Source organism: Bubalus bubalis, chromosome 9 (genome assembly GCF_019923935.1).
Source record: "Bubalus bubalis isolate 160015118507 breed Murrah chromosome 9, NDDB_SH_1, whole genome shotgun sequence".
Lineage (NCBI taxonomy): Eukaryota > Metazoa > Chordata > Mammalia > Artiodactyla > Bovidae > Bubalus > Bubalus bubalis.
In genome coordinates, this window is record NC_059165.1 from 61088215 (window position 1) to 61375163 (window position 286949).

Genomic DNA, 286949 nt, shown 5'->3' on the forward strand with positions numbered 1-286949 from the left:
TTAGCAGAAATGCTGACTGTGGGAAAGCAGGTTAGAGCAAATCTGATTCACATTAAAGCCATGGTCAGATCATCATGAACCTACAGGATATTTATTTTTCCATCAGCTCCTCCCTGATTCGTCTACCTCCCTTTTTGGCCTGACTGAGCTGGAGACTCGCCTAATACAAATAACAGCATTAAAATAAAATCATGCGAAAGCTCAGGGGAACACGCCTGAGTAATGGAGAAGATAATAAGCTTGGACAACCACCCCAGCCCTCTCCTCTTACTCCCTCAAAGCAGATGAAAGTTCATGACTAGTTTGGGATCCCTTCTAACAATAAACAGGAGGGAAACTAGAGCTTAAGTGGTTTAAGAAAAAATAGTAATAATGTACCAAATCGCTTTTAACTCCACTGATACTCACTTAGTCCCCATATCTCTGAAGTAATTTTCACTTTCTAAGAGTTGTACGCTGAACAGAACAAAACAATAAAGTCATGAGAAATAAACAGAGAAATAAGACAGAGGTGGCTTCATTCATTCATTCATCAAATATCTACGAGCTGACCATCCCAGGCACTGCTGCAGGAGACATAGAGGTGAAGGAGGTGGCAAAACCATCCTTGGCGCCCCATTGTTCTTAAGGATGGAGGTATAATAGATGTGTAGCCAAATGAGCCACACTACCAGCAAATGTGTGGCTTTCAAGAATCTGCAGCTTAAGACTCTTCCTCTCAGCTTGGGTTGGTGGGGCAGGGAAGTCGGGAGTGGTCATCTCACCTCTGCCTGTGGGGAAGTGAAAGTAGAACTGCTCATTTATCTTTGAAAAAGAGAAAAAAAGAAGGAAAAGAAGGAGAGAGGAGATTGTCACTGATCTCCTAGAGGAGGGTTTTTTCCATTGATCTTGTAACTTTGGGATGGACAACTCTGTTGGTCTCAGAGATCTGGTTCCTTGGACACAGAATCTGGCTTGAGGAGTGAGGGAGGTGATCAAAATATTACGAAGCAAAACCATGAAGAATGTCCTGCCCATAACATGGAGCTCTTCCCAGTCTGCTTTCCCAAGAGATGATGAGAATAAGAAAGAGGGTGGCTAACAAGGGTCTTGAGGCACATGGAGAGGCGCCAGCAGCAGCAGCATTCCACTGTAGGGCAAATCACGTGGGGTCATCTGGGGGCTACTTTACCTTATTACCACGAAAATCCTCTGGATTTTATTATTGGGAACAGTGACCATGTTTTTGGCTCCTCCAGGGCCTGGGTGTTTGGTGAGTCATCCCTCAAATCTTCTCTCTGTGTGAAATGGATTGCTGCATTTCCAGGGCTTAATTGTCCGCACCAGCTAAAAGCACTCTGCCAGTAATGAAAATACATCCACTCTTTTTATCAAGAAAAAAGGATAATAACTCAGCCAGCTTTAGATCACATTTTATTGAACATCAGCCCAGCTTGTTTCTAAGGACATCTCTGATTCGAAGCATAGAAACTGAGGGTGGGGGGTGTGGGGTGTGGGGTGGGGGCAGGGGGAGAGACATTCAGGAAAGTTCCAGGGGAATGAAGGGCAAAAGAGAGCCCAAGGTCACCCTGCTAACCCCCGCGGAGTCCACAACTTTCCAAAATGACAGCTATCCCTTCCCAAGGGGCTGGAGGAAGTGACTACTCAAAATATAAAATTGCTTTGTCTCTAGAGAACAGACTTCTGGTTGCCAAGGGAAGTGGTGGAGGGATGGATTGGGTGTCTGAGGTTAGCAGATGCAAACTATTACATATAGAACAGATAAACAAGGCTCTACTATGTAGCCCAGGGAATGATACTCATTATCCTGTGATAAACCATGATGTTAAAGAATATAAGGAAGAAAGTATATATGTATATGTATAACTGAATCACTTTGCTGTACAGCAGAAATTAGCACAACATTGAAAGTCAATTATACTTCAATAAAAAAAATTTTTAAAAAACCCTTTGTCTCTCACTGAAGGTGAATGACGGTAATAACAATCATAATGATGGCCCTTTATAGTTTTCAAAGAACATACAGAAACCCTTTCATTTGATCCTTATAACCTTCCTGAAGAGTTAGCCAGAGAATGCTATTATGTCATTGCTATACGTAATGAAACTAAGGCTTAAGGAAAGGAAGTGACTTACCCAGAATTATCAGCTAGTGTTAGAGTCACTGTCTGATACTTGAGCTGGGCAGCCTTTCTAGAGCCCCACCCACATCCCAGAGGTGAGGTGGCTCCCTGCAGGGGTGCAGGTAGGGGAAAGGTGCCAGGGAGAGGGACTGCACTGGAGGGAGTAACTAGTGCAAAATGGGATAAGGTCTTAGGGACTTACATGGTTCTGAAAGATTACATTTGAAGAACTTGAACCAAGCTCTGCATTCCCTCAGTTCCCTCTCTGTAACTTTCTCTTATACCAGTGCTCCAGGCACTGTCCTCCTGCAGCAATATTCCTGAGCACCAAATTACAGTCAGTCATTCCCTACTTCTTCCTTGCTCACAGAAGCCTAGTTTTACTCTCAAAAACCAGAAGCCTGGTTTTTGTCAGGAATTGATAGCACTGGTTCTTCCACGAAGTTCAGTAGAAGCTAGACTGCTCCTCTGCCCAACTCTACACCAACGAGTCATTCACTCTCTTTGCCAATGACCAGTTCACGAATGCATATATGATTAAATTTTTGTTATGTTATGAGATATGAAGGGAAATCTGCGTAGTGTCAAAGGAAGGGTTTCCTTGTTCTAAAAAGGGAAGGATTTGCTCTCTTCCTAGACACTGGTCGAGGGAGTCGGAGCTTTGGCAGCCATCTTGGCACCCAGAAGGACCTAAGCACAAGAGGGTGACTGAGAAGAAAGAAAGGAATAGTCTAGCCCTAGATGATGCTGATTTGCTAAATTAACCAACCTTACAACACTAGTCTCTCTGCCTTCAGGCTTCTTTATATGAGGTAATAAAATTACTCTTTTTCTTTTTTTTGGCACCACTTTGAATTGAGGTACCTTCTCCCTTCTTTCCACTGAAAGCATGTGAAATGCTATACCTCCTCTCTGTTTCTCAAACTCTTCAAGCTCCTTGTCTGGGATATTTTTCAACTAGATGTTCACCTGGTTGTCTCCTTCTAATCACTCAGGCCTCAGCTCAAATTTCACTTTTCCACAGAGACTTTCTATGAACTAGAGATAGCTGAGCACTGAAGAATTGATGCTTTTGAACTGTGGTGTTGGAGAAGACTCTTGAGAGTCCTTTGGACTGCAAAGAGATCAAACCAGTCCATCCTAAAGGAAATCAGTCCTGAATATTCATTGGAAGGACTGATGCTGAAGCTGAAGCTCCAATACTTTGGCCACCTGATGTGAAGAACTGACTCATTGGAAAAGACCCTGAAGCTGGGAAAGACTGAAGACAGGAGAAGAAGGGGAAGACAGAGGATGAGATGGTTGGATGGCATCACCAACTCAATGGACATGAGTTTGAGCTCTGGGAGTTGGTGATGGACAGGGAAGCCTGGCGTGTTGCAGTCCGTGGAGTCCCAAACAGTAGGACATGACTGAGCGACTGAACTGAGCTGAAATCTAAACCAGTTTTCCAATCACTATGTTTGCATTTTTAGCACTTATTAGTATCAGAAACCATGATGTATTCATGTGTTTACTTGTTTATTGTCTATTTTCCTCAAGAGAATATAAGCTCTACCCAAGTAAGAACTGCCTGGCTTCCTCACCACTGTATTCCTAGCACCTGGCACAGAGCCTAGAATATGGTAAGTGCTCGATAAACATTTGGTGAGTGAATAAATGAATCCCAAAGACAATCTCACCATGCTGCTTCCCAGTCTCTCTCCCCCATAGCTGTTTGGGTAATGTGTCTGTACCCTTGGCCTTTCATCAATTCCATTTACAACAATCTAAATCGCAGGACCACTAAGAAATAAAGAAGGCAGCAGAAAAGAAGAACATCATAAAAGCACAATTATTTTAGGCTTAAATGTAAAAGGAGAGGAGGCTGATTGCATAACATATGTAGATATATGCAAATTACCACGCAAGTTAAATAGCAAAGAAGTTTAAAGTGGTGAAGTCCAGAGTCCCATGTTGGGTGTGTTTTCCTTCCCACCAGGAAGTAGTATTAACTTTTTAGACTCAGAAAGTGGGGATGCTGACATACTGTGAGAGGAAAATCAACTAAGAGTTCCACAAGTAAAAAATAATATAATGTAGTTGTTGGGTTTTTGTAAAAGATAAAAATAAAAAGCATTCCATGCATCCACTTTAAAGACTAGAAATAGAAAGCATAAAATTCTGTCCAGTTTTACATGATGGCCAACTAAGATTACAGAGGAAGAGGGAGAAAGGAAACAAAAAATAAGAGGAAAAGAGAGGATGAGAAACAAACCCTGAAGTTACCCAAATCCTTCATCAGAAAGAACTAATCCATGTAATAGTTTTTATATTCACAGAAAACAAGCAAACTAACAAAAAACAAATCTACCACCACCACCACCCACAAACAGCCTTCTGTTTTAAATATACATATATGGGTTTCCCTGGGGGCTCAGATGGTAAAAAATCCATCTGTAATGCAGGAGACTCAAATTCAGTCCCTGGGTTGGAAAGATACCCTTGAGAAAGGAATGACTATTCATTCCAGTACTCCTGCCTGCATAATTCCATGGATAGAGGAACCTGGTGGGCTACAGTCCATGGGATCACAAAGAGTCAGACACGACTGAGCAACTAACACTTCTACTTTCCATATATATATATATGTGTGTATATACATATATATATTCTCAAAGTTTGTTGTAACTCCCTGTCTAAAATATAGGAGAAATAGGTACTCACTCATTCATTTGTTCAACAACTATTTTTGGAGTACACATGTCCTGGACCTAGAGGAGCTGCTGGGGAACATTTGAGAACAGAATGTGGACATAGTACCTGCCCTTGTGAGGCCTGCGCTCTCTCAGGTTCTCTACTTTTCAATGCAGGAAATAGCTTTACTTGCTTTCTCTAGAAAGAAAAGATGGCTCACCTCATTTTACAGAGGAAAAGGTCTATTTTTTGGAGCACCACGCTGTGGGTGGTCCCCGTGCTGCCATTAAAGATTTGAGGGCCTTGTCCCTGGACCACCAATGGAACTGCCTTCTGCTGGAGAGGTCAAGGAGAAGCTGGCCTTCCATGCTGGACTTTCTAGGATATTACTGATTTTCAACATTTTGAGCCAACGTATTCCATGGGACCTGCTCCTCAGCCATCACTCTGGCCATCACCATATCTCAGTTATAATAGTCTCCTGTCTCCCTGCTCCCAACCATGTCTTCCTTCTGCCTGTGCTCCATAAAGCAGCCACAACCATCCTGTTAAAATGTAAGGGAGAGCTTGTCTCTTCTCTGCTCCATCCCTGTGCTGACTTCCTGTTCACTCAAATAACCATCTGAAATCCTTATAATGGTCTATAATATAATCCCTTTCCTCTGACCCCCTTTCCTCCTCTTCTCCCTCCTGCTCACTCTGTTCCAACTGCACACCACCTACAGCCCCACATCAACCTTCGCATTTGATACCACTCTATCCGGAGTGCCCCTCCTCCACCTCCCATATCCTCACGGCTCACTCCCTCACCTTTCCAGGTCTTGACTCATTTGTTACTTTCTCACGGTGGCCTTCCCAACTGTCCTATTTAAAAATCGCAAATCCCTCTGCCTTCCACACTCCCTATCCTCTTTCTCAGCTTTAGTTTTCTCCACAGCTCTTATCATTCTCTAACTTATTGCATATTTCACTCATTTATCTTATTTATATTCTGTCTTTTCCCTATAGAATAAAAGCTCTGAGAAAGCAGGGATTTTCATCTGTTTTGTTCATTGTTAAATCCTCAGTCCCTTGAAGAGTGACTGTCAAATTAAGAACTATTTGTTAACAGTCCTTTAGTTTGAACTGACTTAGTTTTATGGAAAAACATGACCTCATACTTCTTGTTTTTGTGATTTTACAGAGGACCAGTGAAAACTTCATCAAAGGCTCAGCCTGGTCCTCACACTCAGGCTTTGGAAGCTCTGGCCCAAAAAGCTGTCAGTCCCTGGAGATAAACCTTGGCCCTGAACACCCGCCACCCCACCCCCACCACCAAGCTAGTCCCAGAAGGGGTGGGTCCCCACTGATACTTAGCTCGTAGCAGTTAGGTGCCTGAACAGCAAATGTCAGAGCCTCCTCCTAAATGCAGGCAGATTTACTTTGCAGACGGTAAGGATGCATTTTAATTTGTTGATGTGAAATCTTAATTGAACTAAACTGCTAGAGGTAGTCTCTGTTCTCTGTCATAGTCTTAATTTAGTTGGCAAAACAAGATATCATCAAAGGAAAATCACAGGCGAACATGCCGTGCCCAAAAGCAAACACCCTTCTGTGTTTGGAGGTGGGCTGGTGTGTGACTGAAACAAGCATGAATCCCATCCACACAATGCAAGATGCCAACTGGGCTTTCCAGGGATACTCAAGGGCCATGACATGGGCTCAGACAACGCAGGTTAAACACAGCTCCCCTCCTGGTTTCAGTGTTCTAGCTTTGAATTTTTAATGTTTTACCTTCTGTTGTTAGAGTAGGGAAGACATGGGGGATGGTGGTTCCAACTGGAAGGCACTGAAGTATGAGAGGTGCCAGCTATTTCACTCATTGCTGGGGACCTTGAGCAGCTCACTTCTTCTTGGCCTTGGTTTCCCCATTTGCACAATAAGGAGGTTGGAATCTACATCCCTAAAGGCTTCCATCACAACATGCCACATACAACACAGCTTAGGACCATCAGGCCTGTGTCAATATCTAGCCTGAGACTCCTGACTCTTGTCCACTAAATCTCTGCTGAGTCTCTGCCATGGCTTATACTCACACCAACAGCCTCACTGTTTCCCTATGGGGGGGGTCAAGCTGCAGACCTGTCACTAACACAGCCTCATCCCTGCCTGACAGAATCTCAGGTTGCAGTTCTGGTAAGGAGGCCTTAGGAATCATTCTCCTGATGAGAGATGCTCACCTTGTCCCTTTCCCAGATGTCCACCCCCCAGGATCCTTCTCCACATATGACCTGTCCCAATGCAGTAGCTTCTACCTGTTCAGTCTCTTCATGTCTGGGGAAGCTCCCGCTGGAATGCTGCTTCAAGCTCACCTTTGCTGTAATGCCCTGAATGGGCAGAAGCAACTCATCAGTGGAGAATGGTAGAACTGGCCCCCTGGGCAGTCCAGCTCAGATTTCTGCATTATCTTATTTCAAGGACAGTCTCTGCAAGGGAGTTCCCAGGGAAGTGACTCAGGCCTTGGCATCTCTCTCTGAAGCACAACTGTAGAAGGGCTGGGGGCAGCTTCCTTAAGGGTTAAGCTCCTGGGCTGACAGATCCCCACTCTTGTGACTCACTGTCTGGAATAGAGGGTTTCAGGTCCCAGTACCTGCATTTAGTCACAGGTTTGTCTCATGCAGGGAATCAGGTGCCAGGAGGTTTAGCAAAGAGGCAATGCTACATAGAAGGAGGACCACAGCTTTACAATAGAAACCACCTGGCAAGTCCGTCTGCTCACTCATCCTGTTTCTTCATCTGTTAGGTGGGGATGTTAATATCTACCTCAGAGAACTGTTGTGAGAACTAGATGCTATGTTTCTAGAGTGTTATCCCTGTGCCAGATTACACTTTCCAAATGGTAGCAATCAATGAACTGTTGTTACTGTTTAATCACTAAGTCAAGTCCTACTCTTTGTGACCCCATGGACTATAGCCTGCCAGGTTCCTCTGTTCATGGGATTTCCCAGGCAAGATACTGAAGTAGTTTGCCATTCCCTTCTCCAGGAGATCTTCCTGACCTCGGGATTGAACCTGTGTCTCCCAAGGTTCCTGCACTGGCAGGTGGATTCTTTACCACTTAGCCACCTGGGAAGGCCATAATTGATATGTTATTATTATTTAGGTCCTAGTACAGTGCCTGCATCATCAGAGGACACTTGGAACTATAGATCTACTTTCAGATTTGGGGGGATGATGCAAAGTACAGATCACACAGACATATTCCTGAAGTTACTCTCTCCTTGAATTCTTCTCTCCTGTTCTACTTCTCCCTCAGTCTGTGAGGAGACGAGAGTCAGGAAAACTATGAGAGCTGGTTGTTGGGTGATGGCATTCGAGAAACAAACTGTGAGCTCTGCCTCCCTCTACCCTTGGTAAAAGCTGAATATGTCCTTTTCTCATCACAGGACAGAAAGTTTGAGGATACTAATCGAAAGCTAGCAGGCTTCATGCACAGGAAGAGCTTGGACTTTTGATCAGTCTTCCTTGGGGTGTGGTCCTTTGTAGAGACTGGGCTTAGCCTTTGATTAGGCAGGATTCTTTCTACTCGAAGTGTCAGAAATCTCTCTCAAATTCTTAAGTAAAAATTGAATGCTTTGACTCCCAGACTTGAGGAGGATTCTAATCAAAAGATCAAAGGAAATCCAGGACCAAGGGACTAGAACCAGGGACTTGGCATGAAAGGACATGCTCTCCCATGACAAAAATCAAACCTGATGGTATGGTAGAGTAGGGGCCCACTTTATGTTGGGAGGTCAGGAAGGGTATGGCTCTAGGCAGAAGTAATATTTTAGCTAGTGCAAAGGCCCTAAGTCAGGAATAAGTTTGTTCAAGGATGGAAGCCAGTGTGAGTGGACAGCAGTGAACAGGAAGAGAACAAAAAAGGAGGCAGAGACCAGAATATGAAGGATCTTATATGTCAAGATATGGAATTTTATTGTATTCAAAGGATTGTGGGAAGTATTTGGAGGATTTTAAACAACAGACGGAGTTAGTCTTAACTTATGTTTTTAAAAGAACTCTCTGGTTACTGTATAGAAAGGACACCAGGAGTCAGGATTGAAAAAGCATTTGGAGGAAAGGCTAGAGGGAGGAGCAGATTTGGGCCATGGGTCAGGAGAAGAGTTCTGTTCTAGTGATGTTAAATCTGAGATGCTGCCAAAATGTTGCATTCTTTCCTTAGGATTGCTGTAACAAAGGGAGAAGGAAATGGCACCCCACTCCAGTACTCTTGCCTGGGAAATCCCATGGACGGAGGAGCCTGGTAGGCTGCAGTCCATGGGGTCGCTAAGAGTCGGACACGACTGAGCAACTTCGCTTTCACTTTTCACTTTCATGCATTGGAGAAGGAAATGGGAACCCACTCCAGTGTCCTTGCCTGGAGAATCCTGGGGACAGAGGAGCCTGGTGGGCTTCCGTCTATGGGGTCGCACAGAGTTGGACACGACTGAAGTGACTTAGCAGCAGCAGTAGCTGCAACAAATGGCCACAAACTTAAAATAACAGAAATTCATTCTCTCACACTCAGTTCTGAAGGCCAGAAGTCTGAAATCAAGGTGTCAGCAGGGGTGGTTCTCTCTGGGCGCTCTGAGGGAGGATGGGTTCCATGTCTGTCTCTTCTAGCTTCTGGTGGTTGCCAGCAGCGCCTGGCTGTGGACATATCACTCAAATCTCTGCTTTCATCTTCATATGCCATTCTGTTTGACTCTGAGTCTCTATGAATCTATGTCCTCCCTTCTTCAGTGATATTGATTTTAGAGCCTATTCTAATCCATAGGCTTAGAAGAACTGACCTCATCTTCACTTGATTATATCGGCAAAGACCCTACTTTCAAATAAGGGCATATTCATAGGTATTAGAAGTGAGGATTTCAACATACCTCTCTCTCTTTTTTTTTTTTTGCCACGCCATACAGAATGTGGGATCTTAGTTTCCTGACCAGAGATCGAACTTGCGCCTCCCGCATTGGAAAGCGGAATCTTAACCACTAGATCACAAGGGAAGTCCTTCAACATATCTTTTCAGGAGACACAATTCAATCAATAGCAGACATCCAGTAAGCTGACAGGTATAGAAGGCTGAACAAAAGGTTAGGTCTATTTTGGAGATACTAGTTTGGCAGTCATAGAAAAACACCATGGGACTAGATGTAGACAGAGAAGAGAGTAGGTGTTAGGTTGAGCTCCAGGACTGTCTACTATTCAGTGGTTCGTGGAAGAGGAGCCAGCATAGGAGACTGAGAAGTGGTCATAAGGTAGAAAACCAGGAGAGCATGGTGTCTTGGAAGCCAAGGAGAAATCTTTTTTTTTAACCTTAGTATTTTTTTCTTTTTTATTAATTTTTATTGGAATATAGTTGCTTTACAGCGTCGTGTTAGTTTCTGCTGTACATCAAAGTGAATGAGTTATACATATACATGTATCTGCTCTTTTTAAGATTTCCTTCCTAGTTAGATCACTACTGAGTACTGAGTAGAGTCCCCTGCCCTATAGAGTAGGTTCTCATTAGTTATCTGTTTTACATATAGTAGTCGGACATGGCTGAGCGACTTCACTTTCACTTTTCACTTTCATGCATTGGAGAAGGGAATGGAACCCGCTCCAGTGTTCTTGCCTGGAGAATCCCAGGGACAGGGGAGCCTGGTGGGCTGCCGTCTATAGGGTCGCACAGAGTCAGACACGACTGAAGTGACTTAGCAGCAGCAGTATATACATGGGGGAGACCCTGTTTCAAGACAGAAGTACAGTCAACCACACTGAGAAGCAGCTCTCAGACATGGCAATATGCTGACCATTGGTGACTCTAGTGGGGCAGGTGTTATGACTGGGAGACCCACCAGAACCACAAGCAGTGGGGGAGGAGTGATTTCCCCAAAGGAAATAGGGATGTTAGACAGAAAACAACAGATGTCCACTCTCCCTTACTGCCCTCCCAAGGTTGTCCTGAGGCCCAGTGAAACAGTGTCTGTGAAACTGCATTGTGGGCTATATAGCCACTACACAAGGTGAGGGATTATTGGAGTAGGACTTAGTAAATGATAGATTTGTTTACTTGTTCACTCAGTGAACAGTTACTGAGCCTCTAAAAAAGGCTTTGTCCTAGGTATATGAAAAAGAAGAAACAAATCATGAATCAGATGTGATCTTCCCCATAAAAAAGCTTATAGTTTAGTAAAGATGTATTAGTTAGCTTTTACCAGGTTACACTGTAGTAACAAACAACTCCCCAAACTTTGTGATTTATAACAACAGAGGTCTGTTTCTTGCTCATCAGCTTCAGGTTAGCTTTGCTTCTGCTCCAAGAGTCTAGGACACGTCATTCTAATAGCGGAGGGTAAGGGATACTGTGATGGCTCCTAAAGCTTCCCCTCTGATCACGTCTATTCTCAATTGACTGGCCAAAGAAAGTCTCATGACCAAACCTATGACAATGGGGTAATGAAATATACTCCCTCCACAGGGAAGTACTGAAAGTCACATGCCAATATATGGCAATTTATAATACTTTTACTGAAAGGAAAAGTGAATAATATGGAAAAACAATATAATCACCATAAAATCATAAAGTAAAAGAACATGAGTACTTATTATACAACATAAAATGATCAGAGCCCTTGGATCCAGGGCATTAGGAACTCATACTCTCCAGCTGGGGAGACCAGAGAAGAGTTCACTCCAAGAGGAGGAACTGGCTTTGGGGCTGGGTTTTGAATAATACCAGAGGATCTAGGTGAGTATAGAAGAAGAAGACAGAGGATTCCAGTAGAGGAAGAACAACATAAGAAAGCCATAGAACATGGAAAGTAAGATGCTTAAACAGGGAATGGTGAATGGTTTAGTTGGCCTAAAGCAGAGAAGTTGGAAGGAAATACTGGAAAGATAACAAGATGAGTATGTCTGCTGGCCTCTGAGAGCATAGCATCTCATCCCACTTCATCCAACTGCCCATCCAAGGGTCCCTGGACCAGGACAGTGCCCGAAACTGCTGGTAAATGAGTCCAGAGTAGGTGAGCTCTTGGCTAGATTCTTCTGCCCTTCTTGACTTGGTCAAGTCCAGGTCCTAGCCCAGAGTCAGCTCTCTCTCTCTCTCAATATCTCTTTCAAAGTTTTGTTAGAAATTGGATTTCTAATGTTCTTATAAACATTTCTATACATTTTCTGTTGGTTTCTTCTGCCTATATCAGTCACCTTGCTATCCAGATGGTACTTCCATGCCAGGAGACATTAAAAAGAGGTTTCCCATTGGACTTCCCTTGTGGCCCAGTGGCTAAGATTCTGTGTTTCCAATGCAGAGGGCCCAAGTGTGATGTTTGGTCTAGAAACTAGATCCCACATGCCACAACTAAAAGATCTGGAATGCCACAGTGAAGATCAAAGATTCGACATGCCACAAATAAGACCCAGAAGAGCCAAATAATAAATAAAAATAAATAATTTCTTTTTTAAAAAAAGAAGTGCTTCTCTGGTGGCTCAGTGGTAAAGAATCTGCCTGCCAATGCAGGAGACATGGTTTCAATCCCTGATTTGGGAAGATCCCACATGCCATGGGGAAACTAAGCCTGTGTGCCACAACTATTGAACCTGTGCTCTAGAGCCCAGGAGCCAGAACTACTGAGGCCCAAATGCTCTAGAGCCTGTGCTCTGCAGCAAGAGAAGCTGCCTCAATGAGAAGCCCATGCATTGCAACGAGAGAGTAGATCCCACTCGCCAAAACTAGAGAAAAGCCCGTGCAGCAACAAAGATACAGCACAGCCATAAATAAATAAATATGTTTTTTAATTAAAAGAAAAAAAAACGAGGTCTCCCCAGAAGCAGTAGGATGGACAAGACGACCTGGTGGAGTGCCCAACCTTGTAAAGAAAGTCTCAGGCTTCATTCCACTGGCTTCTCTTTTCTACTGCAGCAGTAAAATGGGTTTCTGTTGTGTTTTGTTTAGAATAAGATCCCATAATTTATTTTGTTCATAATGTCATAAAAGAAAAATATAATAGCTCTTTACAGTTGCATGCGTTAACAGCACAAATTTCATTCTTTCTGGATTCAGCTTATTATTACAGCAATGATTTGGGTTAAATGTTATATAACAGAAACTTTCTGCTTCTTATTATGTGATAAGAATGTGATGATCAGTAAAATTAATTTTATAACAATCTTGTTTGTTTTCTTTGTAGTTATCAAATGCAATACACAGACGGAAAAAGCTTTGTGAGAGTGGGTCCTGGCTTATTAGAATTAATGAGTTACCCGCCTGGTGGGCGTGTGGTCTGATTGATACTGGCCCTGGGCAGGTTTGCACTTCTAATCATTAATGCCCTGCAGCCTGCTGGAAGCATGGAAAGAAACAGGCTGACCAGAACATGCCAGAATACAGGGGCAGGGCCACAGGAAGGCCTTCCACAGCCCAGGAGCAGCCTGCCTGCAGATGTAGAGGAACTCAGGGTCATGTGAGTAGGTGTAATCCTTGGTGGTCCTACCTCAGTGGAGGCAGGGGGATCTCTCCTTTGGGTAGCCTCCAAGGTCAAACATTTCAGTAGGTGCCAGAGTACATCTCAGGCCTGAGGAGAGCCTTGCATGTCACTCATTCCATCATTAATTCTCTAGAAAATATGTATTAAGCACCAGCTCTGTGTAAAGCTCTGGATAGAGCAATAAATAAGACAGAGAAGCTCTCTGCTCTCTCAGGGTTTCATTTTAGTGTGGGAATCAGACAATAAGCAAGTTAAGGAATAAATCAGCAAGATAAGGTTATTTAGTAATAAGTGCTGTGAAGACAATAAAAGGGTGAAGTTATAAGGGTGCTTGGGTAGGCTTACTCTAGACTTCTAGTTGGGGCAGCCTTCTCTGCAAAGCTGATGTTTAAGCTGAGACCAGAGGTAAGGGAAGGAACATGCTTTGCAACTTGCTGGGGGAAAGCATTCTAAGCATTGGGAACAAGAGGAGCAAAGGCTCCAAGGCAGGAAAAGACTGCAATTATTTGAGGAACAGAAAGCAGACAAGTGTGACTGAAGCATAGTGAGCAAAAGAGAAAATGATTAGAACTGAGGCTGGAGAGTTAAATAAAGATCAGATTATACAAAGTTTTGTAAAGCTAAGTGTGTTAGTTAATAGACAATCAGGAGAAATCAGAAACCACTCTAGGGTTTCAAGGAGAAGGGGTTTACTTTGACGAACTGGTAGCAGAGATGTTGGAAAGGTTCCCAAGATGTTGGAACAAAAAGATGGATATGAGGTTTTCCAAAGATTAGTAATCACAGGAAGTCACTATTAGCCCTAAGGCTGGAAGAACAAATTGGGCAGAGGTTATAACTATAGCTGAAAACTGCTATTCCTTGCCTGAGAAGGAACATAAGAGCAAGCAATTGTTGCCGTTACTAGAGGTGCCATCAAAATGTGGAAAAGAATATGGCTTCTCCCTTACTCCTGCTTTCCAGTCTCCAGCCAGTGGTTCCAACTAGAAGAACATAACACAAAGCCAGCTTTCAAAGGAGTATAGGAAATGTGGGTTGCGAGCTCCTTGGTCTTGGGGGGACAGTGTAGAGGGCAAATGTGGAGCCAGGCAACAACACTCACTGTCATATCAGGGTAAGGGTGTGGATATTATTCTATAGGCCTCCTTCATGAGCTCTGTAATTGATAAGTAGAACAGGCTGCAGGGGCAATTTTCATTTCACATCAGTAAAACAGGAATGAGTCAGACACAACTGAGCAACTGAACAACAACAAAACAGGAATGACAGTATTCATGGGTTTGTTATAAGGATTCAGGGAAATAATGTATATAAAATACTCAGCACAGTGCCTGGCACTTAGTAAGGTCCCAGTGGACTTTAGCTATTGATGAAGCTATACTGAAAGTAAAACCATTTGCGAGACTTTTAAATGAGATAAAGGTCTTATCACTCAGAAAGGCTGGCAACCAACAGTTCTGGAAGAGCTCAGTCTAGACAAATTGAGAGAATCAGAGCATCTCCATTTCCAGTTTGTTCCTACAGGGTTTACACTGAAGACTTTTGCTGTGCTCTGCTTCTCTGGGCTCGGGCCTCATTAGGAAATACAGAATATAAGGAGTCTCATGGAGGATTTGGGTACCAGACAAGATTATGAGTATTGTTCCAGTTATCTATTGCTGTGTAGTAAAATACTTGAAAGCCTAAGAACTGAAAACAATCATTTTCTAATGTTCATGAGTCTGTACATCAAGAATTTGGTTGGCTACAGTGGGAAATAGCTTGTCTTTGTTGTGTCTGGGCCCTCAGCCGGTACAATTAAAAGGATACAGGTCTCTCAACAGCTTGGGGCTGAAATCACCAAATGGTCATTGAGTCATGTCTGGTACCTTGACTTGGAGATTAGGACTGGAGGCCAGAGTGCCTACACATGGCCTATCTAGGTGGTTTGGCTTCCTTACAACATGGTGACTGCAGGCTAGTCCGACTTCCTATATGACTCAGGGCTCAAATTATGAGTTTTTCAGCTAATAACGTGGAAGTTGTATTGTCTTCATGACCAACCTTCAGACGTTTCTCCAGCTTCCCAGGTGGCACAGTGGTAAAGTCCACCTGCCACTGCAGGAGACACAGGAAATGCAGGTTTGATTCTTGGGTTAGGGAAAACCCCCCAGAGAATAAAATGGCAACCCACTCTGGGTATTTTTGCCTGGAGAATCCCATGGCCAGAGGAGCCTGGTGGGCTACAGTCCACAGGTCGAAAAGAGTCGTATGCAACTGGGTGACTGAGCACACACAGAAGTTTCCTGGCACCACTTCTGCTGCAACCTATTGGTCTATCATTTGTAACCTATAGTTCAATTCAGTCGCTCAGTCCTGGCCAACTCTTTGCAACCCCATGGACTGCAGCACACCAGGCTTCCCTGTCCATCACCAACTCCCAGAGCCTACTCAAACTCATGTCCATAGAGTCGGTGATGCCATCCAACCATATTATCCTCTGTCATCTCCTTCTCCTCCTGCCTTCAATCTTTCCCAGCATTAGGGTCTTTTCCAATGAGTCAGTTCTTCATATCAGGTGGCCAAAGTATTGGAGTTTCAGCTTCAGCATCAGTTCTTCCAAAGAATATTCAGGATTGATTTCCTTTAGGATGGACTGGTTGGATTTCCTTGCTGTCCAAGGGACTCTCAAGAGTCTCCTCCAACATCGCAGTTTAAAAGCATCAATTTTTTGGCACTCATCTTTCTTTATAGTCCAACTCTCACATCCATACATGACTACTGAAAAAACCACAGCTTTGACTAGATGGACCTTTGTTGGCAAAGTAATGTCTCTGCTTTTTAATATGCTGTCTAGGTTGATCATAGCTTTTCTTCCAAGGAACAAGCATCTTTTAATTTCACGGCTGCAGTCACCATCTGCAGTGATTTTGGAGCCCAAGAAAAGAAAGTCTGTCACTGTTTCCACTGTTTCCCATCTATTTGCCCTGAAGTGATGGGACCGGATGCCATTATCTTAGTTTTCTGAATGTTGAGTTTTAAGCCAATTTTTTCACTTTCCTCTTTCACTTTCATCAAGAGGCTCTTTAGTTCTTCTTCACTTTCTGCCATAAGGGTGGTGTCATCTGCATATCTGAGGTTATCGATATTTCTCCCAGCAATCCTGATTCCAGCTTGTGCTTCATCCTCATGAAGCTTGTGCTTCATTTCTCATGATGTACTCTGCATGTAAGTTAAATAAGCAGGGTGACAATATATAGTCTTGATGTACTCCTTTCCCAATTTGGAACCAGTCGGTTGTTCCATGTCCGGTTCTAACTATTGCTTCTTGACCTGCATACAGATTTCTCAGGCAGCAGGTAAAGCAGTCTGGTATTCCCATCTCTTGAAGAATTTTCCAGTTTGTTGTGATCCACACAGCCAAAGGCTTTGGCATAGTCAATAAAGCAGAAGTAGATGTTTTTTTCTGGAACTCTATTGTTTTTTCAATGATCCAACAGATGTTGGCAATTTGATCTCTGGTTCCTCTGCCTTTTCTAAATCCAGCTTGAACATCTGGAAGTTCTCTGTTCACATACTGTTGAAGCCTCGCTTGGAGAATTGTGATCATTACTTTGCTAGCATGTGAGATGAGTGCAATGTGTGGTAGTTTGAACATTCTTTGGCATTGCCTTTCTTTGGGATTGGAATGAAAACTGACCTTTTCCAGTCCTGTGGCCACTACTGAGTTTTCCAAATTTGCTGGCATATTGAGTGCAGCACTTTAACAGCATCATCTTTTAGGATTTGAAATAGCTCAACTGGACTTCCATCACCTCCACTAGCTTTGTTGCAAGACCCCACACACTTTACAGTCCACAGAATTCTGCAGTCCAGACTACTGGAATGGGTAGCCTTCCCTTCTCCAGGGGATCTTCCCAACACAGGGATCGAACCCAGGTTTCCCACACTGCAGGTGGATTCTTTACCAGCTGAGCCACAAGGGAAGCCCAAGAATACTGGAGTGGGTAGCCTATCCCTTCTCCAGTGGATCTTCCTGACCCAGGAATCGAACCGGGGTCTCCTGCATTGCAGGCAGATTCTTTATCAACTGAGCTATGATGGAAGAGCTATAAAGAAGTTATAAACCTCAGACTCAAGGGGAAAGGAAGTATATTCTACCTCTTGATAGGGGAATGACAAAGTTCTAAAAGAGCATATGAGATGGTAAATACTACTGTGGTTATTTTTTGAAAATATAATCTGCCACAGACCTGCAAGTTAGAACTGACACTTCCATGGGGCGGAGACTTTGCCAGCCATTCTAGAAAAATAAGGTCTAAGCTCCCTGAAGAAGACAGGGCCAAAGGCACATGCTCATCTCTGCCTTGCCTTAATCTTCAGAGGAAGCCTCCCCAAAACTCCCAAAAGGAGACAATTTGGTCCAGAATAAGTCTTCAGACGTCCTCAGAGAGCCCATTGGTAAAGACTCAGGAGACAAGATAAAAGTAAAAAAAAAAAAAAAAGACTCAGGAGACAGAGATCACATTAGAAAGCAAGAGAGATGGAAACTATGCTAGGGAATCTCATCTGAGACAGGATAATGATGATGATAGTGATGATAAGATATTTAATGAGTGCCTATTTAGGACTAGGCACTTACATATATCTTTTTCATTTAAGCCTCCGAAAGGAAACATAGAGCCCTAAATGTAGAAAAGAAAAAGACTGAAAATTAATGAGCTAAAGATCTATCTTGGTAAATTTTATATATATATATATAAACAGAATAAACTTAAAGAATGTCAAAGGAAGGAAATAGCAAGATGAGGAATAGAAATTGAAGAAACGGAAACCAAATATAAAGCAGAGAGGATAAGCCAAGCCAAAAGCCGATTCTGTAAAAACTGAAAAATCTCTGATAATACTGATCAAGGAAAAGTTGAAAGAAGACAAAAATAAACAATGTCAGCAATGAAAAGAGGGATATTGCTCTGGATGCTTCAGGCATTAAAAAGAAAATGAGAGGATATTATGAATAATTTTGTACCAATAAAACTGAAGACATCTGTGAAATAGACAAATTTCTTAAAATATATAGCTTACTGATAGTGACTCAGCTTGATATAGGAAAACTGAAAAATCCTATAATCATTAAAGAAATTGAATCAGAAGTAAAAAATCTTCCCATAAAGAAAATCTACACTTTAATGGTGGGTTCTAATTCTTTAAATATCCCATGGGAGAACTAGTATTCCCTTCTTCAGATGAGGAAACTGGAATTACAAGAGTTTAAGCAACTGGCCTAAAGGCCAGAGCTAGTAAATGTCAAAGCCAAGATTTGAACCCTGGTTGGCCTGGCTCCAAAGCCAGTAAGTTTAGCTATTACACCCCCCCAGCCTCCTCTTCAGATGCTATAACAGCATATATGTGAAAGTGAAGGAAAAGACTATGACGCAAAACTGTACAACAGATTCTAGATTTGCAGAGATAGAAGATAAAGCATTTTCTTTCTGGGGAAGCCCTGGAAATGAGAATCTGGTTATACACACACAGAGAAGGAATCTGACGATTACCCCTAGGATACCACCCCACCATCTTTCAAGACCTATTTAAATGCCACCACTGCTATCCTGCAAAGCACCATAAACCCTGCCCTAAGCCCCATAGCTGGCCCTGGCTCCTTCACTCTTTGATGCCCTCAGCACTGAATGCGGGCCTCTTCTATACATCATCTGCTGTATATCATTTTCATTAACGTTTTCCTACCTTGAAAACACATATCTTCCAAGGATACCCTGTGGTTTGAGAAGCCTGCATTAGAAAGTTAAATACTGGCACCCTAGGTGACTACTGAGGCTTTCAACATTGTAAGGCAGCTATTGTTGATATCTAGACCATCCAGAATATGTTCTTGTTAAATGATGTTTTAAAAATTTTCACTAAAAGAAAAACTAAAAATTTAAATATTCACATAGCAAATGCTGTGGTCTTCGAAGACAGATTTTTATCTTTGTAATAAGCATGAACTGTTTCATGATACATTGTAGGATTTCATTATCTCTCTAAATCAAAACTAAATTCAGTTTAAATTCTGTGGAACACTAGATTATTGTCCCATCTCTTTGCTCCCCGCTAGGTAATAAGATTATACATCTACATTCTTTGCCAGGTAACTTTACAGATTCTTCCTGTGGGTGGAGTGTATTTCTCCATCTGTTGACTCAGGGCTTGGCCATATGACTTGTTTTGACCAGAGGCATTTTATGAGACTTGACACAAGCAGAGACTTAAAATGGGCTGTGCACTGGGGCTGTTACCCTTGCACTCCTTTGTGTCCATTAGATGGACATTCCCTGGCTAGCCTGCTGCTCCTGGAAGGAGGATGAGGGACACATGGAGCAGAACCAAACCACCCCAACCAAAATCAGCCTATCTCCAAACACATGAGTTAAGTAAATGCTTACTGTTGCATGCACTGAAATTTGGTGATTGTTGTACAGCATCACTGTAGTCAGAGCTGACTGATACAAGCCCCTTCTTATCAGGATACCAGGTCCTCAGATCAGTTGCTGTACTCCCTGCCTGGGTTGTCAGGTACACCTGAAAGTGAGGGATCTCAGGCGGCTTCATGCCCTCTGTGCCAACTCCAGCCACAGTGACCCTTGTCAAAGCTCCCCAAACTGTGGCCCTTTGTGCTCCAGCCTCACAGGTATTCGTGGCCCTCAGTGACTGCCTGGGTTTGATTCTCAGACCCATAACCTTGAGCAATTCCAGGTAGAAAGAAGAAGCTGCAAGCATCAGGCTATTGAGAGGACAACTTCCATACAGCCTTTCCTAATAAAGATTAGGGTTGGAAGCTTAATGCTTCCCACACTGAAGAGGGACAGTCCCAAATCAGGAAGTTTGGTTGGAATGAAGACATGAGTTCCATCAGAGCTAAATCTTTGTTTATCTCATCTGTAAAATGGAAACTATAATATTGTTTACTTCACAGAGGTCTTGTAAGAAGTAAGTGAATGCATATAAAGTACTCAACGCTGTACCTGGCATACAGTAAGTGTGCCATAAATGCCAGCTGTTACTGTTATCCTGTATTTATTCACCTAAATATTCTTCCTCCTAAGTCCTCCCATCTCAGAGGGCTTGCATTCACATGAGCACAGGTCTCTGCTCTGATGAAACTCATGCCTTCATTCCAACCAACCTTCCTGATCCGGGACCATCCCTCTTCAGTGTGGGAAGCATTAAGCTTCCAACCCTAATCTTTGTTAGGAAAGGCTGTAGGGAAGTTGTCCTCTCAATAGCCTGATGCTTGCAGCTTCTCCTTTCTACCTGGAAATACACAAATCTTCATGGGGGGCCAAAAAAGTCTAAACCTCAACGGCACAAAGTTTGGCTCTCCTCCCAGAAGGGATGGAATGCTTTTCAATCCTTTGAGGTGAGCTGAGCCTGCAGCTGAGAAAAACTAGACAGGGTTATTTTCCCAACAGGTCATTCGGCTACATCTAATTCTCAATATGTCTTCAGTACTAGACTGTGATTTCCTTGGCTATGTTTTATTTACTATGTATCTACAGAGCTTAGCAGAGAACTCATAATTAGTAGGCGCTTGATAAATGTTGGGTAAATGAATGAATGAAGATGTGTTATAGGACCAAGACAAGTTCCAAATTAGGGATGCAGTAAAAACATCAGCACCCACTCTGCCACTGTGTGCTCAACCTCATGCCTAATGCTGAGGCCCATAAGGTAAAAGTACTTGAGCCTAGACTCAAGTCCTCAAAGACTTAAGTCTACAAAGGAAACAAAGCTCAACCAAACAAAGCACTTTCTCTGTCTGACATCAAAGAGAGCCCACACAGGTGCCTGGTTTGGAAGCTGCGGTGGGATTGACAGTGCACAGAAGGCTTAAGGAAGGAAGAGGTAGAATGTGGCCCAAGGTTTGAAGGTCTGGGCAGGGTTCAGGCATCAGCAGAGGGCCACTAGCTTGTCAGATGTCCAAGAACATCACGAGCAAAGGCACAGCGCAAGAATGAGCTTGCTATTTGTGGAAAATAACAAGGAGACCAGGTTGACCTGGCTGTAGGACTTGTGATAGGGAGTCACGGGAGATAAGCTTGGCTATTTCAGGCTGTGACCTGAGTGTGGAGACGTGGAAGTCAGGCTGGTAGTGGGTCCTGATGAGTCAGGCAACAAAGAACATGTTCCTGAGATGAGGTGTGACGAGCATCCACTAGCAGCAGCAGCTCTCTTCCCTCTCCTTCCAGGATTAGATGAGAGCTGAATTCAAGCCAGAGATTCCAGATATAAGCCCACTAGACAGGGAGAGTCCATAAATCCTCAGGAAAATGGGAATTTGTATTGGTGAAAATGTTTGGTTGCAAGCAACAGAAAAACTCTAGGTAACAAGCAAAAAATGATTATATTAGAAAGAAATGGCTGGGGGCAGGGTGGGGGGAGTGGCTTACAGAATCAAAGAAAGTACTGAAGTTGCTATCCCAGGAAGATGAGGAGCTAGAAAACTGAAATCAAGGGAGCCAGAACTAAGGAGTATCCTCTTCATGTTGCTGTCTTGGCAATATATGAAATCCATTTTCATGTCATATCACTCAAGACTGAAGGGAGAAAGACCATCTGACTAGCCTAGCTAGGGTCACATGCCAACTCCTTGGCCAAGCAATGGAGGCTGTCTTCATTAAACAGTCCATAGTGGGACATTTCTGGTGCTCCAGTGGTTGCGACTCTGCCCTTCTAATGCAGGGGGCTCAGGTTCCATCCCTGGTTGGGGAATTAGCATCCTGCAAGCTGTGTGGTGTAGCAAAAAAACAACAACAGTCCACTAATTGTAACTGCTACAACCAAACTGTTACTGCTACAGTGCCCCAAGCCAAATCCGCAAAACTGATGCCAGGGGAAATGGACACTAAACAAGCCAAAACAGTAGTGTTCTACTGCAAGACGTGTGGTCTGGAAAAGCCTAAGGCTTAGTTCATCTTAGAGACTGGAGAGACAGGAAGGCCAGTCCAGTTATCTGAACTGGTAGATACAGTGATGGTTAATAGCTTGTGTTCACTTGACTGGGACACAGGAACCCAGATACCTGGCTAAATATTCAGATCAGATCAGATCAGTCGCTCAGTCGTGTCCGACTCTTTGCGATCCCATGAATTATTTCTGGGTAAAAGTTTGTTAGGAAAGTATTAATATAATTACCCAGCCTCCCTGATCCTAAAGCCCTGACACAAGGAGAATGAGGCCATCTGAAAATCCTGATGCTGAGCAGCAGGGGTAGGGTGAGTCTCAGGGCAACTGAAATCTATGCCCACTTAGTTGGAGCCTCCCTGGACCTGGTCCACCTCAGCCTGAGAGATGGGATGAGTTCTGAGCATAGGTGGCAGAGGGACTTAGAAGCTTTTGAAGGACTAGGTAGGGATGAGGTAGGCTTAGAGGTGGGTGACCTCAGAAGGAAGAGATAAGAAGGCCTCAGATTCATGCTCCAGTCTCCTCTGCTCTGCTGAGTAGCCCAGGAAACTTGTCTCTATGGACAGTATTGCCCTGGCTCCTTGGCCTCAGCATCCTGTTGGGTTTGGCTAGTCAGAGGCATGGGAAGGAGATAAGCCAACGGGAGGAGAGAAAGGTAGGGGTATTTACTCCCCGCCCCTATTCCCACTGCTGGGCCTTAGGGTTAGCAGCAGCTATGTTCCTTTACAGAAGGCCACAGCTCCCTGGAAAGGGCTCTCCCACACACAGCTCTCAATAGGTTCTGGCCAACACCACTCCCTCCTTTACCCCTTGGCCTCCAACCTGGAATTGGTAACTGCTTTCTTCTGTGGCTAGGCCTGGGTGCCTCCAGGTCCTTTGTTGTTTCCTATAACCCCACCCAGGAAACATTTCCTTCATTGCCTCTCTTCAACTTACTCTCTGAGCGTGCAATCTCTTTTCTGTCCCTGCCAGGTGCAGCCTCTCACTGTGGCACAGCAGCAGGAAACCCCCAGTCTCCTTGGCCACTTGATGGGCATCCTTGCCTGGGATGCCTCAGATCAGTCCACAAAAATCAAGGAATCTCAATCAAGTGTTCTCTGGTATTTGGCAGGACCCCTAAAAGGTTATTCTGTCACCTCCCTTCCTCCACACATGATCAGGAACAAGGCAGAGGGTGGCCAGCCCAGGAAAGGCTGTCAAGCAAGCAAAGGTCCTCTGGCCTCAGTGGCCCACCAGGATGGATTCTCTCCCCTCAGGCCTGACTCAGATCCTCCTGCTAATATCTCAGCCTGTCCCTGGCCCCCTCCATGGACTTTCCAGTAGGGAAGTCGGAATCTCCTTTATAATCTATCTTTAAACATCAGCTGTCTTCCACTTACCTCCCCCTTTGCCCAGAGATAATACTTTTGTCTGTCTTACCACATCCATCACAGCACTTGGGGTGCATAGAGGAAGACTGGGACCCTTCTCTAAGCCTTACACTCCCATCCCCAACTTTTGTTTCCCCAGAAGAAGCAGGCAGGGGGAGGCCTCTCTCAGACTGAAGACAAGACAGCTGCTCATTAGGAAAGCTGAGAAGTGAGGTAGGTGACTAATGGTGTCAGGAGCAGAGCCCAACATGAGCAGAGAAGTGAGCAACGACATCAGAATTGACTGAGGGAGAAAAAGGAAAGGAGAGGAGAGTCAGTGCGCAGATCACACAGGGCTCTCACTCCCAGGGGATTCTCAGGAGACAACTAAACCAGCCTGACCTCTCCCTCCTGGGAGCTGTCATCTGAGAAAAGAGGACGACTCTGTCACCTTGTGGGGTGAGGGACTGTTGGAACATGGATACAGCAGGGATGTTTATTCATTCATTTCACAAACATTTATTGAGCACCTACTCCACACTGGGGGCCAGCTGTGAATCAGATAAACATAATCCCTGCCCTCTTGGAGCTTGCTTCCTGATGCTTTGAAGATGAAAACTCCCCTCTGGTCCATGAAGCCGCACTTGGTCTGGCCCCTGTCCTCCTCTCCAGCTGCATTTTGTGCCTCTTCCCTGTCTCAGTCTCTTTAGCCACAAAGGCCTTCATGCTATACCCTGAGCAGATATGTACATTCTTGCCTCAGAGCTCTTGCATTGCCTGTTCCTTCTGCCTAGAACATTCTTCTTCCAGATTTTCCTTTCCAATAAAAACAAAAGTAAACAAGTGGAACCTAATCAAACTTACAAGCTTTTGCACAACAAAGGGAAATATAAACAAAATGAAAAGACAACCTATAGAATGGGAGAAAATATATCTGAGCAATGTTATCGACGAGGACCTAATTTTTTAAATACACAAACAGCTTATATGCAACAACAACAACAACAAACAATCCAATAAAAAAATGGGCAACAGACCTAAATAGACATTTCTCCAATGAAGACATACAGATGGCCAATAGGCACATGAAAAGATGCCCAACATCCCTAATTATTAGAGAAATGCAAATCAAAACTACAATGAGGTACCACTTCACATCAGTCAGAATGGTCATCATCAAAAATTCAACAAATAACAAGTGCTTGAGAGGGCGTATGGAGAAAAGGGAACTCTTCTGAACTGTTGGTAGGAATGGAACTTGGTGCAGCCACTGTGGAAAATGATGTGACGTTTCCTCAGAAAACCATAAACAGAATTACCATATGATCTAGCAGTCCCACTCCTGGGCAAATATCCATACAAAACTGTAATTCAAAAAGATATATGCACCCCTATGTTCATAGCAGCACTATTTACAATAGCCATGACAAGGAAGCAACCTAAATGTTCATCAACAGATGAATGGACAAAGATGTGGTACTTTTATACAATGGAATACTACTCAACCATAAAAAAGAACAAAATAATACCATTTGCCACAACATGGATGTAACTAGAGAGAATCATGCTAACTGCAGTCAGTCAGAAAGAGAAAGACAAATACCTTATGATACCACTTAGATGTGGAACCCAAAATACAACATGAATAAATCTATCGATGAACAGAATCATGAACGCAGAGAACACGCTGGTGATTGTCAAGGGGAGAAGAGTGAGGGAAGGATGGGGTGGGAGGCTGGGGTAGGCTTTAAATCCTGCTATATAGCATAGAGAACTATATTCAAAATCCATGAGAAACCATAATGGAAATAAATATTAAAAAGAAGAGAATGTACATATATATATATATATAACTGAATCACTCTGCTGTACAGCAGAAACTAACACAACACTGTAAGTCCACTATATCTCAATTTAAAAATATTGATAAAAAATAAATGAAATAAGAAAAGATCTTCCTTTCCAAGGCTGTCTCCTTCCAGTCATTCAGGTTTCCACCAAGGGACTTTCCTAGTAGAGAGGAAAGCACTCCAAGTGGAGAAGAAAGCTTGTTAGACAGTCCTTAGGTGGGAGAGTTGAAGAGCTCAAAGAAAGCCAATCCTGGCTGGGGAAGAGATGGCAAAGGGAAAGGGGAAATTATTTACTCTGAGTTCCCCTGAAAGTCAGCCATAGCACAAAGGCTCTAATTCAGGGATCAGGGAAGAGGATCAGAGGAGGGAGACCAAGGACAGCCTGTATGAGAACTGTATGTATTGACTTGATCACAGCTGCAATCAGCCAGGGAACATTCTGAAAAGGCTTACGGAAGGGTCTCAGAACCGTCATCTGGGGCAAGTAAGAGGGAAACATTTATCCAGTGGGTCTCACCCCTGTAGTCAAGAGTTGCCCCCAAGGTATTATCTATTCTGCACCTGACTTTCACAAAAGCCCAACAGCTGCCTGGCCAAGAAAGAAGCCCTAGGGCAGAAAGCCAGAGGGAAAGGTCAGAGGCCTGAGGGGAAGCTGCTGTCAGGTCATGCCCATGAACTGGGTGAAGCTATTTGTCACATCAATGGCTGGAATGAGAGGTAAAGCTGAGAACTGGAAGTGGGGCACAGGAGGTGTTCAAATACAGTAAGAAGGACATAACGTGAGAGGCTGAAGATATGAGGGATGAGCTGTGCACATCAGAAGAGAGCGGTGGAGGTTGATCTGGGCAGGGAAATGTTCCTCACATGGGTGGAAGAGTGAGCTATGGTGGTCTGAGGCCCCAGAGCAGACCTCCTCTTCGTGGAACATCTAACCAGGCTGTGCCTTTGTGTGCTGAGGAGGCCATTTCTCACTTTGGGGGAATTTCTCAATTTGGGGGAATTTACTTAAATTGAAGAAAGTAGGGAAAATTACTAGACCATTCAGATATGACCTAAATCAAATCCCTTATGATTTTACAGTGGAAGTGACAAATAGATTCAAGGGATTAGATCTGATAGACAGAGTGCCTGATGGGCGGAGGTTCCTAACATTGTAAAAGGGGCAGTGATCAAAATCATCCCCAAGAAAAACAAAAAAATGGCAAAATGGTTGTCTGAGGAGGCCTTACAAATAGCTGTGAAAAGAAGAGAAGCAAAAGGCAAAGGAGAAAAGGAAAGATATATCCATCTGAATGCAGAGTTCATAGAATAGCAAGGAGAGATAAGAAAGCCTTCCTTAGTGATCAGCGTGAAGAAAATGAGGGAAACAGAATGGGAAAGACTAGAGATCTCTTCAATAAAATTAGAGATACCAAGGGAATATTTCATGCAAAGATGGGCACAATAAAGGACAGAAATGGTACTGACCTAACAGAAGAAGAAGACATTAAAAAGAAGTGGCAAGAATACACAGAAGAACTATACAAAAAAGATCTTAATGACCCAGATAACTATGATGGTGTAATCACTTTCCTAGAGCCAGACATCCTGGAGTGTGAAGTCAAGTGGGCCTCAGGAAGCATCACTACAAGTATCACTACTGGTGATGGAATTCCAGCTGAGCTATTTCAAATTCTAAAAGATGATGTTGTGAAAAGTGCTGCGCTCAATATGCCAGCAAATTTGGAAAACTCAGCAGTGGCCACAGGACTGGAAAAGGTCAGTTTTCATTCCAATCCCAAAGAAAGGCAATGCCAAAGAATGTTCAAACTACTGCATAACTGCACTCATCTCACATGCTAGTAAAGTAATGCTCAAAATTCTCCAAGCGAGGCTTCAACAGTACATGAACCGAGAACTTCCAGATGTTCAAGCTGGATTTAGAAAAGGCAGAGGAGCCACAGATCAAATTGCCAACATCAGTTGGATCCTAGTATTAGGTAGTTAGAATAGGAAAAAGGAGTCCAGAATGGCGGTGGCTAAAAGACAAGGCAGGAAAAAGCCTTCGAAAAAGGAACAAAGGAAGGTCAAAGGAGGGTCTGAGGACCGGAGTGAGGACTTCAGGTAGAACAAACAGCACTCCTGGCTAGCCCAATTTGCATAAAGCAGGCCCAGGGGGAGGGAAAAACATATAAAAAGAGGAGTCAAAGGGCTCTTTTGCTCTCTCTCCCCTGCCCCTCCGCGTGCTGGCGTGCTCCTCCACTCTCTTCTCTTTGCGCTTTTGGGTTGGCATGCCCTCACGCTTCGAGGATGGAGTCTCCTGCTATCTTCTAAATAAAATAGAGCTGTAACACTGATTTGTCTCAGAGCTATAACATGGTTTGTCCAAGACCCGAGAGCTGTGACGCATCAAGGGCTTTAATGTCCGTCACTCCAAATCTTTGTTGTGACGAGACAGAACCGAGGAGCATACACTCGCCTGACGATAGAAAAAGCAAAAGAGTCCCAGAAAAACATCTACTTCTGCTTCATTGACTATGCTAAAGCCTTTGACTGTGTGGATCACAACAAACTGTGGAAAATTCTTCCAGAGATGGGAATACCAGACCACCTGACCTCCCTCCTAAGAAATCTGTATGCAGGTCAAGAAGCAACAGTTAGAATTGGACATGGAACAACGGACTGGTTCCAAATGGGGAAAGGAGTACATCAAGGCTGTATATTGTCACCCCGCTTATTTAACTTACATGCAGAGTACATCATGAGAAATGCTGGACTGGATAAAGCACAAGGTGGAATTAAGACTGCCGGGAGAAATATCAATAACCTCAGATATGCAGAAGACACCACCCTAACGGCAGAAAGTAAAGAGGAACTAAAGAGCCTCTTGATGAAAGTGAAAGAAGAGAGTGAAAAAGTTGACTTAAAAATCAACACTCAAAAAACGAAGATCATGACATCTGGTCCTATCACTTCATCGCAAATAGATGGGAAACAATGGAAACAGTGACAGACTTTCTTTTCTTGGGCTCCAAAATCACTGCAGATGGTGACTGCAGCCATGAAATTAAAAGACATGTGCGCCTTAGAAGAAAGGCTAAGACCAAACTAGACAGCATATTAAAAAGCAGAGACAGTACTTTGCTGACAAAGGTCTGTATAGTCCGTCAAACCATCAAAGCTATGGTTCTTCCAGTAGTCATATATGGATGTAAGAGTTGGACCATAAAGAAAGCTAAGCGTGGAAGAATTGTTGCTTTTGAACTGTGGTGTTGGAGAAGACCCTTGAGAGTCTTTTGGACTGCAAGGAGATTCAACCAGTCAATCCTAAAGGAAATCAGTCTTGAATATTCATTGGAAGGACTGATGCTGAAGTTCCCACCTGATGAGAAGAACTGACTCACTGGAAAAGACCCTGATGCTGGAAAAGACTGAAGGCAGGAAGAGCAGGGGACAACAGAGGATAAGATGGTTGGATGGTATCACCAATTCGATGGACATGAGTTTGAGCAAGCTCTGGGAGTTTGAGTTGGACAGGGAAGCCAGGCATTCTGCAGTCCATGGAGTTGCAAAGAGTTGGACATGACTGAGCGACTGAACTGAACTTGCAGCAGCATCCCATGTAAGGAGTGAGAATGCAGGGCATTTATGTGCTCCTCAATGTACTCTCATGTGACCTGCGTTGGCTGAAGGGAAGGATTCTCACAGTGTTCATCACAAGACTCTGGCCTGGTACATAAGTGAGCACATTCATTCAGGAATCAGTATTATTTACTGAGCATCCCCTATGAACCAAGCACTGTCCCAGGCACAGGGCATGTTGAGGCTATTAAGAGTACCAAGCACCGTGCCTTCACCCAGTGGGAGTTCACATCCCCATGGGTGATAGGCAGACTTGGTACATGTTCCATGCACATTTCAATGTAGATGGTACAGGCATGTGCTGCCTGGTTGGGGCCTATGATGCTAACTTTGCTTCCTCCATAATCTCTCCCTGCTCCCACACCCACCTCCTGCTCTCCCCAACCTCACAATGAAGGCCCCAGGCAGGCAAATAATTCCACCCCCATGAGCTGGGGGCCAGCTCATTTTAATTTCTCAAGAAAAGTTTAATTTTTCCAACAGCCAGAGGCAATGACAGCAGCTCTAGAAATCTGGCTGCTGGTACCCTGGACTGGGATATGCAACCCAAAATAATTGCCTCTTTGAGTGTTTTATTGGAGTGTGCACGTGCTTCCTGCTTCTCGTGGGGACCATTCCCTCCCAGGTTGCTTCTTAATGTGAGGAATGAATTAGGCCTGTGGGTTGCTTCAAGGCAAAGGTGGAGGGTAGGTCAGCCTTAGGGTTGTACCTTGTCCATCCTCCCCCTTCCTCCAAAGCTGTGTTATTCAAGCACGAGTTTGGAGAACACCTGCAGACCTGTCGGGTGCACCGAATTAACACCTTATGGTCATACAATTTTCCCAAGGTTTGCATCAACCCCTTGCAATTGGAAGCCCCTCACTGTGCAGTTGAGGGTGGGTGGCCTTGAGCCTTGCTCTGAGCTCTGAAGACTGCTCTGCTGTAAGAGCCTCCCCCTTGCTGCTGTCCTTAGTACAGGGTGCCTGCTTCTCCTTGCTCTGTACAGGGAAACAGAATGTTAATGATGATGAGTCCAGATTTTCCTGGGTGTGGAACCAGCCAGATGGATCATAATGCCACATCCTGGCTCAGTCCACTGGATCTGTGACTGTACCAAGATGGCTGCCTCTTCTGCGGCTGTTGCCTGGTGTGAAGGGCATGAACAGGCAGAGAAAGAAGAGAGGGGAAATGACTGTAACAAAGGGAGAGGATTCATTCATCTGCCCCAAATCTGGTGGGGCCTTCTCAAGATCACTGAGACTATCTCCCTGACTCCAGCCTAGTCAGTGCCTTCCCGCCTCCCCAGGGATCCAATCCCAACCCATTATTTGCTGGATTCTCGGCAAGGTCAGGGAATAGGCGGAGAGGAGCTCCACTTTCATGCAGTTTTCCAGCTCCATGCCTCAGTGGAAATCCTTTGGGGTTACAGGCCTGTGGACTAAATTCTCTCTAAAATAATTACGCTTCATCTAGGTTATGTGATTTTTTTTGTGACATAGGAAATGGCTGTCAGGGTGGGTGCAGGGTACCAGGACCCTGTTTAGCCCTGAGGTGAGACACAAGGACTTGCAGGCCTGGGGGACTCCTGCGGATGCTGCCTGCAGCTCCAGTCCTCCAAGAGGCCCACAGAAGTGCTATGCCCTTTCATTCCTTCCCTTTCTTGGCTCCTGGAAAACTCCTACTCATTCTTCAAAATTCTGATCAAAGATCACCTTTTCTCTGAAGCCTTTCCTGATGCCTTTTCAGGCAGAGCTCATCACTCTCTTTTGGCTCAACAGTCCACTCTGCAAACAGACTGATCTTGAGCAAGTTACTGATTATGGGACCTCTATAAAATGAGAGTAATATAGCCTTTGCAGGGTTAGGGAGGAATTAAGAGATGATGTTTTCTTAGAATTATGCCTGGCACATGGTCAGGCTCAGAAAATGACACTTCTTGGAGTGATGATGGCAGTGATCACACTTTTTCAATGGTCTGTTTACACATCTGTCACTCCTAATAGCCTGTGGGCTCCTTAAGGACAGAGCCACAGTTGAGTCATTGCTGTGACCATAGCACCCTGGCTAGCTCAGAGTAAGCACCCAATAAAGGGTAATAAATGTCAGCAGTATCATTAGGATACTTAAAATAACACTAACTGGCCTTTAGTGAGCATTTACCATGTGCCAGGCACTGTTCCTTGTCATTTAGCAGGATTATCTCACATAATCTTCACAACAATCCTATCAAGTACATTTGTCATCCCCATTTCATAGGTGAGTAAAGCGAAGCTTGTCGAGGTTACACAGTTTGCCTGAGGCCACACTGTAAGGAGTGAGGGACAGAGGTAGTTTTTTGAACCTGTTCAGTCTAATGCCAGGATTTTTTAACAACTCCACGCTTGACTGCCGAGCATGCTCTATACTGTATCACAATCTTCAGTCTTAGGTTTGGTTCACTCATGTAGCCCCCAATCCCTGCACAGATATTGGCACAAAGTAGGTTCCCCAATTAATGCTTCTTGGATAAACAGGTGAGAACAGGAGTGGGAGAAAGGAGAAAGTCAAGGGTAGATGAAGCCAGAAGAGAAGTGGGGAGAAGGCCAGGTCTTGGCCTTAAGGTTTGCACACCTTTACTGAGACCGGTGCCATTCTCATCATGCCAGCTTCCAACTGTGTTTGAAAGGGTGCCCCTTGGGAACAAACTGAAGCTCAGAAGAAGGGGAGTGGAAGACTCAGGTGCTCCCTCCTTCCCACGGGCCCCTCCTCATGCCCAGGACCCCTGGCCTGAGTGTAGGGGATAAAGAGAGGGGTGCCATACCTGAGTGAGCCAGCATTTGGGAGAAGAGGAAATAAAAGTAGGCTGCAGCATCTCCATGCCTTAGAAGACTAGATTGTGGGGATCAGGCAGTCACGCCCACCTACCATCCACCCTCCATCACCTCTGAACTCAACATTCAAGGCCTGACTCACTCAGTAGGCTCATGTCCGACCTTGATGGAGGTGAAGCTGTCTTTGATGGAGAGACGGCTGCCTCTTCTCATCTCCCCCAGAACACTGAAGGGAGGACCCACCAGGGCCAAGTCACCTAGGGCAGCTCCAGTCTACTCCCTGACCTTCAACTTCCTTATATTTAAAAGACTTGCTGTTGTTGTTTAGTCATTCAGTCCTGTCCAACTCTTTGTAACCCCATGGACTGTAGCCCACCAGCCTCCTCTGTCCGTGGGATTATCCCAGCAAGAATACTGGAGCAGGTTGCCATTTCCTTCTCTAGGGGATCTTCCTGACCCAAGGATTGAACCCTCATCTCCTGCATTGGCAAGTCGATTCTTTACCACTGAGCCACCAGGAAAGCATCGTTATGCCTAGAGGCACCTTGCAGCACAAGTGCTCAGAGGCGAGGGAGTGGACGTCCTCTGTTCCTGCTGCCCTGTCAGTGCCCTGGCCGGGGTAGAGCCTGCCCGCCCATCTGTCCTCAGGGCCAAGGTCACGTGGACTTTGACTGGCTGTGTCCAAGCTCAGCCCTTATTCAAGTCCAGTTGGTGCTAGGGAGGGAGAGGGAAATTTTAATTTACATTTCTCCCCTCGATTCAGAGTCTGGGCAGCTATTTCGACTGCTTCACTGGAATATTCTTTAATTCTGAGTTTCTTTTTCTCATTACGGCTTGAAAATTAAAATTTCTCTGCCTTGGGCAAATGAAGGCTGAGTGAGGGATGGCTGCTGCCGCTGCACATTCCTTATTTAAGTCAATTTGGAAACACCGACTGCTTCTTCTCAGGCAGGTGACCGAGAGAAGAGGACAGGGCAGAATTTAGCCTCCCTCCTTCCCACAGCATTGCCATTAATCCTCCCATTATTCCTGTGGCCCTTACTGACCTGCCTAATCACAAACATAATAACACCCTGGTTTGTAAAGATCTTCCCCATGCGTTATTTCCAGCTGATCGTCACAACAGCCCTGCAAGGAAAGCAGGTGTTCTTGTCCTTGTTTTTATTAACGAGGGAACTGAGGGTCCAGGGCATTTCAAAGATGAAAGAGAAGCCCCTGAAATCCTTGGGGAGGGGGGCAACAGGGTGCAGGTAGTTGGCATTGCGACCCCCTACCTTCAGGTCCCCGTGTTTCTGAAAAGACAGCTGGGGCTGGGCCACCTCCTCACCTCGCCCCCAGAACACTGAAGGGGAGACCCATTCAGGAGCCATGTGACCTAGGGCGGCTCCTGGCCCCTCCCTGACCTTCAACTCCCTTATATTTAAAAGGAAGTTGCCCTAAATTATGCCTGGAGCCACTCTGCAGGGCATATGCCCAGACTTCAGGGGAAAGGAGGACAGCTGTTCTCTGCTGCTTTGCTCCATGGCTGTCCTTGGATGCTGACAGCTCCTCCCTGTGTGAAAACACCCAGCGGTCTTTGCCTTGCTCTTTTCTCTCTGCACATCTTTCCATGACTTGCCCACAGACTCTTAGAGGGATATTTGATCCACATGGGTCTCCCAGGTGAGCTCCAGAACATCCCCTCAGAGAGGGGCCTGGAGAAAGTCCCCAAGCCTTTCTGCTGGGAGGTGACTCCGTAATTTCGTCAGAGCCCTAGCAGCACTCTATCCTTAATGAGCATGTCGGGAGGTGTCTGGGGTCTTCTGAGGCCTGGAACAAAGGGTCTAGGAATGCAGGCTGGACTGCATCTCAAGCAGTCTTAGAAATTATGACTGCCCTCTGTTGTCAAATAGCAGCACCAGCCTTTGAGGGGCACATGCTCTGGCGGGAAAAGAAGGTTCTCATTTGCCCCATCCCCAGCTTCCTCAAGGACCTGGGAGTTTCCACATTCTTCTATTCCCTTTTGTAGAACTCCAGAGAACCAGGAGCCCCAGCTCCCAAGTGACCTTAAACCTCTTCCACAATCTCATGTGTTTGTTCCTGGTGTGAAATGACAGCCACTCTCATCTGCCTCTCTTCCTCCCTGGGGAATGGGAGCTTAGGGCAGACTGCTGTCTTCATCACCACCTCAATCCCACCTCAATCCCATCACCATCTCAGTTCCCACAGAGAGAACTCCAAAGCTAACCTGAGCCAGCAAGAAGTCTGGGAAACCAGAGCCTTCCTGAGGCTAGTCCAAGAGGGAGAGCTGACGGGACTTGTCTGGTGGTCCAGTGTTTAAGATACCACACTCCCAATGCAGGAGGCAGGGGTCTGATCCCTGGTCAGGGAACTAAAATGCCACATGCTGCAATCAACAAAACAAAAGGAGAGCTGACGGAGAGAGGAGGGAAAGAGCACCTTCTGGAGATAAAGTCTTTGCATAGTAACTCAAATCCTTTGGACTACTGAGGCAGAGAAAATCAAACTAATCTTGGATCACACTTCAGCCCTGTCTCAAGCTGTGAAATCTCAACCAACCTCTGGAAACCTCAGTTGCCTCCTTCACTTTCCACAATGGTGATCACCCCATATTGCTATTCTAAGAAGAAATGAAATAATGTACATAAGACACTAACCAAGCCCTCCAGCATACATTAGGTCCTCAGAAAATGGTTGATATTTTTATCACTATTTAGTATTCAGTTCAGTTATGTCCTACTCTTTGCAACCCCATGGACTGCAGCATGCCAGGCTCCCCTGTCCAACACCAACTCCTGGAGCCTGCTCAAATACATGTCCATCAAGTCAGTGATGCCACCCAACCATCTCATCCTCTGTTGTCCCCTTCTCCTCCTGCCCTCAATTTTTCCCAGCATCAGGGTCTTTTCCAATGAATCAGTTCTTTGCATCAAGAGGCCAAAGTATTGGAGTTTCAGCTTCAGCATCAGTCCTTACAATGAATATTCAAGACTGATTTCCTTTAGGATTGACTGGTTGGATCTCCTTGCTGTCCAAAGGAGTCTCAAGAGTCTTCTCCAATATCACAGCTCAAAAGTATCCATTCTTTGGCGCTCAGCTTTCTTTATAGTCCAACTCTCACATCCATACAAGACTACTGGAAAAACAATAGCTTTGACTAGACAGATCTTTGTTGGCAAGGTAATGTCTCTGGTTTTTAACATGCTGTCTACATTGGTCACAGCTTTTCTTCCAAGGAGCAAGCGTCTTTTCATTTCATGGCTGCAGTCACCATCTGCAGTGATTCTGGAACCCAAGAAAACAAAGTCTGTCACTGTTTCCATTGTTTTCCCATCTATTTGCCATAAGTGATGGAACCAGATGCCTTGATCTTCATTTTTTGAGTGTTGAGTTTTAAGCTAGCTTTTTCATTCTCCTCTCTTACTTTCATCAAGAGGCTCTTTAGTTCCTCTTTGCTTTCTGCCATAAGAGTGGTGTCATCTTCATATCTGAGGTTATTGATATTTCTCCTGGCAATTTGGATTCCAGCCTGTGCTTCATCCACCCCGGCATTTCGCATGGTGTAATCTGCATATAAGTTCAATAAGCCGGGTGACAATATACAGCTTTGAAGTACTCCTTTCCCAATTTGGAACCAGTCCATTGTTCCATGTCTGGTTCTAACCGTTGCTTCTTGGCCTGCACACAGATTTCTCAGAAGGCAGGTAAGGTGGTCTGGTATTCCCATTTCTTGAAGAATTTTCCAGAGTTTGTTGTGATCCACACAGTCAAAGACTTTGGCATAGTCAATAAAGCAGAAGTTATTATTATTACTATTTAGCATTAGTATCCGTAGAGCCAAAGCTATGGCTTTTCCAGTAGTCATGTATGGATGTGAAAGCTGGACCATAAAGAAGGCTGAGTGCCAAAGAACTGATGCTCTCGAACTGTGGTGTTAGAGAAGACTCTTGAGAGTCCCTTGGATAGTCCCTTGAAGACAAAGGGTCTTCACCAAAAGTTCTGTGTGATCTTGTGAAAGCCCCACCTTATCTCTCCAGGGCCATCTTGTTGACCTACACATAGACCCAAAAGGCTATTCTGTTTCCTTGTGGCAGCTAACTTTACCCTGGGAACAACAGTACCTTGGGAAACTGAAGTCAAAGGAGACCAAACCAGTCAATCCTAAAGGAAATAAACCCCGAATTATTCATTGGAAGGACTGATGCTGAAGATGAAGCTCCAATACTCTGGCCACCTGATGCAAAGAGCCAACTCACTGGAAAAGACTCTGATAATGGGAAAAAATTGAGGGCAGGAGGAGAAGGGGGAGACAGAGAATGAGATGGTTGGATGGCATCATCAACTCAATGGACATGAGTTTGAGGAAACTCTGGGAGATAGGGAAGGAAAAGGAAGCCTAGCATCCTGCAGTCCATGCGGTCGCAAAGAGTCAGACACGACTGATCAACTGAACAACAACAACAATTAGTATCGGTATTATTATTGTTGTTGTTAATGGAGATTTAGGAAGTAGGGATTGGAAACAGACTTTCTTGTTTGCAAAGACACTCAGCCACAGTGAGTTGGGAGGGGAGAAAATCTCCAAACAAAGGGTCTTCACCAAAAGTTCTGTGTGATCTTGTGAAAACCCCACCTTCTCTCTCCAGGGCCATCTTGTTGACCCACACAGAGACCCAAAAAGGCTATTCTGTTTCCTTGTGGCAGCTAACTTTACCCTGGGAACAACAGCACCTTGGGAAACTGAAGTCAAAGAAACTGGACAGTCAAGTCCCTCTCAATGTCAGATAAAGGGGCTCCTGTTCTGATTCCCGTCAGTAGTGAGGGATGATACTCAGACTGCCACTGAGCACAAGGGCCTGCCCAGACAGAACAATGGCTGGACAGGTGCCAAGGCCTTGAGAAAAAAACTGAGGTCCCCAGAGAGAAACCAGAGCTGCCCCAGTGGGCACTGCCTTTCTTTTGCGCCTCTCACTCTTGGCTCCTCTCCACTGCCCACCCAACCTCATTTCAGACAAGGAGGGTGGGACCAAGGTGAGACCCCACGAGGTAAAAATTGGGGCTCCTCTCCTGGGGAGGGAGTTTAAAGCATTGGGCTTCCCCCAACATCACTAGCTCCAGGGACCATAATATGACTGAGGGGCCAGGAAAACGGGGTAGCAATCCTAAGATCCTGAGAAGGGAGAGTCCCCAGAAGTCAGTATCACCTCACCCCATCTCTCTTCCCCAGTCCCAGTTCTTTGTTTCTTCTTTCTCTTCTGACTCTCTTCTTTCCATTGTCTTTTCACTGCCTCTTCCTCTTTCTCCTCTCCCATCCACAGCTGGCTTTACAAGTTTTCAATTTCTATTCCAAGACCCCCTAAACATGCAGGAGTGTCTCTTTTTGTTTCTCTTGTTCCCTCTCTTCTCTCTGATTGCCTCACCCAGAAGCAGGAATTCCTGCCTTCTCAGAGAGACACGAGAGCTAAGTCCCAGGGTTTAGGCTCAGGCTCCTCAGGGGCAAGTGGCAGGCAGGGGTTGGGCTGTGTGGAAGAGGAAAGCATGAACTGGCTCATGAGAGCATAAAGAAGGCATAGACAAATGGAATGCAGTATTGACTGGGCTCTGGGTGACTCACCACCCCAGAGGAGGGATCTAGGAGGGTGATGTCATTGCTGGAGCTGCTGGTGACACTGGCAGCTGCACCCCATCCCTGCCCAGAGACATTTACTTCCTTTGTTAGCTTCTTTTCGCCTCCTCGTTACAGGGCAAGGCTGGGGAAACAGATTTCACCCTTGGTGTCCTTTGGAACCACAATACGGTTTTCTTAGACTGAGACCTTCCTTCCTACATCTGTGCTCCAATTCCTCTCCCTGTCTTATTAGATGTACTAATGTGCACATGGGCATTCACTGTCTCACACATGTGTGCACACTTTTGATATGTATGCACAGCTTACATGCAAGCACACATGCACGCACACACACACACTCTCAAACATACTCCCACCTGCCTTCTGTTTCCTTCAGTGAGGGGAATAAACTGGGCTTCCAAACAATGCTAGGGGACTCCAAGGCGAGATTCTCCTGGGGAGTGATCTGAGGAAGAGCTTCTGTGTGCTTATCCGTTGGCATCTTGATGCCTTGTGCCTCTTGGCTTCAGGGACTGCACACTAGAGCCAAAATAAGCCCAGCATTTGAATAGGCATGTGTCCTTGAATATGTTCATTTCCAGCTTCATAATCATGGGGAAATTGGGAAGGGATGTGGTTGGCAGGGGACGGGGATATGTGGAAAAGGACAATCTGAGTAGGGGCAGAGACTTTAGAAACTTAACTCCAAGACAAATTTCATAAGATACCCCTCTCCCACACACCCACCCTCAAATTGACTATATCTTTCCCTTTATATCCTGGAAAGAGAGCTGAATCTCCCTTGTTAACTAAGTCCTAGGAACCCAGCTTAAGCTGGGGCAGATCAAGAGTTCCAAACACGAATGGGAATATTAATACTATGTAAATCACATGCAAATACATTGAAAGCAAAAATAAATAGCTTGCAGGTCTTGAAAAAGAACGATTAGCCTGGGGTGAAGGCAGTGGAGAAACCATAGCCCACATAATGGGGGTGACTTCTAGAGTCTGGGTGGAAGATGAGCCCACTCCAGTCCTCTGGAGACCCTGGCCTGTGGTGGAAATGGTTTGTTTTGACCATGAGCAACCTACTCACAAGTATTTGCTCAATGCCCATTTGACATGGTGGCAGAGGTGGATTTTCTGTAAAGCTAAAGAAGCTTAAGCTTCGGGGCTACAAATGTCCACAGGCCCCTGACAAAGGCTGCACTTATTCTCATGTCTATAATTTTGTGTTCTTCTTAAAGAGAGCTTCCCCAAATTGTATGAACTTTGGGACCCATAAAACCTGGGTCCACCTCTACAGTGAAGAGAGTAAACTCCCTATTCCTAATTCAATTAGCAGCCTCCTTTGAGATCATCTATCAGAGACACGTGTCAACACAGTCTTTTCTCTGGGTGGAAGATCTGAATGAGCTCCTCCTCCCAAGGCTGCTCCTAGCTCCAGGATTCCACAGTTTCCTGCCTTGAGGCTAGTGTTGGAGAAGGATGAAGGTAACTGCTTTGTTGTTAAAGGGAATGTGACCCTCTTGGCCAAACTCTGAACCTCAGGGAACACGTACCTGATAATGAATAGTAGTTATACCTTACATTTGTAGAACCTTTGAGAGTTTTTAAAGGGAATGTGTCATTTGATCTTCACAACAACCTTGAGGCAGGGAGGAGATACATTAATACTATGTAGATTTGTTATATACAAGGAAACTGAGGCTAAAAGAGGTTATATTAAAATAATAACAGCTCACACTCACAACTTTGTAACATCAGGGATGCTTACATGTATTATTGTGTTCATTTAATCTGCACAACTCTATGAAGTAGGTACTATCATTACCCTTGGTTTTAGAAATGGATAAACTGAACAGAGAGGTTAAGGAACTTTCCCTAGTCAGACTCAAGAGTAGCAGAGCAAAGACCGAAACTCAGGCAAGTCTGGCTGCAGAGTTCTTGCTCTTAGTCAGTTCACTACCCAAACAACTTATGCATGTTCATGGGCCAGAATTTAAATTCAAATCTTTCTGACCCCAGAGCCCTTTCTCATCACTACTAAGCATGACAGCCTCCCTAATGAAGGAAGTGCCAGTCACTTGTTGTCAGAAGCCTAGAGGGAGGCACAAGGCGATTGGTCTAAGGACCAGGTTCTAGCCAGAAAAGGAAGGATGAGTACCAGAGTGCCTCCTGGGCTGATTGCTCAGAGTAAGCCAGCAATTACCAACCTGAGATGAGCCTGGGGAGGCTTCCTGCCTCCTGGGCCCACAAGACCCCAAAATCTTTGACCATCTCTCTCCATTCCTGTAATCCCAACAAATGAGATCAAGATTGGTCAGAGGTGTGTTTAGGAAGATCACCATGGCAGGAAAATAAAAGGTAGCAGGTTAGGGGTCAGGGTGAGTCAGGAAACGTTTGTAAAAATCCAGGAGAGAAGTGATGAGGTCCCAGACAAAGGCAGTGACTGTGGTATAGAGAAGAGAGATGCTGCTGGAGTGAAAAAATGAAGGGTGAACAGGGATGTCTTCAAATGATACAGCCTGCCTTCAGGCATGGGTGGAAGAAGGGGGACAGACAATTAGAGAGGCAGGGGGACAATAAACAATGAGGCCTGTAGGATGAGCAGCCCCTGGAAGCTGCCAGAGGTAATAACATTCTATCTTCCTGCTCTCTGGATCCCCAGTCAGGCTGGTCCCCCCCAGGCTTTGTGTGTGTTTGTGTGTCTGTGTGCATGCAGAAGTGTCAGCCCTGGGCTCTAGGGCCACATCACAGAGAGGTGAGCAATGGGGAGCATCAGGAAAGTGTGATTTAGAGTCTCATTCCCACTGCCCTTCACTGTGCTGCAAGGACAGTTCAATGTAATATATAATTACCGCCGCCCAACAAGGCTGCACTGTACACAAAGCTCCCCACCTTCCTCCCGCTCCCTCCTGCCTGCATTTAGACTATAAATCAGTTTTCAATCCTGAGTGCTACCTGTAAATGTTCAAGCTCAGGAACCTTGCCTCATATTCCTGCATCCCTGGGGGGTGGTTCAGGCTCTGAGTGGCCCCCTTCCCCTAGTCTGATTCTGACATGCTTCTGATCTCCTGATTGATGGTAGGAGGGGCAACGGGGAAGCTGGAATTGGCTCTAGGTTCACTGGGACCCTGGCTTGGGGAGTGGGGTGGGTGGCTCTGGGTCTACCTGACTTGGCCAGCACACTGGCCAGTGTGCGTGCTCCAGATCACTTGGGTAAGAAGACAATGAGGACTTCCCTGGTGGTGCAGTGGATAGGAGTCCACCTGCCACTGCAAGAGATATGAATTCAATGCCTGGTCCGGGGGGATTCCACATGCTGCTGGACAACTAAGCCCGTGGGCCACAAATACAGAGCCAGCACTCTAGAGCCCAAGAACCACAACTACTAAACCTTCGCGCCCTACAGTCTGTGCTCGGCAACAAGAGAAGCCACAGCAATGAGAAGCCCGTGCACCGCAACAAAGAACAGCCCACCCTTGCAGCAACTAGAGAAAACCCACGAGCAGCAATGAAGACCCAGTGCAACCAAAAATAAACAAATAATTGAAAAAAAAAAAAAGACAATGAAACTAAACTAATCCTTCCTCTAAAAGGGCACTGGAGAAGGAAATGGCAACCCACTCCAGTATTTTTGCCTAGAGACTTCTGTGGACGGAGGAGCCTGGTGGGCTGCTGTCCACAGAGTCACAGAGAGTCAGACATGACTGAAGCAACTTAGCTTGCATACATGCATTGGAGAAGGCAATGGCAACCCACTCCAGTACTCTTGCCTGGAGAATCCCAGGGTCAGAGGCGCCTGGTGGGCTGCTGTCTATAGGGTCGTACAGAGTCAGACACGACTGAAGCGACTTAGCAGCAGCAGCAGCAGAAGGGCACCCTCCTCCCAGGGACCACCCTCCTTGGAAAGTGTCCAGAAGAAAGCACCCTCCTCATGTACTGATGTGAGGATGTGGAAGCACAAGCCATGGCTCTGCCCTGAGCTGGGGTGGGAAACCCCGTGGTGCACCTTGGGGGTGACAAAAGGACAAATCAAGAGAGGGCATCCTGATTCCCTGAGGACTTGATTCTGTTTTTTAAAAATGTGGATGCTTGCCTTGTCACCTTCCTGCCTCTCTTTACTAGGATGACTGTAGCGGCCACCCCTCCACCTGCATCCACTAGTTGCCTCCGAACACATCCTCCTGCTGAATGGAGGTAAGATCATGCCTCTTGCTTCCCTGATTAAACCTCTATGTGAGATCCTTCTTCCCTTAGGATAACACTGAATTCCTTCCCAAGGTTCACAAGACCTGACCTTGCCCATCTTAACCACACTAACCTCATCAGGGACTTCTTTTATTGCCTCACACCAGCCACACCGCTGTCCATTTCTCCAACACTGCTACTACTGAAACCTGAAACATCCTTCCTCCGGCTCCTCCTCTTCTAGGCTCTTCCCGTGTCACCGTCCTTCCCTGATGACTCCACCTGAAGTAGGTCCCCCTTTCTATCTCAGCACCCCACTTGTTCACTTTATAGTACTGTTTATATATAATTTGTAATTCTGTATTCTTGAGCTGGTTTCCTCATCTTTTTGTTTTTTGTGGGGTTTCCCTGTTAAACTGGAATTTCTGTAAGGGCGGGGGAAATACTATGTTGTTCACCACTGCATTCCAGATGCTTAGCATAAAGCCTGGCACATGCTGCTGCTGCTGCTGCTGCTAAGTCGCTTCAGTCATGTCCGACTCTGTGCGAACCCATAGACGGCAGCCCACCAGGCTTCCCCATCCCTGGGATTCTCCAGGCAAGAACACTGGAGTGGGTTGCCATTTCCTTCTCCAATGCATGAAAGTGAAAAGTGAAAGTGAAGTCGCTCAGTCATGTCCGACTCTTAGCGACCCCATGGACTGCAGCCTACCGGGCTCCTCTGTCCATGGGATTTTCTAGGCAAAAGTACTGGAGTGGGGTGCCATTGCCTTCTCCGGCCTGGCACACAGTAGGTGTTAAATATCCTTGGAATGAACTGAATGCATGGCAGGTGGTTGCCAACAGAAGTCCTGGAAAGTGAAGCTGACTCTGCTGACCCCCATCACATCCCCATTTGCAAACAGCAAACAGATTCCTCCTTCCATAGGAGATCAGGCTTGTACCCACCCTGGGGTAACTAGAAGGGGCTCCCCCAGGGCCTCAGTCCTCCTTTCTCTCTTTTAGGAAAACTCTCTAGCTTTGGCCACTTCTGGCTGTCCGTGGAGCTGCCCCTCCACCATGGGTCAGCGGTCAGTGTTCACCACCTCCCACTCCCCATTGAGGTCCCTGGGTTGCTGCAAATCACAGCCCATTCCAAATCCATACCTGTGCCCACTGGTCAGGGCAGAGGAGACGAGCCTGGAAGGAAGGGAGGGGTGTTTGGGCCAGGGACTCAAAATGGAAACAGGAAGGGAGGCTGAAGAGGCAGCTCTTCCATGCATTTTAATATCCATGAAGTAAATGCAAATTAACTGAAAGCACCTTTTGAATAAGCAGCTTTTATTGAGGGAGCTGCTCTAATCCGTAAATGGCTTTATTGACCACAAGGAGCTTCCTGGTGGGGGAGGGGGTGGGAAATATAAACCCGCTGTCAGGAATTGCTCCGCAGTGCCCTTGTCCCTGCGTTTTTAGATTCCAGACATGCTTCTTGTGGCTAATGGAACTTGCAGATCTCTAACCTCAGCTTCCACATTCCACTCTCCACCCCCTCCCGGAGTCTGGGTAGCCTGCCCTCTGGGTTTGCGGGGGCTAAGGCTGCTGCATGCTGCATCGCTGATCTAGACGTTGAGTGAATCTCAGGGCTGTAAGCAACCGAGCGTGGCTCTACTGATATGGCCCTGGGCTCTCTGGTATAGCTCTACACCTGGGCACGTGAAATAAGCCTATGCCTGTGTATAAAGGCACGTGCACTGTGTCTGTGTGCATTTACACACACCCCTGGGAACAAGCGTAACTGTATGTCTGTATGGCTGTGTGTGTGTCTGCAGCCTCCCTCAGGTCTCCAGCCATTTGTACTCCTTCTCAGGTTATAGGGGCCTGGCCTTAGCTGAGGAATCATGTTTTTTCAAGGACTAATGACTTTATCAGAATGATAATGAACTGATAACACATGGAAGCTCCCAGGCTCTGGAGAGAAGCCAGAGAACAACTGGGAACAGAATGGAGGTTGGTAGAACTTGGGGGCCCAAGGACCTTGTCTCTCAGAAAGTCCACTCCGGCTCTGTTCAGATTTTAGAGAGTGGGGGGATGTACAAAAGAAACCCAAAGGATGTTGGAAATATGTTATCAGTATTCCTGATATACCTGGTATACCTGCCTTTTCTGCTGCTGCTGCTGCTGCTAAGTCACTTCAGTCATATCCGGCTCTGTGCGACCTCAAAGACGGCAGCCCACCAGGCTCCCCCGTCCCTGAGATTCTCCAGGCAAGAACACTGGAGTGGGTTGCCATTTCCTTCTCCAATGCATGAAAGTGAAAAGGGAAAGTGAAGTCGCTCAGTCGTGTCCGACTCTTAGCGACCCCATGGACTGCAGCCTACCAGGCTCCTCTGTCCATGGGATTTTCTAGGCAAAAGTACTGGAGTGGGGTGCCATTGCCTTCTCCAACCTACCTTTTCTAGGAGCCTCCAATCCCTGCGTTGCTGTCTCTCTTGACCATGGTTGTGAGTTGTGAGGGGCAAGGCTGGCTACTCTATTCTCCCAGTCTCTGCCATCTGGCCCTCACCCAAAGCCAAGTCCTGCCCAGAGATGGGAGGAGGGGACTGCCTCTAGATATACGATAACAAAGATTTCTGAGACGGTCAGGGACACATAATCAGGCCTTGAGGCAAAAACTGGAAAGTTATCCCTTGAACATGCAGCCTGTCAAGGCTAATTGGCCTCAGTGATCTTTCATAATGGATTTAGGGCCAGGTGACTTGTCACTGGGGAAAGGATAGGAGAGTGCAGAAGCTTATAGAATATCCACGCTGGAGGGACCTGGATTGCAGAACAGAGACTTCTTTCATTGGTCAGAGAAGATAAGTGACACCCCTCTCCTAAAGGTTTCAGAGACACTTCATACAGACCTGGCTTACAGCACACAGGGGCTTGCTTCACTGAAAAGCTCCCTACTCCACTGCACCAAGAGACAGCCACTTTTCCCTAAGCTGAAGAGCTCCAGCCCCCTTAGGAACACAGTAAATGTTCAATAAATATTAGTTGTTGTGAATATTAGGGCTTCCCAAGTGGCGCTAGTGGTAAAGCACCCACCTGCAAATGCAGGAGACGTAAGAGACATGGGTTCGATCCCTGAGTCAGGAAGATCCCCTGGAGGAAGGCATGACTACCAACCTCAGTATCCTTGCCTGGAGAATCCCATGGACAGAGGAACCTGGTGGGCTACAGTCCATAGGTTCACAGAAAGTCAGACCCTGGCTGGCCTCCACTGTGGCCTCTCCTTGCCCAGTCCTGGCTTTCTCTCTCTAGGCCCTACAGGAAGTCCTCCTTCTGTCCCAGGAAGTCCCAGTGACCTTTCCCTCAAGTCTGCAAATATATTCTTGGCGAGTCTTGGAAATAAAATTGTGTTCAATATTTGTATAGGGCTTTTCTGCTGCCCAGCCCTTTACAGACATTAGCTAATTAAATGGAGGAGGATGAGACAGAACAGGACCCAGTCTCTGCAGTCAGGATTCCAGGCCCTCCTGACCTGGGTGGCTTCAGCCTTATTTTTCCTTTATTCTTTTTTTTGCAAGATTGGACTCACTCTGAAGAAGAAACTTCTGGGGAGTCGGCCACTGAGACAGAAAGCAAAGTGAGAGGAGGGAGTTTAACAATATGTTGAGGGACTTCCCTGGTCATCCAGTGGCTCAGACTCCTCACCCACAATGCAGGAGACTCAAGTTTGATCCCTGGTCAGAGAACTAGATCCTGCATGCCAAAACTAAAGATCCCGCATGCCACAATGAAGCTCAAAGATCTTGTATGCCCCAACCAAGACCTGATGCAGTCAAGTAAATAAAATAAAATAAATATTTTTAAAATAATAAAAAAATAATATGTTGAGTAGGTAAGAGTCTTCCTGATGTTATTCTGTCACATATCCAGTCATATCCAGCAATTGGCTTGGTCTAAAAGTGTAATTATGTGTCTTCCACAAAGGGATCAGTCGCCTTCTTGCCCTTTGGAGGAGGATATCAGGACAGATAGACAGTACCTAGAACCAGAGCAGGTTGTCAAAGGTCCTTCCCAGGGAGCTAGGGGTCCTGTTCCTGGTCTAGGGACAGTGTCAACCTCTCAGCCTACCTGGGAGTCACAAACTGGACAGTGGTTCCTAGCCTGGAGAGAAGCACATAAACCTCTGCCCCACCCTGCTCTTCCTGGCCATGAGGGCTGGAGGCGAGCCATCCTCAGCATCAGCAGAATTTCTCACTGCACTGCCCCCAACCTACTCCCCACTACCCTCAGACCCTGCCTGTGTCAGCAGGGAATCACAGTGTGGAACTGTACTCCAATGGGCAGCAAGTCAATTCCCACCTGGGGAGGAGAGAAAGAAGGAGAGATGGGAGTGGGGAGGTTATCATGGAGTAGAACTAGGAAAAAGACCAGAGAGAAACAGAGACCAGTTACAGAGACTGAACTAAGGAAGACATAGGCCATGTTTCAGACTGAGACTGCGGGAGAGGAAAGAAGACTGGAAGGAGAGGGAGGAAGAAACAGCCCCTCAGGTAATAACTGTGTAGAGACCGAGGATTTCTTGGTACAGCCAGGAACACCCCCAAGTAGAAATGCCCCCAGGAGGCCTGAGAGAGCTGCCATGAATCCTGGAAGAAGAGCCACATACCCCACCCACCAACCCCCCAGAAGGACAAAAATCCACAGGTGCCCACCTCAGATGTGTGGGCTCCTCCAAGAGGCAGGCGGTACATTCTCCTCCCTGAGCCCCTCACAGGGACTGCAGCCTGGAGACTCAGGACCTCCTCCTGTGGTGAGTATCCTCCCCTTCCCAGGCCTGCCCCTGCCCACCATGATCCCATTCATCTGCCTCGTGCTGACTGGGGAGTCAGCAATTCTGGAGGCCCCGCCAAGACCAGCAGAGAAGGGCCTGACCTTCTCTCACCGTAATTATCTGTCTCATAAAAAATAGGCATTGAACTTCATAAAACCAATTAAGACTTCAGAGCCAGGGCATAGAAGCAAGCCGGAGTCCAGGCAGCACTGGCGACTGTGTGAGCCAACTCCAAGGGCAGAGCAGTACGTGACAGCTCCCTCCTCTCAGTCCCAGCCCCAAAGGCTGCTAAGCTCCTGCAGCTGTAACAGAAGAGGCTGAGGTCAGACCCAAAGAAAGACTGGCTGAATGGCTGGCAGGAGCTGTGAGGTTTCTTCCCTTTTGTGACTGGCAGCCTAGCAGAGACTGGTTCCTCCCTCCCATAGCCCTTTGTGGTTTCAGAAAACCTCAAGAGCTTCCCATCAAGTTACCAAGGCAACCACAGCCCAGCAAGATCCACAGTGATGATGAAGAGAAAGAGCAAGCAGAGACTGACAGCAGTCCCCTGACAGGTTGTCAGGGTAAGAACACACGTTCCAGGGTGAGCAAAGAGGTAGAGGCTTCAGGCCAAAGAAACATCCCCTACCTCCCTGTCCAGTCTATTCCAGGACTCGTTTTCCTGCAGCCCAGTCACAGGTGGGTGAGAAGACAGGCGAGAACACAGCTTCCTACACCATTAGGGGGGATGGTGGGCATCTCTTCCACAGCTTCCCAAAATGGCAGATGTTGTCGCTCCTGGCCCCAACCTCTGCTTTTAAAATCCACTGGTTGAGTTAACATCAGGTAAGGATATTCTTCGGAGAAGGAAATGGCAACCCACTCCAGTGTTCTTGCCTAGAGAATCCCAGGGACAGAGGAGCCTGAGAGGCTGCCGTCTATGGGGTCACACAGAGTCAGACACGACTGAAGCGACTTAGCAGCAGCAGCAAAGAGTTTCTTATGTGCGGTTCAATGGCAAATATTTAAATAGTGATTTTGAAAAGAAAAAAAAAAATCCAGTGGGACTCCTTTTCATAACCACCTGCTCTCTCCATACAGGAGGCAGAGTTGCTAAGGGATCATGAGCACAGGCTGTTTTGGAATCGGGTTTGGTTCTTGCTGTGGTCACTTTCTAAGACTCTGTGATCTTGGGCAAGTCAATTCTCTCTCAGTCTCAGTTTCCCTTAGCTGAAAATGGGGATAGTATGATAAATTCTCAGGACTTAAAATTCTGGTTTGATCCCTGGGTTGGGAAGATACCCTGGAGAAGAGAAGGGCTACCCACTCCAGTGGACACAACTAAGCAACTTACACTTTCAATAATATCATACATATAATGTGCTCATGCAAGGCCTGGTACAGGGTGACTTTTTGCTTTGTTTTTAAATTTTTGGCCACACCTTGTGGCATGTGGGATCCTGGCTCCCCAAATAAGAATCAAACCCATGTTCCCTGCATTGGAAGCAGAGTCTCAACCAACCACTGGACCTCCAGTGAAGTCCCACTGGGTCAGTTTTTTTAAAAAAAATTTAGCTGTTAAACATTTTATCCTTATTAGTAGCATTTTAATTTTTATTATAACTCTGTGCTTCCATTTACTCATCTGTAAAAGAGGAGTCATGATTCAATGGGTCAAAGATTGAACAAGATAAAGCACGTGTAATGCTTAGAACAGTATCTTCCCCTTAGAAAGTGTATAATGAATTGGACCTGTTATTATTATGATTTCTACAACTCCCTTGCCACCCCTCCCCCTGCTACCAAGCCTTCAGATTAGGTACCTGGAAGTTATCCCTGAGCTGGTCCCAACTCCTAGCTCCCTAAGTAGTACTGGCTGTGAAAAGGAGGCTTCTGGAACTGTACTGAACTTCTAACTCACTTCTGGACCAAGAACAAGTCTTTAACTTCTGCACTCCCTCATTTCCATCTCAGGAGCCTTAGGTTCTCTGTGTAGGCTAATGTCCAGCTAGATCAGCATCCTGAAGGAAAGGGGTCATGGTCATTTAGAAGGGAAAAAGGTCAGCCACCAAGTTAGAGTAGGGGACACAAGAGAATAAATGAAAGACACATGGGTGGAGTTATAATGCCTTTTAAAGGTTCCTGTCTTTTGCTGGTCCAGCTGAGGCCTCATTTCTATAAGGAAATCTCAGATATAACAAGCAGTTGCAGACTGTTCCCAAACACTCGCCATCTTCCTCTCAGGAAACGTCAACACTCCTCTAGGGCCCAGTCACACTTTTGACCTTTGAGACCCATGAACTGGTCTGTTCGTGACGCAGTCTTCCTCATACTCAGCCCTTTCTGCACATCTGTACCTCGTGATTCAGTCACATGCAAACTGCACGGGAGGGTGTCCCAGGGTCTCCAGTGTATGCTGTAAGCTTCAAGCCTGGGCTAAAACTACAGCTGGAAGAACTTAGGTGAAACCTCAGGAAAATGTCCTGGTTCCAGGAGCTGGGAGACAGAGAAAAAGGCTACAGGTAAGTTATGGAATTTGCGCCTCTGCAGATTTTCATCTGGAGCAGGCCCAGTCCGTAATCTCTACTGCCCTAAAGAGCTTGAGAATTAATCCGTCAGTTGGTGGTAGGTGGGGCTGGGGCTCTCTGGACCCTCAAGACACTGGAGCCAGGGCGTCCTACATTGGGCTTGTCTTCCCACTCTCCTCACCCTCCTCTCCTCCACACCCTGGAGGACTGTTGCCTTAATGTTTATAGCCACCCCGAGGCCTGTGGGATGAAGTGGGGCCCTGAAGGCCTGGGAATTCCTGCAGAGCCTGTAGAGAAAACTAGTGATTTGGGGTTCTGAAGTCAGAAATCAGTTCTGAGGATGACTTGGACTTGTACTCCCCCAGAATAAATTCACAGATTTGGCCCTGTGCTTCCTTGAGAAGGAAATGGCAACCCACTCCAATATTCTTGACTGGGAAATCCCATGGACAGAGGAGCCTGGTAGGCTACAGTCCATGGGGTTGCAAAGAGTCGGACAGAACTTAGCGACTAAACAACCACCACCTCAGCTCTGCTAGTGATACCTGAGATCCTGTCCTCTACCACCAGCCACTGTATACTGGCCTCCCCCGATTCCTTGAACAGAGACAACTACTGATACAGGCATTTTACCATCCCTGTGCCCCTAACTCAATACTCACACAGGCCCTGTTACTGGAGAAGAAGAATTTGGCTTTGAGATGACTGGGTGGTGGATGAGGAAATCTGAGGGAGATGAGTGGAAGAAAGCAGGAGTAGGGGTCCTTGGGAAGTCTCCTCTTAGGGGCTTTTCCTCAGGGCAGCTGCTGCCCAGAAAGCCTCAACCAGGTCAGCTATGGGTCAGGAATGAGCCACACCCCACCAATCTTCTCAGCACTCCTACTGAGTAGATTTCCTACCCCATCCCCATCAGACTCCCAGACAAGTCCAGGATAGTCACAGAGGACTGTGTTCAGTCTGGGAAAAATAGAAAAAGTCTCTCCCATTTCCCCACCACGATGAAGAATCTAGTGGGCACTGCATGGGTATTAGCAACACAGATTAATCTGGAAGTCATTCTGAAGAAAATATAGCTCCCCAAAGACAGCTAAACCACTAGCAAGGGGCCAGGAGTTACACTGTCCCCAAATGGGGACCCATTTGGTCTTGGCCATGGCTCCCAGATAGAGACCTGCCCTCCCAACTAATCTCCAAGAGGCAGAAGTCAGGTTCCTTTCAGCCCAAGGAGTCTCAGGGAATATCTAGAAAAGCGATTTTTCTCTCAAGTCTCTGTCTGCCTGCTAGAAAAAGACTACTTCCAACTCTCAAAGGGTTTGCCCTGTTCACAATGACAGGTAGATAAACAAAATTTCTATTATGTTCAGAGTCCAGGCTGAAGATGGTCCCTAGAATCCTCTCCTGGGATGACCCAGGAGTGCCCCCTGCTGCCAGGCTTGTCTGAAGGCAGTTTGGGGTGGAAGAAGGAAGGCGTGTTAAAGTCCATTCTAGCTGCTCCAGCAGAAGGGGCCACGCTTTATGCTGCCGTCTCCACACACCACCCAAATCAGAGCTGGATCTCCCCAGGAGTCACTGAGGATGGGAACAGCCAGAGAGGAGCTATCTGGGAGAAGGACAACACACCAGGGCCCTGCAGCCTGGCCTCCGGCACATGCCCAGAGCTCAGAGGAGGGCTGTCCACTCTGCAGGGGTCCTTGGCTTCAGGAGAGGAGTCAGGTTCCATGTAGCAAAGTCAGCCACCTCTGTGCCCCAGAGAAAAGAGGCTGTGCCACATTCGGTGAATCGCCTCAGTGCGAGTGCGGTGGGAGATTGACACAGGAGAGACCGCGCTTCTCCCCGGAAATTCCCTCAGATGCCAGTGAGACATGACCAAATTTATCACTGACAATACAGATAAGAATGCTGCTGTTGCTGCTAAGTCACGTCAGTCGTGTCCGACTCTGTGCAATCCCATAGACGGCAGCCTACAGATAAGAATAGCTGTTTCCAAAAAGACCTTCGGCTCCATGTCTGTAAGCTCAGGAGAAACTAGAAGATTCTTCAGGTCTCTTTAGCTCCAACATTCTGTGAGCCTATAGGATTCCACAGCCCACCCCACTCCTAGTGGCTGCCTTTTGTCCTGACCACCCACTACTCCCCACTGCTAGTTCTTTCTTTAACCTAATTTAAATCTATCTTGCTGCATGCTAAATTGGGGCAGCTAGGAGGCAGGGTCTTCTTCCAACACTTCCTGTTTTCAAGATCAGAGACAGAGAGGAAAGCCAGAGGGGGGCAGTGTGTGTATGTGGGTGGGGGGAGACAGGACACAGAGAAACCCAGAGAAGAAGAAGGAGCAAAATAAGGGGTGGAGAGATGACCAGCTAAGACCCAAGTAAATATCTGAGAGAAACCTTCTGACTGGCTGGAGAGGTAGAGAACAAACCTCAGAACTGCCTCTAGTCACTTTCCCTCTAAATGGTTCACAGGCACACCTCTGCACTCTCACTAAATGTAGGTGTGAGCGTGCATGCACATGTACATCCTGTGCTGTGCTTAGTTGCGCAGTCATGTCCAACTCGTTGCTTCCCCATGGGCTGTAGCCCACCAGGCTCCTCTGTCCATGGGGATCCTCCAGGCAAGAATACTGGAGTGGGTTGCCATGCCCTCTTCCAAGGGATCTGCCCGATCCAGGGATCAAACCCAGGTCTCCCGAATTGCAGGCAGATTCAGGGTGCTTAGACTGTGGGAAAGACCTAGCTGGATGTGGGGCTGGAGGGGGAAGCAGTTCTTTCCTGGCCAGAGAGTTCTGCCCCCACCTGCATAATCATGTTCCCTTTCACAGCTCACTTCCCAGCCTCCAAGCCTTTCAGCACTAGGTCTTTGTGATTTCAAAACAGCTCCCTGTCTGAGTGCCACCTCCAGGAAGTGCTGAGTTGGTCAAATGAGGGGATGCAAGGAAGGAGAGCAGTCCTATTCCCCCCAGAGCACGACCTCCATCAAATACCCTCCTTTTACTTCCCCTCCCCTCCACCTCTTTCATCACTGCCACCGACAGCTGCAGGAACAGTCCTCCTCACCCAGAGCAGTGGACTGCAAGGAACAGCCTACTTCCCAGGGGTGGGACGGGATAGGTCTGGGGCAGCAACATTCCCAGCAATGCCAATACCCTCTGCCTCTCTTCTCCCGTAAGTAAAGAAACAAAAAGGAAAGCCCTCCCAGTCAGCCCTTACAGCCACTTTGCAGTCACCCCAGCTCCCTGAAATCCCTGCCCAAGCTGTCCACAATTCTGCCCTCCCAAGAGAGCCTATATTTCTCAGACCTTTGAAAGTCACTCCAGGATCTCTCACCCTGAAAGACAGATCTGCTCTTGGGATGCAGGGAGACAGTGATGAATTCGCCCACACACTAGCAACCTACTTCCATTAACTCTTGTGTCCAAATAATTTCTATAAATCACCAAAGATGAGGCTGGGGGAGGGGAAGGCAAGTCTGACATCAATCTTCAGTGGGGATTCCTCCTCCAAACCTGGCCAGAGCGAGGCAGGAGAAAAACCCAGCACATCCATACTCTGGAGACTTCTGGAGCAAAGTGAAGGAAATGAGACCCCACACCAGCATCCCACAGTGCCTCCTGTGACCTCAGTTATCTTCCAGTCATTCCACTCCCTTGGATTCTTGGAAAAACAACACATACGTGGGTCTATGCACCCCTTCCTCCGGGCTTTCAGAGCTCTGGCTGTTCCTGGACAGGGTGGGGGTGCTCCTCAGAGCATCCTGACCCCTGAGGCAGACAAGAGAGCACCGTCCCCTGTGTGATCAGCATCCAGGGGACCCAGAAGGGCAGGGCACAAGAAGGATAACAGATAAGATAGAAGACAGATAAGCTCTGTACTGCAGTTTCCAGTTTACCCATTTCTTCTCACATTACCCTATTTAATGCCCTCATTGTACAGCTGAGGAAGTAGAGACTCAGAGGAGTTGACTTGCCCAAAGCTACCAGCTAGAAAAGGGATGGATCTGAGTCCACCACTGGTCTTCTCCTCTTCAGGGAGATTACGTCCTGGTAGTTTAGGAGACCAGGAAACAGGTAACATTTCAGGTGCTAAGTATGTCCACCTATCCTTGGCTCTGGAACACAGTATCATCAGCTCAAAACTACAGTTCTAGCCCCTGCCCTGCTTACACTGTCTGCCTCTAAGTCAGTCTCCAGCTGGATGTTTGTATGCCTTGGGGGTGGGCCAGGTGGGGCCCAGAAGGCAGAAGGGACAGAGAAGGGAAATGCTGGCATTTCTCCAGGGCCCAGGAGCGGCAGAGAGAATGAGAAGTGGGCAGATGGGCCTAAATGGGCCATGTGGGAAGCCTGGGCTACAGGAAAAATGTGGGCACAATGTGGCCTGGCTAAAACATGGTTGTGCCCAATTGGCAACCTGAGCAGTTTTCCCTTCCTCCATTCTCCCAACCCCACTCCAAATTGCCTGCTTCAGATGTGATTCTTTCCAAATGGGCTCCCCTCCCCCACAAAGGGCTGGCATGTGGAGGGAGGTTGTGGACTGATTACTGACATCGTAGCCTCCTTTCAGCAGCAGCAGGCTGGGGAGCTGGCGGCCCAGACCACAACAGGAGCAGCTTGTGATGGTCTGTTCCAGCAGATTGGACAGGATTCCCCATGGCTCAGACCTGAGGCTGAGGGGCCAGGATAGAAAACGCAGGAAAGAGGAGGCCCCCAAAGTCTTGGCCAATGGGCTGGCTTATTGGTGGCTTGAAATATATAGGCTTTCCTTGCCTGGGAAAAGTCAGAATTATCTAGCCCTGTGATCCTGACTGGCTGCAGAGGCTGAGTGTTGGGATTCCCCTTAAAGGTGCTCAACCTGTCCCAGGCCTGGGAGTTCCCAGAAATGAGGGAAGAGCAAGTAGGAACCAGTAGCTGGCACTTGTTGGCACCCTCCATGCCTCTTAATAGTAGAAACTCAACTCTTCTTTCAAGTATCTCATTGAAGGGAGTAATGGGGAGGAGAACAACTTTCCCTTCCAGGGTCTTGTGGAACTGCCAGTAGTTTGAGTTATCTAGCGAGAACAAATGCATCAAGAGATGTTAAGAGGAGCAAGATATAAATATTGAAATTCTGAGACTGGATTCAAGGCATGACCTCTTCTCTAAGAATATTATCTATTACCCTTAAATGTGTGCATGCATGGTCAATCGCTCAGTTGCATGAGGGCCCCTGATACAGCAATATGTTCCCAAAGAAACTCATTGTCTTCTAATGTAGGAGAGAAGGCTGGAATAGGAGTGTGGTGGTGGGTGGGGGGGAGGTACCTTCTTATTTCAGCTGAAGTGACCAAGGGGCCTAATCTGGCATCTCTACTAAAATGGAGGTGGGAAGACAAGTTACCGTGAATAAGATAGGCCTCCTACACTAACATGAATCATTCTCAGGACACCTCTGAGCCTATCTAGGCCCTGATCTTTGTCTAGATGCTTCTCTCTAGCTAAGGCTGAGAAGCCGATGCAGACACTCACAACCTCACTCTTCACAGCACAGCCATTAAGGAGCCTGATTAGCAGAGCCCCATGCTGGGCTGCTAATGGGTTGAGGACATTAAGCATAAATGGTTTCCCAGTCCTGGGCTGAGCAGAGCCCAGGAAGAAACAAATATTTTAATCTCAAAGAACCAGAAACCTAGGAGGGCTGGGTTTCCTCAGCTTGCTGCTGCTGCTAAGTCACTTCAGTCGTGTCCGACTCTGTGCGACCCACAGACGGCAGCCCACCAGGCTCCCCTGTCCCTGGGATTCTCCAGGCAAGAACACTGGAGTAGGTTGCCGTCTCCTTCTCCAATGCATGAAAGTGAAACATAAAAGTGAAGTCGTTCAGTCGTGTCCGACTCTTAGTGACCCCATGGACTGCAGCCTACCAGGCTCCTCCATCCATGGGATTTTCCAGGCAAGAGTATTGGAGTGGGGTGCCATTGCCTCCTCAGCTTACTCTGCATCTATTGTTCTCCCATGCTCTACCACAACAGTTTCTGCAACTCTCAGATCTGGGGATTCCCTGGCTGAGGAGGGCTTACTTATCCTCACCTCCATGAATGGGGTGGGGGATGGTGGGAATAGATCTGCACTCACCCAGACAAATGAGAGTAGAAGAGATTGCCGAAGATTCACAGGGAGAGTGATTCCTGGGGCTGCCTTGGCCAATAACCCTGGTAATCAGGAAATCCTTGACATCTAACTTATTTTATCTAAATAATTTTTAATTTATTTGGCTGCACCAGGTCTTATCTGTGGCATGCAGGATCTTTGATCTTCATCGTGGCATCTTCGGTTGCAGATGCAAACTCTTAGTTGCACCATGTGGGATCTAGTTCCCTTATCAAGGGTAGAATCTTGTCCCCTGCATTGGGAACACAGAGTCTTAGCCACTGGACCACCAGGGCAGTCCCCCTTGACATCTAAGTCTTGGGATAACTCAAGGCCCATTTCCCAGTAGCTGGGGAATTGGGGGAAAGGACTAAAATGGAAGGTCATGGATGGGACACCTTTAGACCCAAATCAGAACCACTGCTTCAGGCCAGCGGTTCTCCCAATGTGATTGGGACCAGCAGCAGCTGGGACCTTGCTATGAATGAAAATTCTTAGGCCCTAACCCAGACCTACTGTACTGGCAAATTCTGGGTGTGACAACAGCAATCTTATTTTAACAAACCTTCCAGGTAGCTCGGAGAAGGCAATGGCACCCCACTCCAGTACTCTTGCCTGGAAAATCCCATGGACAGAGGAGCCTCGTAGGCTGCAGTCCATGAGGTCGCTAAGAGTTGGACACGACTGAGTGACTTCACTTTGACTTTTCACTTTCATGCATTGGAGAAGGAAATGGCAACCCACTCCAGTATTCTTGCCTGGAGAATCCCAGGGACAGGGGAGCCTGGTGGGCTGCCGACTATGGGGTCGCACAGAGTTAGACACGACTGAAGTGACTTAGCAGCAGCAGCAGCCAGGTAGCTCTAATGCTTGTTTTAAATTCATGAGCCACTGCTCTTGGCTCTACCTCTCAGACTGAAGGGGAATGTCAAAAGAAGGGAGAATTAGGGAGGATGCAATAAGCAGCCTCATCCAAAGGAAAAAAAAAAAAAATAGGAACTTTCCCAACGTCGACTTCCAAAGCTAGGCCTCAGAGGAGTCCTCTGATCTTCTCGGACTGCAAATGTCAGAGCAATGTCTAAGTGGCCCTGCACAGAGGAATCTGGGGAAAATAATCAACTCTGACCTTTCGCATTTTGCCCAGAACAGGAAAGGAAAATGGAACAACCCTTTCAGGTAATTTATCTCCTGCTCAGTTTTTCTGAGCAACCTTTCCCCCGGGCCCCCCTGAGATTCACATCCCTCCTCTCCATCTCCCTAGCTACCTGCTACCTGGCTACCTGCTGCATCTCATGTTATTTCCCCTCATACACTGAACAAGAACTAATTCAAACTGTTTCTTAAGCAGACCACCAGTGAGTTAGTCCCTACTCCATAGCGAGTAGGAGAGTGAAGCCCATCATAACCTAAAACTATAATCTATAATGGGGCAGGTTTTCTTTATACCTGTCCCTCTCCCACAGCCCAGGCCACACCAGTTCACAACGCTGCCATCAAAGAAAAGAGTGGTTTTCCTCTTTTCCTGACCTTTTATACTGGACCTGAATGGCCACACTTGCAAAGAAAAAAAAAGACAAAATCTCGGTTCCTAACCAAGCTGTAAGTTTCCTGAGGGCCAATACTAATCTATAGCTTCTTCTTTTATATCCACCATACTAAATGTCTAACATACTAGCTGCCTAATGAATATTTGATCAATTGAACTGAAGAGAGTGCCCAGGAACAAGAAACTAATTAGTCTGTTTCCAAGCTGGAACTACAACAGTGATCAAGAAATGAGTTCTCCCTGAAAGGATTAGGAAAGAAACCCCATCCTGTCACCTTTGATACCAGGCACAGCCATCTTCGTTCATTTATTCAACAGGAATAATGTTCATAGCACGCCTGCTATATGTGGAATGTAGATCCTAAGGCCTAGTGGGGGAAAAAAACATGCACTTCAGGTGGCATTAACTGTCTTGAAAAAAAAACAACAACAACAAGGTAGGTAAGAGGGCTACAGATGGTGGGAACAGGGTTCAAGAAGAGCCATTCTGAGGAGCTAGCGTTTGTGCAAACACCTGAAGGAAGAGGAGCTAGACATGCAGCTATGTGAGGGGCCAGCATTCCAGGCAGAAGGAAGAACAATGCAAAAGCCCTGCACTGGGGGCATTCTGCAAGGAACACATCCTGGGGTGGAGTAAACAATGGGAGACAGATAGGAGATGAGGCAAGAGAGAGAATGGTGCACAAATTACATAAGACCCCGTAGATTATAAGGATTGTAGATTTCATGCCTAGTGAGAGAGAAGTGATTAGCAAGTTCTGCACATAGTGAAATGTTCTGATTTTAATGGACTACTCCAGCTTCTGTGTTGAGAACACCCTGCAGGAGGTAGAGCAGAAGCAAGAAAACCACTCAGGAACTATGACAGAGCTCACTCACGTCCCCCACAAATTCAGTCTCTCCTGTCACATTTTAGCTGGGCACAGGCTACTCAGAAAAAGAACTACATTTCCCAAGCTCCCTTGCAGTGAAATGTGGCCTTGTGACAAAATGCTGGCTGATGGGATGTGAGTAGAGGGATATAAGCAACTTTCAGGTCATGTTCTTACAGGAAGGGGTCTGCTATCTACTTCTTCCTTCTCCCCTTTCCATCAGTTGGAATCTCACGAACATGACAGTGGCAGCTGGAGCATCTATCTTAGGCAACAGGATGGAAGTTATATGTTGAAGAACTGACAATATTTTCCAAGGAATTAGATAAGGAGACATGAAAGAAAGAGAAAATCCAGGAATGACTCCAAAGTTTGGAAACTGATAGAACCCGAGTTGCATTTATTGCCATGGAGAAGACTGGGGTACCAGTGAGTCTGAGTGGACTATCAGTGACATTCACATGGAGATGTCAAGTAGCAGCTGGATATGAGTATAATGTTCAGGGGGAGATGCAGGGCCTGAAGATAGCTATATTTAAGGGACTAGATCTGACAGAGTGCCTGATGAACTATGGACAGAGGTTCGTGACATTGTACAGGAGACAGGGATCAAGACCATCCCCATGGAAAAGAAATGCAAAAAAGCAAAATGGCTGCCTGGGGAGGCCTTACAAATAGCTGTGAAGAGAAGAGAAGCAAAAAGCAAAGGAGAAAAGGAAAGATATAAGCATTTGAATGCAGAGTTCCAAAGAATAGCAAGGGGAGATAAGAAAGCCTTCTTCAGCGATCAATGCAAAGAAATAGAGGAAACAACACAATGGGAAAGACTAGAGATTTCTTCAAGAAAATCAGAGATACCAAAGGAAGATTTCATGCAAAGATGGGCTCGATAAAGGACAGAAATGGTATGGACCTAACAGTAGCAGAAGATATTAAGAAGAGGTGGCAAGAATACACAGAAGAACTGTACCAAAAAAGCTTCACGACACAGATAATCACGATGGTGTGATCATTCACCCAGAGCCAGACACTCTGGAATGTGAAGTCAAGTGGGCCTTAGAAAGCATCACAATGAACAAAGCTATTGGAGGTGATGGAACTCCAGTTGAGCTATTTCAAATTCTGAAAGATGATGCTGTGAAAGTGCTGCATTCAATATGCCAGCAAATTTGGAAAACTCAGCAGTGGCCACAGGACTGGAAAAGGTCAGTTTTCATTCCAATTCCAAAGAAAGGCAATGCCAAAGAATGCTCAAACTACCGCACAATTGCACTCATCTCACACGCTAGTAAAGTAATGCTCAAAATTCTCCAAGCCAGGCTTCAGCATACGTGAACCGTGAACTTCCAGATGTTCAAGCTGGTTTTAGAAAAGGCAGAGGAACCAGAGATCAAATTGCCAACATCCGCTGGACCATGGAAAAAGCAAGAGAGTTCCAGAAAAAACATCTATTTCTGCTTTATTGACTATGCCAAAGCCTTTGACTGTGTGGATCACAAGAAACTGTGGAAAATTCTGAAAGAGATGGAAATACCAGACCACCTGACCTGCCTCTTGAGAAACCTATATGCAGGTCAGGAAGCAACAGTTAGAACTGGACATGGAACAATAGACTGGTTCCAAATAGGAAAAGGAGTTCGTCAAGGCTGTATACTGTCACCCTGCTTATTTAACTTCTGTGCAGAGTACATCATGAGAAATGCTGGGCTGGAAGAAGCACAAGCTGGAATCAAGATTGCCGGGAGAAATATCAATAACCTCAGATATGCAGATGACACCACCCTTATGGCAGAAAGTGAAGAGGAACTAAAGAGCCTTTTGATGAAAGTGAAAGAGGAGAGTGAAAAAGTTGGCTTAAAGCTCAACATTCAGAAAACGAAGATCATGGCATCGGGTCCCATCACTTCATGGGAAATAGATGGGGAAACAGTGGAAACAGTGTCGGCCTTTATTTTTTGGGGCTCCAAAATCACTGCAGATGGTGATTGCAGCCATGAAATTAAAAGACGCTTACTCCTTGGAAGGAAAGTTATGACCAACCGAGATAGCATATTCAAAAGCAGAGACATTACTTTGCCAACAAAGGTCCGTCTAGTCAAGGCTATGGTTTTTCCAGTGGTCACGTATGGATGTGAGAGTTGGACTGTGAAGAAAGCTGAGCGCCGAAGAATTGATGCTTTTGAACTGTGGTATTGGAGAAGACTCTTGAGCATCTCTTGGACTGCAAGGAGATTCAACCAGTCCATTCTGAAGGAGATCAGCCCTGGGATTTCTTTGGAAGGACTGATGCTAAAGCTGAAATTCCAATACTTTGGCCACCTCATGTGAAGAGTTGACTCATTGGAAAAGACTCTGATGCTGGGAGGGATTGGGGTCAGGAGGAGAAGGGGATGACAGAGGATGAGATGGCTGGATGGCATCATCGACTCGATGGGCAAGAGTTTGGGTGAACTCCGGAAGTTGGTGATGGACAGGAAGGTCTGGCGTGCTGCAATTCATGGGGTCACAGAGTCGGACACGACTGAGCGAGGGAACTGAACTGAACTGAACTAAACATATAGGTGATTTTAACATCCTGAGATAGATGGGATTATCTAGGGAGGGTGGAGAAAGAAGAACAAAGCTATGATGACAGTCCTAGGGTAATAGAGGTAGGGGAAATGAGGAGACAGCACTGGACACTGAGGAGGTAGGAGAAGAACTGAGAGAGGAGCTTCTGGGAAGCCCAATGATGAGGATGTCTTAAAAAGAAAAGAGTGAACATACATGTCAAATGCTGCTGCAAGATGAGTAAGAGGAGGACTAAGGAATCCCGCTGAAATGAGAAGCCACCAGTGACACTGACAACAAGAGAATTTTCAGTGGGGCATTGACGACTCGAGACAATGAGGAGAGAGGAAGCGGAGACAATTCTGAATTCCCAGCAGCTAGAAATCATTCTAGCAGCCTAAATTCCACCCTTCCCATCACAGTCCCAAGCATTCTGAAGGACAGGAGGGCACCCAGCAACTGAATCTTATCCAGCTCCCCTTACCCATGTGTCTGAATGACCCTGCTATCTCTCCTCTCCCAGCTTCTCTCTTCCCAGGCATCCCTGCAGCTCCTCTGCCCTGCTGGCTCCCAAGGCGGCTCTCAAGGACTACCTGGGCAGGCTCGGCAGCCAGGCCTGGCACTCCCGGATCATAATTAGTGCTGCCGCTAACGATGTTTGGCCCCTATGGAACAGTGACCTGGGAAATTCTGATACTTCCAATTTTCCCCCTCAGTGCTTTTCCAGATACAATTCCCCAGCCAGTGTCTGTGCTTCAGCCCTGGGCCCTGGCTGCCTCCTCACCAGGGAAAATGAAAGCAGTGTCTCAGATGCCATTCCAGAGGGCCTAATCAGTTAGCTGAGGTCATTTCCTGGCCATTGGCACAGCATTATCATATTAACACAGGCACACCTTTGGGGGAGGCACAGAGGTTCCTGTGAGGAAAGGGTGAGGGCACCAGGCCCTTTCACACGGCCCATAAGGAGCACTGCTAGTGGTGTGATGAGAACACTGGCAGCCAGAGAGAAAAGCGCCCACCCAGAAGAGCTCTGGAGTTTCCAGCAGAGATGCAGCTCATCCACCCACTCTTCCCCGATGAGGATTCTCTCTGGGGCTCCTCTCTCGGCAGTCAGAGCCTTGCACACTGTCCTGTGGCATCTTGAGGCTAGGCCTGGTCAAAACTCAAACCCAGCTCTCCTCTGCCCCCGCAGCTTCAAGCATTGGCCTCCTGACCTGGAAAGTGCTCAGTTCAGAGTACTGCCCTGACCTCCCAGGTCTGAGGACTTTACTTCATTGCCCTGATGGGCCTCCAGCTCTCTAGGGCAAGGGCCAGGGTAGGCCCAGTGCCTCAGGGTTTTGGAGGAGAGGTCAGAGGGTTGCCTTGGGTTAAGAGCATTGGGACTGACTGGACCTTGGCTTCTGCCACAGGGGATAAAAACAGAAACCAGCACCTACAAAGCACTTGCAAATGGGAGACCAATTTAAACCCCCTTTTTTTTTTAATGTAAAATATACATAACATAAAATTTTACCATTTTAACCATTTTTAAACGTACAGTTCTGTCGCATTAAGTACATTCACACTGTTGTGCAACCATCACTACCATCACTCACCAGAGCACTTTCATCTTACCCAACTCAGAGTCTGTATCCATCAAACACTAACTCCCCGAGCGTAGGGTGTTGCATATTTATCTCTTATAATCCTTATTGTGAGGTAGGAATTTTCTCCACTTCTTACCAATAAGGATATAATAATAGGAAACAGTGAGAAGACAGTGTTGCCCTGCTCAGGGGCAGACAGGCAAGAAGAGGGTTTGAATCCCCATCTGCCCAGCTCCAGGGCTTACCAGTGACTCAGTGGTAAAGGATCTGCCCGCCAGTTCTGGAGATGTGGGTTCGATCCCTGAGTCAGTAAGGTCCCCTGGAAAAGGAAATGGCAACCCACTCTAGTATTCTTGCCTGGGAAATCCCATAGACAGAGGAGCCTGGTGGGCCACAGTCCGTGGGGTCACAAAGAGTCAGACAGACATAAGCGACTGAGCGCTGGTGCTTTGTAGTTCCTCCCCGTGACCAGTCTAGGGTCTAGGGCCTTTATGGGAATGGTATCACTAAGAGACATCATTGATGACTAGTCACTTCACACATGACGTTGTACACTCAACTGTAATGCAATGGAAGGGCTTCTAGCCAGCATGGTTTGTATTTCCCAAAGCAAGGTGAGCCATTATTAATGTCTTTTGACCACCTCACAGGACCCAGCAGGAAAGGGTTCCTCAGACATCCTTCTTTAACTTGGTTCAGTTCAATTCAGCCACTCAGTCGCGTCCAACTCTTTGCAAACCCATGAATTGCAGCACGCCAGGCCTCCCTGTCCATCACCAACTTCCGGAATTCACCCAAACTCTTGCCCATCGAGTCGATGATGCCATCCAGCCATCTCATCCTCTGTCATCCCCTTCTCCTCCTGACCCCAATCCCTCCCAGCATCAGAGTCTTCCAATGAGTCAACTCTTTGCATGACGCGGCCAAAGTACTGGAGTTTCAGCTTTAGCATCAGTCCTTCCAATGAACACCCAGGACTGATCTCCTTTAGAATGGACTGGTTGGATCTTCTTGCAGTCCAAGGGACGCTCTAGAGTCTTCTCCAACACCACAGTTCAAAAGCATCAATTCTTCGGTGCTCAGCTTTCTTCACAGTCCAACTCTCACATCCATACATGACCACAGGAAAAACCATAGCCTTGACTAGATGGACCTTTGTTGGCAAAGTAATGTCTCTGCTTTTGAATATGCTGTCTCAGTTGGTCATAACTTTCCTTCTAAGGAGTAAGCGTCTTTTAATTTCATGGCTGCAGTCACCATCTTCAGTGATTTTCAGATCAGATCAGATCAGATCAGTCGCTCAGTCGTGTCCGACTCTTTGTGACCCCATGAATTGCAGCACGCCAGCAGTGATTTTGGGGCCCCCCAAAATAAAGTCTGACACTGTTTCCATTGTTTCCCCATCTATTTCCCATGAAGTGATGGGACCAGATGCCATGATCTTAGTTTAACTTGGTACCACTCTCCAAACTTGACTGTGTTCACTTCCAGGGTGCTGGGCCTTGACACTGCTCAGGGATTCCCCCGTTGCAGTGTGGAAAAATGAAAGGAGTCAAGCTGTGCAGTCAGATGAACCTGGGTTCAGATTCTGACTCTGCTACTCTGTAACCCTGTGAGTCCAACTCACAGGAAAAGAGATCCCCTTAAGTTAACTCAAGCATAGAAGTTCTGGCCTCTCGGGACCTCCAGGGGCAGTCACTGGAGCTGGGAAGGAATTTAAATTCAAGGCTCCTCAGCAATTGGAAGTCATGGCTCTGTCGTGTCAGGCTCCATTGGCCCCTAATGTGATTCAGCTCCATTGGGCAAATATGCTTCTCTTGCAGGCTCTGATTACTGCTGAAAACTCTTTACTTTAGGTTGAGGTTTCCTAACCTAAAGTAAAGGGATAGATAGATAGAGGGAATCAAATTGGCTTAAATCATCTTTTCTCCACGGGGCCATAAATTAGAGGTGAATGGCTAGCCCATGAACTGACTAACCTTGGGTCAGAATCTCCCTCTGGTCCAATCACCTAAGAGCAGAGGAAGATGGAGGTGGGTAAATGGTAGTTTAAGAAGTTGGGGTGAGAGGTGTCATGTGGTATATAACATTGCCTGCAGCCAAGTTTTGACCAGTACAGAGTCACAAAGGGGGATGTGGAGTGGGTAGATAAACAGACCTAATATATATATTCTAACTGTGTTACTTATATAAGTTATTTTACCTCTCTGGCCCTCAGTTTTTTCTCTAAACAAATGGGAAAAATTACTACTTCACAGGATTGTTGTAAAGATTAAATAAAAGGGGGATTTCCCTGGTGGCTCAGTGGTAAAGAATTTGCCTGCCAATGCAGGAGACATGGGATTGATCCTTGGTCCAGGAAGATCCCACATGCCTCTAGGCCCGAGTGCCACAACCATTCAGCCTGTGCTCTAGAGCCCGGGAGCTGCAACTACTGAAGCCTGAGCTCCCTAGAGCCTGTGGTCCTCAAAAAGAGAAGCCACCACGATGAGAAGCCTGCATACTGCAACTAGAGAATAGCCCCCACTTGCTGCAACTAGAGAAAAGCCTGTGCAGCAATGAAGGCCCAGCACAGCCAAAAATAAATAAATAAATGATTTTTTTTAAAAAAAGACTAATTGAGAGAACAACAGTCTGGTAGTTGCTTACTAACAGAGTAGGTGCTTAATAAACATTGTTTCCCTTCCCTCCTGTAGGAAGGACCACTTCCAGTGCTATACTGAGCTCAGCTAAAAAAAAAAAAAAAACCAAAAAACAAGAGAGGGCTCTGTCCTCCATAGTAGATTGAAGTCTCCCTGGACAAACATCATGACTCATCCCCTTTTTGTTTCCCTCTTGGCACCTCCACTTGATATATTTTATTCCCTTTTGCTGAAATGAGCCTCCTAGCCAAGCACCTAGTGGGAGAGAGAGATGTGTCCTCCTTTATATTCCTGAAGGGCCAGAATTGCTAGCTAACCCTCTCCAAGAGCCACTGCAGCATGAGTGATAGGGAGCAAAGAGGGCTTCTATGTCAAAAGGAAGATTAATGTGCTCCCACACTTAGGAGGATGCTTTGATGGAAAGCCTCACACAAGGCAGCATTTTTTTTCAAAATGGTATGAGACAATAAAAATAAAACTAGGTCTTCCCCCAACTCGGGGGCCTGGGGCAGATGACTTATTTCTCAGTGGTTAATCTATGCTCACAGGAATTGTCCTAGGTCTCATTCCATCACTGACTCAGTAAATATTTATAAAATATCTGCTCTCCTGAAACTTACAGTCTCATCAAGGAAGGAATTTACAGTCTAACCAAACAATCCCACTAATGAATATTTAAGTACAAATCATGATGAGCGTTATTAAAGAAAGAACATGTTTAAGGAGAGTATATAATGAAGAACTTGACATAGATTAGGCAGTCAGATTGAATTAAAATTTTTGACCTTCATCCTGAGAGCAACGGGAGGTCATTAAAGGGTTTAAGCAGAGTTTTGGCAGGATCAAATACAGGTTTTGAAAAGATCACTTAGCTACAACAAAGAGAATAGATTGAAAGGGGGGACTGTTGTGGTAATTCCAAGCAAGAGATAATGGTGCCTCTAACTTCCGTAGTGGTGGTGGTGGTAGTGATAGAGATTAGTTGTGGACTAAAAAGATATTTAGGAGGTAAAATTACAGGACTCAATGATTGAGTGGATATGGAGGAGGGAGAGTGTGGAGAGAGTGTGAGAACAAGGATTCCAGCTTGGATAACATGATGGAAGAAAACAAGGGAGGAAAAGACCACAAGCAAAGTCTGAGGTTGCCCTTCAGGAGCCTTCAAGACATCCAAGTGTCAATGTTAAGTTGACAGCTAGATACATGGGTCTCCAGCTCCAGGAAGGAGTCAGGGATAGGGATAACAAATGTGTGGGTCATTTGTTCAAAGGCAGTAGATGAGTTTGCCTAAGGAGACAGCAGAGAGTGAGAAGCAAAGAGACTTTGAGTCAAATCCTGAGGAACTTGGCCACATCATTTAGGGTAGTAGTTTTCCTCCACTGGGAGGTTCCCAAGACTCTAAAAGTCCTTAAGGTCAAAACTATTTTGATAACAAAATTAAGACACTATTTTCACTTGTCACCGTGCTGACATTTGCACTGATGGTGCAAAGGCAATAGTGGGTAAAACAGCTTATATCTTGCAGTGGCGCTAAACTGTACAAGCAGTTCTTGTATTCTTCATTGCAGTAAAAAAAAAAATTCACTTTAACTTAGGACTGAACTTGATATAACTGTAAACACTATTCATTTTTACTAAATCTCAACCTTTGAGTATATCTTTTTAATATTCTGTCTGAGGAAATAGGAAGCACACATAAAGCACTTCTGCTGTATCTCATGTATAATGGTTGTCTCTAGGAAAAGCATTTTGCAATTTTTTGAGTTTCAAGCTGAATTACCCTCTTTCATGGAATATCATTTTTACTTGTTAGAATAACTATAGAACACAAACTAAGATTATTCAGATTTGAGTGTTTGGCAGACAGTTTCCCAGAAATGAACAAAGTTAGCCTGTCACTTCAAGGAAAACAACTGACAGCTTTTGCTGCCAATGATAAAATTCAAGCTTTCAAGTGAAAATTAGAATTTTGAGACACTTGTATCTGCCACCATGAACTTGATGGCTACCCAATGCTTAAAGACTTCCCTGATAAGATTGATGGTGATACAATGAATGTGATTTTTAAAATACTGTAAATGAAATGTATCAACATTTGGAAGATCTATACAATCCAGAGGATCTATATTTTCCAAATGACCAATGTATGACATTACAAAATTTATTCAAAGTACAAGTTAAACAAATGGATTTTAATGTAATGGAGTAGAAAATGATAGTTTCAGATTCCACATTGCAAGTGATCTTTAAGAAATGACCATGTGTAGAGTTTTGGTGTAATATCAAAGAAAAATATCCACAATTATTGGAAATCTAAAATACTCCTACCTTTTCCAACTCTCTGAGGCCAGATTTTTTTCATATACTTCAACCAAAACAAAATATTGATACTGATTTGAATACAGAAGCAGAATTGAGAATCCAGATGTCTTCTAATGTTAACTAAAATATAATATTTAAGTTAACATATAATGGTTTATTATTGTTATCTTAAGATGGGTTAATAAATATTATTTTCTCAGTTTTAATTTTTGGTACAGTAAATACTGATACGGATAACCCACAAACAAAAGCTCTGGGAGGCCTTCAATAATTTTTAAGAGTGCAAAGAAATCCTGAGAGCAAAAAAATTTGAGAACTGCTGATTTATAAACTGAAATCCCTTCATTCTGAGAGGTCATTCTATACATCTCCATCAATAAACAGCTGAGAATAAGGGTATCTCTCCCAATTTGCAAATATCACTAAGGAAGAAGAAATATTACAATTCACAAACACTCACAAAGTTTTGGACCTGCAAAGATGGATCCCAGAAGCTTCCAAAAGGGTCTAGGGAAAGCCCCCTATCAGAAAGACCTCACCCTGTCCTTCTCTCTTTCCATAAAAGGTAATGACTCCAGTAAGTCAGTTAACCCCCACTTCTTACTTCATCAGTGCCATCACCTCTTCTCATCAGCACATCCTACTGTTGATTTTTCAATCTGCTGCTGGTTGAGGCAGTGCTAGAGGAAGCAAACATGAAGGGGCAGATAGGGTCAGCCGTATTTCTGAAATGCCAGCACATTCAATTTGTCTGGTATTTTGCGTGAATTTCCTCTTGAGTTCAGAGGCTCCTAACTCAGCAGAATTAAAATGGAATGAAGTAATTAGAGCTGCAGGCTGCGAGGATGTTCTGGGCCTAGCATGAAAATGTGGGGCAGGGGGAAAGGAAGAAGAGAAGAGAGACTTAAAGAGAGGTCTAGAAAGAGACCCATCCCAAGGGCCAGCTCCTTAGGAAAGCCTTCCCTCACCTCCCTAATCCCTTGGTCAGCAGCTACTCTCCTCAGCTCTGCTTCCTACAAATCTATCCTGGCTGGCCCCTCACAATCAGACTCCACCCTCCATTTCTAGTCCCCTTTTCAGAAACTCCCACCAAATATATCTTTCTTCTACTCCTACTAAACTTATCATGCTCCTCCTATATCACAGTTCTCTGTGCCTTTGTACATGCAATTATTACACTCTACTGAAATAATTGCTTATATGTCTGAATCTTCAGTAAGACCGGTGACTCCCTAACCTCTGGATTCTACGCATGCATTGCATCCTACTCACTAAGCAAATTGCCGACTCACAACAAGACTTTCTCCATTTGGTCCCAAACTGATTCCTAAATTAGTTCAAACCCATAAGCCCTAAGCTATAAACAGGATGATGCAGTCTTGTTATAGTGCAGTAGTCTGAGTTTAGGTGCTAATGCTTTGCTGGTCACAGAAGTGTGACTGGCTAAGTGATATGATTAAAAGGACTGGTGGATGGGTTATTTGTGCCTTGGCCACGGAACACCTGAATGCCTGGTTAATTTTGATAAAAGCTGGTGACCACATTCCATTACCCCATAAAAGATAGAGCCCAGAGGCTTCTCACTGTGGAGCAGACTGTTCCTGTTTCATGAGCTTTTCCTGTTACACTTGCTGGATCTCTGTAGAGTTGCTATCCTTCCTTCTCCTTCTCACCACCCCCTCACTCTGGCTAGAAGAGATGAACCCAGAACTTCCTGGGCCTGTGGGCTCCTGGGACATCGGCCATCCCCTCTGTGCTGTCAGGAGGAGCAGCTGCTCTCTAAAGAGGACATTTACGAACCTTGACTCTCTTGGGACCAGGATCTCTCCCCTTCCCTTATTTCTGAGTCTAGTGAAGGTGGGAAGTAGCAACAGAGCCTGCTTTTGTATCAGGTGGCTCAGATGGTAAAGCGTCTGCAATGCAGGAGACCTGGGTTCGATCCCTGGGTTGGGAACGTCCGCTGGAGAAGGAAATGGCAGCCCACTCCAGTATTCTTGCCTGAAAAATCCCATGTACAGTGGAGCCTGGTAAGGTATTGTCCGTGGGGTCGCAAAGTGTCAGACACGACTGACTGACTTCACTCTGACTAGCAAATCCATGTTCCCTACATAGGTCCACTCTTTGGGGTAAAAAAGGCCTTTTCTTAGACCCACCGCTGGAATGAGAAAATTAACCTTTAACCAGTAGATTTCCCTCACAAACACACAATTTTTGAGATATGGCTGATTTTCTGCCAAATAAGTAAAGTTAAAGGAGAAAACTACTATCTACTATTAATATCATCTTTTCAGGAAAGCATGAAAATATGAATATAACCTCACATTAAAGAGGAGAGGTTTTATATTGAATATATTTAGCTTTACTTAAAGACTCATTACATTGTCCTTGTTTTTTCTCATTTCACCATGGCCGTGAAATGGACCTGTAAATACCAGGAAATAACTAAACCAGACTATAAGCTTCTTTGAGCAGAGAGTGGTTTTTATTCATTTGTATTTTCCCAGGACCTAAAAGAGCCTACTATACGATAAATTCTCATCACATTTTTTTTTAATTTTATTTTATTTTTAAACTCTACATAATTGTATTAGTTTTGCCAAATATCAAAATGAATCCGCCACAGGTATACATGTGTTCCCCATCCTGAACCCTCCTCCCTCCTCCCTCCCCATTCTATCCCTCTGGGTCGTCCCAGTGCTCTCATCACATTTTTATGGAAGAAAAGAGGAAAAAATAGAGGAAAGAAAGAATTCCTCAACTTCCAGGACCATGATAGGAAATAGATGTCAAGTTCTAAGAAAGTGGGACCCTAGAACAAACTGTCTCTGCTCCGTGACCTCCTTAGAAAAGAGCTGCTTAACCTATTCCCTTGTTTAACAGCATTCAGTAGTTCAGTTCAGTAGCAGTACAGTCTGGGTGTACTGATTACTCACACACATTCACCAAGTATAAAATGTAGGAAAACAGAATGTCTCACCCATGAAACTTGTCATTTTCTATGGTCTTTCTCTACTTGTTCCTCAGTATTATTATAATTTTAATGAGTCACGCCACCCCTCTCATTCCGTATCAACTTGTTCCATGGATTGGAAGTTGTTTTTATGTCTAGGCCATTAGACATAGAAACAAAAACAAGAGTAGGACATGCTTCTTGACTCATATCTTTAATGTTACTTGGACATGGTTAAGACTCTTCTGATACAGGTTCTACATACAGACTTTGACATATTAGATTAGCTCATTTAAGCAGTTTCTAAACTCTGGGAAATCAGGAATCCCTGTGCCTGTCCAAGTCTAGACACAAAGGACCACAGAATTTTAATCTCTGCCAGAGGCCTACAGCAATCTGGAGCCAGCATTAAGCTAGCTTCTCATCATCCCAGGGCATGAGGGAAGTTGGGAAGATCAAGAAACAAGGTTAGAGATCATCAAGTGGGAGATGGAGAGCGAGGATATTCAGAGAGGAAAATGACTGAAGGGAACAAGAACAGGCCAGAAAACAGAGGAAAAGAAAAGAGGACGGAAAGTGTAGAGGTAAGGGATCAAACAGGCTTCCCAGGTGGCGCTGGTGGTAAAGAATATGCCTGGCAACATAGGAGACACAAGAGTCTACGGTTCAATCTCTGGGTCTGGAAGATCCTTTGGAGGAGGAAATGGCAACCTGCTCCAGTACTCCTGCCTGGAAATCTCATGGACAGAGGGACCTGGTGGGTTACAGTCCATGGGGTTGAAAGAGTCAGACACTACTGAGAGCACACACAAAGGATCACACATGTGAAAGCGATGAAGGAAATGGCTGAAGGAGAAGGTGCCAATCTCATCAGAAGACATTAATTTCCTCCAGAGTAGGAGCAGTCTCATACTTTTTAACATATATTTATTTACTTATCTATTTGGCTGTGCCAGGTCTTCATTGTGGCATGCAAGATCTTTAGCCACAGCATTTTTTTTTTTTTATGTATCCCTCAAATAACCTCATAAGTGCTCAAGAAGTGCTTATTGACTCCTGCACAGGGATTGAACCCAGGTCTCCCGCACTGCAGGCAGATTCTTTAACAGCTGAGCCATGAGGAAAGGCCAAGAATACTGCAGTGGGTAGCATATCCCTTCTCCAGCGGGTCCTCCTGACCCAGGAATCAAATCAGGGTCTCCTGCATTGCACGTGGATTCTTTACCAGCTGAGCTATCAGGGAAGATGATGGATAAGGCTTTCAATAGGAGAATTCAAGTGTCTGGTATTGTCCCATCAGACAAGTCCCTCAGAATCCTGGGACTGGGATTCTGGTATTCATAGCATCCCTCAATCTCTCTTTCTGTCTCAGGTTCTCCTTCCTGTCTGTTAGAGGCAGGATTTCAGACTGTGTAGTTTTTCATTTATTCATGAGTCAGCAAAATCTGCCCCAGGGGTAAAACTGCTCCCTCTGGTGGGCGTGTACACCCCAAAGGGGGGCCTCAGACCTTGGTTAACCCATTAAGTTGTGATATTTGCCCACTTCTCCCAACTTTCTTTTAGTATTTATTTTATTTACTTATTTATTTGGCTGTGCTGGGTCTTAGTTGCAGCATGCAGGGTCTTTAGTTGCCACATGTGAACTCTTAGTTGCAGCAGGTGAGACCTAGTTTCCTGACCAGGGATTGAACCCAGGTCCCCTGCACTGGGAACCTGAAGTCTTAGCCACTGGACCACCAGGGAAGTCTCCTAAGTTTTATTAAATAACCCCCTTTGCCTGGACGCTGAGGAGAGTCAAATGAAGAATTCGGGACCAAGATGCCTGGTCTTAGGTGTACACGCTGCCTGTCCCCCCTTGCAGGGAGTGAGTCCTCACAGAGAACTTCGCATGAATTTTAGCACAGGGGCTACTTTCTCAGGCTATGTCCCTGAGCCAGCCTCGCTCCCTAGCCCCTTCAGGTACCTAGTGACTGAACTGCTTCTCTCCCCTGCCCTCTGACCTGGCTTCTGGTGAGGAAAGGCCTAAAGGCAGGCTTGTTCCAAGTATTCTGTGCTCTGCTAGGCTTCTCAGTGGTTTCGTGCAGGTGTTTCCAAATTTTTGCTTTCTAGATAGTCCAACAAATCTATCCCTAGAGTCATCTTGCTAGAGACCCCAGCAACGTATAACCTACTCTTTTATAAGTTCTTATTTGACCTCCCTTCAGTTTTGCAGTTAAATCCAATGCTAATGGTGGAATAGCTCATGTATAAAAAGTCCTTCAGAGACTAAGCAACTAGTCCCCAACTTACAGTCCTCTTTTTTCATAATCAGAATATTCTAGAGCCCCGATGGAACCTGTTTGAGCACCACCATTTATCTCTAGAAAAGCACTGAATACAGCAAGAGGCTAAGGACATGCTGACATCTTCTCATCAGCAGGCCAGAAATGATGGTTTCAATTTCCTTTCTCATATCATTTATTCCCAGGATGCTCCCTCCCCACCTTCATAAGCCAGTTCTTATTTCAAAAAGTGAAAGTAATAAAGCTGTTCTCCATTATTCGTCGGGTTGCATGCTTCCTCTCAGGCACACATACCCCTTACACCCTCCCCTCCAACTCTTCTTATCACCTTCCTTTTCCCCTCTCTGCCTCCTCTCCCTGGGGGCTTCCCAGGTGTGCTAGTGGTAAAGAACCCATCTGCCAATGCAGGAGACAGAAGAGGCGCAGGTTTGATCCCTGGGATGGGAAGATCCCCTAGAGAAGGGCATGGCAACCCAGTCCAATATTCTTGCCTGGAGAATCCCATGGAGAGAGGAGCCTGGAGGGCTACAGTCCATGAGGTTGCAAAGAGACAGACATGACTGGAGTGACTTGGTACACATGCACACTTCTCTGCCTTACCCCTTCCAAACTGAAGGGCAGTTTAGGGCCAATGTCCTTCCTCAAAGTCCTACACTATTCCTAGAATCTTCTGAGCTAATTCTCAGCTGGGTTGATGATCACAGTACTAAATACATACTTTATGATATGCTTTATATTCACTCATTTCCTCACACCAATGTCTCAGGCTATATATAGCTTTCAGAGATAACCCTACAAAAACCTGCAGTCCCAGAGAGAACTGAAAAATCCCAGTGGGATTCATGGGCCATATTCCAGCTGGGTTTACTATCTCCCATCCCAACAACAGGAATTATCATCCCTGAGCGGGGCTCACACCAAATACCAAGGCACTGGCCTTGCAGCCTGGGTCTGGACCAGGAGCCAAGAATTTTGTGGAGACAGCCCCTTTTAGGTACCTGCATCATCATTCCTCTTGCTGGCACGGTTTGCCATCCTTGGTCAGTAAATACAAAGAGATGCAATACAGCATGTTGGGTAAGGGATGAAGTAAAGTGAAGTCGCTCAGTTGTGTCCGACTCTTTGCGACTCCATGGACTGTAGCCCACCAGGCTCCTCCATCCATGGAATTTTCTAGGCAAGAGTACTGGAGTGGGTTGCCATTTCCTTCTCCACAGGTAAGGGATGGGGTTTGTAATAAAACACTTGAATTTAAGTTCTGTCCTGATACTACATAAATGAACTTGGTTAAGCTCTATGCCTTAGTTGTAAAGTAACAGTACCTCCCTGGTTGGAAGGTCCAAATGAGAATACAGAAGTAAAGCAGTTAATGCAGTCCTTGGTACACAAGGAGCACTCAATAAAACTTAAAAGTATTATGATCATATATGAATGGACATCCATAGTTCAGATAAACTGTTCACTCATTACAGGCTTTTAAATAAATAAATACAGCCTTATTTTTTAAGTATTGCCTCTAGGAGTTGTTTTAATGAATTGCTAGAGCAGAATGATTTATCAAGTACCATATTGTTGGAATGCAAATAGATACTTCAAAGAGGTGAAAAGTAACTTGTTTTCTTGAGTGGGATAACATTCCCCCTGGGATCCTGTTTACAAATTCAAATATTTTGTAAGCAAATAGTACTAAGATGAACTCTAGCTCTTATTTAGGTGAAAAGATTGGAGTACTGCATTCCTGAGATTTGAGTAAAAGAGGTTTTTGTTTTGTTTTGTTTTGTTTTAAGAGGTTTTAACCCTATAGAAATGGAGCCATTGCACAAATGAAATGCTCTAATTACAAAAGCAGGAGTAAAAATGTCAATCCTGAGATTTTTTTCCTTTTATGCATATTTATTCTAATGTTGCAAAAATTGGGTAATGGCCAACCTATTACACAAATACAGTCAATTTTCAACTATTCATGTGCGGGTTAACCAAGGCAGATACCTAACCAAGACTGTGTTTGCTTTTTTCTGTTCTATTTTTACTGTCCCTCCCCCCCCCAACACACAGATACATACATTTGCACACATACACACATAACTCTTTCACACACACAAACACATTCCACTCTGCCTAAAGCAAGTTGGGCCCAGAAATGCCTATTCTGTTGGTTACAAAAGATGGTGGTCCCTAAGACAAGAATCTGTTCCTTTTCTCCCTCACCACAGGTTTCCCTTTCCCAAATATCCAGTGGGAAGAAATGGGAAAGAATGAGAAAGGAAGGAAAGAAAATCATGGTATAAGTTCCCCAGCCCAGCAGTGCAGGCTGTGAGACACAGAAGGCTCCTGTTCCCTGTGTGCTGGCATCTCTCTTGCCATTTTACTGAAACTTTGGGGTGTTTTTCTCTCTACAGCACCCACGCTCCCTCCCTTTCTGCCAAAGCTTCTTGTTATGACAGAACAAGAGGTTGGTGGGTTGGTGGGGAGGGGAAATGCAGCTAGGTAGCCTGAGGGCAGAGTTACAGCTCCCCCTCCAGGAGCAGGGTGGGTGGGTGGGAGATTAAGCTACAGACAAATCCTAGAGGCCCCCCTAGTGCTGAACCTCACACATATCCAGAGCATCTGTACACATAGAACTGCATACTACCTCCCAAACTCAACCATACACACACCCACATGCAGGACTGGAAACTTGGTGGGCACAGCCATGCCTCAGAAACACTCAGGCAAGACACTCCTTGTCACAGTGGCACAGATCTGCCCAAAGCAACCCATGTCCCAGGTCCCCTCTTTTGATCCCTTTCCCTTCTGATGGGCTAGAAAACGCTGCTGGATGTCGGGGCACATTTGTGCTATAAAAGAATGGCATGTCTTGAAGTGCATCACTCAGCACTTCAAGCACAGGGACCATCAGACTGCTCAAAAAGTGAAAAAAAAGTGGAGGTGAAAGTCACTCAGTCGAATCTGCCTCTTTGCGACCCCATGAACTATACAGTCCATGGCATTCTCCAGCTCTGAATACTGGAATGGGTAGCCTTTCCCTTCTCCAGGGGATCTTCCCAACACAGGAATCAAACCTAGGTTTCTCACATTGTAGGCAAATTCTTTACCAGCTGAGCCACCAGGGAAGCCAAGAATACTGGAGTGCATTGCCTATCCCTTCTCCAGGGGATTTTCCTGACCCAGGAATCAAACCGGATCTCCTGCATTGCAGGCGGATTCTTTACCAGCCAAGCTGCCATGCTCAACTCTCTCCTTAGTAGTCTCCACTCAGAACACCCATGGGCTCCAGCAGCACACCCCAGAAGACATAGACCAAGTCCTGATTAGGGGGCAGAGGAAGTATGGGCCGCAACAGGCCACAGTCTGTGGCCTCTTCATTCCCCTCAGCCTTAGCTGATGTCCCAGGCTTGTCTAAGGGAGAGGCCCTTCTACATGAGGGAAGGAGAAAGGATTTGAGGAGCTCTCAAAGCTCCAAGAGAAACAGCCAATGAAAATCAGCTGATCAATCTACACACCAGGCTGAAATACAGAGGTCCCAAAGTGGCCAGGCTAGACCCTGAACAGGAAAGTCAAAAGGCCATCCTCTACTGTGTGAGATGAGGCTTTATGAGCTCAGCTGCCAAGTGGCCAGTCTAAAATGGACTTACTTCTTCTCCTTCCAAGCCACTGACAGGCAAGTACACTGCCTTATCATCTTCCAAAGTCCTTCTCTTTATTAGACATCTCCATTATTCTTTGTATTTTATGCACATTAATTTAGATAACTCCACAAAGTGCAATCTTAGGGAAAGCTGAGAAAGCTTGAGGTTTGGAGATTTCACACAACTGGATCAATATTACATGGTTTGCCCTTTCCACTGCTTCTCAAGGTCACTCCGCTGGGAATGCTCCCATCTGCCTCTGAGTGTGAGACTGGTGGTAAAGATAGTGTTGCAGAGGTAGAAGAGGAAGAATCTACATGTTGACCTTCTTCCAAGGGAGACAAAAAGTAGTGCAACCTGGGTCTCCTGACCTCTGCCTGACCTTCAGCATTGGGGATGAGGCCAGCTCCCTTGAAGCAGAGTCCTTCCCTGGGTGGGCTGTGCCCAGGACATGGGTGATTCATCTAGAATTCTGTTTCTCCTTCAGGACCACAAATTTTCTTGGCCAGTGTGCTACATGGCTGTAAAAAGCCCAGCCCTGGACAGGCAGAGAATATGTTGGTTCAGAAACATTTAAAAATTAATCAGCACATGGAGATGCAGGCTGTTTGCTCAGGGCAATGTGCCACCTATGTTGTAATGTGCCAAACTCCCTCCTTCCATTTCCCCCAGCTCCTCCCCCTCCCCAGGTCCTGGCTGTTACCCTTGTCATTCTGACAGTGAGAGTCTGTTCCCTTACTCCCTCAGGGGTGACTGTTTGCAAAGCTCCAACTGCCACCTGAGCAGCTTCCCCAGGTGTGTGTGTATGTGATGTTTTTCCTTCTCCTCAAACCGAGAAGCAGTGAATCCACTGGTTTCTCTACGTTCTGGAATGTGCCCTAGGAGGAGAGGTACTCAGTTTTGCATTTGCTTTCAGGAAACCTGCCGAAGTAGCTACTCCTTGAGGCAAGAACTATAGGTCAGGCTTTCTTGAGGATGACCAAAATAGAGATTATTCCCCCCAGAGGGGCTACCACCAACATTTTATCTCCTTTCAAATAGGGCTGCTCTTCCTTACAGCCCAGAAAAACATAAGTCATTCAAATAGTCATTCAACAAGTGTTTATCGAGCATCTACTGTGAGCCAGAAACTGTCTCAGGTGCAGGAATACAGCAATAATAAGACAGAAAAGGACTGTGCTTTCATGGAGCTTGCAGTCTAGTGGGAGAAGGTAGATAAGAAATGAGTAAAATAAGAATCAGCGCCAGGATGAATACTCGATAAGATAATATAATAGCACAGAGATAGGATGGGCTGATTATGGTCCACTGCCAGTTTTGTAAATAAAATTTACAAAGTAAATAAAGAATGTTCAGCAAGGAGCTACTTTATTCTTTTATTTTTATTCATATTTTAAAATATTTTTGAATAGATAATATATTAAGTAAGTCTAAATTTTAAAAAAAATAAAAAAGGAGATGCAGAGAAGTCTCTGTCCCAACCCTGTATCCCAGCTATCCAGTTTCCCTCCATATAAGCAGCAAATTTTAATATTTTATGCATCCTTCCAAAGAAATTTGTTCACATAAAAAGCAAACACATGTGTGGAATCTACAACCACCCCCCACCCCAGGGAAGTTATTTTAAACTGGGAGATCAGGAAAAACTTGTAATTTAGGCTAAGACCCAAATGATATGAAGGTGCCAGCCAGGCAAAGGTCTCTGGGTAGCAGCTTCCAGGCTGTGTGTGGGAACAGATAGTATAAAAGCCTCAAAGCTAGACTAGAGATGGCAGTTCCAGAGGAAAGGAGGCTCATGTGTTTTGGGGCATACTGGGCAGTGATTTGAGGTAAATTAGAGAGAAGTTAGGAAGCAGGAAGATTCTTCTCTTAAAGGCTCAACAGGATCTACAGATCCCAAGCTCCTTAGTCTCCATACTGGAGTGAGAAGGAAGTAATTACTGATACCTAATTCTAGTGTTTTTTGCTATCTTCTTAGTCTTAAAGGGGGGCCACTCTGTCTTTTAATAATAGACTCCATCAGTATGTATATGCTGTATATATTTGTATGAACATGGAGGAAAGTATGGAGCAAAACAAGAGTATGGAGGGGAGAGGAGGGTTAACAATTAGCATTTCTACAGATTCTTAGCCTAGGAGCTTGATAAAGGCTTTGTAAAGATGATGATTACCAACCTGAATCGAGCAGATGGGTCTTTGCCTGGTCGCAAAGACAGAGAGCACTAACTAACTCTTCACCCAGAGCTTCGCTTCATAAAATGTAGAGAATTTTCAATTCATGCAATAACTATGTGGGCATTAATTCATGGCAAATAGAAGGGGGAAAACATGGAAGCAGTGACATATTTTATTTTCTTGGGCTCCAAAATCACTGTGGACAGGGGCTACAGCTGTGAAATTAAAAGACACTTACTTCTTGGAAACAAAGCTATGACAAACCTAGACAGCATATTAAAAAGCAGAGACATCAGTTTGCCAACAAAGAGGTCTGTATAGTCAAAGCTATGGTTTTTCCAGTAGTCATGTATGGATGTGAGAATTGGACCATAATGAAGGCTGAATGCCGAAGAATTGATGCTTTTGAACTGTGGTGCTGAAGACTCTTGCGAGTCTTAGACTGCAAGGAGACCAAACCAGTCAATCCTAAAGGAAATCAACCCTGAATATTCATTGGAAATATTGAAGCTGAAGCTCCAATACTTGGGCTACCTGCCGAGAAGAGCTGGCTCATTAGAAAAGACTCTGATGCTGGAAAAGATGGAAGGCAAAAGGAGAAGGGGACAACAGAGGGATGAGACAGTTAGGCAGCATCACCGACTCAATGGACATGAATTTTAGCAAACTCCAGGAGACAATGGAGGACAGAGGAGCGTAGCGAGCTATAGTCCAGCAAAGAGCCGGACATGACTTAGAGACTGAACAATACAGGCAGAAATTTTCAATCTCCAGTTTTCGAGGGTACTGGCTATGCGTTCTGTATCTTGGGGAAGGTAAGTGAAGTAGAGTACCTATACCCTACCCTGAAGGAATCCAGCTGGGGGAAAGGCAACTTGAACATAAGAAATAATGGCGGGTTAACCTAGATGGTGTAAACTATTTCAGAGAAGCTAGGAACTAATGTGAGCAAGAGCTGTCAAAGCAGCTCTCAAGAGAAGGTGTATTCTAAGCTGAGTCTTAAAGGACAAGGAGGATCTGAATAAAAATAATGGCTTATTGATTAAAAGGAGATAATGTGAATGAAGAGGACAGCAATCGGCACTGTAACCACTCAATAACTGGCAGCAGCAGTTGCTTCTTCTTCTTATTATTACTTACAGTTGACAAAACACTTTTCCATAAACTATTTCATTTAATATTACACTAACCTTGTGATTGGACAGGGCCACTGTTACTGTTTCCATTTTACAGGTGAAGAAACTGAAGCTCAGGATGAGTATGCACATTGTCCAAGTCATAGACCAGAAACTGAAACTCAGGTGCTTTGAATCCACACAGCATAGGCTTCCCCTCTATGTGGAGAGAACAGCAGGCAATTCAAGCAGGCAGAACAGCAGGAACCAGAGAAAGACACAGGGAGCCTTAGTAAACCAAATTATGAATTACACGTCAGTTGCACCAGAAGCGAACTAAGCAGCTAAGCTCCTGCCTCTCTTTCTCTCACTCTCTTTTCAAAAGAGCCTACGTGTTCTGCCTTCTCCCTTAGATAGGCTCCATGTTCCCAGATCCAAGTCCTAGCTCAGGAAAAGGAGAAATTTAGAGATGGACAACCTCAGAGTAGGAAAACTGAGCAAGAGAAAAATCATCCTTTCTACAATCTCATTAGCACTACAGATCTGCACACACATGTATCGAACCTGCAGGTTGTCAATGTTAAGTTACTAAGCCTGAGGCCTGAAGTAAAGCAGACTATGTCTCAGAAAAAACAGGCTATGTTACTCATATTAAGTATTAAGTATCTGTGTGGATTATGCAAGCCCTTTTCTTTTTCTCAGGATCCTGCTGAGTGGCTGGAAGGGCTATCTTCTACACCCTTCACTCAGACCCACCTGAGCATATTGGCCCTGTCCTGTAACCTCACAGAGGGGTCTGGCTGAGATAAACCACCTACCTTTTGTCTATCAGAGCCAGGCTTACGAGGCCCTGGGGCAAGGGGCTTCAGTGACTGCCTTTGGAATAAGGCTGCCTTCCAGGGTTGCCCGTGGCAACCAAGCTGCTCCAGTGGAACGCATCTCTTAGACGAGACTTGGGAGATGGAGGAAGTGACTGAACCATAAGATTCAGGCAGCAGCGTATCAGTCATGTCCTCTTTTTTTTTTTTCTTTTCCTCCCAGCCCCCACCCCACTCCTGTGATGAGTACAAATGCTTTCTCCCTTACCTGTCTTCCCCAGGTCAAAAGGACCAACCTAGATTCTCTGTGGGAACAAGAAAGTTGGGGAGAACCTGTCTGTTTTGCCCTGCAGCTGAGATTTAGGTACACAATACATCCTTGGCCAGTTTCCCCACACCACAGCCCTCAAATGACTAACACTTTTTTAACCTCTTAAGCATCAACACTGCTTTCTCCAGAAAGCCCTGATTTGCTTCCTGTGCCTCAGGCAGGGATAGGTGCCCTTGCCATGAAACCTTGAGCATCACTCCATCATATTACACACCACCCTGTGTGTTTTTATCTGTTTTTATTACCTCCTTGAGGTTAAGGACTTTGTCTTCTATAGCACAGGGCCTGGCAAATAGCAGGCACAAAATAAATTCTTGTTGAATGGATAAGTGAATGAATGAGAACACAAAGTTCTGACAGGGAAAACAGGGCACTGGGAGGGAGCTGTTTAAGCACTGGCTGGAGGAAGCAGCCTGCACAGAGCACAAAGGGGCACGAATGATTCAGCTTCATCCAGAATGTAGAGTGTGAGGAGGGAGCAGGGAAGGCCCTCCAGGACAGTCTTGCAAGTTGAATGAATAGTTTGGGCCAGGAGGGTGCATGCTCACAGCAGCATTTTGGGAAGACAGATTTGGCCAGGTGTACAGTATGGACTGGAGCAGGGAGCCAGCTGGCAGGGAGACTAGTCAGGAGGCTGTTTTGACAGTCTAGACTTGACATGTAAGGGGTTTAGACAAAAGCAGTGACGAGGGGAAATGAAAGCAAGAAATAAACCACCCAACTCTGTTGGATGGCTTCTTCATGAAGCCTAGGAAACGTCAGTTCTGCCTAACCCCAGTTAATTACCATCCTGTGGTAGCCATCTGAGCTGACTGGCCACCAGAGCACTCTGCTCTCTGCTGAAAACTTAGCTGCCATCCTCAGTGCAGCTGTTACTTTGAGGGGACTGAGTGGTGGTGGGTGGAAGAGTATTTCCACCCACCTATACTCTCGGTGAGTATTTCCCAAACCAGTATTCCTGAAACAGTGGACAACTGTATATTAGTAGTCATCTTGCAAAGAAAAATAAATGAGTTATCTTCTCAGATAACTTTAGGAAACTCCAGACTCAACAAAGGCAAAGCCATTTCTATACCCAGTTATCTCGGGGGGGCATATCACACACACATATACTCCCAGTGTTTGTCAACCTTAAATGGCATTGGAGCCTTTTTCATGTCATACCTATTCACAGCTCCTAAAGGAACTCACAAAATAGCTGGAAGAGTCCAGAATCACACTGGTTTGCCATGCCTCCTAGAGGGCACATCAGGACTACATATATAGAGCACACTGCCTGCACGCCCAGTACCCTTGCTTTTGTAACCTCACACATGGCCCTAGCTCAGAAGCAGTATAGAAGCTGTTTACAAGCTCTGGCCCTGAAGTCAGCCTGCTTGGATTCAAATACTAGATCTACCATTTAATACTTATCTAGTCTCTCAGTTTTCTTATCTATACAATGAAGAAAGTAATAGAACTGACTTGAGTGGGGTTGTTTGGAGGATTGTATTAGTGAGATAAGCCCTGAAGAGCACTTAACACTGCCTAGTGATCACTCACCTAGAGTCAGACATCCTGGAATGTGAAGTTAAGTGGGCCTTAGAAAGCATCACTACAAACAAAGCTAGTGGAGGTGATGGAATTCCAGTTGAGCTATTTCAAATCCTGAAAGATGATGCTGTGAAAGTGCTGCACTCAATATGCCAGCAAATTTGGAAAACTCAGCAGTGGCCACAGGACTGGAAAAGGTCAGTTTTCATTCCAATCCCAAAGAAAGGCAATGCCAAAGAATGCTCAAACTACCACACAATTGCACTCATCTCACACGCTAGTAAAGTAATGCTCAAAATTCTCCAAGCCAGGCTTCAGCATACGTGAACTGTGAACTTCCAGATGTTCAAGCTGGTTTTAGAAAAGGCAGAGATCCAGTTGCCAACATCCGCTGGATCATGGAAAAAGGAAGAGAGTTCCAGAAAAACATCTATTTCTGTTTCATTGACTATGCCAAAGCCTTTGACTGTGTGGATCACAATAAACTGTGGAAAATTCTGAAAGAGAAGGGAATACCAGACCACCTGACCTGCCTCCTGAGAAACCTATATGCAGGTCAGGAAGCAACAGTGAGAACTGGACATGGAACAACAGACTGGTTCCAAATAGGAAAAGGAGTACGTCAAGGCTGTGTATTGTCACCCTGCTTATTTAACTTATATGCAGAGTACATCATGAGAAACGCTGGACTGGAAGAAGCACAAGCTGGAATCAAGATTGCCAGGAGAAATATCAATAACCTCAGATATGCAGATGACACCACCCTTACGGCAGAAAGTGAAGAGGAACTAAAGAGCCTCTTGATGAAAGTGAAAGAGAGTGAAAAAGTTGGCTTAAAGCTCAACATTCAGAAAACGAAGATCATGTCATCTGGTCCCATCACTTCATGGGAAATAGATGAGAAAACAGTGGAAACAGTGTCAGACTATTTTTTTTGGCTCCAAAATCACAGCAGATGGTGATTGCAGCCATGAAATTAAAAGACGCTTACTCCTTGGAAGGAAAGTTATGACCAACCTAGACAGCATATTCAAAAGCAGAGACATTACTTTGCCAACAAAGGTCCGTCTAGTCAAGGCTATGGTTTTTCCTGTGGTCATGTATGGATGTGAGAGTTGGACTGTGAAGAAAGCTGAGCACCAAAGAATTGATGCTTTTGAACTGTGGTGTTGGAGAAGACTCTTGAGAGTCCCTTGGACTGCAAGGAGATTCAACCAGTCCATCCTAAAGGAGATCAGTCCTGGGTGTTCATTGGAAGGACTGATGCTAAAGCTGAAACTCCAATACGTTGGCCACCTCATACAAGGAGCTGACTCCTTGGAAAAGACCCTGATGCTGGGAGGGACTGGGGACAGGAGAAGAAGGGGACGACAGAGGATGACATGGCTGGATGGCATCACTGACTCGATGGACATGAGTTTGAGTGAACTCCAGGAGTTGGTGATGGACAGGGAGGCCTGGCATGCTGTGATTCATAGAGTCGCAAAGAGTCGGACACAACTGAGTGACTGAACTGAACTGAGTACACAGTAATCCCTCAATAAATATGAGCTAATCTTTATATCTTATGCAGCCAAGTATTCTATGATGAGAGCCCAAGCACTCCAGTCATAACTCTGAACTGAGGCAACCCGGTGAGGTCTGGCATGAAAAGGCAAGGAATCACATTCTCTTTGGGGAATTAGGAGTGGGACACAGGGAAGAACAATTAATGCTAGGAGGGAAAGCTGAAAAGATCATACACAGAGGAGGCAGGAGGAGGCATAAGAGTCACAGCAAGCAATTTTGTCCAGTCTGCTCCTCTCTCTCCATGCCAAAATTCCCATGTTCTTTTAAAAAATTTTTTTAAATTATCTATTTGGCTGAATTACATTTCTTGATATTTATTTATTAATTGAAGGATAATTGCTTTGCATAATTTTGTTGGTTTCTGCCAAATCTGCCAAACATCATGATTACATCTTAGTTGCAGCATGTAGGATCTTGAATTTTTGCTGTGGCATGTGGGATCTTTAGCTGCAACAGGTGGGATCTTTTTTTTTTTTAGTTGTGGCATGAAGAATCTTTAGTTATGGCATGTGAGATCTAGTTCCCCCCCAAGGGATTGAACCCAGGCCCCCTACTTTGAGAACACGTCTTAGCCACTGGACCACCAGGGAAATTCCCCAAAATTCCCACTTTCTGGTACCTCATTTGCTCTTCCTTCATCAGAGATATCAGGCTCTCCAGTATTTCAAGCTAGTGCCTTCCTGGCCAGAGTACTACTACTAAAATCTGTTTCTACCTACAGAACACTTCTAAAATGTGTGGAAAGCTTTTTTCACACCAACAATCAATTCCCTGGCTCTCTGGACACCAGTTGGGTATCGTACAATTTAATTCAATTCCAACACTAACTACCTGGAGTTAGCATCAGGTCTCACAGGTTAAGGGCTCAGTCCCACAAGACTGATTCCTGTTTCAGATGCCAGTTGCCAGCCTTTGGCCTCCTCTACTTCCAACCAACCAGCCATAAATCAGGGGTTCCCATGACCCTCTTCAGGTGCAATAATTTGCTAGAACAGCTCACAGAACTAAGGAAAGCACCTTACTTGCAGTTACTAATTTATTATAAAGGATTCACTTAGTTGTGTTCGACTCTTTGCAACCCCATGGACTGTAGCCTGCCAGGCTCTTCTGTCCATGGAATTCTCCAGGCAAGAATACTGGAGTGTGACACTGTTCTCTTCTCCAAGGGATCTTCCCAATCCAGGGATTGAACCCAGGTCTCCTGCATTGCAGGTGATTCTTTACCATCTGAGCCACCAGGGAAGCCCAAGGATACTGGAGTGGGTAGCCTATCCTTTCTCCAGTGGATCTTCCCAACCCAGGAATTGAACTGGGGTCTCCTGCATTACAGGCAGATTTTTTTTTAAATCAGCTGAGCTACCAGGGTAAGCCCTATTATAAAGAGTACATACACATAGATTGGTTCAAGATGGTGGAGTAGAAGGACATGTGCCCCTTCTGCCAGAGCACCAAAACTGCAACTAGCTGTTGAACAACCATCAACATTGTTCTTCCTGTCTTTGATAGGAAGACATTGGATGAGGGCCAGAAGGGTCCCAACTGCAGAAGCTTCTGTCCCCATGGACTTGGGATGCACCATGCTCCTGGCATGTGAATGCATTCACAAAACTGAAAGCTCTTGGAACTTTGTCATTTAGGGGCCTTTATGGAGGTTTTACCAGATAAGCAAGACAGATTATTTACTCAGTCTCCAGCCCCTCTCCTCTCCTCAGAGGGTAGGAGGATCAGAATGAAAGTTCCAGGCTTTTAATCAAGATTAGTCTCTCTGGTAACCAGCCCCTATGCTGACCATCTAGGATCCCAAGAGTCACCTCATTAGAACAAAAGAGGCTCCTAACACCCTGGAAATTCCAAGGGATTTAGGAGCTCTATGTCAGAAACAAAAGATGCTACTATCACCCCCATCACTCAGGAAATTACGAGGGTTTAGGGAACTCTTTGTCAGAAACTGGAGACAATGATCAAATATGTGTTTCTTATTATGCCACAGGTATCAACTCCTTAAGTGTTTATAGATGCTTCTGGTATGAGTAAGAAGCTCATGTCAAATTCTCCACGATTACAGGGAACACCACTTTACCGCAGTGTTCTTGCCAGGAGAATCCCAGGGACGGCGGAGCCTGGTGGGCTGCCGTCTATGGGGTCACACAGAGTCAGACATGACTGAAGCGACTTAGCAGCAGCAGCAGCAGCAGCAGCAGCTATATCTCCTTGCCCTCACCACACACACACACCTTTCTAGATACTCACCTTGATCCAATAGCTTTCACACATTCCAAGGAGAGGCCTTTGGATTTGGAAAACATAATGATAGAATGGGAAAATAATTCCTTTCTACCAATACAGCATTTTACAAAGTGCTTTTTACATATTATCTGATTTTGATAATAGCCCTCAGAGGAAGGTATTATTATCCCTATTTTACAGATGAAAAACTGAAGTTTGAAGAAGTCAAGCAATAGCTCAAGGTCATACAGCTACTGGGGGCAGAATCAGAACCAGAACCTGACGATTTTGACCTCTAAGCCAGGGACCTATTCACTATTCCCTCCAATCTGGCCTCCATCTCAACCTAGGACTCAAGAGTCAGGCCCATCCACTTGATGGTCAGGCCCATCAAGAATCACAGTCTTGATCTGACTGAGAAGTTGTCTCTGAGCAGGTCGTGCTCAGTTCTGTGGTAGTTGGTGGGCAGGCAGAACCCCAGATACCGAGCTGTGCCTCTGAAAGTGACTTTTGAGAGGAAGTGAGCTGGCAAGGGCATTCAGGGATGCCAGGAGCAAAGTCTTGGATCAGAGCTGCTCTTCCCACTCTTGTCACACACTCTCCTCTGGGGAGATCCACAGCAGCTGTGATATGGTTAGGTTCAGTATTCTGCCCTGATGTGGTCTGACAGCAGCTAAAAGGCTACAGTGGGAAGATAGTAAGACTGAAAATCCCTCAGTGGAAACATGGTTTCTTGTTACTCTTCTTCATGGTCCCATGATTATGCCAGGGACTCAGAAAGGCTGAGGCACCACGACTGTCTTATAAGTTTTGAGTTTCATTCATTAGCCATGGTAAGAGGCATCTCATCCTTTTCTCGCCTGTAGAGACAGCCTGAACTTAAGCATGCTGAGGGAGATGATAGGTATCTGCTTCCTTTGTTTTTCCTCTTTAGACTTGTCCCTCCTCTCCTCCTGCAGTGGGAATCAATTTCTTTTCACTTATGAACCAGCTTCTGAATCCTGGAGTCGCTTCATGTCCCCTTTCCTCCTCTCTCCTCATTACAGAATCAGAGGGTATCCCAAAATCCCCCTTGTTTTTTTATCCTCTGAATTCCAGGACCGACAATTTATTCATTACAAGGGTGAAAAGGATATATTCTTTCTCATTCACCTTATCCTGTGGGAATGAGAAGGCAGGCGGTTTCAGCCCTCATTCTACTTTCTCCAAACTATTAACCTTCCCAACTCTACCTCAGCTGTCAAAACTTCAGACAGCACACAAACTAAGGCACACAAAGTTCCCCCTGGGGACATGAAAGAAAGCTCCAAGTTTTTTTCAGTTTCTCCCAACACACACACACACACACACACACACACACGCTCTCTCATCTCCTCCCAGCCTTCCCCTCCTTTCCTGTCTCTCCCTGCTCCCCTTCCCTTTTCCTCCCTCACCCTCCTTCCCTCTATCCAAGGAGATGTTAATGGAAATGTCCATTAGATGCAGCAGCTGCCAGAGTGCTAGGCCGACTGGGCAGAGGGCCTGAACCCATTTATCCAAACTACATCCCCTAGCACATATCTCAGGTTTTTATCTTTTCATTTCCACATTGTGCCTCAGCCAGGTCACTGAGTGTCAGCTCCCTGGTCTGAGAGCCCAAATACCTCCCTAGAGCACACATTGATGCCTGCCCGTCCACCAGACACAGAAACAGTTCATGGAGATGGGGGAGGAGGATAGCAGGAAGGATGAATCAGCACACACCTCCCAGGTCCAACTTTGTCCACGAAAATGCTGCTTAAAAGGCCTTGACTGTGGAATCTTTCTCTGACATTTATCTATTATTGTGACAATTTATTACAATGTCACAAAATCTTAAAAGCCACTCTCAAGAAACCACAGCCTGTTTCTGAAGACTCTGGGCCCGAGACCAGTGACATCCACAGTGTCACTGCTGTCTGGTACCTACTCTGACCTCTACCACGAGTTATTAGAAAGTCATATACTTTACTAGCTGTTCAGGATAAAGACAACAAAAGAATAACTTTAATTATAGTGTGGGAAAATCCTAGAGTACAGCTGAGTACAATCTGGCAAATTATGGAAACATGGCTTGATCAAAGAATGGAACTCTGGCTTAGCATAGGACTCTGCCTTCAGTTCTTAGTTTGGTTCTTCCTGTTTCTCCCAGCTTTATCTTTGACCTGTGATTCACACAGAAGGCATTCCACAAGTATTAACTCAGTGCTCCTATGTGCCAGGCTGCTCTTCCTTGTATAGCCCTTGAGTTCATGGCAAGATTGACTCCTCCTCGTGGTTCTCCCAACACCCCTATCCAGTTAGTTCCTGAACACTATGACCAGAGGCTCCTCAAACCAGATGGACTGATTTGATCCTTTCTTGAGCTGAGCTTGCCTTTCTTCACGCTTGAGTCAGGAAAACAATATTCACAAGTGACTACTTTATCCATAATTTGTGTTTCATAAGCAATTCCATTTGAGTAAGTTAGACATACTGCATAGTCAAAGAGGGAAAATAGGCAATGTATGTTGTAAAGGACACATATTCCTCCCCAAGCATCCCTTCCTTAAGGAAGTCTCTCCCATTTCCTAGTTTTCCCAAGACTGGAGGGGCAAGGACCTCCTCCAGATTTCAGCAGTAAGAACATGATCCAGGCCTAGCCTATCAGATTATTTCACACCTCTGGGCACAGCAAGTGGCTCAAGGAAGGTCATATGATTTAAAACCACATCAATCACAGTCTTCTCTTGGCTTCTGTAGGAGTAATGGGAAAGGTGCATGCTTTCTCCCTCTGGAATGTGGTAGCACTGGTTTGGAGCTGCTGGTGGCCACCTGGCTGCCATGTGTGCAGATCCTAAGAATGAAGCAATATAGCAGCAAACAAAGCCAAGTGATGCAAATAATCTACACCTTCATGTATCATTTGAATTCATGGATTTAGTCTTTCTGAAGCAAATCTACTCTTCATTGGAGATGTTTGGGAAGAGAACAGATAGCTGCCCTTCAGCTGTCTGATATGAGGGCCTCATGCCACCTCTATTTTATTCCCTCCCACAAAATACACTGGGAGAAGTTAGGGAAATGAGTAGGAGCTATCCAAAATTCCCCCTTTCATCTCTTGATCTAAACACAAGATCTCTTGAGAAGCAGCAGCAGCCACTCTCATTCTCCTGTTGGGTAACTAAGCTTGTTAAAAAGGTTACGGATATTTGAGGCATGTCCGTAAATCTTTGAGAGCATCTGGATAAGTATTTACTGTCACCTCTCAGACATATTCTTCCTAGGGCCACTATCAAAACAGAAGGGACAAGGTATGTCAGTGGCATATCAGGAGAGAGTTCTCCGTCCCTTCACCTACTCCATCCCTTCCTATCCTCACCAATAGAACTAGGAAAGTTAAGCTCTAAGAGGTAATCAGAAGCAGTTAGAAACTGTCCTGTGGAGGGTTCCTTGGAATAATGTAAGAATTCACCCTTATTCTCTCAAGATAGAGCCAGTCCCAAATCTCAGAGGCTCTGATGATGAATTCTGGACTCAGAGAGAAAAGCAGCAGGTAGAAAAGGAAGAGGGAGGGAAAACACAGGGAATTATTACAAAAAGAGTAAAACAGAATTTCCCAAGAACAAAAATAGCCTCATGAAAAAGCCAATAGGTTGAGCAAAACATGGTAGAGAGGGGACAGTTTCACCCCATCAAAGCATAGAGTTCCCTGGGCAGGTGCTGGTGTTCTCCTTTCAGAAAACTCTGGACCCTGCCCAGGGCAGTGTAGAGCCTGGCTGACTCTCAATCAATGCACAAACCTGCCCAATTGACTCTGCCGTCTAGTCATGGCTCAAGGGTTCTTGAAGTCAAGATGCTTCCATAATTGGTTAAGCCCATGTGGAACCTCAGTCTGTGGTGCTGTGCTAACAAGGCTGTTTAAACCCTTCCTGGCAAGGAAAGCACAGCTGTCCACCAGATGTCTGTTGAAGAAGCCATCTATTGCTAGAAGAACACATCCTCATCTTCTCTCTCAGTGGGCCGTTATTCCTCTATATTTTCTGGACACAAAAATAAGGGCTGTTGTTCCCAATGCTCATTATCATAGGGCATTAATCATTGTCATTATACTCACAAAGCATTATAGTGTCATTTAGGTTGCTCTATACTCTACCACTTGGGAAAAGTGCTGCCTTAAGTTAGGTTCCCCAGAAGCATAATGTGAAACAGAATACAGGTCATGTGATTCGTTGAGGTCTGCCTTCAGGAGAAAGAGAATGAAGGAAGCAGGAAATAGTAATAAGGATGGATGTGGTCACAGTTTTGTATTTGGCCTCAACCTGATGCCACAGGACAATTCTGGAGCATGAATGGCACCAAAGAATTGCTCCTTCTTTGGGGTAAAGAAACAATCCTTTCTCAAGGCCTTTGTACCTCCTTGACTGAAAGCTGCAGCAGGTAAAGACGGGGTCTCCCATTCACCAGGAGCAATTTTTCTGGAGAAGGGGGCAACTATGAGACACTGGACTCAATACAAGCAGCTAAGCTTGAAACAGATACACTGATGTGGTAAATGAATTTGGGCAGGGTACCAATAGCATTCATTAGAGCTGCTGTACTAGTCAGCTCTGCCTGCCTTATGAAAATACCACAGAGTAAGTGGCTTAAATTTACTTCTCACAGTTCTAGAAGCTGGAAGTCTGAGGCCAGAGCACCAGTGTGGTTGAGTTCTTGCACGGTCTTTCTTCCTGACTTATCGATGGCTGCCTTCTTGCCATCTTACTCACACGCGGTGGGGGATTGGGAGAGTGGGGCAGGGTAAGCAGCAAGTCCTCTGAGTCTGTCTCCTCTTATAAGGGCACTAATTCTATCAGGAGAGTCAACCCTCATAAACCTAATTACCTCCCAAAGACCCTCCTCCAAATACCATCACATTGGGGGTTAAGGTTTTAACATACGCATTTTAGGGGGACAAAATTCAATCCATAACAGCTATCATTTTGTAAACAGGGAAACGAGACAACTGTTAGCTAGATTTGTTCAATGAGAGCCATTTCCTTTGCACCTAAATTCTTCCAGAACCCCATTTGTCATCTGCTGTGGATGAGACCAGTTAGACCCCCAACTGGCTGACCTGGGCCTAGGATCTCCGAACAGTTTCTCTTTTCTCCATCTCAGCAGGCACTGCTTTTTGCCCTGGGAAAGTCAGGCTGTGATTATTTGCAAGACTCAGCCCTTGGTAAGTATTCTGTAGGTGACAGCAGAGGCATCTGTGTGCAATCCTATCCAGCTCAAGCTTTGAAGCTCCAAAGCAGAGCCATTAACATTCTCTTCAGCCTCAGACAGTTCTCTTCAGCCCTTGTTAGTCTCATTTTCTTCCCTCTCAACTTTTTCATCAAGAGCAGCAGCTTCCTTTCCCCTAGAACTATTAGTTCTCTTCAAAGAGCTCTGGGCTCCAGGGAGGCCTGTGGCCAAGAGACTTGCCAGACACTGATGGATTCTCAATGAAGATCACACTGTGCCACCTGCTCTGCAGCTAAGAACCCAAGCATCTTCAACTCCCCTTAGTTCAGGACTGAGCAAAGGACCAATCAGGAAGATGCCTTCCCTCTGGCTTCCAGGGCAGTCTTCAATGGTTAGGCCATGGGTTATGGAGGTTATCCTGAGTCCCCCAATCTACCCCTACTTCTGGATTTGTTATTTATATAGAGGAAGTCAGGGAGGAGAGTCACACCGGCCTTGCCCTGAGAAAGTAGAAATCTATCTACTGTCTCCCCATCCTCCATTCTGAAGCCTTTTTCTCTTCACAGGGGAGGAGGCCAAAGGACTCACCCTTTACAGAGGGGGTCCTGGAGGCCTGAGGGGGCAGAAGAGAGTTCTCAATGAGAATGCCATAAATGCCTTCGTAATTTATTAAGAGCTATCAAATATTCAGCTGTATGGAAGATTCTTAGAAAATAGGAAGAAGGAATCTTAGGGAAGCTTAAATTCTGCCACTGGCCCCAAAGTACATTTCTTAGGTAACCTACAGATTATAGTAAGAGGGACTCCAATGCCTGCAATTCAGACAGAGAAGAATGAGTTTCTGCTGGCAGATGGTAATTCAGCTTCACTGTCTTTCCTCTTAAACTTGCCTCTTAAACCTGCCCTTTCCTAGAGCCACTGGTTGTATTCCTGTGTCCTCACCAAGGTTTTTGAGGGGTAAGGGGAATTGTGTCATATTCTCCCACTACCGTTCTCCCACTTAATTCTGTTATCTCTGTAGCTTTCCTTCTCTTATGCCCTACAGCTATCTTAGACATACAAGCTCTCATTCCTTACAATTGCTTCCAGAGAGGCATATGAAAACAACTTTCCCAGGATATTTTACCAAACTCCTCTGCAAACAGAACAGCAGCTATGACAATAGAGTACCATCATTTGTATTCATTTCTCTGTCCCTTCTGGCTGCAGAGCTGGGCCTAGCATCACCCAGTGCAACAGCCCAGGTGGGCCCAGAGGCACACAGAGAAGTACTGCTACTCCATCTGCTGGTTTGACAGCAGCCCTGGGTTGCAGTCTTTAGACTCCTTGCAAGGCAGGTTCTGGCTCTGAACCAGGAGAACAAGATATCTTTTTGTAATGATAGAGAAAAGATAATCAGCCATTTTGTCAAAAGATAAGACACAGATACAAATACAGCTGGAAAACACAAAGCCAAGAATTATTGATCTAACAGGAGCTGTCTCTGCTCTGGGCAACCATTGTTTGGGGGCTATTATAATAGGGACCTGAGTATAATTATGAAGAAGGCAATGGCACCCCACTCCAGTACTCTTGCCTGGAAAATCCCATGGACGGAGGAGCCTGGTAGGCTGCAGTCCATGGGGTCGCTAGGAGTCGGACATGACTGAGCGACTTCACTTTTACTTTTCACTTTCATGCACTGGAGAAGGAAATGGCAACCCACTCCAGTATTCTTGCCTGGAGAATCCCAGGGACAGAGGAGCCTAGTGGGCTGCCGTCTATGGGGTCGCACAGAGTCGGACATGACTGAAGCGACTTAGCAGCAGCGTATAACTAGAAGACAGCTCCAAATCAAGGTGGAGGTGGGAGGGGTTAGGATGGAGTCTAGAAAAACACTGATGAAACTGGGCTTTTTGTTTTCTTCTTTCCATCAAGCCCTTTCCTTCATCTCTACTTGCCTTCTTTGTGAATAATTCCTCTCCTTTGCAGATTATTTCCCTATGGCCTGTGGTCCATCCACGGCCATTTTTATGCTCACAATTTCGTATTTATCTACCTTCAGCAAGGCAAGGAAAGGATGAAGGTAATAGATGAGGGTAATAAGTTTCCTCAACAGAAGAAAGAAGGAGAAAATGATATTATATACCTTTACACAGAAATCTATTACTTAGTTCCTGAAATCTCTTCAACTACAGTAGGTACACAGTGCAATTTGGAAGTTTCAACATAGGCTCCACTATGTAGTATCCATGTCATATGAAAGTTAGATGTTAGCAAAGATGCAAATTTTCATAGAAAACCATTGAAAAACGGTGATGTAACCCTAAAACCTTCACCCATATTAAGAAGTTGTTGGGTATTAAAAGAAAATTTTTGAAAGACTATTTATTTGGTGAGAAGTGTTGGTATGCTGTGGATATCCCCCTCCAGGGAAAGAAGGGTACCTGCATTTCACCACTAGCCTACTGAGAAGAGCTTCAAGGGAACCCTCAGGGGGCTTGATACATATCCTATGCAGTTAGAGGGGCAGAATGGACTGATTTTTTATTCCAGCCCAAGAAATATAAGGGCCATTGTATGGGCTGCTGCTGCTGCTAAGTTGCTTCAGTCGTGTCCGACTCTGTGCGACCCTATAGACGGCAGCCCACCAGGCTCCCCCGTCCCTGGGATTCTCCAGGCAAGAACACTGGAGTGGGTTGCCATTTCCTTCTCCAATGCATGAAAGTGAAAAGTCAAAGTGAAGTCACTCAGTCGTGTCCGGCTCTTAGTGATCCCATGGACTGCAGCCCACCAGGCTCCTCCATCCATGGGAGTTTCCATGCAAGAGTACTGGAGTGGGGTGCCATTGCCCTCTCCAGGCTAGCACCTGCTTAACAATGCTGGGATTGCCCATAGTCTCAGAGCTTATGTGAGCAAAACACTGGTTTCTCACCAACAGGCCATTGAATTGCTATGGAGTAAGAAAGCAACTGACAGAATAGAGTGTACTCGCCCGAATCAAGTGTGCCTATGTACATGTGGTGGGGTGGGGGGAGTACAGATCTGAAGAACTCACAAAAGTGCCCCAGGAGAAAGCTAAATTTAAATATTCACCATTCCTGGAGAACACAAAACTGGCTTCAACAATGTGAGGCAAGTACATTATTTCCTGCTCCCTCATACTTTCTTGCTCTAATCCTGGAAGTGTCAGAAACTTCAGGAAAGAAAGAAGGACCACACCCATCTTCTTACTTGTAGCAAGCCCCAGATGAAGGAGGATAAATAGCTTAATACTGAAAAACTTTGGAAACAGGGACAATATCTGGGCTGAATATGTTAAGTACCTAACTGAGATCAGGTTTTATTATATAAAGCAACTACAGTGCTTCCTAATAACTGCAGAAGAAACGTTTGTCCAGGAGTGGAGTGAGGACTACCACTATGGAGCAAGTTTAAAGGAACAGTGGGAGCCAAAAACAAAAGTTTTTTTTTAATGATTACATACCATGAGCCCTGCTTATCACTGTTCTAGTTACAACTGTAAAAGTTGTTTCTCAACCTTTATTTTAAAAAGTAATAAAAACACCACCAAAGGGCTTATAGCAAGAGGAGCTATTGTCAGAGTTAGTGGTTCTCCTTGGCTTAATAGCACTCTAATGTCCTTGTGGAAAATGAGGCCTATGGATTTAAGCTCTGCCACTTCCCCCCTTTTTTCCTTTTAATTAATTTATTTTTTTATTGAAGGATAATTACTTAATAGAATTTTGTTGTTTTCTGTCAAAACTCAACATGAATCAGCCATAGGTATACATATATCCTCTCCTTTTTGAACCTCCCTCCCATCACACTTCCCATCCCACCCCTGTAGGTTGATACAGAGCCCCTGTGTGAGTTTCCTGAGCCATACAGCAAATTCCTGTTGGCTATCTAATTTAGAGTCCCTTGGACTGCAAGGAGACCCAACCAGTCCATTCTAAAGGAGATCAGCCCTAGGATTTCTTTGGAGGGAATGATGCTAAAGCTGAAACTCCAGTACTTTGGCCACCTCATGCAAAGAGTTGACTCATTGGAAAAGACTCTGATGCTGGGAGGGATTGGGGGCAGGAGGAGAAGGGGACGACAGAGGATGAGATGGCTGGATGGCATCACTAACTCGACGGACGTGAGTCTGAGTGAACTCCAGGAGTTGGTGATGGACAGGGAGGCCTGGTGTGCTGTGATTCATGGGGTCGCAAAGAGTCAGACACGACTGAGCAACTGAACTGGAACTGGAACTGGATCTATTTTACATATGATAATGTAAGTTTCCATGTTACTCTTTCCATACATCTCACCCTCTCCTCCCCTCTCCCCGTGTCCGTAAGTCTATTCTCTATGTCTGTTTCTCCACTGCTGCCCTGTAAATAAATTCTTCAGTACCATTTTTCTAGATTCCATATATATGCATTAGAATATATTTATCTTTTGCTTTCTGACTTACTTCACTCTGTATAATAGGTTCTAGGTTCATCCACTTCATTAGAACTGACTCAAATGCATTCCTTTTTATGGCTGAGTAATTTTCCATTGTGTATATATATGTACCACAACTTCTTTATCCACTCAAACATCCATTTAGGTCTTTTTCCCACTTTTCCCCTTTTTTTCTGAATTCCCAAAAGCATCCTCTCTTCCCTCCTCCTGCTACCCTGCAGTACATACCACTTCTGAGCAAAGTTACTTTAACAACGTCCAAAAGCCTCCTGTACTGTCAGATTCCTGCCCCATATCCTGTCCCTTGCACCCTGAGCATCCCCAGGGGTAACAAGGGGAGTCACAAGCCACCTCAACAGTTTCAGAGTCTCTTTTATGTAAACACTTACTTCCATCTTCTCAGTTTGGCCTCCTCATTCTTCCCCTATATTCCAGGGGAGGGGCGGGGGATGAGACACATACACATACACCCACATGCAAAGCTTTATACAAAGAAAATTACATATGTGAATTCTCTGCCCTCCAGGAAAGTACAACTGAAGAGAGCTAACATTAAGTAGATAAGCATAAATAGCAGAAAAGCAGCATTAAGCCAATACATGATGAACAGCAGGGGAAATGCATGACTGAGGTAAGAAGCAGAGATGGCCAGTTGATGAACATTTACTTGAATAAGCTACTAGGTGTCAGGTACTGGGATAGGTTCCGGCAACAAAATTGTGAACAGAATAGACACAGTCTCTGTGCACACAGAGCTTTCAAAGTACTGGGGAAGATAAGCACCAAGCAAATTTTTTCCAAAAAGTAGTTTAATGAATACAGGTGCACAAAGTGCTATGGAAGATAATATGTAGGACTGGTTTGGGAACTGATCTAGTCTGGGGGTTAAAAAAGTTTGCCTACATAAGTGACATTAAAATATGGGGGAACCTGAAAGCTAAGTAGGATTAGACAAAGGGCTGGTGGGCAGAATAGAGACCTAGAGAGCAGAGAGAACATATGGGAAAGCAAAAGCAACACACTGAAGGAGCTGAGAGAAGGCCTGAGTGGCTAGAATGAATCTATCAAGTGGGAAAGAGGCCAAGGTGAGGAGGCTGAAGGGATTAGCAGAAAGCTAGGGGATTCTAAGTGTTGATTAAAAGCAACGCAAGTAAAAATTACAGGATCAAAGATTTGAAGTATTGGAAAGCTTTTAGTGTTATCCAGTCAGACTACCAGGACGATGCTAGAATCCTCTCTGCCTGTTCCCTGTCACTAGGTCAACATGAATGAAGGCCAGAAAGGACTTAGCAAAGGGGCTAGGGGGGGAAGTCCACAGGAAGCTGGTATAAGCAGCAAGTGAAGTATTCATAGAGCCCCACAGGCTGAAGCAGGAAACTCTCTACTTCCCCAGAGTATGAGCTAGAGTTGCCTATCCAGCCAACCTGCCTATTTGTGTGAAGACATTCTCCCAGTATCAGCCAAGGAGAAGTAAATGGTGACCATTTGTGTCTATTAACCCTAGCTTAGTGAGAGGAAAATTACTTTGAGCAGGTGTCAAGGTATGTTGATATGTTCAACATAGCAGGTTGATATGTTCAAGAGGGACTGGCTAGTTTGCATTCATGACAGAGAAACCTATTGTGAATGGCAGCCTGTGAAGAAGCAAAAGGACAGCAAAGCTAGAGTGCCCACCACCCCGAGGAGCTCTGGACTACTTACTCTGATGGTGGAATGTGTTCACCGTTGTTAGGGCAGATGCTTCGTTGGGTGTTAGAGGCAAGCAAGGAGGCCACTCCTTGATGGTACAAACCAATGAAACACATTATTCTCATGGCAGTAATAAAACTGGCCCCCTTTTCCCTTTATTTTCCTGCTTCTTACACTATAGCAGGGCTGGGTGTGCTTAGGAAGGATCTCATGGCCAGGCCATGATATTCACTAATAAGCACTTAGTGAGCACCCCATACTATGAAGAGGTCTGTGGTGGCTCAGAATACAAGAAAATGGAAGTCTCTGTACTTGAGAGGCTCACAAATCTAGATGAGAAGCAAGCACCATATGATAAACCATAACCTCAGGTACCAAATGGATGTACGGAGGAGAACTAGGTTTAAGGTGGACTAGATCACTGTGGAATGGGCTAACAACCACCAAGCTGTTTGAAGCAGCAAGCACTTGATCTGGGTGGCACATCAGTCAGGTGTAGTGAGGAGGTGGGAAAGCATGGGGGGTCAAGAAGTGCCCATGGCGTTAGAGGAACAGGCGTAGACCAGGGCCCTCTGACAAAGGAGTAATGGGAAGTCAGCTTTCAAAGGTGAAGAAAATCATGAAAAGCCCTAATGGCAGACTAAGGAGCTTGGTGCTTTGATTTTATTCTAGAGACAATGAGAAGCCACTGAGTTTCTGGGCAGGAGTTTTAGAACAACTATTCTGACTGGAATGTTCAAAATAATTGGAATGGAGAAGTGAAAAAAAAGGCAAGGATGTCAGTTAGGAGATTAGCATATGGCAGGATTTAAAATTTTTCTTCTCTTTTTTTGCTGAAAGAACTGGATAACAGATGTCTCCCTTAACCTCCCATGGAAATTTAAGGAAAAGGAAATAAAAGTTTTGGTTGTAGTGACAGGGGATTGGGATTTAAAAGACCATTAAGATTGCTATAAACGAGCAAGATAAACCAGCCTCAGAGGAGCATAATGCAGGCAAGTGCTCCAGGCAGACTAGAAAGAGATTCCCCTGGGTTGTAGATGAAGATGAGTTTGTAGGACCTACAACCTGGGGACCCAGGCCTTGCTCCTTGGCAGCACCAGAGGAAGGAACACAACCCAGAGAAGATTGGCCCCACGTTACAACCAGGAGATAGGACTCTAGGCTGCAGGATTCACAGCCTCACAAAAGGTTTCTGTAAGTCAAGGATGAAGATCAGACACTCAGGTACTGGACATGAAGGGTTGGTGCAAATAATGGGACACCAGGTGTCTCAGCAATAACCAGCAACTCGAAGCCCCTTCCAATCTCATGGCAAAATATAGGATCCTGGAATCACAATTCAGGTCTGAAGATGAAACATAAGTGAGGTTAAATTTCCCACCAGTCAGACAGGGTAGGAGCATATAATTGGAGCTTACCTTATTTAAGCTTATAAATAAATGTGATACTTTCTCCACATCTGAATTTATAAGCTGAGAGTCATAACTGCTATAATTGTTGCAGTTCAAGTGTGAGAAAATGTCACTTACATTAGAATGACTGAAGTGAGAAGACAAAGACATAGAAGCCCCAGAGATATCGTACAGGAAGAAAGAAAAGGACTTCCTCTGCCAAGAATCTACAGAAAATCCCAGGACACAGTAAGAACGCAGGAAATATCTGCTTGCCTCTGTCACTCTCAGGCATCCTTAATAGGGGACTCAAGTAAACGCTTTATGTTTAGTCTTAGCATTCATAAATTATGATGAGATGTAACTTTAAAAAGCTTTCTTCTTGGGCTCTCTGGTGGCTCAGTGGTTAAGAATAATATGCCTGGTTCGATCCTCGGTCCAGGAAGGTCTCACAGGCCCCAGAGCAACTAAGCCCATGCACCACAACTACTGAGCCCATGCGCTGCAGCTACTGAAGCATGCACACCTATAGCCCATGCTCCACAACGGAGGGCAGCCCCTGCTCAGGACAATTAGAGAAAGCCTGCATACAGCAACAAAGACCCACCACAGTCAAAAAGTAAATTAATTAAATAAATAAATCTTTAAAAAAAAAGGCAAAAGGATGAGATTCCATCACTGAGTTTCCACTTGGTGTCAGATATGGCATATTAATGAAGCATTAGTTGCTCAGTTGTGTCCAACTGTTTGCAACCCCATGGACAGTAGCCTGCCAGCCTCCTCTGTATATGGAATTCTCCAGGCAAGAACACTAGAGTAGGTAGCCATTCCCTTTCCCAGGGTATCTTCTCAACCCAGGGATCAAACCCAGGTCTCCTGCATTGTGGGCCAATTCTTTGCCATCTGAGCCACTGAGGAAGCCCATGAGGTACAAGCAATACCCATATTAATAAAATTCTGTTTGTGTCCTTAAGATGCTCACAATCTAGTGCGAGGGATGGACATGCTGACAAATAATTAAGCTCCCATGTATGTGTCATAACAAAACTGTGAATAAATGTTCTAGAAGCACAGAAGATCAAGTGAGAAGTTGTCTCAAGAAGCTTGAAAAGGATTTACAGAGAAGATGAGATTTAAGAGGGTTTTACAGGATAAGTAAGAGCTCAACATCTGGATAAGAAATAGAAGACCTCAAATAGTTGGAAAGGTATATACAAGGCATTGAAGCATAAAGTAGTAGTAAGCCTGCAGTGGAGGAGTGGGAGATTACATTCAGCGAAAAAGATGTTCTGCCTGGAATTGTCCCCTAAAATCTTTAACTGAGGCTACCCATATAATCAACACATTCACCTCAAAAGAGCTTCTAAGATACACCAAAGAGAACTGTCACCAGTATGTGGCTCTGTGCTGGAGACTACACAGAAGGATACAGACACTTAACTACCCACTGAGAACCTAACTACCCACTGAGTACCTAACAGCCTCAGGCAAAACTTCATTTTTCTCTCTGAAGACTCCTAACTGAAAATACTAGCATATTTTACTTCCTCAATACTATCCAACCTGGACTACATCAAATAAATAAAATAAAATAAAATTTATCCCCCAATAAAATAGCTTTAATTAAAAAAAGATAGTATTTAACCTCATCAACTTCATCCACCAAACAGGCAACTTTCCAGATGAAATACCTTAGTTTAAAACCCATATTCCAGGAGTCTAGATGAAGCCTGGTGACTCAGAGACTGTTCAGCTCATCATAGTGCTCAGTTTTCTGTCCCAGGGGTCACCTCCCTCTAAGCCCTACTTATTCCCCCTTTTTAGCCCTAAATAAACGGGCAATGTGGAAGAGGGCTGCCACTGCTGAGTCGCTACAGTCATGTCCGACTCTGTGCGACCCTATAGACGGCAGCCCACCAGGCTCCCCCATCCCTGGAATTCTCCAGGCAAGAACACTGGAGTGAGTTGCCATTTCCTTCTCCAATGCATGAAAGTGAAAAGTGAAAGTGAAGTCTCTCAGTCGTGTCCGACTCTTCGAGACCCCATGGACTGCAGCCTACCAGGCTCCTCCGTCCATGGGAGTTTCCGGGCAAGAGTACTGGAGTGGGGTGCCATTGCCTTCTGGGGGAAGAGGGCTATGCTTGCCTATTATCCACTATAACATTAAAATAGGAGGGAAGACGGCAGGGAACAAATTTTACCGAATGACATAGACATTGAGGATATGACAAAGACTGGTTATAACTGGTTAGGTCTAAGATGGTGAAAAATTTGACTTCTAGTAGATCTTGAGCCTCATTATATGTTCACTGTAATACATCAGCTACATGACATACCCACAGGTACCATGGCAATTCCAAGACCAACCATGAAAGGCCAAAAAATGTGCAGGGGTCCAATTCCTGGAAATCTCTGCCCCTTCTCCAAAATAGCTGGAATAATTCTTCCACCCATTAGCCTATGAAATGATCAGATTCATAAAAAGTACCCAATCCGTATTTCAGCACCTCTCATCTTCTCTCTGTCTGTGGACTGAGTTTCTCCCAGCGCTGCTCTTGCTTTTTGAGGCAGATCACATTCTGTCTATGAAATGGGTATGTCTCTAAATAAATCCACTTCTTTTTACTTTGTCTCTAGCTAAATGGCTTCTATGCTGAGACATAAAGAACCTGAGCTTCATTAAGCTCTGAAACCAGGTGTGTGATCTTAATGAAAAGACAGTGGGTTCAAATCCCAGCCTATGGGTTCAAGTCCCAGTCTGGGTTTTGGCTGGGTTTGAGTCGCATCTGAGTTGTGCAGTTACAACTTCATGTAAAATATGACACAAGAAGAAAATACCTCAAAAAACTCTAATAGAATTTTTCCCTACTAATGTGCCTCAAGATTTATTGAGACATCAAAATCTTATTTTCAGCACATTAATGGCCTGGATTGCAAATGTACAGGTTATATATTTTGTGATGTATTTCTGATAGAATTCAGGGATCAGGGATGAAAAGATATTATCATTGATAGAGTCTTTGAGGGTGAAGGGAGGATCTTAAAAAACTGACTTCAACTAAGAAGAGGAAGATAATTTGGTTTTACTTTTCAAATAAAAAGTGTGTTTGATTTTGAAAAACAATCATCCAGACTCACATTTTTGTGTTTAACAACCACCTTGAAATTGGTCTGCCTCAGAGGACAGCTCAATTCTGGGCTACCTTAGCATGAATGATTTATGACATTCATGCACTTGGCAACTACATCAGTTTTTCTAAAGCTGGCACCCAACACCACCTGCATGTTAAGTGAAGATTTATGATTTCTAAAACTCACCTCATTATGCAGAGGTACATGAATTGTCTTATATGTGCAGTCTATAACTCCCAAGACAGATAAAGAGGCAGCTATGTCACAAAATTCATGGCTCTTTCCTGTTAAAGCTGAAGTTTTGGAGAAAAACTAAGGAAATAACTGGCCCTTTGTAGAAAAATAGCTTTAGCTAACCATTACACCTCCAAATGATGAACCAGCTATAGCCTACCACTATATCTTACAGGAACAAAGAGGCTAATGGTGAAAGTCACTTTAATCACGGCAATGAACTATGTCTATGTTCTGAACACTGCAGCAATAGACAGAACCTAAAGTGACTCTTTGGAAATATTGACCATTCTGTTAGTTTAATTTTTCCCTAGTTTGGTGTCTGAGACCTCTTGCTGATCAAGTGGCCCAGTCAGACCCACAGACATGAACTCCAGAGAAGAGAATTCAATACCTTGGCGTGCCCAGTGGCAGAGAATTCAGTACTTGTGTGCTCCCTCAGAGTGAAGAAAAGCAAATGCTGGTTTAGGTTCTGTAATGCAGCTTGTTTTCTAGAAGTCTTTAGAAATGCAGCAAATCTTTCCACACACCCTACAAAATAGTAGAAGCAAAGAGGATTAAGTGGAATAAAGTTATGAATCTCAAGGAAGAATAAGATTATATAGACAACCATTAAAAATGACAAGTATATGTGACCAGGCTGACAAGAAAATATTTTTAGGAAAGGTATAAAAAGCAGAACACAAAAATGGCAAGCACATACACTGACTGGAAAAAAACCAAAATGACAGAAAAAATGGTGTGGACCTCCCCAGTTGTCCAGTGGTTAAGAATCTGCCGGCCAATGCAGCGGACAGGGGTCCCTAGTCTTGGAAGATCCCATTTGCAGGGGAGCTTCTGAGCCCATGTGCCACAACTACCGAGCCTGCATGCTCTAGAGCCCAGGAGCCTTAACAAGAGAAGCCCGCACACTGAAACTAGGGAGTATCTCCTGCCCACCACAACCAGGGAAAGCCTGATGCAGCAGTGAAGACCCAGAGCAGCCAACAAAAAAAAAAAAAAAAAATTATTTTTTTAAATGGTGTTTCTAGCCTAGAGAGTTTCAATAACATAAAGTTAAGCAGAAAATAATGAAATTCTAAATAATTTATTTTCAAATATCCCTATCAATGAGGATATAGACACATATGTATGACTGCTGCTGCTGCTGCTGCTAAGTCACTTCAGTCATGTCCAACTCTGTGTGACCCCATGGACTGCAGCCTACCAGGCTCCTCTGTCCATGGGATTTCCAGGCAAGAGTACTGGAGTGGGGTGCCATTGCCTTCTCTGATGTATGACTGCTAGTTACCCTAAATCCAAGAAACTCCTGTTTCTCTCTCCTCTGCAGAGCTCAAAACAGTGGGCCACTCTCCACAGCCTTTGAGAGTATAGAACACCTGTACTCAAATACCCAAGGTGACAGAAGAAAACTAAGTAACAAAAAGTCTCAAAGTAGGGGTAAGAAAATTATTTGGGAAAAAAGATTGTGGGAAACCCATTTTCAACTTTAATGACTTATTAGATGTCATCTGATTTCTGAAATGTGTTTGAGATTTGTCCAGCTCTGACTCCGGGCTCTGACAATGCCTTAGGTCTGCTTGTCCCAACGTGGTTACTCTATCTCATGGAAATGATGCTCTACTCACAAAACAGTGCACAAGAGCAAGAAAGTAGTATCAGGGAACTACAAATTGGGCAAATCAGGAAAAGTGAAGCCTCTTTGGCTACTGGGAGTATGTATATATCCAAGAGCAGAGTAGATACACAGAGAAGACTTGTATTTGAGTTCAGGGACTCAGTTACTACTTCATATTAAGTTACTTGTAGACACTTGATCACTCAAACACAGGTGTTGTTCTCCAGGGCTTTGGTGCTGGTGTTCTACTGGCTGCCTTTAATCCTGAGAGCAAACACACACACACACACACACACACACACACGGTGCTGGTGTTCTACTGGCTGCCTGTAATCCTAAGAGCAAACACACATACACACACACACACACACACCACCCCATCTCCTGGCACAGCCAGGGTAAAACAGACCTCTTTTGGGGAAGTCACGGAAAGCTGAAAGAGCACACAAAAGGGGCCTCATCCACAGCCTCTGTGGAGTCTCTCTCTACACAAAGTTTGCACTTTGCCAGGCTCCCCAGGTGACGCTAGTGATAAAGAACCCCTCTGCCAGTGCAGGAGACATAAGAGACAAGGGTTCAATCCCTGGGTTGGGAGAAGGAAATGGGTATTCTTGCCTGGAAAATCCCATGGACAGAGGAGTCTGGCAGACTACAGTCCTTGGGGTCTAAAAAGAGCCGGACATGACTTAACAAGTAAACAGGTTTAGAGACAGATCATTAGTCTATGGTGGAAGAGAGATATTCATGAGACCTACAGCAGCTATCACACTCACAGATCCCCCCTTGCCCCTGAAGAAGGGGATCACAGCCTCCCTATAGGAACCAGCCTGCTCTACATGATGCCACACACACAATCACTACTCCCACTCCACCCCAATCACTAGCTCAATAAAACAAAGACCTGGAACCTAAACGAAAGGCCTATGAGCTGACCCAGTGAGCCCTGAAACAATGTGCCACTTTTCTGTGCCTTTACTCTGCCCAATAAAGGCGCTCCGTAATGATGGTGCACTTCAAGCACACAGAAAGATAGCAGGGGTAGTGCAAACAGCCCTGGAATACACGAAGAGTACAGGAAAAAAGTATTCCAATGTATTTATATTTATTTTTTATCTTTTCTATTTTACATATTTTAATAATATTACTACACACAAAGCTTCTAAATATATAAATATTCATAATGGAGGTATGTGCTCAAATTTTTTGTTTTTAATTTTTTGGCTATGCCATGCAGCATGCAGAATCTTAGTATGCAACTAGGGATGGAACCTGTGCCTCCTGCAGTAGAAGAGCAGAGTTTTAACCAATGGACTATCAGGGAAGTCCCTCAAATATTCTTCTAATAGAATGTGTAGTGAAAAAATATGGTGACCAGAAGATACCACACTACTTGGGGTGTTCCTAAGCAAGGTGAGATCCTTAATTGCCACCTCTACCAGAACCTCCTGTCAAACTTGTTAAACATGCAGATTACTTGAAACACCTCAGACCTGCAGAACTAAATCACTTGGGTTGGTATGCTTAAAGAGTTTCCCAGTAATTCTGATGCCTATTGAAATATGGGAACTACTGTCATGGAAGAATTAGGGAAGCAAACACAAAGAAGTGAGCTGTGGAAAGGGCAGAGTCAGTGCAGAAGCGCCATAAAGATGACTGATCCTGCTGGGGCCTGACCAAAGAGGAGCTACCCCTCGTTCTTCCTGAACTCTGGTTCTACGGGTATTGAGACAATACCTGTACTTTTCCAACTAGCCTTCAAATAAATCCTTATCACCTAAAGAAACTTGGGTACTTCCTCTCCTGATGGTTGGGAAGCAGGTTTCTAAGGTTTCTAAAACCTTAGAAACCAACAGCCTCTCACATAGAGAAAATGTTAGTCAGAAGAACTGAAAAGGTAGCTGATACACTTTCACTAAATGTACACCTTCAAGAGTGAGGATAAGACAGGAGGAAGTAGGTATATGAGTTAGAAGTGTCTGTAAACATTTGAAAAAAGATCCTGTACTAATTGAACATTTAATCGGAAATCATGTGGGTGATTTCTAAAAAGTACAGTAAGTAAAAATGGAGGCTGTAGAACAGAAGCTACACTGTCTGTGTGACTTTGGGCAACTCACTAATTTTCTTATTTCATCATCTGTTAAATGATAAATTAGATTTTACTTTATATTTTTGTGTAAAACTGTTTCAATCTTTTAAAAAAAACTTTTATTATCGTTCATTTAAAATGTTGAGTTAGTTTCAGGTGTACAGCAAAGTGAATCAATTACACATATACATATGGTAAATGCATGCATGTTCAGTTATGTCTATGACCCTACGGATTGTAGTCTGCCAGGCTCTTCTGTCCAAGGGATCATCCTGGCAAGAATACTGGAGTGGGTTGCCATTTCCTCCTCAAGGATATCTTCCCAACCCAAGGATCAAACCCACATTTCCTGAGGCTCCTGCATTGGCAGGCAATTTTTTTTTTTTTTTTACCACTGAGCCACCTGGGAACAGTATGAAAAAGCAAAAAGATATGACACTGAAAAATGAACTCCCCAGGTCGGTAGGTGCCCCATATGCTACTGGAGAAATAACTCCAGAAAGAATGAAGAAACAGCCAAAGAGAAAACAACGCCCAGTTGTGGATGTGACTGGTGATGGAAGTGAAGTCCGATGCTATAAAGAACAATATTGTATAGGAACCTGGAATGTTAGGTCCTTGAATCAAGGTAAATTGAAAGTGGGCAAACAGGTGATGGCAAGAATAAACATTGATGTTTTAGGAATCAGTGAACTACAATGACCTGGAATGGGCAAATTTAATTCAGATGACCATTATATCTACTACTGTGGGCAAGAATCCCTTAGAAGAAATGGAGTAGCCCTCATAGTCAACAAAAGAGTCCAAAATGCAGTACTTAGGTGCAATCTCAAAAATGACAGAATGATCTCTGTTCATTTCCAAGGCAAACCATTCAGTATCACAGTAACCCAAGTCTATGCCCCAACCACAAATGTCGATGAAGCTGAAGTTGAAAGGCTCTATGAAGACCTACAAGACCTTCTAGAACTAACATCAAAAAAAAAAAAAATGTCCTTTTCATCATAGGGGACTGGAATGCAAAAGTGGGAGTCAAGAGATACTTGGAGTAACAGGCAAGTTTGGCCTTGGAGTAAAAAATGAAGCAGGGCAAAGGCTAACAGAGTTTTGCCAAGAGAAGGCACTGGTCATAGCAAACACTCTTTCCCAACAACATAAGAGATGACTCTACACATGGACATCACCAGATGGTCAATACCTATATCAGATTGATTATATTCTTTGCAGCCAAAGATGGAGAAGCTCTATACAGTCAGCAAAAACAAGACCGGGAGCTGACTGTGGCTCAGATCATGAACTCCTTATTGCCAAATTCAGACTTAAATTGAAGAAAGTAGGGAAAACCACTACAGTGGAAGTGACAAATAGATTCAAGGGATAAAGTCTGATAGACAGAGTGCCTGAAGAACTATGGACAGAGGTTCATGACATTATACAGCAGGCAGTGATCAAGACCATCCCCAAGAAAAAGAAATGCAAAAAAGCAAAATGGTTGTCTGAGGAGGCCTTACAAGTAGCTGAGAAAAGAAGAGAAGCTAAAGGTAAAGGAAAGATATACCCATTTGAATGCAGAGTTCCAAAGAATAGCAAGGAGAGACAAGAAAGTCTTCCTCAGTGATCAATGCAAAGAAATAGAGAAAAACAATAGAATGAGAAAGACTAGATAACTCTTCAAGAAAATTAGAGATACCAAGGGAACATTTCATGTAAGAACGGGCCCAAAAAAGGACAGAAATGGTATGGACCTAAAAGAAGCAGAAGATATTAAGAAGAGGTGGCAAGAATACACAAAAGAACTGTATAAAAAACATCTTCATGACCCAGATAACCACACCAATCACCTAGAGCCAGACATCCTGGAATGCGAAGTCAAGTGGGCCTTAGGAAGGTGAAGGTAAAGTGGCTCAGTCATGTCCGACTCTTTGCGACCCCGTGGACTGTAGCCTACCAGGCTTCTCCGTCCATGGGATTCTCCAGGCAAGAATACTGGAGTGGATTCGTTCTGATGTTTGGCAAAACAAATACAGTGGTTGAGGTTTAAAAATAAAATAAAATTAAAAAAAAAAAAAAAAGAATACTGGAGTGGGTTACCATTTCCTTCTCCAGGGGATCTTCCTGACCCAGGGATCGAACCCGGGTCTCCCGCATTGGAGGCAGACACTTTAACCTCTGAGCCACCAGGGAAGCCCTAAGCTAGTGGAGGCAATGGAATTCCAACTGAACTATTTAAAAATTGTAAAAAATGATGCTGTGAAAGTGCTGCATGCAATATACCAGCAAATTTGGAAAACTCAGCAGTGGCCACAGGACTGGAAAAGGTTAGTTTTCATTCCAATCCCAAGAAAGGCAATGCCAAAGAATGTTCAAACTACCGCACAACTACACTCATCTCACACACTAGCAAAGTAATGCTCAAAATTCTCCAAGCCAGGTTTCAACAATACGTGAACTGAGAACTTCCACATGTTCAAGCTGGGTTTAGAAAAGACAGAGGAACCAGAGATCAAATTGCCAACACCCGCTGGATCATCAAAAAAGCAAGAGAGTCACAGAAAAACATCTACTTCTGCTTTATTGACTACACCAAAGTCTTTGACTGCATGGATCACAACAAACTGTGGAAAATTCTTCAAGAGATGGGAATACCTGACCACCTTACCTGCTGCCTGAGAAATCTTTATGCAGGTCAAGAAGCAACACAGTTAGAACCGGACATGGAACAATGGACTGGTTCCATACTGGATAAGGAGTACATATTGGGAAAGGAGTACTTGAAGGTGGTATATTGTCATTCTGCTTATTTAACTTATATGCAGAGTACATCATGAGAAACGCTGGGCTGGATGAAACACAAGCTGGAATCAAGATAGCCGGGAAAAAGATCAATAACCTCGGGTATGCAGATGACACCACCCTTATGGCAGAAAGCAAAGAAGAACTAAAGAGCCTCTTGATGAAAGTGAAAGAGGAGAGTGAAAAAGTTGGCTTAAAGCTCAACATTCAGAAAACTAAGATCGTGGCATCTGGTCCCATCACTTCATGGCAAATAGATGGGAAAACAATGGAAACAGCGTCAGACTTTATTTTCTTGGGCTCCAAAATCACTGCAGGTGGTGACTGCGGCCATGAAATTAAAAGACGCTTGCTCCTTGGAAGAAAAGCTATGACCAACCTAAACAGCATGTTAAAAAGCAGAGACATTACTTTGCCAACAAAGATTCGTCTAGTCAAAGCTATTGTTTTTCCAGTAGTCAGGTATGGATGTGAGAGTTGGACCATAAAGAAAACTGAGCGCCAAAGAACTGATGCTTTTGAATTGTGGTGTTGGAGAAGACTCTTGAGAGTCCCTTGGACTGCAAGGAGATCAAACCAGTCAATTCCAAAGGAAATCAGTCCTGAATATTCATTGGAAGGACGGACGCTGAAGCTGAAACTCCAATATTTGGCCAGCTGATACAAAGAACTGACTCCTTAGAAGACTCTCATGCCAGGAAAAACTGAAGGCAGGAGGAGAAGGGGATGACAGAAGATGAGATGGTTGGATGGCATCACCAACTCGATGCACATGAGTTTGAGCAAGCTCTGGGAGTTGGTGATGGATAGGGAAGCCTGGTGTGCTGCAGTCCATGGAGTCAGTCACAAAGAGTTGGACATGACTGAGCCACTGAACCAAACTGAACTGAGTCATCTGGGAAGCTCTGAGCCACCACATGTACATATATCCACTTGTTTTTAGATTCTTTTCCCATATAGGCTGGGCTTTCCTGGTAGCTCAGCTAATAAAGAATCTGTCTGCAATGTGGGAGTCCTGGGTTCAGACCCTGGGTTGGGAAGATCCCCTGGAAAAGGGATAGGCTACCCACTCCAGTATTCTGGCCTGGAGAATACCATGGACTGTACAGTCCATGGAGTCGCGAAGAGTCAGACATGACTGAGTGACCTTCATTTTTTCTATATAGGCCATATAGAGTATTGAGTAGAGGTCCCTGTGCTATAGTAGTAGGTTCCTTTTAGTTATGTATCTTATGTATAGTAGTATATATATGTCAATCTCAATCTCCCAATTTATCCCTGCCTGCAAAGGTTAGATTTTAAATGATATCTAAATAAATTTCTATGTTTCTAGAACCCAAGTTCAGGTTTCCTTTTGCTAAATCATTCTGATTAAGAATAAATGAAAGCATTCAGAAAAGGCTCCTACATCCTTAAGAATTATTAAATGGGTCTTCATAAAGAGCAAATCTCTGCTTTTGTCAGTCCTGCTGCTGCTAAGTCACTTCAGTCGTGTCCAACTTTGTGCGACCCCATAGACGGCAGCCCACCAGGCTCCACCATCCCTGGGATTCTCCAGGCAAGAACACTGGAGTGGGTTGCCATTTCCTTCTCCAATGCATGAAAGTGAAAAGTGAAAGTGAAGTCGCTCAGTCATGTCCGACTCTTAGCGACCCCATGGACTGCGGCCCACCAGGCTCCTCTGTCCATGGGATTTTCCAGGCAAGAGTGCTGGAGTGGGGTGCCATTGCCTCCTCCGTTTGTCAGTCCTACACCCTCCCCAAATAGGGACTTCACACATAGATCCTTGGACCTGTCTAATAGCCACCTGTTTTTCAAACCTGAATGAAAATCCAAGTGAGGTTAACTGATTTTTTACCCTGTGCAATGAGACTGCATTATCATTAGAATGTAAATATCAAATCTAATCAAAGTGATTTTCTTAATTTATTGCTGCCTTAGTTTTCTTTCATGGTCATATTCTATTTTTCTCTTGTCCTTTCAGAGGGAAGGCAGGTTGGTGGGTTACCAGACATTCCATACAGAAAGAAACCTACTAATTGTCACCATCCCTGGGGACAGAAATATCACTGACACAATACTTTCTACACTTCACTGGGGCAAGTTCTGTTGAATTAGACTTGAGTAAAGTGACACTGTGTAATGTACTCCAATATAGTGTAGCTAATACCCAAACAGAAAAGTGGGAACTGTCTCCTGAAATCTGCTGCAGGTACATGAAAAATTCCAAGGAGAATAAAAATGACAAATCCCTGCAGTATGTCACATTTTTATTTCATGAAGATGGAAAGTGCCACAGCATGATATTCATCTTTGGGAAGACTGAATAAAATGTCATCTGAGCCACCAGTTTAAAGAAACTCCTTTAAAAATATAAACTTGATCTTATGTATTCTATTACAGATTGAACTTCCTTTATAGTTGTCCTGGAACCTAAACCACATAAAAATATTTTTATAGCTTTAACTCAATTGCCTAAAATAACTGCTGTTAATAATGGATTAGGCCAATGGTACAAAACTCTTCTTCCGTATACATAGAGATAAATGATCAGATCCAGTTTTATTATGAGACAGCAAAGCCTAGTGGTTAGCAGTATAGGTTCTTTAGTCAGACAGTCTGGCTTCAAATATGGCCTTACCATTCAATTGCCATGTGACCTATATAACATACTGGATCACTTTAAGCCTCAGTTTTCACATCTGCAAAATGGGAATACCAACAGTATTATTCCCTTGAGACCATTTTTTTTTTTTGCACATTCCATTAAAGAATGTTAGAAAGCATTTAGGACAGTGGAGCACTTAAGTAACACTTGACAACTATTAAGTGATTAATATTTAAAGACAATTCCTGTTAATGATTGGGAATTAAATGTTTAAAAGTTATAATATAAAACATAGTATGCACAGGTATTAGACAGCTGTCTGTTCTGCCTGGTAAACAATTACCCTCATGAAAATTATGTACCAACTCCTTTCACTTTTCAGTATGACATTGAAATGATAACAGAGAAATGGAATACATTGCTGTGTTATGATGAAGAATTGTATCAGCCAACCATGGATCTAATTGTCCAGTCTGCTGCGATTCATGGGGTCACAAAGAGTCAGACACAACTGAGCGACTGATCTGATCTGATCGGATTCATTTGCACCCTATTCCTTTTTAGACTCAGGCTCATTTCTTCCAGGCTTCAGGCTGCAGGCTATGTTAATTTGCAAAGCAACCCCAAAGCTTGTCCTTCACTCTGGCAAATAATAGGATACATGCAGCCTCATTCTCAGGATACTGCTTTGAATAGTGTCTAGAGCTACAACATCCCCCTTGTGGTCATACTGAGTATTTACCAGGCTCTTGGGGAAACCAACAAAAACCTCAGCGATATGTGTACCCCCAGAATCATCCTCTCACACATCCTTTAATCAAATAGTTAACACTATTTGATTCCAGAATTCTTCTGATTAACACTTTGTGGTTTTTAAGTGTATGCAACAAGAAGGAAAAAGAGCAAATTCTTAGGAGAACTAGTAGATAAAAGATGTGAAGTGGATGCAGTTAATACCAATTATCCCACTTGCCCTCCTCTGTGTCATATGCAAGGTAGGGATGTGAAATTTTCAATTTATACTTTGCTTCCATGTTTAATATTATTTATCATTCCTCCCTATGTTTCTATGTTCTTTTTTTGAAAATTTTTATTGGAGCATAGTTGATTTGCAACGTTGTGCTAGTTTTAGGTGTACAACAAAATGAATCAGCTATACAAATACATATGCTGCTACTGCTGCTAAGTCGCTTCAGTCGTGTCTGACTCTGTTCGACCCCACAGACGGCAGCCCACCAGGCTCCCCATCCCTGGGATTCTCTAGGCAAGAACACTGGAGAGGGTTGCCATTTCCTTCTCCAATGCATGAAAGTGAAAAGTGAAAGTGAAGTCTCTCAGTCGTGTCTGACTCTTAGCGACCCCATGGACTGCAGCCTACCAGGCTCCTCCGTCCATCGGATTTTCCAGGCAAGAGTACTGGAGTGGGGTGCCATTGCCTTCTCCACAAATACATATATCCACTCTTTTTTAGATTCTTTTCCCATATAGGTCATTACAGTGTATCCAGTAGCATTCCCTGTGCTATACAGTAGGTCCTTATTGGTTACCTATTTTATGTATAGTAGTGTGCATACCTCAACCACAAGCTCCCAATTTATCCCTCCCCTCAATGTTCTTCAGCATCAATGTATTGTTTTAGTATACAAATATCCTAAAAATAGGAGTCATTAGACTGTCGCTTGGATGACTGCAGAAAAATCTACTTCTGAGGGAATTAACAAAACAAGAGAAATGAAAGCACTAGGTAGACAAGTAAGGACAATAAATAATAAATAAGAGTGTGAGGGTACTTCTTAAAAGGACCTGTATAACCTATAAACAATACAATGTTGGACCTTTATTTTCTTACTCCCTCTTCCCTTCTCTCTTACAAGGTAAACTCTTCATCTGTCTTCTTTCCCTCCCAAACTTCCCCAAAATTTCCTTCACAAGTCCTCACATCAGAATAGTGGAGCATCTTTCTCTTTTGAAATCAGACTTTGAGACTTAAGAAGTCACAGGCATCTTGTTATACAACCCATGTCCGCTGACCCAGGCAACAAGGTTTCCGAGATGGGCCTGAGGACCTGTTACAGAATACAAGTTTGTGTGCCTGACACACAGTGAAGCCAAACCAACCAAAACAGGAGTTTGGAGCAGAGAAAGGTTTTATTGCAGGGTCAAGCAAGGAGAAAGGCTGGCCCATGCTCTAAATAAATCCCTGAACTGAGAGCTTTTAGAGAGTAAGTTTTTATAGGAAAAATTTGGGGTGAGGGCTGCAAGGCATGTGACTTCCTTCTGGTGGGTTGGTAGTGAGGAATCTTGCCCTCAAGTTTAAGTTACCATTCTCTATCTGAGCAGGGCCTAATTCCCATAGAACTCATAAATACTACGTATATTCAGGTGATGTTAGTGGTAAAGACCAAGTTTGCCAAAGCAAGCAACAGGGGTTCAATCCCTGGGTCAGGAAGATCCCCTAGAGAAGGAAATGGTAACCCACTCCAGTATTCTTGCCTGGAAAAATTCCACAGAGCCCGGTGGGCTATGGTCTGTGGAGTCACCAAGACACAGCTGACCACACACTCCCTGAGGAGGAACCATGACCGTGCCCCAGTGCTGTGCTATTCTTACTTGACTATGCCTCTCTTGTTTTCGTCCCCTAATAAGCAATTGCTGAAACCTGCCTTTTGGAATTAAGGGTACCTTAAAGAAGCTAAAAGAAGTCTATAAACAAGCAACAGGGGGTAAAGAAGGGCTTTCCTGCCCAGGTGGGCCCCACAGGGGCCTGCTTGGTTTCTGAGCCTCAGTGAGGCCCAGCAAAGCTGGGCAGTAGGATCTTGAGCTCAGGTATGTTTTTCTCTTGACGGTCTGCACGATAATTAGCCTAAGGTAACCCAATGCTTTGTATGAACTTAAGTCTTCTTGAGTAGTTTAAAACCCAAGGTCCCTGTGGTAAAACACAGAAAAAATTCGCCTAAGGTCTCCATATGCAGGTTACTTCAAGTTACTGCAACAGCAACAGGCAGTCAAAAGACAAAGGACGAGGGTGAGCAACAAAGGTTTTAAACCCCAGGTTTACATTGAACAAAAGCGCAGGGCAAAATGGCGCCCTCCTCCAGAAGGAAAAGTCAACTCAAGCGGACTTTGCGGCCGCCAGGGTCTCCCAGGGAAACGGGGGTGGGAAGGACGAAACTCACGTGAGCTTGAGCACCCTATGACAGCGGTAGTCAGACTCCACCCCGTTTTTCAATACTCCCTGTGCACATGCGCTCCAGGCCTTCGGCGGGCGGCCAGTTGCGCAAGCGCAACAGACCCCTCCTCTCACGTAACTGACGCAAGGAGACTGTAATCTGTTCGCAGTTTCTCCCGTGTGACCTTGAGTCCTTCCTGCCTCCGAGGACCGGGGTTGTCCACAGTTCTGCCTTATACCGCTCTTAGACCTCCCGTCTCTCATGGAGCCCTGACCTGCTGCAGCAGGCGCAGAAGGACATATTGTTCCCAACTATCAGGCTTCGAAGCGTATTAGCCATAGGCCCTGCCTCCGGGCGCGTCATACAGGTATTCTCTGATCAGGCAGCACGGGCGGCGCCTCAGAGGGTGAGCGGGCTTCCAGGCCGCAGCGGTCAACCTCCGCCCCCCACCCCACGTGGTAGGAGGTTTCCAGAATCGCTAGCACTTCTGCGCCGCGCTGCCCTCGGCCGTCCGAGCGCCTCTTTGCTGTGTCGTACTTCCACCGTCTAGCAGCCATGATAAGCGCCAGCCGAGCCGCAGTATCCCGTCTCGTCGGCACCGCAGCCTCCCGGGGCCCCACAGCCGCCCGCCACCAGGTAAGGGACTGCCGGGCCCTCCCCGAGGGGCTCACGGTCTTGGGACTCAGTGCGGCAGGCCGCGCGCGGCCTTCGGGGTCAGAATCCTCCGGGAAAGAGGAGAGATGGAAAATAACAGTATTCAGTGTTGCTGATTCAAGGATTAATTCAGGGTTTTGCCTTTTTTTCTTTGCTGAGTCACACTCTTTGGGAGCGTCGAGTTTTATTTCACCAAGTAGCTGGTAGTCGTTCTGATAGGCTTTTTGATACGGATTACGCAGTTTGGGCCTTGAGGTCGTAGTCTATAGGGAAGGAATAGCTATTATAGTTTTTATTTTCGCTTACGTGTAGAAGAAGGAGTCTTCTAAAATCCGGAGTGTGCAGGGGCCCGGTTACTACGATATGACGAAGGAAGAAAGAGCATCCGAGCAATAAATTAAAAGTCAAGCTCTGATTTTCTTGTTTGCGAACATTTAATAGTTGTTGTCCCAGAATCTTCATCTCCGTTATTTCAGAAAAAAATAAGCAAATCAGGAAAAGGCCATGGAGTGATTGCTCATTATCGTGTAAGAGTAGAAACACATCTTTTGGAATTGTACTTCTTTGCGCTCAGGTTGAGTAAAGGACGACTAGCAATAGCCTGAGGTGAGAATGTAACAAAGGTCTTTGATCCTGATCAGAGGCCACTCCTGACATTTTTTCCCCCCTACTCTATATTCCCCCCCACCCAAACTGACTTCACAAGATTGCTAATTCTACTCCCCTTAAAGCATTAGCTTGGCAACATGGGGAAATGGCTCAGATTAAGTTAAATCTATATTTGCAACACACACATGTGTGGATCTTAAGTGGACACTGATGTGACAGTGAAATTGAGTAGTTATTTTGTAATGTATTTTTGCTTCTCCACGGGATGTTTGGCAGTGTTTGAAAAAGCCTTTGGTTGTTACAGTCTGGGTAACCATGCTACTACTAGGTTCTAGTTGTAAAGGTCCAAGTTGTTGCTGAACATCCTGCAGTCAACAGCCCAGCTCCCAACAAAAGTTTTGTTCAAAATCAATAATGCTGAAGTTGAGAAACCTTTTTTTAATGTAATTCAGGACAGTTTTACATGTACTTGTTTGTCTGACTTATTTGGAAAATTTATACTTTATTGGACTTGATTGCTGTGTCAGTACCATTATGCCTGTTATACATAAAATATCTTACAATTTTAATGAACTTTATGCATGGTAGCCACTCAGAATGAAAATCTCAAACATTCACATATTCTTCAGAAGAATAGTTAAAACAAGCCCAAGTTTTTTTATGTAACTGATGGCTGATGCAATTTTTTTTTTTTTAAGGATGGCTGGAATGGCCTTAGTCATGAGGCTTTTAGAATTGTTTCAAGGCGGGACTATGCGTAAGTATAATTTCATTTTCTTTAATAGATGATAAATATTAAGTCCCAGACTAATGGTCTCTAAATTTATGATTATTTTGTTCAGGGAAAAAAACACGTATATTTATTAAGAGAGTGTTCATTTCACCACAGTAGCAAATAATTGTTTTCTAGCAAACCTTCTTCAAGGTTTACCTTCATATTGTAAAATAAGTCTTTTTTACCACCATTTTGGAGACCACTGTTAACTCACCGTAGCATTGTTTTAAATGTCTTACAGATCAGAAGCAATCAAGGGAGCAGTTGTTGGTATTGATTTGGGTACTACCAACTCCTGTGTGGCAGTTATGGAAGGTAAACAAGCAAAGGTGAGCATAATTGGAGGCTCTGGACCATGTAGTGGTAGCTAGTAGACACTTCAGAATTCTGTGTCCATTGGCTTAGATAAGGGACATTTTAAAGGTTTTGTTTAAATTCTTAAGACTCGCTTGAGGTGCATCTTTGTGCTTAATTTATGCTGGTAATAATCAAATGGATTTAACTTCCCAGGATTTAAGTGTGTCCTAATATAGAGATAATAAAATTTTACCTTTTTATAAGTCAGTTAAACAAAAGTTAAAGGTGCAGAAACAGTCTAGAAGCAAGTGGAGCTCCAAATAATGCAAAGGTTGGGTCATAAGTGAAGAATGTTCTTTATTTCCTGCTGTGGTAGAGGCTCTTCCTCTTGAATCCTACCTATTCTGTTCTTAAAATCTTTATTCCCACTTGGTTCTCCTCAATAATATTTGAAGCACCTGGGTCTTTTAATCCTTTTTGGTGATTAAAAAAATTTTTTTTTCTTTACTGCGGTGGGTCTTCGTTGCTGCGTGCAGGCTTTTTCTAGTTGGCAGCCAGTGGGGGCTACTGTCTGTTGCAAGGGCTTCTCTTATTGTGGACCAGGATCTCTGGGGTGCTCAGCCATCGGTAGTTGTGGCATACCGGCTTAGTTGCCCCACAGCATGTGGAATCTGCCCAGACCAGGGATCCAACCTGTATCCTCTGCATTGGCAGGTGGATTCTTAACCAGGGGATCACCAGGGAAATCTGCAAATTTTTTTTAATACCTGAAATTTTTAGCCGTCACCAAAACAAAAGTACATTTGATTTATATATATTCCTGTTTTTTCGGATGTTCTTAGTTGAAAATTGTTTCACTCTCAAATAGTAGTTGCTTACTATATCAATATTTACAGGGCAAGAAGAATATCCTCACTAGTACTATTGTTTAATGTTTGCTTTGTGTCTCATATAATTGATATAAAGACACTGGTGGTGACTGGAACCTTACTCTCTGTCCTACTTTGGGAGTTTTAGGTGCTAGAGAACGCTGAAGGTGCCAGAACCACCCCTTCAGTTGTAGCCTTTACAGCAGATGGTGAGCGACTTGTTGGCATGCCAGCCAAGCGACAGGCTGTCACCAACCCAAACAACACATTCTATGCTACCAAGCGTCTTATTGGTCGGCGATATGATGACCCAGAAGTTCAGAAAGACATGTGAGTAATAGTAAGATTGTATTTATTTGCAAAGGCTGTATAGAACAGTCTTCCTAGCAGGATGCCTGGGGACAGGCCCTGCCCCTGCCCAGAGGGTGTCTTCTTCAAAATATTCAATTCTGCCTTCACAGATTAGGACTTTGCTATGTGTGACATGATATATGAAGATTTGGCTAGTCATACCTGGACCATGTAAATTGGAGTTAAACACGAGACAGATGACATAGGCTCCATCTTGTGCTGATCAGATAGTTCAATATGTTTTCAAGGTTTATCCTTGCTGTCACATGTTATCAGTATTTCATTTGTTTTTATGGCCAAATAATACTCCATTGCACACATACATACATAATTTAATGTTTATTGATGACATTTGGGTTGTTCCCACTTTTTGGCTGTTAATGAGTAATGCTACCATAAACATTTGTAGGTTTGTATGTGGATGTACATTTTCATTTCTCTTGGGTAGACATCTAGTAATGAAGTTTCTGGGTCATATGGTATCTCTGTGTTATCCAAAGCAGCTGCATAAGTATTTGGTGAGAATGTTCAGGTTTCATCAGGATGTTTTTAACATGTTAATGATTACTTTCTAAAGGATTTCATTAAGTGAATTCCTGAAGTTCTCATTTGTTGGCATGGATCTCATGGGGTGGAAGATGGGCTTTTATGGTGTATGGTAACTTCATGGTAGATTGTGCTAGCATGTTTTCTCAAATATTTGTGTCTTTCAGTAAAAATGTTCCTTTTAAAATTGTCCGTGCCTCTAATGGCGATGCCTGGGTTGAAGCTCATGGAAAACTCTATTCCCCAAGTCAGATTGGAGCATTTGTGTTGATGAAGATGAAAGAGACTGCAGGTGAGAAAGCTTAGTTCATATCTGGAAAAATTCAGATAACTGCATGATTACTCTGAGATCACTGGCTTCCTTATCTCATTGACCTTTGAATGAGTTTGCAGTGACTTTTGCACAGAATACCTAGAAATGGCAAAACTTCATTACTCTTTCTCTACAAATTGAATTTCTCTTCCAAGTTTTCCTAATGGTGGCTTGCATGTTTCTTTTTCCCAGAAAGGAAACCGAAAGACTACATGTTAAGTTTTTGTGTCTGTTAGGTAAAACTTATAACTTCCTGTTTGGTCTCAAATGGACCATGTTATAGCTCTTAGACAAATCAGTGTTACAGCTAGTGTTACAGCTCTATTTTATTTAGAAGATAGCAGGAAAATCCATCTTCGAGGCGTGAGGGCACGTTGATCCAAAGACACGAGGAGAAGAGCGCCCCAGCGGAGAAGAGCGCCCCAGCGTGTGGGGGGGAGAGAGAGAGCTAGCTTTGGCTCCTCTATTTATATGTTTATCTCTCCCTGGGCCTGTCCTATGTAAATTGGGCCAGCCAGGAGTGTTGTTTGTTTTTCCTGAGGTCCTCACTCCGGTCCTCAGACCTTCCTTTGTTCTATTTTCTGGGCTTTTTCCTTCCTTGTCCTTTTAGCCACCGCCATTTTGGACTCCTTTTCCCTGTTTTACCTACCTAACAGAGAAACAGTGGCTCTTTTAAGTCTAGGTCATTGTAGTTGGTGAGCCTTCACTAATGTGTTAAAGGTGAGATCTTGAGTTTTTTAAATCAGAGTGTTTTTCAATAAGATCTCTACATGTTAGGTCATATGCTAAAAAACGAATGGGTACTGTTTGTGATCTCAAGAGGATGACATGGGTTGTCAGGCTACATTATTAATTGTAGCTTATTTTATCTGATAGGATTCTCATGGTTGATTTTCATTGATTTCTTTTCCAGAAAATTATTTGGGGCATACAGCAAAAAATGCTGTGATCACAGTCCCAGCTTATTTCAATGACTCTCAGAGACAGGTGAGTTCAATTAGCATTTTTAGTCACAAAATAAATGGTACTTGGGACACAAGGGTGGAAAATGCTTTTTTTCTTTTTCTATAGGCCACTAAGGATGCTGGCCAGATATCTGGACTGAATGTGCTTCGGGTAATTAATGAACCCACAGCTGCTGCTCTGGCTTATGGTCTGGACAAATCAGAAGACAAAATGTAAGTTTGTGTAATAAATTTCCACTTAGATGTGTAAGACCAAGTTCACGGAATCTTGAAACCTATTCTCAGTCATCATCTTGATTTCTTAGTGTTGCGCCTTAGACTAAAAATGTACTGCCTTGATCTTTTCCCCAGGTTTCTATGGACTGTGTTTTTCATTCATTTCAAGACTATTCCTTTGATTACTTTTTCTCTCTTCTTTCTTTTCTTTTTAAAAGTACTGGCTATGGTTATTTGGCAACCCACTCCAGTACTCTTGCCTGGAGAATCCCATGGAGGGAGGAGCCTGGTAGACTACAGTCCATGGGGTCGCAAAGAGTCGTACACAACTGAGCGACTTCACTTTGACTTTCACGGTTATTTTACTCCCTTGGTATGCCTGTTGGCAAGTATTCATCCAGAAGTTTAGCATTTCATTTTAACGCCTATGTGTTTTTTACATGTTGCTGTAAGGACCATATGTTAAGACATATGACACTTAGGCAGTCATCACCTTTCATAATTATACCTGGGTGGGGGGAAATAGCCAGATTTATGTTAGTTTGGTGACTGAACTCTACCTGTGATGAATTTGTTCTTGAAGGCCTTCTTTTTTCTTTCTAGCATTGCTGTATATGATTTAGGTGGTGGAACTTTTGATATTTCCATACTGGAAATTCAGAAAGGAGTATTTGAGGTGAAATCCACCAATGGAGACACTTTCTTAGGTGGTGAAGACTTTGATCAGGCCTTGCTGCGTCACATTGTGAAGGAGTTCAAAAGAGAGGTAAGTTACCAGTGTGGTTAATATGTAGACATTGAAATACAGAGAATTTCTTTGGACTGCGGTTTGCTTTGTTTATGATTTTTTCTCCGTTAATAGACTGTTGCATAGTCCACTGAAATTGCATTTCAGTTTCATGGGTAGTCTGAACTGTTCTGGTTATTGTAACTTCAAATTGTGAACAGACAACAATGAAAAGGATACAGTACCTGGTGTATAATAGTACTGTGGCATTTTATATAGGAAACCTGAATGTCTTTGGATTGGGGTATCCAGGTTTTTGGAGAGAAGTGCTAGAACCAATCCTCACAGATACTGATGGACAACTATATAGGTTCCCTCCACTATCTGAAAACGTCTTCCGTTGAGACCTTTGATAAGCTGAAATGTTGTGAAGCAAACAAGCAATTACCTTAGGCCACATTTTGCTAACGGATGCACAAAACAAAATGTTCATATGCTCCCAGATAGTTCAAAGCTATGGTGGCTTGATGCTCAGATAAGTGTAGTTACTGGGCAAGGAGCTTGGGGTGCACACTGCCTCTATAATGGCTTGCTGCAAAGCAAATGCCGAATATTAGTTGTCCTTTTTGCCTTTTTTGTAAACGTGAAAATCTTTTTCAGATTTCATTTGGTTGGCAAAAACAGGTGTTAATATAGATCTTTTATAAAAGTGAGGTGTGGTTTAAAGCAAGTTTTGGAAAATTGGGAGAATACCTGTATTGGAAAAGGAATTTTGAGAATTCCTTTTTTGAGCTAGAATCCTACAGCTGTAAAGAAGTGAGAACAGTTCATCCCTTTAACTCCGGACATAATATATCTTTTTCAGACTAGGTCTTTTTCCTGTAGGTTTTTAAAGGCAATAATTAATTTTTGCTTGTTTATAAAGGTATGGCTTTATTTTGTCTTGTCTACACCTTACCACTGCGATTTAAGTAGTATTCATTTTCTCATTTACACTAGTTATATTATGTCTTTGTTAGACGGGGGTTGATTTGACCAAAGACAACATGGCGCTTCAGAGAGTTCGGGAAGCTGCTGAGAAGGCCAAGTGTGAACTCTCTTCATCTGTGCAGGTGAGACATGGACAAATTCCAACAGCCTTGATGGATCTTTTCAGCCGGAGTTTACTTGAATAGCAAATTTTAATTGGCATAATATTGGTGAGATTTTTTTTTTTTAACCATATTCTGGTTGGTGGTAAAAAAACTTTTCCATTAACAGAATCATTGTGTTTTTAATGGGTGAGCTGAAATTTGTTAAGCACCAGATCAGGTTATGTTACAGGAGTCAAATAATGGTTTAATTGAGAGCTGAATGACATTGAATATACTTATTTGTGTTAAAGATAGTATTTTTAAAATCTAGACTGTACCATTATGCTAAGTCACTTCAGTCTTTTCCGACTTTTTGGACTTTTTGTGACCCTATGGGCCGTAGCCCACCAGGCTTCTATGTCCACAGGATTCTCCATGCAAGAATATTGGAGTGGGTCACCATTTTCCTCCTCCAGGGGATCTTCCTGACCCAGGAATCGAACCCAAGTCTATTATATCTCCTGCATTGGCAGGCGGATTCTTTACCACTGCACCACCTGGGAAAATCTAGACTGAACAGCGTGCAAAATTAGAATTACTAACCTGGAAGTACCAGGAGACTCTCAGAACTACTTCTGTTTTTATTTCAGACACCTTTTTATGTAAGTCTCTAATTGTCTTATTTGGATCACCAGTCTAGACAGTGAGTTAATGAAACCTGGCTGAAGGCTGGGGAATATGTACCTGTGCAAGTTTGCCTCCATGGGCAAACGCTTTACCATCTGATCCACCAGGGAAAGGTTGACATTAGTTAATTAAACATATCAATAAATGTCAGAAGTAATGTAGAGATTAACAGTTACTCTGTAGGTGGACTGGTAGAGATTAAGTTTCTATTTCATTATTTGCTATATGACTTTGGATGAATTACTAATGTTTATTTTCTTGTCTATAAAATGAGGATAATTAGCACTCCATTTCCCCTTAGAGTTGTGAGGATTTGTAAATTAATAGGTATAACATGCTTAGGACAATGTATAGTAAATAGCAAGTGGTACTGTAAATGTATATGTTAATTGTATTTTCTAAAAAAGGCAAACTTAGACTAATAATAGAGGAACTTGACAGGTAATTGACATAATTAGAGTTCCTGCAAGGTGAGTTGATCAGGAAAACATAAAGTGCCAGATAAGTATGAGGTGGTGGGGTAAGACCTGAGAAAGGGTCAGTGTGGCTGAAGTACAGACTAGAGGGGCAGGAGGAGCATAGAAGAGCTGGAGGCTTTACAGATTGGAGGATTTGGTGTCTTTCCTCAGATAACTACAAATCACTGAAAAATTTTGAGATGGGGCCGTGACATGATCAGTTTGGGGAAAGCACCCTGAGGTGGAGTGAAAAATGCGGGGGAGCTGTGGCAGCCTGAGTGGGTGTGAAAAAGTGTAGGGGGCTGTTAAAACTACACCAGGTGGTGAGAGGAAAGCACTTGGACCAGGGTGAGGTAGGGAGAGATACATGGTTCGATTTGAGAGAGAGAAGGGACAAAACTTCATGATGGAACTGGCATTTGAAGGTGGAAAGTCCTGGAGTTTTTCAGTTTGTAACTTAGAGCATATGGAACTGCACTAGTATAGTAACCACATATGGCTAAATAAGATTAAATACAATCTTAAAATATTTATTTGACTGCACTGGGTCATGATTGCATACAAACTCTTAGTTGCCGCGTGTGGGATCTAGTTCCCTAACCAGGGATCAAACCTGGGCACCCTGAATTGGGAACAGAGTCTTAGCCACTGGACCCACCAGGGAAGTCCCAAAATACAATTTTTAAGAATTCCATTTCTCAGTTGCACTCAATTCCATTTCTCAGGTGAATTTCAGCTTTTCAGCCATGTATGACTAGTGGCTGCTGGATTGAGAAGCACAGGTAGCATTCCATTACCACAGAAAGTTCTATTGGATTGCATTAACTTAGATAATTTTTTTTCTGATTCGGTTTAACATTGTGCAAAGAGGAAATTGTTATTGGTGTTCTTAAAACTATATCCAGAAGGTTTGTTAATTCTATTAAGCCTTTAACTGTCCAGGGTGCTCTACCTGAAGAAAAGTGGTTAAGGATTTGCTCCCCTCAGTCTTTATTGCTTTTTGGCCTGAAGTTGTGAAGTTGGAGGTGCAGCATAAATTTAACTCTCTTCTGGGAGTTCACCCCTGAGACACCTGTTTCTGCATGTTTAATAGTGAGTTTTGTTAGCCTAACTATTCTTAATCCATGCCTTATTAGGATTTTACATTTATTGATAGTATATGTTACATGGTGTGACTGTAGCAGTGTTTGCTGCTCTCTGTGACTATCATATGGAGAAGGCGATGGCACCCCACTCCAGTACTCTTGCCTGGAACATCCCATGGGCGGAGGAGCCTGGTGGGCTGCAGTCCATGAGGTCGCTAGGAGTCAGACACGACTGAGCGACTTCACTTTCACTTTTCACTTTCATGCATTGGAGACGGAAATGGCAACCCACTCCAGTGTTCTTGCCTGGAGAATCCCAGGGACGGGGGAGCCTGGTGGGCTGCCGTCTATGGGGTCGCACAGAGTCGGACACGACTGAAGTGACTCAGCAGCAGCAGCAGTGACTATCATAGCAGTAGTCAGTCCTTTAGACATTTTTGTTGTAGCTTTTTTAAGCATCTTAGACTTGTAAAGCCCTGGTTTGGTGGCAGATTATTTGGTTCAGAGCATACATGTGACTTTTTTCTTAAAGTACAGTGAATTTTTTTAAAAAACTTGGTAAAAACAAAGTAGTGTGATTTCTTAATGCATGTTTTAATGGCAGGACAGTTCTTCACCTTCTGAACGGGGATTTTTTTTCCTGCTTCTCTATTCCATCCTTCATTATTATTAATAGATTTGTAGTGTTACTTCTGAGAAGATAAGAGGTTAAATCTTTAAGAGTCTATCTTTGGTAGCTGTTCGTTTAAAGTGTGTCTGATCCTCCCTGTGGTTTTTGAAATATTTTCTAGTGTGTAGTCTTTAATTGAAGTAATAGACTTCACAACTGGTCTTCCTGCTTCCCTTGCAGACTGACATCAATTTGCCATACCTTACAATGGATGCTTCTGGACCCAAGCATTTGAATATGAAGCTGACCCGGGCTCAGTTTGAAGGGATTGTTACTGATCTAATCAGAAGGACCATTGCCCCATGCCAAAAAGCCATGCAAGATGCAGAAGTCAGCAAGAGTGACATAGGAGAAGTGATTCTGGTTGGTGGCATGACTAGGATGCCCAAGGTAAGTACCCGTGGAATTCTTGTCATGGAGAGCGGAGAGGGCCCACATACGATTTCTTAGGACACAGCATATGCACACCATATGGCTTCTGTTGTGTAGGGACATGTGTGTGTGACCTTTCTACCACGTTGGCCTGAAAGGGGTATGAATTTGTGTACTCGCTAGAGTTCTAGTCTTAAAGAATATTTTTAGGAAAGGATTAAGAAGGGGGCGGATGTCTTTGGAGTACTAGCAAGGAGGACCCTGAACTTCAGTTTTATAGAATTTTTCAGAATGAAGCAGTATGAAGTCCAAGACACCTTAACATACAGCTTAATTAACTATCCTCTGTAGGCAGTTTTGGATATGTGTTTTGCAGTATAGTGTTTGGGTTTCTAATACCATCTTCAACAGAGATTTGTGCAATGATGCATTGTATCAACCCATCATTCTGATAAGACAGGTGTGTGGAAAACTAATGACTAAGCACAGAACATGTTGAAGGTATAATTCTTTATAGCTTGAATAGAATGATCTTGGGCTTTGATTTTCATAATTTTTTCCTTTGAGTACTTATGGTTAAGTAAATAATGAAAACAATAAACTGGGGGTGAAAAAGAGAGACTTTGAATCAAGCAGGTGTCTTTATGTTAACAAATTATCTCTGATGTTATATTCAAATAGAATTTTTTCCTAGCATTAGTAAACTACGGAGGGGAAAACATACCTCACATCAGCACTGGTACTGAATTACTGAATTACTACTGCTGCTTTTAAGCTGAGTTTTAGTTGATACATAGAAGAGGACTTGGACAATATCGATTTAAGTCCCCATGCCTTCCGGCTTCTATTCCTAGTGTGTTGCTTGGGAAATCAGATGACAAAATTTAGGCAAATTGTTTCCAAATTTAAAAAGGCTATAAATGAGATATTCTGAGTAAAGTATGTGCTACCAGGTAATATACTTAACTCATTAATAAGAACTCAACTGCAAAATAATAATTTGAGTAAACATTCTTGGATCTGAAGCAACCTATCCTGGATCTGGTGGGGTCTGTGGATACATGCTCTTCTCTCATTCTCAGGCAATTGCCCTGAGTAGCTAGTGACAAGGTTCTTTTTTCTTGGCACTCAGGTTCAGCAGACTGTGCAGGATCTCTTTGGCCGAGCCCCAAGTAAAGCTGTCAATCCTGATGAGGCTGTGGCCATAGGAGCTGCCATTCAGGGAGGTGTGCTGGCTGGTGATGTGACAGATGTGCTGCTGCTGGATGTCACTCCCCTGTCTCTGGGTATTGAGACCCTGGGAGGTGTCTTCACCAAGCTTATTAACAGGAACACCACTATTCCTACCAAGAAGAGCCAGGTAAAAGTCACCGCCTCCTTACTTTGTCACAGAGATACTGGATTCTGTGAGGGATGTGATTGTAACCACTTCTGTGAGCTCTTTCTAGAAAACTTTTCTGTTTTGCAGTTCACACTAATTGAATGTGGGTGGGTGGTAAGAATCTTGTCATTTATTCTCTTATATTCCTGGAAAAGTTCTCTTTACCTGTAAGGAGTGGTGGTGATATTAGGGAAGTCATCAGGTGTCTTCCTTCACAGGACAATAATGTGCCAGAAGGAGCCTCATTATTTGAAAATTCCTACTTTATTCTCAGAGGCAGTAAATAAAATGTTTTGGCTGACACTAAGGGAGTGTGCTTGTCTTCCCAGTAAATGATAGTTCTGAGATACCAAGCCAAGGGTTATTTGGACAGTGGGTCTTAGGTTTAGAATTACTTCCTAACTTTCTGAGTTTTGATGTTTTTATGAAAGAACTATGTATGACTCTTGCTATGCTTGCAGTGATATATTGCCACAACATCATTCTGAAGAAAAGTGATGATTTCCTGTGACTATGAACATAAATGTCCTTTCTCTGACCCATTTCTCTGGATGAGCATGTTTCAACATCTCACTTTTTATAGCTCCTTCTCTTGAGGCCTTATGTGCTAGTGCTGCATCTTTGTACAATGCGTTTGCTTAGCTGGAACAATAGCTATTGTATGCCCTTCTGCTGTCCTAATCCTACTCCTGTTCTCTGTAAAGACATGGGCCTTTGTTCTGAACATAGTGTACATTAGGATTCTTCCAATGTTGGGATGTGAATTTCTTCCTTTGGTTAGCAGTTTGTAGGGGGTAATAGTTTAATCAGGCTGCCAACCCAGCAAGTTTCCTTCTTTTCCCTAGGTGTTTTCTACAGCTGCTGATGGACAGACTCAAGTGGAGATTAAAGTGTGTCAGGGTGAGAGAGAGATGGCTGGAGACAACAAACTTCTTGGACAGTTTACTTTGGTAGGTATTAGGAATCCTGAATTTCATGCTCATGATCATTCTTTTTATGGTGAAGTTAAACTCTTCTGACTCCTAATATTATTATAAACTGCTGACACAGTTTTATTTCCACATAGCATTCAAATGAATGCTGCAGCCAGATAACCAGGGCTTCAGTTTTTACTTGAAAGCCTTGCCTCGCTTCTTGTGCCTTGGGAACTAAGTCAAGAAGTTTATAAGCTTCAGGGAAATGTTCATAAACAGTGATTAGAAGAAATATCTCTTTACTACTTTTAAAGACATTTGATACTGTTGCTGGTTTTTTGGCCACACTGCACGGCATGTGGGATCTTAGTTCCCTGACCATGGATTTAGCCTGTGACCCCTGCAGTGGAAGCACAGTCTTAACCAGTGAACTGCTAGGGAAATCACTTGCTACTAGCTTCTAGTCAGCATTGCTTATTGTTTCTTACGGACATGAGCAATGGAGAACTTTGCTCTCACTGTGTATTCTTAGGTACATAAAGCCATTATAGTTACTTGCTGCAGCCAGCCTTCACTGGTATGAGTGTTGTTTATTTCAGGCAGCAAGGAAAGTACTACCCTAACCTACAAACTCCTGTTTTTGTACATTTAAAGTGTAAGTTTCGCATGTTTCTCCCAGAAAACAGGTAACTTATTCCCCAGAAGATCATACAGGTTTTGGAAATAGACCACTGGACCTGTTGGTGAGAGGAGCTTACTCTGGTATTCATTTATTCTAGATTGGAATTCCCCCAGCCCCTCGTGGAGTCCCTCAGATTGAAGTTACATTTGACATTGATGCCAATGGGATTGTACATGTTTCTGCCAAAGATAAGGGTACAGGACGCGAGCAGCAGAGTAAGTTCTCTTATTTATTAGATTGTAAGAGTGAGGTAAGGGCTTCCCTAGTGGCTCAGTGGTAAAGAATCCGTCTGCAATGCAGGAGATGTGGGTTTGATCCCTGGGTCAGGAAGATCCCCTGGAGAAGGAAATGGCAACCCAGTCCAGTGTGCTTGCCTGAGAAATCCCATGGACAGACGAGCCTGGTGGGCTACAGTCCATGGAATCACAAAAGTGAGACTCAACTTAGTGACTAAAATAACAAGAGTGAGGTAAGAGACTTTGAAGTTCCTCTCCATTAGGAACTACACTCTAGACTGTGTATATCTTCCCCCCCAGCCTCAGGGGAGGATGGTGAGTTCTTGCCCTCATTCTCCTTAGTTATCAGTGTCTCGTTATCAGGTATGGTGTTTATTCCCCAAAACAAACAAGCACTGAGCCTCTGGATTGCTGAAGTTTTTGGTAGGTAGGGCAGTTAGTTGATGTTTGTATATTAGGACCCTTGGTTTCCCTCTGCTTATTATAGGCCAGTAGGCTATTCCTCTTCTCCATAATTCACATCAATATTAGCTACTCTGAACAGGAGGATTCTTTTTCTTAATACAGTAGAGAAAAAAGCATATGAAGCATATCATTTTCCTGGAAAATAATGCGGTGCCTTCTTTTCATTATAGTTGTGATTCAGTCTTCTGGTGGATTAAGCAAAGATGATATTGAAAATATGGTTAAAAATGCAGAGAAGTATGCTGAGGAAGACCGGCGAAAGAAGGTGATTACTTGTAACTTATGTGAAGTGCCTTTCTTATTTATTCTCATATAAAAATTGTCATAGAATCCAGCTAAAATCTCTTAAAGACATCTCAGACCACAGTGATTTCTCCCTCTTACTGTTTATATTCTTTAACTGTGTGTAGCCATTAGCAGGTTGATTGGTAAGTCTTTGTTCATACTGCATTTTTAATTTCTCTTAGGAACGAGTTGAAGCAGTTAATATGGCTGAAGGAATCATCCATGACACAGAGACCAAGATGGAAGAATTCAAGGACCAACTGCCTGCTGATGAAGTAAGTCCTCTTTTAAAACAGCTCAATAAGTTTGGGATGTATTGTCACTAATGTCAGTGACAGTCATTTTTCTCTGGATCTTGATAGCAATTTCTTAAAAGTGTCTTTCTAAACATTCTGCTATATGTTCTGGGCTAAGAAAACCAGAAAAAGTGAGGGTCTGGCTTTGTTTTGGTTTTAAGTGCAACAAGCTAAAAGAAGAGATCTCCAAAATGAGGGAGCTCCTTGCTCGGAAAGACAGTGAAACGGGCGAAAACATAAGGCAGGCGGCATCTTCCCTTCAGCAAGCATCATTGAAGCTTTTCGAAATGGCATACAAAAAGGTATTTTGCTCCTAACTCTATGTAACTGCTCTTGATCACTTTCACTGATGACTGCTACACAGCCAGTCATGGAACTGGGAGTATTGGACTTGGAAGTAAACTTCCTGGTCTTCTTGAATACTTTGGGAGGGAGACGTGGTGAACCCAAAGGGAAGAAATCACTAAACCTGGGAGCGTGGGACAGGTAGGCTATAGCTCCTTCATTTTCAGTTCATCAGAGAACAAACTGTCACCCTTAACATTAAACAAGTGACTCTCAAATGCTTTCTTACAGATGGCATCAGAGCGAGAAGGCTCTGGAAGCTCTGGCACTGGGGAGCAAAAGGACAATCAAAAGGAGGAGAAACAGTAACAGCAGTAAACTTTGGAGTTGAAAGGACAACATGCTTGGGAGTGAAGGGATTTCCTGAGCTGAAACGGGCAAACTTCAGTCTTCTACTGTGTTTTTGCAGTATTCTATATATAATTTCCTGAATATGTAAATTTAGTGACCATTAGCTAATGATCATTTCATGAGTAACAAGTCCAGCAGTACAAAATTCACAGTATTCTGTCCCTAGCCTGTCATTCTTTTTCATTTCAGCTGCATGTAAAGTTGGAAAGATGATTTATTGATCATTCTAAAGAGGTAACATTGTTTTGTGTTGAAGTAGTCTGTGGGGTCGCACAGAGTCAGACATGACTGAAGCGACTTAGCAGCAGCAGCAGCCATATTTTCAAGGGGTGAAATCTCACACAGTGAAGACAGTTGGGTCTGGAATGAAACCATAAGGTGATGAGATCCTTCTAGTGACCTGAGTACTGCTGTACCAGCCTGTGTGTATGTGGAATTCCTCAATTGAGGCCTTGCAAAGCAAGCCTGCTGTGCCATGTTGGGAGGAGGAGCAGGGAAAGCTAGATCAAAAGAAAACTGAGCTAACTATTTGTTAGATCCAGCTTTTAAAACACAAGTCGCCCAAATTTTCTGAAGGCACACTTTCCTAGCTACCCTTTGGCCTTATGTCTGGCACCTGTGTCCTTGATGAGTGTTCTTTTTGATCCATTCTGGACTTTTTTAAAAAAATAAATAGGAAAACCATCTTGATCTTTTTGTCTGAGGACCTGAAATTTAGCTTCAGAAATATATGACATGAATTACATTTCCCAGTTCCCTGACCTGTATGGGATTTCCTAACACTAGCCAATTTCAATTTCTAACAAATTGAAAACTTGAGAAGGCTGATATGATAATCATTATCACCAAAGACGAGTCTGATTCAGGAGTTTCTCTCTAGCCCATCTAAGGTTTGGAGTGTTGAATGTTCCATCTTTAACCTGAAAATTAGGCCTCATACTTTTCAGGCTGCTTTCTGCTCTAAATAAAAACTTCAGAATTGGCTCATGATAATGAAACATTACGTCCTAAGGTGAGATTTCAGTGGCTTATACATCAGAAACCAGGTAATTTCTATAGTTCTGGTTTTTTACCCTCAGCGAGTTGTCATGTCCTACTCTTTTAAATGTAGGTCTAAGTATCACATGCTGCCAACTTAAGATCCAGGAAGGTGACTACATCTATAACTCAAGTTTTAGTAATTAATTTATTTTTAAAAAATTAAGGAGACTTTAACACCCTTTTAAAAGCTTCTTGAGGTTGATATGAGAATAGGCTCAAGTTTTCAGCCACATGAACACTTAATGGGAAACTTGGGGGATGTGCAGTGTTTCTTTATGAACTCAAACTGCTGTATATATGATGGTGGTTCAGTTACCCACTAGTAAAACTAACATCAGCACAAGCAGCCTTAAAAGGCAAAAAGAAATTTAAATTCAGATATAATCTTCATCTTGTGGCAACACATGCATTAAAGGTCCCGAAAGGAAAACTGGGATTATTCCAAGTAGTCTTCCCCACTTAAAATGCACCCCTTCTACACCAGAACAACACATGTGATCGGACCCCTTCTCCTACACTTTGACCTTGCTCAGACTGTCTTCTCCTATATTTCCAATTGATTCCTCCCCTCACTCTTTTAAGTAAGAACTTTGAGATTGTCATAAATAGCAGCCTTCAAGTCCCTGTCATTTCCTGTCCTTATCCATGGCAATAAACGCCACCTAATTTTTCTTTCCCCCATTGCTATGAGTTCTTTTGGTCCTCCAAATCTCTGCTTTTAAATAACTAACTCCTAAGGTAATGGTATTTTGAGGTGGGGCCTCTGGGAGGTAGATCATTCTCATGATTGGGAATAGTACCCTAATAAAAGAGGTTCCAGAAATCCCTGATGCCGTTCTTAACATGAGGACACATTATGACCTGGAAGAGGGCCCTGACCTGATCATGCTGGCACCCTGATCTCTAACATCTAGCCTTAATTGTGAGGGAAAAAATTCCATTTATAAACTACACAGTCAATTATTATTTATTTTATTCTGGCAGCCTGAATGAACTAAGGCCCACCCTTTTTTGCAAGTTTCAAGAAGCCAGAAACTTGTTCACTGTTACTTCACAACATTAGAACAATGCCTGTCTCGTAAGCACTCAAATCTTGTCAAAACGATCTCTCCCACTGTCCAAAACTTGTGGGTGATTTGCTTTCTCCATTACTTTTTAAGTTTACATATAAATTATACTCTCCATCTGTCAAGAGTTCTAGGGGTAACAAACCACACCCAGAAACTAAAACTTAATTGGTAAAAGATTAAAAAGAATTCAAGGAGAAATTAATAATGTTTACAGAACTAAAAGTGTGGCCTGAGGTACTCCTAGGCCAGCAAAGGGGGAGTAAGAGTGACCAGAATAAATTTGAAACCCTCTTTTATACTTTCTAGGTATTAAGTACAATTCTGTTGCTGACTTGAAAAAAATTTACCCAAGTTTTTTCTTAACTTTTAACTAAACCATTAGAAAATCTAGAAGAATGCTGTCATGAACACACAAAAACACCATTCAGATGGATTCAGTTAGCATTTTGCCACATTTGTACTTTTTTTTAACACTCTGCTCGCTCTCTACATGTTTTCTGAAGATCATGACACTTCAACCTACATAGCATGCTTAAGAGCAAAACATTCTCCCTACAGCTAATAATCAGGAAATTTAGCACTGATGAATTGGAGAAGGTGATGGCACCCCACTCCAGTACTCTTGCCTGGAAAATCCCATGGACGGAGGAGCCTGGTGGGCTGTAGTCCATGGGGTTGCTAAGAGTCGTACACAACTGAGCGACTTCACTTTCACTTTTCACTTTCATGCATTGGAGAAGGCAATGGCAACCCACTCCAGTGTTCTTGCCTGGAGAATCCCAGGGATGGGGGAGCCTGGTGGGCTGCCGTCTATGGGGTTGCACAGAGTCAGACACGACTGAAGTGACTTAACAGCAGCAGCAGCAGCACTGATGAACAGTTCCTTTGCCTTTTTGTCTTTTCATGATGTTGATTTTGTTGTTTTGAAGGGTATAGGCCATTTGTTTTACAGAAGAGAGCCCTTTGGATTCACCTGGTGATTTCCTCGTGCTCAGAGTCAAGTACACATTATTGGTAGGAATACTTTGTCTTTATCAGTGCCTCAGTTACCAGGGAGAACAATATAACGTCTGTGCTTTGCTCCACATTTCTTCATCATTAAGTTACCATTAATAAGTAATCTGTAAGGTGGCTTAATTTTAAGTATAACATTTATACTAGAGATTCTGTAGCAAGAAGGAGCAGTAAAGAAAAAAAGTTCTTGCAGATGATACATGAGAAGACTGGGAGTGAAAACAAAATTTGAAAACAAACTGCTTCAAACACCCTTCAGTATTTCAGATACCACTGTGACTCCATACTCCAGTCCTAAGGCTGTCTTATAAGGGGTATGTCTTTACTTTCCTCTGGTATCAGAACGATGCAGTGAGTGAAAGCCCTGGATAAAGGAGCTACAAAGCAACCTATATTCAATCAGTGAGGCCGACAATGTAGCAGTTACAGAAAGAAACACTGAAACAGCCATTTTAATAGGTCAAAACCAGTCAAGTACCAATCTCATGGTTAAACCTAATTACAATGTACCACCATCAATCCCATTTCTGCTGCAATAGGTTAGGAAACTCAATTTTCACACTAGAGAGAATACTGCAACTGAACCAACCTTTAATAATTACAAGTTTCAACTCACAGGAGATCTCAGGAAACAGGAAATGTTCCACTTAAACAACAAGCTCCTAAACAGGTTCTTGTAGCCCCTTACCCAAAAGGTAGATATTTGGGGCAATGGCTGGGAAATGGAGAGTCCACGTGAGTGACTTCAGGGACCCAGAAACCACTGATTATAGAATGCAAGATTGCAAATACTATTTTTTTCTGGGGAAATAGTCCACTGCTCTTCACTTCTCGAAGAATGATTTCTTGAAGGAATCTGACGAAAAGGGGGTTAAGAACCATAAATTTTTCCTAAATGGGAAATCAATCTACCTTACTAGTCTAACTGCTGAATTCAAGCCATTACCCTTGATCCATGTCCCCCTTGCCTTTAGCCATCTCCCGTCTTGCCTTTCCATTTCTGTTATCCCTGATCTACCCTCTTTCATGAAGCCTTCCTCATTCAGCCCACACTGGCTGTTTCACTCAAATTCTTACACTCTTTATTTTTCAAATTTTTAATGTTCAGGAACTTAGAGCTTTTAATATTTTCTATCTTCCCTTGGATTATTTTGAAGCAAATTGCAGAAATCATAATTTTACTCTAACATTTCAGTATGTACCTCCAAAAGGATTATTCTATAAAATGTAACAATATCATGATCACATCAAAAAATTAATCCCTTAATAGCAAAACTGAATGTTCAAATTTTCCCAATAGTTTCATTACTTTTTTTTTTTTTTTGGCTGCACCACAGGGCACACAAGATCTTAATTTTCTGACAAAGGATTGAACCTGTGCCCCCTGCAGTGGAAGCACAGTCTTAACCACTGGACCACCAGGGAAGTTCCGTAACTTTTCCAGCTGGTAACGAGTCAGGAGCCAGTAAAGCCCACACCTTGTATTGGTTGATACGACCCATAAGTCTCTTTTGAACTAAAGGTTTCCATGCTTCTTTTTCCTCCACTTTGCAATGTATTTGTCCTGCAACTTCTGACATCCTACATTTCACTGATTGCACTCCTGTGATGTCATCAACATGTTCTTCATCCCCTGTGGATCTGATTCAAGCTAAGCTTTTTGACAAGATTGGGTGGTATATACTTTCATCAGAGGGTATAAATTCTGGTTGGGTCTTCTATGATGTCAGCAGCCACTGATGATCATTACCTAGTTCTCTAATTTCATTAAAGGTATACTATGCTATTTTTTCTTCATTTTTTATATAGACTACCTCTACAGTGAGACACTTCCCCTCATATCAAGTAACGAACCTGAAGTACAGTTCTTATGGGAAAGAACTGGTTTTTAAAGTGAGTTAGTTTTGTAGTATTAATCAAAGGTGAGACCAGTGAAATTTCTTGGGTGTCTTTGTGAACTCATGCGTTTTAACTTGCTTAACATGCCTCAGGGGTCTTCCCAGCTGGCTGAATGGGTAAAGAATCAAGCCTGCAATGCAGGAGACCCAGGAGAGGAGAGCTCGATCCTTGAGTCAGGAAGATCCCTTGGAGGAGAGCATGGCAACCCACTCCAGTACTCTGCCTGGAGAATCACATGAATAGAGCCACCTGGTGGGTGGTCCATGGAGTCACAAAGAGTTGGACACGACTGACGTGAAGGAGCACACAAGCACACACGCATGCATTGTACTTTATACTGGCTTAATTTTAACAAGACCTCATTGGTAAAGGACAGTGTCTTCAATAAACAGTGCTAGGAAAACTGGACAACCACAAGCAAATGAATGAAAATGGATCACTATATTATACCACATACAAAAATTAACTCAAATTGAGTTAAAGAGCTGAATGTAAGACCCAAAACCAAACACTTAGAGACAGTAAGCTCCTTGACATCAATTTTGGGTTTACTGGATTTGACACCAAAAACAAACAAGGGGGGAGCACACCAAACTAAAAAGCTGCTTCTGCACAGCAAAGGAAACCGTTAACAAAATGAAAAGGCAACCCATTGAATCAGAGAAAATATTTGCAAATCATGTATCTGATAAGTTAGTTCCCAAAATACATTAACACAAACCAATAGCAAAAAATCCAAGAAAAAATGGGCAGAAGACATGAATAGACATTTTTGTCTAGACACACAGATGGGCAAAAGGTACATGCTGCTGCTGCTACTAATAAGTCGCTTCAGTCATGTCCGACTCTGCGACCCCACAGACGGCGGCAGCCCACCAGGCTCCCCCGTCCCTGGGATTCTCCAGGCAAGAACACGAGTGGGTTGCCATTTCCTTCTCCAATGCATGAAAGTGAAAAGTGAAAGTGAAGTCACTCAGTCGTGCCCGACTCTGCGACCCCATGAACTGCAGCCCACCAGGCTCCTCAGTCCGTGGGATTTTCCAGTCAAAAGTACTGGAGTGGAGTGCCATTGCCTTCTCCATCACCACGCTTACCTCAGCATAAAACAGAAAAGCAAGCCTGTGAGCTAGTCTAGAACACCTGTAAAGCCATCACACATGGGCCTAAAACAACACTATAAACATAGAAATGAGCAAGAAAAGAAAATCAAGGCAAACGTATAAAAACAAATTGGGGCAAAGAGAATGAAGTAAGGAAAATGGAGGGACACAGCAGACACCCAGTCAGTAAGCAGTATTTATGACTATTTAAGAAGGGCCACTACTAAGCACAGTCAATGGCACACAGTAGAAGTACAATAACTGTTATATAATGAGTGAACATATGGTAAAAATTACAAAATGGAAGCGATTCCATTCTGGGAATTCATTTGCTGGGGGAGAGACTTGCCCTGAGTCAATGTCCTCACTCTCAGCAACTTCCTTTCATTTTTCTTTGCGTGAGTTTCCCAATCTACGAAATGGGAGTAAAAGCCCCATTTCCAAGGTGTGGATAAAGTTGAGATAACTCGCAAAAAGGATTCAAAGCTCACACAAATGCAACCACCTGAGCACCCACCGCTGGCTTGTTTCATAAACAATCTCGGATTTATTAAGCAGAAGAAATTTTCAAAAATCCCCCACAACCTGCTCATCTTCCCCATCTAAGTAAAACTAACCATTTCAATACTCTGGGAGTCATTCTTGCTCTTTCTCCTCATCCAACCTATCACCCAGCCCTAACCATTCTAACCCTCAAATATCATTTGCTGTACTGTCATCACCCTAGTCTAAGCTACAAATTCTCTCTCACATAAATTACTAACCTTGCTCCAGCACACGCGCTTTTGCAATTTCTGAAATGTGTTATGCTCCCTCTTGACAAAGTCCTATTCACCCTTTGGGTTTCATTCTAGTTTTCACTCACTCCTCTTTCATTACACACTCACACCCCTCTGAAGTGCTTATGTTTTTGTGTAACTATTTCATGACACAAACGTATAAAATCATAGACGGCTATAAATCCAACTAAACTGAGAGCACCACGAAGGTAGGCACTGTTACCTGTCTGGCTCTTCTCAGGAAACCCGGGCCTGGCACACAGCTTGGGCCCAAATACCTGAATGACTCCAGCTGAGGTGGAGACAAAGTAGCCAACTACAACTCCAAAGTCAAAAAGACAGCTGCCCACGTTCCTTCAACATTCTCCCCACCTTCACTCTCCACAGCTCAAATCAAACCATTCAAGGTATCAGATACCTCATGTCTTCAACCTCAGGCAGCCCCTGCTTTCTCCCCTTCCCCATAAAGTTCCAGGTCCAAAGAGAACCCCTCTTAGCCCTGGGCCGGGAAGGAACGTGCTTCTTTTGCCCGTGCGGGTGTCGGGGTGCTGGACTACCCGGGAGACATTTCCTAATCCTGACACCCTGGCCGAGCGTCTGAACACTAATCCGCGGAGCCGTGACGCACGCAGACCCAAGCGCTTCGTCAGCTGTGAAGTAGCAAAGAGTGAGGCGCTTCTTTGAGACTTCTCAGACGCAATTCAAACCGCTCGTCCCAGCTCGAAAGTAAAAATGCGTCGCAGACCCTCAGAAGTCCATTCCATTCAAGAACGTGGGAGAGAAAAGACAACGACCCATGCGCCTTGCCCTTTAAGAAACACCCCAGGTTTAAGCAGCCAGGACTAGAGTAAATTCTCGCGAGATTCACCTACTTCCGCCCGCTTCCTGCTCTTTGCTCTCCGAACCGGAAGGAAGGAGGTATTTCCCCGCCCCCGGCTACTACCTCACAAGGCAGCGCGGCCCCAGATGAGACCAATCGGCGGGTTCATTGTAGGCCACGGCCCAAACAGCCAATGGAAAGTCGCGGCGCGCGCAGAGCTCCCCCTCTTCCTTGCTGGCCCCCTCCCTTCCGCCCGCCGACTACCACTCAGCCCCTGGCGGAGGAAGTGATGTCACAGGCCCCATGTGAGCGGATTGCAACACATGCAGCTGCCTGGAGAGAGGGAGCCGGTGTCCTACGTCAGAGCCGCCGCCGCGGAGCCGCCGCCGGGGAGGAGCAGCCGCTGCCGCCCAGGACTGGGCCCTTAGGTAAGCCAGGGAGAGAGAAAGGCCAGCTACCACCGCGGCGGGCTGCGCAGGGCGGGAAGAGGAGGGACTCTCGGGGGTGGCAAGGAAGGGGGCCGCTCTGCCCCAGCGGCGGCGCTAACTCTGTGGTCTTGGTGTCTCCGGGCCCCGCCGGGCCGCTCTAGGGAGGAGGAGGCGAGAAGATGGCGGACGACCCCAGTGCTGCCGACAGGAACGTGGAGATCTGGAAGATCAAAAAGCTCATTAAGAGCTTGGAGGCGGCCCGCGGGTGAGCGCCGCGTCTGGGCCCCCCCATGCCCTCTTGGTTCCGGGACCCCCTCAGGATGGCCGCCCCCGCGCCGCATGGCTGAATGAGGAGAACCAGGCACTAGCCAACTCCCGCCTTCTGGACCTCTGGGTAGTAGCTTCAGTCCCAGGGGCGAGGGTCTACGCCGTTGGCCCCAGAAGGGGCAGTTCTCCCTCTTGGGGCCAGGGGGTCCTGCTCCCGGTACTCGGACCACTCGACCCCCTCGTGGTAGGCCACTGCTACTTTTGTACCTCTCTCAGGCGGTTGAATCCAGCACCTCCCTTTTTAAGCTCCAGATGCTGCCACCCAACTCGGGTGCTGTTGGGGGAAAGGGCCAGGCCTTCCTTTCCAAAGGCCCTTCCCTGATTTCCTCTTTCCCTTCCTTTACATTCTTCAGCCAAGCCTCATTAAAATGGCCTCTCCCTCCCGGGCTTCTGAGACCCGGGTGGGATTAAGTCTGGATGGGGCGGGAAGGAGAGGTAGTCAAGGACAACCTTTTTCTGACTTCCTCTGATTTCTCTGGGTTTTACAATTCTCCCAAGATGACTTCCTCCTAGTCCTCTAATTACCCTTTAGCTTCCTGGTTTTAGCTGTTACAGGGAATGTGTGCGCCGGAGGGGAGGTTTTGGCTGACAGCTGTGTATCTGTATATACAGGAGAAATCCGAATTATGGGGTTGTTGATATTAACAGGCTCCCTTTTGGCCTCTCTCTGGAACTCCTGGGGTAGAGGTGCGTAGTGTATTAATGCTTGTTGAAATTCAGAACTGGAATCGGTGGGCTTTGAGTTTTCTTTAGTAAATTTTGAGAAGCAGTTGTTAGGTGTGTCCATTGTGGGAAGGGTGAACTAGTTTAAAACTAATTTTATATGCTCTTTTAAAATTAAAAAAAAATTACTGTTTAGGGGAGAGTGTGTCAGGGGTATATCTGTTCTCTCACTTTATTACTTTGTTCTTTTGCCAGTCATAGAAACTTTTTACTATGTGGCAAGGAAAAAGTTTTTGGAACATTACATATTTGTATGTCTGAGCATTCTTAGAATAGCAGAGTGGCTTGTCTAAGACCATGTTGAAGGTGGTTTTCACTACATGAATTGGACATTCTGGTTTCTGACCCAGGTTTGTCCTTGGTGGGCAGATTTGCAATGATGGGATTCATCAAACTCATAGTAGTTACTGCTTTATGAAGTAAGTATGCTTAGTTCCATTGAAGCCCAAGGCTAACAGTTTTGCTGTTGTGCTTTGTTCTTAATAATTAGTGACAGTTCTGTTTGGGGTGAAACTTCTGAAAGTTTGGTGCTCTTCAGTTACTGGAGTTTTTGCTCACTTTCTCTGGTACAGATTGAAGGTGGCAGCTTATTTTTCATTCCTTAGGTTTGTTTTTCTTTGAATTTAATAGAATTATTCAGACATAGTTAATATAATCTTACCAGAACTTGAACACATGATTCTATGCCACATGGTAGAATAATTATTCCCCAAGTGTGAGAATACTGTACAGGAAGGATAATATAATAGATCATGACCCATTATGATGCACTACCAGGAATTAGCCAGATTCTTTTGTTTCATTAGCATCTTCTGTTGTTTTGCTTGAATCCTTCACTTGAGTATGACTTTTCTAGATTGCTGTTGTTACTGCTAAATAAGTAACAGCATTCCTTTCTACTGTTTAATGGAGGGAGCTAATTCTTAAATTTGTTCCTAGCCATGTTACCTAGCCACTTGAAACTTTTAAGCTCCTCTTTGAAGCTTTTAAAGGCTTTAGTTCTTTGATTAACAAACTTAGGTAAAGTTTAAAGCATGCTAAAAATGAGGTTCTTGTGCACAACTTTTCTTGCAAGTGGTAGTTAAGTTTGAACATTTTACACAAGGTTAAGCTGTCCTATAAACAACGTGGTTGATAATCATGTCCTACTTTGCTTTTATTCAGGATTTGGTTATATCCTGATCCCATGAAAATTTAAATTCTTGACCATTGCTAGGTATCAGTAAGGGAGTCATATGTATATTCTGTTTGACTCAGAAGTTTCTTAGTATATACCAATTTCTTTTTGAGAATAGCAAGATTGTATTATGGCTGAGGTATATTAGTCAGACTCATTAGATTCTCACAATGTGCAGTGAGAATTGTTTTTCCTTCTTTCCCTAATGCTAAGATAGTCATTGAGAAACGTGATGGACTTTTAATTTTAAGCACAAACTGGATGGTACAGTAAATCTATTTGTGGTGATGTTTAAGGGGCAGGGGCAAGTTGTGGGTTTCAGGAGAAAACAGGTTGTGTTCGAGCATGGTTATTAGTACTAGATAGTGAAACGGTGGTAGATTAGTAGAATTGTTTTGGAAATGAAGATTTCTTCTCCACCCCACCGCCCGCCCCCCATCAATTCTGGGCATGAGAATCAGAGATTGGTTTGTTTTTAACACTGGCTCTTCAGGTATGCTGGGATAAGAGTAATCTTGAAATTGAGATAGCCAATATGTGATTATCTTGATACATGATCCCAAGGTAATGTAGCTTTAAAGGAAAACCACCTGCAAAATAGACTCACTGATTAAGTAAATCCGAACAGAGTGAAGTTTCTAAGCACATTAGTTTATTAAGCACTTAGCATATTATAGACACTGTATTAAGCAATACATTATTTCATTTAATCTTCGCAAGAGGTATTGTCTTTTTGTCATACTTTCTGAATTAAAAGGAGTGTTATACATATAACTTGAATTTATGTTGGATGGAACATACATATTTAGCTTTGTATAAGCCTGGTGAAATGTTGGTTCCTGTGTATGCTAGTTAAAAAAAAAAAAACCAGCTAATTCTTTTCCTATACATAGGTCCCACTTAAAATTAATGGTAGTTCTTCCTGGTTTATGATTGCTCTTGGTGTATTCTCCATAGTTGGCTTAAATGAGGACAGATGTGTACATAAGCCAAAACAACATAGGGCCATGTGGATGGAAACCATGATTGTCGATATTTTCAATAAGGAACTAAATCAGGTGAAGTATGTAGAAGAAAGGTAAGTGGCAAATTTAGGTTGTTTAATGTTTCTGAGCCTGCGAGAGGTAGCCCCAGAAATAGTGTTGGAAGCTTTGTAGTTTTCAGGTAATAAAATCATAACTAGAGCCTGTTATATCAAGGACAGTGGTGAATATAACCAAGGAATGGACAAGGTGAATCTGGGCTAAATTATGTCTGTGAGTATTCGATTTTTTTTTTTTTTTCATTTATCTTCCTCAGGGAATCATACATTTCATATATAATCAGGTCTCAGTCCGATAACCCATGTTTAAAGATCAGGGCACTTTCTAAGTTTCATTTGAGTCTTCTGTGGTTTGGGGACATTTTTAAAGCTTTTGTTAAAAATAAGTTGTAGATACCTTGAAGGAAATAAATTGCCTGACTTTACATGACTGTCTTTCTTGCCCCCAGATAAATATATGGGTGGGGGTAGGGGTGGGAACACAGGATGCACAGCAGGATGGGACAATTTTTCTCCTCTGAGAAGTTCTGATACTAGAAGTGTAGGGTTTTTCCCGCACACCAAGCAGTTCTTCAAGTCTCACTGGACACCAACAAGGTATTCCTACAGTTGGATTCAATTCTTACACTACCCAGAGTTACTATCAGATCCCACAAGGCTGTCCCACAAGACTGCCCACACATATGATGCCAAAGCAAGCCTGGGCCTTGGGGGTTCCTGTGACTTCTTGGGTTCAATGATACGTTAGAAGGGTCCAAAAAACTCAGGGAAACTATGTTAACTGATTTATTACAAAGGATGTTATGAAGGATATAAATGAACAGCCAGATGAAGTGGTACATAGGGCCTGTAAGGGTCCAAGTGCAGAAGCTTCTGTCCTTGTGAAACTGGAGTTTGCCACCTGAGTTTACTAACCCAGAAGTTCATTAAATCGTGTTCAGAAATTTTATATAGATTACTCTGCAACTACCCCTTCCCGTAGGTCTGGGAATGAAGCTGAAAGTTCAGCCCTCAAAACACTTGGTCTTTCTGGTGACTGGTCCATCCTAATTGTGCCTAGGGGCCCCACCCTAGTCACTTCATTGGCATAAACTCGGGTATGCTCCTTGGGGACTCCTTAAGAATAATAACAAAAACACTCCCCATCTCAGGAAATTGTAAGGTTTTTAAGAGCTTTCTAAAAGCCAGGGACAGACCAAAATCTCCAGAAAATTCCTCACATTATATTGAATTAAAAGTTAGTATTTTTATGAGATCAATGAACGGATTTTTAAATAGAATATAGGTAAATTGTTTATATGATTTGAATAAATTAAAGTGTGTAAAATGTGTTTGGGTTCCTTCCCTAAGTGGAAGTTGTTGATTAGTAGAACATTCACCTAAAGGATTCTTGGAATGGTCTCAAAGCAATGAATTTCAGGTGGTTTTATTTTTTAGTTCGCCACATCCTAGTTACAGGTGGCTGTAACAAGAATGATACTTTGTAGTTTTTCATATACTGATGCCAGGATATTCAGGCTCTTAAAGAGGGTGTTTTTCATCATCTCTTCTGGCTTTTCCTGCCTTTCTTGTCTCTGATAGTTACACAGGTAAAAGACCCCACTAGAGAAAAGTCAAGAATTAGAATATTTTTAATTTCCTGGGAAGAGATGAGTGTAGAACACAAACTACAGTGACTTCCCACAAAGTGGTCAAAATATAGATGCCACCAACTTGTCTGGGCCTGTTGAGGTGGTAAAGGGAAGAGGGGCAGATAAGAGTATATTTGATAGGGTGTGGTGGTGTTCCTCAGTCTACTCCAAGTGTATTAGGCTGCCTGCCTCAACTCAGAACTAGTCCTAACAGCCGTTGTATTCTGGCATGGTGTTCTGTGCACTGTGAACCTAATGGACAATTACTCTCTTTGAATTTCAACTCCTGACAGACTTCTTATTGTAACAGCAGATACACTTATCCTTCCAGGAAAGAAAGGTTTGCTCTGGACACATTCCTAGGTAAGCAAGCGTACCTAATTAGAATACCGTTTAAGGCAGAATGCAGTGTAGGTCTCCAGTGCCCTCCCTACCTGCCTGCCCCCCCCACACACACACTGGTTGGACCCTTTTAGCAGAGGGCCCTTGTTTTGAGTTTGGTTGTGGGTAAACTTAAAATGTGGGTTTTGCAGCAGGGCTAAATGGCTTCAGGCCCTATTTAAAGAGTCAGGAGAAATTTGCCTTTTTTCCCTAGGCCTACTGCTGGAACGAACCATCTATCTCTGAACTTGGGCAGCAGAAATTTTTTTAGTCCACCCTGTTCTCCAGGGATCTCAGAATAGAACCTTCTTCTAGGATACATTCTATAGGAGTGTCTACAGCAGCCTGCTTTAGTGAGGAAGAGAAAGGATTTAGAGGGGGTTCAAGATGCTTCCCACCAGGTTAGAAATTACAAGGTTTTTCTGTGGGCAGCTGTCCTCAGAGAGCATGATGAATAAAGTTCCCGCTCATAACAGCTTCCTCTTAATACTGTCTATTAGGTAGTAATGAAAGTTTCCTTCCCCCCCTCCACCCTCCTCTTCCTGAACAGGTATCTTTTTCTTTGACTCTGAGTGAATCAAGATAAAGCATCCTTGCTCTTTTTCTCACCTCTAACAAAACATAATTGAGTTTGATTAAGAGCCATAATTTCATTGTTTTTCTTGGGGATACAAGGATAAACACAGACTTGATTCTTTCACATTGATAGATTGGTCAAGCTTTCTGTGCTGTAATCCAGTGCTGTTTCTCTTTTATCTACTTAATTTGTATGTAATACCCATTCTATAAGTATTTACATGTTGACTTTATCCTTATTTTAACCCTTGAAGTTGTTTATTCGTTTTATCCTTTAAGGTTTTCTTTAGAAGAATGATCCTAGTCAAAACAGAAGATTGTCTTTTTCTTGATGTCTGTGGCCTTCTAACTTTTTCCCCCAATTTCACATCTAAGTATATGAAAAGTGAAGCCCACAGATGCATTTTTACTATTAATTAGTCAGCTTACAAGCTCCATCAAACATCTGCTGTAGGTTGGATATTTATACATTTAGGGAAGCATTGTGCAATGCCATGAGAAAATGGTCTGACACAAAACCTTGGAGTGATGATATGATCCATTTCCGGTCTCAGAATAACAGGGTACATGTTGATGGGGGTGTAGTGTAAGCAGATTATTTGGGTCTTAAATGAGGTATTAGACATGGTCAAAAATGGAGATATTGTTTAACTACTTGGGCAAATTTCCTAGACAAGGCAGGTGAATGTTGTCAGAGAATGTTACTTTGGGCATTGTTTGACTGATACAGTATCTTTGATACACTGATGTAGTGGAGCTGTAACTGATCTGCAACTTTGAAATGGTCATTGACATTCATTCTTGATTAAAAGCCAGTTAGCTCAAAATTAGACTCAAAAGCTTTGTGTTGGTTGATAGTTGGTGAGCTGTCAGGGTATTGAAATTGTGCAGAGTATTTGCATATATGTGCCTCACTGGTACAGTTGGCTTGACAGAGTGTGACAGTCCCAACACTAGTTTGCAAGTAGTGAAAATGTACTGATCCCCAAACATTAATTTCTGAATACCTCTAGATATTTTTAGCTTTTTTACTGAAGAAAAAAAGTGTTTTCCTCCTTTCTGGCCATCCCATTTTCTGGCTTTTATGACTCTACTTAAAAGCAAGAAGGATCCTCAGGAAAGACAGGGTTAGAAGTTCATGGACAAGAAAGATTGAGTTTTAATCAAGCAATGAAAGTAGTTTCCTGAAGATGGGTTGAAGAGCATATATTTTGACTCCTCACAATGGCTCTATGAAAAAAGCTATTACTGCCATTTCATGGATGAAAAAATTTGCCGTGCTGAGAGATTTATTAGCTTTGCTAATATAACAGTCTTAACAAGGGGCAATGCTAGATTCTGTCCCCACTTTGCTGATTGCAGAGCCTCTGGTCCTAACTATTATACCGCACTGCCTTGCTCTTTGATTTTGCTGAATAAAAACATTTTTCTTTTGCTGAATAGAAACATCTCCTATTCTCTCCTGAAAGGAGGATTCTTGTCCAAGGAGATTTTCAGTTTACTAGAGGGAGCAGATGTGCAGAGACTCGAGAGCAAAGATAAAAGGGAACAGGCATGCTGTTTGCAAATCTACCCTAGGAAGAACTTGGGTACTGAACATGTTTGTTCTTAATGAGCATCATTGGCGAGGGAAATAACTTCTAAATCCTTCCCCAGAAGCTCATGTGTGTATTAGAAAGAAGATTAACAGGAAGGCTGTGGCTTTTGTTTTATTTGAAAAGTACTTGCATAGTGGCCAAGAAAGATAAGAAGTGGACTTTCTCGCCCTGTGTAGAACCTTGATGGTTAGCTGGTCCCTAATGTTGGTTGTGATTGCTATCTCCTGGCTTCTCACTGATGTGAGAATGCTAGAGAAATTTTCCAGTTTCTGCTGCTCCCTAGTGGAATATTCCACTGTGTCAATTTGTTTGTTTTTAGTTTCCCTTTTATGACAAAGTAAATTCCTGTAATTGTAGAAAAAATACTCCACCAGATACATAGTTTTGTTTTAGAGTACAGTAATCTTAATGCTTTTGAGGATAAAACACTAAAATGAGCCTTTTGTAAACTTTACTTTCTGCAAAATATTGGGACATTTTGAGTTATTGTGTCTTCTAGGTTAGAGGCTGCTTTAATGTTTTGGTGTGTTCATATCTTGGTCCTTGTCCATCTGGTAATGGCATCTGACCCTGAGGTCAGTAGCACAAAACCAGTTTCCAGTAACTCTGTCTAGCCTCTTTGAACAGTAACAGAATCCTCTCAGTATTCTGTAAGCTCTCTCTATAGAAAGCAGCCCTACCCACCTCCTACCTGCATCATAGATAATATTTGGGAGCAGGTTTGAGGTGGGGTTGAACCAGTTTAAAAGTGGCAAAAGAAGATACTGAAAGTGTCATTTTTGTTATGGTAAAAGACTGACGGGATGGTTTGAGCATTTTAGTGAAGCTAAAGCAGAAATGATTAGTCATTTTCAGGCACATGTTAGTTCTTCTCCAAAGATTGGCAAACTCTTAACTGGTATGTTATTTAATAGTTTAGAATAAAACCCTTGGTGTCTGCTTAGAAGAGACTGTATAAAGAAGATCCTGTTTCTTATGTTAGCAATTAACCATTTATTCATTCTCAAATGTTTAAGCATGTACTCAGTGCTGAAATGAATTCTGCCTTCAAGAAGTGTTATTTCACAGTTATTTGGTGGAAATTACTCCTGGTGGCTCAGATGGTAAAGAATCTGCCCGCAATGCTGGAGACCCAGGTTCGATCCCTGGGTGGGGAATATCCTCTGGTTAAGGGAATGGCTACCCACTCCAGTATTCATGCCTGGAGAATTCTGTGGACAGTGGAGCCTGGCGGGATACAGTCCATGGGGTCGCGAAAGAGTTGGATACGACTAAGCAACTAACACACTTTCTTTGGGTGAAAGAGAAAAACAGGTCAAATCTTTGAGGTGACTGATAACCAGATAGAAGTAGAGGGGAATTAATTTCTGTATTTCTCCCTTGTGATGAATTCCAAAACAGCTTATAGTGTTCTGACCATGTTGTTTGAACTGAGTTTTGGCTTGGTTCTTTTGTTCTGTTGAAAGATTTGGCAAGTCCTGTAACCCAGTAAAGGTGATTATTACCTACCACAAAGTTAACTATTATCTCTCTCTCTTTAGGCTTACTTAATGCTTAGATTCAAATAAGTCTGTAGCATCACTTAACAGTGTTGCTACTCTCCCCTGCCCCCCAACTGTGCTGTGCCCTTAATTCTTTCTGGGTTCTCTTAAGGACAGGGGGGTGGGGCAAAAGAAGCTATCAGGGTGCATCTAGTTACCATTTAGTGATCTATCCATGCGAGGCACTTGATATATATTGTTTTATAGAATCCGCATGACTTTGTGAAGTAAAGAGAAACTGAGACTCTTAATTTGCCCAGGTTGTGGCAGTAGGACAGTCATAAACCTGTGCTCATAACCCCCATCCTATTATGTTCCCATATTAAACCCACATAAAAATTGCTTTAGTTTCAGAGTTTAAACTTAGCTTTGTGCATTTGGTTAAAGAAGAAAAATGGAAAAGCCATAGTGAATAAAATAATAGAAGTAGTAGAAATTGGAGAGGAACCAATTGATTTTCAGCTGGGATCCCTACCATGTAGCTAGGCTAGTGAATCCCAGAAGTGCTGTGTCTGAAATTTAAGTTGAGCTTTGTGAGCTTGAAAAGGGGATAGGGGAAACCTTGACCATCTGTATCCTAGGCTTATCTCGGTCAAACATTGAGATGATAGCTTCCTGGGGAGCATATACTCTTAAATCCCAACTAGAAAGGATAGTAGGCAGTCTCTAAAATGCTCCTCACCCTAATCTGAAAGTAGGGGTGATAAAATGGATGGTAGTGACTTGAGAGTGTTCTGGCTGGGAAAAGTTGGACACATCTGAGCCATCACGATTCATTGTAGTCATGTTATTGCTAGGATACATGACAGCAGCTTACCTGCAGGAGATGAGCTCTGAGTTTCTTTTAAGAAGGGGTGAGATCATGGAATCTCCTTGACTTCAGCTGGCTGAGAGGTCCTTCTTAAAGGCATAGAAAAGAAGCCAAACACAGTGATTCTTAACCCTAGTTATGCATTAAAGTCTGATTCTATTTAAATCAATGCATTTGAAAGTTGAGACTCTTTCAGACATAATCACTACCACCCTCACTCCTCCTTTTCAAGAGCTATTGAATCAGAACATAAAGGAAGAGGAGATCTTTTTGTATCTAGGCATTTTTGTTTTGCTTTTTCAGAAAGCTCTTCAAGGGTTCTGGGGCTCTCATGCAAACTGGCCAGTGGATAAGCTTGTGGGTGCCACATTTTCTTTCTAAAGTGTTCTTGCTGCTGCTGCTACTAAATCGCTTCAGTCGTGTCCGACTCTGTGAGACCCCATAGACGGCAGCCCTCCAGGCTCCGCCATCCCTGGGATTCTCCAGGCAAGAACACTGGAGTGGGTTGCCATTTCCTTCTCCAGTGCATGAAAGTGAAAGTGAAGTTGCTCAGTTGTGTCCGACTCTTAGCGACCCCATGGACTGCAGCCTACCAGGCTCCTCCGTCCATGGGATTTTCCAGGCAAGAGTACTGGAGTGGGGTGCCACTGCCTTCTTAAGTGTTCTTAAGCATTGTTAATGATAAGCACTGGTAAGATCTTTACAAGTCAAAGACTACTGAGATTTTCATTTTGTCAGGCTTCCTGAATCCAAAAGCTGGAACACTGCTAACTGTAAAGCTACATAAACATACACCCCATAATCCAAGCTTTGCTCTGATTACCTTGAGTTTTCTTCTTTAGAGTCCTTGCAGTCCTGGTAATCTGCACCTTAATGTTTCCCTGTAGTGTTTAAGGGCCATGAAACCTTGGATTAGATAAGTTACTGATGGTACTACCCCTGACTGCCCAGTCTAGGGAGAGAAACTTTTCTTTCAGCAGTCACCTTTGAGAATGCAGGAAGAGAAAGCTGTCAGCTGTCTCTTTAAATTCTCTTGCTTTTCCTAAGTTGTGTCTAGTTTGTTTAACTGTCCGTATTTAGTCTATTTACAACTACTCCTTCTGTCTCCCAGCTGTTTTATTTCTCAGAAGTTAGTCCTCTGAGTGGAAGCACTGCTGAACTCTTCTTTGAAAAGGGAATGTACCCCTAAAATGATGAGAACAAGAAGGGGTCTGAGAACAGAGGCCCCTAGACACCTTACACAGCACACTGTATGTTGTGTCTTTTTCACAGCCTGCCTGTGAATCATTGCTGTGTGCCTCATAATCCACTGACTTGAATGAGAGCCTTCTGATTTGGGGAAAGGGACATAGGGACAAAGCAGAGGCATGGATGAAAACTATTAAAATTAAAAGGTGTAGTTTGCTTACACTGCCAGCAACTCCTTAGCGAGAGCTTTATTTTTCATTCTCCCTTGAGGGCTCTTTGCTCTACTTCAAATGAAATACTCAGCTTTCTTGGTTTTATTTTGGTGTTTACACAAACTGGTCTAGCAACTTTGATTGGCTTGCCTGAGGGGCGGGTGGGGGGTAAAGGAGTGTTTATTTTGTTTGGAAACTTTTCCTGGAAAAACTGTTTTTAATTTTTAAAAACCAGAAGCTCCCCACCCCCCTTTTTTTTTAAGTTTTATTCTTTTGGCTGTTCTGTGAGGCATGTGGGATCTTATTTCTCCAGACAGGGGTTGAATCTGTGCCCCCTGCAGTGGAAACAAGAGTCTTAACCACTAGGACAGCCATAAAATTCCTGGAAAAGCTTTTAATTTGCTGTTATCAAACCCAACATACAAATCATGAAGCCTTTAAACTAAAGTAGAGGCCATCTCTTTAAATAATCCTTGTATCCTCATCCCCAGTGGTGTCAGATGAATTCAGAAACTAAAAGTTTCCCCCAGACTGGGTAGAACGTGAACGTGAAGTCACTCAGTCGTGTCCGACTCTTTGTGACCCCATGGACTGTAGCCTACCAGGCTCCTCCACCCATGGGATTTTCCAGGCAAGAATACTGGAGTGGGTTGCCATTTCCTTCTCCAGGAGATCTTCCTGACCCAGGGATTGAACCCCGCTCCCACATTACAGCCAGACGCTTTACCGTCTGAGCCACCAGGAAAGTCCTCAAGACTGGGTAGAGAGAGGCCCAAAGGGAAACTAGTGAAAGTCGCTCAGTCATGTGTGACACTCTGTGACCACATGCACTGTAACCCACCAGGCTCCTCTGTTTATAGGATTCTCCAGGCAGGAATACTGGAGTAGCCATTCCCTTCAGGGGATTTTCCTGACCTAGGGATCCAACCTGAGTCTCCCACATTGCAGGCACATTCTTTACTGTCTGAGCCACCAGGGAAGCCCAGTTTTTTCTTAAACATTAGTCAGAATTCAAAATGAGTAAGAAGCCAAGACTAACTGTTAAGTGGCTTCATATTTAACAACTTAGTAGAAATCTACCAATTTTTAAAGTGGAATTCCATAACAAGATTATGTTCTTAGGTATCTCTACTACTCTGTCCTTTCTAGGATGTTAAATGGGTGTGAGTTTAAGGTTGCCCAACTCTGGTGCTATACAGTAAAGTTGCTTAATGGATGCTTATCTTCTTAACCTATCCACAGTGAAAAGTAAATAGCTGCTTATCTTAAGGTCATTGCTTTGTCCTCCACATGATTATCCTGTGTTAGGGACTTCCTTTAGGCATTTCAGCCCCTCAGTTAATTTATTCCAACATTCTCTTTAGCCTACCTCCTTTGGGTTTGTTGCCTGTTAGCTTTCTAATCTCTGAGCCTCCACCCTGCTATCCTTTTAGCCCCTTCTCATTACATTTCCTACAACTGAGCCCTTTTGAGAAGTAGCTAAACTCTTTTGGTTCCTAAAAAGTCCAAAAGCCCCAGGGTAAAGAAATTCTCTTTTGAAAACTGTTCATCTGAAAACAAATACAAGTCAGTAAAGCTCAGATTGCAACTTTCCCCTGTCTTGTATAGTTTCATATCATAAGGTGATACCTACAATCTAAAACAAGTTTGAAGTTAAATTTACTTGCCTAATTTTTCCAGCCCCTCCTAGAGCAAACTCCTTTTTCTCCTCTTTTGCCTATAAGATTTGGCAGAACTCCAGAAGGAATTATCGAAAAGTGTTTAAGAAATTTAGGTCCGTAACAAGATAAATATTGGAAGTACAGCAGTTTGTTACAGTTGATTGCTAAAAGAGCTTTGTTTTGTTTTGTTTTGTAATAGAAGATACCAAATTATTTGATTTGGCAATTCTTTTTCCATCTAATTCAGAAACTAGAACATGGCCACTACAATTGTATATATGTCTGATTTTTTTATTTCATGATCATTGCTTGTATTTATGGTGACAGCTAAAGCTGCTTATCATGAATTTGTTTGATTCTCCGCTTTGACTAGAATATCTGCTCCCCTGTCCAAGGGGTGGCAGCAGAGCACACACCATGCTTTACCACATATTTGTAGTTCATAATTCACAAATTTACTTGTAGTTTATTGAGGAAAGTATCACAAAGGTTGTGAACCAGCCTTCTAAGTTTTGAGTAGATACCCCAACAGGAACAATGCTGGGTTTGAAGACAACATTAGCTGACAGTCTGAGAGCAACTATCCTGATTGTGGAAGGGCTTGCTAGCCAGCTTGTCTCCTTCTAAAGAAAACTTGTCTGACTAGGAGACTTGTGAACTTTGCCACTAGCAGAAAACTATGAGGTTCTTTTCCAGTGCTGGTACCAAGATGCACACTTAGAGATTTCAAACACTTATGGTTACAAAGCTAATATTGGGGGTTTTCTCTACTTTTTGATGTTGTTCCTTTCACTGTGCCTCTTCCCTTCTTTCTTAAGACACTTGGCACATAAGCCTATTCAACTTGACACTGTAGCCATCTGTCTAATTTATTTTTCTTGCGGACGTCCACCAGACATTGGATATATGTGAAGTTAACACACTCAGCAATTAGGAAGAAGTTCTAGGTGTTTTCTGGCAGTTTATCTAAAGAAAGCCCCCACCTGTTTCATTTTTACACTAAAACTTGTAATGATTAAATTTATCATAGCCTTTAGGATCATGATCTTGAAGAATCTCAGGAAGTAACTTTCCTATAGACTCATTAAGTATCAAGTAGAAACAGTTTGTAAAACAACAGTCACATTTTTTAACGTACTTTGGCTCATATCAGATCAGCTTTTGCCTTCAAAATATAAACTGGCTCAATTTATTTTTTATTGACATAGTTGATTTACAACTTGATTTCTCTACAGCAAAGTTATATATATGTATATACATTTATTTTTTTCTTTAATATTCTTTTCTGTATATAATAGCTTATATCTGTTAACTCCAACCTCCCACTCCATTCCTCCCCCACCCCCCTTGGCAGCCACAGGTCTGTTCTGTCTGTCTGTGAATCTGTTTCTGTCTGGTCAGTAGGTGCATTTGTGTCATATTTAAGATTCCACACTATCACATAAGGTGTGATATACGGCATTTGTCTTTCTGACTTACATAGTATGGTAATCTCTCATTGCATCCATGTTGCTGCAAATGGCATTATTTTGTTCTCTCTTTTGCAGGGGGTGTACTACATGTATATATCTTCTTTATCCATTCATCTGTTGATGGACGTTTAGGTTGTTTCCAGATCTTGGCTATTGTGAATAGTACTGCTATGAACATAGGGGTGTGTGTATCTTTTTCAGTTAGGGTTTTGTCTGGGTATATGAAATTGGATCAATTTATAATGATAGATAAAGAAAGCCACCATTAGATTTGGTCAGGGCACATCTGGGACTTGTAATATCCCATGTATATGTTGGTTATACTTCTAATTCAGTTCATATTGTTACTTGTTTTCAATAAAATGGGTAATGTAGTTTTTTAACATAAAATTATTTTTACTAATGGTAAACACAAATTAGCACTTCTCAGGAAAATCCTTTGGCTTTTCTTGTAAGCTTGCAGATTAAGAAACCTTAAAGGAAATATCTTACTAAGTTCTATTTTGAGTCTTTCCCATAGCACTTTTTTTTTTTTTTAAAACTTTTTGACCAGGCCAGATCTTAGTTCAAAAGCATCAATTCTTCAGTGCTCAGCCTTCTTCACAGTCCAACTCTCACTTCCATACATGACCACTGGAAAAACCATAGCCTTGACTAGACGGAGCTTTGTTGGCAAAGTAATGTCTCTGCTTTTGAATATGCTGTCTAGGTTGGTCATAACTTTCCTTCCAAGGAGTAAGCGTCTTTTAATTTCATGGCTGCAATCACCATCTGCAGTGATTTTGGAGCCCAAAAAAATAAAGTCTGACACTGTTTCCCCATCTATTTCCCATGAAGTGATGGAACCAGATGCCATGATCTTTTTTTTTAATAGTGGCCATCTTATTGGGTGTGAAGTGGGTTTGTGTTTTGATTAATGATTAGTGAATTGGTATATTTTGATAATTTTTAAAAATATTTTCTTCAAAGAAAGTTAAGAAATATTTTAACTAGTAAAATATTTCTTAACTAGACTAATAAATATTAACTAGTGAAATAAATATTTAACTAGACTAAATATTTCATAACTAGACTTAATAAGTCTTGAGAATATCTAGGTTAAAAAGATAAGTAGTTGGCATCAATATTAAGGTTAGAGGGGGTTGGTAGCTGTTCAAAAGGGAGCTCCCATGTGACAAAGCCTTGGGGATGTATCCTCCGTAAGTTAGGTTTTTGTCCTGGTTTTTAGTTGTAGAAACTTCAGTTTGCTTGGGTACCCAGGGGTAATCAGACTCTGCATTTCTCTCTTTAATCAAACTCAAAAGTGATTAATATGTAAAATACATTTAGAGGTACATTTATTTAGAGAGAAAGGTGTATGTGTGACAGATTTCCTAACTGGGATATTTATGTGAATCCAAGACTTGTTCCTCATTAGTGATTCTTAAGTTTTTGTGGTGAGCCTGGAATTTTGAAGGAGGGGTCCAGGATATATAAACTGCTATTTCATTTAGACTTGTTGCACCATCCTATTATTGCATCATCCTCTGAAGAACCACCAGATTCTAAGCCTCTGCCATGGACTCAAGGTTAAATTCCAGTCTTGTTGTCGCACCTTTATCAAAGCTTCTCCTGCTTCGTTCCTTGGTGAATGAGGCGTTTCCCTAGTACCTCTTAAAGTGCCTTTTGTCTTTACATGTAGCTAAAGCTAGTATTCATTCAAAGAATTAAACACCTGTCATATGTTTTTAATTGAAGTGTGAAAGTGAAGTTGTTCAGTAGCCTATCAGGCTCCTCCATGGGATTTTCCAGGCAAGAGTGCTGGAGTGGATTGCCATTTCCTTCTCCAGGGGATCTTCCCAACCCAGGAATCGAACCCCGGGTCGCCTGCATTTCAGGCAGACACTTTACCGTCTAGCCACAAGGGATTGTAAATCAATATATATACATTCTGAAGAAAGAAATGGCAACCCACTCCAGTATTCTTGCCTGGGGAGTCCTATGGACGGAGGAGCCCGGTGGGCTCCTGTCTGTGGGGTCGCACAGTCATACATGACTGAAGCAACTTAGCAGCAGCGGCAGCAGCATATACATTCACTGATAGTTATATGTGTATATATACATTCTTTTTCCTATTATATTGCATTATGGTTTACTACTGGATATTGAATATAGTTGCCTGTACTGTACAGTAGGACCTTGTTGTTTATCTGTTGATACTTTATATATAGTAGTATGTGTCTGTTAATCTCAAACTCCTAATTTATACCTTCCCCCAACCCCTTTCTCCTTTGGTAACCATAAGTTTTTTTTTCTGTTTGTTTTGTAAATAAATTTATGTCATATTTTAGATTCCACATTAAGTGATGGGATATGTCTTTTTTCTTCCTCAAATGGGATTATTTCGTTCTTTTTTATGGCTGTGCATGTGTGTGTGTATTTAGTTTTTTAAGCAACCTTCATACTGTTCCACAGTGGCTGCACCAATTTACCAACTCCCTCCCACCTGTGGTGTAGAAGGGTTCCCTTTTCTCCACAACCTCTCCAGCATTTGTTATTTGTTGACTTTTTGATGATGACCATCCTGGCTGATAGGAAATTTTTATGTGCATTTCTATGTGATAGGAAATTGTAATTTTTATGTTCATTTCTGTGATAATTAGCAGTGTTGAGCGTCCTTTCATGAAATGTCTTCTGCCCATTTTTTGATAGTGTTTGTTTTTTGTTCTTGAGTTAGTTGTATGAACTGTTTGTATGTTTTAGAAATTAAGCCACTGTTGGTCGCATCATTTGCAGGTATTTTCTCCCATTCAGTATGTTGTCTTTTTGTTTTGTTTATGGTTTCTTTGCTGTGTGAAAGTTTATAAATTTGATTAGGTCCCATTTGTTTATTGTTGCTTTTATTTCTGTTGCTTTGGAAGACAGACCTAAGAAAACATTGGTACAAGTTATCTGAAAAGGTTTTACCTGTGTTCTCTTCTAGGAGTTTTATGGTATCGTGTTTAAAGCAATTTGAGTTTACTTTTGGGTATGGTGTGAGGGTGTGTCTTCATTGATTTACATGCGCTGTCCAACTTTCCCAATACCACTTGCTGAAGAGACTGGCTTCTCTCCATTGTATAGTCTTGCCTCTTTGTTGAAGATTGATATACCTGCCATATTCTGAACACTGTTCTAGCTCTGGGTCACTTTAATTACAGAGGTATAGCCCCTACCTTCATGGTCACTTTTAGAGTGATTTATTTTTCCTATATTAGGGGCATCTCACTTTTAACTCCATTTACTAATGGTAATTCTTTACTTATGTAGTACTTAAACCTCTAATGCTATTCTTCCACAGCAATGGCACAAGCATGATATCGTTGATCATTCCTCCCAAAGACCAGATTTCACGAGTGGCAAAAATGTTAGCAGATGAGTTTGGAACTGCATCTAACATTAAGTCACGAGTAAACCGCCTTTCAGTCCTGGGAGCCATTACATCTGTACAACAAAGACTCAAACTTTATAACAAAGGTAATCTGGAGCTTGATCATTTACCTCCTCTACTTTGTCTTGGTTGTATTTTCCACTTTGATTCTGTTGTGATGCTTTTGGTCACAAGTGCTTTCTTTACCCAGCCATAAGCTGTGTTCCTTTGGTCTTTTTTTTTTCCCTAAGTTATTTTTTGAAAGTTAAGTAGTATGTACTATACTTAAAATAATAAATCCTTTTGAAAACATCTCAAGTTTCAAAATTAGGAAGAGAAATCTGCCTGAGAAATTTACAGATATTTGTACTTCATGAAAATTATGATTTAAAGGGGCAGGAACAATGGGCTGTGGGAACATTTCCTATTAATTGAGGAAAATTAGGTGTGTATATAAGTGGGGAAATTGTTTGTTCTTTGCAGTACCTCCAAATGGCCTGGTTGTTTACTGTGGTACAATTGTAACAGAAGAAGGAAAGGAAAAGAAAGTCAACATTGACTTTGAACCTTTCAAACCAATTAATACGTCATTGTATTTGTGTGACAACAAATTCCATACAGAGGTAAGAAGTTAAAACAGAATGTTTTTGTTACCCTAAAAGAAATCCACCATAGCTATTAGCAGTCACTCCCAGGCCTTCATCTGTCCCTACCACCATACCCCAAGATCTCTCAGCAATAGGCCACCCTTAATCTGTTTTTCTGTGCCTTTTGTGGCTTGTTTCTTTTACTTAGCGTGTTTTCAAGGTTCATCCATTTTGTGGTATGTATTATGCTTCATTCCTTTTTTATTACCAAATACTATTTTCCACATTATATCTATTCATGGCTATGCCACATTTCACTTAATAACATCATTTGGTGAAACTGTCATTTCCACTGTTTGGCTGTTATGAATAATACTGCTTTGAACATACGTGTACAAGGTTTTGTTACGTCCATATGTTTTCACTGGGGGGCCAGGTATACAAGCTAAAAGTGGAATTTCTGGGTCATATAGTAATTATGTTTAACCAGTTCAACAATTGACAGGCTGTTTTCCAAATAACTGTTCCATTTTATAAGGCTGGCTCTTAAAAAAAAAAAAATTACATTATTATGACAATGAATGACATGAATATTCAGCATATTTGAGGAAAGTGCTAAGCTGGGTTTGAAGAGCTAATTAGAAGCAAAGAAATAAATGACTACCTGAACTCTAGGTCTCCTTATGTATCCATGATACTTGACTATATTTCTTGCGTTCTTAGTTTCAGCTCACAAATTATAAAAATCTTCAGTAGTCAGGACCATAAGAGCTTTTTTCCCCATGCATTAAAAAAAAACAAAAAAACTTTTGAATGACAGAACTGTCATAATATGATGAACATTAAGGGCAGAAAGGAAACCTCATTAGAGTGACCTAAATCAGTCAACAGTAGAACAATCAGGAATTCACAGCTGGCTTCTAGTTCAGTCTCTTGCCTTTCATCGACATTGGGGAAAACCGCTATAGTGGAATCAGAACTGACATTTGTCGACACAGTTTACAATGGATGATTCTGCTAACTTGACGGGAAGTTCAATTCCAGTCGGATCTTGAGCGATTGCATAGATGGTGGAGACTGATTTTTCTCTTGGCTGTCACAGCCTCCTTATGGCAAAAGTTTCATTGGGGAGGCAGTTGCCACCCTCTTCCAATTAACTGTATCTGCTTTGATAAAAGCAGATTTTGAGTCTTGATTTAAACAGTACATGATACTCATGTTATCTAGTTTTACCTTACTTACCTAAGTTAGCTTCATTGGTTTTTCTAAACCTTAACACTTTTTCCAAGATATCATTTCATCTTAACTAGCTTTGTTTGTTTTGGCTCTATTACAAACTACATACACATGTGGCATACTGAACAACACAACTGAAGTTATGTTTAATCAGGATATTTATATATTCTTATTATGAGGGATAAGTCTATTCCCTGATGAGCAGGCTTGCTGAAAACCTAAATTAATCAAGTTATAACAGAGGTAATTGGGATAAGGCAAAATTTTTTTTAAACAAGTTATTTATTTAAATTCTGGCCCTACTCTGTGGCATGTGGGATCTTAATTCCCTGACCAGGAATCAAACGTGTACCCCGCTGCATTGGAAGACAGAGTCTTAAGGCAAATTTTTTAACATGGCCAGTATTCATGTCTTAATGCTAATTATTAAGTATGCTTTGGTTAAAGGGTGATTCTTAGTGATTAATCTGCTTTCCAGTCAGTTCGTGAAGAGCTGTTTTCTTCCTCAGTTAAATGGTATGGGTAATAATTTCTTAGCTCTATAGAGGCTGCCACCTAGTAATTAGTCATCTACCATGTCTATAGACGCCAACTCTTGCTCATCTATATGGGTCCCAGATCTATTTAAAGATCTGCTCTTTCAGGAGGCAGAAATACAATGATATAATACTAACGCAGAAGGATTTTCTCTCATAAAAATTCAGAATTATTACCTATAGTACCTTTAAAATTGAATTTTAGATATTGATGTCATTAATGTTACTCAAGACATAATTAAATGAAACATTTCAAAACCAGATCTTTTTATAGACGGTTTCTGGGTTTTGTCCTCAGTGAGTATTCCTATTCTAGAATTGATTTACAAAAGATTCTTATTAGCCATAGTGAATACTGCTTATTAATGCTTGGATTATTAATGGTAACAGCAAGTCAACTTTTGGAGGTTAGACTTTGAATATTATGTTCCCTAGACCACCATCAGTCTAAAAACAACCTAGGAAGAATTTGATCCCTGTAACTCTGTATTAGTTTTGGGTTCCTGTGCCTAGGTCAGCTTTGTAAAAAGGCTTAACATTGATATTGTTGGTTTTCTCCTGCATCAGGTTCAGATTTGTCTATGTGAATTACATATTTATAGCTGAAGCCTTTAAATTACTCCTTGAAATGGTTTTCCTGTAGTACTCCATACTGTTCTGAGTGAGTGGAAAGGGCTTGTATATGTCCTTTTGGAATTTTGTCTTAATTTTGCAAAGCTTTGAGATTTATGGTGTGGTACCTGTGTTTGCTTTTCAGGCTCTTACAGCACTACTTTCAGATGATAGCAAGTTTGGCTTCATTGTAATAGATGGTAGTGGTGCACTTTTTGGCACACTCCAAGGAAATACAAGAGAAGTCCTGCACAAATTCACTGTGGATCTCCCAAAGAAACATGGTAATCTAGGAAGAGAACATGAACACTTTTCCTTTGTGTCCAGCATTAAGGAAGCAAATTGTGTAATAGGGGAAAGTAAACTCAGGTGATGGGAGAAGCATTGTTACTTCTGACTCTTTTGACTACAGAATTAGTGTTCACTCACTAAAAGCGATTTTATTCTGAAAGGAATAGTGATTTTCTCCTTTCCTTGGGAAATAGCATGGTTATATAATTACTTATTAGCAAGGTGTCATGTACATAATAAATGCCTTTTTCTCTCATCACTTTTTTTGTCAAAGGTAGAGGAGGTCAGTCAGCCTTGCGTTTTGCCCGTTTAAGAATGGAAAAGCGACATAACTATGTTCGAAAAGTAGCTGAGACTGCTGTGCAGCTGTTTATTTCTGGGGACAAGGTGAATGTGGCTGGTCTCGTTTTAGCTGGATCAGCTGACTTTAAAACTGAATTAAGTCAATCTGATATGTTTGATCAGGTAAGTGAGAAGTAGATGCTCCATTATGTAAGTTTCTAGGTGGGAGTAGTTGAGTTCTGTGAGTGCTGGGAAGTGCACATCTCTTTCTTTTACAGTAATAAATTCCATGTTAAAAACCTCAGTCTGTGTTGGCAAAATTTTGTGTGTATTATTAGTAATATTAGGAGATATTCCCCCATGTCTGGACTTGCTTTTGAAATCAGCCATTTGAGGATGGAATCTTTCTTGGCCCTGTGTTGGTCCCTGGTTTTAGTAGGTTGCCATAATTGGCTTTAAATTGAAGTTTGAAAAAAAAAATAATAATAAATTGAAGTTTGATTTCAAAGAAACTAGGAGCTGGTTTTATAAGTCTAATAGGATGTGCAGTACAGTTGGCTGGGGAGGTGATCTTCATGAGACCTGTTCATGAATAAATTGGGCACCTTCCCCCATATTCTTCCTCCTGAGGTTTCACTGGTTAGTTTTGCATGCCATTAAGAGGTAATGGGTCTTGATAAGGGTGTTTTGAAGTACTAATGATGTGCTTTTTTTTCTTTAATTTTGTTTTGTGTCAGAGGTTGCAATCAAAAGTTTTAAAATTAGTTGATATATCTTATGGTGGTGAAAATGGATTCAATCAAGCTATTGAATTATCTACTGAGGTCCTCTCCAACGTGAAGTTCATTCAAGAGAAGAAATTAATAGGTATCAGTGAAATACAACTTCTTTACTCTGAAAAGTTTTTGTATGTGTGTATGTACAAAACAAGACACTGAGAAGGGTAAAAGAGGAAGGTTTAGCATTTTTATTAAAATCCTCCTCAATGGAATCATTATTGTAAATCATCCTTTAGTTGTCATGTCTAATATTAATAAATGTTTGTTTTTCTTCCTGTTTTTTACCCTTTGGCAGTAGGAACCAAACTTCACTCAAATTTCCCATATTATCCTTTGTTTTAGAGTGATAAATAATTCAAAAGCTCAAATTAAAGATTAATAGGGCCATTGTTTGGCTGTGTTTCCAATTTGATACACATACATTTCCAAATGATTATGTACTTGGCTTAACTGGTACCTCATGAGACTCAATTTCTGGAGCCTCGACTAGTGGTGTGACTTTTCACTAACTTTTGGCAGTTATTTTTAAGTTGACTTTTTCTCTTTCTCTGATTTTTGAGTAAGCAGGTGTATATGTACAAAAAGAAACATTAATATACATTCTTATTGACCTGTCCCTAACCACAGGGCGATACTTCGATGAAATAAGCCAGGACACGGGCAAGTACTGTTTCGGAGTTGAAGATACACTAAAGGCTTTAGAAATGGGAGCTGTAGAGATTCTAATAGTCTATGAAAATCTGGATATCATGAGATATGTTCTTCATTGCCAAGGCACAGAAGGTATGATAATTAGTAAATAAGGTTTCCATTTGTTACTGACCTGTGTATTCAAGAAGCCTGGGGTGGAGATTGGATAAGGTGGCTGATTTCAGGAGCAATCAAAAGGCAGATGTAGACCTTGTTCCCCACTCCCAGCCTGTACCCTATTGAACTGATAAATGTCTGCCTAAGATTTTTGAGGACAAGGGCTGTATCTTAAATGTCTTTGATGTTTCCTTATGATAGGACCACTATACCTGGTAGACAGTCATTCACTGCATACTGACTAATGTGCTTATGAAAAGAAGGTTGATAGAATCAGTTCAGGAGTCCTTTCATCTAATTTTCACCTCATGGAACTTAAACCTGTTAGTATCTGAGAAGCAGGTTAACACTTTTTTTTCCCCCCCAATACTGCAGAGGAGAAAATTCTCTATCTAACTCCAGAACAAGAGAAGGATAAGTCTCATTTTACAGACAAAGAGGTATGTGATTGTTTATGCTTTGATGATACATGCAAGGAAACAAATCTGTATGTTAGAGCACTGGCAGCATAGAGTAGCATCAGCCTCGGGAAACCAGACCTCTACTGGTCAGCAGTGGGAGTACCAGGAGGTGGTCCACTCCCATATGCCACATAATAGTCTGATTCCAAGGAAGCAGGGTAGGTGATGGTTACCCTGGTTCTTTTTTTTTTTTTTTTTTTTTTTTTTTTAAGTATAAAAAGGTTTACTTGCTCAACACAGGTCCCTTTTAATTGTTAGCATCTTCAAATTCTGAGTTGGACAACTTTGGTTTTTACAAGGCTCCTCCAAAAAGCAGTTGTGTCTTGTCTCTTAGCTGTTGAATGAATATTGTCTAGAGACACTTTGTAACAGCCTGACTTCTCAAGACAATGGGAGGAACCATAAATTGAAAAACTGCCAAGTGTGTGTCAACATTTCATTACTGATGCTGGAGCCAGGGGAGGAATGTTGTTTGAAGTAATCAGAATTTCTGTGCTGTTGCGTTTATGCCACCAGAACCCATAATTTGCTTACAGTTTAACACACCATAGATCTGAGAAGAAGAGAGAAATGTTAGCAGGCAGGGTAGCAAGTATCCATGTCTTTATATATCCTAATCCTACTGTTTCTGTATCTCATGGCTGCCCCTGCAGACAGGACAAGAACATGAGCTGATTGAGAGCATGCCCCTTCTGGAGTGGTTTGCCAACAACTATAAAAAATTTGGAGCTACGTTGGAAATTGTCACAGATAAGTCACAAGAAGGATCCCAGTTTGTCAAAGGATTTGGTGGAATTGGAGGTGAGTAGCAAATCAGAAAACTAAAAGCCAGGGTCTCAGCCACAGCCTTTCCTGTGTATCCCCAAAATATCATTACTTCCAGAGAGGTGTGCTGTAATTCTGCAAGGGGACTGCTCTCCACCCTCCAGTCCTGTCAGCCACAGCTATTTACTGTTTGTTCGTTTGTTCCCATAGGTATCTTGCGGTACCGAGTAGATTTCCAGGGAATGGAATACCAAGGAGGAGATGATGAATTTTTTGACCTTGATGACTACTAGGTAGTCGACATGGGTCCGGCAAAACGTGCCTCACCCTCCAGCATCCAACCCAAGGAGCATACCCGTGGTGGAATCCAAACAGATCCCTGCCTTACAATTGGAACATTTCCAGAACTTAATCCATGAGCATTGGATATTGAAAAGAAAACCGAAACAAAACCAGACCCAGCCCTACACTTTGGTTTGTCATGGTGTCAGCGCAGCAGCCTACAACTAGTTCCTAAATGCCACTTTGGACTAATTTAAAAAGAATCCCAGTTTTTACTTTTACTCGATGGTGAAATTGGTTGCTCTTGTATTTTATGGGGGGAAAAAAAAAAAAAAAGATTTTTTTAACCTTCATACATAGAAGCAAAAATACTTTAACTGCTGTAAACCTTCAAAAGTTAATAGAAATGAGATATACTGGTTTGTTTCTTATTTTGATTGGAGAAAAATTAAATTGCTGCATTTCGCAGTGACCCATTTACATGGCATTCTCAGCTTAGACTGCATAAGAAGAAATATATGTGGTGAAATGTTGGAACCATTTCTCTCGGTCTCTGTTTAATGTTGAAAGGGTGAGCTAATAGGCAATTTCAACTTCACTCCCTCACCACTACCCGTCCCCTCCAGGCTGTCAGTTTCAAGGATGCAGATTGCATTGCAAAGATAAACTGACACATGAAGCATTTGGGCCACTGCTCTGTTTCCTTCCATCTGTTTTGCAGGCGCATTTGCGCCCAGGGTTTGGGAGCCCTTAGCATCAACTGTTTTGAAAAGGGTTCACATAGTCTTGCATACTAGAAACCAGTTTGGGATGGATATGATGGGACTTCTATGCTATTGCTGGAATTGGGAGAAATAAAACATGCAATTTAAGTGGAAGCAAAGACATTTAAATATTTTATTTTGCTTGGGTCTGTCCTTGCAAAAGGGAGGTGGTCGTGTTTTCCTTGTGTTGGATGGCATGAGATTATGTGAATGTTTTGATTTTTAAAAAATGAACTGCAAGGTTTTTCACAGGAACGACAGACGAGACATGTATGACTGTGCATGTAATTGTAAACCCCTGACCTCCTGGTGGGGTTGGAGCATCTGTTTCAAATATGGGACTTACAAGCACCTCTCATAGGAGAAATTATGGGAGGAGGGTGGGAAGGGCAGGGGTGGGAAGGGATGGGGACACAGCTTCTGGCACCAAGGACTTAACCATGTTGGACCCAAAAGTGGGCCTGAAAACCTGAAGCTTAGGCTTCACAGCTGGGTTGTAAATCAGACTTGACCCCAGCAAACATGCAAGGTCACGGACAGGGTGCCTGAGGTGGTGACAGTGAACAAAGTGTATAGGACGTGCCCAGTGGTAGCAATGGAAAAAAGTATACCAAATGGACTTTGAAGGACCAAAGGTTTTAAAAGTCGATTGGTATCACCCCACACTGCTAGGGTATTGGGGTGCATTTGATTTTCAAATTGGGTACTTTTAACACTTTAGTGCCTGACTGCTGTTCTTCACTGACTTGACTCAGTCACTCGTAGCTTTATTGGTCTGAACCAGCTCCTTGTTCCCAGGTTGCAGACCTGCCTATCGTTCCAGTAATCCTGTTTCACTTGAATGAAGGGAGTATGTCTTAAATGTAAAGCTTCTGGTTCTCAACACTGTACTCTGAGGTCCAAATGACTGTCTGTCAATGTATAACCTGATGTCTCAACCCCCAGTAAGAAGAGTCAGTTCTTTGGTATTCACCAATGCGGGAGGCTTCACCAGAACAGGCTTTTTCTTTGGGCTCTGCTGTTTGTTTGCAGAACACCCAAGAGCGAGCAAACATGCTCTCTTCATAGCAGTACCTTAGGGTTTTGCCATTGTAAATGGGTCTAATGTGATATATGACAAGATCAGAGAAATTGGATGTAAATTTACATTTTTGAATATGCTTGTTGTTTCACATGATACATTTAGGGTATGCAGCTCCTTTTGTAGTTTTTATTTTTACTATTTAAGTTTGGAAATGATGCCAAATTTTTGTATTTCTTTAATCAATGTGTTCTCTTCAGTGATATATATTGCATTATATATTGATGTGTGTATCAATATATACTGATATGTATTACACTTACACAATACAAACACATAAATAAGAGGGGGTGAAAACCGTAGCCTTTGCATTCTCTATAGCCTCTACAGAGAGATCCTAAACAGCAAAATCTTGGTGTTGTGATGTACAGAAATGGAGAAGAGTATTAAACCATATTTAAGAATATACTTCGTGTGCTTGAGATTTTTTAGGACTGTTCTAAGAAAGGTCTGAGCCGTGGAGACAGTGTGAAAGAGCCCTCCAAAGCATGTGCAATTTCCTCAGTTACTTTTCAGCCATAGCTTTAGTTGTCTAACGCTACATTTGCCTATGGAAGGGTATATACAAAAGGCCATGATCCCAGTGTTAACACCAGAGGAAAGAGGTTCCAGTTGCTGAGCCAAACTAATTTGTACCTTACTCTCTTCCCTATGCAAGCCAAAGGGAAACTTGCCCTTTAAAAAGAAAAAAAGGTGTTACCCTTGTTAATATTCTATGGAGGTAGGTGGCACTTTTAAAACAGGCCTAAAGAAGTTAAGTAGCAGCTCTTCAGTGACAAAGCCAAATTTTATGCCAGGCTTAATTCCAAAATTGATTCTCTTTCTAAATGTGGTTGCCTTTGAGTCAATAGCAGATCCAGATGGAAAGGTGGAAACTAAGCCTCCCGTGTTCTGATCTTGCATACCTGGTACCTGTGGAAGAGCAGTAGCCTCATTCAAGGGCAAGTCAGAGGCTGGCTCAATGGAACAGGGCTTCTAGGATGTGTTAATACAGAAGAGGATTCTTGTTTAATTTCTTTTCCCAAAAGTGGAGCTCCTTCTATTTAGTAGTTTAGGAAGCCTAGTTGAAGTACCAAAGTGGTACATGATTTTCTTTGTTCAGGTTTAAGAAGTATTAACAAAACTGACCAGTAAGGGAACCTCTTCTGTCACTTTGCTTTTTCAGCATAATTTTGTCCAGTTTCTCATCTGATTTAGATGACAGCCTTGATGAAACCCAGTCACCTTATGGGAAGAGGCAGACATGCCCATGCATGGCAGAGGTAGTTTTTTCTACCCCTAGTTGCTGTTTGAAGTCAAAAGTTAGAAGGCAGCACAGTAGTGCCGGTTATGTGGGCTGTTGTGCTCGCCTGTCTGGGCCTGCAGCACTTGCCATCTTTTGTTCCCTGGCTCTACTTCTCATGCCATGGTGCTCCCAGACAGACATAGTGTATTCAGGGCTGAATGCCAAGATGGAATGTAAGCTTCATGCCAGCTTCTCTCTTGTTGCCAATTTGAGTGTGTGCCTGCTGGGACACCTACCTGCCAAGTCCACCCTGATGGGACTGTGCCTCCCAGGGACACAGGAACTGACCGACCAGGAGGTGTGGAAGTAATGAGTGCCAAAGTTATTGAGGATAACTGGCACTAGAAGTGTATATGGAAACAGTTTATCTCCAGGGTACTCTTTGACAGTCAACTCCAAACATGTCTGAGAACTCTGTTTTGGGTATAGTCAAATTGCTTGGTAAGCTCACCCTGGGGACAAAGAATCAGCTTTTTAGGCAAACATCTCTGGTTTTGTCTCTGCCATTCGTTGAACTTATGACTTCATGTAAGTCCCTTCCTATCTCTCAGTTCCATATCAGTGTAAGGATGAGTCTGAATCTCAAAGAGCCTTTCCAACTGTAAAGCTATCAGGATATAATAGTGAGCAGGAGATCTGACATCTGATGAATAGAGATCCTGCCTAGAGACATTTGGCCATGTCTCTGAGCAGCGGTTTCCCTACCTGTAACAATGCCTGCTCCCCATAGATTGTGGTAAGGATTAAATGCAATAAGGCACGTGAAATACACAGTGGCACTTAGCAAGAACTCAGCTGGGAGACATCACACCTGCACCAACTTTGGTCTTCTCTCAGTGGCCTGGGTGAATCTGCACTGGAAACCACAAGGTGGTGCTAGAGTTAAGGATACTGGTTGCGCAAGAAAGTTGCTTCTGGTGGGGAGATTTCTGACAAGCATTAACAGATTCCTGGGACAGCTTGTCTAATTAAGATTTGGCTATATGGAGAAGGCAAACTACCAAAGAAAGCAGGGATGAGTGAACAGGGAGGAGAACCCGGGCTTTGAGTGGCCCATCTGAAAAATAACTACAATCACTAACATTTGTTGGACAGTTACCATGTACCAGGCAAGATGCTATGTCACGTGCATTCTCGCATTTAATCCTTAGAAAAACAATGTGCCTCATTCTGTTGTGTATCTGCCCATTTGGTTCCAAAGCCAATGCAAATACAGGTCATTCTTTGTTCAAGAAGAGAGAACAGATGTTGCTACTGCTAAGAAGACCAGTCAACTCACCTCACCAACCTCTGCTTTCAGAGACAACCAACAACTTGGATTGCATCTGGAAGACATTCATCTAGCAGTCATGTCCTTCCCTCAGAACATACATGTTTTGACGGCTCAGTCACAGCCACAGTTGAGAATGGATAAAAGAAGCTAGCTCCCTTGGACTCTGTAGAGGATCCCTGTAATTGATCCAGCATCTTCAAAGAAGAATGTATACACATAATGGAATTTCTCAGACACTAGGGCATCTGCCCCTGCTCTTAAAAAAATATGCTGTCAGAGGGCAATTAATGAAATTGGAATGTGGACTATGGATAAAATATTGTATCAGTGTTTCTGATCTCCTGAACTTGATAACTATATGTGGTTATGTAAGAGAATACCCTTTCTCATAGGAAATATACACTGATGTAGCAAGAGGTTCAAAATAAGACATTCATTAAGGAAATTTTTGAAATTTCAGAAATATGGAAGAAAAACCTAAAAGCATCATTTAACTAACATTTTAAGGTCATCATGAACATCCATTATAGAAACAGTGTAATATAAGGAATGTTTAGGTTCCAATTGATTCACAAAGTATCTAGAACACAACTTTAGTTTGATCATTCAAGTTTGGTTTTTACTCAATTTGGGTTTGACTCAAAGGTCAATATAGGAGACATAGGTTCGATCCCTGGGTGGGGAAGATCCCCTGGAGGAGGGCATGGCAACCAACTCCAGTACTCCGGCTTCTAGAGAATCCCATGGACAGAGGAGCCTGGCAGGCTGCAATCCATAGGGCCGCACAGAGTCAGACATAACTGAAGCGACTAAGCAGTAGAGAATGCATTAGAAGAGTTAATTCTGCTGCAGGGTGTACAGCTGAGGAGAAATCCCCAGCCAGAAGGTCTGGGGGTGCTGAACCTAAGAACTGGGCCCAGACTGGAAGGAAGAGAGCAGAGGCAGTACCAGGAGAGGAGCTTCTGTCAGTCAAACACTTCAGAGATGAAATCAGCTTTGGAATTGGATCAGTGCTGGGTGAGATGAGACAGTATGAAGAACAAGGCTTCTTGAGGGACCCTTGACTCCTGCTTCACTGAGTGACCCTGGGGATGAAGGGAAGAAGGCAACGCTGCTACCTTAAAGCCTAAAACCCATTCACAGAAAGGACAAGAGTGACATCAGACTTTAGTCCTTTGTCCACAGCCACACCCCTTCACCACTTAAAGAATCATAATTTCAGCACTTATAGGGGGCTTGGACTTTACCATCCCAAACTCCTAATTAAAGGGTTAAGAAAGTTGAAGCCCAGAGAGCAGCCTAACCACCTGTCAAGCTCATGCAGCAAATGAGGAGAGCCAACATGAGCAGCTGTTACAGCTCCAAATTCAGTGCTCTTACCAAAGGTGGGATCTTGTTATTTTTCATCTAGGCCCCTTCTCCTCCTCATTAGAGATAAGAAAAGGGAGGATGAGAGAATAAGGGAGTGGCACGAAGCCAAAGACAGAGCTGGGAAGGAAAAGGTGGCCAGCATCCAGGTGGAGTTATGAAAGTTGTTTTGAAGTCACTTCCCTGTGAGTCAGGGTTGGCTTGAGTGTATAGATTAACTTGCTTCTCCAGCCTCCAGGGTTCCATGTTAGCACCATCTAGGTTTCCCTTACAGTCAGACTTCTGGCTCGTCCACTTTGGTGAGAAACCCTGTCTGGGCTCAGCCCCTTCTGCTTGATTCTTCATCCTCACCCAAAGAAAACCTAGGGGGCAAACCCATTTTCAAGGAAGCCTGAGTGAGTGAGTGAGTGAAAGTCAAAGTGTCCAACTCTTTGTGACAACACGCACTATACAGCCCATGGAATTCTCCAGGCCAGAATACTGGAGTGGGTAGCCTTTCCCTTCTCCAGGGAATCTTCTCAACCCAGGGATCGAACCCAAGTCTCCTGCATTGCAAGTAAATTCTTCACCAGCTGAGCCTGGAAACCCAGAAAAGGAAGGTGGAAACTTCAGAGAGGCTCTCCAAGCAGGAATGGCAAGGATCTTTTGAGGTAAACCCAAGATGTAGGAATATTCTGCTCCATGGAGAAAGGGAGGTGAGAGCCAGCCTTGAGAACAAGGAGAAATCAGGGCTTGATGCTAGAAGGCCTGCCCCAAGTTAAACATCTGTCCAGACCTGAGCACATTCCCAGGCTAGGCTCCTCTGGGGACTGGGATGAACCAACCCCCTCACACAGCAATCCCCACTGGAGGGCCAGCAAAGCAGCACTCTATTTTTAAAAGGACAGGATGTCACCTGGGGAAGAGGAGTTGCACTTCAGTCCTCAAGGCTAGAGGCCCTCCCTCACACCCCTGTCAAACTTGGATTCTACAGACAGATGACATGGAATGGGCTCTTTCCTTCCTGAGGAACTAAGCAAAGGTCCTCAGAAACTCAGTCTTCTCACAGACATTGCTCAATGCCACCTCTACTCCTTACATTGTGCTTGGGTTAACTCTGGTCTCATTCTTCCATTCAGCAAGTATTTACAAACATTTCCTATGTTCTAGGACCTATGCAAGATTCCGGGGCACAGTCATGAGAAACAGTCACTGTCCCTGCCCTCCAGCAGGAGACAGCAAGAATTATAATAAAAGTGAAGAGTATTAGAGGATAAGAGGAGGGCACGTCCACTTCATCTGGGGGTAGCCAAACTGCCTGGTGAGCCAGGGTTGGCCTGGAGAGGTGAGAGGCAAGTTTTGAAAGGCAGATGTGTTGGTCCTGACTTGACCCAAAGGCCAGGAAACTACTCAGATTTTAAAATACTTTTCTAAACCTGCTATCATTTTTGTTGTTTATTAACAGCTTTATTGAGGTATAACTTACAAACTGTAAAATGAACCCACTGCATGTATAGTTCGGTGCTTTTTTAAAAATAAATTCATACGGTTATGCAAACATTACATAATCTAGTGTCCACCTCTCAAAAAGGTCTTTCATGTCCCTCTGTGGTCAACCTTTGCTCACTCCCAACCCTAGGCAACCAATGATCTGCTTTCTGTCTCAATAGTTTTGCCTTTCCTAGAAATTTCATGTTACTGGAATGCAATATGCAGTCTTTTACATCAGGTTTCTTTTACTTAGCTTTTTTCATTTAGATGGATTTTTTTTACATACATCCATGTAGATGCATGTTCATTTCTTTTTATTGTTGAGTAGCGCCTGGAAAATCCCATGGATGGAGGAGCCTGGAGGGCTGCAGTCCATGGGGTCACCGAGGGTCAGACACGACTGAGCGACTTCACTTTCACTTTTCACTTTCATGCATTGGAAAAGGAAATGGCAAATCCCAGGGACGGGGGAGCCTGGCTGGGCTGCCGTCTATGGGGTCACACAGAGTCGGACACGACTGAAATGACTTAGCAGACTTAGCAGAGTGTGATATAATAAGCAATATACATTTGGTCTTTGTCTCCTATTCTTTCCAAAGACTTTCTCTAAAACCCTTGGAATCTCTTGAGTGATGAATGTCTTTGGTACACTAATGAGATACCCAGATAGTTTCAAGATGTGGGCTGCTTGCCAAATAAACAAAAATAGGATTACAGGGTTGGAACATTCAGCCCTACCCCAAGAGGGGAAAGGGGCTTGAGCTCAAATCACCAATTTCCAATGATTTACTCAATAATGTCTACATAATGATGCTTCTATAAAAACCCCTAAATTATGCAGTTCGAGAGCTTCCAGTGTGGTGAACACACCAAGGTACTGGGAGGGATCCTTGAAATTCTATATGAATTTGAGGATGAACTTTTCCGTATCTGCAAACAGTGACATTGGAATTTTGATAGAAATTGCAATGAATCTCCAAATTGCTTTGGGTAGCATTACCATCTTGAACATATCAAGTCTTCTAATCCATAAACACAAGATGTATTTCCATTTATTTAGGTCTTCTTTAATTTCTTTCAACTGTGTTTTGCAGTTTTCTGTGTATAAATCTTTTACATCCTTGGTTAAACTTGCTCCCAGGTACTTTAGTATTTTGGATGCTACTGGATATGGAACAGTTTTCTTAATTTCCTTTTTGGATTGTTCATTGCCAGTATCATTCTGGTTTTGATTTACAAGCCATTCATGTATCTTTTCTGGTGAAATGCAATCTTTCATTCTTAATCTGCCACTTTATATTTCCATGAGTACAGAGAAAGGGAGTGTCTTTGTCTCTCAGATACTTTCTTCCTTCTTCTGTTTCTCTTACTCTCAAAAAGTGCTTCACAGGTGGAAGGAAAACACTGTGCCCCAGGTTAGCAACAGACACTGGAGCCGCATCTAGGTCCCACTCTGCTGCTTCCTAGCTGCATGACTTTGAGCATGTTGTTTCACTTCTCTTTCAATTTCTTAAAGGTTTAAATAGGATGCTTTGTTAAATAAACTAAGCTATTTCATTTGTCACATAAAATATTAATAACTACAGCCTACTACAGCCAAGCATTGCGCTAAACCTTACAATGCAGTCGTAAGTAAAAGAGACACAGCCATTGAGCTTCCAATGCCTTATCCCAGTGAATGTGAAACCCCAAATGCAATTATCACCTGAGGGAGGGCCACAGGTGAGTGTCTGTCACAGGGTATTCTGACCTGGCTGTCAACTTTTCTGAAGACACTGGTGCTTTAATTGAGCACAGGAGATATTAGCTAGGCAAAGAAGAGGAAGAACATCCCAAGCAGTGAGAATATGTTGGCGGTGGCAAAGAGTACAGTTAAGGAGGTAGGTGGAGAGAGGTGTGGATGAAGCTCAAAGAATGAAAGGGCAATGTAGTGGAGGAAGCAAGAAGGGAGGCCAGAACAGGCAGTCCGGGCTGAGCCTCAAGAGCCTTGCTGAGACCTTGAAATTTTACTGAGGAATAGGAGAGGCTGCTGAGGTGTTTTAAGTAGAAGGGTAACAAATGCAGATCTGCTTCTCAAAAAAATCCTCTGGGCACACTGCAGTTTGAGAAGAGAGTGTGAGGCTGAGTCTTGAAGTACTGGGACATTTTTTTTTAAATAGGATTTTTTTTTTTTGGCTATGCTGGGCCTTCATTGCTGTGCTGGGGCTTTTTCTAGCTGCGGCAAGCAGGGGTGCTGTTCTTCGTTGTGGTGGTCAGGCTTTTCAGTGTGGTGGCTTCTCTTGTTGCAGAGCACAAGCTCTGGGCATGAGGGCTTGGCAGTTCTGGTGCATGGACCCAGTTGCCCCATAGCATGTGGGATCCTTTGATGTCCCCTGCATTGGCAGGCAGATTCTTAACCACTGGACCACCAGGGAAGTTCTCGTACTGGGACATTTAATATCCAAATAGAACATTATACATCAAGACATGTAAGCAATGAAAGAAAAGCCTTCAAGAAGAGATAATCAGGGACTTCCCTGGTGGTTCAGGGGTTAAGAATCCGCCTTCCAATGCAGGGGCCTCAGACTTGATCCCTGGTTGGGGAACTAAGATCCCACATGCCATGGGGCAACTAAACCCGCATGCTGCAAATAAAGAGCCTACATGCTCTGGGCTATAGAGAAGCCTGTGCGCCACAACTAAGATACACAATGCAGTCAAATAAATTAAAAAACAAAACAAAACAAACAAAACACAGATGGTCACTTACAAGTCAATGCTGGTGAGAACTACTAAAGGAAAATGAAGACTGAAAAAAAATCTACTGGACTCAAGAGTCAGGGGGGTCCCTGGTAACAGCTAAAGAGCCCCCAGACATGCTGCTCAGACCTCAGAGTCTGTCTAGCCTCTCTATGGCCCCACAGTCACTGCCTCAGGACTTACACTCTGGCAGATCAGAGCAAGTCTTTCTCATTAAGATTCTTAGGATTCCCTGGCAGCTCTTCTGGCTGGCTGCACCAGCTCTATCATGGGACCAGGCCAGTTTGCCCATGTCTGCCTACATATCTCATCTAACCCACCTCACCCATGTGGCTGCGGGGGAGCCAGAGGTTTCTGCTGGGTGCCAGAAAACAGGCAGTCTCATGCCAGTTAAGCACTACTCCAAAGTCACACACCAGTTCCTAACACAGCTCTACCACTTATCAAGATCTTGGTGAAAGATATGTAAATGGCTGAAACTGTTTTCCAATTTGTAAAACACTGTGACAATGAAGCATGTATCAAATACTCCACCTAGAGAATTAGCTATCATAGGTTCACATTCATTCATTCAACAACTGTTTATTGTATAGGTAACAGCGATATAATAGACAACAAGGTAGACATCATCTATGTCAACAAGGAGTATCCAATCTAGTGACCCAGTCAAACAAAGATTTGATGCTTGACAGGAAAAGCACAGGGCACTGGCAGAGAATTGGGTGGGTGGAAGAACAAAAGTCACACCCCTAGTACTGTTGCAGGGGGTTGGCTTTTCTTTGGGCAAGATCACTCATTTATAGCATAAATACAGGGTTGGTGCCATTGGTAAGATAAGGTTTGGTTCCTGTCCTAAAAGAGAATTAGGAGGTAAGCACAGGAAAATAATATGGTTAAGGAGAAGAAAAGTGCAAAGAAATCCCAGGAAACTGTCATATTGGGTGTCACACTGGCTTTTTATGCACAAATTCTCAGCTTATTTGGAACTCAGGTTCCATTAAATATCCCCACCATAGACAGGCCTAAAAGCTAGGACCCAGGGCCATTGGAGTATCAGTCTCTCTCAAGACAGGGAGCAACACAGAAACCCTACTGCTCCATAGGGTTTTTCCAGGCTCAAATCCCTGTCCACCCAGAAGTGAACACAAGGCCTCCCCAGAAGAGGCCTGGGGTTCCTGCAAATTCTGTAGCTGGAGAGGAAGCTGCCAGAGCTCCCCAGCCTCTCTCAGGCCTTCCTCCTCTGCTAGGCTCAGCTATAAATAGCTTGCTGGTTTCCAGCTGGGGATCTCCCAGCCCTGAAAGGAGTAAGCACCGCCTTCTCACCTTGTCCTGCCCTCAGCCTGGAGCAGAAGGGGGTGGTGGCTGGCAGCCGGAAGGAGATGCTGCTGCTGCTGCTAAGTCGCTTCAGTGGAAGAAGATGAGGGGAGGGCAAAAATGAGCACCACAGAGAAGCTGGCCACTGGACTACATTACCCACAATGCTAGATCATAGCTGGAAAGAAGAGGCTGCTCTGGGCCTGCAGCATTAGGTGGGAACAAGGCCAGAGGCAACCTAGTGCCTGCGTGTGCAGCCCAGGCCCAGTTTTTTCCAAAAATCTAAACCAGAAACCTTCAGTCATGGACCTTAGAGATCATCTCCTCTCCATATACTCAATTCACAGGCACTCAGCTGATCTGAGGCCAGGGAGACAAACAAAATTCCATTTATTTTCACCTTATTCACTGTGTGTGTGTGTGTGTGTGTGTCTCTATAACCAAAGACTGGACGTCTGTGAGTGATTTTATTCTGGATGAAGTCCAGAGGCTTCTTAGTGCTAAAAGCCCCCTCCCCAGCATTTACTCGACTCATTACTCCCAAGCTCTCAGCTTTTCTTTCCCTGCCTCACCTGAGGAGGAGCAAATGCTCACAGGCTGGTCCATGTTGCATTGCTTTTCTGGAAGCGCTGGGGGGTGGGCGCTCAGGAACTGCTGTCTCTGCTGAGATCTAGCACCTCTCCACCTTTGCTCAATTCCCAGCAGGCAGATCAGGGTAATCACGTGGCTGAGGCAAGTTTTAAGTCCCTGGAGGCGCTGTAGGAGAGCCTGGAGGGGTTGTTGTTTCCTGTAGTGGATAAACCAAAGGTGTCAGGCTGAGCAAGGGAGGCCGGCCATTCTGGGTGGTAGAAGCATCCAGTGGGCACTGCTCCAGACCTCAGTGCCACGGCAGGTGTACACCTGCCCCAGCTTTGGTCCCCCCACTCCAACCTTCCACGTTTCCACAAAGAGCCAAACTATTCATGTTGGATTCTGGGGCTCATGAAGGTCCAGACTGACAGGGAACATAGCGGTGAAGATATTTGGGACTAGACCTGAAGTCGGGGACCCCTGTCCAAAGTGGAAAGATACTAAGGCTAGCCTGACAACAGGGTCTTTCCCTCCTTCCCCTCGCTCAGATATGATAACAACTCTCACATCCTGAGCCCGGCACCAGGGATGTAAAGATGGGAGTCACAATCTCAGTAAATAAACGATGTGTTAAGTACACAAGAAACCTATGGGTGGGGGGTTGGAAGGACTTCCAGACGGCCAGAGATCTGAAACAAGTAAGGGTGACGCACAGTTCCACCAGAATGGTGTAGAAAGGATATTCCAGGCAGAAGGGACAGCTTGATAATGGCAGAAGGAGCGAGAAACGGAAAGCAGAGAAATACCGAAGACCGGCTAGCAAAATGCGCGCGCGCTGGCGTGCAGCAAGCGAGGCCAGGCCCTCACACCACGCTAAGGTGTGGGCTTTAGGCCTCGGGTCGGTAGACGCCGGAGGAGCTCCAGCAAAGTCAGCGGCGCTCAGAGAATCAGGGGGTAAAGTGGGACAAAATATGAAACCGGTGGGGAGTGGCAACCTCGGACCCTCTGGGGACGCCCGAGTCGGCCTATCCCGCGTTTACCTCAACCCGGCCAGGCCACGCGTTCCCGGCCCCGCCGCCGCCGCCCCCTCCTTGGCAGAGTCCCCTGGCCGCGGGCTCCCGGGCGCGGGCTGACCCGGCGGGCCGAGCTCCCGCCCACAGCCGCCTGCGGGCCGCCTGCCAGACGCGGCGGGAAGGAAGCGCCTTGTATGGGCCTCAGGACGGTTGGAAGCGCCAGGCAGGGCCCCGGGAGGAAGCGCCATATTTGGCGAGGGGCGGGCCGGGGGCGGGGAGCGCGCCCACGAAGGAGGCCGCTTCCGCCGCCGCAAGACCCAGCCACGCTGCGCCGCCCCACCCCTACCCGCGCCGGGCCGCGACCCCCGCCCGACCCCTCCTCCCATTGGAGGTACGCACGGCTTCTCGTTCCTCTCCCTCGGTTCCAGAGCTACGGGAATTGGGGACGGAAGACGAGTCCAGGCCGGCTTTGACGACTGACAGAGCGGAGAAGGATTCCCGGCTCCCAGCATTCGCTCTGTGTCCTTGGGCAAAACACTTTGGCCTCTGAGCCTCGGATTCCTCTTCCTCCGAAGGAAATGGGGATAAAATGAGAGGATGCCTGTTAAGCACCGCCAGGAGCGGCACTGCCCGCAGTGGCAGCGCATTAACCCCAACATTTCTTTGTGGCGGGAGAGGGGCGGAGGTGTTTCCATTCCCTTGCTGTGTCCCTTTAGCCTCTTTATAGCCTCCTAGGAGCCTGGGGGCTATATGGAGCTGACGCTTTCAAGAAGATATTTTTCTTGAAGACAATAGGGCTACCTTAAAGTTTAGAGTTTTTCCTTCCAAGCTCTGGGAGTCAGACAGACGGGTTTCAATCCCAGCTTCTCCCCTTCCAGCTGATTTATGCTGGGAAAGCTACTTTCCTTCCCTAAATCTCAATTTCCTCATCGGTAAAATGGGGATAATAATTCCTGATTTGCAGGGTTGTTGTGGTAATGAAATGAAACTGGTGTGTGTGTGTATGTGTGTGTGTAAGAGAGAGAGAGATCTCTAGAGAGAAAGCCCCTGACATGGAGGAGGTGTTTAATTAAAGACAGGTCTTCCGTTCTCTGTGCACTTTCCCATCCTGCCGGTGGGGAGGAGATAAGGGCTAAGTAAACTTGACCATTCCTCCTGGAAGTCCTAACCTCTTGGAGAAGACTGTCCCTTCTTTAGAATGTATGGGACCTTGTTGCTGATATTTGGTTCTTCTTCCAGAGGCATATCTGTGGCCCTTAATGCTCCCCTTTCTCAGTTCAGCCACCACTGCCAGTGAGTTGCCATCCTTGCCGGCCCTTCTCTACCTACCCTAGAGCCTAGCTGACCTGAACACACTGGCAAGGGCAAAAACAACCTGGAGGAAGTTGAAGTTCCCATCACAGCCAGAACCTGGTATCTAGGACACCATACTCTCCCACGCCTGCTGTCAGTACCACACCCACACGTTTCACCAAGAGATGGGTATCAATCTCAGAAAAACATTTCCCAACCCTCCCTTATTGGCCCTGCCCTGCCCTGCCCTCATCAGTTCTGCCTGTCCTGGAGTTCCGCTTAAATCTAACCAGAATCTTTTTGCCCCTCAGTCACAGCTCCATCCTGCAGTTTGCAGCCCCTAAGCGGTTCCAGGCAAGTTTGTGAACACACACAATGGATGTGTCACCAACGGCCTTGTTTCCTTTCATCCTTGCTGGGCAAGGAGGCTGTCGTTGGCATGGTAACCTTGCCTGTAAAAGTTGCAGCCCTCAAGGATGTTTTTCAGTTCCAGTGGGGACACAGCTCCTTCCCCCCACCTCCCCCATGTAGATCACAGGGTGACATGTGGCTGTGTCATCTGGCCTCCCCCAGAATGGGGATGTGGTGCTGGTGGCACAAAAGAAGGACTGGTTCAAGGAGGGCGGCGAAGGGCTTAAGGGAGATGTTGATTGGATCTCTGAGGAACAGGTTCCTTCTGTTCCTTCTGTCCTTCTGTATGTGTTGATCCTCAGCCACCAGAGAAACCAGTTCTGAGGTTCAGAATATGTAGGGAGCCACTCTGGATCTCGTTTGGAATGACAAGCACACATCTTCACTAAAATCAGGCACCCAACAAATAGCATGATGCCTGGTACTTAAACCTGTAGAATAAACTGATAAACCAAAAAGCCTCCAGAATCCAGTGATTTCATTTGTCCTCAGGCCCTGTGGAATAAATGAATATTTATTAACCATCTCCCATGTTGCAGTTTCCCCATATATTATTTCAACTAATTCTTCCTACAGTCCTTTGAGGGAGGTATTAAAACACTCCTTTTACAAGTGGGGAAACTAAAATTTGGGCAGAGATCTTTAAGCAGCTTGACCAAAAATACATGGCCTTGAAGTGTTGGCACTGAGACTGGAACCCAGATCTTCAGACGCCCAACCCTCACAAAAGTCCTGTGTTCCTTTATATTTCTGACTGTACTACTGGTAAAGAAATCTTTGCCCCCAGGTTCCAAGGCATTCCCTTTCTAGGAGGTCCTCAGGAAAGAAATGGGCATCAGCATTGGTCCGTGTGGCCCTGCGTGGCACAGCACTAACAGCGTCCTCATCCTCAAACCTGAGGCTTCCCGCTACCAGCTGCCTCGTCTCCGTCATGGAGTTTCCCCGGCAGAGGGCAAGCTGAGGGAAAGTGGTTCCCAGCTGCCAGCCTCATCTAGACAAAATTGCATTAGCGCCAGCCCCGGCTTCCCTCAGTCCCTCCAGAGTGAGCACATTCGGCTCCCCCGCAGAAGGGAGGGGCAAGAGAGACACCAAACAAAAAATTTCTCTGGCTGGGATCCTGCTGCCACTCATCTTGTAGGTGGGAAAGATTAATACTGATCCTCTGGAGATTATAGGAGTCTCTAAAATGAACCCTTGGGCAAAAGGTATGCCAGGGAGAGAGGCTAGTAGAAAAGCCCAAGGTTTGAGTGCAGGGGCTGGAATGAGAGGCAATCTTAGAAGGGAGGAAGGCCACTGATCTCCTGTCATGCTCTTTTCTGCGTGTCGTTCTTCTTTCTGTGGGACTTCTGACCTTTTATCCCAAAGGTGGAAACAGCAATTTCCTGGCAACTGAAGCAGGGTGAGGTAGGAAGCAGTAGGAGGAGGGAACTATCAGATTGTGACCTCAAGCAAAACAGGGGATGCCTTAATAGTATTAATAGTTAATATTTATTTTTTTTAAAAAGTGTGTTAACCATACTTTCTTTATTACCTCATTTAATAGATCTTACTGGTACCCCTGTTTTAGAGAAAACAAAACTGAGGTTTATGGGGCTCCTCAATGACCATAGTTCCTAATAGAAGTGGGCCAAGCACTCTGTAGATATTGTCTCATTTAATCCTCACCACGAGCCAGTGAGATGGAACCATTATGCCCATTTTCTAGAGGTGAAAACTGAGAAGCGGGAAACTTGCCTGTGATCACTAATGTAAGTGGCAGAGTGAGGGATTAGAATTTGACATGTGACCTCAGAACACACATACTTGACCACTTTGTCTTGCTGCTACCAAGGCTTCTCCATGCCTTTGGGGACTTCTCTCACATAGCCTGGGACTGCAAATATCTGCCCACACTTGCGTTTTCCTAGTAGTTGCCACACAGGTAAAAATCCAGCCAGGAGTATTCACTTGGTTTAGTTCAGACTTGCCATCAGAGTCTTTGTAGGGCCTAAACAGATAGGTCTGGGTAATGTGGGGCGCTGTATCTTGGGGCTTGGCTATTTCCCATCTAGACTCCCAAGGTGGGAGGAAACCCAGAGAGGTCTTCACTACCCTCCTTATGCCTTGAGATTTCCCTAAGAGATACAAAGATGTACAAATTAAACTGTCCTTAGGAGGTCTCCTTAAGACCCAGGAAAGTGCTTCTTGCAGAAGAGGATGAGGAGTCCAGCAACTTCAACCAGTGAGAACCGAAAGCAACAGCCTCTCCAGCTGGGCAGGCTCCCAGTGGCCTTTCTCAGAGGCTCCTCTGCACTATTATATGATGAGACTCCATGGTTCCCAGCCCCACTGCAGGACTGCGGGGGTGGGAAACACTTGGAATTCTGAGTCAGAGGCAAGGTTCCACTTCACTTTCCCTGGAACAGCAGGTCAAGGATGCAGCAGGCAGTGTATCTGGAAAGGAAGGGTAACTGGAAAGTGAAAAGGAATCGTGCGCATTTCCTTCCCTACCATCTCTTTTATTTTAAAAACATTTTATGTATTTAATTTTTATCATACCATGTGTGATGCATGTTATTGCAGAAAATACATGTGATGGAAATGAAGTTTTTTAGTATGAGTGTTCCTTCCTTTTTTCTTTTTTTTGGTTGTTCCACGTGGCATGTAGAATCTTAGTTCACTGACCAGGGATCGAATCCATGCCCCCTACAGTGGAAGCTTGAAGTCTTAACCACTGAACTGCCAGAGAAGTCCCAATGAAAGCATCCCCCACCCACCGCCTTTTTCCTCTCCTAATTTACCAACCCACCAAAAGGTTTCCAGCTCAGAATCCAATCCCACGTTCCGGTTTAAAGAGTTCAGTCTTTGCAGTCCAGTTCTGGACATATTGTCATGCAGAATCAGAATTGGGAGAGGGGAATAGAGATGTAGAGCCTGTTGTTGTTCAGTCACTAAGTCGTGGCCAACTCTTTGTGACCCCATGAACTGCAGCATGCCAGAGCCTGAGAGTCTGGGGAAGGGAAGGACTTGGGCATAGAGGCTAAGCTGATGTATTTAATAAAGAACAAAGAAGGAGAGGGAGAAGGAAAGCTAGAAAGGAAGAGTATGAGGAATTTTGTGAAGTATCATAGGGTATTAAGTAGATTCTCTATAATTCCCCAAGTAGAGATTGAAATAAATTTGTACTTTCTGGCTCCAAGGTCATAATTCCTTATGCGCAACTCTTTATTGCAAAGCTTGTAGAGCTCTAATCATACAGGGATCCAGAATTTGTTAGAGATCCATACAGGAAAGTACAAAATATCATTATGTAATAAATGAAAGAAAATAGTCAAGGATTTATCCTTTTTTTTTTTAACAACTATGATTAAGCCTAAATTCATCATCAACACATTCTGACTAACAAATGCAAATGGAATGATAGAATTACAAAATCACCATTTTGTAACCTCTAATGAGATAATAGATTTAGATAAGGATCATCAGTAATCCGGGGATTCCTGAAACCACTGGGTGGTGAAGGATTGACATAAATTTTATAACATCAATAATACTTGAACCCATCAATTAATTTTAGCATCACAAAAAGAGAGACCACCCAAGAGAACTGAAAACATCTTCACATAGAAACCTGTATATAATGTTCATAGCAGCAGCCTTATTTGTAATAGCTAAAGTGGAAGCAACCCAAATGTCCATTAACTGATAAGCAGATTTTTTAAATATGGTATATCCATACAATGGAATATTATTCAGTGAAAAAAAAGGGGTTGGTGTACTGATACGTGCTACAACATGGATAAACCTTAAAAACATTGTGCTAAGTGAACAGAGATACCAAAGGCCATATATTTTATTATTTCATCTACATGAAATGTCCACAATAGGCAAATCCATAGAGACATAAAGTAGATTGGTGGTTACCAGGTGCTGCAGGAGGGTTGGATGGAATGCAGAGTGACTGTCAATAGCTATAGGGTTTCTTTAGGGGGTGATAGTAATGTTCTGGACTTAGGTAGTGGCAATAGTTCTACAATATTATGACTATATTAAAAACCACTAAATTGTACACTTCAAAGTTTAGTTTTATGTTATATGAATGATTTTCAATTAAAAAATCATATATAGGGAATTTAAAAAGAGAGAGAGAATCGATGTCTCTTGATACACTGCAGGAGCAAGTATACCACATGACCTAAAAAGTGAACCTAAATTTGATCAAAACTCTAGGTATAAAATGAGTTTATAGGAAACTCATGAGATAGAAGGACATAGTAAATAACATAATGAGAAGAGAAAAACAATGCAATCTATCAAGTCCTAAAAGTGGTGAATTCTTCAGGACAAGTAACTTGGTTTCTTCAATAAATAAATAGGAAGGGCAACTATTATGGATGAAAAGAAATGTAAAAGACATATCAACCAAATGCAAAATGTGGTCTTTTTTAGGTCTTGATTTAAACATAGAAACTTCAAAAATACTTATATATATACACACATATATATGTATATATATATACTGAAGGGCTTCCCTGGTGGTCCAGTGGTTAAAAATCCACCTGCCAATTCAGGGGATGAGGGATGAGGTTTCAATCCCTGGTCTGGGAAGATTTCACATGCCACAGGCCCATTAAGCCCATGCACCACAACTACTGAAACCCACTTGCCTGCAGCCTGGGCTCTGCAACAAGAGAAGCCACCGCAATGAGAAGCCCTTACATGGCAACTAGAGAGTAGTCCCCAATTGCTGCAGCTGGAGAAAGCCCGTGCACAGCAACAAAGACCCAGCCCAGTCAACAATAAATAAATAAAATTTTTAAAAGTATATACTGAAGTATTTTTCAAATAAAATTATGTAATGTCTAGAATTTGCTTCAAAACAATCCAGTGGATGTTGGCAGGGAGCAAGAAAAGCAGTGTAGATGAGACAAGACCAGCTATGAACTGATAGGTGTTGAACTGATTGTTAGATACAGAGTTCACTACACTACTCCCTTCTACTTTTGTGAATGTTTGAAAATTTACACACACATGTAAAAATGAGGCTTGACTTACCATAAAATTGGGGCATATTTAAATGATATATATTATTTAAAGGAAAATGGGCTAAAATCAAATAATTGAGTGTGAGGTCACTCATGTTTTCTTGAAAGCTGAAATTAAAGATCACATATAAAATCTGAAGGGACCAGTCAAATTATTGTTACCATTATTGTTATTATTCCAATAACCAAGTTGGAAGTGGAGTAGGGGGACCAGGGCCCTCCCAAGGAGGCAGAAAGCAGTGCAGCCTTTCAAATACCCAGAAACACAGTCAAACTAAGTTGTTGGCCTCTGGCCCCAACCTGCATTTCAGGCCCCATTTCTTGCCCCCTCCTCACTTTCCTTGCTTTCAGGCCACACCACCATTAAGTCACAGGTTCCTGAACACCCTGACCTCCTTGCCTTTATACTTGTTATTCCCCTGCCTGCAAATCCCTCTCCTGTGAACGCCTCATCTTCCTTTTACACCCTGTTCTCCTCCACCTTCATAGAATTAGTCACTCCCTGCTCTATACAAACCTCTGTCACAGTGCAAGGCAATTATTTATTTCTAAATCTCCCCCCATCCAATTCTGTGATGCCCCAGACTCTATTTTGTTTATTTCTACAAGCTCAGGGCCTGACATAAAGCAGGTAGCATTTGATGACTATGTTTTGGAAACAGACAGAGTGACTGAGGAGCAGTCACTGAGTGACTTTGGATGGCCCAGTGTTCAGGGTGACCCCAAGACAGTTACCCAGACTTTGGCTCTCCCATCATGTGCCTGCTACACTGGGATACAACAAAGCGAACAGTCTGATCCAAGAACAACCAACAAAATCACCAGGTTTACAACAACTCAGTTATAAGCAGAAGAAACAAGTTTAGGAGAAAAACTTTGAGCCTGGTAGTGTGCATGAATTGTGTATTGAAAATGAGGACAGAGATAATTCAGTGATGGGGGCAAGATCTCAAGAGTTCTCTAATAGTTGAGGGAAGGTGACAAGCTAATAAAATAGTGCTTTCTGACTTTTAAAAAGCCTACAGCCCCCAAATTTAGAAACCAGCAGCAGCTCTCTGATGCTTCTATCCTGCCAGATCCGACAGACAATCCACCTACAGGGAATATTAAACAGGCAACCTGTGTCCCCTCAGCAAAAACCTAGAGCCTTGAGTCCCTGGAAAAAATTTCCCTTCTTTTCTTGTTAGCACTCTTCTTAACACCTTAAAACTTAAGGAGCAGATCTGTGCAGGGAAAGAAAGTACTCCACCAGAGGACCTTCAAAAAGACCCCTACATCACACCAGATTCTAAAAAATAATTTATTGCTTACCTAGTCTTTTTTTCTCTTTTTCTTTCATAAACAAAATTATTTTCTTCTGATGATAAAAAATACCTGCTTATTTGGAAAATACAGACAGGTCCCCAACATGAGATAAAAATATCCCATAATCACACCAAAACTAATATTAACATTTGACGTATGTGTGTGTGCATGTGTGTATTTTGTATACTTGGAATCATGTCATAAAAAGTTTTATATATTCAACTGTGGTATATTGTGTTACTAGTCAGGTCAATGACTATTTTAGAAAATGATTTATAATGACTGCATAGTAGTTCATCATATAAAAATTGACTTCAGCCATCACCCATAGGACACTTATGTTGCTGCCAGTGTTTTTTTTTTCCCCCATTACGAATAATACACTATAATTAACAGCAATCCTGGAAGAATTGCTAGGTCAAAGGGTATGAACTTTTATAAGGTTTTTGGTGCATGTTGTTGAATAGCTCTCAGGAAGGCTTGCACCAATTTATTCTCCCTCCATCAGTGTGTGAGACTTTCATGGCTCAAAGTGCTATCCCTCATTTCACCATGTGTGAAGAAAACATAGGTATATTCTCACAACAAAGATATATTTTGTAATCAGAAAATAATTCACATTCTTTTGGAGGGGGCCACACCCCATGGTGTGTGGAATTTTCCCTACCAGGGATCAAACCCCTGCCCCTGCATTGGAAGCATGGAGTCTTAACCACTGGATTGCCAGGGAAGTACTCATGTTCTTTTTTAAAAGAAGAAGAAAATAAGCACTACTTTCCCCATTAAACAGATGAGAAACATGAGGTCCATGGATGAATAACTTTAAAAGACTTGGTTTTTTTGAAGCCTGACAGTTGGATCTGAGGAGGTTGAAAAAAAGGTATTTCTGGATAGAATCAAGATGCTTCTAAGAAGAAAATTCTAAGGACTTTGCCAGTTTCATTAGACAAAAATGAAGTCTGACTCTGAAGAGAATGAAAGATGACTCTGAAGAGACTATTCAGGGGAGTCATCACAGATCTGAGGGGACAAACTTGGTTCTGAGCCTTCCAGAATGGGATCAGAAGCAGTTAGCACTCCAGAGTTCCTGTTTTACAGAGACCTGGGGCGGTCAAATGTGCATTTGCATCATTCATAGAATATCGAGAACATTCCCAAAGTACTGCTTGACCTCATCACTGATCTAAGAAGAATTACAAATGGGCCAGGTTGGGTGGATCTGAGAATATTAAATAAGTGGTTCTGAGAAGAGTTTAAGATGGATGGTTGGTGTTGAGATTATTGAAAACTGGTTGTGATAAGGTAGCTGGAGATTCACTGTCTCTGACAAGCTGATGTGAGGAAATTAAAAGACATTCAGAGGTGGTTGGCAGGCTGGGATGCTTTTGTTTTTCCTTCCCCCACCTCCTCCAAATCCCCTGGATCAACCCACTCACAGTAGATGCTTAGTTAATTTGTTCAATAAATGAATCCCAGTTTGTTTCTCAGGAGTCTGATCTTCAGATCCGAAAAGATTCTAGGGTGAGAAGTTGGTTCTGAGCAGAAGAGAGCTTCCAAGGATGCTGAGATAATTGTCTCTGAGGAGGGCACCCACTTCTGGTTCTGCGGAAATGGAAACCTCTGGGTTTGTCTGGGAACTGAGAAGGCACCCAGGCCCAGGTGGACAGCCTGATTTGGGGAGAAGACCCTTCAGCATAGATTCATTTCCATCCATTTGCCTCTCCAGATTAACTAAGCCCCTTCCCTCAAAATGAGTCTCAAATGAGAGTCTTAAGAGGGCCTCCGCCCCTACTACCCCTAGGTCTGTTCTTTGGACTCTAGTTTTCAAATCAGCATCATGATCTTAGAAAGCTGTGTCCTCCCAGCAGAGGGGCTGGGTCAGAGCCCAGGTCAGGGCAGCTAGGAGGAGAAAGGCCCATGAGAATCCCCCCCAGGGAGGAAGGACAGGTCTGTAGGATGGAGTGAGCTCCAGGAAACTCGCCTGGGGAACAGGCACCTAAGACAGGGAAGAAAAAGATTTTAAAAATCTGGCTTTAGTGAGTATAAAGGATTTTAAAATACTATACTTTTTATTTAAATCAACTATACTTTGACTTTCTTCTTTTAATTTGGCTGTGCCGAGTCTTAGTTGGGGAATACTCGATCTTGCATTTGAACTCTTAGTCGTGGCATGTGAGATCTAGTTCTTTGACCAGGGATCAAACCTGGGCCCCCTGCATTGGGAGTATGGAGTCTTAGCCACTGGACCACCAGCAAATCCTGAGGTATAATTTCACATCCTAAAATTCATCCATTTTAAGAATACAATCAATGACTTTTAGTAAATTTACAGAGTTCAAACATCATAATTTATTTTTAGAAAATTTCCATCATCCTCAAAATAACAAGTTGATTTGCAGTCAAGACTTACTCTTTTTAAAAAATGTTATTTTTGAATTTATTTTTGGCTGCTTCATTGCACTCAGGATCTTATTTTCCCCACCAGGGATGGAACCTGTGCTCCCTGCAGTGGAAGGGCAAAATCTGAACCACTGGATTACCAAGAAGTCCCTCAAGATCTCCTCTTACCCACAGCCTCTGGCAACTACTAACCTGCTCTCTGTCTCTATGGATGTGTCTTTTCTGGATATTTCATATAAATGAAACTATACAATATGCACCAAACTTATTTATTATAATGTCTGTAAGGTTTATCCATGCTGTAGTGCACATTCATATTTTGTTCCTTAAGGATCACAGAGTGTTATTTCTTTGTTTGGATATACTCCATCTTATTTATCCATTCACCAGTTGAATAGACATTTGGCTTGTTCCCACTTTTTTGACTCATGAATAATGCTGCTATGAACACCGGCATCTGTATCTTTGGTGAACATGTTTTCATTTCTTTTGGGTAGAAGCCAGGAGTGGAATTGCTGGGTCATATGGACGATCCCCTGGAAAAGGGCACAGCAACCCACTCTAGTATTCTTGCCTGGAGAATTTCATGGACAGAGGAGCTTGGTGGACTACAGTCCGAAGAGTTGAACATGACTGAAGCAACTTAGAATGGTGCGGCATGGTAAGTGTATGTTTAACTTTACAAAAAATAACTAAGGATTTCCCTGGTAGTCCAGTGGTTAAGAATCAGCCTTCCAGTGCAGGATGCAGGTTCAAGCCCTGGCAGGGAAGCTAGGATCCCACGTGCCGAGGGGCAACTAAGTCCATGCACAACAACAGAGACCTGATGCAGCCAAATAAATAAATATTTCAGAAAAGAAGAAGAAATGGCTAAACTATTTTCTAAATGACTTAAGTGGTACCTTTTTACATGCCCACCAGCAATGAATGAGGGTTCCAGTTTTTTCACATCACCAACACTTGTTAATGTCTGTCTGAAAGGGTAAATGTTAAGGATACTTTTCTAAAATAAGTCAAGATACCCTCTCCCTAGCCCAATCCCAACACATACCCAGGCAGGCAACAAGTGCCGGTTTATGAGAGTTGGGAACCTACCTTCTGGCCCCAGCTGTCTTTTCACTCTCAGGCTGCTGCCCAGTCCCAGGCTCCCTTGGCCCAAAGAGGAGAGACAAAAGATATAGTTACAAGACTGCCTCAGAACGGAGGGTTGGAAATGTGGTAAGACAGGGTTTGTGATAACTAGGGAGTGAGGGGGGCCTGTGTTCTAGAAAATCCATCCAGGTAAGATCCCACAAGAGATAGTAACAAAATGCAATGTGTACAGATAAGCTCCCAGGACTAGTCTCCCAGGATTGCTTCCCATCATCTGGTCTTAGCCACTTCCTCCTTTTGAGGTAGGAGCACCTCATCAGTGTGTGGCCCACCACCCACCAGGCACCTTTTCTCCTTAGAAGAGTATTGCCGAGGACTTAAATACATTTGCCAAGCTAAATAAATAATGACCTATAAATAAACATACCTTGTTTAGCCCCAGACATCTTGTTAAAAGAGGGTATAAACAAACGGGAGGGAGTTTGAAATAGAGCAGTAAAGATGATGAAGGCACTGGCTCTGTTTCCATGCAGAAAAATGAAATGAAACAAAAAAATTTTAGAAGGCTGAGTACTGACTCTGTGAGTGTGGGGGGAAGCAGGTGATTCTTGCTTTGAGTAAGAGAGAGGCCAGTGAATGGGGACATGGTGGGAAGAAGGAGCCAGAAACGGAGGGGGCAGTTTGGGAGTGAATGGGCCCACATCTACACAATGACTTGTACTCACATGCCCACAGCAGCTTTATTTCTAATAGCGCCTAAAGGAACCAACCCCAATGTCCATGCACACGTGAAAACATGAGCAAATTTTGCCATTCCTGTGCAGCAGAATACTGCTCAGAAATAAAAAGGAGTCACTATTTATTTATACATGCAAGAACATGGGTGAATTTCAAAATAACACTAAGTGAGAGAACCCAGGCCAGAACCAGTGGATATTGAATAATTCAATTTGTCTGGAACTCCATAAAATGCAAACTGATATGTTTATAGTGGCAGAAAACAGATCAGTGGTTGCCTGGGGGCAGAGGTGGAAGAAGGAAAGATTTCCCAGGGGTATAAGGAAAGTTTTGAAGGTGATGGATATGTTCACTACCTTCACTGTGGTGATCATTTCATCTGTGGACACATGTATCAAAACTTATCAAACTGTACACTTTACATGTACCTCAACTGTATTTGTATCAGTGTTTTGTACTTATATATACACACCAACTGTATCTCAATAAAGTCATAATAGCAACAACAACAATAATAACAAACAGCCTAAGTGCTGAGGAGAATAGACTTACAGGATGGCTTCCTGAAAAAGAAGATGGATTGTGCTACTTGGATCTGAGGAGTTGAGCCCCCAAGTTAACCTACGAGAACATATCAAGTAAGTTTTGCCTCAAAAGTCTCTCCTAGGTTCTAGTAGTGGGAAAAGCGAGATGGGACGAAAAATCACTGCAGTGGAGGGCTAGATTTGCTGTTTGGGTGCAAAATCTTATTAACACCCAAAGGTGTATGGGTAGAATGTTGAAATCTTATTTGCTTAATACCTGATTATTTTAGATTTTGTCTCATTTCCCCTTAGGACCACTAGGATCTTACTCTGCCCAATCTTCCCCTCTCAAACTGAATTAAGTGCGGCTGCACCAGGGAAAACAGCAGAGGAGAGAGGGGGACATTGGAGAGAAGACCTCTGATTCTATTGCACCCTTTCCTGAAGTTGGGGACGGGCTGTAAGTGGGGGCAGGTCAAAGGAAACACACCTCAAACCCAGCCCGATGACAGTGCTAAGCTCCGCCTTTCTTAGTGCTTAGGATTCTTCAAAAAGGATGAGACTGAACAATCCTGAAGTTAAGAGAAAAGACTATCTCTCAGATACTAAGAGGTAAGGGTCAAGGGTCCTGAGGATTTGGTTCTTTCTTTCATTTCAGAATTGAAACCTGTCCTTTGCTGGCCAAGTTCCCTTGACTGCTCTCCTCTTCCACCCCATTCCTCTCTGTCCCTCTCCACAAACCCAAAGGCCTAGACAATGTCCCCAGGTAACAATCAATTGCTCAACATTCTCTGGGTCCCTTCCCAAACCTCAGCTTTTATGATGATGAGCGCTTTTATCAGCACTACCCTGTGCCCTTGGTTTTAGATTTCCCTCACAGGAGCCAGAGTTAAAATGAACACTTCCCTTTTTCTTTATACTATAGGACTATAAAATGGGGCAATTAGTGAGTCTTGGCCTATTTCAACCATGCGAAGAAACTTGAATCTCAGTTGTCAGAACCTAAAGAAACTCTGGTGACAGGACTAGTAATAATTAGCTGGCAGGCTTGGCAGAATTTCTCGGTCTGCATCAGAATCACCTGGCATGCTTGTAATCAAGGCCAGTTCCAGGAACCCAATTCCAGACCTCAGGTATCAGACACTCTGGGAATGGGGCCTGGGAATCTGACTCTAATGCTCTGTAACAACATAGGAGGCCCTTTGTTTTAAAGGAACAGAGTGAGTATCTTTGCTCCTTCTTTTCTATTTTATTCTTGTCGTGTTTTGTTTCTCGGGAGTCTGTGATGAGAAATTCCTAAGAATGTGTAACAGGCATAGACTTGTGTTTCTGGGCCAGTATGGGGAGGGTAGGTGGGGCTGGCAAGAGGTGTGCCTGCACAGCATTGTCCCATCAGGACATGGCAATTTTGCCAGGAGGCTCACAGGGATGTGCTCTTTGCTAGAGAAGGTGGCTTGGTTTCCCCGTTCCAGGCTGAGGAGTCTGGTGTCCTGTGAAAGGGCAGAGATCAACACTGCTGGTGCTTGAGGGCTAGAATGGAAGAGGAAGAATTGGGCTGATGCCAGGGGACTGCTGGAATTCCCCTGGCTCCAGGAGAGGTGTGGGTTGGTAACCAGTGAGACTCTTAGAGAGACTAGAAGGTGTGGAGGCAGATTAGATCTCCATTTCACTCAGGGCCTGATATCCATACTAGATAGAGGAGATAACTCCATTGTTCTAGATTTGGGGGTCAGAAGTTGGGAGAGGAGCCAAGGCTTGGAATTCCAGAACTATTAGATTCCAAGTCTATTGTACATCTGACCAATGGAAGGGGTGTCTGACCAAGTCACAGAAGACTCCTATCCAGGTTGGAGGCCATGCTTCCCTTCAGGAATCTATCCATCCATCCTCCCTGGCTCACACACGCAACAAGCCAATCAGGCTGACTTCTACTTGCCCTGACAAATTCAACTTTTTCACCTTTCCTAAGCCCCTGGATGGGTTTGAGAGCCTCATGCTTGCCCATATTATATAATCTAACGCCACGTTAAAATTTTCGGCTTACATGTCTGTCTCCCCGGCCGACAGTCTGCATTGTTGTTGTGGCCAGCTCAAGGCCTCTCACATGATAGACAAATGCTCACGAGTCCATGAGTATTGCTCTGTATACGATTGTGGACCCTCAAGGGACGGGGACCAGAGGAACCTAGCACCTAAGGCCTCCCACGCAATGGGGACAGACTTAGGCTAGATGGAACCTTAGACAGCAGGCCAGCCTCCTGCCCACTCTGCCCTGTGTCACAAAGCTGCCAAGGATCCCAACTCCAGCTGGCAAGTGATGAGATTTCTTCCTGGAAGGATTCTTGGCTTGAGAACTAGCCCATGACTCTTCTAGTCTTCTTCAGTACCCTCAGGTTTCTGGGGACCTAGAAGACAGGAGGGGGAGACCAAGGCAATCCCATCTTTGTTACTGTTTCCCAGTGCCCTCTGCCTACCCCTTAATTCCCCCAAGTGCATATGGCAGGGATTCCCTAGAATACAGTTTGCCAAGCCCAGATAGAGATGGGGGGGGGCGGGGGTGGTCAGGGCTGGTTGAACATTTGTGGCGAGAATGGTACTGCCTCTGGCCACAATTACCCCACCTACACATCTGGCCTTTCGTAACTTTAATTAATCAAGATAAGCTTACAGCCCACCAGATTGAGGAATGAGCCCAGTATCAAAAAGAGGAGACCCACATTCAATTTTCTAAGAATTCACTCCAGTGTCACACATTGGGCACATCTCTGGTTAGAATATCCTTGTCCCCGTAAAAGTCCCTCAAACTCCTCAATAGAGATGGCTAACTACAAAGGCCTCCCCCTAGCCCAGGAAACACACCCAACCACAGCTATTTTATTTTCCTTTTAATTTTTCTGAAGGATATACACCACATATCCCATGGGCAATAAAGCGCATTCAATGTGTTTATAAGCCAAACAGTCACTTTGTTTAAGCAAACACATGTACAAAGTAAAATAAAACCACAAAATAATGAACTGCATGTTCATAACATACAAAAATTGCCGCCTACTCAGTAGGTAACTACAACATTCCAACTCCTGAATTATATTTATAAATTTACATTTTCAGTTTAAAAAAATAGACTTTTGAGAGTTCGGATTTTTAGATTTTGTTTTCTTACATTCTGGAGAACTGGAGCTCAAGCTCAGCCCCCTTCCTTATTTTGCTCCCAAAGCCTCCCCCCAAATCACCACTCCCTGCCCCCCTTAAGGCTAGAGGTGAGCACATCCCTCACAATTGCACATGTCAAGCCGTGTCAGCAAGGCGCATCACACAAAAGGCACCAAGACGTGAAACTTTTTAAACCAAAAGGACAAAAAAAAAAAAACTACTTTCAAAAAAAGGAGAAAAACCAAACCGTATTTTGCCACATGTGAGTACAGTCGGGCAATATTTACAAAACGGTTAACAGAACAACACTCTGACACATGCTCCGATTAATACCAAGAACTGCTGTTTCAAAAAAAAGCTTCAAACTGAATCGTCACAGCATCATCACAAAACAAAGGATCACCATTGGTTTGCTTGGCTTTTCTTTTTTTGTTTTTTTTTTTCCCCAAAAGTGAGATTCTAATTCCAAATAATACAATAGAGTATGCAAATTATCTTCACATCAAGAGTACCCCAAGAAAAACAAAATCCATGGCACAGACACTGTACAAGAGTACAGGGCTGGGCTCTGAGGGGCCCAAACCCCATTTTTGCCAACTTGATTTTCTAGCATTGAAGGGAGCAAGGGGTCAGGCATACAATGGAGATGATACTGAAATGATATATCCAAAATCCATGCAAATCAAGTTCTTTGGATAGATGTGAAGAACTTGGACATGGCTGTTTCAGGCAGCTGAAGTCAAAGGGAATAGGGACTGGGGAGGAAAGGGAAGTGGACAGAAAGAATTGTTGGCCAACAGACCTTCCACAGTGACCCTGGGGTCAAGTAGAGAGGGAGGACTTGGCTCTGAGAACCTCCATCTGACCTAAGAGGAACCCCTCCCCCCTCCTATGGCCATCTCCTCCTCCTGTCCTTTAAGTCTCTTGTGTTTCATTGTCTTCCTTTTCCTTTCCCTTTAGCAAATTTCAATTGTCCTGGGAGAAAAGGTGGTTGTCATGTCCGAAAGCCCAGTGGAGGCGCTGAAGGAGTTGGTGACAGCTGAGGAGGGGAAGCTGCTGACCTGGGTCGGGAAAGCAGGAGGGACGGAGGAGTATGTGGTGGCCACCGAGGGGGACGGGAAACCATTGTGGACAGGGGATGGGTAGGTCGAGGAGCCGGGAGAGGAGTAGGAGGTGGGCACTGGCGATGGGTATGAGGTGGTGGCTGGGGATGGGTAAGAGGTAGTAACTGGGGATGGGTAGGAGGTAGCCACCGGGGACGGGTACGAAGGGAGAGAGGAGGTGGCAGCAGAGGCTGCGCTTTTGTCTGCTTTTTTGTCCTTCTGCCGCAAGTGGATCTTGGTATGCCTCTTGCGTTCATCGCTCCTGGCAAACTTTCTCCCACAGATGTCACAGGCGAAGGGCTTCTCCCCTGTGTGGGTGCGGATGTGGGTGGTGAGGTGGTCACTGCGGCTGAAGTTGCGCATGCAGATGCGGCACTGGAAGGGTTTCTGGCCGGTGTGGATGCGAATGTGGCGGGTGAGCTCATCTGAGCGAGAGAAGCGCCGGTCACAGGACTCCACGGGGCAGGCGTAGGGGCGTTCATGGGGGGGCGTCTTGCTGGGCCGGTTGGGGTACTTGCGCATGCGGCTGGGTTTGATGAGCTGAGACTGGTAGGTGCTGTTGAGGGCCTTCAGGTCCTGGGAGCCCGACTGTGTGGCAAAGGCCTTGATGGTAGAGAGAGGAGTGAGCGAAGGCTGCTGGGTACGGCTCTCCAGGCCCTGGAAGGGCTTCTGATCTGGTGTGCCCAGGCCCAGGTCCCCCTGCTGTTGTGGAAACAGATAGTCGGGGATCATGGGAACCTGGAAGCCCCCCTTGGCACCAGGGTAGGCAGGAGGTGGGTACTGAAGGGCAGGGCCTGCTGAGCCTGGAAAGGCCTGGCCTTGTGGCTCAGGGAAGATGTCAGTGTTAGGCGTGGGGAAGGTGGGTGCCGCAGAGTAGATGGGGCTGCTGTCGTTGGACTGCACTGCACAGCTCAGCGGTGGGCTCTGGGAGGCTGAGGAGGAGGCCGCGGGAGATGATGCTGAAGATGAGGTGGCCGGTGGGTTGGTCATGCTCACGAGGCCGCTGACCAGGCTGAAGAGGGGCTCAGGCCACAGGGTGTTCCCACTGTTGGGTGCAGGCTCCAGAGAGAAGCGGCCTGTGTAGGTGATGGGGGGTAGCCGGGTGGTTTGGCTGGGGTAACTCGTCTCCACTAGAACCTTCTCGTTATTCAGAGAGATGTCAGGAAAGGACTCTGTCAGGAGAAAGAGAGGGAGGAGGCCTGGTTACTGGAGAGCAATCACCGGAGGACGCGGAAGACCCACGCTGCCAGACAAGAGGTCGGGCCAGCTACCATTGACTCTTGAGCTGGTTAATAATTGATAACAGCAGACTGAAATGTTCCTGGACCCGCTCCAGACGCAGAACCCATTTCAACAACCGCTGACGCAAGTACGGAGAATCCCCCTCCACTGCAGCTCCCAGCGCTCCGCAGCGGCGGCTGCGCGGGCGAGGGATTCCCGCCAGTACCCCCGCGACAGCCGCGGCTAGTGCGCGCCCCCTACCCCGGGCTGCCGGGACATCCCGGGCCAAGGATCCCGGCCTTTCCTCGGGGATAGCTGCAGGCTAGGCAAGCCTTTCTGGAGGGGGAGGGGGCACAGCCCTGTTCGTCAAAACAAGCTCTCCCTCCTCCATCCACCCACGCAGCCCCACAGCTCTTCATCCAAAACAAAAACTGGCTCCTCTGCGCACCGTTAAGGACAGGGTGGGGGTGGGGAGAATGTTTTCAGGCGGTCCTCTAAAACAGGACCCTGGGGATGTGAGGAACGGAAGGGAAACCCCACTTTTATCCCTGCGGCGAAGGGGGCGCTGCAAAGGCCGTGGGGAAGAACCGGACGCCAGAATGTCGGCGAATGGGCTAGCCCTCGGCGTAGGCCACAGCTTACCTGCGGTCAGGTGCTCGTAGGGCTGCTCGCTTGCCTCCCCCTGAGGGTTGAAGGCGCTGCTGCTGTTGCTGTTGCTGCTGCTGCTGCCACCCCCTCCACCTCCACCGCCCCCGCTGCTGCTGCTGCTGCTACCGCTGCTGCCCTCCGGGGCCCCGGCGGCACCGAGGAACTGGGGAGCCCCATTGCTCAGCAGCATCATCTCCTCCAGCTTAGGGTAGTTGTCCATGGTGGGCGAATGAGGAAAGGAGCCAAAGGGGTCGGAGATCTGCAGTGGGGACATCAGCTGCATCTCGGCCTTGGCTGCCGCCATCCCGGACCGGCGGGCTGGAGAGCTGGTGTTGGGGCGGGTGGGAGCAGCCGGGGACCGAAGCTGCGGGGGACACCTCTCGGGGGCTTGGCCAGGTCACATGCGGGGCGCGGGGCACACTGTGGAGAGCGCAGGCGGGGTCCGCAGGCTCGCCCTCGCCGCCGGCCGGTGTAGACGCGGCGCTGCTACCGAGGCTGGGGTAGGGGCCGGTCCTGCGGCGGCGGAAGCTGGCGGCGGCGGCGGCTGGCGGCAGCGGCTCCCCAAGTTCTGCGCGCTGGGATCTCTCGCGACTCCCCGGATCCGCCTCTATTTGAAGGGTCTGGAACGGCACGGACCCGCCTCCGTCGTGACGTACATGGCCATATATGGGAGGCAGGAAGCCCTAATATGGCAAGACCGGCCTGGAGGACCCGGAGTGACGTGAAGCCCCCTCTCCAAGAACTGTAGGCACTGCCATCCCGCACCCTGGACCCCACGCCTGCTCCCGCACCCTAGTTGCCCAGGCTTCGAGGAAATTTAGTGCTCAAGCCGCAGCTGAGGACTCCCGGACCGAAGCTGCTCAGTAGTTCCCGGCGTTGCCCCCGCCTCTTCCCTCCGCCTTCTTCCCTCCTCCCGGAGCCGGAAGCAGCCAGGCCATATCGGGGCGCTCCAAATAAGGCGCTGCCCAAATAAGGATTGTTCCGGCGGGGGATCCTTCCTGCTCCTTATATGGCGTTTCCGGGTCTCTGCTTACTGCTCCCTGGCTCTCTCCCTCCTCCCTGGTTCCAAGCCGGGAGCCCAACGCGCGCGCTAGAGCTGGGGACGCCCAGGCGGGGAGGGCTCCGGGCGCACCGCGGTTCCCCGGCGGGGACTGGGCTGGGAAAGCCTGGGCCCTGGGCGGGGGCGAGGGCGAGGAGGACTGGGGTTCTGCCACCGTCATCCAGGGCTCGCCCGCCCACCTCTGGGACCGTGGGAGCCGGGCGGGAGCGAAGGGGAGGAGTGGCTGGGCTGTCCAGGGCAGAGGCCGCCCAGGAGAGGCGGGGCCCTGACCCCTGGCCTCGACCAATGGCATGGTGCCTTTCCAGGTGTCGCGGTGGAAACTGAGGCTTAGGAAATAATAGCCAGATGGTTCCTGTGCAGTGCGATGGGCCACCTGCTTCTCCGCCATCTGCCAATGGAGTGGGGTTGTTGGGGCCTCGGGATCCCTCTCCGCCACCAGAACCGAAAGGCAATTCTCTGGTTCCCTCTGGGGAAGAGCCCACGCTTGGGTGGCTGGACAAGGGAAGCTGATTGTCTCTGGAGAAACCTGAGTCCTGTTCCCACCAGGAGCTAGTGGTCCTTGGGATGGTGGGAGACTGACCCACCTTTAACCAGAACAGGTGATCGGGGGCCAGAAGTGTGGGAATCTGAAAAGGAGGCTTCCCTACGCATTGTCTGGGGACCCCCGGCCGGCGAGAAGAGAGATCTGCTTAGCGAGTTGGTGCTGCCCTCTGGAGGTCCCCTCTCCAGCTCGGTTCCCCGGCCCCTGGCCGAGTAGGCTCTTCGCCGCCTTCTTGCTCCCCCTCCCAGCTCCTGTGCTGGGCGCTGCGCCAGGCGGGGGGAGCCTTAGACGCAGTGAGCACTAACTGAGCAGGCGCCGCAGCCTGGGCTCCCCCTGCAGTCCCTGGGGAGCCGCCACAGCCGAGGCTCGCAACTCCCCGGCGGGGTAACACTCCCCTCCTCCAGCCAGGCCAAGGGCGAGGGTGGGAGGAGGGGGCGGTTAGGCTGGCAAGGTTCCAGCAGGTCTCCTGGGAGCTAGACGCAAACGGGGAAGCCCTCCCCGTTGCGTCCCCGCTCCCCCACTCAAGTGCGCACCCAAAACAGAACGGGGATTCCTGTTGGGGAAGGCTTCTGCTCTAGCTCTGAATCCAGGGGAGGTTGTGTTTTTCTGAATTTAAAAAGAAAGCAGAAAGTGTGTGTGTGGAAGGAGGGTGCTGACGACATTGGGAGGGAAGGGTGGGGGCGGGTTAGGGTCTCCCTGAACCCAAACAGCTTCAGGAAGTCGGGGTTGAGGGTGTAAAGTGGGGGAGGAGGATGTAACGATCTTCGGCTTCATCCCTCTGTATTCTACACACACACAAATCGGCTTAGGGAATCCAGCAATGAACCAGGGCACCCTTATCTCTGTTCTCTAAATCTGAACTCCCCATCCCAAACGCTAGGACCTGGTGGGGGCCCACTCCAAGGTACCGAGTTGTCCATTAGAAGCAAAAGCCTCCTGCAGGGTAGAATGACCAGGCCAGTCAGAGTCAGATGTGTTGTGTCTGAATGCCCATTTTGCTACTCCCTGGTGGGGTATCTTGGCCAGGCTTTTCTTCTCTCTCTTCAGCTGTAAAACAGATCTAGTGTTAATGATGGAAGGATTGTTATAAAGACTGAAAACTTACATGGACTTCCATGTGTGAAGTTCCAAAGCACAGTGCCTGCCTTGCAGTGGACATTCTGTAAACAGTGGCTTTTGCTGTTTTCTGGGGCTTTTGACCCACGGGGGTTGCCCACAGTTCACCCACCCATCCTCAGCCCCCAAGTAAACCCCAGTGACCATTTTCTGAAAAGTTGTACAGAGAAGGAGAAACATTCCAATCCTAACACAGGGGTCATTGTCCTGAAGAGCTCATCTTAATCCTTCTTGCTGCAGTAGAACATTATTTCATAGAGTGGAATTTTTTTCAACCTTGACTGTGCACAAATGGAGCTCTGAAAAAGAAAGGTTTTACCCTAGGCTAACTGAATCACAATCTTCCTGAGCTCATGAGGGCCAGAACTGAGCAGAGACTTCCTAGGATCCTTTTTCTGTCTCTGGGGAGCTACCCAGGCTCTGAGAGTACATATTCCTCCCCCAGCCAGGGCAAACTGGTTCCCCTATGATTCTAATGTGGAAGTTGACCCACAGGATCTTCAGGTCCTCACTGAAGCTGGGCACTCGAAATCCTAATAATCTACATCTTTCGCTTTGTGTGTCCAACCGTTCTTTTCCTAAGTGCTCCCAGTCAGCTATTTCCTTTGGAGAACCACCCCCAATCCATATGGTTGAGGGAAGAAAACCCCATCCTAGATCTAGGTGAGGACATGTCACCCCTACCTGGTCATCCATCTAGGATGCTTTCTTCCAGCAGTCCAGGAGCATTCTATCTCCCTAGGCATAGCCACTGCATCAGGATGGGCACATGACCCAAACCAGGCTAATGAGAGTCTCTTCTAGGACTTTTTCTGGAACTCTGAACAATAGGAATTCTCTTTCCCAGATGGTACTAAACCAGTGGAATGTAAGCCTGGAAGCCATCTTGCCAACTGACCTGGAGAGCTTACCTGAGAATGAAGCCCATGCAGAAGAAATTAAAACACAGATCCACACCCAGAGAGTAAATCTCTGGATAGAGTCAGGGCCTTTAAGTTACACAGGTTAATAAATTTCTTTTTTAAATAAAGTTTATTTCAGTTTCTATTACAACCTGGCAGGTTCTGATTAAAACACCCATTATCCACAACAATAGTAAACTTTTTTGAGGACTTTCTGTGGATAAAGGCCTGAGGCATAGGCTCCTGCTGCTGAGAAGCTTACAGTTGGGTAGAAGGGAACCTGGACTCCATGTTACAAGAGAATTAAGATTAGGCAGCAGCCCTGAGTCTGGGACTCTCAGACCTTGTCCACTGGGTGACTGATGCCAAAAGCTCTAGAAAAGGTGAGAGGCCCTCAGAGGGTCTGCAGGTCTGAGCTGATGTCTGTGCTCAGACTTTCCTTGCAAACCAGAGAAGAGGAAGAGGCAGAGGTGAGAGCCGAACTGGGCTGGTCCATGGCAGCTGACGCTAGGAGAAAGTCAATGGGAACCATCATGTCTGACCCAGGGCTGAGCAGGCTGCAACTCTCAGAGGAAAACAAGCCCCTTTTTCCATCGCCACTTCCTCCTCCCCACCCCAGGCTACGTCAGCACCCACATGTGCTGCTCGGATAGTGGTTTGCCACCACTGTGACCAGCCCAGGGCTCAGGAAGTGACTCTCGCTTTGGTTCTGCCTGGGGTGCCTGTCACACTTTCCGATGGTTGATCAGCTCTGCCGGAAACATGGAGGGCCTGGCCTTCAATGGGTCTGGGGGCAGCTCTGCTCCCACCCCAGGGAGGGTCTTTGGGCACTGAGAGAAGAACCTGAAGAGGCCAGGTATGGAGTGGCACAGAAGATGCACTGAGGCGGGGCGGGAGCAGGGGCACGGGGGAGAAATGGAGGCATGGTGGAAGAGGGGAAATGAAAGAGAATCACCCCAGAGTGCTCCGGTGGGAAACCATCCTATTTCCTCCAATTTCAGATGGGAAAACTCGGTACCAGAAGAGATCCTGAGCCCTAGGACAGGTGGAGAAGGACAAATTCTGAGATAGGCCCACACAGAGTGATGCTGAGGCCTGAGGAAGTGGAGGGTCCCCTGGGCCCTGAAGAGGTGCCTGGCTGCACCCTCCAGATGGGATCCAGGGCTACAGCAAGGAGTCCATGTAGGATTTGGTCCAGGTTGGGGATCTGCCTGTGAGAATCAGGGTCTGGGCTGTTGTCCTTAGAGTCTGCACGAGGGGTCAGGTGCCGGACAGAGTTAGGTAAGGCCTGAAGTGGAAGTCACGGGACTGGCACAGAGGGACCATTAAGGGAAGAGGGAGTGGGTCAAGGTAGGTGAATGTTTCGGCATATTCACTGGGTCCTCTCTGCCCTGCAGAAGCAGGAAGAGGCTGCTGTCCCTGGACATCAGGCCCTTTGCCCTGTGCTAAGTGGTCCCTCTCCCAGGCCTGGGGTCAGTGGGATCCTGGGCTCAGAGGACAATCCATCCTTCGTTGCTCCCCCCACCCCCAGCTGAGTGTGCAGCAAAGCTGGCTGCAGAAATCTCTGGAAGCTCGTTGGGCAGGCAGAGGGAGGGGAGTGTTACATAAGAACCCACTGATGTGCAGGAAGTCTAGAGCAGCCTTTAGATTAGAAAGGCAGCGTTCCCATCCAGCCCAGAAAGGCAGGAATAGCAACGGCGGTTATTTCTGGCCCCTCACCACCGCCCAGCGCCAGGGCTGCTCAGCTTCGTGGTGGGTGAGCTTGGACTCTGCAGACCTGGGGGGAGGGCAGAGGGAGGGCAGGTAGCCCCTGGGTTTACCCCACTCTAGCACTGGCCTCACCGTCCCCTCCCCCTAAACACCAGGATGCCGAAATCAGTGGTGATGCTTGTTTCCTCTGATTTTCCTCTATCTCTAGATGCATTTCCTATCCCCACCCCCACCCCCCAGACACATTTACAATGTGACAAGATTCATACTAAACACTTGACAGGTATTTGTCCTTACAATGCCTTATGAAGTAGGTTCCATTCTCACTCACTTGATGAGGAAACAGGTTCAGAGAGGGCAGGCAACTTGCTCAAGGTCAGAGAGCCCAGCAATGGCAGAACCAGGATTCCAATCCAGACAGTCTGGCTTCAGATCTGTCTGCCTGAACCCCAGTTCATCCTAAGAACTGTTTTCTGGGGCCCCAGAATGAATCAGACAAAGCTTTCATCCTACCGGCACTCTTGAGTCAGATCGAATAGCAGGGGCAGACATGAACACGTCGTTTCAATTCATTCATTCGGCAATTACCTATCACACATCTGTTCCACTCTGGGCATTAAAGATATAAGGAGCAGTTAGGTAGGTTCTCCCTTTTTTGCAGGTCATAGCTCAGTGGGGGAGACCAACAAGTAAACAAGCAAATTCCACAGTGTGTGGTGTGCTATCCTGGGGGAAGCACAGTGACTGGGGAGCCCCTAATCCAGCTCCCACCCACTGAAGTGGTTCCCAGGCAGTCAAAGAGCCAACGCACCATTTTAAAATAATTCCAGGAGGCTGGGTAGGGGAGAACTGGTAGTGAGACCAGCCAGGAAACTGTGTAGTCATCCAGGACAGAGGGTAAGGTCTGCATGCCTCAGGGTCAGCTATCAGAGACTCGTCAGGGACCTCCCAGTCAGAGAGCAAGAAAAACTGACCCCCAGATTTACAGACAGGCCTCTCAGCCCAAGGTACATCTGTTCCCCGTGGTACTGTGGCAATGGGAAAGTCAGAGAGGTTGGATGGAAGAGTCTTCTCTTTTTCCTCCTCTAATCATCCCCCTAACTGGTCTACCCTTATGGAAACACTGCTTTTTACTTATTTATTTATTTAGCTGTGCTGGGTCTTCGTTGTGGCATGCAAATTCTCAGCGGGATCTAGTTCCCTGACTGGGAATCCAACCTGGGCCCCTTGCATTGAGAACATGGAGTCTTAGCTACCGGACCACCAGGGGAGTCCCAGGGAACCTGTTTTAGGGTAAAGTCAAAATGAGTGCCTAAAGAGGAAGCTGGCACCCAGAAGCAGGGAGAAGCACTTGCATCCAGATTATCACACTGACGAGTAGCGATGAGAGGGAGGACAGTTAGCCCCAGTGCCCAGGAACATCCACAGAGGGGTCTTCACTTCACTCTGGGCAGAGACCACACTTCTGCTCTATCAGCAAAGGGAGGGACTCTTCGGAACGGAAAGGATTTGTTTTCCCTCTGGTCAAGCTACAGAGAGAGCTATCGTGGCAGGATGACGATGTCTTTAGGCTGACATTGGACTCATTGTTTTTTTTTTCAAAAATATGTTACAGTAAAATATACATAACATAAAATATCCCATTTTAACCATTGTAAGTGTCCTATTCAGTGGCATTCAGTTATATGTGCAGTGCTGTGCAACCGTAACCAGTATACATAGGCAGAACTTTTTTTTTTATCATCCCAAACAGGAACTCTGTACCCATGAAACACTGGGGATAGGGAAACATCAATTCTCTATCCTGTTGCCTCCTCTTTGGCCCCTGGTAACCCCTATTAGAGTTTCTCTATATATAAATTTGCCTAGTCTAGGTACCTCCTGTAAGGGAAGATATTTGTCTGTAATATTTGTCCTGCTGTGCCTGGCTTAGCATAATGTTTACAGGGTTCATCCATGTTGTAACATGTATCAGAATTTCATTTCTTTCTAAGGCTTAGTAAGTATGTATATACCACATTTTGTTTATCCTCTCATCTCTTGATGGACATTTGGGTTGTTTCTACTTTTTCGACTATTGTGAATAATGCTGCTATGAATATTAATGAGCAACTATCTGTTTATGGATTCTGTTTTTATTCATCAGGCCTCTCAGCAGTTACCAAATAGATTAAAGTTAGATTTAAGAAGGACTTTCTGGTTTCCTACTACCAGCGACCTAAGCAGCAGCATCTACTCCTATGGATAGTTCCGATAACCTGAATCTCTTCCACCACCTCTAATCCATCCCTAGGCTGGGGTAGTGCCCAGAATGGCTGCACCAGCGCAGGAAAGAGGCTTCACAGAGGTCACTCTGGAGTCGTACCTCTGGATGACTTATTTTAGTAGCTGGGTGGGGGTTTCATTGTCTTCTCTTGGGCTCTGGGTATGTTTGCCACCACTACCCACCCCAGACCCAATGTTCTCCTTTCCCTGGCAACATCCAGACTGTCTCCCTTTTTCTCTCCCAGGCTAAATTGGGAGTGTGAAGCTGCTCTTCTTCCCAATTTAGCTTTTGAATTAAAGTGAGAAGTGAATGTGGCTGGAAAGCTGGCTCCCATCTGTGTGTGAGAGAGAGAAAGGCAAAGCAAGCGAGCATGAGCACATGCCGGGGGCCAGGGCGAGTGTAGGTGGCCCGGGCAGCTGCTTAGTGCAGACACCCATCCTCAGGTGCCGGCAAACGGCTCCGCAAAGAGACGCTGAGGGTAGAAGGCTGGTATTTTCTTGGGAGAGGAAGAATGCTGCAGAGATGTCATTTGTACATTCCAGAAAAATGTGATGAATTATTAGAGTGTTCCAGGCCCTGTACTAGATGCTGGGGAAACAGTGGTGAACCAGGTAGGCCCATCGCCTATGCCTGGGCTTTCAGTCTAGTGGGGACACATGGGCAATGATGAAACAGGGTGATATATGCTGTCAGGGAAGAGAACACGAAAGAGAAGGCCACAGGGCCCTGGACCAGGTGCAGTGTCACATCTAAGCTGAGACTTGAAGAACAGGCAAGACATTACCAAGTGAAGGAGGAGACAAAGAGCATGTGAGCAGAGGGCACTGCGTGTTCAACGATTTGGGTAGGCCCGGTTTCCCCAAAGGAGGGTGCTGGCCCCCCGGGAAGCCCACCAGGTGGGCTCAAGAGGGCTAAGAGCTTCCATTTCCTCCTCTTCTTCCAGGGAGAAGAAAGCCAGAAGAGAATGCCAGGGCCAGAAGTCTGGGAGCACATAAGTCCCTTCTGCTCAGGCTCTAAAATAGTTGAAGCAGGGGGAGGAGGGAAGCCCCAGGTCTCCTTCTGAGTTGCCACTTAGAAAGCTGGACCCGGCAGGTCCAAGATGGACATGGAACAGAGGAAATGGGATCTCACTTGCATCAGAGGAGACAAAGGAATCAAGAAGGGTCGCTGCTTGGTTTAGCTTACCCCATTCTCCCCCTGGAGGCTGCCTGAGTCATCTCTGGGGGACCTGTCCTCTTCTCACCTAATGGCAATGAATCATGATCTGGTGGAGATGGGGACAGGTCGAAATCTTGGCAAAGAAAAGAGGAATAAAGGAGCTCTTTGGAGGCCATGCATTTCTCTGTCAACTCTAAAGTTCCCCAATGACAGGCACGGCTAAGGGATGCTGGTGTAAAACTTGCCATTAATATTTCAGGCAGCATTATTTATTGATCACTCATCTGGCTGGGACAAAAGAAGAGGGTAATTCATTAGGTGTGCAGGGCTGGTGGGGTCAGCTTGGGAAAGAGGTCAGGCAAAGGTAGGTCATTCAGGAGTCAGCCCTGGCTGCTGGAAAAAATACCTTGGGGTTCCAGGGTCTGAAGATTAGGGTCTTTGTCTCCTTTTTCAGCTCTACATACAGTACCCATGATGAAAATAAGGGAAGGAGCAGGGGACGGGGAAACCTAGGGGCAGCCCTGGGACTGCCACTGTCGCCATAAGGGAGTCAGCTCCAGGGAACCCTGCATCTAGGTAAGCGTCCCTCTCGCTCACCTAAATTGTCCCTCTCTTGATAATATTTTAGAAGCCCAAGTTGGGTTCTTTGGGCTGTATGACCCTCCTAGGGTCAGCATGGCAATTTCCTTGCTCCCAGGAGGTGCCTCATCCTTCCCCAAAGGGAGTACTGCTTGCTGGGTCTGACTATCTCCTCTGCACACAAACTGGGGTTGGAAAGTGATTGAGAATTCATATCTGCCTATCCACCCACAAGGATGCTTTCTTCATGAACCTCCAACTCCAGGGACTGCGGTGTCAAGTATTCTGCTCAGCGGACCTTAAAAGCCCACTGACTGCTGAAGGAGACTGTCCCCCAGCAAGGGCCGGGGAATCCCACACTGGGGTGAGCTGCGCCACCTAGTGGGCTTTTTCCTCCTTGCAGGCATCCTTCTCACCCATCACTGCCTCCAGCCTAGATTTGCTGACAAGCTATCAGGCAGAACCCAAATGGCTCTAAGACTTAAGGTACACGCCTCCTTTATGCAGGGCTGACCCAGCTCAGAGGGGGAAAACTGGGGTTAAGGGGAATCTGTGACAGAGATAATCACGTACTCGCTGGTATTTAAGGCAATGGGGAAGACAGCACTTTGGCCTGGAAATAGTCTCTCCCTATTATTCTGAATGCCACATATATGAGGACCAGAGGCCCCCAGAGACCCTCCCTCCTCTACCTAACCTCATTTCCTCCAGGCTGAGCAAGCCTGGGCTCAGCTCTGCTGATCAAGGAAGAGCTGGCATAGGCTGGAGCTGCTGGCTTTCCTCTGACGTCATAGCCTGGAAATCACATTTTAAGCAGGTTCTCCTAGTGTGGGGCACACACAAGGGAGGGGAAGCAGGATGAAACCACTTCATGCCTGAGGACCGTTTTAGCCAGGGACCTCAGGCTTGGAGGGCTGCCCAGTGTCCCCAACATGGTCTGGGCGTGGGACACAGGGCTAGACCTCAGCCCCCACTTCAAAGCTAATCTCTCTCAATGCCCAGTGGGTTTCCAGGCAACGAGCAAGCGCCCTCCACATAGCTCCTGCCAGACATCTCTGTCATGACTTCCCTTCCCCACTGCCCTGGCCTAGAAAGATCTACTAAGGTGGAGGGGAGAGGGCAGGTGACTCCAGGGAATAAGACAGCAAGGGCTCATGTAGACCCAGATGTTTTTCACCAGCCTCCTCCCTCCATTCTGTTGGTCACCTTCCGTCTCTCCTCTTCTCCCCAGCACCACAGGGGTCAGACCCTGTGTGGAGGTCTAGAAGACAATGTTTCCATGGCAACGGACAAGTGAACTTGGAAATGAGAGCATCTTCTGTTGACACAGGGAAACCCAGATGTGCAGGGAGAGCCTGGAGATGTGGAATCTGACAGTGACCTCCTTGGCCACTGGTCACTGTGGATAGAAATGTGTAATCTGAGTGTGAGTTGTGTGAGAGTGTGTGTGTGTGTGTGTGTATGTGTGAAATGCAGCAAATTGGATTTAGGTTAGAGAGGCCTAACCTGCTTTCCTGGCCATATGGTAGCTGCTAGCAGGAGATGCAAGCAACTTACTCTCTGGAGATCTTTCTAGAACAAGGGAGTCTCTCACCTGATTTCTACTCTGACACTTCCTCTCCTTTCTGATAGAAAAAGGGGCCAAATTGCCCAGAGGGCAATGGTGAAAGGAATGCCGTTCAGAGCATTATTGACTGGAGAATTTCAGGAAAGATGAAAAGGGCATCTCACACGCCTCCCTCCCCCTGCTCCCGCTCTCCACGAGCACCTCAGTGCAGGAGCTTCTTGGCCAGCTGGCTTAAGTTTGGCAGAAGGACATGCACCCGTGATGCCAGGGAAGGGAGAGGAAAGCCTGGTGTAGGGACATTTTGCCAGTCCTGAGGTCCAGGGCCTGGAGCTAGGTCTCTACTCACACTCCCCACCCCGTCCCCATCTCTGATTCCTCCATTTTCCTTCCATACAGCTGAGCTGTTGCTTCTCTAGTTTCTTTCAGCCTTCCTTCTTCTTCCCTCACTCTTCCCCCCTCCCTCTCTGCTCTTCTCCCTTGTCTCTTCTGATGTTACCTCTGCCACCTTTTCCCTTCTCCGGGCTTCTGTTCCCACCAGTGGTCCCCTGGTGACCTAGGCTCCACCTCCCCAGAACTTGACCCCAGGCCCTGCAGCCTCCCTCCTTCTCTCCTCCACCCCAGCCCAGCAGCTCAGGGCTCCAGCCCTCCTTCCACAGGCCACATGGGCATGCCTCACTGGCTCTGGCCTTTGGGTCCCTGTCTGCCTTGTTTGTCCCTAGGGTCAGACGTGAACCATGAGGCTAGTTCCACATTTTTGTCTCTCCCTTCATCCCACCTAGATCCTCCCTTGAGTGTCTGGCTCACTGTCCCTCTCCAATGTTTTTTATTTTTTAGCCTTTCGAGGCCACAGCGATCCAATCCCCAGGCTCTGCCAGGAGCCCCCAATATCCCATTCTTTTTCCTGGAGCCTCATCATGATCTTTGCCCCTAGAACTTACACCCTGGCACTTTCTGTGAGGTGCCAGAATGGGGAGGGGTCTCCGGTAGGATTCTGAGGGACAGGACAACCTCTAAGGGTAGTCCCTTGCCTTTCATAAGTCCTGGCTCTATATTGAACCTCCAAGCCATCTTCCCAGATGGAACTACCTCAAGGCTATCTCTTGAAGATCAGATCTCTTGAGTTCATAGTTTGACTTCTTCTCCCCTCCATCCCACAACTGAGCCCCGGCTTCTCACTTGAAGTCCTTCTCACTTGTGGACTGGTAGAACAAGAACAAAGCACAGAGGCTAACACAAATGAGGTGCCAGAATTTGGTTTATTGGCTCATCCAGTGCCAAAGGTCCATTGGGCACCCTCTTCCCACCAATCTGGAGCCCCCTGGCTCCTAATACCTTTTTCTTCTTTACACGCTCCTCCGAGCCCTGATGGAAGGAAGCCACGGCAGAAGCTGGGGCAAAGTGTGGGGCAAAGGCTGGGCTCTGACAGGGGTCTGTTACAGGGGGCCTAGTCTGCTTGGCACAGGAAGAGGGCCTTAGGGGGAAAGAAGATGGGCCCCCAGGAGAGGAGAAAAGGAATCGGCTCAGCAGGGGCCTCTACTGAGGGCCCAGAGGGGATGGAGCCCCATCCTGGGGCAGGAATGGGAGGAGGCAAAAGAAGAGGGGATTAAGGGCAGAGGAGCAGGTGAGAGGCCCCTTGGAGCCCTACTCTCTCATGGGCTGGGGTCCTCTGAGGCTGAGAGAGTAGGCGGGAGGGCCAAGGGGGGAAAGGGCAGCTGGGTTGGGTGGCGGGAGGTTACTGCTGGAGGCAAAGTCCTTCACTCAAAAGCCCCCAGCTCTAGACCCAGAAAGATACACACACACACACACACACACACACACACATTTTCTCTTTCACACACACGCACACCCCTGGAGCCCCACCTCTTTTCAGTGGGCACAGGTAGCTCACAGCCCTACCCAACACCCCCAGCTGCAGCTCTGGCCTGGCTCCTGGTCACTTAAACACCACTGAGCCCTTGTCCTCCATTCACACCTGTAGGCCCAGAGCCCAGGTTCTCTGAGGCCTCCCTACTCCCTCCTTCTCTGCTGGGCCTTCAGGCTCCGGTCAATCTGGGCTGTGACTGGCCGTCGACCCTGACTCAGGGAGAGCAGTGGGGCCATGTGTTAGGACAAGGGGATGGCCATGGTCTTCAGCAAGGCACTGGGTGGGCGGGGTCAGGGCTGGAGCGGGGAGAGTAGCATTCGGGCTCTGGGGGGCCCGCACCTCCTCGAGTGGCTCCCTCCTCAGCTCCTGGGTCCAGCCTCTACCCTCGGCCCCCCACAGCAGGGCCTCCCTTCTCTTTCCCAAGCCCTTCCAGGGGAATGGCCACTGGGAGGCACCGGAAACAGCCATCTGAGAGGCCCCGGGGCCTGAGACTGAGGGCTGCTGGCACAGTGTGGAGCCGGGATTCTGCAGCCTGCGGGGAGGGGGCGGGGGCCTCAAGCTGAGTCACCCCCTGCGGAGGTCTTCTTCTTGGGCCGGGTCTTCAGCGTCTTGGAAGCCAGTGGCTGTGGAAAGAAGAGAGGGAGACAGAGGACTCCGCCTGGAGCCACAAGCCCTTCCCACTTCCCCAAGCTCTGTCCCGGTTCTCACCTCGGGTTTGGGCACTTTTTTGATGGGTTTGACCCTCTTAGGGGCCTTGTCTCCCGTGTCATCCTCAGAGATCTCTGTCCGGGGATCTGCCTGGTTGGTGCCTGACCTTACGCTCAGGGTGGGGTCATCTCCTGGTTTGGGGAGGAAAGGAGAACAGGTGTCTGGTCTCTCTCCTACTCAGCCTCCTCGCCCTTGCCCCCTGCCCACCCTGGGCCCGGATTGTACCCAGGTCTTCAATGGTGTCCAGGAGGCTGCCAGGGCTGGCTCTGAGGCGGCCATCAGGCCCGTGCAGGGGCAGCGCGTCCTCGTCCCGGATCAGGGTCAAGTCCTGCATGCTGAAGCTTCGGAGCTTCTCTGATAGCACCCCCTGGCCCTGGGGTCACCACCACGCACCAGGAGGACCGGAGGAGAAGGGGCGGGGTGGAGAGAGAGGTCACCACAGGGCACTGGGCAGCCACTGGACTCAGCGCTCTCCCCATGGCACCCTCAGCCCATCCCACGGCGGCTCTAACAGGCTGAGGCCATGCGTTCCCTTTGGACGGGTGAGGAAACTGTGGCCCGCCGAGTGGAAGTCCCTTAGCGGGGGGATGTTAAAGGCAGGATGGGAACCCCAAGCTGCACAAGCCCCCAGACCTTTACCGACCCGAGAGTGCGGTGGATGCAACGGGGACTAGCTGTGGGATGAGATGAGCAAGCTGGGGCCTGGGAGCTGGGTCTGCCCCCATCTCACCTTGGCAGCAGCCGTGACTGCCGCATTGGCGGCCAGATTCAGACCCCTCTTGCCCACCCTCATCATGGTCTCATAGCTCTTGTCTCGGGCCTGTGTGATGTACTCGTCGATCTCCTGAGGGGTTGGAGGGGAAGGAGGAAGAGGTGAGGCTGGGTCCTACCCTGCTTTGCCCTTGTTCACACCTGGCACTGCCTGCCCCAGGGGGCCAGGCCCCTCCCAGATCACCCACAGGGAGAGCCATGAATGCACGTGGCTGCAGGCTCTGGGCTGCCTTGACCTGGGATAGGTGGGAAGCAAGCGTCCCTTGTTCCAACAGACCTTCTCTTTGTTGGACAGGGTTGGGTGCACGAACTTGCGGTAGAGCACGCTGGAGCCTTTGGTATAAGGGGACAGCAGCCATATCACAAAGGCGATCTTGAGCTCAAAGTAGAAGGGGAACCTGTGGGTGGGAGACAGGTAAGGGCAGAGCCTGGGGCAGGAAGTCAGGAGGCATATGGACCCGCTGCAGGACCCTGGCTGGACTCCCACCCCTTAGTGCACTAAGGTCCCCATGTGGCTTAGGAGACTGGTCAAGGGGAGGCTCAGCTGAGACTCCCAGTAGCAAGGTGAAAAGTGACCCCAGCAGGAATTCCCAGCAGCGGTGGCTCTATCACCCTCTTCTCTCTGACAGAAGAGCACCCACTCCTCTGTCCTGGGGTCAACACCAAGGCGAGCTCCCTAACCTTCCAGGTGCATTCTTGGTTCCTCACTCCCTTCCTTCCTGCTCTTCCTCCCATGAAGAAGTCGGGCTTCTCCAGCTGTGCTCTGGATCTATCCCTTGCTGCCGTGACACGGCCTCTGCTTTTTAAGGACTGTTCTCTATTCTCATGGCTCCTTCTCAGGCCACACACTCCTTCAGGTCTCCTCTATCCTCACAAAGCCCTCATCAAAGCTCACTCCTTTGCTTGCATCAGGAGGCACCTGCACTCACTTGTTCTCAATTTTTAACCCATGACTCTTTCCTAATTTGACCCCATTCAACTTTCTCTGCTCAAACTGTGTTTCCTCAAAGGCCCTTGAAATCTATATGCGCAAGGACCTTTCGTCCTCTACCTCTCAGTAAAACTCTCTTGACTTCCAGTGTCCTGTGCTATGTTTGTCCTCTCCTCCAAGAGGCATTTGCTCATTTAGTAAACATTTTTCAGCGCCTGCTGTGAATATACAGATGGTTAGACAATTCCGTGTCCTCAAGAGTGCATATATATAGTCTAGTAGTGCCTAGAAAAAGCCTTTGAAATACAATCCAATGTTCACGAGATTGACTCATATGCCTGTTTTACAAATAGGGAAACTGAGGCCTAGAAAACTGTGACCTGCCCAAAGTCCGGCAGAAACAGGTTTCCTGAGTTCTATTGTGCTGCTCTGGCTGCCAAAAGAAAGGTGAGAATTATGTCTGTTCTCATTTTGCTCAATCAAGCCAGGACTGGATGGGGGCTGAGAGGAGGGGACACCCAGGACCCCATGGGACTGTTGGGGAGATGCCACTCTAGGTGGGCTGGCTGTGTAGAAGAAGTCAGAAGCCCTGGCCCCTGAGGTGCAGGGAGGCGGGGGTTGCTGGACCTCACCAGGAGAGCACGATATCTGTGAGTGTCTCGGCAGTGGTGAAGAAGGCAAAGACGATCCAGTACATCATCCATTTCACCTAAACGTACAGAGGGCGGTGTTAGCTGGGGCCTTGGGGAAACACCCTGGACCTCTACTTGTCAACCTGCTGGAAGCACTATGTAGGAGGGCACAGAGGGCCCCAACTTTGTCTGTGTATCACACCAGGGCTGGGGAAAGGGAATACACGGGAGCCTCCCCTGAACCAGGTCTCATTAGTGCTGACAGCATTAGTATAAAGTCATCCCCGTCTGTCATGTGACCCACTGTCCTCCCTGATCTCTGTCACGTAAGTTGGGTGGGAGATGAGGGGTCACACACTCACATATTCCTTCACGTTTTTTGTCTTCACGGCCTTGTAGGAAGAGTAGGCTGGGTACAGGGTGCCAAAGATGAGCCTAGGGAGGCAGGCATGGTTACTGGGCCCCTCGGCCAAAAGCAATGGCCTCTCCCTCCCATCTCTGCATCAGTCCCTGGGTAGGTAAGGGGAGAATGGACAGAACTCCAGGGTACCACATCAGCTGACTGATGAACTCAGGTCAGGGGTTAAGGTCAAAGCAGGCAAGCCTGAGGTGATACACAAGCACGGAGGCCCTAGTCAGCGAGGGTGATGCCCTGGAACCCTTTATTGTTCAGTTCTTCTCCAGCCCCTGACAGAAAGACCTAGAGGCCAGAGGGTCTGATGTGGCTTATCTGGCCCTGAACCTCATTTGTGCATAACCATATCATGGGGTGGGGGTCAGGTCATTGCCTCAGGGGTGTCGTCCTCCTCCAGACATCATGCACTTTCTTACCCATTGGCCCTTACCCTCTACCTTCCCGTCGTAGGGCCAGTGACACCACCTAACAGGGTACCTGGCAGTCAGAAGTACCACTGTAGCCCTGGGGACCTGAGGAGCAGAGGGCACGGGGGCAGGAGGCCCTGAAGGGCAACGTGGTTTATTTCCCAATATAAACACTTTTGGGACTAGGCTCCGGAAAATGTGCTGGGCTAGAGATCCTGGCTATAGTGGAGTCTGTGCTGTTCCCATCAGAGACCACATACAGGACACAGGCGAGGCAAGGAGAGGACCAATGCCACTCGGGGAGCTCATTCACACAAGAGGAGTAGCCACTGTGAAGGCCACATGGATGTATGAGGCCCCTGGGTTCCCTCAGGTGGGAAGGGAAGGAGACTCTGGTGGGTCTAAAGGAAGCCAGAACAGAAGAACACGATAGCAGGGAGGGGATTCTGGGGTGTCAGTGCCTCAAGGTGGAGGTTGAGGGGCAGGGTCCTAAGCTGGGGCAGGTTAACTGAAGCCATGCAGAGCTCCTGCCAGGCCCAGCCTCTTGACAAATGTGTGGATACCGCCTGTTCCCCATGGACTTGCCTCACTGAGGCAGGATACTTCGGAGATGGAGTCAGGGGTGGAATCCTCAAGGACAAAGTCCACAGTTGTGGGAGAGGGCACCCTCCTGGAGCCTGGCGGAGCTGGGAGGGACAGAACTGGCAGCCTGGGATGAAGGCCACCTAACACCCTTCCCTCCAAGGCTCTCAGAATCCCAGGCTGAACACACATATCCTCTCCCAGTTACCTCCCACACTTTGTCGTCCAAGCATCTCTGCTTCCCGTCCTCCCTGGGGGGCCTTCAGAGCATGTGCCCTCACCCCCAGTCTCCTGACAGACAGTGGAAGAGGGAGGAGAAATGGGGCCCTTCGGGGAGGCCAAGGCTGCCATGGCCCTAAGCTATGGAATGAGGAGGCCCTGCCTTGCTCCCCTGGCTCTTCCGTTAGTTCTCCCGCTGGGAGATGAGAGCCCAGGTCTGAGGGACTCCTCCGGCCAGATCTGCTACGTGGGGGAGGGGACAAGCCGCCTCCCCTCATAAATCAAGCCAGGCTGCCTAGCCCCCTCCCCCCCTCCCCCCCCCCGGGGATGAGGGAGGGCGCAGAAACAGGGAAATTAAAAATAAAAGGGGTGGGAAGCCAGGCCTGCCTTACTCCTCAAACATTCCCCGCTCCTCCGGATCCGTCACCTCCACGTCTCTGGGGACCCCAAATAGGGATGATGTGCCTTTAGGTGATTCTGCTGTACGAAGCCACGGAGTGGTCCATCCCAGGCTTCCATACCCCTCACCCGCCACCCCTAGCCACCATCCCCCTCCCAAACGGCCGCGCCCCGCCGCCGCACTCACACCACCAGGCGAGAGATGATCCAGGACACCATGGCGGGGCCGGGCGGGGCGCGGGGTGCGGGGCGGGAAGCCGGCCCGGGCCGAGGATGTGGTTGCTGGAGGCCGAGCGGCGGCGGCAGCAGGAGCCGCAGTAGCAGCAGCACCCGCAGCAGCAGCCGCCGCGGGGGCCGCGGAGCGCCGAGCCGCCGCCGTTAAAGGGGAGGTCCCTGCCGCAGCGGCGGGCCGTGGGCGGCGGCGGCTCTTAAAGGGGAGGCCGCGGCGGCGGCAGCGGCGCGCCCCCCTGCACCTGCTGTCGCTGGGCATGCGCCTTTGACCTGCCTTCCTCCAATGGCTTGTTCACCTTTCTTGGGTTCCAAACCCAGGATTGAGGTCCTCAGAGGCCTTCATGGTTCCATCCGGACATCCTAGCCCTCTTCCTGCGCTGATCACAACAGGCTGAAAGACTTAAATATCCTAAGAGGAATAATGACTGACTTACTGAGTGCTTATTGTGTGCCAGGCCCTGTGCTAAGAGCTTCACATGCGTTATTTCAGTGACCATCCCATAAGACAGACGTTATAATTATCATTTTGAAGATAAGAAAATGGGAAGCTTCGGGGAGGTTCAATAATTTGCCTCGGGTCACAGAACCACTAAGTCATGCTGCTAAGAAAGGAACTTAGGAAGTCTACTGAATTGGCTACTTCTTCCAACTGCTATCAAACCCTTCTCCCCTATCGCTGACCGTCAAGACACCCACCCAGGAAGTCCTGAGGTCAAAGGCATAGAGGCATATGTCCATCCCGCCATCACCAATCACTCCAGTTGTAAAAGGCCTAACCCCATTCCCAATCTGATCTGCTTTAAGGTTGTCAGTTCCTAAGTTTTGTAGGGGAACAGGGCCCTGTGCTCTCAAGGATACCCTGGGGCAGGGGAATCATCCTTTTTGTAAAGAGGCTGGTAGAGAGGCCTGGGGTCCAGGCCTGGCGATGAATAAGGGGCTCCAGTTCCATCCCCATCAGCAAGCACTGGTGGCAATGGATGCCCTAATTCCGAAGACATTTATATCCAGAATGTAGGCTAGCCTGCCTCCTGATTTTCACCAAAGCAACAAAGCTCCAGCAACCTCTGCAACCTCCCTTCCCCCACTGCTTTCCTTTCCCATCCCATTTCAAAGCTTCTGCATTCTTTATGTTGAGGTATAATCCTCTGATGATCACAGCACCAGCCCGTGCCCATCCTGGCTTAAAGGACATGCTCAGAACTCTGTATTTCAGTTATGGTGCTATTCAAACTCAGTATCCTTGAACCACACACAATGGTCTATTTCCACCCTGATAATTGTATTTCCAGGCTCAAACACTTTGGAAGATGTGTTTCCAACAGGATCCAAGGAAGCAGCCTCTGATGACCCCTCTTGCTATTCTTTACAACTTCTTCTTCAAAAAGCCTTTTCTAATTGGAACACAATCTGTCCTCACTCTTCAAGCCACTTGAATTTCCTATGTGGGCAGCCAGGCCTCTTGTTTTGAGGAGATTTGTCACTGATTGCCCAAAACCTTGCTCAGGCCACTCTCCCTGACCCTTTCCCCCCAGGCTGCTTCTGGAAGGTAGGAACCCACCTTTCCCATAGGGCAGAAACTATGGAAAGCGCATGTTTGCTCCTACCCTCTAGCTCATGTAGCACATTCCCGTTTGTCCCTAAGCCCTCAAACCACAATGACCTGGCACATCCCTCGCCCAACTGGGCACAAATGCAGGAAGCAAAGAGTAATAATTGGATGCAACAATGTAATGATGATATGAAAATGAACTATCCTCCAACTCCAACCCCACCCTCAACCTGGCCCTGCTTTTTAGAACAACTGGCACAGGAAGAAGTTAGTCCACTATGAACAGATTTGTTAGATTTTTAATAAGAACATGGAAATCCCAATCAGCCCTTCAACAAAATTAAAATACAGAAAGTGAAATTAAAAGTATTCTACAGTAAATGACTTTTATTTAAAAAAAAAAGTAACTGTGAACATATAAACAAGCCTGCAGGGCACTACAGTACAGCTGGGAAGAAGATAGATACATTTTCCAATGTATCTATGGACCAATGAATTCCATCATTTTCAAATAAATTCTTAATAAAACTCCACTGAGTTGGAAAGTTTTGCTGAAAATATTTCTGGACAAAAAAACTCCCAAAACAAAAAGCCTCATGTAGGAAAGCAAACTTTCCTTTGAATTTGGAACTACAAGAGGAGTCCCAAGGGAACGCTGGTAATAGGTGGAAATGGTTCCTGGAGTCACCAGTGTGTGTATGCATGGAACACACCACAGCTCAGACACGACAAAGTTCTTTCTCAAGATGGCTGTTCCCTCAAGATAGGGCTGAGATGGGAGGGGGGTGAAATTAAAAGAATCCTAAAAAGCCAATTCTTTTAAATTCTGCTTTGGCTGATTTTTGTGCTATAATGGGCAGTTGATTTCTAAAAATCTTATTTCTTCAAAGAGTTTTCTCGAAGGAAGACTAAATGTAATGTGCCTTTCCTCATAATCCAGGAAAACAACTGTGGTATTTCAAAAGTTCTAAAAATATCTACTTTCATGAAATAGTAACTATTTCACTACAAACCTATTTTTCACTAAATACACACGTTTCCTAATCCTGGAGCCTCTTGGGAAAAGCAGTGGATTCTCCCTGGGTCCTTCAAGACTTCAGTGTTCATGGGAGAGAGATGGTGGGGAATGGCTTCACCCGTCTCCTGGGATGGGCTGTGTCAGAGGTCATGTGTAGAGACACCATCAGGCTTCCACCAGGCGTGTTTAAACAATTAGCCCCCACATGTACCAGGTATGTGATTTCCCCCTACCTCCAAACACATTCCCACTTAACTAGGCACAAGAGAAAAAAAAAAGAAAGGTGTGCCCACATTCCTGGTTTCCACAAATCTCAAATCATGAGAATGTGCAGGACAGCCCAGTGATGTTCAGGCAATCTGAAGTCCCAAAAGGCCACAGGATAGGGATGTGGCACCCTCGGCTTGGAGTCTGAAACTGTGTGTGTGAACAGTGCGACTTTCCTGTGTCAACCTTCAGTGTTGAGGCAGCGTAGAAAAGAGTGGCTGGAGAGTTTGTAATACTGACCACACTGGCTCCAAGTGAAGGACCTCTGCTCCAGCAGAGAACCCTGTCGTTCCCTGTATGTGTTGTGAGTGAAAGACCTGCTTCACAGGGGAGTTTGAAATTTCTCCATGCCTACGATCTTGCCAGCTTGGACTCATGAGCCTTGAGGGTGCCAACAGCATCTTTCACTGCGTGATAAATGATGTTCTTCACCTGGAGAGAGCAATCAGCACAGTTAGTCCATGGCAGCCACAGACTGTGCTCTGCAAATGAAAATATCCTGCAAGGACTAAAAGCCTACTGATGAGTGAGGAAAGCCCTCAACCAGGACTGCGCGCTCCCCTAACCAACCCCAAAAGATGATTTACACATCACACAGAATATACAGTTTATATTCAAAAAAGAGTGATTCATGATTTGAAAGCCTATATAATCACCATCCTCTATGTGTATATATGTGCTGGGCACTACTGCTAAGCTCTTTATGTGGACTTTCATTTAATCCTTACCATAATCCTATGAAGTAGATTCTATTATTATCCCCATTTTACAGATGAGAACTGAGGTTAAGAATCTTACATTAAGGTCCTATAGCTAATAAGAATGCACTAAAAACAGTGGGCAGGTAGGATTTATTGGGTATTTTTCCCTTTCATGCCTATATTTTCTAATTTGTCAAAAAGGAACACATATAATGTATGAAGCAAAAGTTATTAAAATAGAGTGAACAGGATGAAGACAGTTTTAAATCAACATGATGATTATTTCTGGGGAGATGGAATGGGAAAGGGTACATGGAGGCTTCAACAATGTAGTTGTTGTATATAAATACATTGTATATATGGTATGAATATGATGCTTTCTCTCTTAAGCTGAATGATGGCCACACAAGCCCCCTTGTTATTCTCTATTACATTTTTTGTATTAATTCAACCAATGTTTACTGAGTACCTACTATGTGTCAGACATGTCCTAGGGAAAAGCAGTCAACTAAAACAGCAAAACCTCTGCCTTCATGGAGCTTAAACAGCTTATATTCTAGTAGGGATAGAAACAAACAAAAGATACATAGTATGTTAGATGGTGAAAACTACAGGAAAAAATAAAGCAGTAACAGAGGACTGGGAGGTGATATGTGACAAGTAGAGACCGAACAGAGGATGGTCTAAAATATATATGCCTGAACACTTGCATTCTATCTATAATAGAAATGTCATCTATCAATCTAGCAATAACCAAGAAAAATATCCAACCTCATGGGTCACTGACACACCTGAGTCACAGGCATGACGCAGGAAAATAGGCCTTAAGTGAGAGGCTGCGAGAATGCCTGTTTGGATGCTAAACCTCTGCCTGGGGAATCTTGCTTTCTTATTCTTTTTTTTTTTTTTTTTTTTAATGTTACTAAGCATCCAGGTATATTAAAAATGAAATTCTGCCCTTAAAGTTCCAATCCATTTCAGAACAGAGGAAAACCTAATCTGATTCTCCAGTTTAGATCTATGAGGGGGAAACAACTCTGAGGGACATGGATTACAGTCCCCAGCAGGGCTCTAAGGAATTGAGTTTGCACAGAAATTTGCTGGGAGAAGGCAGTTTTGTGGAAACAGGTTTAGAATACATTGCCACAGTGCTTTTCTCACCTGACTGGGGAGGTCAGTCTAGTGCAGTTACTAACACTGAAACACTGTATCTTCCAGGGGCAGAGAAAGAAAAGACTGCCACATTGGAAGTGATGAGGTGAAAAGACGAATATTCTCTAAAAGCAAACCTGAAGAGGACTGATTAAACACTTCCTGAGGGAGGACTCGTCACACCCCAGACATGGGCCTGAGTCAGCTCTCTGCAGTTATCTTGCCCAGATAATAGCCTCAGAAAGCAGTGTGCGCCTCCTATGTATGTGGCCTACAAGGAGATAAGACAGGGCTGGAGCGGAGGAGGAGCTCTTTACCTGCAGTTTATCCTCATGGTTTGTGTGAGTGTTAGAGAGATGCCTGAATTCCTGCGTCAGGCGAAAACAGTGCTTTACGTGTTCTGGAGACACGAAGTCTTCTGCAACTTTGATGCAACTGTATAGATTGTGCACCTGCGAGAGGAAAGGCAGAGGCAGACAGCAGGCGCCAGTCAGTAACCTGAGGAAACCGCTCATGTAGTGCACAAGGACACTGGAGAAACACTTCTGATATCCCACGTTTATAACAACAACAAATGCAGAAAGACTGTAAGTATAAATTTATAAATGAAAATGGTACTAGTGCAAAAATAAGATCTGGAAAAATATATACCATATTCTTAACAGTAGGCTACTTTCTGGGGAAGGCAGAATGAAGGGATTGAAAACGGGATTGAACTGAGACTCACTTTCTTCTTTAAATGAGCATTTAAAATTACATAGAAGAAAATGAAAACGCAAAAAATAAGTTGCAGTTTAAGAGCAATTGGTCTAACCCACACTTTTATATCTACTGCCAGATTAGCAACAAACTCAGAAATAAGCAAACTATGGGAACTGCGGAGCCCCACCCACAAGTTGGGACATACCTGGTGTGGGGCTCCAGCAGGTATGAAGACAGCATCTCCCAGGAACTGAACAATGGCCCAGCCTTGCACACCATATTCCTCATAGAGCCGCTTACGTAGGGTCTGGTCCAAGTACCAACTTTGGTCATGAATTGGATCATGATCAGGGGGATTCTCTTGGCCTTGCTCTTCTCCAACCTGATCATGAAACCACGATCAAAACCCAAAGATGGAAAAATCAATAAACACATAAAGATTATTAACAGGATAAATCCAGCTTGCTGCAGTAATACCTACTTTATTTGATATCCTCTAAGTGAGGATTCAGCCCTATGGGGCCTTGTAACAAAGGACACAAGTCTTTAATGCCAAGGGACTCTACATGAGAAACCCTAGTTAGACTGTCTTAGCATCTCCAGACCTTTAATCTGTGAGCTGGGAGCCCACTCAGGGACATACCTTTCGGAGCAGCTCCCGGATCTTCTCTGCATCCTTGGCTGCATAGATATGCCACAAAGCACCGGGTTTCTCCTTTCCATCATGAATCCTTTGCTTTGTCACCTCATCAGCATCTCCCTCGTCAATTGTTTTGAGAACCTCTGAAAAAAGCAAAATGATATTTCAATGTAAGCAGCCACTTCAGTACCTCTGAGTGAAGCAAAATGTCCAATTCAAACAAGTTTACTCTCTACTATTCTTTATCTGCAATAACGGACTGGTTTAAAATTGAGAAAGGAGTATGTCAAGGCTATATGTTGTCACCCTGTTTATTTAACTTATATGCAGAGTATATCACGTGAAATGCCGGGCTGGATTAATCACAAGCTAGAATCAAGATTGCCAGGAGAAATATAAACAACCTCAGATATATGCAGATGATACCACTCTAAGGGCAGAAAGTAAAGAGGAACTGAAGAGCCTCTTGATTATGGTGAAAGAGGAGAAAGAGCTGGCTTGAAACTTAACATTCAAAAAACTAAGATAATGGCATCTGATCCCTCACTTCACTTCAGTTCAGTCGCTCAGTTGTGTTCAACTCTTTGTGACCCCATGGACTGCATCATGCCAGGCTTCCCTGTCCATCACCAACTCCCGAAGTTTACTCATTGAGTCAGTGACGCCATCCAACCATCTCATCTGCTGTCGTCCCCTTCTCCCGCCCTCAATCTTTCCCAGAATCAGGGTCTTTTCAAATGAATCAGTTCTCTGCATCAGGTGGCCAAAGTATTGGAGTTTCAGCTTTAGCATCAGTCCCTCCAATGAATATTCAGGACTGATTTCCTTTAGGAAGGACTGGTTGGATCTCCTTGCAGTCCAAGGGACTCTCAAGAGTCTTCTCCAACACCACAGTTCAAAAGCATCAATTCTTCGGCACTCAGCTTTCTTTATAGTCTGACTCTCACATCCATACATGACTGCTGGAAAAACCATAGCTTCAACTAGACGGACCTTTGTTGGCAAAGTAATCTCTAGGCTTTTTAATATACTGCTTAGGTTGGTCATAGCTTTTCTTCCAAGGAGCAAGCATCTTTTAATTTCATGGCTGCAGTCACCAACTGCAGTGATTCTGAAGCCCCCAAAAATAAAGTCTCTCTTTCCACTGTTTCCCCATCTATTTGCCATGAAGTGATAGGACCGGATGCCATGATCTTAGTTTTCTGAATGTTGAGTTTTAAGCTAACTTTTTCACTCTTTCACTTTCATCAAGAGGCTCTTTAGTTCTTCTTCACTTTCTGCCATAAGAGTGGTGTCACCTGCATATCTGAGGTTATTGTTATTTCTCCCGGCAACCTTGATTCCAGCTTGTGCTTCGTCCAGTCCAGCATTTCTCATGATGTACTCTGTATATAAGTTAAATAAGTAGGGTGATAATATACAGCCTTGACGTACTCCTTTCCCAATTTGGAACCAGTCTGTTGTTCCATGTCCAGTTCTAACTGTTGCTTCTTGACCTGCATATAGATTTCTCAAGAGGCAGGTAAGATGGTCTAGTATTCCCATCTCTTGAAGAATTTCCCACAGTTTGTTGTGATCCACACAGTCAAAGGCTTTATCATAGTCAATAAAGCAGAAGTAGATGTTTTTCTGGAACTCTCTTGCTTTTTCAGTGATCCTACGGATGTTGGCAATTTGATCTCTGGTTCCTCTGCCTTTTCTAAATCCAGCTCTGACATTTGGAAGTTCACGGTTCACATGCTGTTGAAGGCTGGGTTGGAGAATTTTGAGCATTACTTTACTAGCATGTGAGATGAGTGCAATTGTGCAGTAGCTTGAGCATTCTTTGGCATTGCCTTTCTTTGAGAGTGGACTGAAAACTGACCTTTTCCAGTCCTGTGGCCACTGTTGAGTTTTCCAATTTTGCTTGCATATTGAGTGCAGCACTTTCACATCAACTTTTAGGATCTGAAATAGCTCAACTGGAATTCCATCACCTCCACTAGCTTTGTTCGTAGTGATGCTTCCTAAAGCTCACTTGACTTCACATTCTAGGATGTCTGGCTCTAGGTGAGTGATCACACAATCGTGAATATCTGGACCATGAAATCTTTTTTGTATAGTTCTTCTGTGTATTCTTGCCACCTCTTCTTAATATCTTCTGCTTCTGTTAGGTCCATACCATTTCTGTCTTTATTGTGCCCATCTTTGCATGAAATGTTCCCTTGGTATCTCTAATTTTCTTGAAGAGATCTCTAGTCTTTCCCATTCTTTTGTTTTCCTCTATTTCTTTGCATTGATCACTGAAGAAGGCTTTATCTCTCCTTGCTGTTCTTTGGAACTCTTCATTCAAATGGGTATATCTTTCCTTTTCTCCTTTCCCTTTTGCTTCTCTTGTTTTCTCAGGTATTTGTAAGACCTCCTCAGACAACCATTTTGCCTTTTTTAATTTCTTTTTCTTGGGGATGGTCTTGATCACCACCTTCTGTACAATGTCACGAACCTCTGTCTATCAGATATAATCCCTTGAATCTATTCAGTATCACAGTAATCCAAGTGTATGCCCTGACCAGTAATGCTGAAGAATCAGAAGTTGAATGGTTCTGGTCCCTCACTTCACGGCAAATAGATGGGGTTTTGAAAAAGTGGAAACAGTGACAGATTTTATTTTCTTGGGCTCCAAAATCACTGCAGATGGTGATTGCTGCCGTGAAATTAAAAGATGCTTGCTCCTTGAAAGAAAAGCTATTGACAAACCTAGACAGAGTATTAAAAAGAAGAGACATCACTTTGCTGACAAAGGTCCATATAGTCAAAGCTATAGCTTTTTTCAGTCGGCATGTATGGATGTGAGAGTTAGACCATAAAGAAGGCTGAGCACCGAACTGATGCTTTCAAATTGTGCTGGTAGAGAAGATTCCTGAAAGTCTCTTGGACAGCACAGAGATCAAACCAGTCAGTCCTAAAGGAAATCAACCCTGAATACTCAATGGAAGGACTGATGCTGAAGCTGAAGCTTCAATACTTTGGCCACCTGATGGGAAGAGCTGACTCATTGGAAAAGACCCTGATGCTGGGAAAGACTGAAGGCAAAAGGAGAATGGGGCAGCAGAGGATGAGACAGTTAAGATAGTATCACCAACTCAATAGACATGAGTTTGAGCAAATTCCAGGAGATGGTGATGGACAGGAAAGCCTGATGTGCTGTAGTCTAGGGGATTGCAAAGAGTTAAACATGACTTAGAGACTGAACAACAACATTCTCTATCTCTCAGGAGTGATAAAAAGTAGACTCAGAGTCAACAGTCACAGTGAAGTCTAAGCTTCCTACACGTGGGAAGTGACCCTAATCTTCCATACTTTTGATAGAGACTCAGCATTTTTTGGAAGTACAGTTTTTTAAAAAAACATATTTCCTGTTCAAACTGTGTAGCCATATCTTATGTTCAAATTGCACGTTATTTCCTACTGTTGTGTTCAAGGGCGATGATGATGTTTTTGTGAACACCCATCATCTCCTGAATTACTTGAATAGCTTATCTGGGAACAAAGCCAAAGATTTGTTTATTGGTGACGTGATTCATAATGCTGGACCTCATCGGGATAAGAAACTCAAGTACTACATCCCGGAAGTTGTTTACACTGGCGTCTACCGCCTTATGCAGGAGGAGGCGGATTCCTCTACTCCGGCCACCTGGCCCTGAGACTGTACAATGTGACTGACCAGGTCCTTCTCTACCCCACCGATGATGTTTATACTGTAATGTGCCTTCAGAAACTCGGTCTTGCTTCAGAGAGACACAAAGTCTTCAGGACATTTGATATAGAAGAGAAAAGCAGGAGTAACATTTGTTCCTATGTAGATTTGATGTTGGTACATAGTAGAAAACCTCAAGAGATGATTGATATTTGGTCTCGGTTGCAGAGTGCTCATTTAAAATGCTGAATTATGTGCAAACTATATTTTACATAGAAATGTATCTCAAATAGTTCCCATTTGTGTTCTCTTCCATTAGAGGTCATTTCTATGTAAAACCATCAAAATTGCCTTTATAGGTCATGTCCATTTGACGGCCTCTAAACCCTTCAGTTCAGACGGTAAAGTGTCTGCCTATAATGCGGGAGACCTGGGTTCGATCCCTGGGTCGGGAAGATCCCCTGGAGAAGGAAATGACAACCCACTCCAGTATTCTTGCCTGGAGAATCCCATGGACGGAGGAGCCTGGGGGGCTACAATCCACGGGGTTGCAAAGAGTCGGACACGACTGAGCAACTTCACTCACTCACTCACTCACTCCTACTGTATGTAGATGGACTGTATACTTTCTCAAGACCTCTTCAAACTCTAGGATTCTATGGATTTAAGGCCATGAAGGGTAAAGCTTCTCTGCCAAGGTAAGAGGCTTGGCTTCTAATCCTTATCTATTATAACCCTTTAAAAGACAACATATGAAAAGATCTACAGGTGTGTAGCATCTAAAGCAAACGTGTGGCAGAAAATATTACCAAAGTAATGACACTGATTATCTTTTAACTTTGAGATTTTGAGTTATTTTCTTCTTTAAAATTTTGTTTTCTGAAACCTCCATAATTAACACATATTAATTTTACATCAAAATAGTGGTGAGTGCAAAGCAGCAAAGTATCACTTTAATGCTTCATTTCTGTGCAAATGACCTGGCTTTATCATCCATTACCCCACAGCTGAACTGGCTACTGGATGAGGTAGGCCAGTTTGCCCTTTCTTCTTTTTCCTCTTTGTGATGCTATACACTCAGTGTTAAGGGGCAGCATTCGCAAAGAGAGAATAACTGGTTGATGACACACAAGTACCACTCTTCTCTGCTACAATCACCCCTTTGTGCGCCTATGACGCATCACGTCTGGTGGAGACTTAAGAAAAAGCAACTGGCCCTGACTGAGGAGAAAGACATCCCATTTTACTTCTGGGGCTAAACCTCACCCTCCTGAAGCACTGAGTTCTAGAAATCTTACCTTCATCATGAGCACCCTCCCCGATGGGGATCCCAACATACACCATCACATTAACTGCATCAGACACATCTAAGTGAAGATTTGTTGTGCCAACTCTTCTGTCTTCTGCTGTTATCAAGCCTGAAGATAAAAGGAAGATATACAAGGTGAAATGGCAATATTCTGTATTATTATAATTATTTTTTTCACTTTTGGCTGAGTGGCGTGGCATGCCGGGTCTTTCCCTGACTAGAGATTGAACCCATGCCCTATGTAGTAGAAGCATGGAATCTAAACCACTGGATTGTCATGGAAATTCCTTGGATGGAGTCTTTGAGAGGAAACTTTCTAATGCTGTAATGTATGTTTTATGGACTGGGCTCATAGGGCTGTTATGTAAATCAATGATAAAAGCAAACATTCAAAACTATCCTGGATTCTGTCAACTTCTTCAGCACCTATCACTCTGCCCTCTATCATCTCTACACATGACACTGATTACAGATCTCCCTCTTCAGGTAAAATGGAAACAAGAATATTCAAAAAGATCAGTTATGGCCTCTCCCTCATACCGTAGGCATTGTACATCTTGGGGCCCAGATCAGGCCTAACAAAATAGCTGGGTAGCCTGGAGGCCAGATTGAGCCTGCCATCTCGCTTAGTATATTCTGGCAGAGGAAGGTTCTCCATCAGATCTTCAAACCTACAAAAGAGCATGAGAAATGACTTAGGTTGTTACAGGGGAAAAAGGCAAAGAGGTGGAGCTCACTTTTCTGTGATTACTTTGTGATGGCTTCAGCAAAGCACAAGTCTCTCAAGATGACTTACTGTAGTTCACTAACCTTGTTGGCATCATGTCCCGAAAATCTTCCCCAGGAGGCCAGTCCTTGAGTTTGAGCACCATTGGCTGCCCATCTTCTGACCTTAATCGTTCTGGAAGACAGAAAGCACTCCTACAAACATCTGCTGTGTTGGCTATTTCCTGATTCTCCAGTGACTAAAAGGTTTAGAAGACTAAACTCTCTTTTTTTTTTTAGTTTGCAAACCTCTATAATGGATTACGTGGGCTTTGTTTTCCTCACCCACAGAAAAACCATGGTGAGTTTTTCCATCTCAAAGTGAAAGTGCCCCACACAGCCCATGTGACATGTGCTTAAGTCCAGGTAAGGTCTGGGAGCCATGTGACTGCCATGAGAGCTACCTGGTTGCCACCATGATAGACTATTTCTCCCACTAAGAGGATGTATCAATAATTTGCTATTTTAGGGGTAGGGCTGGGCATATAGATGCTTACTTTCTGGTCTGCTTTTATAGAACCAGATAGCAAAGCTACTTACTGCATATGATCTCGAAGCCATCCCAGAAATCCCGAACTTTCACATCGGAAATTATAGCACAGTTCCTGCAGTTCACCAAGTCCACATCCTGGTCTCCAAATTCCTGGCTAAAGGCTTCTGGCTTCCAGAGTTCAGACTTGAGCTTTTTATGTACCCCTGAAACCAGCACTGGCTGTGGAAACAAAAGTATCTTAATCAGAGCCATGTAGGAAACACTTAACTCAAGGCTAAGGATAGAATAGGAGGGTTTCCTGAGGACAACCTCTTCTCCATGATGACTTCTTGATCCCTCCCAGTTTCAGAATCCATGGATTCAACATGTCAGCTACAGAAAATGAAAACACTTCTATTCTGTTACTATATTTGATTCTCACAGGGTGGGGGTGGGGGTGCATTCCAGAGAAATCACTTCTATTGCCCTGGTATATACCACTAATTTGAGGTGAGAGGATGAAAAGCTAAATGCAACTCAGAATACTTCCTCACATCTCAAATGAAAAACTATCTAGACAATTCCATAAACTCCTCCTTCCTCATACCTGGCTAATGTATAAAATTCAGGAAGTGTTATTACACTATCACACAGACTTGTATGGTCTTGAAACATTTACCTAGAAAAGTACCACCCACTTCCACCAACTCTCGCCTCACACCATATCTCACTTAGGGATTTTCCTCTAAAGATGTTATTAATGCCAGATCACAACTTCACAGGAATTTCAACTGCTCTTTTAAGAACACAGAGCTACACAGCTGAGAAAGAAAAAAGATCCATAGTGTATTTTACAAATCTTCCAATTTTTAAAAATCAAAGAAAACTCAAAGTAGCACGGCTGTCTACAACAAACTTACTGTATATCTAAATCTCCTTGGCAGAGTATCTCCCAGAGAGAACCGAAACCATCCTGCTAGCTTTGGCGGGTGGACAGGTAGACAGCCGACCCTGGGATCTGCTTATTCTTGCTTACCTGGCCTTGCTTCCAACACTCCCGGAAGATCTTCCAATTGTTTTTGTTGCTGGGGTCATGAAGACACAAAAGTCTTCCATCACAGAGCCAGGAATGAGAGGTATGGGGGTCCAGCACATTTAACCCCATCACCATCTCCTTCACTTCCTTTTGGGTATCAGTCAAGTTACAGGCCCGCTTTGCAGCATCTGAGGTTTTCTTATTTTCTACCACTGAGGCAATGATGTGGTCAAGGAAGTTGGGTAGGCTGGCCTTGTTCTTCACTCCCTGCCAGACACAAATCCATCAGGTTAGTATGACTGAGGCACCATCAGTAGACTATTAAAAAACAGTCTCACAGTTTTATTTACATGGAGTTCTGATCTACCTGATTCAATTTCATAAAAGTTATTATGAAGTCTTTTGTGGTTGGAAGGGGAATCTATTAAGTCAATATCTTACATTTTCTTAGCCTTCATATTCTGCTTTTTATTTGTGAAAGAAAAGTACAGAAAGATCCCTCTATTGCAAGAGATTTGAGACCTAAGAAATATCTCTGGGGACTTCCCTGATGGTCCAGTGGTTAAGATTCTGTGCTCCCAATGAGGGGGCGTAAGTTCAATCCCTGGTCAGGGAAGATTCCACATGCTGCATGGTACAGCCAAAAAAAAAAAGAAAAAAGAAATAAATATCTTTGGCATTGAGGCCCATTTTAAGTATATGCACGTAGACTTCAGGGATCACAAAATGCTATAGCTGAGTGAAAAAGATCATTTACGTTAAGGGTTATACATTTTTTTCTGGCCAGCATGTTCAAGGGATATAATACTTCAATTAAGTAACTGAGGTGACTTACCAAGGCAGTGACTTTTTACTAGGGAGTGTACCCAATAAACATTTGTATCCAAGAGAACTGAATATTCTGAAAGTAGTCTCCCACTCCTCAGTTTGCCCCCTACCAAGAATCTCTCATTTATTTTGGCTGGTGGGGAAGCTCAGGCCCAGAGATGAAAGTGACAAACCTAAGACCACAGATGTGAAGGAAGGGGAGGGCTTCTGTAGACTTGATAGCCCAATGACTTAAGTATCACTAGTCATTATCTCTATGAAGTATATGCAACCATATAACATCTTTGGAAAATTTAAAAAGAAAAAGGAGAACTGGGAGTCCAAGCCAAGTACAGATAAAACAGAGCTCAACGTAATTTCAGAGGTCATTTATCCAAAAGAGAAACAAATAACCCACACTGTACAGGGCTCAACCATCATCAAATTTCAGCCAGTCATAAAATAGAATGAGAAATATGTTTATGTACTTGTTTGAAATGATCTCTGAAATACATAAACTGAAAATAAAGAACCAATGTATAAAATATCTGTGTAAAAAGAGGAGGAAAAAACTATATACTGAATGTATTTTAATATCACAGAAAGGACACTCATGAAAGGACACTCAGTGGTCACCTACAGAAAGGGAGGCAACAGCAAGAAGAAGCCTTTTCACTGTATCTTTTAAATTTAAAATCTTTTGAATTTATTTGTTCAGTAAATGCTTACTAAATACCTATGTATCAAACATTGTGGCACTATGACTATTGGGTGAATAAAACAGACAAAAATGGGGAATTTCTAGCAGTTTAGTGATTAGAACTTTGTGCTTCCACTGCTAGGGACCCAGTTCGATCCCTGGTTGGAGAACTAAGATCCCAAAAGCCGCACAGCATGGAGAAAAAAAAAAAGACAAAAATGCCTTTAAGGGATGAGACAGAAAATAAATAAAACACAGTAAGTCAGATGATAATAGGTGCAGAGGAAACAGATATGAGTGGAAGATGGGAGTGGAATGGACTTTTAAAAAAGGGTGATCTAAAAAGAAGGCTTACTAAAGAGGTAAAATTTCAGAAAGGAGAGGATGCTGATGATGAAGCAGGCCATGTGGTGACATGGAAAAGACAGCTCTCGGTGGAGAAAAGGACACATGTAAAGGCTCTGAAGAGAGCATGCCTAGCCATGTCCAAGGAAAAGCAAGAAGGTGGGTGTGGCCAGAGCAGAATGGAAAATGAGAGTGGTAGTTGAGGTCAGGGAAGTGAGGAGAAGCTAGGGCTGGAACAGTATAGTCCACTGAAAGGACTCTGTTTTTATTATGAAATTGGAAGCCCTTGAAAGATTTTAGGCAGCAGTGATATGATTTGATTTATATCTTAAAAGGATCATACTAACTGCTCTGTTGAAACTGACTGTAGAGTAGAAAGGGGAGAAATGGAGATTGCTCCAAGAATTCAGGCAACAGAGGATGTTGTCTCAGACTAGAATGGGGAAGCAGGGGAGCTGATGAGAAATGGGTGTGCTACGAATACATTTTAGCAATCAAACTGAAAAGATATGCTAACAGATTAGACACAAGGTGTGAGAGGGGAGTCCCAAATGACTCAAGATTTTTGGCCAAGCAATTGGAAACCAGTGATCAAGAGAGGCAAAAAATAAAGGAAATGCAAGTTTATAGGCAAAAGATTAGGAGTGTGGTCTTAGACGTGTTATGTTTGAGGTATCTATTAGATATCCAAGAGGATGCCACATAAATGTATTACCTATGTTAAAAAAAATTAGCTATCTGTTATCATCAAGAAAATAAAGTGATTCCTGCTGATGACTGAAAAATTCCAATGTCTCAGTTTCTACTGATTTCCTAACATGGCACAAAAGCTTTACTACTTAAAAGGATCTCAAACATTCCCCAAACTTGATATAAAGAAAGATCTTATCAATTGGGACTGATAATGTAGAGACTACAAGTCACTCTATACCCTCCAACCTAGTTATCAGATCTCTTTCTGATGGTTCTTCCATGGAAAAGCAGCAAAGGCTAGAGTTTTAGGGAGGACACTTACTGCTGAGGATGTAGAGAAGACCGGGGGAAAGGGTATGCCTGTGTCCAAGGGGGTTTGAGGAAGCTTTCCTGGCCCGGAGTGGAGGAGGTCTCGAAGGCTAGAGCCTTCAGTTTTGTTGTTGGAGGCAGTGGGACCCAGTAACAGACTGTTAAAAAGCTTTGGAGTCAACGGAGAGACCTTTGCAGTGGAGTTGAACGAGTCCAGCCCAAAGGGTGAATGAGACTCTTTATTGAGCACCGACCTCAGGGACCCTGCTTCTGTAAGAACATAACCGGGAATAGCATTAGGCACAAGGAATACCCAGCAGGCAACTGCCTCCTAAAATTCAGCCAAGTAGGAAAGAAGAAAGACTCTCCCCTCCCCTGCCCCCCAAACTACATACAGCCTGTCTGGACCAAGCCTGAGGAGCTGTGACTATGGCAGGTCTCATGGCCAAGTAGAAGCTCTCCTACTTCTTCCTTTCTTTTCCAGATCTGGATTTCAAACTTCCTTTTGTTCCCATTCATCTTTCGTCTCCCTCACTTTCTAAGTCAGTGTTTCTTCAAGTAAGTCTCCAGAATACCTGTATTGTAATCTCCTGGAGTGCTTGTTAAAAATGGAGATTCTCATTTAATAGTTCTGGTGGGGCACAGGAATCTTCATTTTTAACGATTCCCCAGGTGATTCTTGTGCCCATCAAAAGGCAAGTCTGGCCCTCCTGGCTAGCAATACTGGCTTAATAATAGGGCAATCTGGGAAGATTGTTAAAAACTAAATTCTGGCTAAAGAGGTTTGGGGTAGAGCCCAGGCATGTGCCTTTTTAAAAAAGCTCCACTTCTAGAAAGAAGTTGAAAGAGATTCCCTCATTTTATGTGATCGGCCAGAGAAAGCAAGCAGCATGTTTCAAAAATGTGGATTGTAATGTGTGAGTTTGAAGAATTCCAGAATAACTCAAGTGTTCCACCCACAGACAGGGCAGGGACTTGTGTTAATCTCACCTTTTGTTTCTTCTTTAGCCTTCTGAGTTGCTAAATCCGCCAACCAGTGCAGGGCAGAGGAGGGTGGGGCTGTGTCAGGGCAAGGGGGCCTGATGGCTTTTAGCTCACTATTGCTATTTGATGTCGAACTGTCTGCTTTCAGAGGCTCATCTGATCTGCTGTCAGTACTGTCGGCTTTGGGAACATGGTCTGTCTCTGGTTGTGTTCCGGGTGCAGTTCCTCCTCCGCTTGAGAAGGTGGTTTCATTTCCAGAAGAGGCACTAGGGTTTATGCTAGGAAGCTATAGCACAGAACGCCAAAATTATTAAAGTGCTGTCCTTGTGTAGAAAAAATACATTGCAAATAGTAAGGACTACTGACACTAAATAAGTCTGGGAAAGCAATTTGGAATTGTCCCATAAACTGCTATTTCACTCACTCATTAATTTAACATATATTTATTGAGTCCTACAGGTGATAGAATCTATGCTAGGTTCCGTGGAAAGAGCAATGAACAAGACAGGGTTTTTGTTTGGCATGCCTGAGGCTCAATTTCTACAATGACAAATCAGTGATCAGAACCTGACTGCACAAAGCTGCTCTGAGGATCAAATGAGATAGTATATGCAAAGAGCTCAGCACAGTGTCTGACATACATAAACGCTCAATAAAAAGGTCATTATTCTATTGTTAAGTTTTCCAGATGATGTGCTCTAATATATCAATTCTACTGAAAATATATCTTGAGATTTCTCAGGGTTAATCCTTGTACCTCTTATTGATCACATGTAGCATTCCTGGAAAGTCCTCTGAAGGTAAACAGTGTGTTTTTTGTTTTTAAATAATGTCTTATTCTTAGTGGTCACCATCAAACTAGCATGACCTCCACCTCTGACAGAAAATGGGAAAATCACTGCCTCTCTATGAAGGCTTAGGATGGTTTCAGGTGGAATGATCCCAGATCAGCGGGCCAATATTCATGTTTCTTTCCTCAGTACCTAACATGACAAGGCAGGGTCCATGCACACAGATAAGACTGTATTCCTAGACCTTTTCTATACTCTTTATCTACATAAAGAGCCTGAGGTATAAATCCTGACAAGATGCAAAGAATCTATCTCTTTGTGCTACTTATCAACTAAGCCTGAATTGGTTTTAAAGACAAATGAAGAGAAACTCACACCAGTTAGGGGGAATTTAAATCCCTCCAGTAACTGTACAGGCTCTCTCTAGATAGGCTTCCCTATCCCCTACTTGCCCAGGAATCCAAGAGTAGCCTGGGACAACAGAGGTGAAAATGGGACATTTCCTGGAACAAAGAACTTAAGTTTCTCTCAGTTTACCTGTGAGAAACACCACTTTTTCACACCATTTTACCTGTGACATCCCATTAGTGACAGCAGGTCTCAACACAGATTTGTTCTGCCGACTAATGCAAGGGCAGTTTGCTTTAATTCCCCACTTGCCCCGGGCAGCATGTACCATGTCTCCAATATTGTAAAGAGCTGGAAAAAAGATAATTATAATAATAATCAACCTTGGAATACTTTACATTATCTCTCTCAAGCCTTACATTTCAATGAGGTAGCAGTTTGTACCCTTGATTTCTGATGATGAAACCGAGACTCAGGGAAGTTAGGTTATTTGCTTAAGTACATAAAGTTGGTAAATGAAAATACTAAGACTTTAACCCAGGTCTATCTAGCACTAATGTTCTGTACACATTTAACCACTAAGCTACACTCCCTCCCTCCTCTAGTAAACATTAACAAGGTGTCCTTCAGCAGAAACGCTAAGGGTAGATTCCTTAATATTCAAGCGTATATAAACGTTTTGAATGGTATACTTGAGATTTAGGTACTTTACTATAAGTTATACCAATGTATACTTTACAGAAACATTTAACCAATGCTTAGATCAGCAGGGAGCAGGCATCTGACCACTGCACTCAGAGAGCTCTTCTGCTTGCATACACTGGGGTATAAAGATACAGGGGCTGGCTCTCCAAAGTGAAGGAGACTATAGGCAGGGGATTCACCAGCTTTAGTGTGTGTGTTAGTGAAAGTATGGAAGCTGGAAATAGACTTTTTGGAGGAATCTCTAAAGTAAGTTGCCATATGACCATTGATTCCTACTGGTAAGCTGCCTTCTTCATGGTTTCAAGAGAAACCATGATTAGCTTCAGCTGGATTATTTTTTTTTTTGGCTGCACCATGGGGTATGTGGGATCTTAGTTTCCTGACCATGGATTGAACCCAGGACCCCTGCATTAGAAGCATGGAGTCTTAACCACTGGACCATCAGGGAAGTCCCTCAGCTGGATTTTTATAAGTCTAAAAACAAAGGTCTTTCTGGAAGCCAGGGGACTAGCTTTTTCTTTCCTTTTTTTCTTTTTGCCATGTTACACAGTTTGGAGGATCTTAGTTCCCCAACCAGGCTTAAACCCGGGCTCTCAGCAGTGAGAGCACAGAGTCTTAATCACTGGACCACCACAGAATTCCAAGACAGGCTTTTTCTATTCTGGCCCTGCTGACCATAAGAATGTAAAATGTCATCTGAAAAGCAATCAACCCCTACACCCAGCAAAGTGAGGCAAAGTATGTGCCCTGGTTGCATACAATCAATCTAACATTTCTGAAGATTCAAAGCCTCAGAGAAATCTTGTGAAGCTTAAAAACAGTCACGCTGACATAAACCATTTTACCAAATTTTATAGTGTATAAATTATAACTTAAAAATATTTTTCTCCCACCAAATCTAAAAAAGGAATTCCTTTTACCTGTGCCAGGGATTATCTGTGTGGGCATGAGATTCTCTGGCTCATGGGACTGCCCCTTTGCACACTTCAACCAGGAGAAAACCTCTTCATCACCCATCTCTTCTGTCTCTGAAACGGAAATGAATGACTTTCCTATTTATGAGGGTCACAAGATGTATCTCTCTCAGTGAGTGAGAGTTTCAGACTCTAAAGGCCAACTTTCTCATGGGTCGAAGAAGATCACAGCTAATTTTATTTATTTTTGGTTATACAGTCTGTGGGACCTTAGTTCCCCAACCAGGGATCAAAGCCATGTCCCCTACCGTGAAAGCAGAGTCTTAACCACTGGACCACTAGGAAGTCCTTAACTTTAAAAATACTGCTTCACTGAGGTATAATTTACATAAAATTAGTTCAACAATTTAAAGTGTACACTTCAAATTCAAATATGTTTGAATTTCAACAAAGATATCTAGTTGTGGAAAACAGTGCAACATTCAGAATTTAGAACATTCCTATTCCTTCCCAAAGTTGCCTTTAGCCCTTTGCAGTCAATACCCTTTCCTCAACCCCTGGCCACTAATGATCAAATTTCTAACACTAAAGTTTTACTTCTAGAATTTCATATTATTGGAAACATATGGTATGTCATCTGTCATTTGTGTTGACATATTTTCATTTGGCATAATGATTTTGAGATTCATCCATATTGTTCCATGTATAAGTAATTCATTCCTTTCTATGTCTGAGTGCTGTTCCATGGTTTGGATGTACCACATTTTGTTTACCCACTCATGAATAGTTGGACTGCTTTCAATTATTGGTGAAGAGTTGGATTGTTTCCAATTACTGGCTATTATGAATAAAGTGCTACACACACTCAAGCACAAGCCTTTGTGTGGACATATTTTCATTTCCTTTATACATACTAGTAGAATACTAGTTGATGTTTAAATTTATAAAGAAATAGATAATACTGTTTTCCAAAGTGATGGTACCAAATTGCATCCCTACCAGCAATGTTTAATACGTTTTAGTTGCTCCATATCCTTGACAGCACTTTGCACTCTCAGTTTTAAAAATGTTATCCATCCTAGTGGGGATAGTGGTTTCTCATTATGGTTTTAATTTGCATTTTCCTAGTAAGTAATGACAGTTTTTTCCATGTGTTTTTCATTGACCTATCTTCCTTGATGACGTATCTGTTCAAATATTTTTCCCATTTAAAAACTGGGTTGTGGGGACTTCCCTGGTGGCACACTTCCAGTGCAAGGAACTTGGGTTTGATCCCTGGTCCAGGAAGATTCCAGATGTTTTTCCTTGTCTTTTTAATGTTCTGGTTTTTTGGCTGTGCTGGGTCTTAGATGCTGCGTGGGCTTTTCCCTAGTCGCAGACAGTGGAGGCTACTCTCTAGTTGCAGTGTGCGGGCTTCTCATTGCATTGGTTTCTCTTGTTGCAGAGCATGGGCTTTAGGGCACTCGGGCTTCGGTAGCTGTGGCACACAGGCTCAGCAGCTGTGGCTCCCGGGCTCTAGAGCACAGGCTCAATAGCTGTGGCGCACGGGCTTAGTCGCTCCACAGTATGGGGGATTTTCCCTGACCAGAGATTGAACCCATGTCTCCTGCACTGGCTGGCAGATGCTTTCTAATTGGGCCACCAGGAAAGCCCTTACCTGTCATTTTTTGAGATTATTTATCTATCGTCAGTTATTTTGGCTGTACCGGGTCTACTGTAGCAGGGGCTAGTCTTCCTTGTGGTATGTAGGTTTCTCACTGTAGTGGAGTTTGTAGTTGCAGAGCACAGGTTCTACACACATACATGGGCTTCAGCAGCTGTAGCACCTGGGCTCAGTAGTTGAGGCTCACAGGCTCTAGAGTGTGGGTTCAGTAGTTGTGGCATATGGGCTTAGCTGCTCCACAGCATGTAGAATCTTCCTGGACCAGGGATCGAACCCATGTCCCCTGTGTTGGTAGGTGGATTCCTATCTACTGTACCACCAAGGAAGTCCTATATTGTTATTACTTTTGCTTTAAACAATTGTTTTTTTAAAAGATTAAAAGTAAGAAAAAAGTCTTTTATGTGTACCCACATATTTACCATGTAGCACATTCTTCATTCCTTTGTATAAATCCAAATTTCCACATTGTATCATTTTCTTCTGCCTGAGTCACTACCTTTAACTTTGCAGAATGGGTCTACTGGTGATAGAATGATGAATTCTATCACTTTTTCCATTCCTGGAAAACAATTTCACCCTAGAAAGATACTTCCACTAGGTATGAATTCTAGGCTAATAGGTTTATTTGTAGCACTTTAAAATGCTGTACCATTGTCTCTAGAGTACAGTTTTCTGACAAGTTAGCTATCATTCTTATCTTTGTTACATAATATGCATCTTTTTCCTCTTGTGCTTTTCAGCTTTTCTCCTTACACACTTTTTCAGTAAGTAATTAGGACATGCTTTGGTGTGTTTTTCTTAATGTCTTTTTTATTTGAGGATTATTGTTGGACTTGTAATGTTATAGCTTTTTCATCAAATTTGGAAAAATTTTGGCTTTATTTTTTTCAATATTTTTTCTATCTCTGTTCTCCTGCCCTTTCTCTTTCTGGAACTCCACTTACTTGTTTGGGAGACTCCCTAATGTATCTGGTAGTTCAACAGGGCACTCTTCAACTTATAAATTTAAGTCCTCTGTCTGTACTTAGTTTTTTATAGTTTTTATTCTATGTCTTCAAGTTCACTGTTTCTTCTGCAGTATCTAATATGCCATTAATCCTACCTGGTGTAATTTTTTTTGAGATAATTTTCAGCTCTAGAAGCTTCATCTGGGTCTTTTACATGTCTTCTATGTTACTCATTATGTTTTCCTTTATGTCCAAGCATATTAAAAGTATTTTAACAGCTGTTTTAAGGTCCTTTTACAATAACTCCATCATCACTGTCATTTCTGTACTTGTTCTATCGATTGTTTTCTTTCTCCCAGATTACTGGTTGTATTATACTGGTTGCATTATTCTTTTCTGTACACCAGATCTTTCTTCATTGAATGCAGAGCTTTGTGAGTTTTATGTTTCAGAGTATGGATTATGGATTTTGTGTAATCCTTTAAAGAATGTTTGGTTTTACTGTAGCGTATAACTAAGCAATTTGCAGATGAATTTGATCCTTCCAATTCGTGCTCTATACTTCATTATGGCAACTCCAAAGCAACCTTATTCTGAGACTACGTTAGTCCTACTACAAAGGGTGTGACCCCTTTGGACTCTGTCCAATGTCTCTCCACTCTGGCTGGTGGGAATACAAATTGCGAGTTCTGTATACTATTCAGTTGATTGGCTTGAGAACAGTTTCCTTTGATGCATGTGCAGACCACTATACAATAAAAAAAATTGAGATGATTTCTCTAGATCTGGTGTTCTTTCCATAGCACTTCACTACACTGCCTCACTCTTCTAAGATTTTAATCTCGGTCTGAACTTGTGAGATTGCAAACTCTATGTTAATAGCCTTTCCCTGTGGTACAGGCTAGAAACTGCCTCCAGGCAGTAAACTGGGGCAATTGTAGGACTCACCTTGTTTCTTCATTTTTCTGAGGGAATACAGACTCAAGCTGCCTGTTGTCCAATATCTGAAACTGTGAAAGTGAAAGTTGCTCAGTTGTGTCTGACTCCACAGTCCATGGAATTCTCCAGGCCAGAATACTGGAGTAGGTAGCTTTTCCCTTCTCCAGGGGATCTTCCCAACCCAGGGATCGAACCCTGGTCTCCCACACTGCAGGCAGATTATTTACCAGCTGAGCCACAAGGGAAGCCCAAGAATACTGGAGTGCGGAGCCTATCCCTTCTCCAGTGGATCTTCCCGACCCAGGAATTGAACTGGGGTCTCCTGCATTGCATTGCAGGCAGATTCTTTACCAACTGAGCTATCAGGGAAGCCCTCTGAAACCGTGGTTTTGTATATTTTGTCTGATTTTCTTATTTTTTATGATAGGAGGGCAACTTCTGCAGAAGTTTATCTTTCATGGGCAAAAGTGGAAGATCTTAGCTATGTAACATGTAGTACCTAGTGAATGTGTTAACCACTGGACATACGTTATCTCATTTAATCCTCAAAACAGTGCGTGCGGGACATACTTCTATTATCTTTGTTTTATAGACAAGGAAGTGAGTCTGAGGGGTTAAGTAACTAGCTCAAGATTACCCTAGTTGGTATGATAAGATACAGAGGTAGGATTCAGATCCCAGTAGTCTAAGCTCTAAATCACTGTTACAGTGGTTACACTGTATCATAGAAGAGGGAAGGATGATGAAGTCAAGGGGCAAGGAAGATTCTTGGCAGCTAATAAGATAAAGCAAAAAGAAAGTGAAGCAAAGGGTTTGAATAGACATTTTCCCAGGGAACATAAACATAGGGCCAAAAAACACATGAAAAGATTCTCAACATTAGTAGTCATCTGGGAAATGCAAATTAAAATCACACTATATACTACTTCACAGTCACTATGATGGCTATAATCAGACAGATAATAACAAGCATTGACAAGGATGTGGAAAATTTGCAATCCTCATACATTGCGGGTGGAATTATAAAATGGTGCAGCTACTTTGGAATACAGTTTGGCAGTTTCTGAAAGGGTTAAACATAGAACTGCCATATGCCCCATCAATTCTACTACAAGGTATATATTCTCAAAAAAATGAAAACATACATCCACACAAAAACTTGTAACAAATGTTCTACTATTCATAACAGCCAAAAGTAGAAACAACCCAAATGTCCATCAACTAAAGACTGGATGAAGAAAACGTAGTATATCTATACAATGGAATATTACCTGGCAATACAAGGAATGAATTATGTGCTATAACATGGATGAAGCTTTGAAAGAGTATGCTAAGTTTAAGAGGCCAGTCACAGAAGGCCGTATATTGTATGATTCCATTTATATGACATGTACAGAATAGGCAAGTTGATAGAGACAGTAAGTAGACTCATGGTTACCAAGGTTTAAGGTGGGTAGGAATAGGGAGTGACTGCTACTGAATGCAAGATTCATTTTTGGAGCAATGAAAATGAAATTAGATAGTGGTGACAACTATATAAACGTGGGAATATACTAAAAACATTTGAAGTGTATACTTTAAAAGTTTTAACCTTGTCAGTTAGGCTGGAGTATTGGCAATTTTAAGACCTCACAATGTGACAAAACATAAGCTAAAGAAGGAGCCCAAAGCCATTTTTGCTTCAGTTTCCAAGTCCACACCTCCACTGACATTTTACCTTCAGCCATATAGGACAACATTTGCTCACCACTGCGTGGTCGGCTTTTCCTGAGCCTGTAACAGTCAAGGCAGACCCCAAATCCACATTTGCGACAAACCCAGTGGATGTTGAAGAGGGTTGTTTCACATACATCACACATCTCCCGTACACCTCGGACCGCTCGCTTCCATGCCACTTTCTCTGGTGGAAAAAGGAAGAGGAATACTGTTGGCACTGATCATCCTGAGCGAGAGCAAAAGATCCCAGATCCACTGATTCCCATTCAAGTGTTTTGTCTAGCAATTAAACTCAAAGATTCATGAAGTTCATATTTCTATAATTGTAAGAGAAACAAAATACATGGAATTTCTAATATTTCTGAACAAGTGTCAGTGAGAATGAATGCCATATGTTGTCACTTAAGATACTATAAAATTTTCAAATTGAGGCTTGAAATAAGATTTTTCTCTTAAAGTATAGGGCATAATTTTATAGTACAATATTCCTTGGTCTAGAAATAGGGTATAGTATCTCATAGACATGGAAATACCATAAATGTATGAATAACATGGCTTTAAGGTATGAAACACAACAACCATAGCACTTAATCTATTCACAAACCATAAAGTACATACTGACACAAATTAGTTCAAAGCGAAGAAAATGTTCATAGTGAACCAAACCCAAATAGGGATCAAAATGCAAATTATGGCAACTGTGCTACAAAAATGAAAGACAAATAAGGAAGGAAATTTTAGTCTGTTAAATGCCAAAGACGGAAAGACTGAGGACTGCTAGACACAGGTACTGCTTTAGCTATTCAATTTACTTCATATAGAAGTTTTAGCAGGCTTAATTCATCCATAGAAAATGTTATCTGCCACTCATTCCACACTTCACTTTAAGCAAAAGAAAATGAGTTTCCAATTAGAACTGCCTAGAAGACAAGCAAGAGGGGGCCTTACGGTGTGGCTCCACCATCATCATGGCCTCCTTCTCAGACATCACAAGTTGGCAGAACTGGTCTCCAACATTGGCCAGAATGTATTTTGAGGTTTCTAGGTCTATTCCTTCTGCTAGGGAGGAAGAGGGAATCCACAGGTTCATGGCATCAGGGTCACTTTGCTGGGGACTCAGAAACCCTTCCACTCGGAGTACCCCTTTTCGAGTGAAGATCAACCTGAGATAGGAAGATACACAGTCAAATACACAGTACATAGCAGCAACCATGCAAACCAACACCCACTTAAAAATCCTACGACCTAAAAGAAATTGCGACTTAATAGGAATCAGGTGGAGTTAAGAACTTGTACCATATTCGACCAACACAGTATGCACTAATAGAAAGGCTTATTGTTAACACTTATTAGATCCAGATTCTTTAAAGAACTGAATACCACTCAGCAACCACACCAGTAAATGTGATCAGAGAAAAATACAGATCTGTGCTCACTGTCACACTTGAAATGCCTGTCGACTTACATCAGGTGAGCCTTTAATGCTTGTTTAATATCTTCTTTCTTTTCAAAACTCCAGTATTATTTTCCCCACGAGGACCTTGCTAATTATTTCACTCAAAATTCCTGCAAGGAGCCAGAAGACAGAATTCCCACACGCTCCCACCATACTATCACACATTGCTATACCTGCCCCCAAGTACTCCATCTCGTCTTCTGCTACTATGGATGAACTAGCTCCCAGTGAATACCAATCTCTCCACCTTTGCTCTACACCTTATCCTCTTGCATAGGCATCCCTTCACTAATTCTCTGTTCTACATCTATTTTCCTCTCTTTTTGTCATTGTTCAGTTGCTCAGGCGTGTCCCACTCTTTGTGACCTAATGGACTGCAGCATGCCAGGCTTCCCTGTCCTTCACTGTCTTCCTGGAGTTTGCTCAAAGTTATGTGCATTGAATCGGGGATTTTCCTCTCTACTGAATCACTCTTGTCAGTATTTGAATATGCTATCTCAGTCCCCTTGATCCCACATCCTCCTTCATTTATCTGTTCGTAAGAGCAAAGTTTCTTAAGAGATTTGTCTATACTGATAGTTACCAGTTCCTTTCTCTTTTATCTTCTCTTAAACCACAACATTCAGAAGTTCTCTTATCAATCTACCAAAACTTTATTTTGGCTGTGCTGTGTGGCATATGACGTCTTGACTTCCTGACCAGGGATGGAACCCACATTCCCTGCAGTAGAAGCATGAGTCTTCCACTGGACTGTAAGGGAAGTCCCAAAACTGTTTTTGACAAGGTCATTCCCTCCTGTTAAATCCAAAGGTCATTTTTTGTCCTTAACTGACCACACCCAATCACCAGCATTTGCCAGAGTTCATTATTCCTTCCTAGAAACACATTCTTCAGTTGTCTTCCAGAATACCTCACTGGCTGTTTCTTCTCAGTCTCCTTTACTAGTTCTTCCTCATCCTGATTTCCCTGGTAGCTCAGACGGTAAAGATTCTGCCTGCAATGCAGGAGACCTGGGTTCGATCCCTAGGTCGGGAAGATCCCCTGGAAAAGGAAATGGCAACCCACTCCAGTATTCTTGCCTGGAGAATTCCATGGACAGAGGAGCCTGGTAGTCTACAGTCCATGGGATCGCAAAGAGTCGGACACAACTGAGTGACCTCACTTCACTTCACTTCCTCATCCTGAAACAGGAGGGAAGAGGGAGGGCACAGACTTTAAAAGAATGACGTAGCCCAAGGACACGACATAAACTGATTAGAACAAACAGGTCCAAGATGTCAGAGTGACTTCCACTAGACCTTTGAGCCCCACTCCAGTATTCTTGCCCCCACTCCAGTACTCTTGCCTGGAAAATCCCATGGATGGAGGAGCCTGGAAGGCTGCAGTCCATGGGGTCGCTGAGGGTCGGACATGACTGAGCGACTTCACTTTCACTTTTCACTTTCATGCATTGGAGAAGGAAATGGCAACCCACTCCAGTGTTCTTGCCTGGAGAATCCCAGGGACGGGGAAGCCTGGTGTGCTGCCGTCTATGGGGTCGCACAGAGTCGGACACGACTGAAGCGACTTAGCATAGCATAGCATAGCATACACTCATCATAACACATCAGCAAAGTAAATTGCCACACCCAATTGTGCCATCACAGTTCTGAGGCCAACCATCAAAGACCAAAAAGAGGGCAGTGGCCTAACTCCTGGAAATCCTTGCCCTTTCCCAGGATGACAGAGGATGAGACGGTTGGATGGCATCATAGACTCAATGGACATGAATTTGAGCAAGCTCTGGGAGTTGGTGATGGACAGGAAAGCCTGGCATGCTGTAGTCCATGGGGTCACGACTGAGTGACTGAACTGAACTGAATTTCCCAAAATAGTTAGAATAATCCCATTCATTGTTGTTGGTCAGTTGCTAAGTCATGCCCAACTCTTTAGGACCCCATGGCGTCACCACACGTGGGATCTTAGTTCCCCAACCAGGGATTGAACCTGTGCCCCCTGCAGGGGAAGTGCAGAGTCCTAAACACTGGACTGCTAAGGAAGTCTCCCATCAAGTCATCCTATTTATATTGTAGCCTCTCTAGCCTCTCCAAATATCAATCCTCTTTCCCTTATCTTCCTCATAGTTAAACTTGTTTTTCTTATTTATTATCTGCATCCCTTACAAGCCTCTGGAGGGCTGGAATTCGAGGGTTTTGTGTACTGTTTAATCTGCAATGCCCACAACAATGGCTGGCACATATTAAATTTTCAATACACATTTGCTGAATAAGCGAATCCATGCCACATGGATAAACCACTTGGATTTCTTTATTTAAAAAACTAAGGACTCTTGAATGATTTATTAGAAGAAATTCCTCTTCTAAGTTTATCAAGCAGAAGCAAAGTGAGTAAATAGCTATTGTTTGGTAAAAGCAAGGGACATTTCAAGGATTTTCAACAGTTATCCCTATTTTAAAGAAGGTTCACATTATCTCCTAATCTTACTTCCCCTTCTTTCTTAGGGGACTTAAATTACTCTAGCACTAAACAGGAGTAACTGGTTAAGCAAATCTATAATACAAAATGGCATCCTTCTGCTCACATCACTGGTTTCAAATGGAATTCAAGTTAGGAATAAGAACACAGTTCAGGGGGCAGCAGGTGAGACTGTTAAATTTAAATTCTCTTAAGGACGAAGTCATGTATCATTTCACAACCTAAATAACTAATGGGATGGCAGAACCTTAGCACAGACTCTGAGAGCAAGGGAGTTTAGGAAAACAAGAAAAAGATGCTGAAATATGTTTACCGATTCAGAGAAAGAGTGGAAGTTATGAATCACTAAGGAAACTGGGAAGGAGATGAAGAGAGGAGTTTGGGTACCTCCGGAAGTGAAAGAAGCGGCAGGCCACAGTGGAATCATCTTGCTCCTGCTCCTTAAACTTCCGATACCGCTCCAGGCGGCACTCACGACACTTGTGCAGGTGAGGGGCTACATTGATGCAAGACCCATCCTGCAGGAAGGGCTCTCCAGACTGCTTCAGCTTCTTTACTTTGCTCACATCTTTCAGCACTGACTGGCCCACTGTGAGAAGGCAGAGTGAGAAATGGTTGGTCATGAAAGGTTTAAAAGAAATGCAAAAACATAATCCTCCTGAGGACAGACATTGTCCTGACCTGAGTCACTCCTCCTTGCACTGGATGGGCATGAGCCCATCAGGTCCATCCTTGGCAGAAAAGGAGCAGAGGGAACAAAGAGGATTCAACTGGGAAATAAAAACCATGGAGAATTTGTGGGAAGTACCCCATGACAATGAAACAACTCTGAGTATGGGTGAGGAAAACTCAAGAAGGCAGAAGGTAGCTTCTTGCCACCAGCCCCTCAGGATATGACTCTTCTACTAATCAAGAACTCTTGGGGCTTCTATGGGAAACCAAATCCTAATGAGAATGGTGACTTGCCATTTTCTTAGACACTTGTCTTTACACAATTTCAGACCATAACCTCACTCCACAGGAGTTAACGGCTTTTGAAAGACATTTAAAATCATAAATATGTGACAGAGAGGAGCAAACTGAGGAGCGGTTCTCTTGCTTCATCAACTCTACTAAAGGCTGCTATGTGAGAATAAAGACTAGTACTGAGTAACTCCCCTAAATTCATTAAAGGGGAAGGACCAATGGCAGGAGAAATACACTAAGGGAGGAAAGAGTTCCTGACCAAAATTAACAGACTATCAAGACTTTGTGGGATTATCATTAACAGGACAGATATCTCTCTTACAGTGCTGGTTTAGATCAACCCTGCCTTGAACCAGATGAGTTGATGAGGGATCCCTACTGCACCCTTTGGACTATGTAATTCTATGAGAGTATAGGACTTTTCCATCAAAAAGAGGGCCTCTGCTGCCCAAGAGCACAGCAAGCATTTGAGGCAAGTGCCAGAGCCAGGCCCATGGATAATCTCAGCAGGATCACCTTTCAAGGGAGCAGTCCGAGGCCGGCCCTTGGGGGCCTGCTTCCCTTTGCCTTTTCCCAGCAACAGCTCAGCACTGCGTTCCCCATTGGGGCCCAGCTTCCCCATCAGGTGTTCCGGAATCCCCTTTAGACCGGTCTTGGCTTGGAGCTGCTCCTCAGAGTCGCTTAAATCTGACAGGTCACTATTGGTACTGGAGTCTGAGTCCTGTCTGCAAGCCAAGCTTCGCTCATCCAGTGAGAACCTTTTCACAGCTTCAAAAGGAGCTTTGTTCTCCTGTGAAAAATCTGCTGGGGAGGACAGAAAGCTGCCTGAGTGCCTGCCAAAGACGTTACTAAAGGTTTTAAGGAGAGGATTGTCCTGCTGCCCAGGCCCCACAGTTGGCCTCTCCTCTGTGGGGCTGGAGGAGAGAGTAGGCATCTCAATGGGCTGGGTGAGGCCGCTGGTGGGTGAACTGGAGCGGCCATTCCCCATGGCAGAGAGGCTTGGCCCCCCAGTGGTAAGAGCTGAGCCCAGAACACCAGACACCAGTTTGGAGGAGTCAGTTGTGATGAAGAGGGTTTTCTTCTTTGCTAAAGATGCTGAATCTGTAGAGGAGTGAGACTCGGGCCAGCTGGGTGCTGCCTTGGAGGTGACAGTGGTAGCAGAGGAAGAGCTACCTGATGCCTGAGATGCAAAGCTGCTGAAAGGGCTATGTTCAACTTTCTCCACAAATGCCAAGAAAGGGTTAGAAGGCTCTTCTCGGGACAGTTTAGGGGGCTGTAAAAATAGATTTTCATGACTGTCTGGGGTGCGGGCATTTAGGAGGCTCCGTGGGAAGGCTGGCGTGAGGGTGGGCATGGACTCTGCAGGCACTTTCCGATCCACAGAGCTGCCAGCCTTAGAGCCTGATTTAGTGTCTGCTCCAAGAGTGGATCTTCCTTTACAGAGGCTCTCAAGGCTTTGTTTAAATGAGTCTCGACTGGAGGAATCATCAGCCAAATTCTCTGAAACGGTAGTGAAGTAGTTACTGGTGGGTAAAGTTTGGGACATGCATTGAAAAAACAAGTTTTTGGAGAGATCAGAGTCTTTCTGAGACTCTGGTGCTGGGCTACAGCCAAAAGAGAAGCCCAAAGGTTTGTTCTCTGTGGCAAGAACCCCATTGGACTGGCTCCTTCCACTTCCAAAAGTCAAAGCTTGTGATGAACCCGGGAGTGATGCTCCAAATCCAGAAGAGGCCAGGACAGAATTCCTTGAATTCTGAAAAGAAGATAGCCAGAGTTAGTGATGCTGGCTTCCTTGACAATCTTTTGATACCTTCTTGGACCTAGGCCAACATTTCTTATGGGTCAATCAATTTTTCTCCTCTACAATTCCAGGAAAACTGCACTTATAACTTGTTACTTTACCAGGAAAGAAAACTGCCACAGACAACACAGAGGGGTCTTTAGCAAGGTGAGACAGAGATGGCAGGATGAAATGATACCCTTGGTTGTTAGCCAACTGACTGTCAAAGCACCAGGAGGCTGTGTAGGCTTCTAAGTTATCTATTTAGAAATGAAGACTCTGTCAGGGAACTGAAGAAAAGGGTTCCCGAATGTAAATGAGCTTTTAGTCTGAAATAGAGTGAAATATTACTAGTGACCCTGTAATATTAATTTACCTCAAAGACCTTAGGGGCTATGGTTAAAGTTTTGGTTGAGTTAAGTCATTGCAAATTGCCCACTCTTACAAAAGTGACTTCAGCCCTATGAAAAGCTCATTGTACATTAAGGAAAAGTATCTTTGTCTGAAAATCGCTAAGATGGACCCGAATCAACATAAAAGCTGAATTATCTCTTTCTCTTAAAGTTAGATCTAAAGGTGCTAAATTAAAGAGGCATACCAGTTACTGAACACTTCTGTTATCATGATTTAACAAGTGTCTCCAAAGTGGAAAACTGTAGATACTGATAACACCCACCAACAAAAGCACTCAGCATAACAAACTGGAGAATGAAAAAAAAATTCTTTTTTTTATACCTTAAAAATGCTAACTTCTGCATTTGGATAAAGAAGGATGTGTACATAAAGAGGGGTTAGAATCACTTTCATATACTATATCACATACTCATATATGTGGATAATACAGAGAAATATCCATAGGTAGGTATAAGTTCTTACATAATACTTATAGTCACTTTAAAGTATTAGAAATAAAAATTATTTCATGACTGCTTAATAGATATGGAGTTTCTCTTGGGGAAGAAGAAAATTCTTTATGTAGTAGTGATGGTTGCATAACACTGTGAATATATAAATGCCATGATACTGTACACTTCAAATTGTGTAAATGGTAAATTTTATGTGTTAACTTAATTTTTAGAAATGTAATGTATATCAGATAAATGAAAGGGTGTTGTTAAAAAAAAGTGGGGTGGAGGATCTCTTTAACTATGGATCTCTTTAACAGTGGATCTTTTTAACTATGTAAGAGGAGTCTACATTAGGACTTTCTTTGAGGGTGGCCAAGAGGCATGAGAACCAGGCAGGCCTTCTATGGCTTGCCTCCAGGTGACATCTGCTACAGAGACCAGTTCAGGGCATTTCAATAACTTAGTTCATTCTCCTTTTTTATTTTCCTTCCCATTAACCAAAAACCACTGACTTAAAATTCCTCCAAATAAAAAGAAGAGAATAGACAGATACAGCACTGATGCTATGCTGTTGTTTCACTGGCTGGATCTGGCCAGGTCCCTTGACACCTGCATGACTGCAAGGAATGAGCATAAGGATCTCAGGTTTCACTACTAAAGTTACCCTCTAAAAATAAACACACACATGGACTTCCCTGGTGGCTGAGTGGTAAAGAATCCTCCTGCCAGTGCAGGAGACATGGCTTCCATCTCTAATCCAGGAGGATCCCACATGGCCGTGGAGCAACTAAGCCTGTGCATCACAACAACTGAGCCTGTGCTCTAGACCCCAGAAGCAGAAACTGCTGAGCCCATGTGCCTCAACTACTGAAGTATGAGCACCTAGAACCCATACTCTGCAACCAGAGAAGTCACCACAGTAAGAAGCCCTTGCACTGCAACTAGAGGAAAAGACAAGGCAGCAATGAAGACCCGCACAGCCAAAAATATTAAATAATAAATAAAATTATATAAAAAAATACACACATGAATGAAAAATAATTGGATGCTCTTTCATTTTCCTACAACTGATTAAATTTCAAATCCTTTTCTTGTAAGAAAGTGATGACAAACTGATTTCAACACAATTTTCAGAGCAGGAAGTTTCCTGGGGGTGTGTGTCCCTGGTTCATGATGGAAATATCCATTTCTGTACTTTTAAATCATATCCCAAGAGAATACCTAGGCTAACCCACTAGTAAAGTTACTGATACAATCACAGAAATTTCTCAGACCTGTTTGGAAAATGCCCTCTGAATCCGCACTTCATTTATTCAGCTTTCTACTCCAAGAACAACAGTATTCAGTGGATCTCTTCGTGAAGCATGTAACACTTGCTCTGTTTTGTAATCCCCATTTACATCTATTCTGCCTTTGACATGGATTTAATTTTAATCAATTTGGGCAATATGATGACTTAAACAGAGGAGAAATCCACATAAGATCCCCACCTAGTTTTCTTGGGAATGCTGGTAAACTAACAGAGAACAAATCATGAAGAGTGTAAACTTTGCATTTACAGGCCTTCTCTTCTTCTGCCTTGGCACTTCACTTCCCTCCCCATCCCTGCACACTAGAGATTAACAAACTGGATCTTCTATGAAGGGGAAGAAATCAGATGAAATGTATATGCCATGTTTTATATGACACTGTTATAAAACAATTCCATTTTAGGATGTGAGCTCCTTCAAATAGGATTTCAATTCTCTGTTTATAATATACAGTACTTAGCACACAGTAGTTTCTTATACATAATTTATAAAAGTCATTTAGTATTTTATTTGTATTTCATATTCCAGTTTGAATTAATAGCCAATTTGAAAAGAAAATATGACCAGCATCATTAATCATACTTTGGTGACCAAAATAAGAGCTAAGACTATAAGAACTGATTTTGATACTGTTTCAAATTTGACTGGGGAGCCAACTTGATGTTAACTTTATTTAACAAAAGTTGCATTTCAGCAACAATATATGCATATCAGATAAAGAACCTAGCAAGCTGGATACTACCACAATTAATTCCATCAAAATTTCCAGGTAAGGCTTAAAAGATTAAGTTAAGAGGGGGGGAAAAAAACCTTCTATGGTCATATCAAAGTGGCCCAGGCTCAAAGGAAAATATAGAAAATGATGAACTGAAAATGGGTTGGTAATAGTAGCTTTCACATAGCCCTAATTATAGTGTTCACTGTTTCCAACACTATAATTCATTAACCTTGCTTCTCAAAGGCCTGGTGGAGGCTAAACCACTACACGAACTAAATAGATAGCTGAGTTTAAAAGATTCCCCATTAGATCTATTTTAACGACACATTAAACTGGATTGTTAATCAAGTTTTGATTAGCCCAACTGTTAGGTGACTTTTAAGAGCTGAGAAAGTCTTAAGAATATACACATTTGTCCAACAAGCAATAAAGGACTAGCCACAGAATACAATTTAAACACATCTCAGAAATACTCCTTCCCTATGGCATCTGAGATGCTTTTTAATGTGTTAAGAACAAAGGAGGGTGAAAGTGTGAACCCACATCTTGCAAATCTGCCCCTGAAACAACTCACCTCTCCTGGGGCCTGCGACCAGCTGCCTTTCTGTTTTTCCGGCCCAGTCCCTGTTGCAAGGCCAGTGTCTGAGATCCTCACCGTGGTTGGGGTGGAGCTGGCGGTAGTGACCACAGCTGCTGAAGCCACCATACACTGGCCAACTTGTTCCAGTGTTTTTCCTGCCTCTTTATTTTCGGCTCCACCCACCTCTGGGGCCAAAGGTGTCTGACCTGTGGCTGCAGAATACGGAGTGAAAGGTAGAGGTGTGTCCCCACCCACAGGCTCATCCTGCACCACCAGAGTCCTGCCGTTTTCTTTGGTGTAAGTGGCAAAGCGAATGTTGCGGTTAATCTGGGGGACAAATGTAGTCGGTGGCTGCTTGGTTCTCTGATCCAGCCCTGGCTCTCCACTGGCATTCCCTCCTTTCCAGGGCCCTCGGCTTGCCTCGCCTCCATCGCTCCCATTACTGTCTACTTCACCCCTGTCTCCTTTCAATTTCTTTGATGCAGGGTCACACCCAGAGTCCGAAGCACTTTTCCTCCTCCGGCCATCTTTCCCCTCTATGCTCTCTCTCTTCTTCTTTCCTTTGGAAGATTTTACTGCTTTTAACGTACCCCCCTACAAAACAAAATTCAAAAAAGATTTATTACAAGGGACTTTCCATCCTGTGAAAACCATAAACCATTAGCTCTTTCCCATCTCTAGAAGCAGACAATCAAAGCTGGGACAGATTGCCAAATTCCAATGCCAGCTCTAAGACATACCCTTTGTTAAAAAGCTCCAATCTTCCTGTGATTCAATTTACACACACATATTCAAGATAACAGTTACTAGAGGTTAACTCACTTCACAAAACCTCCCTTAAATGAAATGTACTCCTTTCTTAAATGGGCTTTTTTCAGGATTTTAAAAATTTGTGGAATATCTTTTATAAAATGGACTGATAAAGCTAGTCTGGGAACTTATTTGCCCCTTGGTGGAAAAAAAAAATCTGCTTTATTTTATATTTATCTCCTTGTTTGATAGAAACTGGCAAGTATTGAAATATAAAATCTCCTCTATCCAGAAGTCACTAAAAACTGGTGACAACTTAACAATAGGAAAAGGAACATTTATGAGTCTGTGACCAGAGGAAAAGTGAGCCCAACAGAGACAGGTTTGAGTTGCTCTTATGGACACTATAAAGAACACAAATAATTTCCAGATCTTATTTCAAAGCATTAGATACAAACAGGGGGGAAAACTAAAAAGTCAGGGTACCACAACCAAAAACTCAAATCTCTTAGCTCTTTTAGTAATTTCATCCTATCTCAGGAAATCTTATTCAGCCTTATTTGAAAGGTCAGTAACCTTAAAAGACACAGAATTAAAAGGGGGAAATTCCTATCTCTGAGTGAAAACTCTTTCCCTGAGAAGGACAAGAGGACAGGGGCTTGGGACACAGTTAACACTCTCTTAGGCAACTTACACCTGGAACATTCTTAGACTGATATCCTATTATTTCTTTTTAGCTGCATTTAGCTAACTTTCAGATAGTTTCATTTAGATAATGTGCTGGGGTGGCAATAAGCTAGTGACATAGTTATTTGGCTGTTATTATTTACCAGCTTGATTAATCGACTCTCACTGCCCTTGAATACATATAGATTCTTTGTGCAGATCTGTATCTTTGTGTAATCAATCATTATTATAGCTCTTATAACTGAATTTTTTTCAAATTTTTCATTTCTTCTTGCCAGTTTTCTCTTTTTTTTCCTGCCTTCCTTTTTTCCCCCTTAATTTCCTTCTGAAAACCTTAACCAAAGCTCAAGATTTGTTTCTCCCATACTTTTGGTAATATTAATCTAAGTTTCTAAATCTTTCATTTAAGAACTGTTTTTGTTTGTTAAGAATTATTTTCATTTGATCATTTAAAAATCTTTTTACCCCTTCTTCAACCTCTATCATCACTCAGTTTTCAGTGCTGTGAAGTATTTAAGTACGATCACTGAAATCTCTCCTTTCTTGCTCACTCTTTCCAAGGAAATGAGGTGACCATGGATCTCTAAGAAGCGTTCCTGTAAAACTTGGCAGATCTGTCAATAATTGTATTTTGCTAGCTAAGAAGATAGTCACACCATGGCAAAGCTGAAAAAAGAAGAATCAACGTCTGTTGCTGAAAACCAAAGATCTCACCTTTAACTCATTCAGCCAACTTACAGAGCCTGGCTCACAGCAATTTCCCTGAGCAACAATGTATATGTATGTCCTACTTATGGTGAGCTACTCACATGTGAGTAGATTAGGACACTGAGACCAGTACTCTCTAGCTATACCTGGCACAATCTAAATGTACCTAGCATATAATAGGTGCTTAAAGAACAAATGAAATGAGGAAGGAAATAAAAAAGGGACCCAACACAGCATCAAAGTAACAAGTGTTTTTCAGTCATGTAAACACAGTCAAGAGACTTATCCTATTTGTAATAATATAATATGTAGTAAAGAACTATTAAATTTTACCCTGATTCTTCTTTTCCTACCCTAATCTTGTTTTATCAAGCCAAAATGACTGGATAAAGAAGAGGAAGAATTGTATACCCAGCATGAGCAGCCAAGAGAGCAATACAAACACAGGTGCTAAGAAAACTATGAAGAATATATGGACAGATGGCCGTCCAAGTCAATGTCCTACTGAAGGAAATTCATACGGGATTCCTTAATTGGTTCAGGCACTGATTTATAATGTGTCTTTTGATGGATTATGATAATTCTGAATGAACCAAGAGTTGGTCTGATTCACAGAAACAATGGAGTAATCCACTGTGTGCTGAGCACTGAACTAGGCACTAGTTTAGTTTGAACTCTTCTTGGGATACAAAATTTCAGATTTCCTTGGAGCTCACTACCACCTAATGGAAAGAAAAAGAGGATGTAGTTTCTTCTCCATTTCTTATTACTGGGTAGGTCATGAATATTACTACTACTTATTACAGCTTTGTCTATTGTATCTTTTAAATATACCTGTCCTAAAAAAAATGTAAGAAAAAAGTAGGCCATTTTAAAACAGTTAGGCAACATAGCCATGATGAAAAGGGTTTGCTCAGACTAGGTCTCTTTCTCGAGATTACCCTCCCTCAACTAGACAAGACTGTGGTGAGAGCAAGAAATGTACAGTGGTCAGAGCTTGAAACCCAAAGCTATTAACATGGATAACACACACATAATGAAGTCTATGTAACAAGATAATGCAAGCTCATGAGTCTGCTCAGAGACTCACTCCATTACTGTACCTCGCTCTGAGGCGCCGAATTATCCACGAGCATCACATGGATCAGTCTGGGATCTACGGACTTGATCTCACCACTCTATAGAAGGAGGGAGATAGAAATAAGAAAAAAGGAGGAGAAAGATTTAATGCCTGCCCACCAAAGACATAATTATGTATTTTTTCTTATGTAATCTATGCAATTATCTCTATTTGTTTCTACTTCCCTGCTAGAATAAAAGCTCCATGAATAGGGATCTCTATTATTTAATTCACTGCTGGAATAACAACATTTGAAACAAGGTCTAGCATATGGTAAGCACTCAAATATTTGTTAAATGAATGAATGAAAAAATTGAGTTCAATGCCCAAGTGTCTCTTTTAGAGTTACTAATTTCAAATTATGCATCTCTAAAACCTTCCTATTCTGTAATTAAAAAAACAAACAAAAAAAATGAACTTCCCTGGTGGCTCAGTGGTGAAGAATCCACCTGCCAATGCAGGAGACACGGGTTTGATCCCTGGTCCAGGAAGATCCTATATGCTGTGGTAACTAAGTCTGTGAGCTACAACTGCTGAGCCTGTGCTCTAGAGCCCAGGAGACACAACTACTGAGCCCACGTGCTTAAATTATTGAAGCCCTGCCAGTGTCAGCGCCAGAGCTCTGCAACAAGAGAAGCCACCACAATGAGAAGCCTGCATACTGCAATTAGAGAGTAGCCCACAGACCCTGCAGCAACGAAGACCCAGAAGAGCCGAACTAAATATAAATAAAGAATAAAATTTAAAAGAAAAAAGAAACCTTCAGAAAAAAACTAAAGGTTTTGGCAGGGGCCAATTTGACAGATACTGTCAGATTTAATGTATACATCCTTTGACCTGGCAATTACACACTTGGGAATTTATTTCAGTACATAAATAATGTGAAAAATGTATAATGATATATGCTCAAGGATATTCACTGAAGCATTATTTGTATTAGTAAAATACTGGAAATGATTTTTAAATGTCCATCAATTTTAAATTAAATTAGTTATACTACATCAATTCAGTGGATAGTATGCATCTGATTTTAAAGGATGAAGTAGATTTCTATATATATTTATAGAGAATGATGCTAATTTAAAATTAAGTTAAAGACATAAATCAAAGAACTATGTGTATCATATGATCCCATATGTTAGTATAGTATGATTTATACAGTTCTTACCTAAATAGACAGTATAAAAATATCATATACACACACACAGAGGAGGTATTTGGAAGCATATGGAATATACACCAAACTGTTAATGGTGGTTACCATTGTCAGGAGTAATATTTGCCTATGAGAAGGGATGGGTTTCACTAACTATTTTATATATATGTGTATCACTTGAAATTTGTAAATGAAGATTGAATAATTTAATAAATTAAATAAAGAAATGACTAAAATCATTATGCTCATATTACATGTGACTGCAGAGGGCAATTCTGAAACCATTTCAAAGGTGTTATAAATACATATGTGTTTGCCTCAAAATACTCTTGTTTTTGATAGATAATTCTCCAGGTAGTTATAGATGCTATGTTTTTTCTACTTATTTCCTTAGAAAACAATTCATTTTATCAGCATGTAGGGGAGAGTGGCATAAGTATTATAGAAGCAAATGCTAATTGATTAGATTTTAAAATAATAAACATTATGAATATGACAAAATAAGATAACAGTACTTCACATCTGTATACTGTTCTATAGATTTCAAAGCACTTTTGAATACATCATCTCAGTTCCCAAAACATATACTGTGAGGCCAAGGGTGGTTACCCAATTACCTCTAATTTACAGATGAGAACACTGAGGTTGAAAAAGTAGAACAGCCTTTCTCAAGGTGATAGAATCAAAAGTGATAAAGCCAGAGATGGAACCCAGCTCTTCTCACATGTAATGAAGTGCTCCCTTTCTCCATACCACCCTTGGTAAGGGGATGGATGGACCTCAGACAAAATAACACAGAGCCTCACCTCAGTTACAGACACCTCCATAAGACGGGTGATGGAGTCTTGATGGCTTACAACACCACAGAGCCAACTTTCTTCTCCCTCTGGCTGGTACACTTTGACCCTGTGACCTTGAACACTGTAGGGACCTAAAGAAGAGATCAGTCAGTACTGAATATTTTTGGCTAAGCTGTATTTCATGATTGTTCCTTAAAAAACAGAAACAGAGAGACTTATTGGCACTTTTAATCCTCTTGTATGGAGTTGAATAAATAAGCTATTTCAGATTTACTATACACAGCAATTTAAAAATAAAACATAGTTTTTCCCAGTGACTTTGGTAAATTTTATTTGGAGATTTCTTAGAATATCCTACGATCTGATACCTTATCTCAAATTTTCAATTCTAGAAGTAATACAGGAAAGAGAAAGGCAACTTACAAGTCAAAAACTATAGATAATATGAAAATCTACTCAGATCTATCTGACATATACATAAAAAAAGTAGGCCAATAAGTTGAATGTACTATTTTGTTATGTTAGCATAGGAATGATGCATAACCATTTGCCCTTTGCTATCTTACTTTCAATACAGTAGGTGGAGAATTCAATTTTTGAGGTTTCCAGCCTCTGCTCTAATAACAATCTGAACAAATATAGCACCTGTCTTTCTAAGAACATAGAGTTTCAAAGATATTACTTTATCAGCAGGTAATGTTACCCTACAATTTCAGCTGGCCCTCCAAGAACAAGTTTCTCTCTCCTACATATCTTATACATTTGAGACCATATAGTTAAAACACTGTTTATTTTAATTACCTTTCAGAGCTATAATTAAGCTTAATTTTTCTATACACATTCATATATATCTCTATGTCTTATCCTGTTCCTTGATTTCCTTCTCACTGCTATCTATTTTTCCTCACTTTCTTTCCTCTCTCATACCTTTCCTTGATTATTAAACATCATTTCACACTGATACTTCCCTTCTCCAAAGAGGCCAGTTTTCCTACTTTTACCTATTTAGATTTAGTTTGACAGAAGAGAACCAAGAGCCCTATTTCACTGAAAATCATTGTTATCATGAGGTCAGGAAGGACAAAGAGCAGATGTACAACATGAAGGGAAGGATAAATGAAGCCAGAGTCTACCCTTTGTATAGAATCTTGGGCAAAATCTGTATGTAAAATGAAAAAGTCAATAAACCTCTTTTGTTTTCATTCTTAAAAGTTAACATGCTCTTAATGTGAATGAGTCTGTGGACACCTTCCTTTATGAACATACCTTACACTCTAAGTTGTTATTTGTTGGTGTTAACAGTCTTTGGTCCGCTGAACCTTACAAGACAGTATGCTCAACAAGGGCAGAGATTTTCTAGCTTGTGGTTATATCCCCAGTACCTTAACACTGTGTCGACTGCAAGGTTAGTCCTTAATAAATATTTAAGAGATAAAGAAATTTTTAAAAAGACAACATTGCATATTATGAAAGATAATACAAAAAGGAAACTGGTTTGAGGGAGATCCTATTTTTCCAATCCATTCTAGAGATCCAGCTAACTGGAGTTACTTGTGACACTACCCACAAAAAGAAGATAAGCACAGATGTTTAAGAGTTGCACGGTTTTCCCCATTCTATCACTTTCAACATTGGCTATACACCCGATTCAGAATTTAAGGACAGAAGACTATCTATTCTTACCTCGGCTGAATATCTCTTGTAGCTTTTGGTCACTGATCAAAGCATTAACTGTGTCTCTCAGAGCAGCATGTTCCAAAAGAATCTGGTTTTGGCTATCTGTTCCCATCTAGTAAATATAAAAAAAGAAAAAACTGAATACTGAAATAAATAGCAATAGTATCTAGCCAGAAGAGAAAAATTATACCCCTGAGGAGCTCTACATCAGCATATATCAAAATGTTCCAAAGAACCTTAGTCTGACTACAAGATGCTCTACAAAAGTTAAAGATGCTATGATCATTTAGGTTTAGGAAATATTACACCTCCCTTGAACAAGGTGAGAAGAGGGCAGGACATCAACTGCTTCCCCAACCCATCCAGTCAAAAATCTGTGTATGTTTGACTCACCCAAAACTTAACTCGTAATAGCTTACTATTGATTGGAAGCCTTACTGATACATAAATAGTTGATTGACATATATTGTGTATATCATACATATTTTTCTATATTCTTATAATAAAGTAAGCAAGAGAAAAGAAAATGTTAAAATCTTGAGGAAGAGAAAATACATTTACAGTACTATGCTGTATTTATTGATACCCTATGTTCATGATGTCTGTTTACAAGATGAATCATCTGTCAATGCACTACATCAAGACTGCCTTATTCAGGGCTTCCCTGGTAGCTCAGTGGTAAAGAATCTATCTGCCAATGCAGGAGACATGGGTTCAGCCCTTGATCTGGAAATATCCTACATGTCACCACAACAATTGAGCCTGTGCTCTAGAGCCTGTGGTCTGCAACTACTGAAGCCTGTGTGCCCAAGAGCCTGTGCTCCGCAACAAGAGAAGCCACCACAGTGAGAAGCCCACACACCGCAACTAGAGAGTAGCCCCCACTTGCTGCAATTAAAGAAAAGCCTGTACAGCAACGAAGACCCAGCATAGCCAGAAAAAAAAAGACTGCCTTATAGAATACAAAACACTACAGATGTTAAAAGTATTACTAACACTAGACATCTAAATGAAAAGACACAGTGAAAAAAGTTTGTATTAATTTATAAGTACTATATTTATTGACGAAAATCCATACACTAAGTGGGCCAATGTAGTTAAAGCCTGGGTTGTTCAAGGGACAACAGCATACTCTATCTTCCTACATACAATAGTACGTTTAAAGGCTCTGAGAAGACATGCAGGAAAAAAAACATGTTTAGGTAAATGTTCTTCATACTTATTTGACTATAAAACATTTTATTCCCTGTAAATCTTGTTATTTTGATACTTATCCACAATTCACTGAGTGCCTATTCATACAAGCACTAGGATTACAAAGATGAATAAAACAAGACTGATGAGAGGGAGTGAGGCCTAATAAGTCAGGAAGACATTTCAACAACAAAGAAATCATCATTAATATTTCACAAAACACAGTTTAGTAAACATTGCTCTTGGCTGCCTCAATAAGACAGCAAAACTCTTGGAAGTCTCCTAAATTTTAACGTTCAGACAATAACTCTTGTGAGAAATAAATATTATCATCCATAAATTCTGAAACTCGAACTCAGACACTAGCTTGTTTAAACTACTAACCTTTCCCTTTTCTGTAACTAAAAATATACCTAAGCTCTTCAATATTTAATGTTGATTGGAACTAGCCCAAATTCCCAGCCTCTCTGCCACTGGCAAAGGTATAGGCCCTTCTCAGACAAGTTACAGACGCAGCCATCTCTGTGAAGTCAGTACTTCTGAGGAACTGTGGTCTTATGTGTGAAGTGGTTTCAGGGTGAGGTGGGGGTATGCAGGGGAGAAAAGAGTCCTCAGTCACCAAATGTACTTTTCAAGGGAGCAAAGAAACTTTAAAAGCCACATGGATTAGAAAAAAAAAAGGCACATGGAATTACTGGGAGAAAGTACTTGCTTCAACATTAAAAGAGAAGAGGAAACACTCTATAATCAACAAAGAAATCAGCAGGGAGAGAAATAAATTCAGGACTAGACCAACTGATAAGTACCTGGAACAAATGCAACCCATTAGCATCTGACAGGAAACGAAGCTCTCGATCCAGAAGGTATTCAACTGGAACCACAGAACCCAAACCAAGTTTATCTACCAGGGGAGTGAAAGTCTGTGAAATACAATGACAAGAAATAGATTAGTACTTGGGAGAGAAAATAAATAACAATTAAACTGAATATCCAACTGCAGAGAAAATACCCATTATTAATATATATCTTTCACCTCAGTAAATACAGATAAGCTAAAGCATAAGTTCTGAGAGTCATTCCTAACCCACCATCTGCCCTCAAATAATCATATGAAGCAAACTAGAGCATAAAGTCAGCTCAATAGCCTTATTAACAGCTAAAAAGGATACGAAGAATAAGAAATTGCTCATTCTCTTTTGCAATCTAACTAATCTTGTCAGGCTTCAAGAGTCTTACATTACAGTAAGCTCTCAGAATAAAGAGTTACACCATTATCATCTCTAGAACTCTTGAAACCTTTGTGAGATTTCTAAAATGATCAGTGATATAAAAATGCATGGGTAAATTCATATTTAGTGTTTCATAAATAATCTGCCTACAAAAGTCACCCAGGGACCAAGATCAATTTGAGCTTCTTCTAAAAGTTCAACTGGAAAGTGGCCTTAAAAACAAATGAAAAGAGTTCAGTAAGCGATGATATGTATAATCAGTACGTTAAAAATGTCTGTTTTGAGCATTATTTAATTTGGTTAGTCATAAGAGAACTAGATATTTGCCTTGTGAGAGTCTGAGCTAAGAAGTAGCACACAAAGTGTCTATGCTTCTAACTTATCCAACTAATAAATGGGTGATTTTAAATGCTAAAAACAAAAAATTCATCACAAATAGTCTGATTTAAAAATGGGCATAACACCTGAATAGATATTTTTCAAAAAACAGACAAATGGGCAACAGGTACATGAAAAGGGGCTCAACCTTACTAAATTCAGGGAAATGCAGATCGAAACCACAATGAGTAATCACCTCATACCTAAAATGAAAGACAAAGAGGAGGGGACCCTTGCACCATCAGTGGGGATGTGAAAAGACAAACACACCAAGTACTGGAGAGGATGTAGAGAGCGGGACCCTTGCACCATCAGTGGAATGTAAACTGGTGCAGCTACTACAGAGAACAGAACAGAGGTTCCTCAAAAAAATTAAAAACAGAAACTACCATGTGATTCAACATCCCACTTCTGAGTATTTATCCAAAAGAAATGAAATTACTATCTTGAAGAGAAGAGATATCTGCACCCTCATGTTCACTGCAGCAATATTTACAATAGCCAAGACAAGGAAACGACCTAAGTGTCCAGTGATGAATGAATGGGTAAAGAAAATGTGGTGCATACACACACACATAAATATTATACACAATGAAATATTATTCAGCCATAAAAAAAGGAGGAAATTCTGCCACTTACAACACCACAGCTGAATCTCCAGGGCACTGTGCTAAGTCAAATAAGTCAGACACAGAAAGACAGATATGGTATGATTTCAATTACATGTGGAATATAAAATAACTGAACTCATAGACACAGAATATATTGGTGGCTGCCAGGGGTGGGGGGAGTGTGGGAAATGGGTAAAAGTGGTCAAAGGGTATAAGCTACAGTAATAAGAAGAGTAAATTCTGAGGATCTAATGTACAGCACGGTGACCATAGTTAAAATGCTGTATTGTATACTTGAAAGTTGCTAAGAGAGCAAATCTTAAAAGTTCTTACCATGTATGTGTTGTGAGAAGCAAATTAGATAATATGTAGGAAGGTACTCTATAAAACAATGAGATTATTATACTTTATTGAGATTTTTAGAATGTTCTTGTTCTGCAAAGCTAAAAAGAAAATTTCTTACCACATACACAAAAATGTAACTATGTGAGACACAGAACTGTTAACCTTACTGTAATCATTATTTCACTATAAATATAAAATCATCACATTGTACACAGACTTATACAATGTTATATGTCAATTCTATCTCACTGAAGCTGGAAAAAAAACAGTTTCTATGGGGAAAAAACAGACTTAAAGAATTACATTGTTTCATAATATTATTATGAGAAAAGAAAGGTGAAAAATTATTTAGAAACAAAGTATCAAATATTACTTAATATAAAACATTTCAGAAGGCACAGGAGAAGAGATCTCTCCCAATTTTTGCTTCAGTAACTTCAGAATAAAAGCATGTTAAGGACAAAGCATTAGAGTCTGGGGAATTCTAAAGAGTTCAGCTATTGCATAAATACCATATCGAATATGAATAAAGCCCAAATATGCTTTTAGCCAATAAAAGTCACTCACCAGGGCTGGCCACTGTGCAATTGAGACTCGAGTGCCCTGGATGAGGACTGGGTCCTTCCGAGGTGCCCATACTAGAGACCCTTCCAGCAAAAGTACAATAACTTCTTCAGCGTGAACTTTAACCCAGGAGTGCTGCTTCCAGTTACAGCCATCAAATTCTACAAAGATCTGGAAAAAGAGACAAAAAGTCATCTTAAGGTTACATTGGAAAAAATCCAACACTATAATATAAAAACAAACACAAACTTCCTGTTTTGAAAACTTTTAACTTGTTTTTAACTTCTTTTAATGGATTTCAATAAAAACCAATCTTACTTCAGAGCCAGGAAATTGGTCTCATCCTCACTGAGAAGAGGGTACAGAGTTGAGGGGGCATTAGTTATTTACAGTTAGTAATTTCTAGCCATAATCCTACTGAGATTTATAACTCTTAGTTTTCAATTGACATCTAAGCACATTAACTGGGGGCTTACTATGTATAAGGCCCTATGCTAGGTTCAGGAATACGGAAAGGAATCTAGAACACTGGTCTCAAGGAGCTTATAGTCTAATAGGTAGAAAGACAAATTTTTTACACTTCTATTGTGAACTTTTAAAATTAATAAAGGCTAGAGTACTTATAGGAGAAGGCAATGGCATCCCACTCCAGTACTCTTGCCTGGAAAATCCCATGGACAGAGGAGCCTGGTAGGCTGCAGTCCATGGGGTCGCTAAGAGTCGGACATGACTGAGCGACTCACTTTCTCTTTTCACTTTCATGCATTGGAGAAGGAAATGGAAACCCACTCTGGTGTTCTTGCCTGGAGAATCCCAGGGACGGGGGAGCCTGGTGGGCTGCCGTCTATGGGGTCGCACAGAGTCGGACACGACTGAAGTGACTTAGCATAGCATAGCATATAGAGTACTTATAGCCTACTTCAAAGAATTTTAGTTGGCTTTTGGGAAAGATGCGAGAAAATGATAAAATATAAATTTGCAAATCAGGACTAAGCAAACTACAACAGGAAGTCACTGTTAAAGTATAAAAAGAGGGAAAACTTATGAAGAGAATAAGGATCTAATCAGCTGTATGACTGAGGGATATATGATGAATGAAGGATTACTGATTTGGCTCTGAGCTTCCTAAAGGCCTATCTGAAATGGAGAGGTCAGCTGCATTGTCTTCACTGTCTAAAAGGAGAACATAAAGCAATATCTCATGGAAGCAACACTTTTCCAACCCTTGGCTCTACAAGAAATTTTTCATATGACACTTCCAAAGGTAACAATGTAGGGTAATTAAATTCATTACACAAAGCTCTAGGTTTATTACTTGTAATATACTAAGTTTCACATCTACTTAAAAAAAAAGTGATGGGAAAATAAGGCTCAAAAGGGGAAGCATGATTTTCACAGAGAAAGAACATTAAACTGCATTACATTTAATATTATATATATATAATAATATAATATATGAATGAAGGGGCTCATTCATATATTAATATGTGTTCTGGGGGAATCATATACAACTTTAAGTAACTTGCTGACAACTGGAAAGAGATGTATTCAAACTTGTATTTAAGTACAGACTCAGGAAACAAGAAAAGCAGTAACGAACAAAGCTTGGGGCTTATGTTCCTGAAGGCTTGGATTTCCGTCTTAACCTTAAGATGTTAGTTTTAACTGAAAACTTGACCAAGTCGCTCTTCGCTTCTCAAGTCTTGGTTTCTTCCTTTGTGATAAGACATACCTCATGGACTGGTTGTGAAGACTAAATAAAGTAATAGATTCAAAAGTACTTTGGTCAATTGTAAAGCACTACTTGGGCAATAACATGCCATAAGATAAAACAAATAAGGTATAGAGAGTATTCAGAAGCAGGAGAGATCACTTCAGGTGTGCAAAGGGAGTGATATGGGATGAGGTTAAAAAAAAAAGTCCCCCCCGCCAAAAAAAGTCCCAATCAAGTTCTAGGACGGCCAGGAGCTACAGCACCCTGTGGGGAAGGAGTGGGCAACGAGACTAAAAAGATTAATAGTCAATGTGGAAGACACCAAATATTGGGATAAAACTTGGGTTCATCCATCTGCCAATGGGAGATACGTGTGTGTGTAAATGTGTATACATGCAACTGCCAGTAAAAGGTTTCTGAGGTCAAAACATAAGCAGAACAGTTTGTTTCAGGACAATTCAGCTACTTAGTGGATGAAGATGGTTTAGATGGGAGTGGGGTGGGGAACAGGGGGTGTTCTTACATGACCTAGAGTGGGAGCAGTGAGACAAGGAAGGAAGTGACCAGGGCTCATGAGAGTTGATGAGTCATATCAACAAGCACGATGACTGGCTGGAATAAGAGTAAGGGAAAACTCAAAAATGACTTGGATTTTGAACCAAAGACTAGGAGAACAGCAGTCCCATTACTGTTCAGTGGTGTCATAACTGATGTCCAGAGGAGGCAATGGCTGAAGGCCTTCCAAGTCATGAAAAGGAACAGAGGCTGTTGAAACCCTAGGTCGAATCTGACCTTGAGCACTCTTCTGGGCATAGCTTAGAAAACCAGAGGTTGAGGCTCTCTGGTGCCTGACAGCTAGGTGCCATGTACAGTGGTAATCTGCCAACTACTTTAAAAACCAACATGGTGCTGGTGCTGGTGCTAAATTGCTTCAGTCGTGTCTGACTCTGTGCGACTCCATGGACTGTAGTCTGCCAGGCTCCTCTGTCCATGGGATTCTTCAGGCAAGGATACTAGAGTGGGTTGCCATTTCCTCCTCGAGGGGACCTTCCCAACCTAGGGATCAAACCAGCGGCTCTTATGTCTCCTGCATTGGCAGGCAGGTTCTTTACCATTAGTGCCACCTGGGAAGCCAACATATGAGTCACAAAATTCTAAATCATACCAACATCCAAATATAAGGACAACACTAAAAGAAGGCATTGTATCAAAGCTGTAATGATTTTAATTCTTTATATAGTAATTTGAACATTTTAAAAGTTAGTATTCAGGAATTCTATCATAACACATCTGAAAACACCATGGAAGAGCGGAAATATTTGAAAGCCATATTTCACCTAATTTAAGGACAATTATTTCCTAACCTGCCTGGGCAAAGGAATGAAGTATTGAACTTGGCAACCACAGTGCTGTATGTTCTAGGATCAAACAACTGCTCTAGGCTAGCAATACAAATTTGTTTTGAGAGCAATATGGAATGTGAATATATATAAACATGTTCTACCAGTATTATGGCTTATTTCTGGCCCTAGCACTCTGTTCCACCTCCTAGCTAGAGATGGAAGGAGTTAGAATATATAAGGTGAAGAATCATTTCAGGTTAAAGTACACAGAACATGAACTCTTAAAATGGTAATGGCCAGGGACTTCTCTGGTGGTCCAATGGTTAAGATTCCATGCTCAGAATGCAGGATGCCCTGGTTCTATCCCTGATCAGGGAACTAGATTCTACATGCTGCACCTAAGACCCAGTGCAGCCAAACAAACAAACATTTTTTAAAAATGGCAGTGGCTAGGTCACAAAACAGGAAGAAGGGATATAAGCTAACAAATATCAATGGTAGTGCTTGGACTGAGTTAGAGATGGCCAAGGCAGGTTGATAATCTGGACAGAACTAAAACAGTTTGCGTTTAGTTTTTTTCAAGTATTTTTAAATTTTCTACTACTAAAGTTGCAAAAAGTACTATTGTACAGCTAGAGCCTAAGGACTAAATGTGTAAAATATTTCCTTAGTTAAGGAGAGTTAGTGGTAAAATGCTTACTTTCATTTCAAAATCCCTTTTATGGTCTATATGTAATGCACATTCATTTCAGTGACATTAAAATGAAATAAATTTTTAAAAAAATCAAGTAAGTTACCCTAAGTTTGATAAAATCAGACAGTAGTAGTCTGAGTAATACAAACTTTCATGCTAACCACATAATTATATAATAATCAGTTTGGATTCTGGTCCTCCCTAAGGCCATTCTTAACTACAATTAATAAAGGTATTTATTCACTCACTCAACAAAAACAGAATGCCTCAAAAATATGTGTGTGTGTGCATGTGCACAAAACACTTGCCAGGGCCAAGAAGATCAAGGTGAATAAGGTAACACTTGGCAGGAGGGAATCAAACCCTAGATGAGCAAGCCAACAGAGAGGTACAGAAATTATTACAGAGGTATGTAAAAAGAGCAGTAATAAAGACTGAACATATTAGAGAAGGTATACGCTTTGGGAAACAAGGTTTCATGGAAGAGGTAGTGGTATACAAACTGGATCTCAAAGGACAAACTGTATTCTTCTGGCAGAGAAGGGAGAGAAAGACTGCAGCAGGTGCAAAAGCAGAGAAACCTAAGAGCAGATTCAGTGTTCTAGGAGGAGGATGTAGCAGCTAGTAAGTCAGCTGTAAAGTGTTCTGTTGGCCTGTTAACGGATGATAAATTGAAACCTGGTGGCAAAGGTTCTTGTTTGGTCAGCAGAGTGGGGGTTCTATTGGTATGTCTGAACTCTCCAGTAGTCAATCCCCCCTATACCCTTCAGTCTGTCGCCCAGCTATTTCTCACAAGCCTGGCCCTGGACACATGCGAGTTTATGTTGTCTTCTACAGGCCTTGGTGGAGCGTTTGATTCTTTTAAGCGGGGTGGGGAAAATGATGATATACACAGACATCTTTCTCATGCATTTTAGAAAGATAATGCCGTCTGAGGGGAAAAATTTCTCAATACTCAGTTTAAATAGGAAATCAAAATAGAAGTTACAAAGTATTAAACATCCTTTATTCAAATTATGGGATAAGGAAGTTTTAAAAATGAGATGTATCTAACAGATGAACATAGAACTCTAAGATATATGGAAAAAAGCAAGCTGCAGATTTTTTAGGGAGTTGGGAGGACAGGAGAAGGGTTGGGATAGGAGGAGTAATAGTATTATCTGATAATAAGGTAATACCTTATCAGTAAATGTTCCTTTTTTTGTCCTTAGACATATTATTTATATAATTAACTTTTTTTTTTTAAAGGAAAGAATTAACTTTGGGATCAGGTTTGAAAAGAACTCATAGAGGCAAGAAACTAGAGGCAAGGAGACTAATTATAAAGTGATGAAAACCCAGGTAAGAGATGTAAAAGGCCTAAACCAAGGTCTAGATCAAGACTGTATGAATGAAAAGCATATTTGAGAAATTAGAGATAAAAATAACAGGATATGGTAATGACTATGAGAAGGTAAGGAAAATGGAAACTAACTTCCAAGGTTCCTAACTTTTCTTTTCCAGTTTTCCTAACTACATTCTAAATGAAATATGAACTGTTACAAATGATATTAGAATCCCAGGTGGCACAGTGGTAAAGAATCTGCCTGCCAATGTAGGAGGTGCAAGAGACAAGGGTTAGATCCCTGGGTCAAGAAGATCCCCTAGAGTAGGAAATGGCAACCTGCTCCAGTATTCTTTCCTGGAAAATTTCATGGACAGAGGAGCCTGGTGGGCTACAGTTCATGGGGCTGCAAACAGTCAAATGCAACTGAGCACAGAAATAAGCTGAATACAAACTCAAGTGTGTGTGTGTGTGTATAAATAAATGGTTTTAGGTGCAGAGGAATCACAAAGATGTGGATTTGCATCCCTACTTCCCCATTTCTTGGCTGTGGGAGCAAGTTACTTTAGCCTCGTTAAGTCTTACTTCCTTTGTCTATTAACAGGGACAGTAAATACCTCACAGAACTGTGGCAGAATTAAATAAAATAATGTGAAATGCCTAGTGGATCTTGGGCTTCTGATAAATATGCATTTCTTAAGCAAATTCATAACTGGTCAGAATATAAACTGGAATGACTTCAAAAGAAAAAAAACTGTCATATATTAAGAATCTTAAGTATGTGTATATCCTGTATTTCCATAATAGCATTTCTGGCAATAATCCTAGGAAGTCATAGTAAACACAGAACAGGCTTTATTCACAAAAATGTTCATCACAGAAATATTAAATAAAGCATAAAATCTGAAACAATTTCAGTATCCAATGAAAGAGGAGCAGTTAAATAAATTAGCCAGTCAATAAAAACTATAAGATTTCTTTGAGAGCATTTATTGTTTCTCTTTCAGTTACGAAAGCAACACATGTTATCTGTGGAAAATACAAAAAATGACAAAAAATTAAAATCACCTAAAATACAAAATTTTTTGGTAATACATGAAAATAACTGACATATTAAGTTAAAAGAAAAACTCAAAACTGAAAATACAGTATGAATTCAACTTAAAAAAAGATTAGAATATGTACCAAACATAGCAGTTTTTAATAGGTTGTGATTCTACAGGGGCTTTATTAAAATAACTTCTACATTTTGTATACTAGACATGTATTACTTGAAAATCAGAAAAACAAAACACATCTAACAACTCTGATGTAAATCACAAAAAACCAACTGACAATGTACCTTGGATGGGGGTCCCAAATATAAATCCAATCATATAAAGAAGAAAATCAGTAGTGAGTCAATATCAGTAAAAATATACAAAAGAAAAAACCTTAAAGATCAAGTTAAATACAGGGGGCCACCGAGTAGAAAATCCATAATAAATAAAATAAAAAATAAGAAATAAAAGTTAACGTAATACTGGCTTCTAAATATTCTACTTAAGGTGAATAGTAAAAATGCACATGTTCCCTGTTCTTGATGAACTTACAATCTAGAAGGGCAGATAAGCTATATGCTTATGTATCTACACCAAGAAAAATTAATAAATATTACAAAAGAAGTATCTCACCAAGTGATAAAGGAAAAACACTGGTATTTAGAAAGACTTGATAGAGGTGTTCTTTTCTCTTTATAGGATTTCAATGGACGACAAAATCAAAAGCAAAGGGTAAAAGGGGTATAAAACACTTAGAAAGCACTAGGAAAGCAGAGGATCAGCAAGAATGCATGTTGTAAATATCCATTTGGCAACGCCCAGCTTTCCTTGTCTGATTCTTTGCAGGACAAGGATCCCTCTTATCTGTAATTTGGTCTCCTGAGTAGACCAGGAGGGGGCTCTGTGCAGATCTCTGGATAGGTTTATCTCCCATTGTAAATTAATAACCTTACATGTGGATTTACAAATCAGTCTCAAGAGTTTGGTTAGTGAGAATCAGTTCCCTAGAGCCTGATTACCCCTGAAGACACAACCGCCCGCCCCCAACCCCACCCCAGAGCTCCTGCCCTTGCAAAACTAATTGAGGTCACTGTTCAATCAGGCAGGTTTTATCCAACTGCAGAACAAGGGTAAAAGACACTTTAGCAGTAGGAACAGTGGGATGAGGAGGGCTTAAAAACCACCAACCTGTCAAAGGCAGTGGAAAACTGAGAAACAGCAACAGGTGTTGTGTCCCCCAGGCCTTGAGGAAGCAAAGCCTACTGGAACCCACTCCAGCTGTTGCTGAGAAAATCACTAACAGAAAATGCCATGTTAGTTACCCGTGATTTAGGCGGGTGGAGGGGAAACTAAATCAACAAGAAGGTGGAGAACAGAACTAGGCAAGTGAGTACTAAAGGAGGGAATGAGTCCTTGACAGATGGAGAGTTAGTGAAACAACTCTTAGAAACAAATGCATAATAAACAAGAAAAAAATCTGATTGTACAGTAAAGGGAGAGGATGCTGGACAAAATGACCAGTGTACAGTGTGACCACTGGTGGACATATTGTAGTCTTGAAATAAATAGAATGCAAAGACAGTAAGATAGAAGTATCAAAAATGACATACACACATGAATGAAGACAAACTTTAAAAAGCAACTTACACAAAGCACTTAAGTGCCTAAAAAATTCAATAGTGGCTCAAAAGTTAGGATGAAAAGTGTGTGTAGATGGCCTCACATTTAACCATTCTTTTGCACCATCTCATTTTTATTTAAAGTTCTCTAAACCATACACTGATCCACAAAACATATTCTACTGACTTTAATAAACAGCGTACTACAATATTATTCAGATTTTTATTTAGCTTAGGGATTATAAGCAAGAAAAAAACACTTATGGATAATCATTAAAGGCTGATCTCCTAATTCAATTAGGGCTGAAGTTCTATGTGTGAACTTAGGTTGAGAATAAATAATATTAAATTGTACACTGGAAATTATTACATTATCTAGAAACAAATTAGACAGCTATTTTAAAGTCCACCTACTACTCTGAGACAAAGAGGAGAGTTTGCAGGAAGAGTTTTTTCTTTTTTTAAAAAAAAGCAGATATGCTTTCACTCATCTTGGAAGATTACCAGATGGAAGAAATATGGTACTAGCCTTGACACTCCCACATCTATTACACCAACTCAAATCAAAGAAAAGGAGGACTTTAGAGCCCACCTTTCCTCTAGATAAAGATGAAAAAATTAAAGGGTTAAAAAATTAAGGCAGATATGCTTTTACTCCTGTTGCAAGTTCTGGATAGCTGAGATAGGTACGATATACATTCACAACAATTCATGACTACTAAAAGCATAATTTAATTCTATCATATAGAAAGAAAAGGATGGTTTAGTTAATAAAATTGGTGGTGCCACAAGTGGTTCCTACTCAGTAGGAAAAGTTACATTGTCCACCACACATGCCACTTATAAAAATATTCCAGATGGACTAAAGATCTAAAGGTAAAAAAATGAAACATTAGAAAGAAAATTTGAAGAATATTTATACAGGCTCAAGGTGGCAGGGGTGAGGGTGGGTGTCTTCTTCCCAAGCAATTAAACCCAGAAGCCATTAAGAAAGGTCTAACAGACCTGCTGATACGAACATTTTATTTTTCTATGTGGCAAAGCAACCCTTAAACAAAGTTAAAAGACAAATGAGAGAAATGATACTCTTGACAGGTAAAGGGATTAATGTGCCAAATACAGAACTTGAACAGAATAAGAAAACTTCCATTTTTTGAAACAGGCAAAAACTTGGCATAAATCAGTCATAAAAGAAGTGTAAGAGACTAATAAACACAGAAAAAGATCAGTGGTCATATAAAAAAAAATTTTTTTTAAATAAAAAAAAATAAAAAAAAAAAGATCAGTGGTCATAAAAATGCTAGATACTATTTTTCACTCATCAGATTACAAAAAATGACAAAGACTGATGACACCAGAGATGGCAAGGATGAAAAGAAACAAGCACTGCCTGCATGTGGGTGAGAGTATGAAACACTATAATCTCACAGGAAAATAAACTGGCATTACCTAATAAAATAAAAATACATACATGTACTCCTTAACCCAACAATTTCACTCCTGGATGGCTAACCTAGAAATAAAACCATGATTACATAAAGACATATGTACAAGGATACTAACTCCATTGTAAGTGCTAAAAAATTTAAAATACCTTGAATGTCCATCATAAAGGGAAATGATTGAATAAATCATTGTACATCCATTCTATAATGTAGTTATCTAAAATGATGAGTAAGGTCATGGGTACTGATGCCCATGGTCTAATGTTAAATGGAAAGAAAAAAAAAGACACAGGTTACAGATATTGCACAGTATGATAGCATTTGCTTAAAAACAAACAACAACAACAAAAAAAACCCCACCTTTTGTGTAGAGAGAGATGTTTTTATATTTTTGTACCAGTATTAAGAAGACACACAAGGCTTCTTCAACAAGTGGAAGCTGCTAAAGGATGCAGATTGTTGACCTTCCTGTGTATACTCTTGGCATTTTGACATTCTGCAAAATGCAAGTTTTGCTTTTATTATCCCCAAAAAGAAAAATCTATGTTTTTGTGTATCTGTGTATTTACCATGGCTACATATGTGAAGGTCCCAAGGTCTCTGTCACTTACACGGACCAATAACGATCGATCCAGAACACAAAGAGGACACAGCATTAGAAAGGCATAAAAATCCATAATACTAATTTTGCAACTAGACTTTTTTTCAAATATAACAAGCCTATTTTGAAATACAAATAAAGTTACTATTACATGGAAGAGGGAAAGGAAAAAAAGATGTTTAACTACTTAATTCAAAATCTCAGTAGTTATTTCTCAGCATAGCTTTGGTGAGGAAAATGCCCAGCTATCAAATTCTTTTCAACAAAACTCTTGATCAAGATCCTGACTTACGGCTTTAGTAATGCTTTCCAAAAAAAAGGGGGGGGGGTGTTCATTAATGAATCAGGACTACATTTTAAAAGATTTCTGGATCAAAATTATTTAGAAAGAGGATATTAATGGAGCCTAAAATTGCAAAGTGTTTGCAATCACTTCAAAAACTCATTCATTCAACCCTCAATTACTCATCCTTAACAGGGGGCGCCCTGCCATGCATTACTCAAAACCAGGCATGCCTGAAAACATCTTAAACATAACTGAATGAAAATCTGTCCAATCACAGGCCAGCTGCTTGCAAACTCCACCCTTGAGTACAGGAAGAACACTTTTGATTGGAAGACAGTTGTGTTTACTACGGTTGTGTGGTGCAAAATTGGAAAGGCACACATGCCAAGGGTCCAAAGGAAATCTCTTTAATGAAAAAGGAAAACAAACGGACAGTTCTGATTCTATATTAGTTGTTGTCATTAACTGAACCTCATCATCACAGCAGCAATTCTTGAGCAATTTTGCAAGCTAGTAAAATATTTTAAAGGCTGAGTTTTGTTGTCGCTTTTTTCTCATCTATGTTCCTTGATTATACATACGAGACAAGCATAAGCCTATTCTTAAAACCCCAAACTGCCTTTGCTTCTAAATGCATACATCTCCATCCAAGACCTCAACACAGTTGTAACACTTTGCTTTGAATCACTGAAACTTTTTACTTGGTTTGAGTAACCAGTTCCATGGGCCCAGTGGCACAATTCTTCAGTATTTAGCTTAGCAGGTGTCCAGCATCTCCGTGAGCTTCAAAAACCACTACCCTTTGGGAGCTCAGCAAACAACAAAGTGAATGGGTAGCCATTTCAGGTGCAGTGCTCATTAGCAATTCATCTGATGGAGGAAACAACTAGAACCGAAAACTTCGACTGAAAGACTAGGACAGACCAAGTTTTTAGGTTAAAATATGCATTTAATAGTGGATCTTAACCTAAGTTTTGCATTCAAGGTGGTAAATTACTGGATCTAAGAGGGACACCTCTCCCCCAGTCTTAACCTAAAAAGCAGTCTTCTAAAGAAATGGCAAAGGAATTTAACTCCAAATCTCCTTGCTTAATCATCCTCTTCACCTTATTATATTCCTGATATCTCTTTAAAAATTCGCCCCACTAAAGCCTCATAAATGTCCAAGCAGCCTTTTTCTTAAAGCCAAAGCCAGCCGTAAGCAAAACAACCCAGAAGACTTCTATACGGGGCGGGGTGGGGAGTCTAAAACCACTGATCGATAGGTAGAAAAATGAGTATCAGAAACCTGCAATGTTAACATCAAATCTTACAAAATGAATTCCCGTTTACAGCGAAAAAAATATCTGCAAAAGCAAGTTCATCAAGAAAATTTTCCTTCTGCCTGCGGATCTATCACAATCTAAAAGAATCCCCCTATTTTTCACAGCCTTATCTCAACACAGAACCTAGGGCCGCTATCAGAATGAGGAACTAAAGAGGCTTGCCAAAGTTCAAAGACAACATTTTGTAGCTACATTAACAAAAATAACGCATCACGGACACGAATGCTAGTTAAGTTCTATTACTGAACAACTTTAATCACAAAATACACCAAGACAAGTATTCAAAAGTGGCCATGCCCCAACACAAAGTTTCAAAACAAAACCTCTCCCAAGGTTTGGGGGAGTTGCCCAGCTAGGAGATAAAAAGCACCACCCAACAGCCCCATTTGGCTGCTAAGACAGATCTCAAACTTATCAAAAGCAGCCACTACGGCAGCTTCTGTCACCCAGAAGCGCAAAGACAGAGGAGCCTGAAGAGAGCTGGCCTTTCTGGAGACAGCCTGGCCGAGTCTGGCTCAGACAAGGAGGAAGTAACTGCCAGATAAAAAAGCTCTGAGCAGCTTCAACTGCAGCCTCTCGATCTTCCACAAGTGCCCACATTCCCGCCCCATTCGGGGCTCGGGGAAGAAGGGAACAGGGCGCAGGTCTCCCACGAGAGGCTGGAGACTACAGGTCCGCTTCTTCCAGGGGGCAGCGGCACACGGGCAGAACTCTAAGGGGCCCCGGAACCCAGGGTGCTAGAGCCTGCTCCTTATGAGTGTTGGGGGGGACGCTGAGAAAGGGGTCGCTCAGGAGGCGGGGCCTGCCGGGTGGAGGCAGCATTTCCTAGCGCCCTGGCTGCCCCCCGGGGTAAACCGGGGCGCGCACCCCGACGCGGAAGCCATGCTGGCCAGAGCTCGGGGTGCTGAGGAGCCGGCGGGGGGCGCTGAGGAGATCTGGGGGCGCGGAACTGGGTCACCTCCACCCCACCGCCCCCTCACAAAGGCCCCCGGGGAGGCCGCCCGCAGGCCGTGCAACCCGGGCCTCGAGTGCCCGCCTCGGCCGCCACTCACCGCTAGGTCCTGGGGCACCGCCCCGCTCATGGCCCGCACAGTGCCGGCCCGCCAGGCCCGAGTGCGCAGCGCAGGCCCCGGATCTCCGCCCGCCGCCGCCGCTGCCGCCGCGGGGACCGAGGCCGAGGACGAGCCCGCGGTGTCCGCGAACAGAAGCAGCAGCCGCTTGCCCACCGGGGAGGCTGCCGCGTCCGCCATCGCCAGGGCCGGCCGGACCCGTGCTCCCGCCCGCCGCCTCCCACCACCTCCGCCGCCGATCTCCCGATCCGCCCGCAAGGCCTCCCTCCGCACCACCCGCGGCCGCGGCTCCCCCCCACCCCCCCCAACAGCCACCACCAACCACCGGCGCCGCGCAGCGCCCCCCGTGGCCGGGAGCGGAGCCGCAGCCCGGGCCCCGCACAGCGCCCCCCGCGCTTCGGAGCGGGGCGGCAGCTCCGGGCCCCTCGCAGTGCTCCGCCCCAACCTCCCCGGGGCCTGCAGTGCCCCCTGCGGCAGGGAGGGGAATTGCAATTTCGGCCGGGGTGGGGAAGTGGGCGGGTCCTTAAGTCTCCCTTGGCACCATCCTGGTGCCATATTGCCCTTAGGGGGCCCCTTTATCTGAGGTTTTAGCTTACCCTCCTAGTATACCAAAGACTTTAACTGGGGTGGGTGGCTGAGGGGCAAGTTACCTAGAGAATTGATATTCTGAGATAAGAAGTTACTGCCCCAGTACCTGATTGATTTCCAAGCCTGAAAATAGGCACTACCCTCCTGTCCTTATCTTTTAGGAAACTTCCCATTGGTCCATGGGACACAATATCTTTCTTCTCACTTGTCCATAACATGGTACCATTTCATTATATATTACCAATACTTCATAGGTCCCTTTCCAATTGACCAACATTTTATACCCATTGTATATGATAATGCCACTCTATATTGGCTGAAGGCCAACGTGCTTCCAACATCTCAATAGTCTGACATATCCTAGTGGAGCTTCTTCCTGCTTCCAAATCAGCCAATGTTATTAAGTCCAGGTGTTTCTCAATTCAACTTTTAAGGGAACTGGAAAGAGACCAAAGTACATCTTACCATGGAAATAAGTGGAGCTGGGGACAAAGAAAACCCCACCACTCCTATCTGAATTCACAGGCATGGAAGATTGATACTCCTGTCAGAAAAGTGGCTGTAGAGAAGGGGAGATAGTGAGATATTTTTTGCCTAGATTTTTGTTTACACTGGGCAATGAGAAATCTCAATCATTAACATTGGTCACGTTAGAGACTAGCACAAGTTCCATAATCTTATGGATGCAGAGTATACATGGAAGTAGATACAAACCAGGAAAAGGTATGGTATTAATCCATGATTACTACCCTAAAAGTACCCATTTCTTTCACTGATCTGACCCACAGACAATTAAGAGCAGTAGCATTCTTTCCAGACTTATGTGCCTACCCAGAAATCTGTCCATAATCTTCTTTACCTTTGATCTACTTGCCTTGTAGCAAAGGTTGGGGGCCAGAGGGAGTACCAGTTATTGGCTTCAGTCAAAGTACAACATCCAGTGCAGCCATTCTAGAACTAACCCTATGGAGCACCAAGGAAACATTTCTTTGGATTTTTTCCTCTCCTTATTCCCTATAGTGTCCATTTTCCATAGCCAACCTGAGGCCTGATTCAGTTTTTCTTGGTTTTTCTGGGCCGAGACACCTCTTAAAACACACTCCTCACAAATTGTAATTGGTAAGAGAGAAAGAGAGATGAATCCATACATGACCTAGCTGCCTTGTAGATTTTCCATTAAAATTCACTGCTGGGATTTTCTCTCACGGGGAGCTCTTATTACTGTCCCACTGTCCAAAGCTAGCTTCTCACAGCACCAGACACAAGTGGTGTCTTTGTGCCTAAGCTCAGGAATGGGAAAGCAAAGATAAAAAAAAAAAATTAATTCACAAATATGGCAACACTTTCATAAGCCAGTAAGTTTTCAAAGTGTTGGGGTTACAACACTGAATAAAACAAAACCCTCATAAAGTTTATATTCTTTCTTGTGCTTCAGCAATGGAAAATGAAGTCACACTAGCCTTCAGAGAAAATAAACAGTAGAAAAACCCAACAAAAAAACTGACCAGAAAGGAAAAAAAGCAGAGGGAAGTAAGTTTAGATGTTCAGGCCTTAACCCTGCTCAAACAGTAGGTGAAACGTAACAGCAGTTTTATACAAAGAACGAACCTGTGATTCTGAGATTCTTTAACCACATGCTATAGCCCTACCCCCTTCCAAGCCCTTCTTACTTTGTTTCCAGGATAGGTGACAACTCCCACTCTTTTCAGGGTGTATTTTCATCCCCTTAAAGTTCCTGCTCCAGGTAGTCAAGCCAATCCTGTGTTCTTGCACACTTCATTGGTATTCAGTGATGAGTGTCACCAATTTGAAGCAGGAAACTGGGTCGGAGGCTAAGCAACTTGACTCTTCTTGCTGCCTGGCAAGTCAGTGCTACAACTGGTAAAGAAAGGCTATGCCTTAGGGACAAGAGGCTCCTGCCTGGCTCTCTAAGCAACTACACTTCACCCACACACATTGGAAGAATGCTAACGGAGGGAGAAGAAAGGGTGGAATAGAAAGGTCTAAAGAGAGAGAGTGAGCCACACAGCTTCTTTCAGCAAATGAACAGTCCAAATTGAAGCATTAGGGAAAATACCACCTTCTAGAGCAAAAAAGCAGCTCTGCTGCTAGGGTAGTTTTCCAAAATCAGTATTTTCAGGATGGTGAAATTGTTGAGGTCTTTGGACTTTGAATTTTGACAACTTTATCTCCAGCTCTCCACAACATAATGTATGAAAACTCTGAAAAGACACTCCTGGACAAGGTCCGTATCATGCCTTCTCCATACTTCCCAAAGCCTACAAACCACTCTAGACAAGTTTCTAATTGCACCATCTAGCATTTCTCAGGGAGGAAGAATGGATTAATACTTGACTTCACCCTGCTGGAAGTGAGAGTGACAGGAGGTAAGAAGAGATGGGTATAAGTACCAGGGAAACAGGAGACCAAATCAGACTGCCAGAAATAACTGAGGTCTTAACAGAAGCTGGGTCACAGGATATAACTACTGTGGCTGCAAAGGGCCCAGGGACCAAATACTGTCCTCAAGGGGCAAAAGTTCAGCCATGTCATAGAAGAAGCAGCTGGAAGAGTCGGGCGGCCTTCTCCCCACTTCCTCCTTGCCTTTCTTTGTGAAGAAAGGAAGACAACACTGTAATACACAAGGTTGCTTGGGAAAATGGATTATTCTAATAAAACTTTATTTTTTCAAACACAGCCACAGAGGCAGGACCTCATGTTTAACACACACAGACTTATGGATTTTTTTTTTTAATATAAAACAAAGTTTACGAAAAATTTTTTCCACTTTTTGTATTTGTAATCCCATTAGCACAGGGACTTTGGCAGCAGGTGGGAGTGAAGGGCAGCTGGAGCTGCCAGTGGGCAGTCACCGGGCACAGGAGGAGAGCACCAGCCTGGGAGTGGCTTCACTCACACACGCAGGAATACTCACCTACTGATCAGCCACACCACACACACAACACAGATGCAGATGTCTACCCAGGGTCAACCACTGCAGAGGTGTGTTCCACTCTGGGTAAGCCCAATATGTGAAAATCCAAATTGTCAAAACAGCTAAAGTAGAGGGAGGTTGCTTGCTTTACAAAAGAAGCAATCACAGGCTGCTTTTAAATGGTCAGCAGTCCAAATGCTTTGAAAAAATAGCATTTGGTTTATACAGAACTGTTGGAACAGATCTACCATGTAAAGCAAAATAAACCACTTCTCGAAAAGGCTTGTCCAAGGGCCACAGGTACTTAGATTAGGAAGCAAAACAATAGTTCCAGCTAGTTTAACTTTCCAGATCTTAAAGTAATGGAATTCAAATATGGCATCTATAGACCTTCTCCCTTAGGGATGGTGCCCTAGGGCTTTGAGGAAGCCAGGGTGGAGGCAGAAATTATTGCCCTCACTTCTTCAGCTTTGGGCCTGCAGAGAACCCCCTGACATTACCAGTGGCCTATTGTAAGCTGGCACAATCTGCAGCAGAGAGGCCAGGCATGAGGATGGCCCAGGAGGAAAAGAAGCTGGCACCAGGGAAATTGTGGCCTAAAGAGAGAGAAGAGAAAGGGGAGGGATAAAACCAAGGAGGGGCAACTCCTGGGCTCACAGTTTCCTTGGATTCTCCAGAGAACCTCTCTCAGGCCCCTACAGACCTGGTAGCTCACTGGTAACTCGTGCAAACTAGCAGGTGAAGGGAAGGAGTCCTGGAGGGGTAGAACCTCTAAAGGCAGGAGGCTGAAGAAGACATATCCATCTCCTCGGGAGTGGAGGCAAGGATGCTAGGGCCTCACTGATGCTCCTGTCCAGCATGTGGGAGACCCAGAAAACCATAGGTTCAAATCCATAAGGAAGAAAACACATAGGTCCTCTTTCCTAACATGAGCAACTGGTTCCTACAAAACCCTGGGAAAATGCCCTTCTTCCAATAAACAGGAAGGGCAGGTCTAATTTGGTCCTGCAGGGTCTAAGCAAAGCTGGACAAAGCCTCAAAAGCCATTATGGCGGCAACTTCAGTATCCATCTCCCCTGGAGCCAGCCCTATAGAGCTTCTGAAATCCTTAAACCCATCAGTGTGGCCACTGAGACCTGTTGCTGGGCCCAAGTTGTGGGTGTGAAACAATAAAAGAAATTCAATCCAGCAACAACAAACTCCCAGCTGCTTCTCACAGTCTGCTTTACACATCCTCAGCCAATCCCTCAGTGAGCCTCAACCTCCCTGAGGTCTCTAAGGGCCAATTAGAGGCAAATAAACATTTCCTGGCAGGAGTGGAAGATGAGCAAACTAGTAAATGCTGACATCCCCTTCCTCTTTCTCAACCAACTCAGAAAAAATGGCTAGGCCTGGATCTTATAATAAGTTTCTCTACAGTCTGCTTCCAAAGGGCAGTGCTGGGGTGCACTCACCTATGCCTGCTGGGGACTGAACACTACTTCTGCTGCAGGTCAGCCTCCATACAGGGGCTTCCTTCCTTCTTATTGACCCTCAAAGGGCAGAAAGTAAGAGGGACAAGAGGTCCCATGAGTAGGAAGGGAAAGAAAGAGATGGAGCCCTTCAGCCCTGCCTTAATTGCCCACATGTGCTTGCATCTACTTAGTGAGTGAGATAGGCAACTTGTATCCAGCCTTGGCAATCTGATAAGAAAAAAAAAGCCAGCTCAGAATCAATATGCAGCGCCCTCTCCAGCCAATACTAGATCTATCTAGGGGAGGTGTGGGCCTGAGAAAAAGACCATTAGTTGAGGACCCCCAAATAGAATCCTTTGCAGAGCCACTGTTGCTAACAGATTACAAGCTTGCTTCCAGAGCTCCTTAGAACCCCGACTCCTAGAACAAGCCTACTGTCCCGTGAAAACCCAAGATCCTGGGAGTACTGTAGTGCTCTGCTGTTAGGTTTCAACTGCCTTCCTTCCCTAAAGCTACCCAAACACACCTTTCCTCGAGCACTCTCATGCACTCACACACTCTCACACAATTTCTCCAAGGAGGCTGAATGAACCCCCCACCCTGGCCAAATTCTAAGACACAAGTGCCCTTTGAAGCAAAGGGGCTAGTGAAATTCCCCGAGCTGGGGTCGGCAGACCCCTTCCGTCCCTGCCCATTGCTTTCTCGGTGGCAGGGATACTCACACTCAGGGCCGCCATGGGAAGGGTCTGCTCTGGGGCTGTCCCTCCCGCCACCAGCTCCGTTTATCTTGTCCCGGCCAGTCTCTCGGCATAGTCGAGCTTCCTGGAGCGAGAAGATTTCCGGCTGCCCTGAGTCGGAGCCCTCCATTCACCCCCATTCCCAGGCTGGGCCCCCGGCCTTGGGACCTCGACACTTGTTAGTAGCCATAAGAGAGTCAGTCTGTGTGGCCCCAGGAAGTAGCCTCTCAGTTTTAGTTCTCCTCAATCAGATTCAAGTCCAGGTCCCCAAAGTCCTGCTGGCACAGTGTCCGCTTGCTTAGCGCCTGCCGCCCCCACCGCACGGCCCCCTCCTCTTCCTCTTCGCTTTCACTCAGCACCTGGGAGGAACCCCCAATGGGGCTGCAGGAAGCAGAGAGGGGTTGGGGGCTGCAGGCCATGAACCACGGTGGAGAGATACTGCTGCCTTCCCGGGCTGTTTCTTGGAGACAGAGACCTCCTGAGTATGGTTTCTGTCAAACAAAACAAACAAACAAACAAAATTAAGGCAAAGAGAGATGTTAACTTCCCAGAGAACCCTGCCCAAGCTGTATTTCAAAGTACCCCTCTTGGTTACCCTTGAAAGCAGGAGTCCTATGGGTTAGGGTGAGGTCATGAACTCCCAGATAAAATTTTGAAAATTCAGTGTACATGCATATTTTTTTGAGGAAAAGAGCCCATAGTTTCTATCAGATTCAAGATTAGAAGCCTGTTTATAAACTTCATGTATGTAGGAGTACTGACTGACGGCTTGTTTCACTCCTATATTGCCAGTGCCTAGTCGGGAGTCTGTTACATAGTAGGTATTCAATAACATTTGTTGACTGCTTGAACGAATGACTATGAATAAGTGAGTAAGTTCTCAAAGCGGTTTATGACCCAGTGGTCTAGAAGGAAGAATATGAAAAGAGTGGGCAAGTGCCTACAACAACTGTACTCATACTGAGAAGACAAAAAACATTTGTTGAGTGAATGAATGATGCAGCAGCCTATTTTGCTTAAGCCCTCCCAGGCCCACGTGAAGCAGTGAAGGGCAAGGGACAAAACCAGCCTTGCATGAGAAGGGGCAGGGCACTAATGATGGGGCTTTTCTGAGCCATGCATAAAGAGGGAAGATGCCTCCGGTAGGACAATCTGGGATCTCTGTTGGAAGGTTTAACATGGGTCCACTAAGTTTCTCTGCAACTCCCAGAACTGAGGAATTTCACAGGACTTTCAATGCTAAAACCAGGATAATCCTGGGCAAATTGAGATGGTAGACCACCCTTAGCCAAGGCTCAGGCAGACAGGAGTGCCAGGAGAGGCCATGTCAGGAGGGCCCGGAGCTAGAGGACACCTTACAAGTGAAAATGGAACAGTCGCTACTCCCATCCTAGCTTCCCTGGTCTTGCCAGTCCCACCTGATTCATCTTGTCAAAGTCCAAGGAAGGCCGCAGCCGCCGAGGGTCCTCCTCATGGCGCCGCTTGACCCCAGCTTTGCGGGCATCAAGATCACAAGGCTGTGAGCGGCTTCGGGGAAGATTGCGCAGGCCTCGAGGTCGCCAGGGCAGCTCTGGGGAGGATGCAGGGGAGCTCCGGGCAGAGGGCAAGAAGCGGCTTGCCTGTGGGCCCAGGCTGGGTGACAGGGAGAAGCGGCGTTGGGGTGGGCAAGGTGACAGGGACTCAGCATCACTCTCCCAGGAGCCACTTTGCGGGGAGGCGACAGAGGGATGAGAGGAATCCTGGGCTAGGGCTAGGCTGAAGAAAGGGGGGCTGTAGGGTCTGTGGGCTGGGGCACATTGAGAAGAGGCACTGGGAGCTTGGAGGAACCTGAGGCTGGAGACCCGCTTCGGGGGGCTCTGGTGAGGCACCTGTGGCCCACCCCCTCCACCACTGCCCCGGTGCTTGATGGGAGTCCACAGCTTGGAGGGGGCGGGCCGCCACACTGGCTGCCAGCGAGACAGGTCCACGGGCACTGATAGTGAGCGGCAGTGCCTCTTAGATGGAGGGGCAGGGGGCACAGGAAGCTTTTCTGGGTCTGGGGGCTCAGGGCTTAGGACTTGGGAGAGGGACTGCTCCTGTGGGGAACTTCCTGGGCTGGGTGGTCTGAGGTGCAGGCTCAAGCCTGAGGGGTGGTAGCTGAGGTTGAGGCTATCCTGGAACTCGGCACAGGAACAGTGGGGCAGGCCCCTCCAGGAAGCACCTTCTGGAAGGCATTCATAATAAAGATGGAATTAATGATAGCTAATATATTTTCAAAAGCTTACTATGTGCTACAAAACATAGTGAGCACTTTATGTGAGGTTTCCCCTAAACTTCATGAGTTAGGTACTATCACTACCCCCATTTCACAGATGAGAGAAGTTCCGTAACTTGCCAACAGTTATACAGGAATCAAATGACCAAAGCAGGGTTCAGAACCAGATTTGTCCGATGCTAAAGCTAGGTCTTTTACCCAGCAGAGTATAGTGCCTCCGTTATGAGGAACCACCTGAAACTAAAAATATAGAATCATAAACTGCCTGCGAATCCCTGTCAAAGAGTCAAGAGAAGCAAAGGTGTGTGTGCCATGCTCATCTTTCACTCCACTCCACCGAGCTCTTTGCCCCCCCAACCCCCAAGCCCTGAATTGCGGAAACCTGGCCTACACTCTCCGTCCTTAGCCTTTACCTTTCCTATGTGTCAAAGCACCAAGACAGGGTGATCAAGCAGGTAAGAGATCATTTGTTTTCCTAGTGAAGGCAAGGGTGGGGAGGGTACAGTGGGAAAAGCCTTTGATGGTGCTTGTGTTCCTCTGGGTCTGGCCACCCACAGGGAAACACTCAACATACTTATATGGTCAGATCTTCTAGCCTTATTATGATTAGTTTAAAAAGAAAGTTCCAAATATACAGAATGCAACCTTTTGTGTTAAAAGAGTGGGAATAAAAAAAATTTAAATTTGCTTCTATTTGTAAAAAAACAAAAACAAAACTCTGGTTGAATAGACAAGAAACTAATAACAGGAATTACTTTTAGGGAGGTGATAGAAGCTAGGTAGATAGAAAAGGAAGGGGGACTTTTTTCAGATTAACACTTTTCCTATTTAAAAAAATTTGAAATGTGACTGTATTCCCTACTCAAAAAATTAGATTACAAAAGTTCCTACAAGGCTAGAATAAGAGCAAGGTAAACAGATAACTCCCATACTGGTGCAATAAAATGGAGACAAGCACCAATCTCAGAAGCTGACCCTGGTAAGAAAATTGTGGAGGCAGGCTAGTTAGACCTGGTTATGGAAAACCAATAAAAGAAACATGTGGATGGAGGCATGGCATACACACAAATGTACACATAATGTCTTACCAGACACAAGCTGGAAAGGGTTCCCACAGTTGGAGATGTCTGCATGATCAGGCAAAGGCTAAGAGACACAGAATATCCATCATGATTCAACATCAGGACAGAGTTCCAGGAAGCCCTTTCAGCTCCCCCCTGCAATTCATGGGCTATAGGGATATTAGGGACATCTAAGTGTTCTCTTATCCTCTCAAAGTTAGTAAAATAATTCACATCTTCCAGTATAGCAAACCCTTCTCCACCCAAATTTTAGTGGCCCTTCTCTTAACAGTAAAAAAAATCCCTGCCCTCTTCCTTTTGGGCTGGGTTTTGAGCCTTTAGTGGGCACATCTAGTACAAGTACGATAATTCATACAACACAGGACAAGGCTGAAGTAGTAACAACAAATAGCCTAAGAAAGGGCAAGGGGGTCTTAGAGAAGTGGGAAGACTGTCTTTTACCAGACTGATGCTGAAGCGTGTGCATTTCAGCTCATCCAGAGTCTGCTTCTGTAGCTGCTCAGTGATCAGGGTTATCATGATTCTCCCCGGGATTTGACTTGCACACTTTGGAGCAAATGATGGATGTCTTCCCTGTTGTTCTTCCAGACCTCACTCGTGAGCTGTCTTCTGCCACTGCAGCACCATTCTAGCACCATTGGGACTTCCCTCTCCAGTCATGCCTGCTGAGTCTGCCAATTACAGATGGATCAGCCCCAAGTGATATTAGAGATGTACCTACTCCAGAGATGGAAAATGCAAGGCACACATACCCCAGCATCCCTATGTCAGGCCTCTGGCACACATCATTAACTGATCACAGCTCTTTCCGGCTAAGCCTAAACATAGCCTCAGAAACAGTCTCAACTTGGCACTCCGGATAACCAGTATAATAAAATGGAGTTAGCAAGCAAGTTGAAACCTATTTGCCACTCCTAACCTGGTTCGTGCTCTGCTCTGCCTACCCAAAATACCAGCACCACAAGCTCAGATGAGAGAAATGCCTACATTGTTATCTCCATCCTGATTAGTCCAATATTTTATCTTCCAGTCAAAAGCAAGAAGAGGTAGCCTCTTCCTAAACTACAGAAATAGTAACAGTGCAGTGGTTATAGGAATGACTTTCTACTTCAAACCAGAGTAAACAAGGTATTATATTCTCCTTTACCCTCAACAGCTGATATTATTGTTCTCCAACAGATACTGTACATATTCTCTTATACGAAGACAAGAAAATGCTACCAGGGTAATTCCATTCACATTTCAACTCTACAGATGTTAAAAACAACAACTCTAACTTCATTCAACTAAGTTTTTAGCCTGATTTGACTCAAAGACCATGAATACAATTAATCAAGACTCTTTCTCATGGTCAATTACAGTAGAAGCAAACTAATTCTATCAGAGAACAGGCTTCAAGCCCACACAATTGCCTGAGGGACCTCAATCAACGGAGGAAGGGAAGTTAATCTAACATTTCCATACTGTTCTGCCTATTCCCAGAAATGACCAGCAGGCAGACAGCAATCAGACAGTGTAAGTAGCATTTGCTAGCAAAGAGAACAAACTATCAAGAAATCAAATCTGGATCCGATTCGCTGTCATGGTCTTGGCAAATCATCAAACTTTTCTTTCCCTCAGTTTACCCATATGAAAAATGGGCAAAATAATCTTAATCTGTCACAGGGATAATATAATAATGCAAAATATCAAACATAAGAAGTATACCACTTGGCCTGAACAAATCAGAAGTCCACACAGACTGCTGTTTCTCACCCTTCCTATTTGTTGCTCTATAAAGCCTCAGGGTGCTACAAGTGATAATATTAAGATGAAGAAGGCAATTGGGTTGATTTATTTGGCTGGGTATCAACCTCCCTCACTCACATGCCAAGAAAAGCCCAAAAGGCTTGACCTTGAGGGCAGATAACTTTCAACCCTGGCCAAAAAAAAGGGAGGGGGGACGGGAATCCTCTCTACTCCATTTCCACCTCAGAGGGAGGCAGACCACAAAGAGAAGCAAAGAAACACACTTCGATGTACTTGGAGTTTAGGCAAAAAGGAGGCAGGAGAAGTCAACCACCACTATAGTTAAATAACATTTTCATGCATAATTATTATTACCACCCTGAAGTTCCAGTTTCCTGAGCACTCCCTTCAGCCGCTTCCCCCATTCTTGTAGGAGAAGCTAAAGCTTGTATCACTTCTGCTCTTGGTTTCTTAACTCTGCCCTCAAAGACCAACCAGAGAGGAAACCTAAGGCAGGCTTTTACCCCCAGAGACCCCAGGCCTCAGGCTGACCAGCCATGAGGAGCAGGGAATAAAGCAAACTCTTTCAAGGTTTTCATGAGGCATTTGGCCAAATAGCAAACTTCCAGCCCTCTCTGGGATCAAGAGAGTGATTTTGTGTTTTTCTGCATTTTAATTGTTGGGATGTGGCCACACACAGCAGTAATTAGAACAATGCAACTACCACCACGCAACTGATACTTTCAGTCTGAGTTTCCTAAAACAGGCCAGGCTGAAAGGGGGAACAGAACGGAAGCCATAAGGAATCAAACCAGGACACAAAAGAAGGCAAACCAGCTCCGCGAGGGGCCTCCTCTTTCTCAGGCAGGCAGAGAAAGAAGTGTAAGAAGCCCTCTCTTGCCGCCTTCCTTCCCCTTCCATTTTGTGCATCTGAGGGGCACAGACAGCCCTGAACGTTCACTAAACAAGTTAAAACTTCTCAGCTTAACAACTGGCATGGGGCTAAGCCCAACACAGAGCAGCAGGCCGCTAGGCCCTCCCTCAAACCCCACCAGGCCCAACTCTCAATCCAGGCTTTCTCTGCACCATCACCTGTCCCTCAAATAAAGGTTGGACCCCCACCCCACTGGGTGGCAGTAACCCCTGACATAAGGGTTTCAGGGATGCTGAGGTTGTGCTGGAACCTGGGATCAAGTTAGGCCAAGGAAGAAAAGAGTCAAAAACCCCTGGAGACCTTCCCCCTAGGTCCCAGTCCCACAGCTCTGGGGGAGACTGAAGAAAAACATGAGGCAGGGAGGCACACGAACAGGTATGTGGGGACCTGACTGCTTTTTCTCCATATGGCACCGGTGGGCATAGGGGTGACAAGTGGGAGCACCCCTCCCCCCACCCCAGTGAAGAAGCAAAAGGCTAGGCCCCCCTCTCCAATCTTCATCCTCTCCATCGGTTGCTCTGCCTGTCCCCGCGGGGTGGGGCATGGGGCGTCCGCTAGCCCCTCGGGGTGGGGGGGAGGGCGCCAGGGCACGCTCAGGGGGGCTGTCGCTCGCCTGTTCCCAATCAGCTCCCATCATCTGGCCGCGGGGAAGCGAACTCAGGACACAGGGAACGGGAGGGTCTGGGACTTAACACTCCGCCACCCCCTCCCCCACCGGGTCCCGTGCTCTCCCCGCGGAGGCGGCCAGCAAGGCCCTGCCTCGCGGGCGGACGGGCTGGGGGAGGGGAAAGAGGGAAGGAGGGAGGGACCGGTCTAGGTGCCCGCCCCGAGGCCCCAGCGCCACCTGTCCTCCGCCACCTACCGCGGCTCCTCCAGTTCCCAGGGCCGCGGCCGGAGCAGCTCTGAGCGCTCGGTTCGCCCCACGGTGCCCTTAAAAGGCGCTGGCGTGAACCAACGGGCCCCTGAGGAGAGTGGAAGGATCGCTCGGGTTGGGAGAACCCCCCTCAACCGTCCGCGGAGGCTCGAGCCCTGCGTCGTTTTTCTCGCAAAGTCTTTCTTGGCTAGCGCCGTCGGAAAGAGGCCGGGCTCTTTGATTTAGCGATGAGGGTGGTTTCCTCCCTAGGAAGTCACCCCCTGCAAAATATTGCAGAAGGTGGACTGGGCCAGTCGAACGCAAATCTCGAAACCCGCGGGGGAGGCCGTGTTGGTCGAAGGTAAACAAAGCCATTGCCCCCGCCCTCTGTTACTACATCTGCCCACGTACGGCCCCCAACTCGATTTCGGCAGCATAACGGAATTAGCCAGGGTTCCTCTCACCTGTTTTCCTGCCCCCACTCTCTACGGCCTCCGCTCTGAAGGAATTCCCCTTCCCCCAGCAGAGGACCCGTCCGTGTCGTGAAGGCTTCTGGGAGGCGTAGTCCAAGCGCCGATTAGGGCCTGCTCTGAGTCCCAGGAGCCCCTCTTCCAGCTGCCGGATCGGCTCGAACCTTATAAACCCAGGACCTGTAACGGTTGCGGGCCGTTTCCACTTGTTTGTGTAGTTAGCTGTCACTCAAAATACTGTAAATCCGACGAGGGCCCAGGGCTGTTCAATCCTTCTCCTCTCTCTATGCCCCCACCCCCCAGCAGGATGAGGTAATGGGATTGTGATTATGACATCATAGGCGGTTCAGTTGCTTGCGTGGGGGAGGGGGGAGAAGGGAAAGTACGGTGGTTACAGCTGGACCACTTTCTTTAAACCTTTCTGGGAGGGAGGAAACAGGTCGCTGGGGGAAAAGATATTGATAGCGCTATATTTCCTCTTCAGGAAGAAGAAACCACCTTTTATTAAATCTCCATCGCTACCACTACCTTCTACTCAGCCAAAGTTTAAGTCCTTTTTGAAGAGACTGAATGTAGCAGTTGGTAGGTGAAGAGGTTGTGGAACAGCTAGGTGGTTTCTGGCTCTTAAGTAAATTTGAGTATCAGCTATCAAAGAAGGTTTAGACAGAGGGTAAAACATGGGAAAAGGAGAGGTTTTAAACAATGCCTTCGGGTTATGATCTCTTTGTGGGACAGAGTTTTAGATTTTTAATCAGTTGAAAAGTAGAAGTACTGCAAGTAATCTTCACTATTACATTCAGCAAGAAGTCCCCTGAAAGACACGTTTTCCCTAAATATTTTATGCACCACTGAAGTCTGGGACAGATAAGTAATTGTGACCAGCTCAAAGGTAGAGGCAATGGTGGGGATCTTCCTCAGAAAGACAGGGAAGGCAGGAGTGACCAAATCTGCAAACTGAAAAAGAAGAGTAAAGAGAAAGTGAGGTACTTATCAAGAAAATACGCGGAGCAGGGGGTTATGATGGGAGATACACTGCACATTTGTTTGCCCTGCACATTTCCCCTTGGCAAAAGAAGGGGCAGGGACCATGAAGTGTAGAAGAAACGGTTTCCAGTAATTGCTGCTATGGAGCGCTTATGTGCCAGGCACCGTGCTGCATACTTTAAATATGTATTCTCATTTTTGTTTACAATCATCAAATGAGAGAAAATTTCCTTGTTTGACAGATGAAACAGCAAGAGAGGTTAAGTAGCTACCCATGTGGTGGACAGTGGTCATATTAAAAAGCTGTCTGAGACTCTAAAGCCCTTGGTCTTCACCACTAGGTAAATCTCCCTTTTTACTTAATAATAAAATATCATGCTTACTAAAGATAAGTGATTGAGTATAAGAAGTTAGCATTGGCACATTTGCAAAACATTGAAAGAAACTGAAACACTTAAAACAACCAAACCCTGCAAGTCAAATTTCAGGTCTTGATTCAAAGGAAAATGACACCCATTTCATCAAGTATAAAAGTGTCCCCAGTGCAGCCCAGCCTCTTCCCCATTTCTAACTACAACTAGATCTCTTTATGCCACTTTTGGTTCAAGGTTTTTTGTTTGTTTTTTTTTTTTACTCACGTTCTGCGTATTTTTCCCCCTGCTGTTCCATTTTCCTTCTTTTGTTCTTGGGCTACTACCTTGAACCCTATCATAATTGTGACCTCCTGGGCTAGATCCCATCTCTGACCCTGCTCCAGTGGGTTTCAGCAGAGGATACTACCTGGGCTCCCTCCTAGTCTTCATCCTGATTCTCTGAGGGTTCCAGGACCTGGAGCCAGTCATCCAAAGGGGTGGAATCCATTGGCTCTAAGGGATTGTCCATTCCACACCTAGGAAGGCAGCAGAGTCAGAGAAATGTGCACTTCAGTCAGGCTCTCCCTTTTCAGCCAGTGAAAGTGAAACTTCTGCAAAGTGGGGAGAGATAAGGCTTAGTCCACCACTCAAGGAAGGAACAAGGAATAGTGCACACACCCCTCAGCCTGCAGAGGCTGGCTGGGAGGGTCCCAGGAATGTAGGGCTCTTCTCCACTTCCTGATCTGGGCATCCCAGGAGCGACGGCTGTACCTCCTGTTCTTGTTTGGTGTTTGAGGGTGAAGTCCTGGCTGTCGCTGTGCCCTGGCAATGACAAATGTGTCAGACTAGGGTCAAGGCCAAGGGGCACAGCTTATTGCTTATTATGGTGAATTTTCCAGGCAAGAGTACTGGAGTGGTTGCCATTGCCTTCTCCATTATGGTGAATTAGGAGACTCATTAGGGATTTTCTGAGAATGAGGTAAGAGCAATGTCCTTAATTCAAAGAAAATGTTTAAATTAGATTAAACATCAAACTTCCCAACTCTCTAATATTCTTTCTTCTGGGTAAGCTAAATTAGATATTCCAATTCCCTCACTAGTCAAGATAGATACAGAAGAAAGTATTTGACATCTCTTTAAAACATATTCTACCTTTTCATTCATTAATTTGTATATATGCTTGTAAGCTTACAAGTAATTAGGCAGGTATGTTGTAATTAACAGTCAGATGGAGGCATGGGCCTTCCCAGGTGGCACTAGTAGTAAAGAACCCTCCTGCCAATGCAGGAGATGTAAGAAATGCAGCTTTGATCCCTGGGTCAGGAAGATCCCCTGGAGGAGGGCATGGCAACCCACTCCAATATTCATGTTTGGAGAATCCCACGGACAGAGGGAATCCCCTGGGGCTGGGGTCCATAGCGTCCTAGTTACCCATGACCCAGTATTCATGGCCAATCTTGTTTCATCTATACTCACCACCACTCCCACAGGATTATTTAAAAAGCAAATCCCCAACTGAAATAACTTATCATACACGCACATGGAGGCATGAGGTGAAAATGGAAGAAAAAAAATTTATTAGCAAACATGAATAGAGCTTTGAGAAGTCTTATAGGCCAAGTATAACTTGTTCCTTTTGAAAAAAAAAATCTTGGAAATTTATTTGGGGGACTAGATTACAGGATAATTTAGTAATGTTGCAACTTTGTGGAAGCATTCAGATTTTAGTATCTTTCCATCACCTGACATTGAACAAATACCATGTGGTTGACACTCTTTGTGACTACCCACAACTGCACTCACTTGGGGACCTGCTGCAGAAAGCACTGGTAACCAGGTGTGCGCTTGCCATAATCTATCTGCTTTTGCCGCCGCTGTAGAACAGTTGCATCTGTCTCTAGCTCCCACCTATAAAGACATAGACAGTGGTCCCATGAAGTGTTATGATAGTCATCAAAGCAGAAACCAGCTCTTCCTACATTCCCTTAATCTCCAGCCTGATTGTCACACTTACCTGGCATGGCAGGGCTCTGTACTG

The 286949-nt window shown here is 44.1% G+C and overlaps 7 protein-coding genes, 3 long non-coding RNA genes and 1 other non-coding gene across 24 annotated transcripts in view; 5 read left to right on the forward strand and 6 right to left on the reverse strand.

The window, feature by feature from the left end:
• Positions 1 to 501: 501 nt before the first annotated feature.
• Positions 502 to 113727, reverse strand: LOC123335206. Its single transcript, XR_006553596.1, has 4 exons — positions 113599 to 113727; positions 101709 to 101845; positions 1172 to 1337; positions 502 to 770 (listed from the first exon to the last, which is right to left on the reverse strand). It is a non-coding gene; the product is annotated as an uncharacterized LOC123335206 (long non-coding RNA).
• A 218-nt stretch (positions 113728 to 113945) lies between these two features.
• HSPA9 (heat shock protein family A (Hsp70) member 9) lies at positions 113946 to 129904 on the forward strand. Its single transcript, XM_006070839.3, has 17 exons — positions 113946 to 114228; positions 115554 to 115612; positions 115872 to 115959; positions 116945 to 117126; positions 117861 to 117985; positions 118920 to 118993; positions 119078 to 119184; positions 119791 to 119953; positions 120934 to 121026; positions 124068 to 124277; positions 125392 to 125619; positions 126486 to 126590; positions 127334 to 127451; positions 128108 to 128202; positions 128405 to 128497; positions 128680 to 128820; positions 129095 to 129904. The coding sequence occupies exons 1-17, from the start codon at positions 114148 to 114150 to the stop codon at positions 129170 to 129172; spliced, it is 2040 nt and encodes a 679-aa protein (XP_006070901.1). The 5' UTR covers positions 113946 to 114147; the 3' UTR covers positions 129173 to 129904.
• On the forward strand, positions 124677 to 124747 carry LOC112587159. Its single transcript, XR_003111687.1, has one exon. It is a non-coding gene; the product is annotated as a small nucleolar RNA SNORD63 (small nucleolar RNA).
• A 7300-nt stretch (positions 129905 to 137204) lies between the features above and the next one.
• On the forward strand, positions 137205 to 163982 carry ETF1 (eukaryotic translation termination factor 1). Its single transcript, XM_006070840.4, has 11 exons — positions 137205 to 137365; positions 137527 to 137630; positions 155025 to 155200; positions 155577 to 155716; positions 158210 to 158348; positions 158630 to 158820; positions 159375 to 159504; positions 160044 to 160199; positions 160599 to 160663; positions 161338 to 161485; positions 161660 to 163982. The coding sequence occupies exons 2-11, from the start codon at positions 137545 to 137547 to the stop codon at positions 161740 to 161742; spliced, it is 1314 nt and encodes a 437-aa protein (XP_006070902.1). The 5' UTR covers positions 137205 to 137365; positions 137527 to 137544; the 3' UTR covers positions 161743 to 163982.
• Positions 163983 to 190265: 26283 nt separating this feature from the next.
• Positions 190266 to 193824, reverse strand: EGR1 (early growth response 1). Its single transcript, XM_006070841.3, has 2 exons — positions 193515 to 193824; positions 190266 to 192823 (listed from the first exon to the last, which is right to left on the reverse strand). The coding sequence occupies exons 1-2, from the start codon at positions 193822 to 193824 to the stop codon at positions 191505 to 191507; spliced, it is 1629 nt and encodes a 542-aa protein (XP_006070903.1). The 3' UTR covers positions 190266 to 191504.
• Positions 193825 to 197806: 3982 nt separating this feature from the next.
• On the forward strand, positions 197807 to 217194 carry LOC102400169. Of its 3 annotated transcripts, none has more exons than XR_006641449.1 (7): positions 197807 to 197995; positions 202728 to 202849; positions 202971 to 203338; positions 204084 to 204278; positions 209047 to 209140; positions 216332 to 216852; positions 217104 to 217194. It is a non-coding gene; the product is annotated as an uncharacterized LOC102400169 (long non-coding RNA). The 3 variants fall into 3 exon arrangements; XR_006641448.1 differs by having other exon boundaries at positions 203088 to 203338; XR_006553603.2 differs by having other exon boundaries at positions 202728 to 203338.
• On the forward strand, positions 200844 to 202450 carry LOC123335209. Its single transcript, XR_006553606.1, has 2 exons — positions 200844 to 201959; positions 202059 to 202450. It is a non-coding gene; the product is annotated as an uncharacterized LOC123335209 (long non-coding RNA).
• Positions 205657 to 213268, reverse strand: REEP2 (receptor accessory protein 2). Of its 6 annotated transcripts, none has more exons than XM_045166810.1 (9): positions 211535 to 213268; positions 210733 to 210833; positions 209688 to 209760; positions 209326 to 209402; positions 208040 to 208160; positions 207722 to 207835; positions 207217 to 207358; positions 206992 to 207122; positions 205657 to 206906 (listed from the first exon to the last, which is right to left on the reverse strand). In XM_045166810.1, the coding sequence occupies exons 1-9, from the start codon at positions 211835 to 211837 to the stop codon at positions 206838 to 206840; spliced, it is 1131 nt and encodes a 376-aa protein (XP_045022745.1). In that variant the 5' UTR covers positions 211838 to 213268; the 3' UTR covers positions 205657 to 206837. The 6 variants fall into 6 exon arrangements, with proteins under 6 accessions (XP_045022745.1, XP_025148410.2, XP_025148412.1 ...); XM_025292625.3 differs by having other exon boundaries at positions 207217 to 207364; XM_025292627.3 differs by lacking the exon at positions 210733 to 210833 and adding an exon at positions 211341 to 211428 and having other exon boundaries at positions 207217 to 207364; positions 211535 to 211665.
• On the reverse strand, positions 213409 to 270771 carry KDM3B (lysine demethylase 3B). Of its 3 annotated transcripts, XM_044948559.2 has the most exons (25): positions 270522 to 270771; positions 258082 to 258249; positions 255758 to 255871; positions 253764 to 253869; positions 252087 to 252211; positions 250108 to 250182; positions 246854 to 247453; positions 242140 to 243376; positions 241045 to 241246; positions 237675 to 237889; positions 236758 to 236910; positions 231468 to 231575; positions 230066 to 230193; positions 228710 to 228989; positions 227733 to 227989; positions 224866 to 225132; positions 223898 to 224069; positions 223403 to 223493; positions 223133 to 223263; positions 222582 to 222701; positions 217611 to 217750; positions 217173 to 217349; positions 216583 to 216717; positions 215587 to 215669; positions 213409 to 214844 (listed from the first exon to the last, which is right to left on the reverse strand). In XM_044948559.2, exons 1-24 carry the CDS (start codon positions 270717 to 270719, stop codon positions 215622 to 215624), a joined length of 5247 nt encoding a protein of 1748 aa, XP_044804494.1. In that variant the 5' UTR covers positions 270720 to 270771; the 3' UTR covers positions 213409 to 214844; positions 215587 to 215621. The 3 variants fall into 3 exon arrangements, with proteins under 3 accessions (XP_044804494.1, XP_006070904.2, XP_025148409.1); XM_006070842.4 differs by lacking the exon at positions 215587 to 215669; XM_025292624.3 differs by lacking the exons at positions 215587 to 215669; positions 246854 to 247453 and having other exon boundaries at positions 270522 to 270770.
• Positions 270772 to 273774: 3003 nt separating this feature from the next.
• Positions 273775 to 283908, reverse strand: FAM53C (family with sequence similarity 53 member C). Of its 3 annotated transcripts, XM_044947616.2 has the most exons (6): positions 283569 to 283908; positions 283114 to 283385; positions 280031 to 280260; positions 279596 to 279653; positions 277672 to 278456; positions 273775 to 276744 (listed from the first exon to the last, which is right to left on the reverse strand). In XM_044947616.2, the coding sequence occupies exons 3-6, from the start codon at positions 280106 to 280108 to the stop codon at positions 276487 to 276489; spliced, it is 1179 nt and encodes a 392-aa protein (XP_044803551.1). In that variant the 5' UTR covers positions 280109 to 280260; positions 283114 to 283385; positions 283569 to 283908; the 3' UTR covers positions 273775 to 276486. The 3 variants fall into 3 exon arrangements, with proteins under 3 accessions (XP_044803551.1, XP_025148414.1, XP_006070908.1); XM_025292629.3 differs by lacking the exon at positions 283114 to 283385; XM_006070846.4 differs by lacking the exon at positions 283569 to 283908 and having other exon boundaries at positions 283114 to 283510.
• A 145-nt stretch (positions 283909 to 284053) lies between these two features.
• LOC102400824 (oocyte-specific histone RNA stem-loop-binding protein 2) overlaps positions 284054 to 286949 on the reverse strand; it is a 4174-nt gene continuing 1278 nt past the window's right edge. For all 3 annotated transcript variants that reach the window (XM_044947617.1, XM_044947618.1, XM_006070847.3), the window contains exons 2-6: positions 286926 to 286949; positions 286715 to 286819; positions 285590 to 285733; positions 285339 to 285447; positions 284054 to 284528 (exon numbers count right to left, since the gene is read on the reverse strand). The exon at positions 286926 to 286949 is cut by the window's right edge. In XM_044947617.1, coding sequence (XP_044803552.1) covers positions 285351 to 285447; positions 285590 to 285733; positions 286715 to 286819; positions 286926 to 286949 — 370 coding nt within the window. In that variant the 3' untranslated portion in view covers positions 284054 to 284528; positions 285339 to 285350. The remainder of the gene's footprint in view (positions 284529 to 285338; positions 285448 to 285589; positions 285734 to 286714; positions 286820 to 286925) is intronic.

What these genes read in the sequence shown, in the direction of transcription:
- HSPA9 (XM_006070839.3), top strand. Translation starts at nt 114,148, where the DNA reads ATGATAAGCGCCAGCCGAGCCGCAGTATCCCGTCTCGTCGGCACCGCA. An exon ending in TGGAAGGTAAACAAGCAAAG is followed by an intron (nt 115,960 to 116,944) that starts GTGAGCATAATT and finishes TGGGAGTTTTAG; the next exon opens with GTGCTAGAGAACGCTGAAGG. An exon ending in GACAAATCAGAAGACAAAAT is followed by an intron (nt 119,185 to 119,790) that starts GTAAGTTTGTGT and finishes TTTTCTTTCTAG; the next exon opens with CATTGCTGTATATGATTTAG.
- ETF1 (XM_006070840.4), top strand. Translation starts at nt 137,545, where the DNA reads ATGGCGGACGACCCCAGTGCTGCCGACAGGAACGTGGAGATCTGGAAG. An exon ending in ACAACAAATTCCATACAGAG is followed by an intron (nt 155,717 to 158,209) that starts GTAAGAAGTTAA and finishes TTTGCTTTTCAG; the next exon opens with GCTCTTACAGCACTACTTTC. An exon ending in AATCTGATATGTTTGATCAG is followed by an intron (nt 158,821 to 159,374) that starts GTAAGTGAGAAG and finishes GTTTTGTGTCAG; the next exon opens with AGGTTGCAATCAAAAGTTTT.
- EGR1 (XM_006070841.3), bottom strand. Translation starts at nt 193,824, where the DNA reads ATGGCGGCAGCCAAGGCCGAGATGCAGCTGATGTCCCCACTGCAGATC. An exon ending in CTACGAGCACCTGACCGCAG is followed by an intron (nt 192,824 to 193,514) that starts GTAAGCTGTGGC and finishes TTCTCCTGACAG; the next exon opens with AGTCCTTTCCTGACATCTCT.
- REEP2 (XM_025292625.3), bottom strand. Translation starts at nt 211,837, where the DNA reads ATGCCCAGCGACAGCAGGTGCAGGGGGGCGCGCCGCTGCCGCCGCCGC. An exon ending in AAGTATCCTGCCTCAGTGAG is followed by an intron (nt 209,761 to 210,732) that starts GCAAGTCCATGG and finishes CTGCCTCCCTAG; the next exon opens with GCTCATCTTTGGCACCCTGT. An exon ending in AAAAAGTGCCCAAACCCGAG is followed by an intron (nt 206,907 to 206,991) that starts GTGAGAACCGGG and finishes TTCTTTCCACAG; the next exon opens with CCACTGGCTTCCAAGACGCT.
- KDM3B (XM_006070842.4), bottom strand. Translation starts at nt 270,719, where the DNA reads ATGGCGGACGCGGCAGCCTCCCCGGTGGGCAAGCGGCTGCTGCTTCTG. An exon ending in TCTTCTCTACATCCTCAGCA is followed by an intron (nt 225,133 to 227,732) that starts GTAAGTGTCCTC and finishes TGTGTCTGGCAG; the next exon opens with GGAGTGAAGAACAAGGCCAG. An exon ending in ACCATGAGGATAAACTGCAG is followed by an intron (nt 214,845 to 216,582) that starts GTAAAGAGCTCC and finishes TGCTCTCTCCAG; the next exon opens with GTGAAGAACATCATTTATCA.
- FAM53C (XM_025292629.3), bottom strand. Translation starts at nt 280,108, where the DNA reads ATGATAACCCTGATCACTGAGCAGCTACAGAAGCAGACTCTGGATGAG. An exon ending in CACGCTTCAGCATCAGTCTG is followed by an intron (nt 279,654 to 280,030) that starts GTAAAAGACAGT and finishes TGTGTCTCTTAG; the next exon opens with CCTTTGCCTGATCATGCAGA. An exon ending in ACTTTGACAAGATGAATCAG is followed by an intron (nt 276,745 to 277,671) that starts GTGGGACTGGCA and finishes TTTGTTTGACAG; the next exon opens with AAACCATACTCAGGAGGTCT.